The sequence below is a fragment of the Sinohyriopsis cumingii genome, chromosome 5 (genome assembly GCF_028554795.1).
Source record: "Sinohyriopsis cumingii isolate HCF-2022 chromosome 5, ASM2855479v2, whole genome shotgun sequence".
Taxonomy (NCBI): domain Eukaryota; kingdom Metazoa; phylum Mollusca; class Bivalvia; order Unionida; family Unionidae; genus Sinohyriopsis; species Sinohyriopsis cumingii.
This window is the reverse complement of record NC_142965.1, coordinates 9,301,824-9,590,181: the sequence shown is the minus strand read 5'-3', so window position 1 is coordinate 9,590,181 and position 288,358 is coordinate 9,301,824. Positions and strand designations below refer to the sequence as shown.

At 37.2% G+C, this 288,358-nt stretch overlaps 2 protein-coding genes across 3 annotated transcripts; one reads left to right on the top strand and one right to left on the bottom strand.

Annotated features, from left to right (window-relative positions):
* Window positions 1-63,894: 63,894 nt before the first annotated feature.
* On the bottom strand, window positions 63,895-205,564 carry LOC149798610 (uncharacterized). The gene is made up of 34 exons (XM_089957272.1): window positions 205,101-205,564; window positions 196,666-196,718; window positions 194,376-194,524; window positions 190,497-190,627; window positions 186,827-186,956; window positions 186,019-186,087; window positions 185,459-185,571; window positions 184,405-184,486; window positions 183,072-183,239; window positions 182,136-182,222; window positions 176,854-176,948; window positions 175,328-175,429; window positions 174,963-175,023; window positions 174,072-174,176; window positions 169,981-170,045; window positions 166,881-166,952; window positions 164,536-164,705; window positions 163,326-163,531; window positions 122,475-122,542; window positions 121,130-121,182; window positions 114,139-114,241; window positions 110,356-110,460; window positions 108,602-108,731; window positions 107,578-107,646; window positions 107,052-107,164; window positions 104,425-104,514; window positions 104,254-104,343; window positions 83,862-83,963; window positions 83,442-83,502; window positions 82,296-82,400; window positions 73,575-73,639; window positions 67,785-67,856; window positions 64,668-64,837; window positions 63,895-64,112 (listed from the first exon to the last, which is right to left on the bottom strand). Exons 1-34 carry the CDS (start codon window positions 205,109-205,111, stop codon window positions 63,910-63,912), a joined length of 3,468 nt encoding a protein of 1,155 aa, XP_089813398.1. The 5' UTR covers window positions 205,112-205,564; the 3' UTR covers window positions 63,895-63,909.
* Window positions 205,565-250,505: 44,941 nt separating this feature from the next.
* On the top strand, window positions 250,506-280,921 carry LOC149798609 (uncharacterized). 2 transcript variants are annotated; one of them, XM_089956950.1, is made up of 2 exons: window positions 250,506-250,569; window positions 279,016-280,921. In XM_089956950.1, exon 2 carries the CDS (start codon window positions 279,026-279,028, stop codon window positions 279,731-279,733), a length of 708 nt encoding a protein of 235 aa, XP_089813076.1. In that variant the 5' UTR covers window positions 250,506-250,569; window positions 279,016-279,025; the 3' UTR covers window positions 279,734-280,921. The 2 variants fall into 2 exon arrangements, with proteins under 2 accessions (XP_089813076.1, XP_089813075.1); XM_089956949.1 differs by lacking the exon at window positions 250,506-250,569 and adding an exon at window positions 266,037-266,314.
* Window positions 280,922-288,358: the final 7,437 nt, after the last annotated feature.

Sequence of the window (288,358 nt, the reverse complement as noted above, 5' to 3'; positions counted from 1 at the left end):
TCGGTGTATCTGCTGACAATGTTATCAATGTTACGGTCTGTTAAATATAAGTTCAAATCATCAGGTGTCTCACATGAGCTGTTGTGGGATGTTTTTGTTACTCGTGTAGAACCTGCGAAGTCCATCCAGGAACTGGCACAACTGGACGTTGTTCAGTACAAATCTGAAACAACTGTAATTTGTAATGATGATCCACAATTATGGTGGGGAAAACATCTATCTAAATTTTCTCTGTTCGCAAGCCTATGAAAGAATTTGATATGTGTACCAAAAAGACAGTCTCAAACCAAGTCTTTTGCATATTTTTAACTTTCTGAACCAAAACATGAAGTAATGAAGTAATTTCATTTCATGACATTGATTCAATAATCACCAGAGATATGTCTTGGCAAAGTTCAGGTGAGCGTGTGTGTGTGTGTGTGTGTTTGTTTGTGTGTGTGTGTGTGTGTGTGTGTGTGTGTGTGTGTGTGTGTGTGTTTTTAACGTAACTTTACAAATTATTCAGTCATATCGTTACGATGTCAGTTATAGTGATGTCTAGCACTGGGGCAATCAGCTGCAGACATGTAGCATCATGTCCCATCCAGTCACATTATCCTGACACCAGGCCGACCAGTCCTAACCCCAACCTCTTAATGCCGAGCGCCTAGCAAGGTATCTGTTAGTGCCACTTTTATAAGTCCTTGGCATGACTCAACAGGGATTCGAACCCAGGACCTCCCAGATCCGAGGCGGACACTCTAACCACTAGGCCAGCGGAGCGGTTAAACATCAGGTAGACTTAGATGTTTAAAGTATTGATCAGTCAAATTCGTCAAAATGTTTAGAGACCAGCGTTCCGTAATTCTTACTGATGTTCCTAGAACTATAATGTTTCTTAAATTGCGAATTTACGCATGTTTAGCTGAAAAATCATTTTCTTGGCAGCACTCGGTACGCATTAATACTTTTAATCATAATCTTATTATTCAGGTTTTCAATTTTGTAACAAATTTCCAAATTAATTCATTTTAAGTTTACACCTACAATCACAGAAATTCTAATCGAGTGACTCTGATTAATGTACACACGATGCCATTTTTTCAATTATTTACAACCTCGTGATAATTCATAGAAATATGCATTCCTTTAGAGAATGGGGATCAATTTACGATTTTTAGAGTTCAGTTCTTCTTTGTTGAATTTTGCATAATATCTATTGCCACTAAATATTGTTTCGTATGTTAATCCATGTTTTTGCTTTATGTTTACTGACCCTCTCTAATAAATTTGTTGCTAGGGTGTTGCCATTTGCGTAGGGTGTTGCCATTTGTGTAGGCACTCGTGCCTTTTATATCAATAGTGTAGGTAGCATGTTATAGGTTTCAATGCCAACACCTCCCGTTTTCTTTAATTAACAAACTCTCTCATTTCAGCACAATGTCTTTCACATGATGTCATCTACAGTGTAAGCTGAAACATCCTATTTTAGTCACAGTAAACAGATAACAACTTACGCTACAATTAGCATACACAATGCATTTATACTGCGATACAAAACTTCATGGAACCTAGCTATAAGATTGTTTAGCAATACAATTCCAATGTTTCGTGTGACATTTTTATCGTAAATATTTATACTAATTTTCCTTTAATTTTTGCATTTTTACTTTTAAATAATTAACATAATTTGATAACATATTAATAACCAGTAAATGTGAGAGAACAGTGTTGCAAAAAACTTAAAGGGTACGAAACCTAGTTTGAACTCCTTAAGCTATTTATTTGAGGATTATTTAGTTGTAATAAGAATATAGTCAGACGAGTCTTGGATACACTTGGTTATTCGCTTCGCACAGCCACTGTGACAATGAACCTTGAAAGAATATACTTCAGCCATGAGTAAACGCCCCTGATTAGCCGATCGTTTCAACCGGATGTAAACTTTTTCTGTGCCGGTGGTGGTCTTTGTTTTATTTCAATAATGACCTATTTCTATTTCCTGACTCTTGGAAAAACTCAAAACTGCGAAATGGCAGCCACCTAGCTCACCACGTTTGAATAAAGGTAGCTTTAGTGAAGTTCTTTTCAGTGTTAAAAGGATATATGGGACCGAAACGAAGTCCCTTTTCAGAGCAAGTGTGCATCGGTGTATTTTTAAAAAAAAATTTGATTGGGATTAAAGAATAAGCATATCGGGTCCAGTAAAAACAAAACTTGGCTTTAGGAAAATTTATTTCGAGTCGATTTCCCCTTTGAGAAGTTTAGATCTTTAGTGATTTCACAATAATAATAATAATAGCTTTACTTTAAGATGATCATCTATTCTGTACATGTCAATCATATGTATTGTCCTCTGTAATTATATATCAAGACTCAATCTCATTACAAGGAATTATCAACAGAAATAAACTGTAACCATGTGGATAGGGTGTGGAATTATCTTAATTACTTACGCGGCTTGCCTCTATTACCAAGCAAGGAAATATTTTAATTCACAAATGTGGCAACGAAGATACAGTATAGACGTCGAGACCAACAAATTCCTTTCATGAGTGGAACATTATACGAAGATGAAAGGAACTTCTTAAAAAGTAGATGTTTCTCTTTCATAACAAAATAAATGAATACCAAATGAATGCTTCAGCCATTTCAGATCTATATTTCTTCCTAAAAGATAACAGCCACACGTGGTGCAAAAAGAGTCAAATTGAGGAAAAATACCAGTAAAATTCTTACATATGTAAGCAACTAGAAAATACGGGGTCACGGCTCTAGGGGGACAAGATTCTAAATTTCCAAATGATAATGCAATTAGGAGAAATTTTATATATATATATATATATATATATATATATATATATATATATATATATATATATATATATATATCTTACCGTAAAGCCATCCCGTCTTGTAGTCCTTCGCTTGCATGAATCCTGTGATGGTTTGTAGGTCTGTGTCTTATATAGAAGCATCAAGATCACGTGACAATATGGCCCATATTTTAAATTATATCAAAACATAATTTGAAAAATATAACAAACCGCTTCTATTTAGAATAATACCAATTACTTGCTTCTGTTAGTCAACAACCAAGACAATAAAAGACGTATTACGTGCTTGAAGCATCAACAGTACATAGTTGCTTATCTCGACGCATCAGCTGCTCAGACTTCAACTACATATGAACTACACATGAACTTGAATGAATTGTTGGTGTTTTGTCGCATTTTAGGAAAGGCCTAAGGGTATTTTCTGACCGTTGACAGAACTTTGCCACGTTTTGAGTACATTACGGGTTTGGAAAGTTCATTTCAGTGTTAATATAAAGATTGGGACCAAACACGATGTTTTCGTTTTCAGAGTAGAGGGATTTCAGTTTACCTCGCATTTTAGGAAAGGCCTAAGGGTATTTTCTGACCGTTGACAGAACTTTGCCACGTTTTGAGTACATTTCGGGTTTGGGAAGTTCAATTCATTGTTAATGTATTACGTGCAATATAGTCCATTCAGCGAAATCAGCCCACTATACTACTAAGATCATGGAAAGTTCCAGCTGCAAAGAGCTCTTCGAGATTACTAACAAGCTAATATCAAGGAACAAATTTACACCACTTCCAACTACCTTCTCTCCAGTCGACCTTCTGGACATGTTTGCAAATTTCTTCCGTGACAAAGTACAAACCATTAGAGATAAGCTTGACACAACAATTTCAATTGACTCGTCGTCACCATACAGTTGGGATACAGAATTTGAGCGGCAACCATTAGCAGCATTTGAACATGTCTGTATGGATTTCATACGTACAATCCTAATGAAGAGTGCAACAGTCATGTGAATTTGATCCAATTCCAACATCACTGCTGCTTGAGTGCTCGGATCCAGTATTGCCTTTACTAACTGATGTTATTAATACCTCTCTCTCAACAGGAGAATTTCCGTCAGTTTTCAAAACTGCCATTCTAAAGCCTCTGCTGAAAAAACCAACACTAGACCATAATGATTTAAAGAACTATCACCCAGTTTCTAATCTCCCATTCATATAAAAAAATCTTAGAAACGGTTGTTCTATCCCACCTTGTATCGCATCTAAATTCAAACAGTCTTTTTAGCAATGTACAATCTGCATATCGCCCTTGCCACAGTACTGAAACTACTCTTCTAAAAGTAGTTAATGACATTCTCTCTGCGTTGGATAGCGGAAAGATTATAGTCCTCACCCTCCTTGATTTGTCTGCAGCATTTGACACAATAGACCATGATATATTACTTCACCGTCTCCAGCATGTATTTGGCATTCATGATACAGCCTTACTGTGGTTCAAGTCCTACTTGATCAACAGGACATAAATTGTGTCTGCAAATGGAATGCACTCTAGCCCAGTTGATCTATGTTGTGGTGTTCCACAGTGGTGTATTCTTGGACCTGTTCTCTTCATTCTGTACACTCAGTCGCTCTCAAGTGTTACAGATCATCATCCAGTGTCTCAACAATTGTACCCTGATGACACCCAAATATACAAATCTAGCCACCCAACTGAAGTTGATGCTACCATACAAGGTGTAGAGAGGTGCATTTCTGATGTGAAATTATGGATGACATATAACAAGCTGCAGATGAATGATGATAAAACTGAGGCCATTATGATCACAACACAAAGACTTTCTCATTCACATCCTTTACCTCAAACAATAAATATCAGCAACACCAACATTAAATACACACAATCAGTACGAAACCTAGCTGTTACTCTGGACAGTACTCTCACATTGCACCAACATGTCATGAACATATGCAAGGCTGCATATCTTGAACTGAGACGCATCAGCTCCATTCGCAAATATCTTTCAGCTGATGCCACTAAAACACTTGTGTGTTCATTAGTACTTTCAAGACTGGACTATTGTAACCCAATTCTGTCTGGTTCATCTCAATATCTGCTCCAGAAACTTCAAGAAGTTCAAAACACAGCTGCTCGGATCATACTTAGAGTACCACGATCAGAGCATACCTCCCGCTGCTCTGTACCCTACACTGGCTATCCATTCGATCCAGAATCAAACACAAAATGTGTTCTCTGTGCTACGTTTCACTGTCGGACTCTAGTCCAACATACCAATCCGATCTCACCCATGTGTACACACCAGCAGGATACTTACGTTCCTCTTCTGACAATCGCATACTCATTATTCCAACTATGTAAACAAAGTCATCTTTTGCATACCAGTTCCAGCAACGTGGAATGAATTGCCCACTGAACTTAGACACAAAGACACAGTGATCACATTCAAGAGGGCTCTCAAAACTCACTTATTTCGACTGCAAGAACAAACTTAACGACCTAATAATGTTTCCTACCTTAAATATTCTCAGAATGTTATTTTTAATCTTTTCTAATTTCATGGTGTTCATTTTTGTAATCATCTAATTATATGTTGTTTTTTTATCTTATAGGTGTTATCTAATGTTGTAAAGCGCTTAGAGCTTCTAAAGATTAGGCGCTGTACAAAGTCCTCATTATTATTATCAATAATAATACAATGATTGGGACCAAACATGATGTTTTCGTTTTCAGAGCGGAAGGATTTCAGTTAACTTATAATTTCGATTTAATGAGGATTTTGGTTTTCTGAAGTTTTGATCCTCAGCGGATTCATTTTAATAATATTAATAATATTAATAATAATAGTGGATCCTAGACTCTGTACATGCGAATCTTATTTATGGTTCTCTGGAACTCCATATCAACGCTGATAATAATAATAATAATAATAATAGACGATCCTATATTCTGTACATGCGAATCTTATTTATGGTTCTCTGGAATTGCATGTCAAGACTGATAATAATAATAATACAAATAATAATAATAATAATAATTGAGGATCGTATATTCTGTACATGTGAATCTTACTGATGGGCCTATGTAGTTATATATCAAGACAAAGTATTATAACATTGAATTATCAACAAAAACAACCTGTAACGATGAGAGAGAGAGAGAGAGAGAGAGAGATAGATTCTAATTCCTGAAGAACCTTGCAGCTACTACCGCGAACAGAAATATTTTAGTTCACTAAGTTGGCAACGGAAAGACTGTCTAATCAACAGTCAAACGTTTGTTACAAGAGAAAAATTATATGAAGAATAAAAGAAACTTCTTTAAAATGCAGCTGTTTCTCTTTCATAACAAAACTAGTATGAAAAAGCAAATGGATGCTTCCGCCATTTAAGACCTTTACTTGTTCCTAAGTCTAATTAACACACGTTAATGAAACAAAGGATTAAATTTTTGAGAAATTAAAATATGACATACTTAAACCACTTGAAGGTGTCATCAACACTGTACCAGGTGAATGCTCGGGGATGGCGAAATACATAAGACTCAACAACTGCAGCTGTATGCAATTGGTATATATATATATATATATATATATATATATATATATATATATATATATATATATATATATATATAAGTATCGTGATCACGTGACAATATTATTACTATTTTAAACTGTATAAAATTTAAATTTAAATGAGATCACACACAGGGAAATACAATGTAGAAAAATGATAAATACTGGCAACTCTTAGACCACATACAAGAAGATAAAATATATACTACTTCTTTGAAGCATCAACATTATTTTGTCTATTTGTCTACTCCTTTCAGCCGTTAGACCTTCTTTGGGTAAGTTGATACGTTGGTCTTAACTTATTTTATGGAGAATGAATCTGTCGTCCTGAATACTCAGGTTGTATGATGATGATTATGCTAACTTAAAATGTGCGAAAAATGAGAGAGCAATATCATCAGACTAAATGTCTCAAGTGACACGATGAATCAAAAGTTGACATCAAGCTGGTTACTTAGTTCTTATGTCTAAATGAAAAAGGAACATGTCAGCAATTACCGATTCAAACTTTTTTACACACAGTTGGCTACTGTATTTATTTCGTATTCACATCGACTTATTCCTTATTCCAGATTCACGAAGTAATATATTATCATGTACTGGTTGCCGATTAATAAAAATCTATTTTAAAAAAAATTGAGCAATAGCTGGGGAATTCGTAGCTATTATTCTAACTCAAGTGGAGAAATACAGAGTTATTTTCGTAACCAGCTATATAAAGACGAAAAGAGCGATCCCCCTTTAAATTTAAATTTTTACTAACGAGAACATTTCTTGAAAGAATTTTCATCTGAGGCACTCCTTGACATTCTCTAGAAAGTGATTCATTGGAATAGAAGGCAAAGTTTACAGAACATTTGTTCAGCCGATTGCAAGAAATTGGTAAATAACTGTACGACATCTATACGAAAACTCGCAAGGAAATTCTCTCTTAAGTTCACACATAGAACAGGCCTTCCTTAAAGAAATTTTTCACGTATCCATCTTTAATATTGTATTCAAGCGATATTTTAAATCCAAAAAAGAAATCTTAAAGATATTAGTCCTGAGGAAGCAGAGAAACAGAAGTGCACGTAAAGCTACAGGCTGTGTATAGAGGTAGATTTGGAACCGATTATATAAACATCTGCACCAGTTGAAGCCACACACACACACACACACACACACACACACACACATTTACCATTTTGATTCAGCTCTTCATTGACAGTTTCACTAGCAGGAAAGGTTTACCGAAATTCCTTGAGCCGACTGCGGGGAAAAGGGGCTTAAAATATCGAAGCCATAGCAAAGACCGTAAGGGAAATACCTTTTGCGGTCATATATAGACTCATTCTTATATCAAGATCCAGATAGGAATCGTTCTTTGATATATCTTTTGACTTACACAAGAAGTTACAAAAGAAGTATTGACAGACATCGCCGAGAGCAATGGAAGAAGAAAGACTTCTTTTGAGAATCTTTATTTCAACCTATCTTTGACATATAGGTAGAGAGATGTTGAACAAAACTGTGTCGGGCGAATTTTGAGAAGAAGGGGCTAAACATACTGGATGGGGAAGATCTGACACAGGATGTAAGGGCAATAGCTGTAGCATATATACCCAAGTAAGAATCGTAAAAAGTCAAAGGTAGGTGTTATTTGTATTTACGTATCAATTTATTGCTTTGTTTGATTTTAATGGTAATTTCGCTGCTTATTGTGGCTCAGTGCTTTGAAGATATTTCTAAAGCCGAGTAATTAGCCAAATTCTAGAAACAAACGTCATAATGAACATTATTTCACGAGATTTAATGGATTGGTTTCTTGTAATGAACCCTCAATAATTTCTTAACAGAAGGAATTCTTTGGATTGTTTTAGGTGTACGCTTTAAGTAATTTAAAATAGAATTAAGTTTTTGTGTTATGTGTTAAGGCCGAGTATTGAGGAGCATAACGTGAAAAATTAATGTTTGGTGTTGAAAATCTTAATTATGAGTCATGCAAACGGGAAACAAAAAATGAAACCCATACACTTGTGAAATTAATGTATTATGATGTGTGGTTATGAGATGCAATGATGAAAACTGTTTATAGCATTTGCGATTTTAAATTTGCTGTTGTCTTGAAATCCTAGCTAATTGGAGAGACAATCGTACGGGTACCGGCTATGAAAAACACGTCAAGTATCGATCCATTCGATCAATATTTTGTACTAATTGAACCCCTACTTAAATGATTGTGATTTAAACGTGTCTAGGGCAGTTTCTAGCTAGGAATCTACTCCAACGGTATGAAATCGGCACGTCGGAAACGAAACTTCATCCAGCCGAATTGAGAGATAGGGAGCTCAGTATATAGTGGGTATAATAGAGCCCACAGGGAGATTGCATGTTCAGTCTATGTGTGGCATTATTAAACCGTTACAATCGTTGGACAGAATACAACCAAATTTTCCGAGGAGGAAATCCTTCTTTAGAGATTTTATTTTCAAACCCTACTTAAGTCTTTCTGTAAACTATTTTTTCCAGCAGTAAACAAAGCTGATAAAAGACAAATTCGTGGAGCAAATTTCTCGAAACTTGGGACAAAATATATAGAGAGTGAATTATTGAGGCCTTATTTGGATTAAATCTTGCATATACATATGGGCCCTAACTATTACATCATCTCCGGATTAGTTCCTAGTTAGGGATGTGTTCCAACAGGAACAAAATCTTAAGGAAACTTCGTTGAGCTGGTTTAGAGAAATTTTGTAGCTCAATATATGGTTGATAAAACAAAGCTCATAAAAAGATTACATGTTCGCTCCAAATATCAACCCGACCGTTTAACACGATTACAAATATGAACCCGACAGTTTAAAACGATTACAAATATGAACCCGACAGATTAACATGAAATTTTTTTATGACATGAATCGATATGTGATAATTTGTAAGTAGGGATATATTTGACTCCCCAAAGAAGCATTGATGAAGTTATTCTAGAGCAATTGGAGAAAGGGAGGGGGGCGGCTTATGACATCAACACTATACAGTCGTTGGATAGATTGCAACCATCATTAGCGATGCGTGAACTCTTACGTAGAGAAAATTTTACTTCAACCAATGTGTCAGAGTTCATAGCGTGGGACCTATTTCAACAGCTTGCAAAATTAATATAAAAAGTTCGTCAATTCGATTTCGAGAAAATGGGAGATAAATATATGTAGATGGATTACACGGGCAGTATGTGGATTAAATCATACGTATGTGGATTAAATCATACGTATGCACATGTGCCTTAATTTAAATTCTTTAAAGAGTTTCCACATGGACCCTTCTTAGAGAAATTTTATCTCTATGGATACATGGACCCTTCTTAGAGAAATTTTTATCTCTATGGATATGCTAGTCGCAAGAAAGAAATCACGCCAAGTTATGCCGAGTGGAGTCAGCTAAGAAAGGGGAAACTTTTGGATACCGAGAATGAAAAGAGGTTAAATATGGATCGATCTTATCAATATTTTGTACTAAGGGCACCCTTACCGAGAGGGCTTTGATTTCAACATATCTTCGACTGTTTCTTGTTAGAGACGTGTGCCAATTCAGATCAACAGGGAGCTAAATATATATCTGGCATAATAACCCCCACGGGATTACTTCTTCAGTCCAATCATGACCCAGACAGTTGACCTCTAAAATTATTTTGACATGCACTTTTCTTTGATAGATATAAGCTCCTGTTTCACACTTCTTATCTAGCGATCTTGTTTAAACAGTAGGCAACCTTTAAAAACGTTTGTCAAACCGATTTAGAGAAATTAAAGGCTAAATATATGAAGCGGCGATTACACAGGTTGTAAGTAGATTAAATGGTGCTTATTCATATGGGACCTGTCATCTACTCTTTAATAAGTCTTGGCATGGACCCTTCTTTAAGCATTTTATTTCTAGGTTTAATTTATATCCACAAGGGAACTCACGACGACTTTAGTCCAGAGGAAACAGCGAAATATGCGTACCGACATTGTACCCAGATACCCAATACCAAAAGTGTTCCTTCTTTCTCGGATTCCAATCGACGAAAATCGTCAAAAAGACTTATTTCTTTGATTGAAAATATTTCTAGAGATAATATGTAAAAGAAGGGTTCATGTCAAAGTTCTTCAAAGACCCATATGTACAAGTAATATTAAGTCCACTCACAGCATGTATTATATCCCACCCAATATATGTACCTGGAATTTCACGGAATCTCCTTCACGAATTGTTTTGTTAAGGAGGCAGGGTCCAGTTTTTATGTACAAATTTAATGCCGTAATCAGCGACCTAGTATAAAAAATCATAAAAAATCAAATACACAAGTGAGGTCAAAAAAAGGTCCATATTTTTAGATACCTATATGAAAACAAAACATAAGAATAGTATTCACTTGACCAGAGAAGTCAATGGCAGTTCACAGCAGAAGAGGTTTATGCACCCCGACCTCTATTTTATACCTGTATTTTTCACATCCAAATGCCATTTTTGACAGCATGTGGTGCTCACAGTGCAAACGCAAACCCTTTTCCTGGATGAAAATTTTGAAAAACATTGTCTACTAAATAGTTTGATGCAATTCAGAATAGTTGTCATCCAAGCCGTTTTTGAGATCCTCTAGTTGCCTTGAACCCACGTGTCTACTGCTATGGGAGGCTAGCTCTTCTTCCTAGCCAACTATTGGTATTTCACTATCAACATACTGCAGAGCAACTATGGAAGGTGTACATGCCTGACATCAATTTCAAGAACAATACAAGCCCAAAACACCCAGTTCACAAATATATCCATATCTATAAATACTAAACAATAATAGCTGAAAAAGTTACACCATAGCCTTAAGTTAAGAAATTTGCCAGGGGCCAATTTACGAAACTGGACCCTGCCACCTAACATGTACTGTTCATGGATCATACTCCTAACTAGCAACTGGGAAACCGGTGTTAAGACAAAAAGTCTCTCAGTTGGGGTTCATACATCGCATATCATATTTCTTCCACTGCTCTCGACGATCTTCCTCAAAACTTCTCTGGGCTACAAATACTACTAAGTACATACTAATAAAGAACGATCCATTTCAAAATCATTTTAGGGATGAACTGGAGGGGCCATAAATGGATTGAAGAGGTATTCTCCTTGCGAATATTGTTGTACCTACCGTACACTGAGTCCTTCATTTGTCTAAATTCGCTAGACGAATTTTCCTCAAGTTCTTATTACTTTTGGAACAATTACATAACAAGAAACTGTTAAAGAGGTGTTGTAATGAAAATCCTCTAAGCGTGGATTAAATCAATGCAAAACATTGCTAATCTATCCATACTGTAATTATTTTACATTACCGATACCCATAAAATGGACCTAATTTCCCTAATTTTTCGTGTATTCTTTAGCAGGACTTAAATATCCCATTGATATTTCATCTCAAAGAATAGCACACGTCAAAACTCTTTAAAGAGCGGATGTTAAGGCCAATGTCTATAGGAAATATTTAATCCTCTTACGGCCTGTGTTGCAACCGCCTATATATTTTACCCCGTCTCTCTCAATCGGGTCGACGAATTTTTTTAACTTTCATTACTGTTGAAATAGATCGATGTATGTGACCAAAGAAACAGGGCTTGAAATCAAAATTATCTAAGGGTCAGGCATCGCAAAGTTTGGCTACAAACTAACCAAAGACTGTAACGTTTAAAAACTGGCAGTATACATAAGGATATTCCTATTTTTGTATTTCTCCGAATTCTCTCGACGAACTTTGTCAATATCTCTTTTGGGTGTCAGATATATACATACGTACAATTTCGATCCGACGTATGTTTTGATATGTAAGCTAGTAAGATTCTACCCTATGCCAACAACGCACGGTGGAGGTGAATTCTAACTTTTTAATACTCAATTTGCTCTGACTCCACGCCACAACATAAACTTCAAATAATTTAAAATGGAATGGAAAGGGTCAGATAAAACTCTAACAGTTGCCTAGTGTTTTCCTGGTTAAGAATTGTCATCTGTATGTTGGCGTAGATTCGATCGTCTTTGGCTTTCAATGAGGGTTTGTCTTTGCCTAGATGCAGTCGTCTTTGACTTTAGTTGAGGGATTGTCTTGGCGAAGATTCGATAGTCACTGGGTTTCAATGAGGGATAGTCTTGGTGTTGATTCCATCGTCTCTGGGTTCCAATGAGGGATTGTCTTGGCGTAGATTGGTTCGTCTTTGGGTTTTAATGAGGGATTGTCTTGGCGTATATTTGATTGTCTTTGGGTTTCAATGAGGGATTCTCTTGTGGCAGATTATATCGTCTTTGGGTTTCGATGAGGAATTGTCTTTGCGTAGATTCGAGCGTCTTTGGGTTTCAATGAGGGATTGTCTTTGCGTAGATTCGATCGTCTTTGGGATCCAATGAGGGATTGTCTTGGTGTAGATTCGATCGTCTTTGGGATTCAGTGAGGGATTGTCTTGGTGTAGATTCGATAGTCTTTGGGATTCAATGAGGGATTGTCTTTGCGTAGATTTTATTGTCTTTGGGTTTCAGTGAGGGATTGTCTTGGCGTAGATTCGATCGTCTTTGGATTTCAGTGAGGGATTGTCTTGGGGCAAACCAATATATGGCTTAGCCCCATGTACAGACTGCTTGTGTGTAGGTATTTTATTTCCAATGTATTGATTTTTAGACTAAAGAGTTCATAAAAAGTGATATGAAATGATATAAAATATTTGTTTCATTTAATCACATTGAAAGGGAGTCAAACATGAAAGAAGGATTCTTCCTCTGATAAAACAGGACAGTGCGTGGCATTTTGTTATGAGTTAGTGGTGGTTTAGTCTATTGAAACAAATCTTCATACTATTCGTTCAAAGCTTTTCTGTTTCTTCAGTACAGGTTCCAACTCCCTGCAGATAACAATACTTTTCATTTTGACCCATCGTAAAATATTTGTGGTGATGTACATAACAAGATGACAGACATGAAATCCGGTACAATGTTCTACCATCGAAAGCATGATTCTCCTGAAATGTGTTTTTTACAAAATATTTAACCAAGATGTTTGTAAATTCCGACTGTCGTGTCAATGCTGTTTCTTCTCCTCTTCATTATTTGACTTCTCCCAAACTTCGATGTTATTGCTGCTGTTCGTATGGCTACTCCTCTTGATCGTCTATTTCCATGCCTAACGTTTCCATGAGTATGCTTTCATTATCCAGTAACACTTCTCTCATACTGCGGATTTAAATTATATCGTCGATTTCTGCACACAATATCACTATCAACATGGTAGCAAATTGATTTTCTAAACGCAGTTGTCAGGATTGTATAGGGTAGACACGTCTGTCGGAACAGCCTTCGCCGATGTTGACTGGAATGCCACAAAATACTGTCTTGGGTAACTTTTACTTTGGTGACGTCGCAGTGAGGAACCTGAAAAGGGTTTGATCGATGAACTGGGAACAGAGACCTGGATAGGAGGCCAGTACCAAGGTGAAGGTTTTGACTTCCACTCGCCGTACTGGATACCAACAAATGTTTCTGGCCAGAGTCTGTCTGATCTCGCTTTCTAATATAGGCAATACTTTTACACGTCTCACGTATATTCTTGCTTCTTCAATGATGGTCTTGAAATTCTTAGCGACCGGTATTGCATGAAAGACAGTTTTTCTTTGATCTACAATGAGAAACACATTAACTCCATTCAACAAATACTTGTACTGAAGCCACATGCTAAAATATAACGATCCATGATTTCTCATTTTTATTTGACGGATTTCAATTCGATTTAGAAAAAAAAACATATATGCAATTAAAAACATCAAGCGAAATAGCAAATTATTTCGTCGTCATTTAAACAAGGAGATGCTTTTATGTAAATACATCGGACCCTTGTTACATTCTGCACTTTGTTTATTGTTTGTATCGCTTGAAATGAACATGCTTAAAAGTAATCTAATTAATATATTACACAACACGTTCTGTCAGAAAGCTATCCAGTTTATGGAAGGCTTCGTGACCAACAAAAGCTTCTAAAACAAATTATCTTACAGAGTGCTCTGCCCAACCAAACCAGGCATTTTGAAAAATACGTGCGCCTAATTAGAACAAGGACTTTTACAGGCAAATATATTTCTTAATAACAAGATTTGATAAAACTTTTCAAATGCAACATTAGACAAGAAAGATAGTATAAGTGGTTCAAAACGATACGTGCCCTCCAAAAAATTAACATTAAATTTTAGAAGATATATTTATATATTCACATTTTTTCTCTATTGAAAACTTATATGTTTGATCAAAACAATAAATAACATACAGAAATAAAAATGACAATCTTCAGTGCTGTAAGTGAGTGACATGCTTTATCAGCTCCAGCTGCTTCAGAGATTTCCTTCACCTGTATCCATTTAGCGACTAGTCTCTCCATCACACTCACTGGCATTTTGCCGTTCTCTAGAATCAAGGAATGAAATTCCTTGATATCAATTGTGGAACCTAAAATATCAGCAAATGTCCTTCTCAAAACCAAACACTTGCTGTAAAATCAGAACGATTCGTTTTCTCAAAACTGGTTGGTTTGGTAACAGATGATTACACGGGAATAATATTTCATTACGTCACAGTGGTTACCTTGCCTCTCAATCTACAAGATATTTCAATATTTCATAGTGGATTGACTTTTATGTATATTAGTTTAAAACACGATTAGTGTGTCACTTAAAACAAGCGAACGAGCATTTCAATGGAATTTAAAGACGTGGCAAGTAGCTTATTTATTTAATGAACATCATGCAAGCAAACCATTATCGTACATCCGGAATCAAAATGGTGGTGTTGAACAATCGAGCAACAGACAAGAAATATACCCAACCGCAATTCTGCCGTCTTCCTAAGATATTTTATCTGTATTTCTCCGATCTTGTAGGCGCAGGCTTGTCCAGGCCATATAATGTAACGATCTGTTTTATTGGCTGCGTTCCCGGGTCCCATTGCAGTGTAGTTGATTATGTATTTAATAGCTTTATGACGTGACCACCTGTAATGTTTATTACCAAATAAGACACCTTTGTCTAAATATTAGTATTAATTAGTAAGTATATATTGGTATTGGTGAGTGAAGTCACACATACTTTCAGGTCTCAAGGTCCATCTTCAGTGGTGTGCAAAAGCTACAACACAAACTTCAGAAACCGAGTTGTCGAATATAAATCTTTCTGAGCCCGTATTACAAGAGCGAAACTTTCAACAATTGCATCTCTATATGTTTAGTTCTCTGTTTGATAAAAGAAAAATTATTTGTTTTTCTTTCAAATCAACAAATTTTATTTATTGACATATATTTAAAGAATATGTTATGCATATTTGACACAAAGAAGAAACCTTATTTATGGTCGTTGATTGGTTGATTTAAACGTTAACAGCATTTTAAATCTATTATTGGTTATGCATAGAAAATGGAAGAATAGTGTCTTCCCCAAGGACACACAGAGGCAGACAACCCTATGATTTTCTTTCTGACGTTCTACCAACTGAGCTACCACGGCTGGTATATTTCCTCAGTTATTATTTATCTTTCTCGCTATCCGAAATTATCATTTTTTTATAACTTTTTCTTCTTTGAGAATTGTAATGGACGCCATGATACGAATTTTGTTTACTAAGGGTAACTTGAAGTAGATTATCGATCAGATAAAAATATATAATTAATATCTAGAATACATGCACCCAAGAACTCGTATTTCTAAATGATTCTGATAGGAGGTTCAGGTTTGACTAGCCTGGTACCCTGTGCATCAAAGTCAGACAAATTCTGAAGAAATGGAATGCAAATGAACCCTCCACTTATAGAGGCGTTAATTTATTAGCTGTAATAATCAATGTGTTTACAACGAGTTTAAATAATAGGATAAATGAATATGTGGACGAAAGAGAATTTATGGGTGATGAACAAATTAGATTTAGAGCAGGTTATTATGCAGCAGAGAATAGATTTATATTGTATGCATTAATTTGTAAATATTTATGAAAAAGCAGGGGTAGATTCTATGCTGTATGTATAGACTATGTAAACGCATTTGATAATGTATGGAGACTTTAACTGTAATAAAAAGCTACTTAGTAAAACATTTAGTTGAAGAATGTTATGAACCATTAATAAAATTAATAATGATATGAAATCAATTGTTAAGTCCAACAATTTTATTACTGATGTGTTAGATTGTCATATGGGCGTACGCCAAGGTTATCTTTTATCGCCTTTACTCTTTGCTTTAGTTTTGAATGATCTGCAACTCATTTTAGCTGAAGGAAACAGGGGAGTTTCGGTAAAAGTCTTAGAACTATTCTCACTCTTGTATGCAGATGGTTTAATTGTCTCTGTTGATACTGCCCACTAGTTGCACAGTATGCACAATTGGCTGCAGATATATTGCCTAATGTGGAAATTAAAAGTGAATATCGAAAAACAAGAGTGATCCCACCTAGCATTGGTGGTTATCTCACAAGATACGAAAAAGTGGTACTATGGCCTTGCAGATGTAAATATTTAAACATATTACAAATATCTACAATGCATACATATATTACAAGTATCTACAACGCATATTCTTTTCATAAAAACTCCTGGTATATGTGCGACAAAACTCTATCTTTGCAAGTACTGAAGACTATGCATAGTTTGAAGCGAAGTCTTACAAAATTTAGCATAGCAAATTACCTGTAACTGAATTGCTTCATCTGTTTGACTCGGAGATAGCGCCCATTTTAACTAAGGGGCTGAGGTTTGGGGGTTTTAAAATGCCAAATATATTGAAAACGTTCATGAGTCACTTTTTAAAATATATTCTTGTTACGTCTAAGACTACTCCAAGTGCATTCGTATATAATTAATTAGGAAGAATAAGTATGCAAAGTATAAGATATAAACGTATTTTGAATTGTTGGCGTTGAATTATCAAATGCCAGAAAAACAGATATCATCAGCAATGCCACAATTTACAGCTAAATGGGAGGGGGAATTGTGATTGCTGGGCTAACAATTTGAAAAGCTTCTCTTTATGTATTGCTTTTACAATGTTTGGTGCACTCGGGGGGGGGGGGGGCACAATAATGAAATTACATTTCTTTGAGTGTTCATTCAGAGATGGGAATAAGTTTTACGCAACAGCTGCAGGATGAGACTAAGTCAATGGAAAGACTGCTTTTCTATAGGTGGTAGAGAATATAATTCACTTGTAACAGATATGTAGAATTGTTATGATGTATCGATTTTTGTTATATAATCACTATGCTCGGATTGGGGAACTTGCCAATCAAAGAAATGAACATGTTTGTTATTAAGAAATACCGTATAAAATTTGTAGTGTTAATACTGAAAATGAAATCTTTTTTATTACTGCTTGTCCGCTGAATAAACAATTACGAATAAAATATTTACATAACATTGTATATAAAAATCCAACTTTACAAATGTTAGGACTCTCTTATAGCTCACAATATTTGACTAAGTCTGATGACTAATTTAGCAATGTTTACTATAAAAGTCATAAATATTAGAAAAGTCGTTCCAACATCTGCTCCTTCTACATGGACACTAAATTAATAACACAAAACATCGTTGGCTCCATGCAAGGGCTAGGGTTCTTTTTTATATATGTGTGATTACTGTGTAATATACACTTGCATTGCACCAACATAGACACAATATACAATAATGATGTTAGGCATGTATACCATTTCCAATGGATACAATGTTTTATTTTCCCTGTTACATACTTAAACATTTTTTTGTACCGCTTGATGCATGGATATCTATCATGGAGTAGTGTCTTGTATTACAAATAAACTATATTATCATAATGGAACCATACTTTAAAGTGTCTACCGTAATCTGACATTGCACTTGACATTTTATAATATCTAAAATGAATAACAGCTGTAATTGCACAAGATAAACTAAACGTCTGAGCACGACATGTGCTTAGTCGAAGAATAAATGTGTGGTTTTGCTTCTTATAATTCTTAACGAGATGCAACCGATTTAAAAGATATGCATCCAATTTGTAGTTTTCAAAACAAAATGTTTGGAAACATAAAGTGGAAAATATCTTCATATTCATGGAAAGACATTCGATTATAGGTATGTTAAAGCCTGCTAATAGCAAACGATAGTGTACTGGTTAATTCTTCCACAAAAAAGTGATTGCAAGTACGAATAATTTTCTTGTGTCGCATTTACAGTCAGACATGCATAGGTATTTTGTCGAATGCGAAATCCAAATTAGTTTTCGTCTGGATTATGTGTTTGTTCCGTATGTACTGCTATCAGATACAAACACTCATAACTTCAAGCATTAACGTACATCATGCGTCTCTCTTTACAAAAGTCTATTAACTGTTCTTGCAGATTTATTCAACACTGCTACTTTAATAAGGACATCAAAGATGGGATATCATGCAAACTGGATTCATTAAACATTCCTCCTTTAATGAGTAAATCAGTGAAAGGATATCTTGAAAACTTTTAATTTATTCAACACTGTATATTTTGGGAGGACATCGATACTAGAATATCTTGCAAAATTAGGATTTATTGCTCCTTTTGGGAGGACATCAATAATAGGATATCGTGCACACTTTGGATTTATTCAACACTGCTCCTTTAAAGAGGACATCAATGAGAGGATTTCCCAAATACTCAACCGTAATAATGAATTCCTGTATCCACTACCAGTCGGACAGCTCGGAGGATTTCGTGACTGTAGCATCCCATCCTGTAAGATACAATAGAAATAAAATACAAAAAATGTGTCTCATAATTGTATTGAAATAAAGCCTGCAATATTGTGAAATTGTGCTAGCAATAGCCTCTCTGTGATTGCCGAATGCTGTTCGAAATAATTCTTAATTAGCATTAATGTTTCGGGAAAACGAAATAATTAAATTAAAATTTAAATGTGATGGAGAAATTAAACTTGTAATAGGATAACGAAAAAAGCTTAAGGTCAGTACTTTTAACATAGTCATTGCATATGAAGTCTTATCACATAGTCGGTACACATTGCCTAAAGTGTGTGCAGTTTCATATTTTTTATATTATAACACGTGAACATATCAGTTGATGTGATTCCAATTGGTCCAAATAAGCCCATGAAATTATTGAGCAGTATTCTCTTTAATGATTGGCTGCGATCCAGGGAAGACACTTTTAACCCGCCTTCTTGAATGTTTTGTTTTCAGTGAACATTTTGGCGGCCACTCTTCAACTCGACCCGCGAAAGGAAATTGAGTAAAAGTTATCTCGGCTGTCTGAATATGGACAATGTAACCCACAGGTTTTTTTTTTTAAGTCAGGTATAACAATATCATCATAAGAACAAATGGCGTAAAACTCCAAGAAAAGAACAATAATAAAAAGTAAAACAAATGGTATTACTCAGTTCATAGAGGGTGTGTAGGGGCGGAGTGGAGGGGGCGGTAAAACTGTAGCATGGAATCCACCCTATATACAAGCGTGGTTTCAGTGTTAACTTACAAAAGTAAATAAACTCACCTCCGTTCACAGAAGATTGTGGACATAACACGGTCTCAAAACTAACAAGAGATTAATCAACCACTGCATATTTACGCGGTAAATATGTTATACAATTCCGACTTAAAATGAAATTCGTTTAGTCCTGCATATTCTATAGCCTGCTGTTCCAAGTCAAGTACAGATAAATATCCGGCCACAAATACATTACGTTTAATATGGGAATTTTCTTCATCCAATACACATTCGTTTGCACGAATCTTGCAACAATGTAATGTTTATTTGTGAAAGTGACATGTTAGTTAACGTAAACATGGATCGTCTACTGCACTCTAATGGGGTACTGCATCAAACAATGCGACATTACGCGACTAAGAGACTTATATTCTTTGTATACTTTGCATAATCGCGCCTTCTAAAGAAAGCGTTTGATATTTTATGAAATGAATTACACGTTCGTCTGACTATATGTACTTATTTCTGTCTGTCACGACTTCCCCGACAAAATCTATATCTATTGTATCATTCTTACTAAGTTACGAGGGGCCAGAGAGTAACATCTTTGATCCACTCTCAGAGTTTTCGGTAAAATGGTCAAGAGGTAATTTTGTTAAATTAAAACAAATGCCAATTGCATGTAAATTTCTTTCCTCCATAATTTGTTCTATGATCTAAATAATATAATTCCATTTCTTATAGGAACAACAAAATGTATTATGCTTAATATTGGAAACAATGATAACAATTAGACATTATATTTATACAAAAAAAAGGATATCTATCTCATTATAAGATAGAATTGTTGGTTTCACCGTCGCAATTTAAAATGTTGTGTACTGTTGCTATCTTTAGGACACACTATGCACTGCTGACGTCGTGAGTAAATATCTCGAGTAATTTTTCATAACAAGCCATAAATGAAATACACTCATGCTCATTATGTCTTTGGATAACGATTCCTTTCAAGCGTTGCCATCTTTAATTCTTCATTTGATTTTTATGGGCAACGTTTGATTCATCTGTAAATTCACGTACATTGTCGGTGAGCTGCTTTTATTTTTAGGCTGAACTCGGCTTAACGGCAACGCACAAACTTAACCGAATGAAAAACTCTCGATTCTCATTGGTTGTTTTTTTTTTGGGGGGGGGGGATTGTTGTTGATAAACTGTCAATGTAATAGTTTAATTGTCTTTCTGGTGAACCACCAGGGTTGAATAAGAGAATAGAGATGAAAGAAGGAAATAACACGGTGGAAATCTCCACAATGGTAATATTACAAACCCTCTGAGAAATTCACACTGGTACCAGTCCACCTACAAGGTGGCAAAGTTAACTTTGTTACGGTTGACCACCTGGATTCTGATCATAATTAGTTATCAAGAGTATGATAAGGAAGAATTTGTAGGGAATGTCACAAGTAACCTGTAGAAAGAGTAATTTGTTTTCTATTTATTACTTCACTGTACATTGTAGTTTAACGTTGTATAACAACTCAACCAGGTTTGTATAACAACTCAACCAGGTTGTTGCACAACCAGGTTAGGTTGAGGGTCCACCCAGGTTGTCATCCTTACACCAAGGTGAATAGTAAGACTTAAATGATCACACACTGTATTTGATTCGCAAAGAAAAAAAAACATGTATAAACTTTATTCATTTAAATTTAAAGTCAAAATGATGATAAACATTTCCATAGAAACTATATTTATATTGTGACCACGAAAAGAAACAACCCAATACTGTCAAGTTTAATATATCCTTTATTTTTACACAACCCTTAAACAACTAATTTCTTTTTTTTAATAAAATATTCTTGTTGAACATAACTGAATTCATCATTCTTTTGGCTAATTGACCGCAATCCATCCAACAGCCGAAACCTCTTGTGATGTTGTCCTGGCTCTTCTTGTGATGTTGTCCTGGCTCTTCGCTTTTGGAACCGCGATAACGACGCATTCACGCACCTATAAAAACGTCGGGCAGGCGTTATAATATGACAACAGCATATAAAATGTAGTATCCACCGTATGTATTCAAAATAGGTCACATAAGACAGTTCTGCAGCGTCATGATCTAATTAGCCAAGTTTCTACTTACAATGAAAATCCATCTGCGTTATTAGTTTGTCGTGGATGCAGAATGCATAGACATGGAAATCCGTGTATTGGGGACGAATCATTGAACAAAGAACACGTATTCATAGATGGTATACGTACATCTCGTACTCGTCCTTATAAAGACCCATTTCTTCACCGAAATATTCACTGTATAGTGCAAAAACCCTGAAAAATGTCAAACGTTTTTCACCGATAAATCAGTTAAATGTAACAACAAAGTTCACTTGATACTCATCTCTTTTAAATACATGACTAGTCAAATGTTATTTTAATTTTAAAATTCATAGGTTCAAACAAATGAAGGTCGCATAAATGCTATTCTTATTTTAATTTGTAAAGCACTAAGATTATCTTGCAAACATAAGTAGTATGATAATAGCAGTTTTGTATTATATTCTGAGCTAGGTTAAAGCTTCTACCCAACAGGAATCTGCTTACACTCGTACAAATTCGAATCCTTGCGCAAACCCGCGATTAAAATCTGCGTGCTCCTCAAACAGAACCTTCCGCAAGAGTATAGTGATGTGACGTAGAAGATTTCAACGTAGACAACTAACAAAACCGTTATTAACACACAACTTTGTTTACTGACCACTGTCCACGTTTTTGATTATTTATTATTCACGTGTATGATATTGTCCGTCGATGTGACAAGTACATACACGAAGATACGCAAATACATACGAAAAGAAATGCGAATCTACATGATTTGCATCAATGCTCGCATGGTCAACAAATCGAACACTTTTATTTGAAATGCATCATACGCATGATTGTAGCTCTCAGTTATCAGTGCAGCCGTTTGCGAGATACTGTCTGTAGACCGATCAATATTTAAATTCAGACTTAGTGTATCTATGTGTTATATGTTATCTTGTATCTATGTGTTATATGTTATCTCTGAGTGCTGGTTTTTATATAAAGATGTGCTGACTCGCTATTACCTGCGTTCTGTTCAATTCTCAGCTGGATAATGGTGATTTCGTGACTTAAGAAAGAAATGTATTTCTCTATTTTGCCTGCTATTGTTTCGTAGATTGTACATTTGTTGTCCTTATAAAAAAAAAGCAGCCAACTTGATAAATAGCAATGTTGTTGTTGTTGTTGTTGTTTTGGGGTTTAACTCCATTTTTCAGCACACGATAGGCTATACATGGCGGCCAGTATGAATGGTGGAGGAAGAACCCGGGAAAACCCCGGAGAGAACCACCGACCCACGATAAGCTACTGGCAAGCTTTCTCACATACCCACATTGGCTGAATCCGAGACTCGAACCCATGCAGACAGAGGTGAGATGGCTGTGATCCTTAACGGACAGCGTTTTAGACCATTCGGCCACTCGGGGCCCCTAGATTCTTGGTACCAATAAGTGTAAATGACTTACATTTATGTCACACACACATGCGTGTAAGTCATTTACATATAATGCATGTCGCACTCGTACGTGTAGATGAATTATGTCTAATGCGTTTTACACCCATACGCGTTGATGAGTTACATCTTTTGCGTGTCATACGTATAGATGAATTATATCTAAGGTATGTCACACCTATACGTGTAGATGATTTATACCTAATGCATGTCATACCTGTACCTGCAAATGATTTATATATAATGCACGTCTTTCAGGGTAATTTCAAATAGCAGCCAAGCTTATATACACATTTGTCTTTTGAAATTTCTTTTTTATTACATTTGGTCGGTTTGCAGAGAAAATGTCATCTGCATTTTGGTTTTTGTTTGTTTGATTGCTTCCGGAAAGGTGGGCACAAGTACTGTCGGTCAACGTTTACAGATTCTAACTATTATTTAGCACCGTTCTGTCTCAGAAATATGAAATGACAAAATAAAAATGTGAGAGATATATGGGATGACCAATTAAAAATGTGAGAGAAAATATGGGATGACCAATTAAAAATATGAGAAAAATATGGGATGACCAATTAAACATGTGACAAAATTATGGGATGACCACTTAAACTTGTGAGACAAATATGCGATGACCAATTAAACATGTGAAAATAATATTAATTAAACGGGAGAAAAAACATACGATGACCAATTAAACATGTGAGAGAAAATATGCGATGACCAATTAAACATGTAAGAGAAAATATGCGATGACCATTTAAACAGGTGAGAAAAATATGCAATGACCAATTAAACATGTGAGAAAAATATGCAATGACCACTTAAAAATATGAAAAACCGTCTTTATACTGATTTTCTTTTAAATCTCTTATTGATTGTTATCTTTGTTATATATGAAGAAAATAAACATAACAGTCAATCAATCGATCGATCAATATCATGAACATCTTGCCTACCTTACTAAGTGTTAAGGACACAGAGCCCCGTTGAATGAGGAGAGCTTGAGTTGTTGTCATGGTTTCTGTAAATACTATTTGTAATGTTTGCTTGTTTGGATTTGTAATTCAAGATTACTTCATAAACGAAAATATTGACCCTCAATTGTATGTCAAAATAAATTTATCAATATTTCAAAATCCCAGTCATTTACACCTCCAGGTAGGAATATTTGTGACCTCGAAACTTTTAATTTATGTGCTTATCTCCAAAGGTAACCTGATCATACTGAAATATCACAAACTCTGAAAATGTGTCGCATCGATTCGATGAGTCAGAGACCTGTATGTTGGATAAGCAAAACGCTTTAGACTAAAATATCTGAAACATATGGGGCCAGAATTTATGATCATTGATTATTTGTTTCACAAAGCCGAAAATAGTAATTTGAGTCGGAAAATGACATAAAATTGGGTGAGTTTCTGCCAGTATTGGTATATTTCTTGAATGCTAGGAGAGAGAGAGAGAGAGAGAGAGAGAGAGAATGAGAGAGAGAGAGAGAATGAAAGAGAGAGAGAGAGAGAGAGAATGAGAGAGAGAGAGAAGGAGAGATAGAAGGAGAGAGAGAGAATGAGAGAGAGAGAACGAGAATGCACGAACAAAACCGAGCCATTCGCAACACAATTTAACAAGCTGATACACATCAACGAAAGTGTACTTTCATTTAGCAAAACGTGACTTTAATTAGTTCATTTAAACAGCATAAAGGTCACTTTGGGTCAACTTTTTGAGAGAGAGGTTTGGTACCATAAGGCATCGATTGGGCCCCAAAATGTGCAAAGTTCAGAGAATGCCACGGCAAAACATTAATCAGCATTTCAAAACTTCAAATTGTAACCGATACTTGAAAATTATATTAATATGACGTCATATGCTAGTGTTCATGACGTCACATTTTGCAATAGAATACCATTTTGTGCTAAATGTATTGTTAAAAAAATTATAGTGATCCACATGCGACAACCAATTTTATATTATAACAGAACCTTAAGCTAAATGTCATTTTGGTCATCGCTTGTAGACCAGGCAAATAAAGAATACAATTCAAGTCCATTAGCGTTTATTGGTACCGTTCATCTCTTTAATGATCAATACTTGAATACATCTAAAATGACTTTACTGACATAAACTGATATTGATGTTAAACGTAGATATTCCTATGAAATGACCTGCGTTATAGATGAAGAGATTTTGTCTGTAGACAAGGATACTTACCAACATGTCAAGAGATTGCATAGAGACAATGGTTACTGAATCACTTGAGATTTCCTAAACGTATGGAAGAAGCACATGCACAAGCTCTTTTTATAAACAAGGAAATATTCAAATACCTTTTCATTGATATATTTAAAAACTGATTTATTTACCTTTTCAGTTCATTTAAGATGAGCAAACTTCACCTTGACAGCAACAAATGTTAATCATTCGACTTTTGTTGGTAATCTGTCTTCTGTTGTCCGTCAGCCGATCCGTTAGCACACATTTGTAATCCCTACTCCTCCATAATCTACTTTGAGGATTGTTATGTAACTTTGCACACACATCCCTTCATCTAGTTGGTCGAAAATGAAAATGGTGCCACTCAGACATCCAACATGGCAGCCATGGTTTCTGTTTTGAAACTGCTGTAATCACTACCCCTCCTAAACGAAAAGTCATATTGACATGAAGATTTCATCAAAAGACTTCTTATGATGTATATTTGCTCCGAGTTGAAGATAGGCTCATACTGATATTCAGATGGCCGCCATTCCTTAATGATTCTAAATGAACATGCTATCGACCTGATATATAATGTGTCTGACATATTGGTCATCTTTAAAATTATCACATATGGGTCATCTTTAAAATTATCACATATTGGTCATCTTTAAAATTATCACATATTGGTTATCTTTAATATTATCACATATTGGTTACATTTAAAATTATCACATATTGGTCATCTTTAAAATTATCACATATTGGTTCTCTTTACAATTATCATGTATTGGTCATCTTTAAAATTATCACATATTGGTCATGTTTAAAATTATCATATATTGGTTCTCTTTACAATTATCACATATTGGTTCTCTTTACAATTATCACATATTAGTCATCTTTAAAATTATCACATATTGGTCATCTGTAAAATTATCGCATATTGGAAATCTTTAAAATTTATCACATATTGGTCATCTTTAAATTATCACATATAGGTTATCTTTAAAACTATCACATATTGGTCATCTTTAAAATTATCACATATGGGTCATCTTTAAAATTATCACATGTTGGTCATCTTTAAAATTATCACATATTGGTTATCTTTAAAATTATCACATATTGGTCATATTTAAAATTATCACATATTGGTCATCTTTAAATTATCATATATTGGTTATCTTTAAAATTGTCACATATTGGTCATATTTAAAATTATCACATATTGGTCATCTTTAAAATTATCACATATTGGTTCTCTTTACAATTATCACATATTGGTCATCTTTAAAATTATCACATATTGGTCATCTTTAAAATTATCACATATTGGTTCTCTTTACAATTATCACATATTAGTCATCTTTAAAATTATCACATACTGGTCACCTGTAAAATTATCGCATATTGGAAATCTTTAAAATTTATCACATAAAGGTCATCTTTAAAATTATCACATATTGGTTCTCTTTACAATTATTACATATTGGTCATCTTTAAAATTATCACATATTGGTCATCTTTAAAATTATCACATATTGGTCATCTTTAAAAATATCATTATTTTTTCTGAATGAATAGCTGTGCCAGCGTATACGTTTCATTAAAAGAATTCCTATACTATCTTGCTGGTCTTAAATTCAAGTGGAGCAGATCTGGTGTCCAGTGTAATAAATTCTCGAGTTATACAATATAAATAGTGTGTATCTCATTTAAAAATTATCCTCACAAGTCTCAGCATTAAATGTTAACTTTCAGTGTTTCGTATGTCTATATTAATGGTAAACAGTATGGGCTACATTTTAATACATGCATGGATATAAAGGATTTGTAGGGTCGCTAGGCAGAATAAAAAAAAACTGTAAAAATATTTTAATATCACGAGTAGTGACTTTAAATGATAATTATATTGTCATTTTGGGTGATTGTGATTGGCACTTACTTCGTGAGGGTTTGTCTCCCATTGTCAATGGTAGTCCAAGTTGTTTCATTGGGTCGTTGTGTTCTGGCCTGTTTAAAGTCCTCTTACACTATTTAGCGTAGTATATTCATGTTCTGAGATACAGAATTAAATTCTGATGTGAATATCTTCACGTCAAGGTTCCAGATATAAAGTAATTCTACTGACAAATTACTTGTGTCAGTGGGAATCGCAATTCGCCCGCCATCATACTTTTGAGCGTTACTAAGATGTTGTTAAGTATCATTCGAACTAATATTGTGCATCCCTCGTGCAAGTATGACCAAAGCTTTTCCAATCAATATCTGCGTAAGACCAATAGGTCTCAAGGGTTTGCATCCCAGTCGTGAGCCGGATTATGGCAGACGCGTTCTTGCTGACAGCGAGCTTACACGCAAAGTAGGCATCGAAGAGCAAATACGACCGCGTTATGCTTGCTATAGAGATCACATTATAGTGAAACGAAATAAAGCATTACACGAGACTAAAACAACTTGCCATACAATTATGTTAAAAGAGCATGTTCATAAAGATAGTCCTGTCAAACATGCAGTCAGTTTCTACTGACGGAAAGAGGAAAGGAACTTTCGGCATTCCTAACTTTAGATGGACCTTAGCAATATAATTGATGCCGTTTGGGATGAAAGGTTCACCATATACTTTTCAACGTTTAATGAACATGATTATATCTCGTCTAGATAATGGTAACGCTTACATCGATGACGTCATCTTTTTTACTACGACACATGGAAAGATGATTTGGAAACCATTCAAAAATTCTTTGATAGACTCTGCGATTCAAATTTGACAATCGATGTAGCCAAAAGTAAATTGTGCCTTGCTTGTATTACAATTTTAGGACTCATCTGGGACACGGCCAGGTTAAACCTATAGAAGTTAAGATCATCGCTGTCTCTGAATTCCTTGTGCCGATCAGTAAATAGCAACTGATGTGATTTATGGGTATAAATGAATATTATCAAAAGTTTTGCTCGAACTTTTCCATAACTGCAGAAACTCTGACCAATTTGTTGAACACGAAAAACAAGTTTCATTGGTCTGAAAAACGTCAGGCGGCTTTTGATGAGTTAAAGGTCATATTGAAGAGTGTACCCGTTGTTTCAACTCCAAATTTCAGTCATGCATACAAAATGTTGGTTGATGCATGTGATTTAGTTAGTGGAAAATTGATTCAACAATTCAAAATTTGTGTATATCATCCAGTGTGTTATTTTTGTAAACATTAAACAAGCACCAGTGAAAATATTCCACAATCCAGAAGGAATGTGTGGTTTTGCAATATTTTGTTACTTTAATACAGCTCCTTCTCCAATTATTGCATTCAGTGATCACTTGGCCTTCATTTTCATTAGCAAGACGAATAACAAAAGCCAGAGTTTATTAAAGTGGAGTTTGATTTTCAGGAATAGAATATTGACACCAGACAGATCAAAGGAAAAGATAATCTAATTGCAGATGCAATTTCGAGTGTATAGAAGTATTAAATTACTTCAGGTATATTTTGCGTCATTCAGTTTTTAATTTGGGTGGATATTTGTTCAAATTATTGTTCACTAGAATTATAAATTGCTCAGTAATATTCTTGGACTTAAATATTAAATTGAAATTACAGTCAATTCAGTGAAGGATCTTTGAATTATATTATTATCATACATCAAAAGACTGTTAACACATCACCACATTCCAGGCCATTAGAACGTTCAAGACTACGGGGACATCAACACGTTTACTATTGTAATTTGTTTGGAATAACGCTAGAATTCAATTGGCACTTCATATATTTGGATTTGAGAATTTAGGACTTAGTTTTAAATACAGTAAGTTTCTTTTTAATTTTCACTTGATATTCTAGGGAAATTTAATTTTACAAAACCTGTTGCTTTTTTCTTTTTCTGTTACTTAGTTAAAATCATAGTCGTAATAGTAGAGGGCAATCTTAATTCAAGGCCAGCCCTAGTCAGCTGTATTGATATGTATTTTTGGGAAAGGCAAATAACTACCATTTTTTCGGCATAATGTAACCAATAGTGTTTTAAACGTGTAGTTAAAACGAAGAAAAATGAAAACAAAATATCTCACCATATATATAATACATAGGTGTCTCACGTTTCTCACCCATGCGACAGAGCAATCTACTTGTTTTGCTAACCTTACTTTTCCTGTCTCAGTCTAGTCATCTCAGACCAGTCGTCTCAGTCAAGGTGTCCACCCGCTCAGAACTACTTTAAAAAAAGAAACCCTTGTTGTCTTCTGCTGTGCCTGACGTAGTTGTACTAAAATCAAACAACAACAACAGCAACAAATATATAAAAAACCATAGTAACTTAAGATAAATCCATTTTTGAGAACACACCATACAAAAACATTTCGAGAGAGACAAAGACAAACCCATATGATGTCGAGCTTTTTGGTATTGTGCTTGTTCGTTCCACACAGCATGGTCAATTTTATCCTATCTGCAGGCCTAGCTCAATACATTTTTAAATCAGCGTCATTAAATGTAGCTAAAGCTACCGAACTAGTTTTAAATACTTCGTGTGAAACAAATTATATACTGTATTCTACATTTAATGACGCTGACCTAAAAATGGCTGTGCTACAGAAAGGATAAAATTCTCAGTGCTGTGTGGAATGAACAATATAACAGGAAACTCTGATCCATGTATATAGGCTATAGACCTATACACTTCATAGCCTCCCAACTCTCTTAACAACTACGGAAAACTTAGTAACAGCCAGAAAAGTATTGTATAAACCATGCTTGTTTCTAATTTTTTTGTTAAGCATCTCCATTGTGCCCCGGTTGAATCAAAAAGATACATACAATATTTAATGACAAATAATACACTTACCAGCCAGAAGGAATCATTTATCCGTCAACACATTAATCCATAAGCAAATTTCACTGTAGCACTTGCCATATTTCCAGGACAGAAAAATAAATGTTCAAAGAATCCGTGAACTTGAAAGTTTAGCACACGGTTATACGCTAGAGTCCGTTTTTGGAGGGTCTCTTATATACGGGGGTAATTTTACAATCAATATTAAGGACAACACACGTATGTCACATACAGTTTCACCTCCTCCAAAGAAAAGAATAGTTATATACGATAGTGACACAGATCTACAATTGCCCATGACTAATCTAAAGAAAGATGTTAAACTTCGTTACAGCTTGTACTAAGTATAACTACAGTAGAGCTGAGTAGCCAATATCGTTTTATTAATTATTTATTGTCAGTTTCATATAGCATCCCTATATTAAATGTAATAATATCTCATTATTATGCGACGTTTTATGTTGTTGTTTTTCTTTGCTCACGAGTATAAACTGTGTACGTCGGACGCAACGGTCACGCCACAGCCCTCATTAACATATTTATATTCATGCGCATCATGTAAACATTGTACGTGAACACTAGTGCAGAATTCTTTTTACTTTAAAGGAAAATATTGGGTGAGAAAAAAATCTACGTTGGGGCTTGGACCGAGACAAGGAAATCGCAGTCGCGGGTTTATATTATATGTCTCACCACTCCGGTAAGCCTCGTGGGGAGACAAAAAAATATAAACTTTTGACTGAGATTTCCTTGTCTCGGTCCAAACCACAACATAGATTCTATATATCTCAAGTTATAACTCTTCTAAATTCACAAAAGGTTGAGGGAAAGTCGTACATTTTCAGGAACTATAGGGTCAAAGTATTAAATGCCTCTTTGATACTACTAATTAAAAGTTTCGAATTTCGAAATCAAATCAATTTCTTACTTTCTAATTTGGCAGACTGTCTGTAGGAGGTGATTAAAGATGACAAAGATGAAACGGGACAGTAACTGTTAAGAATTCTATACGATTTACATAGTTTACGGAATTTACGTCTTGGTGTAATGCTGACAAATCAATTTCCCCAAATACAATATTTAAGTTCTGGTATTCCTAACGAGTTCAGTAGCTATTTGTTCTAGATCAAACTGGACCATCTTTAATCTGTTTGTGTGATTTTCAGAATAAATTTATAAAGGCCATACAAAAAATGTATTAGTGTGAATGAGAAGTTTAGTATTTCTAAAGACTTTTAGTGCCTTAAGTGATCCTATCATTGTGGATACATACTGTATTTGTGTTGACCATTTTCAAACACCAAAAAGAATTACAGCCAAATATTTATTATATTGTGTAAAGCTAATTATTCGTTATTAAAGACAATACATCGGAGAGAACCGGACAATTTAATATTTAACAGCGTAGCATCAGTTTTGTTGGGATTAAAGATCATAGCTATTGGTTAGACCATGACTTTAGAGTTTGAAGATCATTGATCTGAACATATTGTTTCATAAGCATTTATATGTCAAAGATCAATCGTCTGCAAATAGTCTCGCATGACTAAAGAATAATAATGTTCAGGAGTATAATAATTTATGAATATATCGGATACGATTGGTTAGGTTTAGTTTTGTGGGCTTTAACGCCCTTTTCCTGCACACGATAGGTCACATATGGCAGCCAGTATGTTTGATAACGGAAATCCCAGGAAGAACCACCGACCTACACGGGAAGCGATTGGCAAGCTTTTATATTGGGTACAGTAAAGTTGTGTCAAAATGCACAATAATCTACAGCAATATTCTGTTGTTTAAACTCTTTCAAGGTCAGCTTGTGGGGATGGAATCGGTTGAGGGTTAAAAGTATGTATTGAATCACATTTGTTATTATGGCGGCTTATTTGCATTTGTAGCATCAAACATAGCAGTTTAAGAGAATGTATAGAGTCGGCAAATACCATTTTCCCCATGTTTCTCTTGTAGGAAGGTACTTTGCTCCCATTTCCTTGGTACGATATAGTTAACAAGGTGTTAAAAGTGCCGTTAAGACTAACAAACAAAACGACTAACTTTGGCATCATAAATAACACACACACACACACACACACACACACACACTCACACTGTGATAAGGTAAAGGTGTTATAATATTATTAGATGACATACACATACATTATTCAAATCTAAGACCTACCGATACAAACACACTGATGATAGAGCAGGACATGCTATTTTGTTTTCTTCGTAGAAACACGAAATCACAAACACAGTGTTGATCCATCGATCGATCGATCGAGAGATTATCATACATGTAAATGTTATGCCAATAAATCGTTAGTTAACCCACATTTTTGTTACGATATGAAGTGATTTGTAATTGTTTATGTCATAGCCCAATTAGGAATACCGAGTAGCCGCTAATGAGAGACGTGAATCTTCTTTTACTAGGATTTGTGTATCATCTGTCAGGCTGCGAATTGACCCATATTAGCCTTAGTTTAAGTTGAATAACGATAAGACGAAATCTGACGTAACGAGAGAGGAGATAGTGTTCGTTACCGGAAAAAAAACTTGACAAATGTTTTGTTTGTCTATTAGTCATTTTAATAAGGGAAAATAGTTACATATATACGTACCCTCAGAGAGTCAAAAAGAGGAGAAAAATTACGGTTGATTATCCGAAAGGTGGCTGGAGAGAGAAGAGCAAAAGGAATACGTCGACTCTAACCTGTCACCAACGTTGAATTTGGAAGTACCGGCAAGCATCCAGGTTATGCCGCCAACGCTGGGCAATTGAGTTCGATCGTTTATTCGATTTCATAAGGAAATTCGTCTTTTAGGTATAAAGAGAACGGCTAACTGTATATGCTATTACAATTGGTATTTTTTTTTTCTATGAGGAATTGTATCATTCCAAGGTCATGTTCAGTTTCATTTTGTTTATATAGGTGATTAAATTATTGTATTTTACACACGGGGGCTCGTGCTGTTCTATTCTATATCTCTGCTCAGATTCATACGATTCCATCCAGTAATTCCGTATTTTATTTTATTATTAACTCCATTCGGGCAATAACACCTTGGTCCTTTATCCTCTATATAACGATAACCAAAACACCATGTAATAGCAGACAGCGCCCTAGTCCGAATTTTCTCCGACCTTTCCTAGCCCATTTTTAGATATTTTTACATTCATGTTGGTGTGGGGTCAGAGCCATTTGCCTATAAAAATGTTGAAATTAGCCGCCACTGGCATGGGGTTGCCGCTTACCAGCGGGAATAACAAGCTTAAACGGCGTTCTTTAGGGCCATACATGCACGGAATCGATAGGAAGATGAGTTATTGTCCACAAAACTGCGTGTATAACATTCGTTCTTTCTTTGATCCGGTGACAGGCGAGATGAAAGCGTTGATGAAAATTGACCTGGTACTCGCCATTTGAATTGCGAGTCACATGACTGCACAAAATCTATCAACCAAAGTGTTCATGACATTAGTGGTCCAATGGTCACGCCATATCAACAGTAAAGTTCGTTGTAAATGTATGTAACTGGCATAATGCTTGATGAGTTAAATGTTGAACCATTAAAGCGTTATGCTTTTGTTGAATTATGTATATATCCCACGGGGAACCTCATTAATACAAAATTCTTTCCCCGAACCCAAGCATGTGCGATAGTGGAGGTCACATTCGGCTGTACAATGTTGTTGGTAAAAATCGAAAATGTTAAATGAAAGTCACTTAATGTTTGTAAGGAAACGAATGGACACTTCAATTTAAAATATTTATGCCGAGTGTTATGCATGTTGAATGATTTTGTGCGCTTGATTTTTGTCCGTGGTTGAGGGTTGTGGAGAGAGTTTATGCATACGTGATTTAGCCATGATCGTGATTGTGGTTGTGAATAACGTGTTTGCCTACCTGACTTTTGTCATAACTTTTAAGTAGTAAACAAGATGTTTACTCGAATTTCACTTCAAGGGTAAGTTGAATTTTTCTTGAAATGATTAGTCTTCCAGACCTACAAAACTTTCTATCCTAACGTAGGTCAGCTGTACTATATATATATATATATATATATATATATATATATATATATATATATATATATATATATATATATATATATATATATATATATATATATATATATATATATATAGACGTATGGTAAGCAATTACTCGTTGCTGTTTTTAACATCAGCAATTACTCATTGCTGTTTTTAACATCAGTATGTGGAATAATTTACAGCTGTGTTCAGATATAATTCGAGAAGAACTATTTATTTAATTCACTCGTTGAAATTACTAAGTGCTCATTGACTGGATTTACACATTATTTTAGAATTATTTTGAACTAATTTAAAAACATTCTAGACCACATTATTAGTGCATTAAGACATTTAAGACTATTATTGCATGCTGGAATTCATTTAGAACATTTTGTACTTTTGACTTGTGATAGGACAATTAGGATTACTTGGAATTTAATTTCACAATACTGTAAGTATCCTTTTAATTTTAACTTTATATTCCAGGGAAATAAATTGTCTGTTGAATTTTGTTTAAATGGTTGTTTTCACTTTCTTTCTGTTAAATATTTTAAGACCTACACGAGAACAACGACCAAACACCTGTCGCTGTCGCAGCAGCTTGGGAAAATGGAGATTCATCAAGCAGAGAGTATATGTCAACGCTATAGTCACGTGATACCATCACAAACATGGCCAGCAGTACAAATGGCGAGTACCAGGTCAAATTTCATCAACGAGATAGTTAGGTCTTGTTTGTCTTCGGATTAAAGACAGATCAGATAATATTATATGCGTTCTATTTATGAGAAAATAAATCATCTTCCTATTGATTTCTTGCAGGTATGGCCTGATGTAAGGTTGTTTAAATTTGCTGAGTTTTCTAATAAGGAACTAGCCTATGCCGCCCCCGTGCGGTGGTGGCGAATTCAAATATTTTCAATAGGTAATGGGCTTTGACTCCAAAGTACAACAAAAAGTAAAAATATCTCAAATTGGATGGGAAAACCAGAGGAAACTAGGTCTAACAGCTGACTAGTGTTTTCCTGGTTAATGACAGTCGTCTGCATTGTTGACGTAGACTCAAACGTCTTTGGATTTTGATGAGGGAATATCCTAGTACAGACCATAATACTATGTGCAACCTAACCTGGCTTCTTCGACGTTCGCTTAAAATCATATGGATGACGGTTTTCCTTTGATTTACGCTGGGAAAAACATTCCACTTCGTTCAACAAATGATTGCTATGCAGCCACATCTCTAAGTGCTAGCCATCCACTATTTCCAGACTGCGATTTGTATTGTTTTGTCGGTCGTTACATGCTTGATTGTGGTCTGTGTGGTCTGTGAGGTCATCAGGAATCAAGGCTGAGCGTGTTGGATTTTCATGCTATTTAGGCATGACTGTGTGTAGACATGGCTTCTTTTTCGTAAGTGAGTGAATGCTCAATGTAGGCCTGTGTCCTTGCTGCATTTTACTAATGCGTTGTTTGGTGAAAAATCCATTCTACTGTACAAATATGCATGAAACAGCTGCGAAAGAGATTTTAACAGCTTGGTTTGGATTTGTATTGTCGCTTTTTAACTCTGTGATTCTTTTTAGGTAAAGGTAACTGTTATTCAGGTTGATGCAGTCTTCGTTTCTCCCTAGATTTCAAACTCCTGTCGTACTGATGGTCGACCTCGATGGTTTATACCCAATGAGAATATTGCATGGTAATCATGGTCTGTGGCATGTCAAAGAGGCCAATATCGGTATGGGAACAATCGTAAGATTTTTTAGGCATCATCGTTTGATATACAACTTCTTACTATTCCTAAAACCTAGGATCCTTTTAAAACTGTTCTTGCACTTGTTTGTGATGGAATTCATTGATGAAATGGTTTAATTCTAGGTGATTTTTAAGACTTGTTTGGATAAATGATCTTTTCCAAGACTACTGAACAAAAGGCTTCGTTCTCTTGTTGCATGTATTTCATTAATTTCGTGGTAAATCAATACAGTTTCTTGGTGGAAATACATCCATAGAACCATTGCTGTGCAAGTGAAATGCAATCGATTAATATTTCAATCATTCGTATGTCCGCGGTATCGCTTGGTTTCAAAATAGTACTTTCGCTTGATTTCAAAATAGTACTTTTGCTTGGTTTCAAAATAGTACTTTCGCTTGGTTTCAAAAGGCTACTTTCCAAATGTTATAATGTGATACTTTTACTGTGGTGCTGTTTGTGCTTCAGCTACCGTTGCTGCGACTCCTAATTGAAGATTGATCTATTTCAACAATCGGTTGGAAAGAAGACAACCAATAAAACTGCTAAGTAAATTCATCCACAGTTGCTTATCGTCTTCTAAAAATCCCTAGTTGCAGATAGCAGTAGGACCCATCTTGCGCAAACCTTTCTCAGCTTAAAATGATTTTTCATTTTTATTAAAAATAACCCACAAATTAATGGCCGTGACAATATAAATATCTTCCACTCTGACTCGAGTATCTTCATGAATTCTATTCTTCACAGCATCCACGTTTTTGTTTACCAATCGCAGCCGCTGGTCTTCCAGAACGTAGTTCATCTTGCTTGATGAATCCACCTCAAAGTTATGAGATCTAACTGTATCCATGCTGGATTTGATATCAGTCGGAATGTACCTTAAACGCGTCTGGATATTACAGTATGTTCTTTGCTCACTAACAGAATTGTTGTCCTTCTACATTTTTCGTCGTTATCAAGTATCTGTGTTGCGTTATAAGGATGTATCTGCAGGTCTCCGGCGTGCAGCACGTGGATATGCATATCATTGCATAGAACATTATTTTATCTATCAATCGGTATTAAAGTTGTTGGCATGTTCAAAGAAACAATTGATTGTCATTGTCTCAAATTATTTAGAACTTTTCAAATAAGACACGTGCTTTTAAAACACACCGATCACACAAAACAAATGCTTGAACCTCGATAAAAACAAGCCAAGTGTGAAGTATCAGCCACATCTGCCTACCTTTGATGATCGATGCCTGCAACTACCGTCTGACTTGGCAGAAATCTGCGTCGAATCGATTAAAGCAAAGTATACGCAGATTGTTTTGTCAGCCATCATCGTATGTCGTGGTACACTTTCGAGTGTTGCATATGCAGCGCGATCCAGTCGTTAAATTACTCTGTATCCATATGAAGTGTTGAAGTAAACGCTAGCCAGGTGAGAAATATGCTCCAGGCAAGATTGATAACATAATGTGCTGTATACGTCCGTTGCTTCAATCCTATGTTGACTTGGAGAGCATGCTCTTCTGTGCGTATTGCGCGTTGGATACGAGTTTTGAGCCTTTGACTGGAGACATAATAATGACCTTTGACCTAATAATTAACCTTGACATAATAATTACCTTTGACAGAATAATAACCTTTCAAATAAAAATAACCTTTGACTGGAGACATCATAATGACTTGTTACTTTGACAGAAATTAAAGAGTTAATTGGCAGTGGGTGTAGGAACCACACTGGAAAAATCGCGAGATTGAAAATGAGACAGGCCACATTTTCATGAGCATACGCCATGGATTTTGTTTAGAATATACATTTGTATCAATTTGTTGGTGACGTTTGAGCCATTCTGGAAGATCTGTGAATGGAATATACATTCATCTCGATGTGAGGATCAACAATCACTTACAATATCCTTATCCAAGTCATCGAATATGTATGACTAGTCCTCAGGTAATGGGATATCTACGTACCTCGATGTGAAGTTGGAGAAAGTTATAATACCTAAATTACAATTCACATAGGTCGTGTACGCGAGTCACTTTTTGAAACAATAGGTGTCATTTGGGGGAATTTGATTACACATACATTTAAATGGCGGTAATTCCCTTTATTTCGTTCCTTGTCCATCAAAATTCCATTGAAAATTATTGTCTAAATTCCTCGAGAAATGCTTAACTGCAAATTTATTAATAACGAAGGTCGACATTTGTAGACGCAGTGACCCAAGCGGGGTGATCCCATTTAAACCGGTTTATGTTGCGCGCAATGATATAACAGGGAAAGCGCCTGCTGTTGGCAAGTTTTACTACAAACATAAACAGACGCGACAATGTCATGTATAAACAAAGCCTGGGAAAAATAATAAGAGGAACACAAGTCCAATATATTACAGGTAATTATGTTACGTCGTATATATCTTATGTAAGGTATGTAGTGTCCTATATTTAAATTCGTATATAATAACTATTTTTCCCATATAAATATCTTCTTCATACACGTAAAAGACAATAGAAACGTTTCTGTCAATTCAGAATTATTTTAATTAATTTTACATGACGCTAAATTATAATTGTGAAGAACTGTGATATGTACCTGTTTACAAGTTAAAAATAAATCGTTCATACAAAAATGTGTGTTACCCTTATATCCCATTCACAGTTGACCATCAATACGGGAGATAAATGAAAAGGCGCGCGACTTCTTTTTCACGCGACCGTACATTGACCCCCCCCCCCCGCACTACTAATAGTTCTAACCAATATCAATTTTCTTGACCTAGTAGTAGTAATGGGGGACGATTTAGGGACTATGGGACTTTAAAAACACCCCTGGGACGATATAGGGACTATGTAAATTTAACATGGAGAAAACCCCTGGGACGATATAGGGACAAGGGGAATTAACATTAGGGAATAGTTCGTGGGACGATATAGGGACAAGGGTTAATTAACATGGGGAAAAATCGTGGGACGATATAGGGACAAGGGAAATTGAACATGGGGGAAAAAGTCTTGGGTCACTCTAGCCTCAAGAGAAATTGAACATGGGGAAAAAAGTCTTGGGTCACTCTATTTCTTTTTTTTTATAAATAAAAAGAATAAAAAATGGGGTAGGCAATTGAAAATCAATCTCTTTTCGAGATATGTTGGTGGCCCTGAAAAGGGCCTTTGGGTTTATGTTAATGTATCCATTAACATAAGGGGCACCGCATTGGTCTTCTTCTTGTCTTTAGGCTGCGCCTCACTGTAGGACCGTAAATCAGGACTCTTTTGAGGCATCCTTGTCTTTCTACGTAGATCCTACGTATCCACAGACTGGTGTCTGTCCTGTGGACAACTGTCCACTTGGACCGGACATACATGGGTATGTCCGTCCGGAACATCATCGAAGACACAAGCGTAGAAGATTGCACATCGGTCCACATCTTGAGGCGCCGAGAACAGGTGAATCAATGCAGTGAACTGCACTTATTTATAGGTAGAGGAAGGATTGAAACGGATTGAGTGCATTGACCAATCCAAACACGCGTTACAAAATTCAGTCAGCCCACGTCCAATCGGAAGAGAGCAGTCTGTGACGTCACGTGATCTATATCGATTCGCTAGCGCATGTGTGTAGTCAATCCATGCGACAGTTTTTTCAACATGACGGAAACTCAGAAAACGATCAACTGGGGTGCACCAGTCGTTGAGACTACACAAGGGAACCCGGACTTACTTTCAGAAGAGGTGAATTGGGATTTTGTGGATTTTCTTACCTCGCAAGAATTTGTTCCGGAACCTTCGTCACCTTCATTACCGCAAGTGGAGAATTTTAGACAGAGACAGAAAGAAGAATTGGAGAAATTTATACAGCGGCAAAAGGAAGCGGAACAAGCTTTTCTTTTACAGCAACAACAAGAAGAAGAGGTAAGAAAAAAACAAGAAGAAGAAGCAGCAAAGAAACAAGAGGGTGAAAGTCAAACCATCACGGTACTGTTGGACATTTTAGCGGAGTTAAGAAGTCTGAAACAAATGTATCAGACTTCTTTATCACGACCGAAGAGAATACGACCTTCCCGAGCTAAACACGCCAACTCTGTGACTAAGCCTACCGTACCACCCTTAATGATTTCAACCAAATCATCATCATCAGAAGTAGGCCTCGGCCGTGGCAAAGGCTTAAGACAGTTAAAGTTGATTGCTTATACTCACCCCTACACCAAAAAAGGCCCTTTTCAGGGCCACCCACGTCTCTCGAAAAGAGATACACTTTCAATTGCCAATAACTCAAAAAAACACACAAAAAAAACATTTTACCCTTATAGTACGTGTCTGTGTATGAGTACGTGAGTGTACGTTCTTATTTTAAAATCAAAACCCAAAGACACTTACCTTATATAATTAATGTATTCTTTTATCAATAGTTACAATCCAATTCACAATTCACAACAGAGCACTTTAAAAAGTTCATACACTTCTTCTGTCTCATTGTTTAGTCTCTCTGTTTTTAAAATTTCTTCACCGTCACATTCTTTTCCTCCTCCTCCTCCTCTTCCTCCTCACTTTCTTCCCTTCTTCTTTTCTTCTCCTGTTTCTTTTTCTTCACCTGGCTGCTTTCTTCTTCTGAAGAATCCCTCTTTTCTTCTGACTCCTCTTGTTTCTTTTTTGGGCAATCTGGAGACCAATGTCCTTTTTCTTTACAATAATAACAGGTATCTTGACTTTTGTCTTTTCTAGCCCCTGTTTTTCTTTTTTTGACGGTCTGGACACTCTGAAGACCAATGCCCTTTCTTTTGACAGATATAGCAAGTATCTTGACTTTTATCTTGAAAGGAAGGAGAGTAGTCCGTCGGCTGGTCTGAAGAGAATTTTCTAATGACCCCTCGCAAAGCTCCGATGAAACGTTCGATTTGGCTAGTCTCTTCCAACGTTGTGCTCGGTTTGAGAGTGAAATGAATAGTGAAAGGACAAGACACACCCCCTTTTATATACGCTGGTCTGCCATGACTATAAATTAGTCTATGGTGTTTAAACTTGAGTCATTTGACGTTTTACACTCAAGATGAAACGATCCAATTCATTTGAGAAGAAAGAAGAAGAAAGTAAGAGGCAGAAACGTGATCTATCACCTCGTACCAGGGCTGAAGTCTTGGCACAAATTCATGCCAGTGATTTTGAAGGGGACATGAGTGAACCAGAATCCAAACCCTCTAAACAAAGTTCGCCACCCTTAGTCAACCCTGATAAATACTATTCCATTCGAGATACCGAAAAGCGCTCCTCTAGAAAATTTAGAACCACAGCTTACAAATACACGGTGAAGTTTAAAGATTTCAAGTCCGAAGTACCGTTAGAGAAAGCAGAAGGGTTCATCACTGGGGTGTGGGATTCTTTACTCACCACACTCAAGCGACAATGTCAACCCAAAGAAGATGATCGCTTGAGACTCTCCATACAACACGACGGTTTGAAATCCCCTATTTGGATCGAGTTTAGCACCCCTGCAGAATTGACCGCTTCCAAAGTCATGGACAAGATTCAACACGTGCAACAATCCAATGACCAGTTTGACATCACCGATGGAAAAGCCACATTGGACATGACCCACGTCTCTCCTCCTCAAGGGACCGGACAACGCAATAAGGTGTTATGGGTGAACGACCTTCGCAGCACCAAAAAGAGTCTCGTCCAAATTCACAATTCTCAAGACCAGATGTGTTTAGCCCGAGCCATCGTGGTGGGATGAACCTATGCCAACAAGAACGACACGGTAGAATGGAAAAGAGAAAAGAGTCAAACAACGAAGTGAAGCAGAACTCCTGTGGCAACAAGCCGACCTGTCCAAAGACACACCCTGCGGCATTCCTGAAATGCAAAATTTGCAAGATGTCCTTTATCCATTCTACACCTTGAAAGTGCACCCTCAAGAAGTGCGCGGACCTTTGTTGTTTCGAGGGAAAGACTTTAAGGATGGAAAATACATTCATGTCAATTATCACGATGACCATTTCGATACCATTACCAGTATCACTGCATTCCTGGGATACGGTTATTACTGTGAGAAATGTGATCATGGTTATAACAATCGAGAGCAACACAAACATTGTGGATCGAAATGCTCAGGATGTTTGGTCTCTCCACCATGTCTGAGCGAAGGGCAAAAACCAGTGCATTGTTCAACTTGTCTGCGCACGTTTGTCAGCCCTGCCTGTTACCAACAACATCTGAAGACGCAAGGTTCACAGCAGAAATGTGCTTGTCAACTGCTGAGATTGTGCCCCACGTGTGGACAAGGCCTACGTACCAATAATGCCAAGGCACACGTATGTTCAGGAAAGAAAAAATGTCACATTTGTCACCACAAAAATACCAACCCCCACCAGAGAAAGAGGATGGACACAAGAAGAAAGGCAATTTCATCTTTTTCGATTTCGAATGCATGCAAGAGACTGGCATTCACATTCCTAATTTCTGCGTAGCTCATCTAGCGTGCGAGAAGTGCATTCAAGAACCTATCTTCAGTCATTGTCCTCACTGCAGCAAAATTCCTGGAGGACGTGAAAAAATATTTCGAGGGCCGAACACGCTAGCCGATTTCGCCCGATGGGTCTTAGACCCCATCGACAAGACGTGGAGCCAAGAGGACATCGAACGTTACGGAGATTGTCATTGTCATGCCACGGTGATGGCTCACAATTTCTCCTGATACGAGGACAGTTTCTTTTGAGATACTATACGGAAAAAGGCACCGAGCGTCCTAAAGTGATTTTGAACGGAGCCAAAATCATTTTCATGCAAGTGGGACAAGTACAGTTTAAAGATTCGATGAGTTACATGGCCATGCCTTTGAGTCGAATGCCTAAAACGTTTGGAATGACAGAAATGGCTAAAGGGTATTTTCCACACGTTTTCAATACGGAAGCCAATCAACACGCCGTTCTACCCCATTTACCTGAGGCTCACTATTACGACCCTGACAACATGCGTACCGAACAACGAGAAGCTTTCTACACTTGGTACCAGGCTCATGCCTCCGACCCTTTCGACTTTCAGGAAGAAATGTTAAAGTATTGTCGTTCCGACGTGGACATTTTACGGCGATGCTGTGGAAAATTTCGAGAACTGTTCATGGAACACGGAGGGGTCGATCCTTTGAAAGAAGCTTGCACCATTGCCAAAGCGTGTTCCTTAGTGTACCGGCAACGATTCATGCCTGAAAACACCGTGGCTGTCATCAGTCCTCAAACGACCAACTATGTCAAACGTCAATACTCGGTCAAAGCCCTACGCTGGTTACATTACTTGTGCGACAAGGAAGACAAATGGATTCAGCATGCCCGCAACGGAGGAGGCGAAAAGACCATCGGAACGCATTCGGCCTATGGTTGGAACTTAGAAAACCCCAAGATCGTGTACGAGTTTAACGGTTGCTTTTTTCACAGATGTCCCGTCTGTTACCCTGACCGTGACACTAAAAATCAGTTTTTACAACGAACCATGGAAGACTTGTACCAGGCCACTTGTCAGCGACGCCTAAAGTTAGAACAAGAAGGATACCAAGTGGTGGAAATGTGGGAACACGAGTACGATCACCGTTTGAAAACCGATCCCGAGTTTAAACGCCTCGTGGAAAGTTACCAGTTCATGGACCCCCTGAACCCGAGGGATAGTTTGTACGGAGGAAGAACCAATGCCACCTGTTTGCTGTACCAAGCCGACGAAGAGAACGGAGAAGAAATCAAATACTTGGACGTATGTTCGCTGTATCCCTACGTGTGCAACTATTGTCGCTTTCCTACAGGGCACCCACAATTGTTCACGGAACACATCGACCCCAAAAACATTCGACAATACAAAGGCTTGATCAAGTGTAAAGTTTTGCCTCCCACGGACTTGTACCATCCCGTCTTACCTCACCATTGCTAAGGCAAACTGATGTTTCCTTTGTGCCGTACTTGTGCCGAAAAGTGCAACCAAGATCAGCCTTGTCAGCACACCCAGGAAGAACGGGCCTTGACGGGAACCTGGGTCAACGTAGAATTGTTCAAAGCTCTGGACATGGGATACCAACTGTTAGAAGTGTACGAAATTTGTCACTTTCCCAAGACAGAACAATACCACAAGGGTGACCCCAGTCAGAAAGGCATTTTCGCCGACAACGTGGATGCCTTTTTGAAACTGAAGCAAGAAGCCAGCGGCTATCCTTCCTGGTGTCACACTCCCGAAGACGAAAAGACATTCAAAGGGAAATACTATGAACAAGAAGGCATCTCTTTAGACCACATCGAGAAAAACGAAGGCAGGCGATCGTTTGCCAAAGTGATGTTAAATTGCTTGTGGGGTAAAATGGCACAACGACTGTGTTTACCCAAGACGGAGTATTTGACAGAACCTTCCCGCTACTTCCAGATGATTCACGACAAAACCAAATACATAAAACACGTGGACGTCGTTCGCGAGGATTTGATCTTGGTCAATTACGAAGAAGATCTGGACTTTGTACAAGACGACCTTTTTGGAAATGTCATCATTGCGGCTTACGTGACAGCTCATGCTCGCTTAAAATTGTACGAAGCTTTAGAACTGTTAGGAGAACGCGTCCTGTACTTTGACACGGACAGTTGCATTTACATCCATCACCCGAGTCAACAGCACCCTGACATCGAAGGAGACCGTTTAGGAGCCTGGACAGACGAGCATCCCGACGACAAGATTCTAAGTTTCGTCAGTGGCGGTCCTAAAAATTACGTCTACGAATACCGGGACCCACAAGGAGAAGTGCACACGACGTGCAAAGTGAAAGGATTGACTCTGAATTATCGTACCAGTCGTGTGGTCAACTTTGGGGTATTGGAAGAAGCCTTGCAATCCGGAGAGGATGGAAACTTTAAAGTAACCACCTATCAACCGAACAAAATTGTACGTTTACCCACTCACCACATCGTCAGTCGACCCTTGGAAAAAGTCTATCAAATCGTGTACCAGAAGCGAGTGCGACTGCCCAACCACTTTACTTTGCCGTATGGACATGTTGGTATAAAACATTGGTTGTAAGCGGATAGCCACCCACCAGAAGGATGACTTCGCCACAGCAAGAATCGAGTGAGAAACCCGATGAGAACTCCAAGTTCAAACTCTACCATTTTCCGGTTTTCTTGCCTGACTATTGTGATTGTGCCCGTCGATTGGACACGTTTCAAGCATGGCCTACGGATAGGAAAGGATTACCTTCTTCGCATATTTTAGCTAGAACAGGATTTGTCTACTTGGGACCTGAGTCAGGATTGGGATACGAAGTACAGTGTTTCGCTTGCGGACTGAAGTTACGAATGGATCTATGTATTTACAAAGATTCAGCTATTCTGGAATATACTCGATGGTCTCCGCACTATCCTTACCTTTCTATGGCCTTTCCACCCATGGCACTACGGTACAATGATGACGGCACCTTAGAGACGGTACCTTCCAAAACTAGACATAAAAAACATAAAAATGGAACGATGTACAATCTTGAGACTGCATTGTGACTAGTATAAAAAGGGACTATGGTCAAGATCGATAGTTCATTGTGACTACCAAGACCAAGTGAACAAGGTGACTACTTTGAAAGAGACATCGTTCCAGTTTGGGGATTGTAAAAAAGTTGTATCTTCCTCTAGTGTGACTAATATTGGATGGATAAGACCCAGGCATTGCGACGAAAAATGTCCGGAAGGAAACTGCAATTGTCCATGTGGTTACCATTGTAATTGCGTAACGGAGTTTGCAGACGAGTGCAACTGTGAGCCTTGCGATGGGAAGGATGCTGTACGCTGTGACCTTAGCGATGCCGTAAAGCATCATGGGAACTTTGTTCTCACTACCCCTATCATGGAAAGTGATGCTGTGCGTGTCAAACCTGAGGGATGCGAAAGCGATGCCACTCGTCCTCTTGGACATTTTACTGGGTTTCGTTTTAAAGGCGAATGTCGACCTTCACGTTTACCTCCCTACGGATGTCATCCAGCCCTGAGCAAACTCCTGTCCATGTCACCCAACCCTCATCGAAACGAACCTGTGAAAGACGAATATTCGTTTCCTGTGCGTTTGTCGGAATACTGCGACTTTGAAAATCGTCTTCAATCGTTCAAAGGAAAATGGCCTAAGTATCTGGGAGGACCGACCCTCGAAGAATTAGCCAGAGCCGGATTGTTCTACTTGGGCGAAGGAGATAAAGTCAAGTGCTTCAGTTGCGGTGTGTCACTTCATCACTGGGAACCGCAAGATTCGGCCTACGTAGAACATGCTCGATGGTCACCGAATTGTCATTACTTACCCTTAGTGGGACCGAGACATTGAAGTAACTTACCATAATCTGTTTATGGATACTTTACAAAAGAACATTCGTGCCTTGCCTCTGGAGTTGAGAGAACGCATTTACCGAGACCTGGTCAAAATACAAGTCAAACGTAAAGAACAGTTGCATTCGTTACGTCACCAGATCTTTAACCACTGGTACCTGAATGGTATAAGAGAACTGATTCGTCAGAAATTGTTTCAGTGGTCAGACCTTGTTCAATACTTCCAGGGCCCCGATGATCCACGTGTTGATTATTTTGGTTACTTCGAGATTCACCTAGTACAACCCATTGAGGAAGACAAGGTAAAGGATTACCGACATATTTTACGTGGAATCTACTTAGCGGAAGAAGAAACTTCTAAACAAACTCTGACGTTTCGGTTACAGTATGCAACATTTAAATTCCCCACTGGAAAACGAAGATCTCTGGCTAGAAAGTACGTGTATTCTTTCCGAAACAAAGAGACTATAAAAACAAGCTGCCATGCCACGACTTTTATCACATGTAATCCAACAGATTCCGTGGAAGGAACTCAATGACCATATTCAAACCGTGGATCATTACCATCGATTATTACAAGAACTATATCCATTCAATTTGGGTCGACAAGTGGTGTGTGTCTTAGTGACTTGTTTTCTGGGATTTCGTTTACCAGCCGATTCCTTGTGGACTCTTTACGAACAGTATTTACCACCCCATTCAACATGAAAGTGGTGCCTTTAAATGTTCACGAGAGACTCCTTTTGCTCAAAGCCTTACGTTTTCATCTGGATACTTCTCGACCTCTACGGGAAAAAAAGATTCGTCAACTTTTAGCTACCCAAGACGTGTATGACGATGTGTGTGTAGCTTGTGACTTACACCCCAACTGGACAGATGACCGTGCCTGGAAAAAATGGGATTTTGAGGCTTGGACCCAAGAAGTGGCCCAGTATGCTCGAGAGTTGTGATCCTTCCTTTCAACGTCCAAAGAAAAAAGTTACTTTTCAACCTGTGTTAGTGACGGTGACAGAAGAACCCGTCACCCAGCACAGGACTGTCGTGGACAGGCCTGAAAGACCCTTTCGGGAGGACACTTGTGTGACCTTACCCCCTATAGAACTGGTCAGAACATTACCCAAAACATGTTGTACAGACACTTGTTTTTATTCCACGTTAATGATTTTCATGTGCCTTTTATCGTTGTACTTAAGCCTTTGGCTTTTATGTATTTTTGTCTTTCGTATTCATGTTTGAAACATTCAATAAACGTGTTCTGAAAAAAGTATATAAACTCTCGTCTTGTTTGTTTTCGTGTCACAAGTGACATTCCTGACACTACTTCTGCTGTCTCTGCTCCCTCTTCCTCCACTGTCAAAGTCATCGACGAACACTTAGATCGTGCCAGTTGGGAGGCTTTGTATCTGCGCCATCCCTTTAACATGCTCATTGCTGGACCTAGCCGTTCAGGCAAAACCGAATTCGTCAAACGTTTGATCGAACATAAACATCATTTGATCGATCGACCAACTCAGCGGATCGTGTGGTGTTACAAAGAGTGGCAATCGGCGTACAGCCTCTTGCGAGAACGTCAAGGCGATTCCATCGTGTTTGTGGAAGGCATTCCTAAAGAAGACGACGGCATCGTCTCTGACTCCCGTCAACCCCATTTGGTCTTTTTCGACGACATGTTAGGAGAAGACGACGAAGAAATTAAACTGTGGTTCACGCGCAAAGGGCATCACCGTAATGCCAGTGTCGTTTACATCACCCAAAATTTGTTTTAACAAAGTAAAGCCCATCGCACCATCAGTCTCAATGCGCATTACGTGGTCTTGTTTAAAAGCCCTCGAGATAAATCGAAAGTGCAAGTCTTAGCCAAACACTTAGGAACGCCTTGGCTGACTCAGGCGTACGACGATGCCACTCAAACTCCACACGCCTATTTACTCGTCGATTTGAAACCTACGACCCCCGATGATTTGCGATTTCGTACCCACTTGTTTCACCACTGGTGCCAAGACGGAGGGCCTGTCCTGTACACGTCTCCGTCCTCGACTTAATTTCACTCAACAAACAAATCTATAAAAACCTCAGACCCTTTTCGACTGTCTCACACACATTTTGAACATGACGTCCCTTCAGTCGCATCTTCCTGTCAAATTGATTCGTGCCTTGTATGGCATCAGTCGAGAAAAAAATTCACAAATACGAGCTCGTGTCTTAGAAGCTAGTCTCAAAGAAGTCTTACGATGGTTCACGGTGACGACACGTCAATTACTCCAAGGAATCATTCAGATTCCTCATCAAACCAAACGCTTTTTTGATCGAAACAAAGTCGCTTTGACCCAACTGGCCGATCCCCGCATCGACACTCAAACCAAAAAACAAATCATTTTGAAACCTGGAGGGAGCGGTACTCTAGTAGGGGTCATCATTCGCTCTCTCTTAAGATGGGATCATAATGCCCCCAAACTTCTCCCCAAGAAAAAAGTCAAACGAAGCTCCAAGAAGAAGAAAAAGACCAGGTCCCCAAGGAGAACATCTCCAGTGGCGGGACCCTCCTCTTACCAGACACCACCCCAGAAGAAAAAAGAAGCCCCCAGAAAAAGAAACAGAGAAAACGTCCCCAGAAAAAGAAAAGTCCACAGAAGAAAACTACTTGCAAGAGAGGCACTTCGGCCAGGACGCAACCTTACACTCGCAAACCACGACCTGCCACGGCGGTGACTGCGTCTCCGGCAGCCTCACGTTCATCCACTTCTCCGTTGATGACACCAATAACTGAAGAGTACTTGGAGACGTTGATCACACCAAGAACTTCTCCGTTGATGACCCCAAAAAGAACTTCCCCAGTGGCAGGACCCTCCAATTTAGTGGCAGTGGCTGCTGCTCACAAAGTACCTTCTCCCAAAATCAAAGTCCAAGAAAGATCGGGCATGTTACAAAGTTTACTGGATTTGTCCAAGCAAGAACTGACTCGATTTAGTCCGTTGCGAACCCCTCCACGACGTGTCATGCCTGTCCTCAAACTGATACGACGTAAAGACAATCAGTGGCGACGCGTTCCAGTATAAAAAAGGTCTGTGACCAAGTCGGGGGTATCAGTGTTTTTTTGGTGCTCCTGAAGACTCAAAGATGTCACCCTCCAGAAAACATCCCCAAGGAAAGAAAAGGAAAGGACTGCCTCCTCGTTTAGTCAAACATGGGGACATGTTATCTGTCCTGTCCAAAGCTTCTCCACCCCTACGAAAAAAACTCATTCAAACAGCCTCCAAAGAGGTCATCGATACCGTGTGCGAATGTTGTTTGAACGTCTTAAAAGGCACGATCCCTTTGTCCAAACACCAGAAACAATGCTTAGGCAAACATCGTCACGTTCTTCGCTAAATGGTTCAAAAGAAAATTCCCCTTCGTCAAAAGAAGAAGATGTTGGTCCAACGTGGAGGCATTTTACCTCTCTTGTTAGGCCCCTTGCTGAAAGGAGTCTTGGGAACCATGTTGGGAGGACTGGTGGGAGCAAGATAAAAAGGCTCTCTGAAGTCCCAAGATCTCAGAATCGACCCCTGACAACCCCATGGAAGGACGAAAACTAGCTTTAGTGCCTTACAAACGATGGATGGAATACCATCGTTGGCAAGAACAACGCACCCCGCATTTACCTCCCAATCCCCATTTGAGCGAGATGTCCCAGTTAGAACACGAACTGCAGTCCTTGATGGATCGCCAAGATTTGTCCGAAACAGAAAAATCGCAAAAGTACGGTCAACTCTTGCAACGACTGCAGCTCTTTCACCAGAAAGCTTTAGACGAAACAGCTCTACCCACTCTGAAAGATTTTAAGACCTTGATGAAAAGTCCAGCACCATCACCAGTACCACTACCAGTGACCAAGACAGAAAAAGGAGAAGAAGAAGAAGGGTTTCAAACTCCACCAGAAAAAGGACACAAGTTAACAACACCACCTACCTCCAGAATTGGATGGATTAATAAGGTGATGGCTACCCCTTCTTCATCACAAGAGAAAAAGAAAGTGAAGACAGAAGTGAAGACAGAAGTGAAACAAGAACCGATATCCCCTGTTCATACATCCCCCTCTGCGACACCTATTGCAGGTCGCACACGCAAAACATTGCAATCCAAGAAAATACCCCAAGAGAAAAAGAATAGCATCCTCCAAGAGTGGGTGTCTTATTAACACACCAACACAAAAAAAATGGAAAAAGTCTTAGCCAGCATTTACTACGATCCCTCGCATCCTGCAGGTTACGCAGGAGTTCAAAAATTGTATCGTGCTTCCAAAATGCGACTGAAAAGTCTCCGTTTACCTCAAGTGCAACGATGGTTACAAGAACAAGCTACCTACACTTTACACAAACCCATTCGACGCAAGTTTGCCAGAAGTCGCACCCGAGTGGAAGACATCGATCATCAATGGCGAGCCGATTTAGCCGATGTCTCTCATTTGGCCAGCTACAATCGTGGCTACAAATATTTGCTTTGTGTCATCGACGTATTTTCCAAATTTGCCTGGGTCGTGCCCTTGACTTCCAAATCCAGCAACGAGTTAGTGCGAGCCCTGCAACGAGTGTTGAAACAAAGCGGTCGTCACCCTCTTCGATGGTAAACGGACAAAGACACCGAATTTCTGAACCAAGCTTTCCAAAAAGAATTAAAGAAACGTGACATTCATTTTTTTACTACCGAGAATCCTGAAACCAAAGCCAGCATCGTGGAACGTTTTCAACGCACTTTGAAAGAACGCATGTGGAAATATTTTACGCATCACCACACCCTGAAGTACATCGACATCTTACCGCACCTGGTGCAAGCGTACAACCGCGTACAACCGATCTTACCATCGAAGCATTGGACGTGCCCCGCAAGAAGTGACTCCCGACAACGAAGTGCTGGTGTTTGAGCGCCTGTTTGGTACGTCCCCGACGAGGGCTGTCCCCAAGAAAAGTGGAGAGTTGACCGTAGGAGATTGGGTGCGAATTGGCAAAACCAAACGCACTTTCGACAAAGGTTACTTACCTAACTGGACGACCGAATTGTTTCGTGTCACTGGACGAGTGCATGGCCGTCATCCTGCCGTCTATAAATTGGAAGACATGAACGGAGAAGTGCTCAAAGGAACGTTTTATTTGCCCGAGTTACAACGTGTCACCAAAAAAGAAGACGACGTGTACGACATCGAAAGCATTCTCGAACGCAGAACCCGTAAAGTGGGCAAACGACGTGTCAAAGAAGTCAAAGTACGTTGGAAAGGATATCCACCCAGTTTCGATTCTTGGATCGACGCTTCGCAAGTCATCGACTATAAAAAGAAGTGACCATCATGCCCTTTCACACAGACGCAGCTACGTCGACCACTCCTTCACCCAGTTCTTCTGTGCAAGATTTACAAAAACAACCCTTGTGGGTGTGGTGTGGAGAACGTGTGCCTAAAACGCAAATCGTCTTTTTCTGCCAAATCTTCGTGGTGTATTGTGTCATCGGGGCAGCCATTGCCAATTTGAGTTTGCAACAAGGAGACAAACAATTGTGGACCATTTTATTGAGCAGTTGCATCGGCTACCTGCTTCCGAATCCCTCCCTGAAATTCTCCTCGAACGGGAACAACGGGAAGCTTGTGTCCAGTGCCAGTGTCAGTCACCACTCCAACAACAACAACCGTATTTTGGGCGGAGACACGCCTCTGACGTCCAGTAACCCCTCGGACAGCCACAGAACTCTGGAATTATGAGTCACCAAAACCAATTTTACCTAACCTTACCTAGTGACAGTTCCATGGAGGAGTTTTCCAACAAACACTTTGTGCTGTTGCACGGCCAAATTACCTCAGGCCATTCCATTAGATCACGAAGCTCATTTTGAAGTGGCTTTAGTGGAAATCATTCACCCGACCCAAGTCCTCAATGTCCCTCCCAATCAAAACTTTTTTGATGTGGAAGTTTATGACCAGCAAATGCAACAGTACTTGGATACCGATGGCAAATATGACAAGAAAACTCCTGGCACAAAAAAATCAAAAGTACACCACCTCTCACTTGTTCATTCCCCCAGGCTATTATTTTAGTGGTCAACATTTGGTGAGCACCATTGCCTCCAGGTTTAATGTCGTGTTTCTGAAAGCTTTGGAAAGTGTCAAAAAAAGTGTCACTATGGAATGCCACAAAACAGCTGGTCGCATCTTGATGAAATTTGACAGGAGTAAAATCGTGTCCATTTTATTTTGTCCTGAATTGTTTGACATGTTGGGCGGAGACATGGAACTGAGGAAGAAGGTAGAACAACAAAAAGGCGAATCAGCATTTATTTACGACAACGATTCTTTTAGCACGTTTTTTCGTGCCCCGGTAGAACTGAACCAAGGAGTGAATTTGATGCTTGTGTACTCCGATGTGGTGGAGTATAACGTGGTGGGACACACCTCCGTACCGTTACTGCGTGTCATTCCTTTCAAAGTGGATTCTGCCACGGTCGCTGACGAGGAAGGTGGAAACACTTACCACGTCCACCGCGAATTTGTACATCCTCACTATTTGCCGGTCAGCAAGTCGTATTTGAAACCGATGGTGACACGCGGATTGCACGCCTTGAAAGATGCGACACTGACGCAAGGCAAAGAATTTCTCCAAAATGTCATCATCGACAAACAAAACCCTAAAGAAGCCTTCATGAGGGCAGGCAAAAATGTCTTGCTGCAAACGGGTAAAGACCTTTTGGACCGACGAGAAACACCTATAAATGCCCTGCACGCTACCGAGTCAGGCATTCAGCAAGGACAAGGTAGAAAGAGACGACGAAGAAAACACCCTTTCACCAGACTTCACCCTTCTAGAAAGACAAAGAAAAGAAGAACCGTTCGAGACTTAGACGTTTTCGATTATTGAGAAAGAACAAAATGATGCACCGAGAATCTTGCGCTTGTTCCAAGTCGGAACTGGATCTGTTTGCTATGCCCCCCACCATGATGATCATGCAAGAATCCCAGTGGGTGGAATTTCACCCCGTCTCCTCTTTCACAGCCTCAGCTCCCATCCAGTTTGAAATCAAAGGACAGCCCGAAGATTACATCGATCTGAATAGCAGTTACTTGTACCTGAAAGTCAAAGTTGTCGATGAGGATAATACGCCCCTAGATGGTGATGAGGTAATAGCTCCCGTCAACAATTTCATGCATTCCTTGTTCAGTGGAGTGGACTTGTACTTGAATAACAAACTAGTCAGTAACAGCATGGATACTTACCCTTATCGAGCGTACCTGGAAAATCTCTTGACGTACGGAATAGACGCCAAGAACACTCATCTCAATGCCTGTGTGGTATGGGAAGCTGACGTTGCAGGCCAGTTTGAAGAATTCGAAATTAATACAACCAAAGAACACAATACGGGATTTGTAGAACGAAGAGACAGAATCAAAAGTGGAGATAGTTTAGAACTGATGGATCGTTTGCATTTGGACATGTGGTTACAAGAAAAGTATTTGCTGAACGTAGTGAATCTCCGCCTGAGACTGAATCGTAGTAGTGCCGCTTTCCATTTGATAGGTACTAGTGCTTGCAAAACTGTCATCGAGGAAGCCAGGCTCTACGTACGACGCGTGGAAGTGTTACCTAAAGTGGATAACGACATCAGTCAGACGTTGAGCAGAACGACCGCCAAGTATCCCATACGACGCGTGGAAGTGAAAACCTTCACCATTCCTACGGGGCTGCGATCCATGATCGAAGATCATCTGTTCCAAGGACAGTTATCCAAACGTTTGATCCTTGGTATCGTCGAGAATGCAGCCTTCAACGGAGCTTTGGTTTAAAATCCTTTCCACTTTAAACACTTTGACGTGTCCAAGATCGAAGTCAGTCGCGATGGCAAGACCTTGTGTACCCGACCTTTCGAACCTAATTTTGACAAGAAGAATTACTTGAGGTCGTACTTGTCCCTGTACGAAGCCACCGGTCAGTTAGGAACCAAAACCAGTCACGGCATTACGTACGAGGATTACGCAGGAGGCTACGCTTTGTGGGCTTTCGATTTCACTCCAGACCAAGGCAGCGACGAGGGACATTTCCACCCTATAAAATCTGGCCAGATTCGTGTGGAAATTCAGTTTGCTACAAATCTAACAGAGACGGTGAAGGTCCTCCTGTATGCCGAATTCGATAATACCATAGAAATCAACAGTTTGAGAGAAGTCAATCTAGACTATTAGAAGCCATGGAATACTGTTATCCCTTTTTACCTAGTGGAGAACTTTGGAGATGGAATGTGAGGAGACCGTGGAAGGAGAATCCCAAGACAAAGACGATGAAGTTATGATGAAGTCAAGATGGCCAGAACAAGAATCCCATTTAGTCTCCTGTTTTGCCAAACACTTGGTCGAAAAGATGACGGAATTGATCAAGAAAGATTGCTATGGATGTCAAAACGATCATCCCAGTCAAATTCAACATGATAAATGCGTGATGCTGAGTCAAGAAGAAAAATTGGACGAATATCTGGACGAAGCTTGGAGTCTCATCTCGGACGAAGTCGTGTTGCATCAGTGGTATAAAGACTTGCGTGAACATTCTTGTCCACCATTAACCACTCAAGAGATCGATCGTATCGAAGCTCTCCTGAATCAGAGTGGGGAGACGAAGCGAAGAAACGGTTACTTGTCAGACATTTTCAAGCAATAAGTCAGGATCGAATTGATGACTTATCATTACTTTTGAAGAAAAAAAAAACATGGATACCTGGGAACTTTATTACCTTTTGAACCACAGCTCGTACACGGCTTCTTGGAATCCTGTCGTCTGTGCTAAAGATGAACTCCCTCATCGCAAACCTCAAGACCATCAAGCTTATGTGATCAACACGGACGACAGTCATCTCCCAGGAATCCACTGGGTAGCCGTCTACTTTCCTCAAGAAGGATGTGTGGAATATTTCGATTCGTACGGATTGCCCCCTTTGGAAGACGATATCATCGACTTTATGAGAAGATATGCTCAGACCACCCGATTCAATAATGCGAAATTACAAGGCACAGATTCCTTGGTGTGCGGACAATATTGTGTGTATTTTCTGCATCATCGCAGCCTGGGCTATTCCTTAGAAAATTTAGTGACTCATTTTGATCCTCGTTCTTCTTCAAGAAACGATGTGAAAGTAGATCGATGGTTTTGTGACCATTATGCTTATCTTTTGTCTCAAGCTAGGAAACGTAGTGTCCATCAATGGCCTAATGACTTCCATCAGTGGAAATCACAATTTCATTCACAACGTTGTCAACCCTGTTTAAAGTAGAGTGTTAATTGAATAAAATGTTTGTCATTAGAAAAAAAGTTTGATGTTATATTGTTGAGTTATTGTTAAAAATCTTAGAGTTGTTTGTTAGTGTTAAGTGATTTTGAATTAAAAAAAATGTTGTGTTTTGAAGAAAAAATGCCTTTGTCTTTTGTTTGGCTATAAGAATGCTGATTCATGCTCTTTGACTTCTTACTATCCCTCTCATGACACTCATTGAACGTTGCGGCTCGAAAACCGTAGAGGGATGTTTTCCTTCACGTCCGCGCTTTGACTTTAAGAACCGGGGAAGTTTCCAATCTAACCATCCATTGTCGACTCATCCTCCTACGAAGATGTGCTCCAAACTAGCTAAGCTAAACGAAGCCTACGTGAATTTGCATAGGGTCAGACACAGTCTGATACCGAAGCCAGAAGAGATAGAGAATGTGAGAATGTTAAAAGTCACTGAAGACCTGATAGAAGAGCTCTTCAGAGAAGAAGTGAACAGGGAGAAAGAAGAATGGACAGAGACGTACAGACTTCAGAGACAGCAGCAACAGCAACAGCAGCAGCAGCAGCAGCAGCAACCTGAACCTGACAGAGGCTTTGTCGATTGTCGTATCGACACCAAAGAGTTCTTCTTCTCTTTCCGAAGAAGCAGACCTATCGTCAGAAAGTCTATCCTCAGAGGACGACGCATTCTTAGAAACTAAAAAATTGCCATAGCAAACAAAAAAAAACAGCCTATTTCAGGGCTACCCAATACTCTAGAAAAGAAATAACAATCGATTTGCCAATGTGTGTATGTAGAGTAGTGTGAACATAAACACTGACTCTTTTTTTATAGTGTGAGTGTATGTGTTTGTGTATATGATTGTATGTTTGTAAGTGCTCATGTACGTTTGTGTGGATAGTAGATTAAGATCATGGTTTTTTTTGCTGTTTGAGGTGTGGGGAGCGTAGATTTGGGGTTTAATTGCTTTGCGTATGTGGATAGTATATTGAAGTGATTAATGAAAATTTTTAAATTAGTAATGGGTAGTATAAAAAAGTGAGTGAGTGTTTCTTTTAGGTCCGCGCGTTGTTTGGTCATGATCTAGGTAAGATCAATTTTGTTTTAGGGGGATGTTTTCCTTCACGTCCGCGCTTTTAGTATAAATTGAAAATCGCTGGGCAGTCTAGCTACCCTGTTCATTCGTTAACAAGACAATGAATACCAGAACTGTAAAGCTTCTAGAACTCCAGATGCACCTGGAATATGCCAGGCGCATACTAAATGAACTGGCCGCGGAGGCCATTGTCGAAGAGGGAAGGATGAAAGAGGAAGAGGAAAGAAGAAAAAAAGAAGAGGAGGAAAAGGAGAGAAGAAATTTCAGAATCCCAGAGACAGAAAATTGGGATTCTGAAGCCACTTATCCCGCCTCTGCACTCCCAAGAAAAAAGGTAAAAGGAGACTGGGGAAGAAGATGTGTGTGTGGTGCCAGGCCTGGAAGGTGCCATCATTAACCAGGTGTCACTGGAGTTCAAAAACAAAGAGCCCTTTTCAGGGCTACCCAAACCTTTAGAAAAGAAATAACAATCGATTTCCCAATGTGTGCGTATGTAGAGTAGTGTGAATATAAACACTGACTCTTTTTTTTCTTGTGTGTGTATGTGTGTGTGTGTGTGTGTGTGTGTGTGTGTGTGTGTGTGTGTGTCTGTTTGTTTGTAAGCGCTGACGTAGGTTTGTGTGGATAGTAGATTTGGGTTTCATTTCAATGCTTTGCGTGTGTCAATAGTAGATTAGGGGTTTGTTTATTGATGCTTCACGTATGTGGATAGTAGATCATATGAAATGAGAAAAGTAGGGGATGTTTTCCTTCACGTCCGCGCGTTGTTAGGTTATCAGTATAAATTAAAAATCGTTCGGCAGTCTAGCTACCCTTGTTGATTGATCAACACCACCAGAATGAACACCAGACTAGCTAAACTGCTTGAACTTCATGTACACCTGGAATATGCCAGGCGTATAGTGAATGAGCTGGCTGCAGAGGCCATCGTAGAAGAGGGAAGGATGAAAGAGGAGGAGAGAAGAAACAAAGAAGAGGAGGAGAGAAGAAACAAAGAAGAGGAGAGAGGAAATTTCAGAATCCCAGAGACAGAAAATTGGGATTCTGAAGCCACTTATCCCGCCTCTGCTCTCCCCCCAAAAAGAGTGAAAAGAGACTGGGGAAGAAGATGTATGTGTGGTGCCAGGCCTGGAAAGTGCCATCATTAACCAGGTGTCATGGAGTTCAAAAAAAACAAACAGCCCTTTTCAGGGCTATCCCAATCTCTAGAAAAGATATAGTAACCTATTTGCCAATGTGTGTATGTAGAGTAGTGCGAATATAAACACTGACTCTTTTTTTTCCTAGTGTGAGGGTATGTGTTTGTTTGTGTTTGTGTGTTTGTGTTTGTAAGCGCTCACGTATATTTGTGTGAATAGTGGATTATGGGTTTGTTTATTGTTTCTTAGCGTATGTAGAGAGTATAGTTTGGGTTTTGTAACCGCTCACGTACGATTGTGTGGATAGTAGATTATGGATTTCGTTTTAACGATTTGCGTGTGTAAATAGTAGATTTGGGGTTTGTTTATTGCTGGTTCACGTATGTGGACAGTAGATCATATGAAATGAGAAAAGTAGGGGATGTTTTCCTTCACGTCCGCGCGTTGTTTGGTCATGATCTAGGTAATATCAATTTTGTTTTAGGGGGATGTTTTCTATCACGTCCGCGCTTTCACTATCAGAACCCACAAAGTTTGATGTTGGAACCATTCTAAGGAATAACTGAGACAAAATGACTCAAGTATCAGTTTTATTTAATCTATTGAGAGACATCTATTTTTGGATAATGGATGTAGAAGATGTTGTAGGAAGAATAGAAGAGGAATGGAGGCATGGAGATATGAAAGACTTAGTAACCAGTCAAGTTCAAGGCCTAAAGACAGCAAGAGATATCATAGCAGGGATGATAGAAGAAGAAGTCAATAAGTCAAGAGGCTTCATTAACCCACCTTACTTCAGAGTGGGTAGTTTGAAGGAAGCACTGGATCATGTCATCCAAGTCCGGTGCTTCCTAGAAAAGATATTGTACTGGACAGAGTGGAGGAATGTAAAATGGGGGTTGGACAAGATGAAGAAAGGGGAAGATCTGATGAGAAAAGTAATGGAGGAAGAAGTAGAGAAGATTAAAGAGAGATGGAGGGAAGAAAGAAAAGATGAGGAAAGCAAAAGGAAAAAGGAAGAGTTTGAGAGGCTTAACAACAATTGGATGAAGATACAGACGAAGTTTAGAGAGCTGGGCCATCCTGACTGGTTACCGGAGTCAGATATAAAGAAGAAGAACGGATTATTAGAAAAGATAAGGGGATGGATGAAGAAGTGGAGGAAATAAAAGAAGAAGAAACCCAAAGGCCCTTTTCAGGGCCACCCACATCTCTCGAAAAGAGATTGACTTTCAATTGCCTACCCCATTTTTTATTTTATTTTTTATTTTAAACAAAAAATAGAGTGACCCAAGACATTTTTCCCCATGTTCAATTTCCCTTGAGGCTAGAGTGACCCAAGACTTTTTCCCCCATGTTCAATTTCCCTTGTCCCTATATCGTCCCACGATTTTTCCCCATGTTAATTAACCCTTGTCCCTATATTGTCCCACGAACTATTCCCTAATGTTAATTCCCCTTGTCCCTATATCCTCCCAGGGGTTTTCTCCATGTTAAATTTACATAGTCCCTATATCGTCCCAGGGGTGTTTTTAATGATAAGTCCCATAGTCCCTAAATCGTCCCCCATTACTACTCCTAGTCTAATGACGAACAGCCATTGTAAATGTCTATAGCCATCGATAATTTTGGTCTGAAAATTTTGTTATGACAATTATTGCGAAGATCACTAAAAAATCACGATTGAATAAACTTTGTTATGACTATATTACGGTTCAATTTAAAAACTAAAATAATTTGTTAAAATTTATAATCAGTAAGTGCGCTTACATAACCCATGTGACTTTTACTATTGTAATGCAATACATATGATGCTCGACGTGAAGATTGAAAATCAGTTACAGTAGCCGTCCCAAAAATGATAGAAAATAAGTGCATCTCATTGTGAGGAGTTGTGATTTCTAACGAAATAAAATGAAAGAAAGAGAATTTATGTTACACGAGTTATTTACCTTCAATAATGCTGTAAAAGAGGATTTGTGTCACACGAGTTATCTACCTTATCAACTGATTTAGTCCGGAAGTGATAGTGCACCAGGCACAGTAATTCACAAAAAGGACAAACTTTTTTGTAAGTATTTTTTTTAACGGATTTCAATTCGATCGCAAAAAGGATAGATTTATGCCATTTAAAACATAACTTATATTGTGAAATAGCCAATTATTTCATCGTCAATTTAACAAGGAGACGGATTTATGTTTCTAAATCTATGTTACATTCCGCCCATTGCCTTTTCTTTGTATCTTTTTAAATGAATATGCTTTAAAGTAATCTAATTTGAATATCATAACAATAATTTAAATATTATAACAATAATTTGAATATTATAACAGTAACTTGAATATTATGACAGTAATTTGAATATTATAACAATAATTTGAATATCATAACAGTAATTACGTTTTGACCACAGATAAAAGGACGCATACGTGACTGCCCAAACCAAGACACTAGACTAATGACTCTCTTAAACCAATGTATTCCAACCACCATTTACGGTAAACTAAACAAATACTCAAGATGTCGTCAATCACAGAATAACCTTTGCAATAAACACGATTTTTTTCGACCAGAAGAACACACACACACACACACATTCATACACTAAAAATACAAAAATACGTTAGACACATTATTTATTTTCCTTATTTACGGATATGCTAAAATTAAAAGAATCAATATAAATAAAAATATATAACTTTACAGAAATTTCTTTATTTATACGTCATAGTGTTAGATAGGTAAACTTAAGAATATGATCTAGATATACCAGTCTTTGTTCACAAACAAGAGAAATGCAAATAACAACAATGATGACACGATCATGCAACAGAAAGAAGACAAAACTGACATTGGAGAGAGGAAGGAATAAGCCAGAGTTCAAACCGGTGAAACAATCCATCAGTATAATACAATCAACAAAACATAAAGCAACCTCGTACAAGAATAAAATCAAAATCAAACCAAATTCATATATATATAAATATATATATATATATATATATATATATATATATATATATATATATATATATATATATATATATACTTCGTTTTTGATTACAATGATACCCGAGGGTGATTTATGTATATTGTACAAAGATTTCGAAATAGTGAGTTCGGTTCTTCCTATGCCGCACGTGCGAAGTACTTTCGATGGGAAGAACCGAATACTTCCAGCGCAAAGACATGTATTGCGGCATCGTCTGTGTATATATGCTTCACCGTAGGACTAAATCTTTACATTACGGAACGTATTGTCAGTGAGCGGTGTACTTTAAGGACTTGCACATCTTCAGCTGTAGAGGTATGTGAGTTATTTATTAATTTCTTGTGTATAAGTTATAACTATTGTACTACCACGTTTATTTTAGTATATTTTCTATGTAGCTTCGGCTTAAGTAGTTTTATGTAAATATTTTCTCTTCTTGATTGTGACTTAGCAAGAGATTTATATTATCAATATAAAGTTGCAATTTTAAGAAATGTTTAATACCATAGGATTCTCATCGGGCACGGTTAGGTTCATTTCTGAACTTGTGTATTGTTTTGTAATTATTGTGCCGATAATGGAATCTGTATATCTTATCCTATATAACGTCATTACGTTTTGTCGTATATGCCCGTGTCATGCATAGTACACGGTGTTAGATGTATTTTCAGCTGATCGGAGTGGTTGGACTGACCAGAGTTATCGGAGTGATCGGAGTCGTCGTGGTACAAGCTGTAAAGCTAACCACAGTAACTGACCGTAGCAGCTGTGAAGTTGAACCATAGCAGCCGTAGAGCTCAGTAAAATGTTGCTGGTAGAGTAGCAGGTGATCGGGCGTTGCTGACCGAGATTGGTAGACGCTGATTGCTTTATTGACCAACCTGGAATACTGACTGCTTGATTGACCATTGTGACTGGTAGCCGAGTGTGCTGGTGACGGAATGTGTAAATCCATACATGTAATCTTTTAGCCGTGTACATCTGTCCCTTTGTTTTCATCATTTTCACTATTTGAATGCATACATTTTTACTATACGAGTAAAATACCAACTTTTACTATTTGAGTAAAACACATCATTCTTTCGTTGTGAAATCACTGTGAATCATTCACTACTTGTGTTTGTGCTGTGTAAAGTCATTTATTGTATTCTTTTATTTAGTTCGTGCGGATTATGTTAATTGATCCAATATTTGGATATTATTCGTACGTATTAATCATAATTCTTTTCTCATTTATCATTAAACATTGCATTTGTATCACCATCAAAAGTGTTCTGTTGTAAATCCAAAATCCCACCAGGTTATCTCGTTATATATGCACTGCTGTCAGGCTTCTTTTCTGCGCATGCAAGTTTTGTCACCAATATTGACCCAAAACGCATACCGAACTTAACCGACCGATGAAAAAATAATACTGAAATGCTTAACATCTGAAAAGTGGAAATTGTCACCAGAACATTCTGTTTAAATCAGTACTAATTTTGGACACACGGGATACCACCCCTGTGTTTTCATGACTCGCGATATATCTGCTTATTCTGCACAAGGCTTTGAAAAGATGTAATGTTTTATGCATCGGGCTATGGGAAAATGACTTTGGACTCTTTTTGGCAGCATGTTTCTGAGGAACTAGGTCAGGTTTATAGTTAGTTTTACAAAATTCATAGTAACAATGCCACTGATGGCAGAGATATTAAGCAAACTAAACCGATCTTGTAAAACATATTAGTAAAAGTACAACATTTTAAAAAATATAAATAAGGTATTATGTTGAAGAGAAACAACAATTAATAGTATGTAATATGCATACAAAGTCTCGTTTATGGAAAAACGTTGCTAAAGAAACAGGCGATACGCCCGGGAATTTCTTGAGAATCCGTTCGAGTTGACAAGTTGGATAGCAGACGATAAAGTATGTTGGGACAAATTCTTGCAAAATTAGAAACTCGGATTAAGAGTACTGTTTTAAGGTAAACATTTCTAAATTATGTATTTATTTTTATGATTATAAAATATACATTTTAAATAGGTTTTTCTGAGTTATCAAGTTCAAGAATATCATGGAGTGGATCTTCATGTCAACATTTAGAAAGCACATTTTCATAGGCATCTAAAATAGTGTCGGATATTTTTGTACACTTTACTAATATCACTTTCCTTTATTCAAGGACGATCGTTCTTTCTTGACACAAATTGGATTTTCAACCAAAAACAACACGTGATCAAATGTTTACGGAAATGACTGGCGTATCGTTGTGCAGAATTATATATATATATATATATATATATATATATATATATATATATATATATATATATATATATATATATATATATATATACACACACACACAAAACACAAGACGACAGGGTTTCTAAACAAAATAAATAAATAAACTTTATTATTTATAACCCAGAAGAGGACATTTCCCACGTCTTAACTAGGTAGATATGCTGGGACAGGGCTAGGGGTGCCTACATAACATGTAATTTTATTAAGCTGTTCACATTATGGAAGGCTACATGACCAACAAAAAGCCTGTAAGGAAAAATATCGTACAGCAGTCTCTACTAGACTAAACCAGGTACTGACTGTGTCTTTAAAAAGACCTGCACGAATGACCTGACCAGAATATGGATTTTTCACAGGAAAATGTATTGTTTATTAACAAGTTGGATATATGGATTTTTTTTGTACAGGAAAATATATTTATTAATAAGAAGATTTGGTAAAACTTTGGAAATGCAGTTTTGAATAGCAAGATAATATAAAAGTATCAAAATCACACTTGCAAAAGTAATCAAAATTAAATTTCAAGACATATTTTCACGTTCACAATTAATTTCCCCAAAGAAAACTTGTATATCTAATAAAAGTAAAAATTACAGACTGAAATAAAAATACCAATGTACAGTGATAAAGGTGTATGATACGTATTATCAGCCCCTGCTGGTTCAGAGATTTCCTTATCCTGTATCCATCTAGTAACCAGTCTCTCAAGCACACTCAGAGGCACTGCGCCGTTCTCTAAAATCACGGAATGAAACTCCTTGATGTCGAACTTGGAACCTAAAATATAAGCAAATATCCTTCTCCGTGTCAAGCAAATACCGAAAAATCACAAAGATTCGTTCCCTCCAAATTAAGTGGTTTGGTAATCGAGGAGTACACGGGAATACAATTTTGTGCCGTCATATTTGTTACCCTAACTCTCAATCTGCAACAAGATATTTCGTGGTGGATTTAATCTCTTGTATATTCTTTACCCTCGATTAAACAATTCTCTACCAGCATACATAAATTCATACATTATTCAGAATATTTTATATTCCAAACCATTTTAAGTGGGAAACATTGCGTTATTATCATACCTTATCAAAAGTAACAACCAACAGTATACATATAGAAGGTAGGATATAATTAGTGTGTCACTTTAAACGAGCACACAAGCATATAGTTGAATTGTGCGAACCGAATAAACATAAACCATCTTGGGCAGTTTAACAAAAGAAACTGGCTAAAAAATTTCAAAAGTAATATCACGCAAGCAGGAATTAGTGTACACCTCGGATCAAAATGCTGGTACACTGTAGTAGACGATAATGCAATAAACAAGAAACCTACCTAACCGCAGTTCTGCCGTCTTCCTAAGATCTTTTATCTTAATTTCTCCGATCTTGTAAGCGCAGGCTTGTCCAGGCCATGTGATGTAACGATCAATTTCATTGGCTACATTCCCGGGTCCCATGCCTGTGTAGTTCTTCATGTATTCAATAGCTTTATCACGTGACCACCTGTAATGTTTATCACCAAAAATGATATCTCTGACTCAGTGGTACAGTCCTGATTCATAAATGTCAAGGTGTCGAAGAAAGTAGGCATAGATCGTTTCTTTCTGACTTCGTCTCATGGTCCATCGTCGATAGAGTCTAAACAAGGTCGTAGAGATCGATCACGGGCCCTGGCGTAAGAAACACCCTAGTCCTTGTTCAAGAAAAAAATTTCTTTTATAAAATTAAAAAGTTGTTCAGCCAGGGCCCCATGGATTTATCCCAGTTGCCCCATCCCCCTCTTGTCGGGCCTGAGTCTCAAAGCTACGATACACATTTCCAAACCCGAATCGTCGACCATTTCCAGAAATTAACGAGCCGTATGGTAAATAAACATCGCTTTGTTGTTAGATATTTCTGCATTTACATACTGGTACGCGGATATTTATCTGCATAACAAATTTAATTCCAGATCTTTTATTTTGCAAACTGATTTTTAATCAGCGTACATAGTGTACAGGCCAAAATCGGACCTGTCTATCCAAAAGCTGATTCCCTTTAGAAACCTTAAATTAACTAGAAAGACATTCTACTTTGCTGTTAAGAGGGAATCACTCTTGACGTACTTGTATTGCGAATGCGAAACTTTCAGCAACTGCGTCTGTATATCCTTATTTCTCTGTTTGATAAAAGACAAGTTCTACCAACTGAGCTACAGCGGCTGATAAAGTTCCTCAACTAGCAATTAATTATTCAGTATTATTTATATTTCTCTCTATCCGAAACTAGCATTTAATTTGAAATTATTGTTTCTTTTAGGAATCGTAATGAACTTCAGTTTATGAAAAATTCAATTAGAGTGATTTAAAGTCGATTATCAAAATCAGGTAAAAAAATATTTAATAACAACAATACATAAATACAAGCGCGCTGCTAAATGAATCTTGTTGGAGTTCCGGTTTCACTAGATTGCTTCCCTACACACCAAAGCTGGACGCAGTTTTGACTGATTAAATGTTGGAAGATATTTCGGGTTCAGCATGTACGGATGTAAGTTTAAAATCCCTAGAAGGTAATTAAAGATCAATTTTTAAGACCCTACTCAGAGGTGGTTTTAAAATTATATTAAACACATAGATAATGACCCAGCTCTCAGTATGTAAATGCAGAAATATTTGTTTCAGTTAACCCTTCATTTACTCAATATATGTCTCAGTAATTTCTGTTCAGGTCCGGTGGATCGGGAGGAAGCTCCAAGGTTAAATCTCCATCGTTCATTTGCTGATGATTTCTGGCCAATTAATAATTTCTGCGGTAAAATACCTTTCAATCCTTTGCCAGTATAAACAGTAACACAAGAAAGAGTGAAAACAACAAGCTTTGAAAATATACAATAATTTATTTCTCTGGAAAACTTCTGTAAAAATGAAAAAATACGAACTTACGCTTTTAAGAATAAAATCCAAAAACAATCCAGGAATAAAATTTTAGTAGTCCTAATGACAAAACGTCCTATTGATTTCAAGTTTGAATCCAAGATGGAAGACAATGACGTATGCTGCAATCTGTAGTGCTGAAGTCTACAGTTCCTTGTAGAAACAAGAATTATCACTCCGGTTTTGGAAATCAAAATAAATTTCTTATAAGAACTGTATTTGATTTAGAATCTCACACGAGCACATGTATTTTCCAGAAAAATAACAGAATTAATCATTTTGAATCCAAGTAATTTAAAATAACTCCAAACAGCAAAACATACAACTTCCAGTTTAGCAACCCAGCTTCTACTAAGATTAGCTCTCCAAAACAAAGGTTATATCGTATCCTAAAACGTAAGCAAGGGGTCTCGTGATCATCTTCTGAAAGTTTATAGAAATTTAAATATTTGTTAAAGGTCACGTACACCCAGTGTGGCCCTGACGAAAACCAATCATTTTACTCTAAGAAATAAAAAAAATGTTTACATCTTAAGCACGAAGTCCCATTACGACCTCGACAACAACCAATAGTTTTAAAATAAAATAGAACTTGTTTACGTGGACGCTACACATTTTGAAACAAAGTCAGGATTTAGATCAACACCTGGTGTTTATAAAACAAACAGTCAAGGTCAAACTATTTTCTGAAAAAAAAGTATCATGTCTAGAGAATAAATTTACATTGCAATAACATGCAATAAGAAATAAAAAATTTAAACTGACAAACAATGAAATTGAAATAAATATATATTAAAATGTTATAATTAAGTCAAATATACCTAACAAATGATATGTCAAGCATGTACCGTATCTTTTGTTTGTACCATATCGTTTCTTGTCTAAGCGTTCTTTCCCTTTCAGTCGGATAAAATCTGCAATATTCTTCTTCGACGCATGTGAATGAAACCGAAATTTAAAGGTTCGACTGTCGTCTGAGACTGGACTTGACATTTGACAAAATATCAAATATCAATGTGAGTCCGATAACTGTAATTTCACAAAAATCTAAATATTTGAGCACGACATGTACTTAGTCATAACATAAATGTGTCATGTTGCCGCTTATAATTCTCAATGAGATACAACTCAGCTGAGAAAAAAAAATGCAAACCATGATGCATGGGTGAATTGTTCATGAAAACAAGCCATTTCAAGGTACGAGTAATCTACTTACGTAGCATTTACAGTCCTAATTAACATATGTATTTTGTCGAATGCGGAATGTGCCGAATCCAAATTCATTTCCAATTAGATTATGTGATTGTTTCCATATGTACTCTTCGTGCTTATAAACACTCCTAACGCCAAGCATTCATGTACATGATGCGACTTTCATTATGAAAGTCTCTTTAATTGTTCCTGCAGACTTTGGATTTACTAAACACTGCTCGTTTAAAGAGGACATCAGTGATAGGATATCATGTAAACGTTTAATTTATTAAACACTGCTCCTTTTGGGAGGACATTAATGTGAGGATTTCCCGACAACTCACCCGTAATAATGAATTCCTGTATCCACAACCAATCGGACAGCTCGGAGGATTTCGTAACTGTAGCGGCCCATCCTGTAATATTCAACAAAAATAAACTACAACGATGCATGTCTCATTATTGTATTGAAATGAAGTCTTCATTATTGTTAAATTCTGATAACAATAGCCTCCCTGTGATTGCCGGATGCAATTCGAAATAATTCTTAATTAGCATTTACATGTCATGCAAAAGGCTGTCATACATGAAGACGGGGTTTTTCTAGGAGATGTTGAAAGGCTTCAAAAATGAAGATGGAGATTTTCTAGGAGATGTTGAAAGGCTGTCAAAAATGAAGATGGAGATTTTCTAGGAGATGTTGAAAAGCTGTCATAAATGAAAATGGAGGTTTTCTAGGAGATGTTGAAAGGCTGTCAGAAATGAAACTGTAGGGTTGCTACGTCGTATAAAAAGGTTGCGATAAATGAATTTGTATGTTTTCTACATCATGTAAAAGGCTGTCATAAATGAAGTTGTAGGTTTGCTGTGCCATCCAAATGGATTGTGGAGGGCGAAGGAATTTGTGGTTGCGCTGATAAGTGTTTTATTTTTCTGTATAAGAAAGAACAAGAAGAAGCGCGGCTTAAACTTTCAGGACCTAATACAGAAAGTTTGTGCTGTTTTAAGTGGCTATTTTGAAAATACACGGTGGAAAGTCCATGATATGCTGTAGATTGTTAGTGTGTACGTTCCTCTTATCTGACATACATTCCTTGGTATTGTAAGATAAGTTGTGTATGTGGTATTTGCATTTACGTATCCATGGATAGTTGTGTTACAGTTTAGTGATCATTTGTTTGATTATGGGGAATCGGCGCTGAAAATATATTTCTCCTATTGAGTATTTATAAAATGTCTAGGATTATTCATTATAATCTAGTATATTCACCAGTCTCTATAATAGCACGAATTAGCATTGTAGAATGGACCCTCCCTAATCTCTCATCGTAAGAAAATCTTAGGATAGATTTACGTACACATGTTCACTAATTAGCGATAGAAATAAGTCTTTGTATTAGGTGTTACGGTCGTGATGGATAGTGCATGGCATGAAGTACCAATATTCGACATGACAAGACTTGCTAATGAGTCAACAACAAAAAATGCGAAGAAGGAAAATATATGCAAGTGTGATATTAAGGTCTCGTGAGAGTATGGTTAGTAGGTGATTAGAGAAAAAATTATTTGTAGTACATATGCGTTTAAGATCCTTCACCTGACAACGATTGTTGTCTTAAGATATCGGACATAGGGTGTTCGTTTTGCTCGTATGCAAGATCCTATGCATGTAATATTATATGATTTACATATTAATTTATTGTTATAGGTTGTGTATATTTTTATATACTATGTGTACTTCTTATGACATGATGTAAATGTTTGTTATATGACGAGCATTTTAATAGATGTTGTTCATTTCTAAACATATACATAACACTTCTTTTTAATTTCTCCTCATTTCAAATTATATGCATTACTTTTCAAATTATATGCTGTGCATTTCTAATTATATGTTGTGCCTCTTTCGTTATAGGATGTACGTTTTTACACAAAGAATTGTAAGCCTATACGCTATAAGAAAATAAAACCTTTACGTTGCTATTGAATCTGTGCTACACGACGTGAAGGTTATTATTTCGCACATTTGTTGTACTATGATGTGTCTACTTCTTAATGACGATGATAACGTTGGGTCTAGAAATTTATAACCCAATCTTACAAACCGTAACATGCGTTGTCACCGATATTATCAACCAGTATAAAAAAATTAACAAGGACTTTGTAAGGTTATTTTTATATTTCTGTATCGACGAGTTAAAACTAGAGCAAATGCAAGTGCTTGACATCTCAAATGTCTATACTACAATCCCATGCCAACAATCGGTTCGTCTTCCTTGGTATTTTGACAAGGTATTTGATTTTACAGATTTTACTAATTAGCGTTTTCTTTGCACTGTATAATCAGAATTGTCATTATGTGGTGTTCAATCCTATACACTCCACCCCAAGCACACACAGAATGCTCCTGTTCCCTAAGTGGTTAGAGCGCCCGCCTCGGATGCGGGAGGTTGCGTGTTCGTTTCCCGGCCGAATCATACGGAAACTTACATAATTGGTAGTAGCAGCTGCCTCGCTATGCTCTTAGCATTAAGAGGTTAGTGTTAGGACTGGGCGGCCTGGTGTCAGGATAATGTGACTGGGTGGGACATGCTATATGTCTGGGGCATGATGCCCCAGTGCCAGACATCAATATGAGCTGCCACACTGCATACATCGTAGCGATATGACTGAAAAATTGTTAAAGCTACGTTAAAAATCCAAATCACACACAAACACACACACACACACACGCATACACACTCACCCCTCTGTAATTATCCTACCCCTTGACATCGATCCATGTGTCATAATGTAAAATCCGTCGAACGTCTGATGACTATTCGAGCTATGACTGCATATAAAACATGTCATCGGAATATACTCGGAAAAGTCATGGTTATTGAGATTTGGTCCCCTCCAAGATACCAAGAGATGTGAACCAAGAGTGTAACCAATGTTGATGATGGTTACCCTAGGCCAGCAAAAACTATGAAGGTTCGTGAATTTATATCCAACCGATTAGGCAGATATGCTATATAGATCCGACAGACGGAATAACATATACTATTGCATTATGCCCCCCACCAACGTGTAGGAATACACATTGATTGTTATCTTTCTTCTCAAAATTTTCTTTCTCAAAAATCATCAAATGAATAAATTATTTTTGAAAATCACAATTACACTTAAATTAAACTCCTCACGTTTGGGAAGAGTAAGGGCTTTAATTAAATTACTTTTCAACTAATATTAAATGTATTTCATGGTTTTAATCCTGTATATCAATCAAATAACAAATACAATTTTAAATTGGATGCGTACCGGACTTTTATAAAATAACATATATTCTTTAACTGCAATTGCTGTACAAACACATAAAGATGAATCCATTTACACAGTTTCTTTTTATTTTTAAAAATGTACTTCTAAGTTCATATTACAGCAGTACTTTTTTGTAAAATATAATATTGTAGTGATAATAAAGAACCATAATTTATTGCAGTTATCTTGCAATGAATTAAATTACAGAAACATATTACAGTTACCCATGGTCTGGCAGAGAACGAGGATCCTGCTTTCCATAAGCATTTTTCTCGACTCTGAGGTGTGATTGTGGGTTGGCAGCCTGTTTACCTTTTTCGACGAAATATTTGTTCAAGCTATGAGAGAGTTTTTATGGTCATCTTAGGTTCCGTGATAGTTGTGTCCAAAGCTATGTAGACCTTACCTTCTCAAGCACATCACTACTATTGCCATGAGAGGGTTGGTATCCTGTCATCCATAAATTGTTTTACATGTCTACTTACTTAAACGAAGGACCTCTTTTTCTATAGGTCTCGACTATCATCAATAGCAAGGACGACGTGAAAGGTAATAATTAATTTTAAAACTTTTTTTCAGCTAACGCACTGACCGTTTTAACATCATAACACTTTAGGCCGCTCTAGAGAATACTATCAGCCGTGTTCAACTCGTGATCGCCCTGTGTCTGCCGTGTTCAACTCGTGATCGCCCTGTATCAGCCGTATTCAACTCGTGATCGCCCTGTATCAGCCGTGTTCAACTCGTAATTATTTTGTATTAGCCGTATTCAATTCGTGATCGCCCTGTATCAGCCGTGTTCAACTCGTGATCGCCCTGTATCAACCGTGTTCAACTCGTGATCGCCCTGTATCAGCCGTATTCAACTCGTGATCGCCCAGTATCAGCCGTTTTCAACTCGTGATTGCTCTGTATCATCCGTATTCAATTCGTGATCGCCCTGTATCAGCCGTATTCAACTCGTGATCGCACTGTATCAGCCGTGTTCAACTCGTGATCGCCCTGTATCAGCCGTGTTCAACTCGTGATCGCCCAGTATCAGCGGTGTTCAACTCATGATCGCCCTGTACCAGCCGTTTTCAACTCGCGATCGCCATGTATCAGCCGTATTCAACTCGTGATCGCCCTGTATCATCCGCATTCAAAAATACTGAACGAACTTGGGAGTACAGTATATCCATCCGACAAAACGAGTTCATATTTTCCCGTATAAATGCAGTAACCTTTTTATTATATGCTAAAAATAATTATTCTACCTAATGCTTAATTATATTAACAAAATACACTACACGAAACACAGTAACTGAATGTATGCCGCGTTCCTAACAAAATACACAATCGCATATTCATCATTACACAACAACAACTTTATCATCGCGCACATAATTCCGCCAAGATAAATTTGAACTTAGTCGCGCGCTCGACATAACTTTCGAAAGAAAATGGCGTGCCTAGTTAAAATTAAAATTTGGAGTCATATTGTGAATGAATGCGCATTGCAACAACTTTTCCATTTGATCTGGAATGAATAGATTTTTGTACTTTTCTCGATTCTACGAAATTTCGTGATTGTGGACTGGATTTATACGTGACAATTCCACATGAATACATGGGATTGAAGAAGCGAGGGAGAAGCGTGTTGACATCAGCAAATGTGTTTCTGTTTCTGTCATTGAATGTTTTAAATCATAATGTGGGAAAAATATGAAGTCTTTCAATTGCAATTTTCAAAAAGACGTTATGGAATTTAATGCTTATTTCATTTTGAGTGCAGTAAGGAGGGGATAATTGCACTTATCATCGAAATTACGGTATAATGTCGAAATGTGTAATCAAGATTGATAACATATGACATGGCTCATGTAATTCGGATTTGCAGAACTTAGAAAGTACATTTTGAGGAAATTCAGGATGTAAAACTGTAAGTATATTTTTTTGCCATTCTTATCACCAGCTAAAATAGACAGTAGTATATGACTTGTCACTTGTATGTTATTTGTAAGGACCCTTTCTTGTCTCTTTTGTATACTGAGGCTAGCCTAAATTCGAAACATTGTATCAACAAATTTAATGAGGAATGTGCCAAAGCATCTGGCAGTCCACGAAACATCTGTTTTAGTCCATTCAGAAACAAATTTTAACAACCACAACGTAAAGTGCCTCTTACGCGAGTGTACATGATTTGTTTACAAATCAAAAGTGCTGGCGTCTGCGTCCATCGTTTACAATAGAAAGTAGTTCCTTTGTGCAAGTGAATGCTATATGTGTATTGCCGCGCCAGTTCAGTATCGGGTAATACTGAACGATTCTGACAATGTAAAGTTAACGGAGAAAAAAATGAGCATATAATATTATAAATGTTCAAGATATCATGAAGAAAGTACTTTATGTAACTAAAAATCCTCAGGATATATTTATAAATTAACCGCATCTAACTGAATTGCACAGCCTAACATAAAAAATGCACAACATATCATTACATATAAAAAAAACATAAATAAATATATACAACATAAAATAAATACCGATTAGCATATTATCTGGAAAGCGTAAAATGCACTATGGAATACAATGCATGTAATAAACACCGCGTAGAAGATAATAAATATGACAATAGCATATAAAATGGAGTCTCCACCATATGTAATTCAAAACAGGCCACTTAAGACAGTTGTGGCGTTTCATAATCTAATTAATCATGTTTGTACTTACAATGAAAATCCATCTGCATTGTTAGTTTGTCGAGGATACAGAATGCATAGACATTGAAATCCGAGTATTGCGGACGAATCATTGAACAAAAAACACGTACTCATAGATGATATACTTACATCTCGTACTCGTCCTTATAAAGACCCATTTCTTCACCGAGATATTCGCTGTATAGTGCCCACCCCTGAAAAATGTCAAACGTTCTTTTTATTGGTAAATTAGATGAATGTAAAAACAACGTTTACTTAATACACGCCCCTTGAAACTAATGACCAGCAAAAGATGAATTTGGGCAAATTTAAAATAAAATTTTAATTATAAATTTTAATTTGATTGGCTAGAACAAATTAAGGTCGCTATAAAAGATAATCGGATTTTCATTTTTAAAGCACCGAGATTATTTTGTGATCAGAAGTAATATGAGAATGGCAGTTTTATATATTTTACTGATTTAGGTTAAAACCTGCTTCCGTACATGACGTTATCCTCACTTCATACTGGTACGCATGCTAACCTGCGCGCGAACCTGCAATTGTAAATCGCGTACTTATCCAACAGGCGCCTCTGCAAAAGGAAGGTCATGGGGGAATAATATTTCAACCTAGACCAGTAACCGACGAGCTCGCTATTATGATTCAGCTCAGCCCACTGACCACTATCCACTATACATTGTCGTTCTCCGTCGATGTGACAAGTACATACAGTAAAACATACGCTAATGTACACGATTTACATGAACGCTCGTATGGTAGATCACTCGACAAATATTACTGGAAATGTATATACACATGAGTGGAATTCTCAGTCATAAGTGCAGCCGTTGCTAGACACTATCAGCAGACCGATCAATATTTGCATTCAGACTTAGTGTAGACTCTGTTACATAGTATCTCTAAGTGCTGGCTCTTGTATGTGGATGTATTAAATCGCAATTTCTGGCATGTTGTTCAGCTCTACTCAACTTACTACCTTTCGTCACCGGTTATGGCTTAGGACGCACTTCTGTCAAGGACAAAAGTAAAACTTTTATTTATTGAGCGTGTGATCCGTGGCTGCATCTCCTTGTGGAGTTACTGTTACGCGCGCGCCAATAACCCAGGAGTAGATGACTACGATCCAGTCCCCAAAACGTTCATCATGAATCTTCACTGACACAACAACTAGTATGCGTGGGCAATGATGCAGCATATGCTTGCTGGTGGGTTACAGTGGATCGATATCGAGAGCATAAGTATAAAATAGTATAAAAGCGGCAGTGCTATCAAACACTTATTTGATTACTCAAGACGAACTTTACATCAGCCATAATGATTATTCGCTAGAACCGGAAGAGTTGGCGGTACCGCTGGATTGGCGGTCCCCGAATCAGCACGAGATTATAAACGATACTGGACGCAATTATACAGAATGTATCACATTAGTACCCAATCTAAGAACTAAAATGTTCACATACGAAACCTCCAGCTGTATCTGCGGGTGGGTATGCGTATAAACAAAGTCCAATCAGTGTTAAAGTTTTGCCAGAGCGCATAAATATCACCGTACATTCAAATGAATATTAATCTGCGTACACAGGCCATTAACGATTTTGAGAAAAATTTCTTTCCACCCATGAACAATGTTGTTGACGGGAAGACTAAGGGGGGGGGAATCATGGAAACTATATTAGAATGGACCTTGTCCGCATAGTTAACAAGACCTGTTTCGAAGGCTAATTGATGTCCCAGCATTCCAGTTTCGAGAGCTCTTTAAGCTCTCCAGCCGTGGACACATTGCCATCCACAGCTAAGGAAGTCGCGTTATTTACTCATGTGATCGCTAGCACTCCAACTCCTAGACATCAATAATTCCTGCACGTACTGATGTTTGAATACTATTTCTTAAAGTGCACGGTTACATCGTTTCACAATGGCTTGCTAGCGACGTATAATAACTTTATGTTTTGTTTAAAATGCAGTAACGACTTAAAGAAATTCTTTTTTCAGGCCCACTTTCAACAGCTGCGGACATGTTAGCGATGAACGTACATAAATATGTTAAGGCGCATCTGCAACACTTGTTGAATCAGTTGTACAGCTTTTTTGCACCTGCTGCAACATTTACAGTACTGAACGGATACATGTATGCGCGTCTTGGTAATCGAGCATTTGGAAAAAGCAATAGATTAACCTGTTGATCTTCTTAAGTGTTTCGACATCAAATTATCCACGTGAAATCGTTCATAGTGCGGTAGGTACATTTTCCACAGCGCTTGTTTAGGCAACATCATCTGAGTAACTCGGTGGGTGACATTTTCACATCAATGTTATTTGACTATCTATGGGTGGACTTTGTCTACCGAATGTAACCGTCTTAGCCTTCATGTCTCCTCCATCAAGCGATTGTTTCTTCGATTGATGGACTGATATGTTTCAAAGATCATTTCGCGCATTGATTATTAATCAGGATGGATCAGGGAAAGGTCAGCTGTTGTTGTGTATGGTTTTCTGATGGTTAACGTAAGGTCGATTGTGCTTAATTGAGTTGTAGGCGGACGATCAATAGTCTTATGATGTATTTGGTTGATTTTATGCTAGCGCTTCAGTGATCGCTAAAAAGCAAATCGACCGCCATATATTCTTTTTCTACAGTCGATGAAGCTGCTGCCATTGTCGACCATGATCCGAGAGGGGATGATCTTGTGTGCGATGATGAATCTTGAATACCAAGAAAACCTCGAATATTGTCCTGATTTTTCGGAACAACAGCAGCCAGACGAGATCTATGTAACTCAATGATAAGCGCACTTACCTAAAGTGATTTGGCACAACTGCAATGGTAATGATATTTCGTTGTAATGACACGCATGTCCTTGCAAACTTTTATCTGACCTGGTGTGCTGTTAATTTCTTGTGTGACGAGTTTCAGAGTATATTCGTATAAGGCATCGAGAACCCACATAATACCCTCACTATGGACATGACTCGTCGACTACACAAGTATCCCATAGCTCTGGAAGCGAGAATTTAAACGAGTATGATAAATATCATGTCAAAAACAAAACAAAAAAGGCTTTAAAAAACTGAGTGCGTAGTTATAGCAAAGTATGTCGACCTACAAGACAAATCGACTGAAACATTTTCACGGTTACAGTTATCTCCGTGAACGCGTGACATTTATGCTTATATCACATCAAGCTGTTTGGAATAACTTACATTGGGGTTTGAACAAATGTTTGCACCCCTGGTTAAACCAACAAAAGTGATTTTATCCAGGGCAGCAAGCATCCCAGGGAGAACCGAACTTACTAAAGCGACTAGCATGGAAATAGCCAGAGGTGTTTCTAAACTGCAATGGTCAAGTAGCATAAAAGCCAAACCAAAGCCTGTGGTCATACTAAAATCCAAGAGAATAATCTCTGAATCTAACAAACCGAAACTTTCCGTGCGACTGAAACAGTCAGGGCACTCAAATCGGCTGGAATGGTCGAGTCTGAACTAACTGATCAATAATAATAATGACATGACACAATATCAGAAGAGCCCTAAGAGAGACATCCATCTCATTTCTTTAACGACAAAGATGGCCTATTTTTAATAATCCGATTCGTTTCACTGTTAAAGACCTTCCAACTCGAAAAGTATTTTGGGAAACACAATCTTATAAACGAAACAAAAGAACATCGATACAGAATGACCTATAATGTTATTTAAAGAGTTTAAGGAAACCAAAATATCAGCGGCGAGAAAGTGTGAACTTTTTACAGTGCCAACGAAGAATTTAATGCCCAAAGCACTGGTAATGCCGTTGTAATGTGGATATAGCCAAAATGGTTGACGAATTTGTAGATTGCCTAGAAACTCTCGTGGGGTCGGTTCGCGCAAATAGCAATGCATCAAAAGTAATTAATTAGGTCTCATTGATTTGTCAGCGGTTGATCATCAACAACATCACTCATTAAAGACATTGATGATGTGAATAACACCAATTGTGAGTTCTGAAGCGTTTTACATGTCACGTGAAATCAACGCTGCGATACAGTGTAACATTGTAAATATACACGAGCATCACCTCCTTAATTACAATTTCACTTACGAAACACCAGTTTTATGTAAACTTCCCAATACCAATTATTGCTTGCCAATCCCTCACATCCATGATTGCACTAGCGTCGTTGTGCGTTAATCGTCGTTGGTCTAATATTCGATCGCGGCCGTTGGGGGCTTTTCCGCGAATGCTTTTGTCTGGGAGGTCTCGAGCAGGTACCTGGAATGTTGTTGACATTGTCACTGGTACTTTTATACAAGCTTGAATCAGTTAGTAAAAGGATCCGATCATATTGGTGACCAAGCGATATTCTAAACATTTATACACGAACACGACCCTACAATCAGCTCTGCCATCTCGTTCGCATCTCTACGTATGCAGTTGATATGGCATAGTCATCATCGAGAACGGGTCTTTGTTGGCCTGAATATATTATTATGACTGCAGAGGATGAACATCTTCAGCTTGCAGGATATGACGGTACAAGTTACAATATAACGCCATACGTTGTCAAAATTACCAGAAAGACTCTTGCTAATGTGACCTATGACGCTATAAGTGGCAGTAAGGAAGCCCAAGCCTCGATAAAGCAGGTGCTACAGGGGTATATATTATTTGAGTTTGCCCCGACTGAGGCATCGATTAATCTGATATCGATTACTGTTACACCCGTAATCTTCCATGCAACAATCCCTGGTTGGTGACCATTCGTTTCACCTTTGTTGTTCATGATGTGCACACGTTTGACCTGCTCGGTGAGATTTTGACAGCGTAAATGTATATTAGAGATTGACCTGATATTTAATAAAATGACATTCGCACGTGGACATGTAGGACTGTGCGTGTTGTTAATGCGATAAAACCCGTTTACACGACATATTACGGAATTTATCTCGGTGATGTTGTCCAGAGATTGTTTACAGACACTCCAAAAGATGCTCGCTGGTTTGTCTTCGTTCGTTGCACCGATCGCTGAATAAGTTGCCATACGGGTCGTTGATAGCTTAATATAATCACAGCAACGCATCGTTTGAAACTCTGGGATTACAAGCGGTTTAGCTAATTTGAGATGGACTGCGATGATTAGTCACGCGAATATCGGTTACGCTGACGTCAACAAGGAGCAATGCCAGGCAAAGTCAGTAAAATTATCAATGAATTTGCTCAACCCCATGTAGCCGCTTCAACGATTGCCAACATGGTGATGGGAACCGATTACATTTATCTCGCAAAAGTAATGGATAAGACCTTTAATATATAAACGACAGCCCAATTCAAAGACGTATCCGATCCCCCATTAAGCATGGACGTGCCTATGTTCCAAGATAGAAACGTTCAAGATTATCAATATTACGTATACAAAGCCAGGATGTCTGTCCAGGAATGGACAATAGAGCGTCTGGTAAACTTGTCCGCACGAACAAGAATAACGTACACAGAGAGATTGATAAATTGGGATTTGCCCACAACGACCTCATGACATTGATATCTCATCTATGGAAAAGAAATTCAAGTATATGTGGACAAAGATGACATTGATATTTCATTTGTGGAAAAGAAATTGAAGTATTTGTGGAAAAAGATGGCATTGCTATCTCATCTATGGAAAAGGAGTTGAAGTATTTGTGGAGAAAGATGACATTGCGATCTCATCTATGGAAAAGAAGTTGAAGTATTTGTGGACAAATATAACATTGCTATCTCATCTGTGGAAAACAAACTGAAGTATTTGTGGCCAAAAATGACATTTCTATCTCATCTATGGAAAAGAAGTTGAATTATTTGAGGACAAAGATGACATTGTATCTCATCCATGGAAAAGAAGTTGAAATATTTGTGGAAAAATATGACATTGCTATCTCATCTGTGGAAAAGAAGTTGAAGTATCTGTAGACAAATATGACATTGATATCTCATCTGTGGAAAAGAAGTTGAAGTATTTGCGGACAAAGATGACATTTCTGAAATATTTCTTGTCCCGCCAGATACAGCTAAGATTATTCAAGATATGCTGACCCGTCTGGAGTGTTTGTTAAAGACACAGACTCGCATTCATATCATCTAACGGAAACAATACAAAGGCCAATGAACCTTGCAGTTATCTCCGCCGATTCAAATCAGTTAGAATATTATCGTTTCCTAACCGCAATTTTAAACAAGGTTTTGCAGTCCGGCGAAAACAGCTTAACGGTTTTACAGAACAATTCCAATCACACTTTTTTGGATTTTGCAGAGACGTTCCAAAATTGCTTTCAATGCCCAATACATAGGTTAACCCGTAAGAACCAACGGTAATAATAGAGAAGATGAATGCAATGAAATATTAAACGGGAGTTTTTTTTAAACTTTCCCTTGACTTGTTGTTCGGGACTACCGCACTGATATTGATACCGACGAAGGAGTTACGGATTGAAGCAGCAAAACAACGCAGTCGATAGCTATTGATTTCTCAGAAGGCTAGTGTCGTCGCGATGAAACACGACAGTTAAATATTTCTCTTATTCGCAGCCCTTCCAACATTGTTGGTGGCTGGGGCCCTGCGGTTCAAATAAGCTGTGTTAAGGGCCATCAAACCTGTGTCAGGGATGGATCTGAGAAAAAGCGAATAAATAGGAAAAGGTCTTCGATTATCCTAGCACGGGTATCAATGGTCCTCTGGTGGAAGTGGTCTTCGGTTGTGGCCTCGCCTTTGACGGCGGCTTTGCGTCAATTCACCTATTTTAATATACTCGCTAGGACAAAATCATTGAAACATTTCCAAGCTGTCTATTAGGGATGAACGCAGAGACAAAGGCTGTCATGCGATGATTTCCCGCACAAGGGAAACCAGAATAATTAACCTAAATTCAGCAACAGAACCTGGAACGCACTGGGTTTCGTCTGCGTAATACTCATAAATACAAACGCGTGTGTGTAGTCGTCGATGCTATTTGCGAAATATCCGCCGCAACCGCCACTGGTCTGGGTGTTGCGGAAATAGCAACAACATCAACTGTTATAAGCTCATTAATCGAAATTGCTGATGTAGAAAATCAATAATAACCGGTGTTACTGGCGACGCTGGTAAAATAATCCCCTTGCAGAATTTCTCGGAGCGAGACAAAGCAGTCTCAGTAGAATTATCGAGACCTACTCGATAACTATTGATTATAAGACCATTATCATGCCTGAGTTCGAGCCCGTTCTGGCAGACATGAAAACCACCGGCTACTCCAAACAGAGAACCGAGGATGGGAATCACAGAATTACAGGCAGTAAACGTCTAGTAATTTCCTTTTAGAATATGAAATGTATATTGATGCTAGGAAAACAAGTAGACCTTCCACCGCAAACCATTGCGGAAATGCAACGCCTGCATCCTTCCATTCCTGGAAAAAATCCAAGGGACCATATTATATTTACAACCTGTAATTGATAGCATTATGTCCATACAAAAATCTGCTATCGACAAAAAAGCTCTACAGTGTATAAACGAGAATATTCGCTCAGTGTTTCTTGGATTCGAAGATATGGAACTAAAATATAAAATCTTGATGAAAGGCTATCATAAATCGAATATAATCTTTTAGAGACATTTAATTAGCTCTTAATAATTGCAACGGATTCAGCAGAATCTAGATTATTTTTGTAAACTCACGTCGTTTTTTTATTACAGAAGGACGATATGAAGAAGAAGGCAAACATATTGCAGAAGACATTGTAAAGGAAAACCGGAAAGATACGGAGCTTGAATAGCCAGTTCACAAAAATGTCAATCCACTTATCCAACGAGCACCGACTTTATTGTGTCCGATCAGTGCCTGTAATGCAATCCCAAGAAAAGTAGTCAATCTGTTTAACGCGCTAACATTGATGCAAATGATGTATATTGGCGCTTGTCTTTACGTATGTTTTCATGTATGTACTTGTCACATCGATGGATACTCTCACAGACGAGTATAATAAGTAATCATGGGCTTTAAAAATAAAGTATTATAATCATAGCTGATTTGTTGATTAATAATCTAGGTCGAAGTCTTCTTCCCATTATGACTATCTTCTTGGAGGAGCGCCTGTTGCATACATATGTGCATTACAATCAGGGGTTCGAACATGGGTTTGCACGCGCGTGATGAGACGAAAGGTTTAAGTGGAGAAGATGACTTTAACCTAGATCAGTAAAAACACGCAAGTCGTATCTATTATGAGAAATCATGCCTGATTACTGTTTCCTATTCAGATTTAGATAAACCTAAGTACCTCCTGAGTATCACACCTTACACATTGCTCATTCGCAACTTAGTGGTGAATCATTTCGATCATACATTTAATGTACGTAGATAGCTGCCACTCCAAAGTATTTCGTCCAGTCATTGAGCTACTTAAAAAAGGTTTGCTTTGAGACAGACGTGGTGATACGAATGCGAATAGTACAAAGATCCACACATTCATTCCAAGAAAAAATGAACAGCATTTACCAAGGGGATTTGAAATTATGTTATATATTTTCTTTTCATGTTTTAATACGGTGTTCACGATTACCAAAAGTGCCGAATGACTCCGAAATGGCACCACATCAAAGCAAAGTGGAAGGTTAAAGTCTGACTTCCACCAGCGCAGAAGACCATTAACACTAATTTTGGGGCACTGGCAGGAATCGAATTCAGTTCAGACATATATATATATATATATATATATATATATATATATATTACGCATTAAAGTTTGAATTAATTCTACACAGCATTCTAACATGAGAGAATACGAAAAATAAAAAGCGCCGGCGTAACTGAAGAACAGTGATGAAGAGCACATTAGGATGTCTCATGTCCTACCTCTGTGTATGCCGAGTAGAATGGAAACCAGTTAGGGACATTGTAGAATGATAGAATTCTGTTCTTCCGGAAATCCGGTAAATTGGCACGCATAGAGTAACTGTGCTAAAAATAAAAGAAGTATACAAAAGTAAATAAACAGATATACACAAACATACACATAAATGTCACAATATTAAAATGAATACCTGTTAGTTCAATTTTAGTTCCATCTCGTTGTTATTGATGTAAACTGTTACAACTAATATTAAAGCATTTCTGACCACTCATATAGGTAGAGTATAGTTTCCTTTCCTACGTTAATAGTGGATATTTTTCACAGTGTAGTACTCTTGACTTCGCGACTTGTTAAAATATATAGCTTTGGTATCACAAGATGAAATGTATCCGTTATCAACATACGGAAAGAACATTCTCTTATAGTTGTATACCAAACTTGCTGTAGAATAGAAGTTTAGAAGATTAATCCCACTCTTCTGCACAACAAACTCAACCCCACCCCCTTTTCGTCAATCCATCTCACTTTCATAGGCTGGTCATGTAAAAATATGTGGTTTTATAAAGCGATTGGATTGGGTTGTCCTAATCTACCAGAGCAAATTCCATTTTTTTTGGTCATTTATGAAAATATTGGAACCTATCTGAAAATAATGTAAATCTAATTCAAGAATGCATCACAGCAAGTTTGTCGTTGTTGTCAAGGAAGTTAGGGGAAATAAACTCAGAGACACGCGTCTCTAGTCAAACTTCATTATCAAAGATTAATTGCCATGTCTGAAACGTAAGACAAAATCTATTTATGGGACCTATCTCATTAGGCAATCGTGTTTTATTGTTGGTGGTAACATTTTTGTCAGCACAAAATTCAACCGTTGCATGACATGATGGGAAATCTTATATTTTCACATGTAAAAATAAAATGATATATTTTTCAAACGTGAACATATAAGGGTATGTTTTTCACACGTGACAACATAGTAATGAAGAAGAAAACAACATATCTCTTCTCTTTTAGTTTATATATATATATATATATATATATATATATATATATATATATATATATATATATATATATATATATATATATATATATACTAAATGAGAAGGATTATGGTACACATTCTAGATGCATATGTATTTCACCTGCAAATGGTGCCCAGGATTAGCCTCATGTAGAGAAAGTGGCATCATTTGGAAGAAAGGTCTGAAAAAATTAGTAAAATTGTTGTCAAACTTGCCTCATAAAATCAGCTATACTTATAATTTAGTACAGTTAAGTAATTAATGTTTTATACTAACAATCTTAGGATTTATCTCAAGAAAAAAAAGAACATGCATGTACATTAAATAGAATTTTACAAAATAAGACTGTAAATTCTGTGCATTAATGAAAGTAGCTTCCAAATTGTAAAATAACTTAGGAATTTTAAGTATATTCCTTGAAATTTGATAACATGACATTCTTATAACATAATCTATAATACGATTTGCAATAAACAAACTGAATCAAAAGGCACATCAACTCTCCATCTGTCTATTTGTCTAATTTTGAAATATACCAACACTTCAAGAGGTCTGAACAAGTTAATGTAGAATCCACCCGGCGAGTCCTCGCTTGCACTGCCGTAACCTCCTCCAAGACCATCATAGGTTATCTTCTCTACCCTGAATGTATAAAATTCAAGCACATTTTCTTTCTCATATTATTATTCAATGAAAGGATTTCTACCAGTGAAAAATATGTTGTCAGAGCAATTCGAACCAATAAGGGAAATCAGTTTATATCACGTTGATGAAAAGATTATAAATAATCCTATTGGGCAATGCTTTTATAATATAGTCCTTAAATAATGGCAAATTCAAACGACTTTTACCACGTAAGATTTTAAAATGCAGACACAGTACATAAAAGACAGACCATTCAATAAAATAAATGAAAATGCGCAACACAGCATATTTGTATTTCCTATACTTAGTTATAAAATGTACTTATTCATTATTCTAGGCATTGTCATCATCATCGTCATCATCTTCATCATCATCATCGTTATTTAGTTAAGAAAGACACTTATCATGCATGCTATTGTATTCACATACTTTCCGGTTCTTTTGTACCCTACTACCGATTCCAAACACACACGGCATGAAGGATATAAAAGTCTAGAAATCTAGTCATTTATTTCATCAATTTATAATTTTTAACTTGACTGTCGTCATGGGGTCTCAAACACTGTGTTTGCCTTTCGAATCAAACGGGAGTTTGTTTAGTATGGTTACCTTATTTTTGATTAGGACAGTCCATATTTTCAAACAACAGATGAGATATAGTTCACCGTCTTTAATAATTTCATTAACTCCCTACATTCTGGAGTTATATCTTTTTGAGCACACGCATGCAAAAGCTTCTCCTTTCTATTTGTTGAATTTGCTTTAGAAGTATTAAAATTAGACATTGCAAATACTGACACATATTTTACTGAAATAGACTATTCTAGAAACCAGAAAAGGCTAGTGAGAAGACTCCTTGCTAACACAGAGAATTTCCCTTTAGTTTGCACCGCGAATATGTTGACAGTGTTAAGGAGCTCCTGGCGACAATAAGGTTAGAGATTATAAACTGATGAAAGAAATGACTAAGTTTTGCTCATTTTTTATACTTTGTCGCTTTTCATGATTCAAATCGATAGAGGGTACAAACAAACGTGATAATGTGCGAATAGTATAGATGCTCATCGCAAGTGTAATTGTAATATGACACTCTTTAACAACACTTCTCGAGTCTTATTTTTGGCTGAATGAGTTAATTACTATAATAAGAAGTAAGTGTTTAGGAATAAAGTTCATCCAATAGCTGTGAGCATAATGATCATAAATAGTGATTGGGGCCACTTCAGCGTCTTTGGGAAATTAACGTTAAAAATAGGTATATAAAAATTAGCGTCAATGGGAATTTAACATGGGATATTTAACATGGAGTAAATGGTATATCAAAATTGGCGTTAATAGGAAATTTAACATAGGCTGGGTTTGTATACGGACAAAATGAATTGAACAGGTGGGGTGACGCCACGGTACTGGACATTGGCAACAATGTTTCAAGTGGCTTACCTCAATCGGGCGAAACAGGGACAGCGGGGGAACAAAAAGCTTTAACGCTTGGAGGGAAAGAACTTCCGCGTGGTACTGACTGTTCATACAAAAAAATACAAACATCGACTGGAGGGGCGGGACATGTAACTTCTTTACAGACATAGACAAAGACATATATATATATGACACATAGACAAATTTATGAACATAAACCTATCACATAAAAAATCGTTTACAATTTTTTAGGCAAGATAATAGATATCTTTTCGAAGCAATGGAGTGGCCCTGAAAAGGGCTTTCATTATTTTGCTAACACCATTCAGTTAACATAGAGGACATTGCACGGATCATCTTCTCTCCCTGAAACTTCGTTTGACCTCTGGACCGTAGATTAAGACTCACTTCAGACAACCTTGCTTCTTTACATAGGTCCTTCGTTTCCAAATGGCTCTCTCTGTGATCTGGGTAATTGCCCATGACGTTCTGATATACATGGGATAGACCGGGTTGAACAGCATTGACGATAGAAGGGTAGCAGATTCTACGTTAGTCCACATCTTTTGACAAGAATAGGTAAATAGAATGAAGTGAACCGCGCTTATTTTTAGTGGAAGAGCAGATCGGAACGGATTGAGTTCTTTCACCAATCACAACACGCGTTACAAAATTCAGTCAGAGTACGGAGTCTGTCTTCCAATCTCAAGAGAGCTGTCTGTGACGTGACATTCCTTATATCGGTGTGCTAGCGTCTGTGCGCAGTGAATCAATGCAATATTGTTTCGAAAATTGACGGAAACTAAGCATACGATGAATTGGGATGCACCGGCCGTGGAGACGGGAAGTAATAGCATAGCAGCGGCTATCAAAGCAAACACGGTTCTACGTCCAAAAAGAGACCAATTTTAATTGGGATTTAGTGGAATTTCTCTAGTCTTCACAAGAATTTGTTCCGGTGCCAAAACCTTCGCCGTCTTCTCCTTCTTTACCTCACGTCGATGATTTTAGATACAGGCAGAAGAAAGAATAGGAGAAATTTTTGCAACAGCAGAAAGAAGCAGAACAAGCCTTTCTCATTCAACAGCAACAGCAACAGCGAGAAGAAGAGGCAAGAAGGAAACGACAGGAAGAAGAAGAAGCAGAGAAGAAAGAAGGTCGAGGAGAGAAGGAGGATTGCGAAAGTCAAACGGTGACGGTACTCTTAGACAATTTGCCTGAGTTGAGCAGTCTGAAAGAAATGTATCAGACTTCTTTAATACGACCCAAGAGAAAAAGACCTTCCCGAGCAAAACAGCTCAACCCCGTTTGCAACCCTACTACACCTGAGATACCCACCCTAGAGATATCTACCAAATCAACGACAGGACCAGGTCCAGATATAGGCCTGGGCCGTAGCAAAGGGATAAGGCAGTTAAAGCTCATTACTTCCCGTTCCTAAGTTTGTTTTTTGTTTCCTTTTCAGGGCCAACCATCTCTCCGGAAAAGAGACTACTAAATATTTGCCAAAATCAATTAAAACTCAATATCTCTCTTTTTGCCCCATGACTGACGTGTGTGTGTGTGTGTGTGTGTGTGTGTGTGTGTGTGTGTGTGTGTGTGTGTGTGTGTGTGTGTGTGTGTGTGTGTGTGAGTCAGTATAGGTCCCTACAATTATAAAAATCAAAACTGAGACACCTTTTTTCCTGGTGTATCCTGGTACAAATTTACAATCCATTGTCACAACACGATACTTTAAAAAGTTCATTATCTTCTGTGTCGTTTTCCTCTCTGTTTTTTGTGTGTTGAATTTCTCAAATTTCACAATTTTCTCCCCTTATTCCTCAATTTCTATTTGTCTTCTTTTCTTCTATTTCTAGACGTTTCTGGGTTCTTCCTTTTTGGAGGGTACCTCTTCTTTCTGTTCTGAACCTCTGTCTTTATCCTGTTCCAGTTTTTTCTTAGGGCCGTCTGAAGACTAATGTCCTTTATCTTAACAATGATAACAGGTATCTTGACGTTTGACGTTTGTTTTGACACCTGTCTTGCTTTGACATTGTGGACATTGAGAAGACCAATGCCCTTTCTTTTGACAATATAGTAAGTATCTTGACTTTTATCTGGAAAGGAGAGGGAGTAGTCCGGCGGCTTCTCTGAAGAAAACATTCGTATGACACCTTGCAAAGCTCTGATCAGAAGTTCGATCTATGTTAGCTCTTCCATCTTTCTGGTAGGATTGAGTGTGAAATCAATACTTGGAGGGAAGACACTGGTCCTTTATATAGGAAAGACACTGACCTTACTTTGATATATCGGGTCCATGGAGTTTAAACTGTAGTCATTTGACGTTTTGCCATCAAGATAAAACGATCGCATCATTTCGTAGAGAAATGAGAAGAAAGTAAGAGAAACGTGACAAATAGCCTCGCACAGTAGCTGAAGTCTTGGCTCAAAACCTTGCCAGGTTGTAAAGGCTTCTCTAGAAAAGTTAAAACCACGGCCTACACGTACATGGTGAAGTTTAAAGATTTCACGTACGACGTACCGTTGGATAGAGCAGAAGAGTTCATCACCGAAATGTGGGACTCTTTGTTAACAACATTGAAACGATAATGTGAAGCCAACGAAGACGATCGCTTGACACTCTCCATTTATCACTACAGTTTGAAGTCCCCTGTTTGGATCGAGTTTAGCAGACCATCAGAATCGACACCTTCCAAAGTCATCGACAGAATTCAACGCGTTCAGTAATCCAACGACAAAGGTTCACAACGCGGATGGAAACGAGACGCTGTATGTGGCTCACGTGTCTCTTCCTCATAGAACCGGACGCAAAAGGTATTATTGGTGGACGACCTTAGCAGCACCAAAACGAGCATCGTCCAAATTAACAACCCTCAAGACAAGAAGTTTTTAGCCTGTGCCATCGTCATAGGGCCAACCTATGCAGACACGAACGACACGGTAGATTGGAAAAGAGCCTGGAAAACTATTCAACAATCGGACCGAGCCAATCAACTAAAAGAAGCAGAACTTCTGTTACAGCAAGCACGGCTATCCAAAGACACACCCTGTGGCATTCCTGAAATACAAAAACTGAAAGACGTCTTAGCTCCACGCAACATCTTGAAAGTACACCCTCAAAAAGTTCGCGGACATCTGTATTTTCGAGGGAAAACTTTCAAAGACGGAAACTACATTTACGTCTATTATCACAATGAACATTTGGATGTCATTACCAGTATCACTGGGTTCCGGGGATACAAATATTATTGTGAGAAATGTGACTTAGGCTATAACAATCGAGAGCAACACAAGCATTGTGGATCGAAATGTGACGGATTTTTGGCCTCTAAACCCTGTCTTGACGCAGAACAAGAACGAGAGCATTGCTCAGCTTGTCAGTGAACTTTTATCAGCCTTGCCTGTTACCAACAACATCTGAAGTCGCAAGGTTCACAGCGGAAAAGTGCTTGTCAGCTCCTGAGATTGTGCCCTACCTGTGGACATGGCATACGTACCAACAGTTCAAAGGCTCACGTATGTTCAGGAAAGAAGCGATGTCACATATTTCGCCAAATTGTGGACTTGGAATACGAATGCTTCATTTAAAATTCCATTCCAAACATCAAAAGAAAGATGACCAGAAGAAAGGCAATTTCATCGTTTTCGATTTCCAATGCACCGAGCGTGCGAGAAGTACGTCCAAGAACCGATCTTTTGTCATTTACCTCACTGTAGCAAGATTTTTGGAGTTCGTGAAAAAATCTTTCTGGGACCTAACACTCTAGCCGATTTTGCCAAATGGACCTTAGACCCTATCGACGAAACGTGGAGCCAAGAGGACATCGAAAGGAGATTGCCATCTCTATGTTACGGTCATGGCTTACAATTTCTCGGGATACGATTTCTTTTGAAATACTATACGGAACAAAGCACAAACGTCCTAAAGTCACTTTGAACGAAGCCAAAATCATTTCCATGCAAGTGGAACAAGTGCAGTTTAAATATTAGATGAGTTACTTGGCCATGCCTTTGAGCCGAATACCTAAAATGTTTGGAATGACAGTAATGGCTTAAGGCTCTTTCCTGCACTTTTTCAATACCGAAGCCAGTCATCATGCCGTTCTACGCCATTTGGCTGAGGATTACTACTACGACCCCGACAACATGCGCATCAAACGACGAGAAACTTTTGACGCTTGGTAACACAATCATGCCTTGAACCCCTTCGACTATGAGGAAGAAATGTTAAAATATTGTCGTTCCGACATACACATTTTACGGCATTGCTGTGGAAAATTTCGAGAACTGTTCCTGGAAGACGGAGGGAAAGATCCTCTGAAAGAAGCCTGCACCATTGCCAAAGCGTGCTCTTTAGTGTACGGCCAACGATTCATGCAAATATCACCATGGATGTCTTCCGTCTACAGACGATTAACTTTGACAAACGTCAATACTCGCTCAAAGCTCTACGCTGACTACATTATTTGTGCGACAAGGAAGACAAAATGGATCCAACATGCCATAAGACGTCGTCGATACCGTTCGCGAATGTTGCCTGAATGTCTTGAAAGGAATGATACCATTGTCTCCACATCAGAAAGAATGCTTAGCTAAGCATCTAAAAGTTCTTCGCCAAATGGTCCAAAAGAAAATACCGATCTGTTAAAAGAAAAAGATGTTAGTGCAACGCGAGTGATTTATGCACCTGTTGTTAGCACCCATGCTAAAAGCCACATTGGCACCACTGATTACAGGACTCGTTGGAGCTGAAGATCCACAAGGGATAGGTAAAAATATGTAGGACCAAGAAGATAAAAAGAGACCTCTTGGGTCAAAAGATCTCAGACGTGATCTTTGGAATCTGATGGAAGGAAGAATCCTGAATTTAGTGCCTCACAAATGACAAATGGAATTACGTCGTTGGCAAGAACAACGGATCCCGCATTTACCTCCCAATCCTCATTTGACCGAGATGTCCAGTTACAACACGAATCGCTAACATTGATGGATCTCAGCGATCTGTCAGAAACCTAAAAACAGCAACGGTACGGACAAGTCTTTCAGCGATTTCAACTCATTCACCAGAAAGCTTTAGACGAAACAGCTACTGCGACTCTGAAAGATTTTAAGACCCTGATGAATGGTCCATCACCACTACCCCCAGAGACCAAGACAGAAAAAAGAGAACACGAAGAGTTTCAAACTCCACCAGGAAATTAATGCAAGTGAACAACACCACCAGAGAAAGTACGCAAGTTTACAACGCCACCTACATTCATAATTGATTGGATTAAATAGATGATGGCAACCCTTTCCTCATCAGAAGATGAAAGGAAAGAAGTGAAGGCAGATGTTAAACAAGAACTGATTAACCCTGTTCAGACTTCCTCCTCTACACCATTGCTCCTCAGATGTGCAAAGCATTGCAATCCAAGAAAAAACCACACGAAAAAAAGAGTAGCATCAGTAAAGAGTGGGTGACTCATTATCAAAAATGGAGAAGGTGTTAGCTAATATTTACTACGATCCAGCTCATCCTGTGGGATACGGAGGAGTTCTGATATTGTATCGTGCTGCCAAAACCCGACTCTAAAGTGTCTGTTTACATCAAGTGCAACAATGGTTACAAGAACAAGCCACGTGCATCTTATGTAAACCCATTTGACGAACATTTTCCAAAAATGGCACCCGAGTATAGGGCATCGAAAACCTATAGCAAGCCGATGTAGCCGATGTCTCTCAATTGGCCACCTACATTCGTGGCTACAAATATTTGTTTTGTGTCATCGAAGTCTTTTCCAAATGTGCATGTGTCGTGATATTGACTTCCAAATCGAACACTGAGTTAGCGTGAGCCCTCAAACTGGTGTTCAAACAAAGTGATCGTCACCCTGTACGATGGGAAACCGACAAAGGCACCATATTTCTGAACCAAGCGTTCCAAAAGAATTAAAGAAACGAGACATTCATCGCTTCACCACCGAGAATCCCGAAACCAAAGCCAGCATCGTAGAACGTTTTCAACGAACATTGAAAGAACTCATGTGGAAATATTTTACGCATTAGCACACTCTCAAGTACATCGACGTCTTACCGCACCTGGTCCAAGCGTACAACCAATACTAACATCGGAGCATCGGTTGTGCTCCCCAAGAAGTGACTCCCGACAGCAAACTGACCGTCTTTAAGCGCCTGTTTGTTACGTACCCGACTGTGATGGTCCCAAAGAAAGGTGAAGTGTTGACGCACTTTCGCCAAAGGTTACTTACCCAACTGGACCACCGAATTGTTTCGTCTAATGGACGAATGCGTTGTCGTCATCATGCTATCATAAATTGGAAGACATGAATGGGGAAGTGATAAAAAGAACTTTTTACTTGCCCGAGTTACGACGTGTAACCAAAAAGGACGACGCGGTGTACGATATCGAAAGCATTCTCGATCGAAGACCTCGTAAAGTTGGAAAACATCGTGTCAAAGAAGTCAAAGTACGTTGGAAAGGATATCCTCCCACTTTTGACTCTTGGATCAACACTTCGCAAGGCATCGGCTATAAAAAGAAGTAACCATTATGCGCTTCAACACAGCCTCAACCACCACAGCTTTGACCACTTCTTCACCCAGTTCTTCTGTGCAAGATCTACAAAAGCAGCCCTTGTGAGAGTGATGTGGTGAAAGTGTGCCCAAAAAGCAAATCGTCTTTTTTCTGCCAAATCTTTGTGGTGTAATGTGTCGACCGTGCTACCATTGCCAATTTGAATTTGCAACAAAGAGACAAACAATTGTGGACCATTTTATTCAGCAGTTGCATCGGTTACCTCCAACCCATTCCTTTCCTGAAATGCTCTATCCGTAACAACGGGAGTCTTGCCACCAACGTCAGTCACCTTTCCAACAGTCACCACCAAAACAACATCCCACAACAATCCTCTTTTGGACACTCCTCTGACCTCCAGTGACCCATCGGACAGCCGAATTCCAGAAGTATAAATTACCAATTTTACTTAATTTTACTCATTGACAGTTCCATGGATGTATTTGCCCACAATACTTTATGCTGTTTCACGGCCAAATTTCCTCAGGCATCCAATTGGATCACGAAGGCTTTTGGGAAGTGGTTTTGGGCGAAATGATTCACTGAACAAAAATCAAAGACATCACTGGAAATCAAACCACTTTTGAGGTCGAAGTTCTGGACAAGCAAGTGCAAGAATACTTGAACGTAACCGAAACTGTAGATGCTTCTATGAAACGACAAGTGTCCCCTACACCCCACCGTATATCTATCTCCTCAAACATTCGGCAGGCTATTACTTTAGCGATCAAAATTTGGTGGACACGATTGCTGCCAGATTCAATGCGCTGTTTGGGAAAACCTTGGACAAAACCAAAAGATGTGTCACACTCTAGTACCATAAAGTGGCTCGTCGCCTACTGATGAAATTTTCGGACACCAAAAATATTGGCCATTAAATTTTGTCCTGAATTGTTTGACATTTTGGGCGGAGACCTCAAGACGGTCAAGGATAACTAGATTCCACTCATCACCAACAATTTGGATCCTGCGAGGGCTTTTCATTCTATTGTAGAACTGAACCGAGGACTAAAATTATTCTTTGTGTAATCCGATGCTGTGGAGTACAACGTGGTGGGAGACATATCCTTACCAAAGTGGATTCTGCCACAACCAATGACGAGGAAGGTGGAACAAGCTATCACGTGCACTATTATCTGTAATTACGTCGTATTTCGACAGTGTCAACATTGCTGTAGAAGGAAATCTGGGACAAAACATTCGATTCTCCAAAGGGAAAGTCATGGTGAAACTCCATTTTCGAAAACGATTCTCTAACGACTTGTAAAGCATATATCCTGTGTACCGATGAGGTACTCGACAAAGAGGGCATAGTTTAGGAGAAATGCTTAAATCTGCCTTTCGTTCGGTGGCTCCCGTTTTGAAACCGATGGTTACGCAAGGATTGCACGGCTTGAAACATGCTGCTTTGACGCAAGGCAAAGAATTTCTTTAAAATGTCATCATCGACAAACAAAATCACAAAGAAGCCTTCTTGAGAGCAAGGGAAATGTCTTGCTTCAACTGGAAAAGACATTTTGGGCGGAAGAGAAACTACTATAAATGCCCCGGACGCTGCTTAGTCAGGCATTCCTGCTTCCCTGATACCACATCAAGGACAATGCAGAAAGAGACGACAACGAAGACACCCCTTCAGAGGCCTTCACACACAGAGGGCTAGAGAGACCAAGAAAAGAAGAACCGTCCGAGACTTAGACGTTTTTGGTTATTAAATCACAGAGAGAAAAAAGTATGCACTGATAGTCTTGCACATGTTTCAAGTCGGAACTGGATCTGGTTGCCATGCCACCCACTATGATGATGATGCAAGAGTCCCAATGGGTAGTATTTTATCCCATCTTCTCTTTGACGACTTCAGCTCATATCGAATTTGAAATCAATGGACAGTCCGAAGATAACATCGATCCGAATAGCAGTTACTTGTATTTGAAAGTCAAAGTGAACGAAACGGATGGTATCGATCTAGATGTCGATGAGGCAGTAGCTCCCGTCAACAATTGAATGCATTACTTGTTCAGGATTATGGATTTGTATTTGAATAACAATCTGGTCATCAGCAGATACTTACGCTTATCGAGCCTGGAAAATCTCTTGATGTACGGAAAAGAAGCCAACAACACCCCTCTGGATGCCTGCGGACAAGTTCGATGATGTGGCGGATAAGATGCACCAATTAGGGATTCGACGAACGTCAAAAGAAATTCAAACTAAGCCGTAGTTTAGAACAGGTGGATCGTTTGCATTTGGATATACGGTTACAAGTGAAGCATTTGCTGAACGAAGTTTATTTCAGCCTAAGTCTGAATCTCAGCAGTACCGCTTTCCACTTGATGACTGCTACTGCCGATAACACAACCATCATCGACGAAGCCAGACCCCACGTGCGACGCGTGGAAGTGTTACCTAAAGTGGGAAATGACATCAGTCACACTTTGAACAGAACGACCGCCAAGTATCCGATATGACGAGTGAAAGTGAAAACTTTCACCATTGCCACTGGACTCCTATCTAAGATCGAAGATCATCTGTTCATGGACAGTTACCCAAGCGTGTAATCATTGGTATCTTTAGCAATGAAGCCTTCAACGGAGCTCACAATCAAACTCTTTTCGAGTTTCATCATTACACCGTGTCCAAGATGGAAGTCAGTCGAGATGGCAAACCCTTGTGTACCAGACCCTTCTAGCCTTACTTTAAACAGATTAATTACTTGAGAACGTATTTGTCCATGTGCGAAGCCACGGGACAGATAGGAACCAACACCAGCCACGGTATTTCATATTTATGATTATGGAAGAGGCTAAGCTTTGTGGGTCTTTGATTTTTCTCCAGACCAAGACAGCGACGAGGGACAATTCCACCCTATAAATTCCGGCCAAATTCGTGTAGAACTTCAGTTTGCAGAAGCTCTGCCCGAGACGGTGAACACCATCCTATATGCAGAAGTCGACAATACGATAGCAATCAACAGATTGAGAGCAGTCATTCTAGAATTATATAAACTATGGAAGACTTTTATTCATCTTTGAATGGTGGATAATCTTTGGAAATGAAATTGGAGGATACCGTGGAAGCAGAACCCGAAGACAAAGAAAAAGAGAGATGGTGATATCACGATAGCCAGAACAAGAACATCATTTAGTTTCCTGTTTTGCCAATCACCTGGCAGAAGAAATTACAGGGTTGTTCAAAAAGATTGAGATGGATGTCAAAATGCTCATAAAAGTCAAATTCAACGCGATAACTGTCTCATGATGACTCAAGAAAAAAATTAGACTATTATCTGGACGACGCTTGAGGTCTCATCTCGGAAGAAGCAGTGTTGCATCATTATTATAAATACTTTCCTGACTCAGCGAAGAAACGGTTACTTGACAGAGAGTTTCAAGCAAAAGGTCAGGATTGAATTAATGAATTATCATTATCTGTGAAAGAAGAAGTAAACATTGTCTACTTGGTAACTTTATTACACTTTGAAAACAGTTCGCACACTGCTTATTGGAATCCTGGCGTGTACGTTAAAGATTAACTACCTCATTGCAAATCTAAAGACCATCAACCTGATGTCATCAACACGAACGACATCCATCTCCTAGGAACCCACTGGGTAGCCGTCTACTTTCCCCATGATGCATGTGTGGAGTATTTTGATTCGTATGATTTACCGCTTTTGGAAGACGACATCATTGATTTTTATGAGATGAAATGCCCAGAGGACACAATTCAATAATATGATATTACAAGGCACAGATTCCGTGGTGTGTTGACAATATTGTGTGTATTTTCTTCATCAACGCAGTCTTGGGTATCCCTTAGAACATTAATGACTTATTTTGATCGTAACACTTCAATAAACGATGACAAAGTAGATCGATGGTTTTGTGACTATTATGGATATCTCTTATCTTTAGCTAGGAAACGTAGTGTGCATCAATGACCCAATGACTTCCATCAGTGGAAGTCTAACTTGACTTCACAACGTTCAGAACCTTATCAAAACTAGTTTGTTTGAAAAATTGTTGGAATTGTTATATGATGTGTTGATTAAATAAAAATGTTATGTTGGGAAAGAAGTGTTGGTGGTTTGTTTAAAAAAAAATGAACACTGTGGATATATGCTGTTTAACTTCTCTGTCCCTCATCATGAGGTATATAGCATGTGTACCCTAAAACCGTAGGGATGTTTTCAATCGCGGCAGTGGGTTTCCATATAAAGCGTGGCTGTCTCTAGTCTTGACTTGTCCACCGATGAAAATGTGTTCAAGACTAGCCAAGCTGAACAAAGCCCACGTGAATATACATCGTGTCAGGCAAAACCTGATACCCAAGCCTGATAAGATTGAAAATGTCATGACGTTAAAAGTATCTCATAACCTGATAAAAAATGTGTTTAAAGATGACATCAAGAAAAAGCAAGAATGGACCGAGCAGTATAAACTTCAGATTCAGAGAGCAGCAGCAACAACAACAACAACAGCAGGAGGTAGACAGAGGCTTTGTCGACTGCCGTGTGGTCACGAAAGAGTTCTCCCTCTCTTTCCGCAGAAGCAGACCCAATCCTGTCGGAAAGCCTGCAGCCAGACGAGTATCTTAGACTATAAGATACTGCCATAATCCCCGTCAACAAAACAGCCATTTTTCGGGCTACGCCCATTGCCACAATATTTGTCTGTCTTTGTGTGTTTGTCTATAGGTTAAAACATAGAAGTGTGTCTATAAGCACTTCGATTCCCTGCTGGGTAAGATAGTGTGTTTTTATATGTATTAGTGGTTATTAAGTTTGTTTGTCGGAAAATGTGAACGTGAGTGTTTATTTTTGGTCCGCGTGTTCCATATGATTTATGGTGGAGTGGGATATTGTGAGTTTTTGTGTTGGGGTGTTTTCCTTCACGTCCGTGCCTAAGAAATATAACGCGGAGCGTTAGTCAGTCTGGCTATCCAACGTTGACCAGTCTACAGTGACAAAATGAGTAGAATCAGCCGATTACTGAAACTGCATATGCACCTGGAGTATCCCAGGCGCATACTTGACAAACAGCACATGGAGGCCACGGCAGAAAGTGCCAAGATAGATGAGGATGCAGACGACAAAAAGGAAAAAAGAGAAAGAAAGAACCCTGCCTCACCTCCTGCTAAGGCCTTTGTGTGAGGTGAAGCCTGGGGTGAGGACACGTCGACAGCCACAGACAGAAAACTAAGAGGAGGAGATCGAAAGACAGCGAGAGCTGCAGAGACCTCATCATAATCCCCGGGTGTTGAATAGACGAAGACAGAGGGAAGATTTTACTATACAGCAAAGTGAAGACTGGGATGATGAGGCCACTTAACCCGCCTCTGCGCTCCCAACCATGCGCATAAATTGGGAGCATGGATGGAGCCAACAATGTGTCTGTGGTGCTCGGTCTGGGGAAATGTCAACATTCACTGGGAGCATCTAACGTTTGACAAAAAAAACCTTCTTAGGGCTAACCAGACCTCTAGAAAAGAGACTGATGAAGTTTCCAATTCGTATGAGTGTGGAGTAGTGTGACTATAACACTAACTCCTTTATATATATATATATATATATATATATATATATATATATATATATATATATATATATATATATATATATATATATATATATATATATATATATATATATATATATATATATATATATGTGTGTGTGTGTGTGCATGTGCTTGTGTATCTGCACGCGTATATTTATGTGGATGTGTGTTTGTGTGTGTTTAAGTTTGTGTGCGCTCATACGTTTGCGTGTATGTGTGTTTGTGTCTGTGTGCGCGCTCGTACATTTGTGTGTGTGTGTGTGTTTTAAACATAACAAAAATCTATAATCACTTAACACAAAGAGTTTGATACTAGTGTGTCATTTAGTATAAAAATGTATTTAGGTTAGCACTCTCATCACATAGGTTAGTACTCTCATCACAAAAAATTTGTTGGGAAGGTGATATGGGTAGTTGCTGAGAGGGGATGATTTCCTTCGCGTCCGTGCTTGAGACATATAAAGTGGAGCGTTCGTCATTCGTGCCTTTCAAAATTGAATAAAAAATGGCGAAGAACCATTTGAATAAGATGATGAGATTACAAGAGGCTGTGGACGACCTGGCGATGGTGGAGGAATGTTTGATAAGATTGGAATATGATGAATATAGTCACCACCGTCTCAAAGAAAGATAAACAATTTAAAGAAGACGAAGGAAAGGTGTAGAGAACTGATAAAGGAGTAAATTGTGGAGAACAAGGATGAAGAAGATAGAATACAAATGAGAGCCTGGAACGAAAAGGAAGATGAGAATGAGAAGAGGAACAAAGAGGAGGAGGGGAAGGGAAAAGAGGACAAAAATGAGAAGAAGACAAAAATGTTATGGAGAAATTAAGATTCTGGTGGAGGAAAAGGAGAAATTTGACAATAGAAGATGTCCAAAGGCCCTTTTTAGGGCCACTCCATAGCCTCAAAAATATTTACTTTCGCCATATTGATGAATTTGTTTTGTGTCTTTGTATTTGTTTCCTTGTCTATGTCTATAAAGAATTTATATGACCCGACCCGCCAGGCGATGTTTGTGTTTTTTTTTTTGTTTTTTTTTTTTGTATGAACAGCCAGTACCGCGCGGAAGTTTGTTTCCGCCAAGCGTTATAGCTTTTTTTTCTCCCGCTGTCCCTGTTTCGCCAGATTGAGGTCAGCCACTTGTAACATTGTTGCCAGTGTCTAGTACCGTGACGTCACCCCACCTGTTCCATTCATATTGTCCCTGTACAAACCCAACCTATGTTAAATTTCCCATCGACGCCAATTTTTGGTATACCATTCATTCTATGTCAAGTTTTCAATGTTTAATTCCCATTGACGCCAAATTTGATATACCCATTTTTAACGTTAAGTCCCATTGACGCTAAAGTTGCCCCATTCAATACTATCATACAATACTTCACATGAAAACCAATTGACATTATTTCACAGTTTGCGTGAGTCATGTGACGGAATATATATATATATATATATATATATATATATATATATATATATATATATATATATATATATCTGCTGAGAATAGATGAAAATAAAACCTGAAAAAAGCCCGGATCAATTTTGGAGCAATACTAAATAAATTCCCAAAAGTAGGCCAGTCTTGTTTTAATATAAAAACCATAGATAAGATACTTACGTTAGTGGAATATTTGGTATGTCTTTGAAAAAGTTGGATAAGTGAGGATTAATACGTTCAAATACAGTCTTCCTGTACTGTTCCAAAATGAAGTCCTAAATGAACAAATATGTCATTAGTATAAAAAATAGCATTATTTCTTAAAAATAGTGTTATATATATACAGATTTGCACCTTGTATATATATATATATAGACAATACCATCAAAGGTGCAAATCTGTATAGCAAGGATCCAGTATATTACGAAGATTATTGCTTGTCAGGTATACTGGTCATCAACTCAAAGTCAAAGTCGAGTAAACTTTAGTTAAGTCGGAATAAATAGCGATAAACTATATCTCCATGACATTAATTGACGAAAGTCTAATTACGATCTCTTTACTGACACATTTCATAACTCTGAGAGTTACCTCTCTTTGGGTGTCCATGGCAACAAAACTATACTGATGACGACGTTCTTACTTTGTGGGAAGAACTTAACTCTTAAAAATAACCCCAAACAATTTATTATTGCTTACGTAGATTTTAACATTATAATATATTAAATCTCAGTAATGCGAGAATTTGGCCAATAATGCTATATAACTTTTTATCAACGCAGAATTCAAATTATATTATTCTTTAAAAGATGATGTTTTAAAGGTTGAAGGATACATAGTCTAGCAAGCTAATGACAAGAAGAGACATCACAAGGGAAATCTTTGTGTTACGTTGAAAATAATAATGTTGTCTTTTGAAGTTTATTTAAAAAGATCTAAACACATTACTTCAGGTACCAACATATATTGTTTTCATTGATATCATTACAATCATTACACTAAATGTGCATATATTCTTTGAAAGTATGCCAGTATAATATCACTTTTACTAGGTGACTTAAATCATGAATTGTTATGCACAGATAACTGTCTCTCTTTGCGATGTATGTCATATCATCAACTTCATCTGCACTGTGATAGTTCACTTAGAGAATCTACGATTATCGACAAAAACAGACGGTAAATAAGATGTCTGAAGAAACTGAAAGAGTTCATTTGGATAGTGCTAATAAAACAGTTCCAGTTAGGAATAATACATGTCCTTATATGTCATAGTAAACCATTTTGGAAGAGGATCCAAGTTAGATGAAAATAAATATCAGACTGTTAAAATAGGTCGCTTACGATTAACAACACCCCAAACTCAGAAAAACATGCTTTATGTTTGTAAAAACTACCAGAAAATAAGAAAATAATCAGATAATTTATACATCTGCATCGCAAGAAACCTAAAGATAAACCAAGAAGCTTGCAAACAACAAATCTAAAACAATACTGGTCAATAGTAAACGATTTGATCAAATGATGCAATACATATCAAAATGAACACCTTGTATGATCACGTTATCAATATACACCTGTACCAGGAGAATATTGACAAGACATGAAAACGAGGAACCATTAAATACTGAACTACATGGCACTGAAATACCGAGTTTAAAGTTTTATATCTTTCACAGTGGATAGGAATTATGGCTATACAATTGCATTAGCATTAGTGTGTGTGTCTGTGTGTGTGTGTGTGTGTGTGATTGTGATATTTAACGTAGGCTTAACAAACATTAGTGGTTAAATCTAGCGAAGATTTCCATTGATCCGTCCATGCCATGTGATCAGGTCAAGCTGAATTTTTCGGTTTAAACTGTACGGAAAACTGTTTCTTACCAACTTTAATAAATAGAGTCTCTTGCAAAGTGACTAAGGCTAACACCGAAACAGAAGGCATACACATTGCATGCCTTTAAAAAAAAATGATGGTAGGTTTATATTTTATTCTGAAAATTGAATAACTTTATTTTGACAGAATCAAATGACACGTGTTTATTTCTACTTCTGAAAAATAAGCATTCTTTCTTTCATTAGATTTGATCAAAATCTGGTTACAAAATGTTGCAGGCACGGTAGATTTTGGTGTGTTGTTCGAGTGTTTTGCAAGCAAATGTTGCATCCAAAATGGCAGAATTCTGAAAAGATTTGCTAAATTTGCCAGATCCAATACATTTTATACATGTAGACATTGAACACACTGACCCGTCGGAATCGGACATGCCTCTTGAAGTGGACGATATTTCACAAGCTGAATTATCAAGCATTCCTATCTAACCAACAAAACTTTATTAATGCCAGTTAAACAGTTCGACGATGATAAACTATAATGAATTAAATCTCGCAAAGTGGAAGGAATCAAAACAATTTAAATGTATTAAAGAGTAGGATATCTTATTTGGATCCCTATCTCAGAGCCGGGAAACACAAAATCTACCAAGAAGACCACTGCGGCTGGTTACAAATAAACTTAAACCTATAGGTAAACTGATATGGGGATTGGGATGATGGGGATTCAAAAAATGACATGATAACAATTTGACAAAGGTCACACAATATAAGATGCCGATTCTAATAGATCCCGCCTCTCCCCTTTCGTAACTGTCAGGGTCGATGTCTTAGTTTATTTGGCTATTGAACCACTCACTAGACCCATTTACCAATAATCTTAATTTCATTTGTAAATAGCCCTGTACGAAGCATAACCTGTTAATGAATACGTAAACAGATTTTAATGAAATGATTATTGGTTACTCACGTGTTTAGAAAAGAATGAATAATCGAATTCACATTGAATTTGTCCATGAAAGCATCAGATTCAAGAGTAAAACCCAACACATGCCTTCCATTGACTATTGAACCTCTACTCAGAACAGATGTGCCAGTATAGATACAGATGTTAAGGCCAAGCTGCGGAATGTTCAAAACCTGCCTATTGTTGGTGGAATTACTTGGGTTGATCTTGTTCTATAAATAGCTACGTAGTAGAAACCCTCAACAAGCATTCATTCGCTTAAATATGGTTCTAAAACTGATACGATAAGTCTTTAAAAAAGCAAAATAAAATTAAAAGTATTAATACATTTATAAGAAAATTAGAATTATAACAGACCTGTCCGGTGGCCTAATGGTTTGAACGTCCGCCTCGCAAGCAGGAGGTCGTGGGTTCGATCCCCGGCCGAGTCATACCAAAGACTTACAAAAATGGTACTAACACCTGTCTCGCTAGGCGCTCAGCATTAAGAGGTTAGTGTGAGGACTGGTCGGCCTGGTGTCAGGATAATGTGACTGGGTGGGACATCATGCCACATGTTTGTGGCATGATGTCCCAGTGATAGACAGCACTATAAACTGCCACACTGCAGACATCGTAGCGATACGACTGAAAAAGTGTTAAAGCTACGTTAAAATTCCTAATCACACACACACACACACACACACACACACACACACACACACACAGATAATTATAACAGTTTATTGTTGGTTTTTTTAATTTATCGTGGTATAAATAGTCAGGTGCCGACTCAAACAGCTTAAATAATGAATTTGCTAATGTATTTGCTATTTGTTTCGGCACTGACAGTTACATTCTGAGGTCTAAGATCAGAATGACACAATTAAAGCCCAATATGCACATTGAAAACGTGCCCTTGCATGACCTTGGCAACCGTTGTTTAATAGATTACCATGACGAACTAGAAAACTCCAGAATCTAGCTATATCAGTAAAAGAAACATCATTTCGAGCATACCATTAGAGATATGAAGGCGAACCCACCATTAAAACATTTCTAACCAACAAACGCATTGATTCAAATGACCTGAGTATTATCCAAGTTGAGTAAGAAGCCTTCATCACTGACCAACAAAGACTGAGTGTAATCTTTAATTACTATTTGGTAAACGTAGCTTCTGGGTATTGGAAATAATATCTACATTACCTCAAAGAACCACCTTAGAAACCGTAAGTCAAAGAAATATTCATTATGCTTTTGACATTAATGTTGCAAACGAAACCATTGCATCGTCAATAAAACCTAGTGGATTAAAGAAGGCTAATGGGTTTGATGGTCTTCCAACAATACTCTCCATAACCGGCTGAGAAAAGGACATTACAATAGGGTTAGTGTATTGAAGTTTCTCTATTATTGGTAAATTTGGTACTTACTGAATCGTTTGAATAGAATCGATAATCGTTAAGGAGACTGTCGAAAAATCGCTTCACTGAACCACTGAATCCCAGTTTCTTCACAATCTACAACAAGGAAATGCAATAAGAAGGTTATAACATTAAATTGTTTATTTCTTTGGGGTTTTTTCTGCAGTTGAAGCAAAATGTGACTAACTTAAAACTAGGGAGTGACCTTTTCTGTCTAGCTACAAAATAACATACTAGCTTCAATCATATTGCAATCTGGTAAAGCAAGATCGTACCTTGGACTGTATTTCATTTTAGAAAAAACACAGAAGCACGTAATCCCAGTTTGTTTACGATCTGCAACAAGGAAATGCAGTAAGGAGGATTAAATGTACTAGTTCGCTTATTTCTTTGTTTTATTCTGCGATTAAAATAAATTGTGTCTGGATTAAGATTTGGAGTTATCATTATTTGTGTAGATGAAATATATAATGTATTCACTTTAATCATATTGTAATTTTGTAAAGCGAAATCTTACATTGGACTGTATTTCGTTTTAGAGGGTCATATTGGACTACATCTGTCGAAGAAAAGGATGCCACAGGAATAAAGTGTTAAGTTTGCAACTTTGTGTTATTCTATAAAACGTTCGTTTGTCAATCGGTAAAAATCATTACTGTGCCCTCCAAGAATTTGTATACGACACAAAAAAGTTCGAAACATGAAAGGGTTACAACAAAATCGTGGAAAAGCGCACCCTCGCAACATTTTCTCAATAAAATATAAGGTGTGAATATAAGGGTTTTGCATGGCCTGAGTGTAAACAAATTGTTCACTATTTTTACATGACCTATTAATAAATCAGTCAGTCATTAATATATGGTACATGTCCAGGTAAAAGCCTTCTGTGTTCAGTACTGCGTGTCTCAATAGACAACACATTTTAAACCTGAATTGATCTATAAACAACAGTGGAGTTGTCTCGCGCTTACCGTCAGACTTCGAACCCCATGGCTAAACGTTTGAGTAGCTATTGGCGCTTGAGGTTTCCAAGGTGTTTATTATGGGTTAGAAAGGGAAAGTGTCCTTTTATAATCGCGAGTACCTAAAGACGCCGTATATTGGATCCAGCAGGGCACATGCCCTCTCAGATGGTAAGGTTGTGCTCTCACACCCCTCCTCGAATGCATTTCTCCTGTAGAAAAATAACGAGTTATTAAAGTAGCCATTTATTATGGGTTAGAAAGGGAAAGTGTCCTTTTATAATCGCGAGTACCTAAAGACGCCGTATATTGGATCCAGCAGGGCACATGCCCTCTCAGATGGTAAGGTTGTGCTCTCACACCCCTCCTCGAATGCATTTCTCCTGTAGAAAAATAACGAGTTATTAAAGTAGCCATTTATTCTGACCCGTTTGAATAAGTTTCACGACATTTTCATCCAAACAAGATCGTTATCGTCATATATCCTTTACTGACATTGTGCTAGAAATGTCAAGCGAAAAAGTTAAACATTGCTTCGATGATGTATGCTGTTGGTACATTGTCTTCGGACGGTCTCGAAATGCATATACACCTAAAACTTAACAAAGTGTATCTTTATTTATCAACAGTGAAAGCAGGGAAATAAGAAGAATACCCGGTTCATATTCTCTGAGATCCTTTCCACCTCCTTTAAACCAACAGCATGCACCTCCTCGGGAGTCATGTTATAAGATAGGTGCCATCGGAGACACGCCCGATAGTAGTTGTGGGTAGGATCCCACGCCATTATGCCATATGACTTCCGTGTCTGCGGCATGTAGTCCTGTGTTAATAATAATAATAATAATAATAATAATGATAATAATGATAATAATAATAATAATAATGATAATAATAATGATAATAATAATGATATTAATCATAATAATAATAATAATAATACTAAACATAATAATCATAATAATAATAATAATAATAATAATAATAATGATAATACTAATACTAAACATAATAATCATAATAATAATAATAATGGAGAGAAAAGTATAAAGCAATAATTGCAACTTATATGCAAGGAGTTCAGCTTAGAAACAAAGAAGAAAGAAAACAGACCTCGTTCATTCATTAGTAGCAGAACCTTCTTTAATATGTTTTAAATCTGACCAAATATACTTCACTATTGTACATAATATTAGAAGTAGTAAACTGGTTTACAAATGTCAGTTTCGAGTGCTAATTTTAATAGATTGTGAAAATGATACTATCACCTGTTATTGTCTACATAAATTGTTCGTACGATTCAAATCAATTACACTAATACATATGGGCGTATTTTGCAAATGAAATGTTGCCTTTATCTGTTCTCTGTACACGAGTAAATACATAAGCAATAAGTGAGAAAAAAAAGTGCCATTAACAAATGTGGATTGCCGATGAATGTCTCGAAACCCCTGCTTGTCCTTTCATCAGGGATCTCGTGCCCTCGTTTTCATAATAAAAGGGAACGGATACTATTGGTGGAAGACATAGTGGTTTTCCAATCCCTGTGTATGTTAGTCCATGGAATTACTAGGTACTCTTCGTCAAACGTAAGGGACATCAGGAACTAATTAAGTGTAGGGATCTGACCTAAGAACGAAATCTTCACAATGATTATTGTGATCACACTGGAGGCGCTCAGAGTAATACCGTACAACCTAAGAGAAAACCCGTAGAAATTGAATATATAACAGAAACCAGACTCACTGCGACACTCCCCACTCCTTTGGACAGCAAGAATACTACACATAGTTCTAGCATACCATATGAAGTGGTTTGAGCTCAGCATAAGAATAGAAAGGTCTAATATACCATCGATAGGGATGTAAAGGAGGAATCAAAAATCGTCTGCGTAGACGTCTGTATGACCATCATGAAGATTTTGATATTGGTTGACAATTATGAACTAAAATTACTACGTTGCCAACATAAGTCTTTTTTAATTTCACATTTTGAAATGGTGAAAATTTAATTTATTTTAAAAGAATGAAAATAATATAGAGGGTAATTTTTGGCGTAATTATCTGGCAAGTGGGATAGATAGATACATAGATTGACAAAGAGAAATACATACGTTGATCATATAATTCTTCATCTTTCTAAAAGCGTTGATATATGACTCTACCGCCTGTCTTCCTCTGTTTCGAAGGTTGACCCTATATAGGATATTAAAAGTCAGGTTTTAAAGCCGTGTTTTAAAAAAGGACAAATCATAGAACCCAAATACAACGCATCTAAATAATAATACAAATCAGATTATTGAGATATCGGGAGGATAAATATGGCATAAATGACTTCTTACTCCCATAATGGGAGATTGAGGAACACTGACATGTTCACATGACATGCTATTAAACGACGAAGAAATATTAAAATATATTTACTTTTCATACTTATCACCAGTTCCTCATTCGCAAAACTAGTTTGAGAAAGCAAACGAATTCTAACATAGCAGGGAATTTCGTTTGATCTTCAACTTGTACAGGAGGTTCATCGCTGTTTTGTAAACAATAAGTTTCAAAAACCAGAAATACCATGAGCATTCAGGTATGCGTTTTCCTACGTCATTGCGATCTATAAGATATTTGACAAAACATTAGATTAGACGTGTGATAACGGTCCAATTGAAAGTAAGTTTATTTGCTTTTCCAGTATATTCTTTAAAAAGAAGAAAGAGATTAATCTTGTTTTACGGCAATGTTGCGACAAATATATACCAACAGTCATTCAGCCATATTGTGTTATAGTATAAAAGTGTCAACAACACACCAAGTATGAGAGGAAGTGATTTTAATTTTATTATTTTATATATAAAAGTACATAATTATATTTTATGAAATAGTTGCTTGAATGGCGTGTTCTATTTTAGTATTAACTTCACCTGTCATCTTCCGGAATCAGCGAGTTTTCCAAGGTATCCTTGAAAGGTTTATAAGATTGTGACTGAGTCGGGTCATCAAATAGTGCTCCCTCTATTTGCCCTGGCACTTTTGTCTGAAATAGTGCACGTGGTATATGATCTATAGTTCTTCATATTAATAATGAAAAGGCCATGTTTGGATGTGACACTTGAGCAAGAAACCGGAATGTAGTAAGCGTTACTTGTGTTAGAGATACTGCATTCTTACATACATTTGTATTGAATATCACTGATAGTCAGGAGTTACAGAGCGTAGAAGAAGAAAAAAACATCTGTAACATTACCCTTTCCATTAAACAAAAGACCAGCTAGGGTCAGTTGATTTCCATTACCGTATAATGCGTTTAGGTTGCAGAAAACCTTTAGGTACTTCCACATAAATTATTGATATAGTTGAGAGATATACCAATCTAAACCACAGGGGTGGGTGGGCATCTGATGTACATTGTGCAGATAATTTTCAAGACTAATAATTAATGCGACTTACCACTGACACGTTATGAAGTGTTCTGTTGAGTTGAACTGCAAGCTGGAAACTTTCAATTATTTCATCTATCTGAAAACGAAATAATAAAAAAAAACATATCGTTCACAGATATTCTTCCACATATCCAGTCATGAGCTGATCAATGCCACATCCGACAATAGGACCTTTCTTAGTCCTTCTTCTTTATCTATCTATCTATCTATATATATATATATATATATATATATATATAGAGAGAGAGAGAGAGAGAGAGAGAGAGAATTATAAATAATTATAAATATACATCTGACAGAACGGAAAGTGCTATCCCTGGATTCATATAGAACAATGCTTGATAACTGTAGGCAGAATTAATATTTTAATACAAATAATACTATCATACAGGTTAGAGAATTTTAAATGTGCATAAAACACCGATTGAGTAACATCATTTTTTGTGATGTGTGCTTAGTTGTGAGGGAATATGGGCTCGTGTGTGCAGGTAAGGCGATGGGTGCCATTTACCCGTGGACTTGGGTTCTAAATCTCCGTAGAGTACGATATAAAACTTCCCTAACCTGTATGATAGTATTATTTGTATTATATATATATATATATATATATATATATATATATATATATATATATATATATATATATATATATATATATATATAATGAAACTGCATTAGATCCTGTTTTATGAAACACGTTTCCGCTGCGAATATTCCACGTACTCTCTTCATCCAACATATCTTTGAATACACGACATTGTATATTGATTTTATTAATGCAGATGAGGACCTTCTTGTACCATGTACAGTGTTTTAATTTTTATTTGGTTTGGAACTTGTATAAATTTGAGAAAGTGTGTGTGTGTGTATGTCTGTCTGTCTACTGCTAACTTAATTAACCGCATCAAAGTATGTTCTCTGTGACGTTGCTGAATGCAAGGATTAGTACAACTATGTCATTAGATAATCATAAGGTAATGTTATGAAACTAATTGGATGCATTTATCAACATGTATCTGTATTCGACGTACCTGCCTTTGCACAAGGTGCAAGCGAACTATATAGTTCTCGAAGTCCCCTCTGGTTGCTGATGATGCCATTATCGGAGGGCCCAACAGGTGTATACCACTCAAAAACGACATAGGATTCAGTGCTCCGTATCTGAGAAACAAGTAAGTGCCAGGTACGTAAGTTATAGAATAATCACATGAGACTGATGAAGGTGATTACCAGAAAAATACATCAATAATTTCTGCTCAATGTGCAAAACAAAATAAAAGTTCAAAACACAGCTGCTCGGATCATACTCAGAGTACCAAGATCAGAGCACACCTCCCCGCTGCTCTGTACCCTAAACTGGCTATCCATTCGATCCAGAATCAAACACAAAATTTGTTCTTTGTGCTATGTTTCACTGTCGGACTCTAGTCCAACATACCTATCCGACCTCACCCATGTGTACACACCAGCAAGATACTTACGCTCCTCACCTGACAATCGTATACTCATTATTCCCACTATGAAAACAAAGTCATATGGACAGCGTTCTTTTGCATACCAGGGCCCAAAAACGTGGAATGAATTGCCCACTGAACTTAGACACAAAGATCACATTCAAGAGGGCTCTCAAAACTCACTTATTTCGACTGCAAAAACAAACTTAAAGACCTAATAATGTTTCCTACCTGAAATTTTCTCAGCAAGTTTTTTATTTTTTAATGTTTTTCTAATTTCATGGTGATTGTTTTTGTAATAATATTATTATATTTTTTATCTTATAGGTGTTGTGTAACGTTGTAAAGCGTTTAGAGCTTCTGAAGATTAGGCGCTATACAAAGTCCTCATTATTATTATTATTATTATTATTATGGAAGGAATGTGTAGACTTTTACAGAACCACATTATCGAACTTTTCTAATTACTTTAAAAAATATGGGTCCGTGCTATTGAAAATGGTCTGCAAACCTTGATTGTCATTAATGGGAATTATGTTCTCATTCTAATGGGTCTTTATTGAATCTATTCGTTTGTGTATGTTTTCTTTTACAGTTTGCTTATTAAAATGTCACAATTATTTTCTGGTTGTAAACGTAGAAAAGAACTTTTCAATTTTTTTATCAGTTACTTTGGAATCGGTAAATAAGGTATCGAAGCCTTCAATATGCATTGCTTTTAGTACCAATCGTTTAATATATGTTTCTTATGTTTAGAATATTTGACCTTATTTTGCGTAATCATGATTTGCCTGCTGTGCGTGATCGTAGAAAATTATATATGTTGTGCAATAGGACAGTATGGAAAATGGGCATATGCCAATAACACATTGTTAGAGACTATTGCAATCTTGTTTTCACCCAGTAGTACGAATGTTTTCAAGAAGTGTTCATGTACCCACGCGTTATTGTCACTCACTACCAAACTGTACAAGAATTCAATTCCTCCTGTGGCTATGATCTCCACTTTTAAAAGCACTACTATTGATTTTCTTTCATATATTTAAATGTGATTCAGAGTCTCCAACTTGTATAATATTCTGCACTAGTTATTCATTTAAATATCCTTTTAAAAAGTGTTTCGGGGTAAATTTCAAATAAAACAGACTCCAAACAATTCTAATTGTGAATCAAATAAAGAAAACGAATCATTCACATTTAATGAGATTTTATTATGTTTCTCCCATTTCATAACTTAAATTTTCTTGTATGTGCCGTCTCGTTGTTTCTGTTTTGTTTTTGATTTTCCCTAGAGTAATTTCAACACATAGGTTTGAGAAGCTGGTACTGACCTTGCCCAATCCGACCCGTCAAGAAACGTCTGGAAAGTATCATACATAATGTCGTAGTTGACCTGGTCAGCACTGGCCAGTTCTATTCGGCTGATATTGTTAAGCCTGACAAGAAATTTTCTAGTTGTGTCCTGTCATGAGTATTGTTTCCCATATCCGCAGTTGAAAAACAAAATGAGAAATGTCTTTAAAATGAAATTTACAATGATGAACAAAGCTGCATTCGTATCAAAATAGCTAAATATTTTCATGCCAAAATTACTTCCTTTATGGACCATAACTGCCATTATGGTCTGAAGCTATTTTCTACGTAATAAAATAATTCAAACAAGAAACTTAATAAAATACGGTACCTGATTCTTTCTGCATTTTCTACACTAAAACAACATGTTCAAGTTCTGCATATTGGGCAGACCAAGATCAAAGCATTGCTGTACAATATGTGACCTTCAGCTCAAAAAGTGTTAAGCGAGCACGTAGCAGAGTGAATAGACTTAGCCTCACAATCACTCATTTAAAGCAAAGAACCCATCAAAGGCTTTAGCCTTACCCTCAGAAACACTCATTCAAAGCAGAGAACCCATCAAAGGCTTTAGCCTTACCCTCAGAATCACTCATTCAAAGCATAGAACCCATCAAAGGCTTTAGCCTTAGCCTCACAATCACTCATTCAAAGCATAGAACCCATCAAAGGCTTTAGCTTTAGCCTCTCAATCACTCATTCAAAGCATAGGACCCATCAAAGGCTTTAGCCTTAGCCTCACAATCACTCATTCAAAGCATAGAACCCATCAAAGGCTTTAACTTTAGCCTCTCAATCACTCATTCAAAGCATAGGACCCATCAAAGGCTTTAGCCTTAGCTTCACAATCACTCATTCAAAGCATAGAACCCATCAAAGGCTTTAGCCTTAGCCTCTCAATCACTCATTCAAAGCATAGAACCCATCAAAGGCTTTAGACTTAGCCTCACAATAACTCATTCAAAGCAGAGAACCCATCAAAGGCTTTAGCCTTAGCTTCACAATCACTCATTCAAAGCATAGAACTCATCAAAGGCTTTAGCCTTAGCCTTACAATCACTCATTCAAAGCATAGGACCCATCAAAAGCTTTAGCCTTAGCCTCTCAATCACTCACTCAAAGCATAGGACCCATCAAAGGCTTTAGACTTAGCCTCACAATAACTCATTCAAAGCATAGAACTCATCAAAGGCTTTAGCTTTAGCCTTACAATCACTCATTCAAAGCATAGGACCCATCAAAGGCTTTAGCCTTAGCTTCACAATCACTCATTCAAAGCATAGAACTCATCAAAGGCTTTAGCCTTAGCCTCACAATCACTCACTCAAAGCATAGGACCCATCAAAGGCTTTAGCCTTAGCATCTCAATCACTCATTCAAAGCATAGAACTCACCAAAGGCTTTAGCCTCAGCTTCACAATCACTCATTCAAAGCATAGAACCCATCAAAGGCTTTAGCCTTAAGTTCACAATCACTCATTCAAAGCATAGAACTCATCAAAGGCTTTAGCCTTAGGTTCACAATCACTCATTCAAAGCATAGGACCCATCAAATGCTTTGGCCTTAGCCTCTCAATCACTCATTCAAAGCATACAACCCATCAAGCGCTTTACGAAATGTAAGACAAAAAATGACCCTGTCCCAAAAGAATAATTCAGCTACGACTAGAATGCAAATATTGTAATGTCACCGTAACCACGCTGTCAATGGGAGAAAAGATCTTGTCGAAGAATGACGTAAATGTATTAATGCTTCAAATTTAAGCACGAAGAATATCAAGGGGTTAGGAAAAATAAACCAATAAGAAAACTTTTACTCAAAATATATAACTGAAACCTTGACCCTAAGGGTAAAACGGATAGCAAGTACGTATTTGAATTGATGGTCTTACTTTCATAATAATTCATGGCAAGTATGATCAGAATATATCACGCGGTTAAAGTGTATGCAGATGAGAACTTGACAAAACCTCAACAAACATTTTTAATATACCGATGCAGTGATTCAACCATTCTTGTAAAGCGTGCCATGTTGGCCCGTAGGTCAAAAAAAAGGTTGAGGGAACAAGTGCAGCATGGGACTGTCGTGGGCTAAAAAGGTAGGTGTGTGTTTTTGAATACATGTTTTAACTATTATTATCAACCACAGGGAACAAAATATTATTATCAATTATACAACTATTGATTCAAGAGAGAAATTATTTTCTTATTTTGATGAAGACGCTTTGTATCTACATGTGAGGCAATGGAATAAAACATACGAATTTTGACGTGGTCCATTAGTTGACATTCTCAATATTGTATCCAATGGTATTGGAAATGTAAAATTATCTTCGTGCTTCTGCCGTCCAGTTGATGAGACAGAAAGTCCAACTATCCCTTGTATATTAGAGTGCTAACGGCCACACTCCCACTCAATGGACAAAACTAACGTCTCAAGATGGCTTGACGTACATCTTGCTGGTATGGGGAAACAACATGACAATTTCCCAGATGTTCATGGCGATCTTGTCCAAATAAAGCATACTGTTAATGACAAACACCAACTGTGTTTTCAGGCAGGTACAGACTATCTGGCATTGGAGTAATCACTCAATAAAGATTTAACATCAAATGCCAAATTAAACGCTTACCCGCCTAAGAAAACCTCAAAATCTATTTCAGGCATGAAAGAGCAACTTTTACCACTTCCTGTAATAATTACGACTGTTACTAAACATACTATTTCCAATTTTGCTAAAGAGAGATTTAAGAAATGAAGGCTTTTCTCTTTCATTTGAATTACCTGTAACCACAATTCATTTAAAAAAACTGTGCAAAATGCACTCATCGTCTATCATAAACATTGCATCTGACGCATTATGCACAGGGATTGGGGTTTATTGCCTCTTAGTGTAGAGAAATAGGAAAGCAAAAACCTTAAGTACTGAAATAAGTCATCGTTCGACAGGTGCTTCCACACATACTAATCAAGACTTTTACTTACATATTACAACAAACATTACTAAACAGGACAATGACTAAAGTTAATATTTTTTTCCTGATGTTAAACGTGTTTGTAAATTTATAGAACAAAAGATAAAAATGACTATGAGAAAAGGTCTTACAAATTAAATAAAGTCAACGCTCTATTATCTACCCATTACGATTGAACCGTTTTGAGAAACATAGAAAAAATGTTGCCTTTTCAAATGATTCAGAGAAACATTTCAGTTTGTATCACTAATTGTTAATTACCAATTTAATGCGGACATTCTCCGTACCGGATAATATTGAACATGTTGAGATCACTAAGCGGTAAAGAACGTTTGCGTCCAAATTAATCTTCATAAAGGTTTCCAACTATTTTCATTATGCCTTGGCAAAGAAGGGCGTACAAAAGATGATGAAGCATTAGGTCGATACAACATCTGTTATGTCACTTGTTCAGAACAGATTTCAAAACATCATTTCTGGTTCTGAAGATGAAAAATAAGTAAAAACACATCCGTCCAAAATCACAGGAATAAATATATTGTCAATCAATTTATCAAAGCAACTCTAACTGATTTTCTCAGCAACTTTGTTCGAATTCCTCATTGGATCAGCCTGGATAAATTTCTGTAATGTGTCCTTGGGTAAGACGCTTTACTCCTATTGTTTTGATAGTGAATAACTTTCTTGTGCTGATGTGCTGTAAAATACAAACCAATATAAACTCTCAGCAACCTGAGGCATCAGTTGAAGAGTAAGATCAGTAATTTGTCCTGTTTGCGTATTACTTATGGAAGTAATCAGTGCCATCTACCTTTGGAAGCTGATCAACGAGAATCAGACATGAGAAGGTTGATGGATATTTATCTTTAACTATGTTAATTTTCCGTCCTAGAACGGGAAAAGAAATATAAAAAATATATGACAAAATTGTTACGAGCGAGGTTAAAATAACGTTTGTACATAAAAATACAAAAAATAAATTGGTTGCTGCAGCGTGTATCGAACTGGAGACATATTGTTTGGCATGCGTTACTCACAGAAAGCTAGACGAATGCAGGTGTTTATAGATAAAATGATGAACTGAAATAGATCTATGTTTGGACGACACGATGACACTCACTTGCTGATCAAACTATCCCTAAAAAGACTAAGGTTAAAACATTGTGCAGAGGTATCCAGATATACCTGACTAATCAACACAAAAATACTAAGGTGTATGCCAACAAAACATGTCTACCTCAAGTAGTATTGGCTCAGTGGTACTATGAACTTTTGTGTCAAAATGTCCTGCATTGAAAAAATGGAAAATCTGCTATAACGACTTTAAAATATTTTCAGATCATCTGCTTATGGCTATCATATAATATCTTGGCTCTGCGTTTAATTAGTTTACTGCAACAGCACTTAACCAGATTCGGGACAAACTTATTAACTTAAAGGTGTACAGACATACGAACGTACGTATGAACAAAAGCCAAGCAATCTGCCCTTTCTGCTATCGTAGTTGTAGCATGCAAGCAATAATATTTTTATTCCCGAACTATGCATCTGACATAATTTAGAACCAAATATATGTAAAACAAAAACCTTTACTTACATGCTTCGAGTGGCTGTAACATAACAATGCCTTTATACTGTATCAGACATTAAAAACGCATTGCTAACCGTTATACGAGAATTAGATTCGCATCGTGGTATGTCGCGATGTGAAAGAAGAAACCTTTTGAGCTAAACTTTGTGACGGATTTTACTAGTTTGAGAAAAGTTTGATTCGCCATTACGGTTATTTTGGAAGAAACAAGTATTGAACAGGAGTATTCTTCTCAATTTCAATATTAAATTATTTGCTGCACATGATAAATCAGGATAAATTTCTGACAGATTACTGTTGGCTAATTAGAGTTGAGCTTTATGTTTCCTTTCTGGATTATGGACACTGATAAATGAATATCGGCTCCATATTTGAGGCAACACTGTTTTATTAAAATAACACTTAGCCCAAAAAGACAGAAGTTGTATGGAACTTGGCTAAGTGACAAATCATTCTGCACGGGAATGCACTTTATAGCATGGTTTGGAAACTAATGAGTATTCACACACCAATGCACGGGTCAATAGTACGTACTGGTATCACGGCACCAATTGTTCCATATACCTCAATGCTAATGTTTTGTGAAATAAATATACTTTCTATCCTACTTCAACATGCATGTCACACACTGTCATAGAGAACAATGCTAGATTGCCAAGTTGACGATGACGTAACCAGGTACTCCATTGCGTTTAAGAGAGATACCTCTACTGGAACGAGACAGGGGTAAGAGTTATATAGTCACAACAGGCACGTTTTCAGCCATGTGTACTATATTTTAACAAAAATCATAAAAAAATACAAAATATGATCTAGATAGAAATTAACATAAACTCACATGTTGCCAAGAGGATCAACTTTTTTTAAAAGCTAAAGAGAAATTACAACTCTTACATAATGTACCAATCACAGCTAGTGTTGTTCTTTAATTCTGAATTCAATGTTCCCTACACTTTTAGCTCCGCCCACCTGGACTTGCGCAATTGGTACCGTTATACCTACTGTGCCTAAAACCCGAAGAAAAGTCCTTTTCGGATAACTCGGATGATTTCGTTTTAAATATTGACATGAATTTAAGAGAATTTCATCCAATTAAAATTGCCAATTTCACGATTTGAACATCATACAACACTACATCGTAAACTTTGCCTAAGCATTGACTGTTCGCTTCATCTAAATTATGCCATTCAAATTTATTATCACGTTAAAGTTAATTAGTTTGACCTTTGTCAACACGTAACAGTTTTCTATTCATTCAGTAACTTAGATCATTTCATAAAAGGTTGCGTACGGCACCACTGAACAAATACTACGTTGGACAACTCTAACTCAAATCTTGTTACTTTCATGATCAGTTTGCAATGAAGGTACGGATGTTAACGAGTCCCAAGCATTTCTGTAAAGGGGTGCACTACGTTGTCGTTATATAGTTTCAGTCCTGACTCCTGGTCTATTTGCAATTTCTAAGGACATCGTTGTATACACTAACTGTAAGCTGAAACCGACTGGCATAGAAATTAGCTGGTATTTAGCAATGGATGACGTGGGTTTTAGTTTGTAAATTTGTAAGTTACATGAAAATGGAAAGCTCTAGTTGATTCGGAATACATTTAGTGGTTGTATCTGGGGTGTAGAGAGAAAAAACCTTCATGCAGTTACGACTGATTCCTCATACACTGTAGTATGTTTCCAAAGGTAGCTAAGACAAAACAACTGTACTGAATGTCCCCGCCTATTGCAGTGACGACATGTGAACCGCACATGATCATTTTAATAAATCGAATGATGAACTATACTCATGCAGATCTTATTGGTTTATATATATACTTTAAGTCTCGACAATTATTTCAAAAACTTTTCAGTACAACATAGTTCTGATCATAGGCACTCGAATTTACTTTTTCTGTGAAACTCGCTATGCTTTGCTTAACAACTGCGTAGCAAAGGCAGCCTGTATTTCTGAGCCTAAATTTTCACGAAGGTTTTCGCTGCTGCTCTCGATCCCAAGCTCTTTTTTAAGTCTGTAACTACACGTTGACTACCCATTCAACTGGGAATATCTGGTTTATATACTAAACGTACAAAACAGGTATGAGGATTTTAAACTTACTCAAGTTCAGTCATAAGTACAAAATAAAACGTGTATTTCTTATCGTCGTTTTTGTATGCATCTAACACAGCTGGGTATCGATACGGAGAGAACAGTCAGCAACAACGACTACAAGTCTAAAAATAGCGATCAAGCGCTTACTGTGGGCAATTGCTTCACCCTACCCAATATTGTCATGCACGTTGTGGCAAGATAATAACACGTGGCAGCCAATTGCAGTATTGACTTAAGCTGTCAGATCTTCAGAATAACACTGCAAAGTACCTGTTTGGGAACTGTCCAAATAGAAAACAATAATTTTAGCTACATCTAATCTTCACACAAGAGGGTACAGGAGCTCATGAATGGCTTATAAATTGTGTCTGCTTACAATGGTCTGGATGTTCTAAAACAGAATTGTACCGTCAGACAAGGACCTGAACAGACTATATATAGGTAGAAACTTACCCGTCTGACATCAAATTGTGAGACATTGTACGTTTCGATTCTGTCGTTGTATCTGTAGATACCAATATAAGTAGAGAATGATGGATTCTCCGACATCCACCAGTCCCAGAATTCCTTCTGAAGGCTCTTCATATCACCGACTGCATCTCCTTCGAAACGGAGAAAAAATACAATTTGCTTCCTCTTATATATATATATATATATATATATATATATATATATATATATATATATATATATATATATATATATATATATATATACATTACATTTTGAATTTTCGAAAATTATTTCCTTAGAGAAAATTTTGAAATTGTCAAATAAATCAATAATAATAAAATGTTCCATGAAATGCCGTTGGTTTCTAAATGGAAAATTTAAATTCAGCAAAATGATAAAACAGGAAAATCCAGTGTTTCATTACCGTACTCCTCGCGTTACTGAATCAATTTTGCAAAGGTTTGCTAATGAATAATGAAGACGTATCACAGAACCACGCACTGACTCTGCCAAAGAGATAAGCCAAATTAATCCTCTTTCTCATGAGGTGAATCGGCACATCTGGTGATTATAAATAGAATGTGCAAAAATTGCTTCATGTTCCAACTGTTTCAACACGTTTATAAATTGAGAAGGATATTCAATGTAATAAATATCTACACATGAAGAATTACATTTAAAAAACAACAATAAACAATTCGGTAAATGGGCTTGTATTTAAATGCAAGCTTTGCAAAAGTTACAGAAAGATCCCCATATTTAATTTAATGTTCTAATTATAATAATAATAATAATAATAATAATAATAATAATAATAATAATCAATGTGATAATAATAATAACAAAACGAGAAATTGTTCAGCTCATTTATATATTCTTTTAAACAACTTTACCGAATTTATTTTTGTTTGAATTGTGTTTGCTTTTTAAGTTTTAATGACCTGCCACCTATGACCAAATGATTTTGAAGTGCATTTAACTAGTTAATGAACATATTGGTCAAGAGAAGATCGTATTTTCATGTGTGACGTGATACATTTGTCACATCAAAGGACACATTTTTTACTTTAGGAACTACTTTAGATGAAATTTGTAGAGAACGTTTGCTTGTGTGTAATCATCATTCCATCTTATTTATTGTCAAGGGTGTAAATTGTTTATGAACCTATCAAAGTTTAGCTTATAATGTGAATACATTTAGGGATAAATTTGTGTTTTATATTTCTGCATAGGATCATTGTGATCTGCTCATCTGGACCAATTCGACATGATTCACAAATTGTTTTCAATTGCATCTACTTTCTCTAAGATTGCACTGAATGTAGAGCTTAAGCGAAACGCCTGGTTCCAGCTAGGTAATTTAACGAGTTTGTTCAACATTTCTATAAAATGCTGATTCCTGTCATAGAAGGGGGGGATCTTGTATGCTTTCGTTTACAAACAACAACTGTAACCTTTATTATGATTTTGAAGGATTTTGTTTCAACATATCAAGCAATGCGTGTGGTTACACACACACACACACACACACACACACACACACATCCTGTATCAAAAAAGGACCACTGAAAATACCGAGCCCTCATATCTCTATATTTACTATACTAGCAGCTCACCGTCTGTAGGTCTATCTGTCTGTCTGTCTGTCTCAGTCTTTCTCATTATGTACGACCCGAGTACAGTACATCTGACAGTGCTAGCACAGCAACAGCATGAAACGTCGGATATTGATTTTAAATGCAGTGATCTCTTCGAGAAAATGGCAAACCTACTATGTGTGAATATTCCTCTGTTCAGATCCAGTGTCTCCTTCCACTTTTACAGGTGTAATCAATGAAATTAACTCGATATGTTGAGAACATTATTTTTGAATATTGCGGATTTTCCTTTAAAGGTTTCGTGTAGATAAGATAAAACACTGACTTGCAGAAAGACTGTCTGGTATTTAAACCGTGCAAGAATATAGTCTTTAACTGCGACTCCCTCCATCCGCACCCTAGTAGATATATCAACAGTAATTTTGGATGGGCAATGCATTAGTCATAATCCTGGTGCAAGTTACACGTTTGATTTGGCATAAGAAATATATCAAAGACATACATACATACATACATACATACATACATACATACATACACATGCACACACACATACATACATACATCCATCCCTCCATCCATCCATCCATTTCTGTAGTGTGTCCTTACATACATACATACATACATACATACATACATACATACATACATACATACATTTCTGTAGTGTGTCCTTACATACATGTATACATTGATGCATACATACATACATACCTGCATGCATGCACGCATGCAATGCAGGCAGGCAGGCTTGCAGACAGACAGACAGGCAGGCAGGCAGACAGACAGACAGACAGACAGACAGATAGATAGATAGATAGATATTTTTATATTTAATTTAATTTAATTGTTTGTTTTTTAGTTTTAAATTTTTGAATGCTATTGTAATGTGACTTTATATACCGGTTTGGACATTGTCCACAAATTCAGTTCAGTTCTGTTTGACCTGACTGTTATTGATAAACAGCTAATAATAGAAACCCTGTATCTAGTTTCTGGCCTTGATTCAGAACCAGTGACAGTTTTGGCAAACAACTTTTTAAAAATTCTTTCTCAGAGTAAGATTCATTAAGTGGAATTAAGGCCATACCTGCACTGCGTGATATCAAGCACGTGTCTATTATTACAAACTTCTAATTTTTCTATAAGGTTGACCCACATCAGGGAATCTGTTTTTGCGTCTTAAGCATGTGTATAACTGTTGTCTTTCTAGAGATTGTTCAGTCGGGCTCCAAACATATGTTGTGACCAGTTTGAGTTGAAATTTTATTTTACTGAATTTCAAGTGATTCTTTTCTCTGGAAATATATAAGTTCTCCTACAGAGTTCTTGGATAAAGACATTTATTGGAAGTTATACTGAATTCAAAAAATGAATAATATTTTCTGTGATTCAGCAAGAAACTGTTGACATAAAAGCAACTCGCAGGTTACAACAGACGTCATCGTCTTCCATTTTTGATTTCATCGGGATTCGAACTTAGTTGCATTCAGGATTTTTTTATTACTAGGACTTCTATTATTTGATTCTTAGAATATTTTTGGATTTGATTCGTAAAACCGTAATTTCTTTTTTCTCATATTTCACTTGATATTCTAGGCAAATACATTCTTTGTTAAATTGTACAGAGTTTGTTGGCTTCACTCTTTTCTGTTACTTTTTGCAACAGCCTATAGTCGTAACAAGAGAAATACATTATTATTTGTTGATTTTTATTAAATTTATTCGTAACAATGTGTGTGTGTGTGTGTGTGATGTGCGTGTGTCTCTATGTATGCATGCGTGTAACATGCTGTCTCTCTGAGAGAGACAGACAGACAGAGAGATTGCATGTTCCTGCCACAAACATCGTATTTTTAATTAAACCTTGACTTGATATAAATTAATGCCTAAGGTTGACGGAACCTATATAATTTCGGTAAATATTTAATAGGTCGTGCAACTCTCCTAATGGATTTCAAAAAAGGTCTAGTAAAACTTCCAGTTTAAATTAAAATAAGGGAAAAATATTTTGCCATCAAGCGACATACCTGTCGAGGGACACACCATTCCAGCGAGGAATATCACAGCGTAGAAAATCTTCCTGAAGTGATATATAAAACATTGGTTCATATATACAAAGAGATGAATCTGCTCACGTGAATAATCTTGACATACTCAATTATGTAATTAGTGCCACATTCTTAACGGTTTCCGTTTTAATTCATTTTTAAAGAAGTTTTACCACGGAAGTGTAACAGAATCCAAAGAAAATCACGGTGTCTCATTCTGATTCATTCTAACGTTGCAAAGCGAATCCAAGAAGTAATTAATGTATTTCATCCCAGCGTAATACAACCAGTCTAAATTTTCTTAAGGAAAGCAACCGTGTATCAGATTTACGGGAGAAGTAAATTTGGAATACAAACCTAGGTACCAAGTAACTGGCATACTCACTCAAATTGTCAAATATAGTGAACATAAATTCTCAGAAAATTATATTTTCTAAGATTTCATGATACCTTCCTATAATAATTACATGTAGGAAGAGATAAAGATTTCTGACTGCTTTTAGAATTTTGATTCTTAAAAGTTGTGCCAGGCTGAGATTGGGAAGTACTTGTATGCGACTGTGGCGGATTATAACTATAAAAAGAACTCTAAGATGAATACGTATTGACAAATTAGACTTTATGAGTATCAAAAAATATTGGCCAGCTGTACAAGCAACATTTTCTAACAATTTAGACATTTTCCTATTTAAGGTAGGTCTTGACATTAAATATAGACCATCTTGAACTCTTCACCTAGTCAACTTTCTTGGCTGTTTACCAGCTATCAAAATGTCGCTCTATTTTCCTTGCAAACTGAGGCATGTCCAGTTTCATTTACATAGTCCCTATGTCGATATTCCTCAGAAACCAGCTCCTAACCCTTCCAGATACCCCTTCCTCGACCACATCATAACCATCAGTTTTTTGGACCGAGAGCTGAAGTGCACTACGCCTTCATGAGGGTTGCCAATAGATACAGTTTGTAATAATTAAGTCCAAAATTGTCTCTTGGCCATTTCAAATTTTCAACAATCAGCGACTGGAGCCACAATGGGAGGAGTCTAAGTCAGACCGTGGAACTGGCAGAGGTTCTGCCTGAAATGCACCAATATACTATACTCCTGTATCTCTCACATGAAGAGATATTCTTAAATCAAAACCTATTAAAGTATGCTGCTGCACCACTGGATATGTCACCAGTACCATCCATCTACACTACCGGCGGCACAAGTATTCGATCATTACCAGCATTAACCATCACAGAGTCTATCGGTGTATCTGCTGACGATGTTATCAATGTTACGGTCTGTTAAATATAAGTTCAAATCATCAGGTGTCTCACATGAGCTGTTGTGGGATGTTTTTGTTACTCGCGTAGAGACTGCGAAGTCCACCCAGGAACTGGTACAACTGGACATTGTTTAGTACAAATCTGAAACAACTGAAATTTGTAATGATGATCCACAATTATGGTGGGGAAAACATCTATCTTAATTTTCTCTATTCGCAAGCCTAGGAAACTGTTTGCTATGTGTACCAGGTATTCGAACGTGTGCACAAAAAGACAGTCTCAAACCAACTATTTTGCATAATTTTAACTTTCTGAAGCAAAACATGAAGTAATGAAATAATTTCATTTCATGACATTGATTCAATAATCACCAGAGATGTGTCTTGGCAAAGTTCAGGTGGGGTGTGTGTGTGTGTGTGTGTGTGTGTGTGATTTGTGTTTTTAACGTAACTTTGCAAATTGTTCAGTCATATCGCTACGATGTCAGTTCATAGTGATATCTAGCACTGGGGCAATCAACCGAAAACATGTAGCATCATGTCCCATCCAGTCATATTATCATGACACCGGACCGACTAGTCCTAACCCCAGGTATCTGTTCGTGCCACTCTTATAATTCATTGGCATGTCTCGACCGGGGTTCGAACCCACGACCTCCCAGATCCGAGGCGGACACTCTAACCACAAGGCCAGCGGAGCGGTCAAACATCAGGTAGATTTAGATGTTTAAAGTATTGATCATTCAAATTTCGTCAAAATGTTTAGAGACCAGCGTTCCGTAATTCTGAATGATTTTCCTAGAACTATATTGTTTCTTAAATTGCTAATTTACGCATGTTTAGCTGCAAAAACATTAACTTGGCAGCACTAGGTACGCATTAATACTTTTAATCATAATCCCATTATTCAGGTTTTCAATATTTTAAAATAAATTTTCAAATTAATTCATTTTAAGTTTACACCTACAATCATATAATTTCTAATCGAGTGACTCTGATCAATGTACACACGATGCCATTTTTCAATTGTTTACAACCTCGTGATAATTCCTAGAAATATTCATTCTTTAGAGAATGAGGGATCAATTTACGATTTTTAGAGTTCAGTTGTTCATTGTTGAATTTTACATAATATCTGTTGCCACTAAATATTGTTTCGTATGTTGATCCATGTTTTTGCTTTATGTTTACTGGCCCTCTCTAATACATTTGTTGCTAGGGTGCTGCCATTTGTGTAGGGTGTTGCCATTTGTGTAGGTGCTGCCATTTGTGTAGGGTGTTGCCATTTGTGTAGGCACTCGCGCCTTTTATATCAATAGTGTAGGTAGCATGTTATAGGCTTCAATTCCAACACCTCCCATTTTTTTATTAACAAACTCTCTCATTTCAGCACAGTGTCTTTCACATGATGTCATCTACAGTGTAAGCTGAAACATCCTATTTTAGTCATGGTAAATAGATAACATCTTACGCTACAATTAGCATACACAATGCATTTATATTGCGATACAAAACTTCATGGAACCTAGCTATAAGATTTGTAAGCAAAACAATTCCAATGCTTCGTGTGGCATTTGTATCGTAAATATTTATACTAACTTTCCTTTAATGTTTGCATTTTTACCTTTAAATAATTAACATAATTTGATAACATATTAATAACCAGTAAATGTGAGAGAACAGTGTTGAAAAAAACTGAAAGGGTACGAAGCCTAGTTTTAACTCCTTAAGCCGTGTATTTGAGGATTATTTCATTGTAATAAGGACATAGTCAGACGAGTCTTGGATACACTTGGTTACATTTGCTTCGCACAAACACTGGGACAATTAACTTTGAAAGAAAATACTTCAGCCATAAGTAAACGCCGCTGATTAGCCGATCGTTTCAAACGGATGTAAACTGTCTGTGCCGGTGGTGGTCTTTGTTTTATTTCAATAATGACTCCTGGACAAACTCAAAACTGCGATATGGCAGCCACCTAGCTAGCCACGTTTGAATAAATGTAGCTTTAGTGAAGTTATTTTCAGTGTTAAAAGGAAATATCTTACCGTAAAGCCATCCCGTCTTGTAGTCCTTCGCTTGCATCAATCCTGTGATGGGTTGTAGGTCTGTGTCCTATATAAAAGCATCAAGATCACGTGATAGTATGGCCCTTATTTTAAATTATATCAAAACATAATTTGAAAAATATAACAAACCGCTTCTATTGCGGAACACTGTTTAGAATAATACCAATTACTTGCTTCTGTTAGGCAACATCCAAGACGATAAAAGATGTATTACGTGCTTGAAGCATCAATAGTACTTAATTGCTTACCTCAACCGATCAGCTGCTCAGACTTCAACTACATATCAGCTGTTAAGGCTCACAGCCCTTTTTATAATTCCACGAGTCATTTGTTTGACGATAATATAGATGTAAAAAGGTGTGGTGTGATGATCATATGATACAGCTGGTTAAATTTGTTTTGCACAGCTACAGGCATCTTCCTACAAACAATGAAGTTTGAATGAATTCACATTCGCCATGTTTAATGCTGATTGGCCTATCGTTCAACCCGGTTGTAAAGTCTGTCAATGCAAGTGTTGGTGTTTTGTCGTATTTCAGGAAAGGCCTAAGGGTATTTTCTGAACGTTGACAGAACGTTGCCACGTTTTGAGTACATTTCGGGTTTGGGAAGTTCATTTCAGTGTTAATATAAAGATTGGGACCAAACATGACGTTTTCGTTTTCAGAGCAGAGGGATTTTAGTTTACTTAATAATTTTGGAATCCATAAAGGAGAATCTAGTATCCAAAAAATAATTTCGATTTAATGAGGTTTTTGGTTTTCTGAAATTTAGATCCTCAGCGGATTCACTTTAATAATAATAATAATAATAATAATAATAATAACAAAAATAATTGAGGATCGTATATTCTTTACATGCGAATCTTATTTATAGTTCTCTGGAATTACATATGAAGACTGATAATAATAATAATAATAATAATAATAATAATTGAAGATCGTATATTCTGTACATGCGAATTTTATTGATGGGCCTGTGTATGTAATTATATATCAAGACTGATAATAATAATAATAATAATAATAATAATTGAAGATCGTATATTCTGTACATGTCAATCTTATTGATGGGCCTGTGTATGTAATTATATATCAAGACAAAGTCTCATTACATTGAATTATCAACAAAATCAACATGTAACCGGAGAGAGAGAGAGAGAGAGAGAGAGAGAGAGATTCTAAATCGTTAAGAACCTTGCAGCTACTACCGCGAACAGAAATATTTTAGTTCACTAATTTGGCAACAGAATGACAGTCTAATCAACAGTCAAACGTTTGTTACAAGATAAAAAAATATAAGAAGAATAAAAGAATCTTCTTTAAAATGCAGCTGTTTCTCTTTCATAACAAAACTAGTATGAAAAAGCAAATGGATGCTTCCGCCATTTAAGACCTTTACTTGTTCCTAAGTCTAACTAACACACGTTAATGAAACAAAGGATTAAATTTGTGAGAAATAAAAATATGACATACTTAAACCACTTGAAGGTGTCATCGACACTGTGCTGTGTGAATGCTCGGAGATGGCGAAATACATAAGACTGTCAACAATTGCAGCTGAATACAATTGGTAGATAGATAGATAGATAGAGATAGATAGATAAACAGCATGATCACGTGACAATATTATTACTATTTTAAACTGTATAAAAGTTAAATTTGAATGATATCACACACAGCTTATCTTGGGAAATACAATGTAGAAAAATGACAAATACTGGTTACTCTTAGACCACATCAAAGAAGATAAAATAATTACTACTTGTTTGAAGCGTCATCATTATTTTGTCTATTTGTCTCCTCCTATCAGCCGCTATACCTTCTTTGGGTAAGTTGATACGTTGGTCTTAACTTATTTTATGGAAAATGAATCTATCGTCCTGCATACTTAGGTTGTATGATGATGAATATGCTAATTTAAAAGGCGCGAAAAATGAGAGAACAATATCATCAGACTAAATGTCTCAGGAGACACGATGAATCAAAGGTTGACATCAAGCTTAATTCTTATTTCCAAATGAAAAGGGAAGATGTCAACAATTACCGATTCAAACTTTTTTTTTTCTCGCACAGTTGGCTACTGTTTTTATTTCGTATTCACATCGACTTATTCCTTATTCCAGATGTTACCACGTACTGGTTGCTGATTAATAAAAAAATACAAAAAATTGAGAATTTTGGGGGGAATTCGTTGTTATTATTCTAAATCAAGTCAAGAATTACAGAGTTATTTTCGTAACCTGCTATATAAAGACGAAGAGAGAGATCACCCTTTAAATTTAATTTTCAATAACGAGAACATTTCTTGAAATAATTTTCATCTGAGGCACTCCTTGACATTGTCTAGAAAGTGATTAATTGGAAAAAAGTCAAAGTTTACAGAACATTTGTTGAGCCGATTGCGAGAAATTGGTAAACAACTATACGACATCAATACAAAAACTCGCAAGGAAATTATCTCTTAAGTTCACACATGGAACAGCCCCTCCTTAAAGAAATTTTACACGTATCCATCTTTAATATTGTATTCAAGAAATATTTTAAATCCAAAAAAGAAATCTTAAAAATATTAGTCCTGAGGAAGCAGAGGAACAGAAGTGCACGTAAAGTTACAGGCTGTGTATAGAGGTATATTTGGAACCGATTATATAAACATCTGCACCAGTTGAAGCCACACACACACACACACACACACACATTTACCATTTTGATTCAGCCCTTCATTGACAGTTTCTAATTAGCGACCAGCTCCACTAGCAGGAAAGGTTTACCGAAATTCCTTGAGCCGACTGCGTGGAAAAGGGGCTAAAAATATCGAAGCCATAGCGAAGACCGTAAAGGAAAAACCTTTTGCGGTTATATATGGACTCATTCTTATATCAAGATCCAGATAGGAATCGTTCTTTGATATATCTTTTGACTTACACAAGAAGTTACAAAAGAAGTATTGAGGGACTTCGCCGAGAGCAATGGAAGAAGAAAGACTTCTTTTGAGAATCTTTATTTAAACCTATCTTTGACATATAGGTAGAGAGATGTTGAACAAAACTGTGTCGGGCGAATTTTGAGAAGAAGGGGCTAAACATACTGGATGAGGGATTGTCCTGGTGTTGATTCGATCGTCTTTGGGTTTCAGTGAGGGATTGTCTTTGCGTAGATTTGATCGTCTGTGGGTTTCAATGAGGGATTGTCTTGGCGTAGATTCGATCGTCTTTGGATTTCAGTGAGGGGTTGTCTTGGGGCAGACCAATATAAGGCATAGTGCCATGTACAGACTGCTTGTATGTAGGTATTTTATTTCCAATGCATTGATTCTTTGACTAAAGAGTTCATAAAAAGTGATAGGCAACGATATAAAATATTTGTTTCATTTAATAGCATCTGAAAGGTAGTCAAACATGAAAGAAGGATTCTTGCTCTGATAAAACAGGACAGTTCGTGGCATTTTGTTATGAGTTAATGGTGGTTTAGTCTGTTGAAACAAATCTTCATACTATTTGTTCAAAGCTTTTCTTTTTCTTTAGTAAAGGTCCCAACTCCCTGCAGATAACAATACTTTTCCTTTTGACTCATCGTAAATAATGTGTCGTGATGTACATAACAAGATGACAGACATGAAATCCGGTACAATGTTCTACCATCGATAGCATGATTCTCCTGAAATGTGTTTTGCAAAATATTTAACCAAGATGTTTGTAAATTCCGACTGTCTGCTAATGCTGTTTCTTCGCCTCTTCTTTCTTTGACTTCTCCCAAACTTCGGTGTTATTGCTGCTGTTCGTCTATTTTCATGACTAACGTTTCCATGAGTGTGCTTTCAGTATCTAGTATCACTTCTCTCATACTGCGTGATTTAAATTATATTGTCGATTTCAGCACACCGTATCACGTCTCTCATACTACGTGATTTAAATTATATTGTCGATTTCTGCACAGAGTATCACTTTCAACATAGAAACAAATTGAATTTCTAAACGCAATTGTCAGGATTTTATAGGGTAGACACGTCCGTTGGAACAGCCTCCGCTGCTGTTAACTAGTATGCCACAAAATAATGTCTGTGCCTTTAGCACCCACTTGTCTTGTGTTCAAGAAAGATCTGAAGTAATTTTTGTGGGTAAAGTTAAGCTCCGAGGGTCTGGTACACAAAGTTTCTCTGTCCTGTGTAACTTTTACCCTTGTGACTTGGCAATGAGGAAACTGAAAAGGGTTTGACCGATAGTTACGTTTAGGGCTGCGTTGTAGACGATGATGGTTAAAGTGTGTAACTGAATTGGGAACAGAGACTAATCGATCCTAGATAGGAGGCCAGTACCAATAGTGAAGGTTTTCACTTTCACTCCCCGTACTGGATATCAACAAATGTTTCTGGCCAGAGTCTGTCTGATCTCGATTCCTACTATAGGCAAGACTTTTACACGTCGGACGTATAGTCTTGCTTCTTCGATGATGGTCTTGAAATTCTTAGCGACCGGTATTGCATAAAAAACGGGTTTTCTTTGATTTACATTGAGAAACACATTAACTCCAGTCAACAAATACTTGTACTGAAGCCACATGTCCAAGTGTAACGATCCATGATTTCTCATTTTTATTTGACGGATTTCCATATGATTTTTTATAATAAAAAAAAAAACATGCATACAATTAAAAACATCAAGTGAAATAGCAAATTATTTCGTCGTCATTTAAGAAAGGCGATGCTTTTATTTAAATACATCCGACCCTTGTTACATTTTGCACTTTGTTTATTGTTTGTATCGCTTGAAATGAACATGGTTAAAAGTAATCTAATTAATATATTACACAACACATTCTGTCAGGAAGCTATCCAGTTTATGGAAGACTTCGTGACCAACAAAAGTTTCTAAAACAAATTATCTTACAGTGTGCTCTATCCAACCTAGGCATGTATTTTGAAAAATACGTGTACCTAATTAAAAAAGGACTTTTTTTACAGTAAAATATATTTCTTGATAACAAGATTTGAAAAAAACTTTGCAAATCCAGCATTAGACAAAAAAGATAATATAATTGGTTCAAAACGATACGTGCCCCCAAAAAAATTAACATTAAATTTTAGAAGATATATTTGTACATTCACATTTTTACTCTGTTGAAAACTTATATGTTTGATCAAAACAATAAATAACATACAGAAATAAAAATGCAAATCTTCAGTGCTATAAGTGAGTGACACGCTTTATCAGCTCCAGCTGCTTCAGAGATTTCCTTCACCTGTATCCATTTAGTAACTAGTCTCTCCATCACACTCACTGGCATTTTGCCGTTCTCTAGAATCACGGAATGAAATTCCTTGATATCAAATGTCGAACTTAAAATATCAGCAAATGTCCTTCTCAAAGTCAAACACTTGCTGTAAAATCAGGACGATTCGTTTACTCAAAATTGGTTGGTTTGGTAACAGTTGATTACACGGGAATAATATTTCGTGGCGTCACAGTGGTTACCCTGCCTCTAGATCAACAAGATAATATTTCAATATTTCATAGTGGATTCAATCTTATGTATATTAGTTTAAAACACAATTAGTGTGTCACTTAAAACAAGCGAACAAGCATTTCAGTGGAGTTTAAAGACGTGGCAAGTAGCTTATTTATTAAATGAACATCATGCAAGCAAACCATTATCGTACATCTGGAATCAAAATGTTGGTGTTGGAACAACAAGCAAGAAAACATACCCAGCCGCATTTCTGCCGTCTTCCTAAGATATTGTATCTCTGTTTCTCCGATCTTCTAAGCGCAGGCTTGTCCAGGCCATATAATGTAACGATCAGTTTTAATGGCTGCATTCCCGGGTCCCATTGCTGTGTAGTTGGTTATGTATTCAATAGCTTTATGACGTGACCACCTGTAATGTTTATTGCCAAATAAGACACCTTTGTCTAAATATTAGTCTTGATTAGTAAGTATATAGGCATTGGTGAATGAAGTCACACATAATTTCAGGTCTCAAGGTCCATCTTCAATCGTTTGCAAAAACTACAACACAAACTTCAGAAACCGAGTAGTCGAATATAAATCTTTCTGATTATTACAAGATCGAAACTTTCAACAATTGCATCTCTAAAGGTTTAGTTCTCTGTTTGATAAAATAATAAAAAAATATTTGCTTTTCTTTCGAATCAACACATTGCATTTATTGGCATATATTTAAAAAATATGTTATGCATATTTGATACAAAGAAGAAATCTTTTTTATGGTCGTTTATTGGTTGATTTTAACGTTAACAGCACTTTAAATACATTATTGGTTATGCATATAAAATGGAAGAATTGTGTCTTTCCCAAGGACACGCAGGGGCAGACAACCCTTTGATTTCCTTTCTGACGTTCTACCACTGCTGGTATGAATCCTCAGTTATTATTTAACAATATTTATCTTTCTCGCTATCCAAAATTACCATTTATTTTGAACTTTTTCTTCTTTGAGAATTGTAATGGACGCCATGATACGAATTTGTTTTAGTAAGGGTGATTTAAAGTAGATTATTGAGCAGATAAAAATATATAATTAATAACATGCACACACGAACTCGCGATTCTAAATAATTCTGATAGGAGGTTCAGGTTTGACTAGACTGGTACCCTGTGCATCAAAGTTGGACCAATTCTGACGAAGGGCAATGCAAATGAACCCTCCACTTACAGAGGCGTTAATTTATTATCTGTAATAATCAATGTGTTTACAGCGATTTTAAATAATAGCATAAATAAATATAGATTCTATGTTGTATGGATAGACTATGAAAACGCATTTGATAATATACGGAGACATTAACTGCACCAAAAGCTATTTTGTGAAACATTAAGTTGAAAAATGTTATGAACCATTATGAAAATGTATAATGATGTGAAATCACATGTTAAGTCCAACAATTTTAATACTGATGTATTAGACTGTCATATGGGCGTACGCCAATGTTATCTTTTATCTCCTTTACTCTTTGCTTTCGTTTTGAATGATATGCAACCCACTTTAGCTGAAGGAAACAGGGGAATGTTAATGCTGAAAATGAATTCTATGTTACTACTGCTTGCCCGCTGAATGGAGAATTACGAATAAGATATTTACACAATATTGTATATAAAATCTAACTTTACAAATGTTAGGACTCTCTTATAGCTCACAATATTTTACAAAGTATGATGACTAATTTAGCAATGTTTGCTATAAAAGTCATAAAGATTAGAAAAGTCGTTCCAGCATCTGCTCCTTCTACATGGACACTAGATGAATAACACAAAACGTCGTTGGCTCAATACAAGGGTTGGGGTTCTTTTTATATATGTGTGATTACTGTGTAATATACACTTGTATTCCACCAACATAGAAACAATATACAATAATGATGTTAGTCATGTATACCATTTCCAATGGATACAATGGGTTTTTTCCCTCCCTGTTACATACTTAAACACTTTTTTGTACCGCATGATGTATGGATATGTATCATGGAGCAATGTCCTGTATTACAAATAAACAATATTAGTATAATGGAACCATAATTTAAACTGTCCACCGTTATCTGACATTGCACTTGACATGTGCGATATCTAAACTGAATAACATATAGTGATAAGCGTACAAAATAATCTAAATATATGAGCACGGCATGTGTGGTTTTGCTTCTTACAATTCTTAATGAGATGCAACTGATTTCAAAGATACGCATAAGGAGGAAAACATTTTCATATTCATGGAGAGAAGCAAAACCTCGATAATACGTATGTAAAAGCAAACGATAATGTACTGGCGAATTCTTCCACAAGACAAGTGATTACATGTACGAATAATTTTCTTGTGTCGCATTTACAGTCAGACTTGCAAAGGTATTTTGTCGAATGCAACATCCAAATTAGTTTTCGTTTGGATTATATGTTTGTTCCGTATGTACTACTATCAGATACAAATACTCATATATGATGAGTCTCTCTTTACAAAAGTCTATTAACTGTTCTTGCAGATTTATCCAACACCGCTACTTTAATAAGGAAATCAAAGATAGGATATCCTGCAAACTGTGGATTCATTCAGCATTCCTCCTTTAATGAGTAAATCAGTGAAAGGATATCATAAAATCTTTTAATTTATTCAACACCGTACCTTTTGGGAGGTCATCGATGATAGAATATCTGGCAAAATTAGGATTTATTGCTCCTTTTGGGAGGACATCAATGATAAGATATCGTGCACACTTTGTATTTAGTCAACAGTGCTCCTTTTGGGAGGACATCAGTAATAGGATATCGTGCACACTTTGGATTTATTCAGCACTGCTCCTTTAAAAAGGACATCAGCGAGAGGATTTCCCGAATACTCACCGGTAATAATGAATTCCTGTATCCACAACCAATGGGACAGCTCTGAGGGTTTCGTAACTGTAGCAGCCTATCCTGTAAGATTCAATAGAAATAAAATACAAAGATGTGCGTCTCATTATTGTATTGAAATAAAGCCTCTCTGTGATTGCCGAATGATGTTCGAAATAATTCTTAATTAGCATTAATGTTTCGGAAAAACGAAATAATTAACTTAAAATTTAAATGTGATGGAGGAATTAAACTTGTAACAGGATAATGAAATAAGCTTAAGGTCAGAAATAGACACGTAGTTTTAGTACTTTTAATATAGACATTGCATATGAAGTCTTATCACATAGTCGGTACACATTGCCTATAGTGTGTGGAGTTTCATATCTTTTATATTATAACACGTGAACATATCACTTGATGTGATTCCGAATGGTCCAAAAAAGCCCACGAAATTATTGAGCAGTATTCTCTTTCCTGATTGGCTGCGATCCAGGGAAACACTTTTAACCCCACCTTCTGGAATGTAAATATTTTGTTTTCAATGAACATTTTGGCGGCAACTCTTCAACTCGACCCGCGAAAGGAAATTGAGGAAAAATTATATCGGCTGTCTGAATATGGACAATGTACCCCACAGTTTTTTTTTAAAGTCAAGTATAACAATATTATCATAAGAAAAAATGGTGTAAAACTCCAAGAAAAGGGCAACAACAAAAAGTAAAACGAAGGGTATTGCTCAGTTGATAGAGGTGTGTAGGGACGGAGTAGAAGTCGAAGTTGTTTATGACTGCCCTCTTGTAGGTATTTTATTTTTCTGTAAAAGAAAGAAGAAGCGCGGCCTAAACCTAATACAGAAAGTTTATGTTGTTTTAAGTGCCATTTTGAAAATATACGGTGTAAACTCCATGATATCCTATAGATTTTTATTGTATGCGTTCCTATTATTTGACATACATTCCTTGTAAGATACGTAGTGTATGTGGTATTTGTATTTACGTATCCATGGTTAGTTGTGTTACAGTTTAGTTATCATTTACTTGATTCTGGGGAATCGGTGCTGAGAATATTTTTCTGTTATTGACTATTTATAAAATTTGCATTTCTAATTATAGCTTGTGCATTTCTACTTAAATGATGAGCTTCGTTTATTATTAGATTACGTTTTTACACAAATAATTGTTACTCTACACCCTGTAAGAAAGAAAAAACATTGTTATGATATTCAATCTGTGTTAAGTGACGTTGATGTTATGAATTCGCATATTTGTTCTACTCTGATGTGCCTGATATGTAATCACATTACCCAGGGGTCGGATTAAGGCTCACTGGTGCCCTAAGCACTGACAAATCTTGGTGCCCCCTCCTTTCTACATACACCTTGGAAGATAAACCTAGGGTGCACCATGATCAAGAAACAGAACATTATGATCAATTTGCACTAGTTTTATCAATTTTTTTAAATACAAATCTTCATTCGTTTTTTTTTTTCTTTTCACCCTTTTCTCAACTTTGTGGTGCCCCCTTTGGTCTGGTGCCCTAAGCACGTGCTTAGTCTGCTTAATGGTTAATACGCCCCTGACATTACCCCATGACAGTTAACTATGTGTCATAAAGTCCGTCAAATGCAAGATGCTTATTGTAGCTATGACTGCAACTATAAAGATTCATCGGAATGTAATTGGAAATGAAATGTCATTGAAATTGAGATCTGTATATATCAGACCTTTGGTCCCCTGCAAGAAAACAAAGGGGTGTAAACCAATTTACGTTGCCCACTGTTGATCAGAGAGAGAGAGAGGAGATGTGAGGGTGATGCCTGTAATCTTCAAATAAATTTTTAAAAATCTTTACATTACCATCCTAACAACCATAATATATTTAAAGAAAATCTCAACAAAGAGAAGCTACTGGCAGGCGTTCCCACGTGCCCACGCTAGCAGAGCCTTGGACTCGAACCCACGCAGACAGAGGTGAGATGGCAGTGATCCGGAACGGTGAGCGCTTTAGACCATTCGGCCACTCGGGTCCTGTGTCCTGAAACTAAGTCTGATGACAAATTTACACAATAGAGAGGAGCACGAACAAAGCCGCACTTTATTCCCTGAATAAGAACACTCTCATTAAAAAAAGACTTCTCAGACAAAGGCAAAGTATCTGATAATATTAAAAAAATCCTAGAAGTTCCTGTGTCCCTTAAAATTTTAATAGGGATCGGATTGGCCCAATCACTCATGAGTGGTATAGAATCCTTTATAATTCTCCTTAATAAAATCAGACTGGGGTTTATTATACCAAAAAAATGTATTGCCTTTAATACATGACCCTGACCTTGACTCCTTAGAAATAAGAGCTTTTGAAATAGGTCTGTCTTGATTCTGTTGCTTGTTTAAATTTATAGCAATCAGAAATAACACATCTGTTCTTCTTGCACTAGGTACACGTACGAAGAGATAAGGAATTCTGATCAATCTTATTAGAAACTTCATTTCTAAAAGTTGTGCCAGATTGAAATTTGGAAGGGCTCGTATTAGTTTGAAATACTCTTTGTTACCAGAAGACTGCTGAAAAACACTTGTCAGCAGTAGGATCAGCGTTTTATGAAGTGTCGTCCGTATGCTCATCAAGATAAGTCGTAACGTCTCCATGGACGCAATTCATGAACTCTTCAATTAATACAAGTTGTCTTAGATTTTCATAATCTTGATCAACTTTCGTGGCTAAGGACCGCGTATCTAATAACTGCTCTTTTTCTCTTGCAAATTCGACATGAATTTGTCCATCTTCTGTTTATTAGTACCTGAATTTTTGTCGAAGACCAACTCATAACCATTTAAGATGCATTCCTTAACCAGATCATAGTCAGCACTGACAGCGAAGCATAGATATCTCGGGCTTTGCCAGAAAGTGCGCCCTGTAATACTAGAGTCTAATGGTCTTTTGGCCATTTCGAATTTTCAGCAATTGTTTCAGAATGAGAGAAATAATTATCTACTTCTTTTTCTCTAAAAGATGCACTAATCTAATATTCTTAGCAACATCAAAACTTGAATTTGTATGTAAAGTGGGGATGTGCTTTTCACTTGCCAGCTCTAACATTTTTTAATCTAAACTAATATTCCTTTTCTTCCTTCTCTCTTCCCTTTGTATGTCTTTCATTTCTTTTTGCATTTCTCTCTCTATCTCTCTCTCTCTCTCTCTCTCTCTCTCTCAGACAAAGCTGGAGATAATGTTGTGGTGAATCCACTTGTAACTAACAAGCCTTGTTTGGATCAGAAAGTCGATCCTATTGAAAAATAATTCCCTGATTTATACCCAGATTGTGCAGTTACTAGAGCTATGGCAAAGAAAGATCTTGAGAATGGTGTTGCTGAAGAGAGGATTCCTTTAACTGACACATGTATTGGTCAGGCATTTGATGAGGTCAATTTCACTCCTTTTTGGATCAATCAAAGGGTATTGATCACAGTGATCCTCTTTCAACAACTCATTCTCTTTATTCTAATTAGGGTGGCATAATGTGTGCGACAGCAATATTCCCATAGGTAATTTATTTGAGGAATATTAAAACTAGCATAATAGTAAAAGCTTGAATAAAGCTTTTCACTCAGATTGGACTTCCCAAATTTGTCTAACCTGATCAAGGGTCAAATTTTATGTCTGGAATTTTCAGCAAGTTATGTTTGAATTTGGCATCCAGCAATTCAAGTCAAAAGTAATATTATAGTTCTACAGAACAATATTGGATAGAACTTTGAGAGTGGTGATAAAGTTTTGTCTCTCTTGCTCATTCTTCAAAAGTTTCTTCATATTAGGTATTACTGCCCTTAAAAAAATTAAGAAGAAAATGAATGAGTTAAATTACAATAATAATACTCCTGGGATGCAAAGTTAATATGGAGTATCAAAATATTAAAAGAGATAACCAGGTTAATCATGCAATTAATTTACTTGTACCAGTCCCAAACACTGAGGATTTAAACGATGGAATGCAATCGGACTTTGCTGACAAATCTTCGAAATTCAAAAATCATTAATAATCTGGACCAGAAACTTTCACATTTGCAACTACAAGAAACAGTTATTACTTGAATATGATCACTTATTTCCAGAAGTTCCTACAGGAAGAAATAAAATCTACCAAGACTTTGAAATTACACATTCCACAAGTGTGAAACAACACCCATACAGGATGAACCCTCTCAAACAGGAATGTTTGTAACACGAAATTCAGTATTTGCTGGAGAATGATTTCATAGAACCGAGTAAAAGTGACTGGAGTTCACCATGTATACTTGTTCCGAAACCAGATAATACTTTCCGCATGTGCACTGATCCGCATGTGCACTGATTATAGAAAGGTGAGCGGTGTGACTCAAACAGAATCATTTCCACTTTAAGGAATCGATGATTGCATTGATAAATTGGAAATACAATGTATGTCACCAAATTTGCCTTCTGAAAGGATTTTGGCAAATTCCACTGACGCAAAGGGAAAAGGAATTTTAGGCATTCGCGACTACAGATGGACTTTATCAATATAAAGTGATGCCATTTGCGATACAAGGTACGCCTACTAAGTTTCAACGTTTAATGAACACGATTATATCTGGCCTAGATAATTGTGATGCTTACATTGATGATGTCATCATCTACAACGATACCTGGAAAGATCATGTGGCGACAATTCGAAAATTCTCTGACAGACTGGCTGATGCAAAATTGACAATTAATGTATCGAAAGTGAGTTTCGTGCTTGTGTAACATTTCTAGGACATAGTGTGGGACATGGACAAGTTAAACCTATAGATGTTAAGTTCAAGGATATCTCTGAATTCCCTGTGCCTATCAGTAACAAATAACTGATGCAATTTTTGGGTATGACTGGATACTATCAGAAATTTTGTTTCAATTTTTCTATAATTGCTGAACCCCTGACAAATTTATTGAGCAAGAAAACCAAGTTTCATTGGTCTGAAAAATGACAGGAGACTTCTGATAAGTTAATGGCCTTACTTAAGAGTGCACGAGTTCTTACACCTTCAAATTTCAGTCTGTTGATGCAAGTGATGTCGGGGTTGGAGCAGTAATGATTCAAGAAGATAAAAATGGTGTTTATCATCCAGTGTGCTATTTTTCTAAGAAATTAAATAAGCAACAGAGAAATTATTCCACAATAGAGAAGGAAAGGTTGCATGTGATATTGGCATTACAACACTTTAAAGTCTACATTAATTCAGCTCCTTTTCCGTATATTGTGTTTAGTGACCACAACCCCCTTTTTTTCATCGGCAAGGTGAAACACAAAAATCAGAGATTATAAAGGTGGAGTTTGTTGTTGAAAGAAATAATATTGACATCAGGCACATCAAGGGAAAAAATAATTTAATAGCAGATGCGCTTTCACATGTTTAGAAAAATATTGTTTCATGTATACTTTGTGTCATGCATCAAATTTCATCTTAAGCTTCTTTACCACATGTATATTTGACTTATAGTAAAGATAAAGCTTTAGTGATTAAATCTTTCTTTTTCTTTATGAGGGGAGGTGTTGTGTATATTTTATTTAATTTACTGTTTGTTAGATTTTTAAAATAAATTTATTTCATTTCATGCTGTTGTAATGTAACATTTTATGTTGGACTTGACCGTGTCCAAAATTGAGTTCATTTCTGCTTGACCTGATTTACTAATTTTAATTTTAATTATTCTATATGGTTATGGGCTTGATATAATGTTTTTTTATTAATAGAAAAAGTAAATATGTTGATTTGGGTCATGGCTTTTTAATTTCCTTAGTGAAATTTGCGAGTTATTGTGTTGTAAGTACACAACTCTCATTAGATCTTTCTAAAAGGTAATTTCCATTAGGTAACGCTCTTTTTACAGAAAATATTAACTGTACCTGAAGGCAAGTAGATAACTATATATATATATATATATATATATATATATATATATATATATATATATATATATATATATATATATATATATATATATATATATATATATATATATATATATATATATATATATATAATTGTAACTGTGATGATTTTACCATTCGTGCTTTAACATCTAGCACTTTTAAGTTTTATTACGTTGTGACCTGTTTGGGCTGAATTTTATTTTCTTGAACTTACTGGATTCAAGTGATTATTTTCTCTGAAAATAGAAAAGTGCTCTTATAAAATTCTTCGATAACGACATTCACTGGAATGTATAATATCTTCTAACCTTCTAATTACTGTGATTCAATAAAAGACTGTTGACACATCAGCACTCAACAAGCTATAACGGACCCGTCATCGCCATCAGTTTTGGATCTCTTCGTGACTTGTACTGAGTTTTAATCAGGACATTATATTATTAGGACTTGTGTCTTTAATTTTGTAATTTTTATTTTGGGATTTAATTCGCAATAGCGTAAGCTGTTTGTTCTCTTTTTGACTTTGCATTCTAGGGAAATAAATTATATTTGTTAACGTTTACAAAGCTGGTGTTCTTACAATCTTTTCTGTTACTTATTTTAGGAGCATAGATTCGTAAAAGAAATGACAAACAAATTTAATAAACCAAAGCCTAAAGCAATCTGATTAAGGCCAGATCTCCACTGCCCTACGGAAAGATCTGACAGTGAGTGCTTAGGGGTCATGTTCTGGTGACCTTTAAATTAGCCAATGGAAATGCATTTTTTTAAAAATGCGGAAGTGAATTAAATCGTTCGGCACACATTGGTGCACTTCAGCCACACTGAAGCACCAGGATATACAACTTAGTCTGACTGGCTGATAGTAACAACATTGTTCACCCGAACATGACCCCTAAGCGGTCGCTGTCAGATCTTCGCGTTGAACAGTGTACATCTGATTTTAATCGTATTGAACCTAAAATGTTTGCTAAATAAGTGAAGATGTTTTCCCCCCACAAAGTAGTTCCTAATACATTATACTATTATTAGACACACGTGTCGTGCACGTGGATGCAATAACAAGGTGTTCAGTATCATACAATACTCCAAGACTTCGGCAATGTAAAGCTACGGAGACAAAAATGAGCATATTATAAAATATAAATGCGCAAAAATATAATACAAATATGTAAACCATATATTAAAATATCCGCTGTGAGTATCGAAGCAGGGACATCATATATGTATCACCTCGCACAATGTAGGAAGATATCGAGATTTCATGATATCATAAACTAAGTACATTATGTAATTAGAAATGTACTTGATACATTTAGAAATGCACAGGATACATTTAGAATTGCACAGGATACATTTAGAAATGCACAGGATACATTTAAAAATGAACATGATACATTTAAAAATGAACATGATACATATAGAAATGAACACGATACATTTAGAAATGCACAGGATACATTAGAAATGAACCGCATATATTTATAACGTACGCCTTAATCGTAACAAATGTACAACATATAACTGAATTTGCACGACATGTAACTAATTCTGTGGAGCATATTATATGGAAAGCATTACATACAATAAGGAACGCAAAGCATGTAACTAATACTGCAAAAAACATTATACATAGTGTAACGCCGCCGTTCTACAGTCTCTATTAAATGTGTGTATTGCATCTCACTACTGCCCCGGCGAGATACACATCCGATATGATCTAAATAATACAATTTCATTTCTTATAGAAACAACAAAATGTATTAAAGCTTATTATTGGAAATAACAATAACTATGAGACATAATATTTATATAAAACAGTGTATATCTATCTCATTATAAGAAGGAATTGTTGGTTTCACCGTGGCAATTTAAAATGTAGTGTAAGGTTACAATGTTTAGAACACGTTCTGCCCTGCTGACTTCGTGAGCAAATATCTCGAGTAATTTTTCATAACAAGCCATAAATGAAATACACTCATACTCCTTATGTCTTTGGATAACGATTCCTTTCAAGCGTTGCCATTTTTGCTTCTTTTGATTTTTATGGGCAACGTTTGATCCATGTGTAAATTCACGGACATTGTCGGCTAGCTGCTTTTGTTTTTAAGCTGAACTCAGCTTAACGGCAACGCACAAACTTAACTGAATGACAAATCTCTTGTTTCTGATTGGTTGCTTTGGATTATAAATACTCACAGAGCGAATTACGAAGACGGGTGTGTGTTGACAAGCTGTCAAAAGTAATAGTTTGATTGTCTGTCTGGTGATCCACCAGGGTTGAATAAGAGAAAAGAGATGAAAGAAGGAAATAACACGGTGGAAATCTCCACAACGGTAATAATACAAACGTTGTGAGAAATTCACACTGTTATCAGTCCACCTACAAGGTGGCAAAGTCACCGTTGTTACGGTTGACCACCTGGATTCTGACCATAATTAGTTATCAATAGTATGAAATGCAAGGAAGAATTTGTAGAGAATGTCACAAGTAACCTGTAAAAAGAGTAATTTGTTTTCTATTTATTATTTGAAAAGGACATTGCAATAAGTTAAGTGTATTGGCTATTTTGTTTTGTTTGTATATTTGGTACTTACAGAATCGTTTGACTAGAATCTGTGATTGTTAAGAAGACTGTCGAAAAAATCCTTAACCGAACCACGGAATCCCAGTTTCTTCACAACCTGCAACAATGAAATGCAGTAAGGATGTTTACATTAAATTGTTAATTTCTTTGTTTTATTCTACATTTGAAGTAAAATGTGTCCGGGTTAAGACTAGGAAGTTACCTTTTCGTCTAAATGAAAGAGAATCTACTCGCTTCTTTCATATTGTAAGTAGGTAAAGCGAAATTGTTCCTTTTACTGTAATTATTTTAAGAGGTTCATATATATATATATATATATATATATATATATATATATATATATATATATATATATATACCACGAGATTTAATCAGTTTTCTTTATACAGGGAGTGGTTTATCATTGATGCATATATTTTATTTATATCACAGACAAACGCGCCTGTTAGCACTTTGAATGGAGTTACCATATGCTCTGGGCAACTCTATATTGACCGAGTGAATGAACTACTCATATCACTGCGAGTGTGTCCGCTACAAAATGTAGTTCTATGATTTTTCTCGTTGTTAACAATCACATATGCAAATTGAGAAGTTGATTGTTTTCTTTTTGACTTCTATTTGTATTCAAATTTATAAAACCAATATAAGACACACACATGATTTAAACATGAAATATGGTTTTTATAAAGAAAGTAGTGCACTACAAGCACGGTTAGCTACTTGTACACTGACCCTGAACTGTCAAGCATTCACGTAATGGCGCATGACAATTAGCGTGGAATACAAACTAAGCAAAATGACGAACCAACAAGAAGTAATTAAAATATTTTAATACATTCACAGTTAATCTAAAGTATTGTTCTGCTTTAATTAAAGACTATAAACTTCTCTCTCTCTCTCTCTCTCTCTCTCTCTCTCTCTAACGCTCGTAATTTATTCTCTCCACTCCAGATTTTTGCTTATTTTGTCCCTTACGCATGAGAGGGGATAGGGGAATAGATGGAAAAAGAAAGGATTCCGATGAGATTGTGTACCATTTTAATTTCATTTAGAAAACAGGGACTATTAATACTTTTTATCGTTTCTTTCGTATGTCATTTATGATTTATGAATGAGTATAAATTCATCATTGGTCTATAGGCCTGGAGTTGAAAGAATGTTTATATATTCGTATCATTGCGCCATGGGCGGATCACAATTTGATATACCGATAGTATTGGTATATCAATTTGCTTTAGAGAAACATTTGAAATGCCATGTTAATTTTAATATATATATATATATATATATATATATATATATATATATATATATATATATATATATATATATATATATATATATATAGCGAGCGACAGGAATACTTTTATTTGGAAAACTCTGGCGTAAATATAAGCATTATGCATGGCCTGAGGGCAACCAAATTGTTCACTGTTTCATACATAATCTATTAATAAATAAATCACTTAGGACAAATACAGTCTACAAAAAGGTTAATTCACTTTACGTCAACACATGACACACTCCACTCAACATGCAGAAAAATCATTTAAGGACTCAATGCTGGTTCACTTCAGGGGTTTACGAGTCAGCCACTGATATAAGGTACATGCCCCGGTAAAAGCCTTCTGTGTTCAGTGTTGCGTGTCTCAATAGGCCCCACATTTTAAACATGCATTGATCCATAAACAACAGTGGAGTTGACTGACGCGTAACGACTGAATTCGGACCCAATGACTATATATTTCAGTAGCTCTTTCAGTTCGAAAGGTGTTTAATACGGAGATTGGTCAGGGCATGAAAAGAAAACGTGTCTTTTTTATGAATGGTCAGTACTGAAGGATCCCCTGAATTGGACCTGGCATCGCACATCCCAGCCAAATGGTAGGGTTTTACTTCCCCTCCAAGACTGTATTTCTCCTACAGTAGTAATAATAATAATAATAATAATAATAATAATAACAATAATAATAAATTTGGTTGCCAAAACGAGGATTGCACCTAACATCATAAACAGGGCAAGAATCGCAACTTAAATTCAAGGATTTCAGCACAGAAACAGCTAGCCAAACATTTAAAAATAAAATCCCATTCGTACGTTAGTAATACATAGCTTAATGCGTATCGAGTTTGACAATTTGTTGTATTTTCTTTCTACAAAAATGTCACAGGTTCGAGTGTTAATTTTCTAAGATTTTCAAATGCTACTTTCATTTTATTCATATATTGTGATACCTTTAGAATCAATTGCGCTAATACAGACTGATGTATTTTGCAAATGAAATGTTGTGTTTATGAAGATTTTGATATAAGTTTGACAATTATCAACTAAAAGTACAATAATGCCAAGTTTGCATAAAGTCCTATTTAATTTAACTTTTTTGACATGGTGACAGATTTATTTTAGGAGAAAGAACATCAAATAGAGCGGTACTTTTTTTTAAAATCACAGCAAAGCTATCTTGGCATAGTTACCTGACAAGATACATAAATTGATCATATAATTCTTCATCTTTCTAAAAGCGTTGATACATGACTCTACCGCTGTCTTCCTCTGTTTCGATGGTTGGCCCTATATATTATAAAAAAACATTACATTTGAAGTCGTGATTTTGTTAACGAGAATTATGAAACATTTATCACTTTCAATTTTAAAGTTGGCAGGAGATTCTCTGAGTCTGATATTATCAGTTACTTTGCCTTTTTCTGAGAAGACGGTTTCATGTGAAACTGTTCTTATTCAGGGAGTAGAGAGCGGCTTTATTTTAGTGTTCCTCTCCATTTTGATAATTTGTTATCGGGCTTGATCCCAGGAGCCATGACAGTCGGAACAGTATCGTCATTTCCGATGGTATATAGTCAGTTACTTCCAGTCAATGACCTAACTCGAGATAAGGCTGCATCAGAAAATCGCTTATATTGAAAACGAAATCCCTGATCTATGCCCAGAATGTGCAGTTACATGAGCTACGGCAAGAAAAGCTCTTAAACTGATGTTGATTAGGAAATTATTCCTTTTGCTGACACATTTATTGGTCAGGCTTTTGATTAGGTTACGTTTGATCCTCTAATGGATCAGCAAAACGGTATTGAACACAGTGATCCCTTTTTTAACTACTCATTATAGTTATTTTAATAATTTTAATTTTATCCTCTTATATATAAAACTACATCCATATCTTTTCATAAATAGTTGCCCAATGGAGTAGTATATTTTAGTAATAACTTTACCTGTCAATCTCCGAAATTAGCTAGTTTTCCAATATCGTTGAAAGGTTTGTTCGATGGTGACTGAGTCGGGTCATCACACAGTTTTCCTTCTTTTTCTCTTTTGCCTGAAATAGAGCACTTGGTATATGATATACAGTTCTTCATATTAATGACGAAAACGCATATGTGGATTGACACTTAAGCAAGAAACCGGAATATATTAATCATTACTTCTGCTAGATATAGTGTATTCATACCTACACTTGCGTTTAATATCACTGATAAGAGTTTCATAGCGCAGAAAAATAAAAAAATGTAACATTACTCCCTTCACTGAACAAAATAACAAAATTTGTTTCTGTTGATTTCCATTACCTTTTGATGCAGAAAGTCTTTCTTTCTTTTACCGTTGCAGCAAAGAATTAGATTCTACCATATAAGTATGGTTGATAGATACATAAATCAAAACGGCGACTGTTGGTGAGAATCTAACGTACATTGTGCAGGACATTTTCGAGAATTTTCATTTACGAGACTTACCACTGACACGTTTTGAAGTGTTCTATTGAGTTGAACTGCAAGTTGAAAACTTTCAATCGTTTCATCGATCTGAAAACGAGAAGAAACACAACTTTTCCAGATATTACTTCGCACTAACTGATCAGTGTCAGACTGGAATATTGTCTATTGTCCGTTCTAAATATATATAGAGAGAGAGAGACAGACAGACAGACAGACAGACAGAGGCAGACAGACTTGCATTAGTTCCTATTTTATGAAATACGGATCCATATTAAATATTCCATGCACTGTCTTTCTCCAACACGTCATTTAATGCTCGACATTGTCTATTTATTTCATATAAATAATGATCAAGAGTTTCTTGTAACATGTACGGTGCTTTCATGCTTATCGGTTTAAACTTTATGTCTAAATGGGCAAGTGTTTGTGAGTCTACTACCAAATTAATCAACTGATTAAGACATATTCTTTGTGACTTTGTTTTTTGCCTGGACTAGTACAAGTATGTCATTAGATATGTATAACGTAATATTCTGACGCTAATTTATATGCATCCATGCTAAGTATGTTTATCTGGCACACCTGCCTCTGCACAAGGTGAAGGCAAAGTATATATTTCTCGAAGTCCCCTCTGGTTGGTGTTTGACGGCATTGCCGGACCGGCGAGCAGATGTATGCCACTCAAAGAGGTCACATGACTCAATGCGCCGTATCTATAAAAGAAAAAGGGATATGCCTATACATTAGAGAGTAAGAGCATGAGAAAGAAATTATCAACAGAGCGTAAATACCACATTTAACGACCCAGCGAAGAACTTTGCATATAAGTGTGGTACCGTGTCAATATACAGTCTTCCAACTCATTTTTGTTTAATCTATTATATATATCCCTCCTGTACAACAAAGATTGCCTGCATTTGAAAATATATCATAGTTATATCTAGTAATTTGTATCTTTTCACTGACTTGGTTAGTTTCGAGACTCATAGAATTCCCTAAATTCACAAATTCACATACAACAACGCCACAAGGATTTACCAATCTGTGAAATCTGTTTACTTTCGTAATTGTCCTGAAAGCAAAATACACCGACTCCGATGAATATTGTGAATAACGAATTCCTCTCAAATTTTATCTTATTAAAATTTTGAATGATTCTGCAGACTGATCATAAAAGATAAATGAATAAGTCTCCTTGATATATGAAATGTAACCTGACCTATGACGCACTAAACGTTTCTGAAAAATTAGTGATTTTGTATGGAAAATTCAATCAAATTGTAAACAAGTTAAGGACTTCGACTTAAATTTTAATAAACATCTTGTTTAATATTTATAATCATGAGAAAAATTGGGAAGACAAAAAAATGACAATAAGCATGTAGTTGGAAACCCTTCCATAACTAACGGAAATAAGCCAAGCACACAATATAAATTAAACATAAACCACATTCCACAAAGCCACAAGGATTTACCTATTTGTTATCGTAATAGTCCTGAAAGCAAATTTCAGTGACTTTGGGATGTTTACAATAAAAGGATTCTCTATCAGTGATCAATTTTTCAATTGCAAAACCAGAGTTCCTTCCTAGCTCGCCATGGAAAAGTGCACCCTCTTTTTATAGCCCGCTCAGACCTACATTCCCCCAACTCCACACAGACGGTGAATTAGAACTGCCAACTCAAAATCATTTGCATGTATTAGGTGCCGTCGTCCTTCGCCAAATAAGTGTTCCATGTTTTTTCAAACAGTGTTCCAGAAATATCACTATTATTCCAGTTTGTGTGTATCGTATTTTTTACCCCCATTCATTGACCACGATGCCACATGAAAAGCCCGTGTACTAATTTTAGTTAATTTCCACCCAGCGGTTTAAGAGGAATTGTGGTTACGGACAGATAATAAGTCGCACAATAGTTCATAGTCTTTATGATTGCTTATAATAATACTAAATTTGTTTCACATTTGTCTTCCAAACTGAAGTGATATTTGTCTGAAGACCAATTGTAAATGAAAACATAAAATATATTTTCATCTGTTTTTATATATTGACATGAAATTATATTTAAACGAGTACGATCATTTTGTTTTCCATAGGTAATTACTCTTCAAACAAGAATTATTTTCTGTAACTATAAATGTCTTTTATCGATTCCTCTTATGACAAAACATAGCTCTCTAAACATTAGTTGATCAAACAATAAATACAATTTCCCTCAGTGGACTCCATCTTGATTCCCTTAACTATGCCTAAATAGTAATCAAGTAAACTATACAAATTCATGCATTTTCTGGAGAGTAAAAGTAGTGCGTTCTGTTCCACTTCTAAATTTGTAAAACCAAATTGATACTAAAGCGTATTTTGTTGGGGATTTTTTTTCTTCTTCTCTTGTTCTCTTCAACACGAGGATCAGATTGTTTCTGTCACACTTCTAAATCCTGTGTGAACCACCACCACCCTCCAAGAAAAAAAAATAACCGCCTCGTGCAGGCAATCAGCTCATTAGTTGAACTTATACAACGGTCTTAACTGACACACATATCACTGCTGTTTTAATATTATTTTAATGACGGACTCTCCGGCTTGTCCTATTTCACAACAGGTAGCAGTTTCCAGGATCACCTACAGCATGCAAAGCTTCGTTGCGCAAACAGTACGAACTGTTTCTAAGAACAGAAATAATGGCACAATCCAGACAGTGATAAACTCAAACGTTTTCATAGAGATGATATAAGATCGTATAAATTTAAGATACAAAGAACAAACTCATTATCCAATAAAGAATATTTGTTTACACGTATCTATAGGGATAAAATATAGTCAATTCGGTGACGCAAAGAAAGTTTGTGTCATAAAGTTAGATCAAGAATGTATTTGTATAACATGGAAAACTGCTATAATGGCTTTAAAATAGAATTTGGTCATCTGCATATCGCCATTTTATACCATATGAAATATAGGGGCTCTTTGTCCATTATTTGTTCTGATTCGTGACGGACTTACTAACTTAAGAATTTATTGACATACGAACGTGTGAACGGACAGCAGCAGACCAATATGCTCCTTTCGACTATCGTGGTGGGTCCATGCAATCAAGTATTTATTTGTTCCCGAACTATGCAATTTGCATAAGTTAGGGACAGTTACATATAAACCCCCTTGATTTGCATGCGTTGATTGTCTGTAATATAACGAGCCGACATCAAGAACGCAATGATAGCTGTTATGCGAGATCCAGATTGGTATTTTGCGGTAGGAAGGAAAGTAATGAGTTAGAAACTCAAGTGGCATTCATAAGCTGAGAAAGGCTTGAGTGATTAACATAGTAGTGTTATTCTGAATGAAACAAGTATTAAATTCCAGGATAACTTTCGGACAGGTTATTGTTGGCTAAAAATAATTTGGGGTTTGTATTTCCTCTCTGGATTACTGACAGTGAGAAATGAATGATGTATACATAGTTGCGCAGAAACGCATGTATTAAAAATGCCCTTACCAAATAAAAGACGAAGGTGGAGTGGAATTTGTCAGTGTGACAAATACGACTGCATTGGAACATACCTTTGTGCGTGCTCTGCAGATGTACTGGCATTCACAGACCAATGCACAGGCCAAGGGTGCGACCTGTGTCTAAAACCCGAAAAAGTCCGTTTTGGATAAATCCAATGCTTTAATTTTACATATTGACATGAATCCAAGAGTATGAACTTTATCCTACACAAATTGCCAATTGCATGATTTGAACATTATACAGCACGGCATTGTAATGCTTTCATAAAAATCAACTGTTTGCTTCATCTAACATTGCGTCGGTCAATTTTACTTTCACGTTTATGTTGCTTCATTAAGCGAAATGACGAACCAACAAGTAGTAATTAAAATATTGTAATATATTTACAGTTGATATAAGTCATTATTCTGCTTTAATAACAGTACTCTCTCTCTCTCTCTCTCTCTCTCTCTCTCTCTCTCTCTCTCTCATCTTTAGATGTCGATGGATGACACAAGCGAAGTTCCTCTTCGCTTGTTTTTCATATATTTTCTCACGTATCTCGCTATGATGGTCCAGAGAGAGAGAGAGAGAGAGAGAGAGAGAGAGAGAGAGGGAGAGAGAGAGAGAGAGAGAAACAGAGACAGAGACAGATTGACAAAGAGAGAGAGAGACAGAGGCGGCTTTTTCATTTTCATATTTAATTAATAATAATCGGATTTTTGAAAATTATAATAGGTTTAAGAAACAACAACAACAACAAAACATTAAATACATCACAATATATGTACCACGTAACCGCGAATGTACCATATGATGTCGACATAGTTTGCAACTTTGTATTATTGATTATATAAGCAATTTAGATAAATTCCAAGGAAATTGCACACATACCGTTACAGCGAACTATATTCTTGTAGATTACTTGGTGCAAGGTTTTCATCCAGTCCAAATTCTTTTTCTGTCTCACTCCAGATTTCTGCGTATTTTTTCCCTTAGGAATAAGAGGGGAGGGAGAACGAAAAGTAAAAAGGATTGCCATGAAATGGTGTACCATATTAAATTCATTTAGAAAACTGGGATTATTTAAACTTTTTATCGTTGGTTTCATGCGTTACTAATGATTAATGAAGGGACTGCGCACAGTTGCAAGGGCGCCGTTGCAAGAATGTTTATATATGCGTATTATTGCGTCATGGGCGGATCACAGTTTGATATGCTAATAGTACTAATATATCAAATTGTTTTATACCAACATTTTAAAAGCCATGCTACTTTTAATTTATTTGTTATAAATTTATATAAATATAAAAAAATGTTATTCCGTGATAGTCCGGTATATATATGTGTGTGTGTGTGTGTGTGTGTGTGTGTGTGTGTGTGTGCGTGTGTCAGTGTGTATCAGTGTGTGTGTGTGTGTGTGTGTGATGTACCTGACTGTCGCGTAATTATGGACATTTATTGTTACGAATATTTCGAAAAGATTGTCCTCGGGTTGCTCTGTGTACAGTGTTACCTGAGGGTAGTTTATCTATAACATGTATTATTTTGATGTATTGAGTTTGGTATTCTATTCTGCACGAGCGAAGTGCTTACGATCGGAAAACCAATTTTATCTTGAGCGCACAGGCTGTGTATTGCAACATAATGTACTTATTAGGCTCAAGGTACGTTCGAAATTCACATTATGAGAAGCCTTATCAGTAAGCGGTCCACTTTACTTCACAATGTCTCCAGCGGTAGACGTATGTCTATTGTATTTTCTTACCTGTACTATATAATACAATTGTTTTGTTTTTATTGTTCTAATATTTATTTTGAATTTTTTGTAGTTCCGAACTGTGTAATGTATTGTTAGATATTATTATAGTATGGTTTCAAGTTCACCAGAATATAACTGAACAGAAGGATTGTATTCACATTAATTTTGCAGGAATTAAAGGATGAGAGCATGTTACTTCCAAGATCTGTTAAGATTCTTGTCAGATACAGGTTCACATACGAACCTGATTATGATAACTTTACACGGCAGTCGTGATTATATTTTTATGAAATGATCAACTCCACTTACGCGCATGCGTCACGTACGTCATTGCATGGTAGCCATTCCCATGTCCCTGATATTAAACGATATATAATATATATAACATTCAGCTGAAGGTGCGACGGAGTTGTATAGCGATAGTGACGAGTTATGTTGCATCTTTGTCTGCACCGTACGTCAGGTGTTTCGTCCATGGTGCTAATTTGGGTTGGTATATTTCTCGGTGGGGACGTTGGCCCTGAGGGTCTGCATGGAACAAGAGGCTCTACGGGTCCTTAGGAAGAACGTGAGAGGGTATGGGGGGGGGATTCGTGGTGGCTCATTGACCATCCGGCAAAGCGGTGGGGTTGAAATTACCTTGTGATTATGAATGGGTGTTCGATTTTTCTATCTTCAATCATTTAAACATAAATATCGTATTTTCGTTTATCATTCTAAGAGTCTTCATTGTAGTATGACCCCAACACGGTTCATCTTGTTACACTGACCTTTTGTCCTGATTTTTTAAATAGTATACAAGAAACTTTTTGCAGAAGTTTCCCTCGGATATTTTGGGTGCAAGTGGGAATTTCTATATATAGATTTGGTAACAATTCATTACTGTTTTATTAGCATGTGGAAGTTCTTTACAACAGTATTCAGATATAATCGAGAAATTATAAGGGTTATTGAGAACTCGTTCAAAGACAGTCTGGATTGTATGATTTTGGTAAATCGGGACATTCAAGACTTGGATTTCATTAGGAATATTCTACACCTTTGGACTTATGACATTTACAAATTTTAACTTTAATACTGAGAAGTAAATTACACGTTGATCTTACTAAACTTGTTGATCTTGCTTATTTCTGCTGCTTAGAACAAAACGCAGAGTACTAAGTGTGTGTGTGTGTGTGTGTGTGGTGTGTGGTGTGTGTGTGTCCGTTCCTAAAAACTTCGTTTCAATCAAAATAGGGGAAGAAAAGATTCTGCCAATCAAACTCCATACCTGTCGAGAGACGCTCCGTTCCATCCAGGAATATCACAGCGTAGAAAAACCTCTTGAAGTGATATAAAACACACGATTCTGCCCACGAGTAAGCGTGTCATACTCAGTTGAGTAATGGGTGACAAATTACTGATATGCATTCTTATTTATGTTTTAATCTTGTTTACAAATACATTCTACCATCGAAGTAACAAAATCCTAAGAAGAACTCAGTGTCTCATTGAGAACTCAAACGGCATAAAGCAGCTCTCGGAGAACAACACTTCCACTCTTAAGATTTCTTCATCACCGGCTGTGAAAAAGCACATAGTAAGCAACTTATCAAATGTCAGGAATAAGTAATTTATAAATGAAGACTTCTGTGCCTAGTAGATGGCATAATCTCTCATTGAAAAATACAGTACATACAAATTTTCATTAAGTTATATTCTTTCAGCATTCTAAGTCGAAACGGATTGAAATGTATCCCAAAAACATACGTCTCATTTTATTCTTGTTTGGAATACGAGGATCTTACTGTATTGGACGAAATAGGGGTTTGCACTATGCAAATCCCATAGGTTTAATCGTAAACAACGATTTTGCACACGTTTTTATTATATATGGGAAGATTTTTTAAGAAAATGATAAAATGGAACCACCATTTCATCATACGCCTGTATGTATAAGTGTAATACAAAACAGTATTTTTTAATAAAAATAAAAATGGCTGTTCCTGCTTTAATACCTGATTTATATAAGCTGTATTTGAAAGTATCGCGGTATTTCGTATTACACGATGAACAAATAGTATTCGTCGTTTTCTGAGATAAAAGATGGGTGGCTTTGTTAAAAATACAAACACGTCTTTGACCGCTTTCCTCCTGTCAGGATGATTTCAGCTTCAACTCCCCCCCCCCCCCAACATGGATCGAGATAATTTTAAAATCTCAATATGATTACAACTTCTTGTAACAGCTTTGTTAAATTTTATTTTAATATTCTCCTTGTTCTTAGTATATTTTCCTTAAAAAATATTTTCATTTAGGACAGGTGTAACGTCGCCCACTTAGTAAGAGGGGTGGTTAAATATTGGATTTGGCTGACGTTATCTAGATGATGACCTCCCTCGATATTATAGCTCGGTGTGAGTGGAAAGATAGAATTTTAACAGAGAACTGAGCAAGACCATTGTGAAGAAATAATGCATTACGAGCCCGCTTGTACAAGAAAATAACACAATTTAATCAATAATAATTAATACCAGCCACTCCAATTCAATCTATGTTCTGTCAAAAAATTTAATGGCAGTATCTAATTTGGATTTATTTCATCATAATAACTAGTGGTGAAAAGTGCTCAATGTCCACGACTGATTGCATCACCTTCCTCCCCTTGATCGTGTATCAACGTCTTCCTGTTTCCTCGAACCTTCCTATTCTCTACGCTTAACCCCTTTATGGACTTCATCGTCCTTTATTCTGAACTCGTTACTTGTATTTTTGGACTTCCGTCTTCGGACCGTCCCGTCTCTCCCCAGAAAGCTGTTCCTTAAATGACAAAATTACCCCTTAATCTCTATGTACCCATTTCTAAACGTACATAAAATTCCCTCACTTACGCTACTCAGAAGTATACTGGCTATCCACACTGCATAAATTCTGAACTAATGCGATAGAACATCACCCTCGCTTCAAAGCGACCAACCATAATTAACATGTTAGCGGTATATCTAACGTTACTATATCTCTTTATCTACGCTACCACATGCTCGATTACTATTGCATAAAATTCACAAAATTCTAGCTCCCAGCAACCCCTAACTTAAAAGATCATTTAAACATTACGAAATCAGATATAAATATGCGATTATCGCTAACTCGCGATAATCAGTATCGTCCTAACAGACAAATGAACTTATTGCATATAATCCTATGAAATTCTACATATATGAAAACTTGGATAGCATGAACTCGTCAATTCAATCCAAGGCCATTTCTTTAGAGGCATGGTCATTCCCAGTCCCTGTGCCATGTACACCTCTGGGTACAAGTGTTAACCTGCTTCTATTTGCTCCATTGTCGTTGTGAAGTATTTCTCCATCTTGTTTTAGTTTTTAGCAATATTTTTCTTTCCTTCTTGCGTTGAATTTCTTCTAATAAATGCGTTGAACCACGGTAGAACGAATTTTATTTTTGAATTGCGAATTCATATGCGCTTAGATGAGAAATCATTCACTTGTCAGCACTCGTTATGCATTAATAATTTTAAATCAAAATCGAATATATTCGAGTGCTGTAAATGTTTTTATTATTTTTCAAAATAATTTACTTTAAATTTACTCTTACAATCACTGTCACATCTGTCTGCGTGGCTTCGAGTCTCGTGAGAAAGCTTGCCGGAAGCTTCTCGTAGGTCGGTGGTTCTTTCCGGGCTTTTCCCGGGTTCTTCCTCCACCATTTATACTGGCCGCCATGTACAGCTTATCTTTTCCTGAAAATGGCGTTAAACCCTATAACAACAACAACTCTTACAATCACATCAATTCAAGTTACACTGATTTATATAGATATAATGCTTTTATTTATTGTTTACTACCTCGTGCTAATTTGTAGACATTGGATTCCTTTCGAGAATAAAGAATCAAAGATATTTAGGAATTTAGTTGTTCTTGGCTAAATATTGCATAATTTCTTTCGTCACTAAATATTTTCTCGTATGTTGAGCCACATGTTTGTGTTATATCTACTGGTCCTCTGTAATAAAGATTTCTCTCCAGTATGCTGTAATTTGTGTTGGCATCCCACTCATGTCTATTATATAAATAGTGTAGGTAGTAGATTGTAGGTTCCAGTGCCAACACCTCACAGTTTTATTTACATACTCTGTAATGTCAACACGATGTCTTTTACAAGGTAAGTTGAAGCATCGCGGGTTAGGCAGTCTCATGAGATGACAACTTAAGCAACAATTAACATACGCGTGGAACAAATTTAAAAAAGAGCAACTCGGGGGTGAGTTCTCATTTGGATTTTGTGGATTTTTTTCTCCAAATCGAAAGTGCCAAAATTACATCTCTCCAAAAAGTGTTTTAATGAGCTTACCAATTTCGTCTAATTTTCTCCTCCCTAAATTCCAAATATCCTTCATATTTCTAAATATAGTTGTATTGACCAGGATCTGCCACGCTCCATCCTTTTTTCCAGTAATCTAATTTTAATACACCTCCTGAAGGAATAAATGTGTCATATTTAATCCTCCCTCCTTTCCTGGGGATGCTAGTATATCAAGTTAATTCTCTCTACTTCTCCACCACATAAAAAGTAAATATGGTACGATACAGTTTTGCTTCAATATTTACTGATGGATTTTGACGTGCTGAAAAAGGTGTATGAATATGGCGGAACAAGAATTTTTACAACAACTACTTTACTTACTACTGATAAATGTCTTTGACTCCAGCTTGCTAGAATTCGTTTTGCCTTTGTTTAGTTACTTCCTAAAATTAATTTCCACCATATGTTGAAAGTCTAGAGAAAAACCAATGGCAAGGAGTAAAGTTGGTAGAAGCCCAATTTAGTTCCATATCAGAACATATTTTTTTCATTGGAAACTTTCTTGTTTACAATCCAAAAATAGTCTTTGCTTTTGTTTGCTACATTTCAATCAGGATAATAGAAGGAAAAAAAAACTTGCAAGATTTTTATAACTGATTAAGAGAATGTTGAGATTTATCGAAAAGATTAAACGCGTCATCAGCATTCTGACCCAATTTATACTCATTGACATCAAAGATGAGTCTCCATACATGCACATTGTGACTTAAATCTGATACTAAAATGTCCACACCAATAATATACAAAGAATGTGCAAGAGGATCCATTTGATGCCATGCTTGATTACTCTAATTCTGCTTTGTGTTTTCCTTCTAAATTTTTTAAGCGCTACCCCATCAGTCTGAATTTCTAATATTTCCTGTTCAATTTTCGTACCTTTGTCCCGTTCCTCGTTTGTTTACCTAATATAATAATCTTTAGTTTCGGATCTTATTTTCATTATCAAAATCGCAAAGAACATACAGGAAACAGAAACTTGAAGAGACTTCTTAATTTCCCCTACGTAATATTGATTTATCGTGTCGGTTATACACGTTTTGACCAAATCAATATAATTGTTGTACCTCAACAGTTGAGCATTACATTTCCAATGCCCTTTTCCCTTAGGCGCCTTTGATAAAGCGACACTGAAAACATCAGGTAAATGACCAACGTTATGCCCTGGTAAGACAAGTGCATCATCTACATTCATATAAATATCATCTGATTCCAGTCAGTAATTTAATCTACTTGTTCCAAAGTCTATTTTTGCCTCCAGGTATACGTCTTTACGTTTTGATTGGAATTTATCTAAAGGTCGATTAACTCCAGTTCCTTTTTCAGATTTTGGATTGCTGCTCTTGAATGAACCATGCTTGACTCTAACACTCCTATATAAAATGTGTATGTTGTTATTCGTGAAAACAGCAACCATGCATGACTCTAGCACTCCTATATAAAATGTGTATGTTGTTATTCGTGAAAACAGCAACCATGCTTGACTCTAACACTACTATATAAAATGTGCATGTTGTTATTCGTGAAAACAGCAACCATGCTTGACTCCAACACTCCTATATAAAATGTGTATGTTGTTATCCATGAAAACAGCAACCATGCTTGACTCTAACACTCCTATATAAAATGTGTATGTTGTTATTCGTGAAAACAGCAACCATGCTTGACTCTAACACTCCTATATAAAATGTGTATGTTGTTATTCATGAAAACAGCAACCATGCTTGACTCTAACACTCCCATATAAAATGTGTATGTTGTTATTCATGAAAACAGCAACCATGCTTGACTCTAACACTCCTAGATAAAATATGTACGTTATTATTCATGAAAGCAGAAAGTTTAAATGTACAGATTCTTGTGGAGGAATGCATGAAGTAAGTGACGCCTCGAATTTATGTGCGTGTCATTCACGCTCACATAAAATAAAAACAGGATTCATAAAACCATCCATGCTGTTACAGTACATATAGTACATACTGACGGTTTGGCAGTTAAATATGAAAAGTGTACAATGGACAACAAGTGAAACGGATTCACCGGATACAGACCTTTCCAAAAGGTACAGGAAAAACCGAATATAAATTACAAGTGGACGAATGAATGAAAAATGAAAAAACGGAAGAAAAAACAAATATAAAAGAGTGTATAATTATACGTATACAAGGATGCAGCTGGCGGGAGAAAGAATGAGCTACAAGACGCATTTATTTTTTACTTTCAAGTAGTTAATATGACTTGATAAAATGTTATTAGCCAGTAAATGAGAAAATATTATTGCAAATACATGTCAGGGCCCTAAGCCTTGTTTTAAGTGCACAGACCATTTGATGCGGATTATTTAGTTGTGATAAGACCAAAGTCAGATGATCGCCAGATAATGTTGGTTTACTTTACATAGCCAAAAGCACGTTACTACAAACAATTAACTTGGAAGGAATTTACATCCGGGACGCGTAAATGCTGCTGATTAGCCTATCGTTCCAGTGGTCTAAAATTATGTCAGTGCTGGTATCGGTCTTTCTTTAATTTCAAGAATGGCTATGGCTATTTCCTGACCGGTGGCCAAACTCAGAGCTGAAATATAACAGCTACCAGGCCACGTTTTAAATAAATTTCGGTTTAATGAAGTTCATTTCCGTGTTAAACAGAAATCCGGAACCAAAAACATGTGTCCTTTTTTTAGATGAATGGGCTATCGGTATACTGCAAAAAATTGGATTGAGTGTAAAGGAAAGATTCGGGTCCTGTAAAAAAAAAAATCGGTTTTAGAAGAATTTATTTCAAAAGGATTTTGACTTCACGAAGTTTAGATCTTTAGAGAATTTACTATATTAATAATAATAATAATAATAATAATAATGATAATAATAATAATTATTATTATTATTATTATCATTATTATTATTATTAATTATAATTATAATGGCAATGCCTCAAGACAATAATATATTCTGTACATGCCAATCTTGTGTATGATCCTATGTACTTACCTATGACTACGTCTCATTATAATGGAATATCAACAAAGATTAACTAACAGAATAGGGATAAGGGTCGGATTTATTATAATGCCTCATGCAGCTTACAGCTATTACCGATCAAAGAAATACTTTAGTTGACAAATATGTCGATGAAAAGACGGTCTAGGCCAGGTATCTAGTTCAAATCATTCAGTGGCAAAAACATTATGAAACATTTCATAAAGCGGCTTATACAAAATGTAGCCAGTTTAAAATGTTAGAAACAATAAGAAAACGATGAAACAATCGAATTTTATCAAAACTGGCTGAATGAAGAACAAATGTGCATTGTTTTACAAATTCTGGATCTCGTTGCGGGCCTTAGGAAATAACTCCAAGGGCCGTGTGTTTGAGACCCCTGGTCAAGACCAGCAGTCGGGCTATTGTTACAAGTCGGACATTCTTTGAAGAAAAAGAAACTTCTGACAAAATGAGAATTTTTCTTTTTTTTTCAGAACAAAACTGAAAAGCAACAGGTGCTTCCGCCATTTCAGACCTTTAATTGTCCCTTAAAGCTACAAGAGACACGGGGCAGAAAAAAAAGAATACAAATCAGGGACACATAAGAATAAAAATCTGACATATGTAAGCCACTTGAATGTACGGGATCAAGGCTCTAGGGACAAAATTCAAAATTTCATAATGTCAAATAATGTTCTTATATACAATTTGGAGAAATTTTATAGTAATAATAATAATAAAGATAACTAGATAACGTCAAACTCTAACCATTTTCTTACCGTAAAGCCATACCGTCTTGACGTGTTTGACTTGCATGAATTTCGTGATAGGTAAAATAATGCTATTTGTACCACATGGAAGAAAGTTAAAGACGTGCTTGAAGCATCAACAGTAGTAGTCTGTCTGTACACCTTTATCAGCCTCTGAAACCGTTTTGTGTAATTTGATAGGACCCCTTCCCATTTGCACGTACCTTTATTTCATGGAGAATGAATGTGTTGACATCCCACGAGTGTCTATTATAACAATGAAGTAGCTAGTAAATTGTAGGATTCAGCGTCAACACCTCCCATTTATGGCTTCAGGGTCAACACCTCCCATTTATTATCAACCAACTTCAGCCTAGCGTATTTACAGGGTGTCAGCTATATTGTCAGTTGAAGCATCCCAGGTTAGTCGAAGTATTTAAGAAGTTAGGCAAAAATTAAAATACATATTGTAATTTTGCTGCTTTAATATATTTGCGGAATACAGTGGTACTTATCGCGGTATATATGCAAATAGAGCGGTACAAAACGTAATTTGATATGATGTTATTGTAACAAGATAACCGGGTTGGATTTCGGATGTAAAACAGAACACTTTTGATGGTGATACAAATACAATGTTTAATGATGACTGACTTGAATGAGAAAAGAATTATGATTAATACGTGCGTGTATAAGATCAAAATATTGGACAAATTAACATAATCCGCACGAACCTAATATTGCAACAAATGAAAATAAAAACAAATGTCCTTGCACAGTACAAGGACAAGGGTGAATGATTCACTAATTTCACACGACAAAAAAAATGACTTTTATTCAAATAGTAAATATAAATTTGCTTTACTTTATTTAAATGAGGCATTTTACTGAAATAGTAAAATGATGAAAACAAAGGGACAGATATACAAAATATATTTACAATCCCAAAACACTGGGTATTACAGACCCCAAAATTAGCCCACGGCTAAAAGATTACATGTATGGAGTTATACACTCCATGACCAGCACACTAGGCAACCAGTCACACTGGTCAATCATGCAGTCAGTATTCCAAGTAGTCACCAACCACCATTCAATTCCTTGGTCAATCAAGCAATAAGCGCCCACCAATCGGTTAGCAACGCCGGATTACTTGCTACTCGATCAGCAACACTGTTCACTCAGCTCTACGGCTGCTATGGTTCAGTTTGACAGCTGATATGGTCAACTTCTACGGTTGGCTCTACAGCTGGTACCACGTCGACTCCAATCAGCTCTACAGCTGCGACTCCGATCAGTTGAAAATACATCTGACACCGTGTACTATGCATGACACGGGCATATACGATAAAATGTAATGACGTTATATACGGTAAGCTATACAGATTACATCATCGACACAACAATTACAAAATAATAAACAGGTTCAGAAGTGAACCTACCAGTGCCCGATAAGAATCCTACAGTACTAATCGTTTCTTAAAAATGCAACTTTATATTGCTAATATACATCTCTTGCTAAGTCACAAACAAGAATAGAAAATGTTTGTTGAGTTATACTATGTAAGCCGAAGCTACACAGAAAATATACAAAAATAAACGTGGTAGTACGATAGTTATAACTTACACACGTGGCCTTAATAAATAACTCGCATACCTCTACAGCTGAAGATGTGCAAGTCCTTAAGTAGACCGCTTACTGACAAGACGTTCCATAATGTGAAGATTTTAATCTTACGGTGAGACATTTGTACACAGAAGATGAAGCCATACATCGTCTGTGCGCTGGAAGTATTCAGTTGTTCCCATCGTGTGGCATTTGATGAACACATCTCACTGTTTCGAAATATTGTACAATATACATAAATCACCCTCGGGTATCGTTATACACAAGAAATGAGACCCGAGTACATGTATTTAATAAATAAAGAGATTTTTACAATTCAGCGACAGTTATGGGGCAGTAAACAAGAGATAATAATATTGCAACAGTTGGGGCGTGAGTCTTTGTTTTAAGTTGACAAGTCATTAGTTTGAGAAATATATATATATATATATATATATATATATATATATATATATATATATATATATATATATATATATATATATATATATATATATATATATATATATATATATATGTGTGTGTGTGTGTGTGTGTGTGTAATAAGGACATGGAAGATCGGCAGATAAACTTAGCTACCTTTGCTTTGCACAGCTACAGGTACTTTACAACAAACAATCAACTTTGAAACAATTTACATCAGTTATGCCTAAACGCTGTTGATCAGCCTATCGCTCCATATTCCTATGGAAAGAACTAAAATCAGAATTGCCCTGAACACTTCTTGACTTATTTCAAAATTTCTCCTAATGCCCCCATTAGTCCATGTTGGACTAGAATCATTTATGAAACGATTAACTGTTTTAGACCAAGATTAAATTTTAAATTAAAACTGATTTAGATAACAGTTCCAACCATTACTTAGATAGTGCCAGTCCTCACAATAACAAAGTGCGCATTATCAACACTCGCAGACATATTGTTCATCGCACGAAGACAAAGAAAAGAATCTGGCTAAAGTCACTACATAATACTCATAACTAAAAATCACGGAAAGGGTCGGGAAACCTGATCAATGGACTTGTGAACAGAGAGAAAGAAGTACGAACCCAATTTCAAGCCTGCAAGGATCAGGGCATGGAAACCACCTCACAGCCTCTGGTGAGGAGGAAGTAAAAGCATGAGGTATGGAAACCACCCCAAGGGCTCTAGTGGGCAGGAAGTACAACCCAAGAACCAAGTAAGTAAGGGACAACTCAATATGACTGAACGGAACAAAGATCAACCCAGACCAAATTAGTATTACTTAAAATATATACTTTATTATTCTTATACACAACTACACCCCTATGTGAGGACAATGGAACACACAATGTAAGAAAACACGTTTCGGAAAAAAATCTTCATCTCTCACTAAAAAACAGCTTGGGGTGGGGCGGATATATGATATGTCAACATAATCACCGGTTGAAAACTGTCACCGCTGGTGTCGGTCTATATTTTAACAATGGCCTATGGTTATTTACTGACCGTTGGCTGAACAGCTAACTGACCATGTTTTGAGTAAATTTAGCTTTAATCAAGTTCATTTTACCGTTCAAATGCAATGTGGGACCAAACACACGTGTCCGTTTTCAGAACAGAGGGATTTTGGTTTACTAAATAATTATTTAATGAATTTACGGAAGAAGCAATTAGAGTCCAGTTAAATAGATTTCGATTTCAGGAGGATTTCGGCTTGTGAAATTTAGATCTTTAAATGTTGCACTTTAATAATGATAATAATAATAATAATAATAATAATAATAATAATAATAATAATAATGAGAATAATAATAATGAGAAAGACCATAATTTTATCTAATTGACATACACCAAGATTTGTGGATTTTGGTTGAATATATATTGGCATCCCTTCCTGGGTAGATTTTAAGCCGTTCTCTAAAATCTGTTACGGTACCTGTCCCCAGTGAATGGAATACATGATTATCTCAATGGGAGGGTCAACAGTCACTTGCAATACCATCGCCCAAGTGAACGAATATGAATGACTCGTCCCCAAGTAATGGAGTAAATACGTATCTCGATGTGACGTTCGAAAAAATTAGAGCACCTGTCGTCTAGTAATGAAATATACATGTATCTCAGTGTTAGGATGGAAAGTCAGTTACTGTACCAATCTCAACGTAATGGACTGTACATGTTTCTCGATATGAGAATGGGAAGTCGGTTAAATTACCCGTCCCAAAGTAATGGAGTATACATGTTGTTATGGGTTGAACACTTTTTCCTTCAGCAAACGAAAGGCTATATATGGCGGCCAGTATTGAAGCTAGAGGAAGAGCTCGGAAAAAAACTCCGTAAGAAACACCGGCCCACGCGAAGCTACTGGCAAGCTTTCTCACACACCCACATTGACATATCCTGAGACTCGAACCTACGCGGATTGTGAGATGACACTGATCTGAAAAACCGAGCCATAGACCATTCAGCAACATAAGGACACGGATGTACATGAAGCTCATTGGGAATATCGAAAATCATTTAAAGTACCCGCCCCCACGGAATGGAAAATAGGTGTAACTCGATGTGAGTAGTATACATACAGTCATTCATTCTAAGGAAATAAAATGAGAGAAAGAGAATTTATGTTACACGAACCATCGTTCTTGTGCTCTACAATGAAAATTTGTGTCACAAGAGTTATCTACCTTATAAAACGCTCTATTCATGGCAGTGATGGGGTACTGTAATTCACAACAAAAGCATAATTTAATGTGTATGCATTTTTATTTGACGGATTTCCATTCGACTGTAAAAGGAAGAATGTGTGTGTGTGTGTGTGTGTGTGTGTGTGTGTGTGTGTGTGATTTGAATCAAATAGCATGAAATAAGTTATTTAATAATTAATTAAACAAAGAGTTTATTTATATTTCATATAAATCCCCCAGGCACTTGTTTCCAAATCTAATAATATATTATCCACTTTGCTTACTCTTCGCATCATTTGAAATGAATATGCATTCAAGTTAACTAATTAGAATAATAATATAAAAAATTATGATAAAGAAAAAATATATATATATAAAAATTGGAATATGTATTTTACATTGGAAACTGTATTTAATAACAGCAAAATTGGATAGACTTTTCTTATAATAATATATTTTGAAAGCAAGATTTGTTAAAACTTTGGAAACGTAGCATTAGACAAGTAAGATAATATAAGAGCATGCACAAATTACACGTGCAAAAATAATCAATGTAAAAATTCAGCAAATACATTTGTTCATTCGAAAACTTTTCTGCAGTGAAAACTTATACATATGATAAAAAGAATAATTTGCAGAATGATATAACAATGCCAATGTATAGTACTATAAGTGAGCGATACGTTTTGTCACCTCCTGCTGTTGCAGAGATTTTCTTTTCCTGTATCCAGCTAGTAACTAACGTTTCGAGCACATTCATAGGCATCCCGCCGTTCTCTAGAATCACGGAATGAAATTCCTTGATGTCGAACTTTGAACCTAAAATATAAGCAAATGTCCTTCTCAATGGCAAACACTTGCTGTAAAATCAGGACGATTCGTTCGATCAAAAATTGGGTGGTGTGTGTGTGTGTGTGTGTGTGTGTGTGTGTGATTTTAATTTTAATACATCTTTAACCATTTTTCAGTGATATATCTACGATGTCTGCAGTGTGGCAGTTTATAGTGATGTCTGGCACTGGCGCAACACGCCGCAGAGATGTCCCACCCAGTCAAATTATCCTGACACCAGGCCGACCAGTCCTCACACTAACGTCTTCATGCTGAGCGCCAAGCGACTCAGGTGTATGTGCCATTTGTATGTCATCGGTATGACTCGGCCGGGGTTCGAACCTGCGATCTCCCGCATCCGCGGCGGACGCTTTAACCACAACACCACCGGAGCGGTAGGGTAGTTTGGTAATCGATGATTACACGAGAATAACATTTCGTGCAATTTTTTCCCTCAAAATAGGGTGGTTTGGTAGAAAACGGATGACTACGCGGGAATAAATATTCGTGGCGTCACAGACTTTACATTCGTTACATTAACTCTCAATCTACCACAATATATTTCGTAGTCAATTTAATCTAATGTATATTTGTTACCCTCGGAAAAAAGAAATGATAATTCTGCACGAGCATACATAAATGCATGCATTCATACATTGTCTTATATATGTTACTTTCTAAACCATTTACGTAGGAAGTATTGCATTATTAGTCTGACTTATCAAGAGCAAAAACCAATAATATGCTTAACAAAGGTAGGATATAATTAGTGTGTCGCTTTAAACGAACAAAATAGCATTTCAATGGAGTTTACAGACACGGCAATCCACTCACATCATGTATTTATCCATCCATACGTAGTTGAATTGTGTGAACCATAAAAAATAAACCACAATTCTCAGTGTCGGAAATGAAACGCAATCAAACAATTATCGTACTTCTGGAATCAAAATGGTAATCGAGGGCGAGAATGCAACAAACAAGACACATACCCAACTGCAGTTCTGCCGTCGTCCTAAGATCTTTTATCTTAATTTCTCCAAGCTTGTAAGCGCAGGCTTGTCCAGGCCATGTAATGTAACGATCAATTTCATTGGCTGCACTTCCGGGTCCCATGCCGGTGTAGTTGGTCATGTACTCAATAGCTTTATCACGTGACCACCTGTAATATTCATCACCGAATACAGTTCATTGTATCATTAATACGTTCCTGATTAGTAAGTATCTAGGTATTGAAGAATTCAGACACGCATAATTTCTCTCAGAATTTCTCGTCCGATGGTACATCGTCAACTGAATCGAAAAGTCTCAATACAAGCCCACGAACCTGAGTCATCGACCTCTCACGGAAATCAATCAACCGTATGGTAGGTAAACGATAGATTAATTTTTAATATTTCTGCATCCATCTATTGAGCAGGAACATCTTTATCTGCAGATCAAATTTAGTTCCAGAACTTTTATTTTTCTTTATCTGTACACCAAACTTAATTTAAAATTCTTTGTTTACAACACCGCACATGGTCTAGAGGTATCTGCTGACCCAAAACCTGATTACCCTTAGGAACCTTAAATTAGCATCCAGGTTTGTTGTAAAAAGAGGCGAACTCTTACCGAGCCCATATGACGACAGCGAAACTTTACATAATTACATATCTCTGTTTATCTCTCTGTTTGATGAAAGTTGAATGTTTTGCTTTTATAAAATCAATCAGTTTCGTCGTTTATTGTCACAAATTTGATTGAATAAATGGTCATTGATTGGTTGGTTAAAACGTTAACAGCACTGTATTACAAAATTTGGTTATAACATTCATAGGAAATGTGAGTAAAGGGTCTTTCCTACGGACACACCGAGGCATCCGTCCCTTGGATTTAGAGCGTGGCATTCTACCGAATGAGCTACCACTGCTGACATGTTTCTTCACCAAGTTAGTATTCAGCAATATGAATCATTCTCTCTATCCGAAATTAACATTTAATCTGAAATTATGTTTTTTTGAGAATTGTAATGGCGGCAAGAATATGCAAAATTAGATTAAAAGTGATTTAATGAATATAAATAATATTGTAGAAAGAATATATTATTAATAACTATAATATATAAATGCAAGCGTGCGCGCCCGCAGCAAAACATAGTTTTGGACTGATTAAAGGTAGGATAAATAACCAGTTTCAGGTTCAGCATGTGTGGTTGTGATTTTCAGATCCCTATATGGTGATTAAATATCGATTATTATTACTAAAATTGTAGTTTTTAAAAATTATATTTAGTTTGCATATAAAAACCTTACTACTCAATATGAAAATGCAGAAAGAATATATATATATATATATATATATATATATATATATATATATATATATATATATATATATATATATATATATATATATATATATATATATATATATATATATATATATATATATTCAAGTGGCATCATTTATTCACGACCTTTCTTGGAAATTTCCGTAATAGGTCGAGGGTTCAGGGGTGGTTGTTCGGTCGGGTTGCAGCTTCTAGTCAATCTCCATTGTTCATTTCCTTACGATGTCTTCCCCATGAATGATTTCTGCAGTAAATTACCATTCAGTACGTATGTATTCCTAGTCTATGCCAATATATTAGTATATCATTCATTATCAAAGCGTTACTTCGCTTTCGGTCTGATTAACTCTCCAAATACTCTTCCTTGAAGCATGTAAATGAGACCAAAATTTAAAGGGTCTACCGTCATCTGACATTGGACTTGACATTTTAAAATATATAATATGAATAAAAGTCAAACAGGTGTAACTGTACAAGATAATCTAAAATCTGGGCACCAAATACACTAGGTCATAGAATAAATATTTAGTGTTTCCTCTAAGAGTTCTCAATGAGATAACCGCTCACTTGAAAAATTTGTATCCAATTAGTAGTTGGCCAACAGCCTATTTTAGAGTGGAAAACATTGTTACATTCATTTGAAAAAAAAAACGATAATTGGTACATTAAAACCTGCTAATAGCAAACCATAATGTACTGGCGAATTGTTCCACAAAACAAGTGATTTCAAGGTACGAATGATTTTCTTACGTAGCTTTTACAGCCAGAATTGAATAGGTGCTTTGTCGATTACGGAATACGCAAAATTCAAATTCGTTTTCATTTGGATTATATGTTTGTTTCCATATGTACCCCTTGTGCATATAAACACTCATAATTTCGACATTAACGTACATGATGTGTATTTCATTACGAAAGTTTCATTACTGTTCCTACAAACGTTGGATTTACTCACCACTGCTCCTTTTGGTAGGACATTAATGAGAGGATTTCCCGAAAACTCACCCGTAATAATGAATTCCTGTATCCACAACCAATCGGACAGCTCGGAGGATTTCGTAACTGTAGCGGCCCATCCTGTAATATTCAATAAAAAAACATTACAAAGACACATGACTCATTATTGCATTGAAATATAATCTTCATTATTGTTATAATGAGCTAACAATATTCTCCCTGTGACTACCGGATGTTGGTTTGAAATAATTCCTTATTAGCATTTAAAGTTTCGGAAAATTAAAACCATTAAATTGAATTTAAAAAGTGATTGACGACTTAAAATTGTAATAGGATAAGAAAATAAACTTAAGATAAATAATGAACACATATATAACACTATGGCTTTTGAAACAAGTTATAACAATTATTTAATTACATTTAGTTATTATGTGATTCGTCAAAACACTCATGTGATAAAATCAAAGACTTGTATTTTCTTCTATTCTAGCTATGACTAAAACCCTTGTTGGATATTATGTGACATTATCTATATTATTTCTGTACGTATGTCCTTATTCATGTCAGTCACGTCTTCCCCATCACGATCTATACAATAATGTTTGGTATCATCCTTTCTAAGAGACGAGAGGCTATAGAATAGCATGTGTATCCGCACTTAGGCTTTATGGTATAATGGAAATGGGTCTGTTTAAAGACAAATGATAATAATATTTTGATTTTTACTACCAATGATTCACGGGTATCGATGTCACGGTAACAGTGACGTGCATAAACTAAATTGTCCCCCTGAAGTACGTTATGTCAAATAAAAAGCTGTTATAAATGATATTCTAGATCTGCTAAGCCATCCAAAAACTATGTCGAAGTCGTATGAGTTTGCGACCCTGTGATGTTAGAGGTGTTTTTTATATAAGAAACAATAAACACGGGTTAAACTTTGGTGATCTAATATAGAAAGCACATGCTTTCATCAGTGGTCTACTTTTAAAACATACGGTAGGAAGGCCGTCATAAGATGTAGATTTTGTGTTATATGTGGTAGTTACCTTATTATAGTGTTATGTACGTCTGTATTGGTGGTTTTAGTTTTGTCCATGATTGTAAATTGTAATGATTATGTGTAAACAACAAATGATAAAGATAATTATTGTCCCTGATTGTAGATTATAGTTTAACATAATGATGCTATAAATATGTTGTTTACCTGGATTTTAGTTTCAAACCCAGCTTTGATAGTGAATCTATTTATAGTTTGGGGTAATTTGATCGTTTAATAGTTTATACTTTATACATTTCGACTATCATCAATCCATAGGAAGACAATAAAGGTTATAATTAATTTTAAAAAGTATCTGCAGCTAATGCCTTGACAGTTCTAACGCAATAACACTAAATGCCGCTCCAGATTTTAATATCAGCCGTGTTCAACTCGTGCTCGCGCTGTACCAGCTGTGTATAACCCGTGCTCGCGCTGTATCAGCTGTTTATAACCCGTGCTCGCCCTATAACTATTACATCTTGCTTTCAGACCTCTTGCATTAAATATATTCAACATATAATTAAATATGAACAAAATATAATTAGTTGTAAGCAACCTCTAATTAAACATACACAGCGTATATATAGGTTACTACATTAATATTGGAAAATATGAACGAGTTTTTCGGATGTAAATACTGCACGACCATGGGAGTGCAGTGTATCTATTCGATGAACGAATTTATATGTTCCCTTACAAATGCAGTAACCTTTTTATTATATGCTCATTTTCTTATTCTACCTATGGCTTAATTATGTAAACAAAAATACACTTCACGAAACAAAGTAACTGAATGTATGCCGTATTACAAACTAAATACGCAAACACAGATTCATCATTACACAACAACAACGTTATTAATGCTCACATAACTCTGCCCAGATAAATTTGAGCTTAGTCGCGCTCTAGACATAACATTCGAAAGAAAATGGTGTTTTGTTCTACTTAAAATTGAAATTTGGATTCATATTGTGAATGAATGCGCATTGCAACAACGTTTCCATTTGATCTGGAATGAATAGATTTTGGTATTTGTGCAGTTTCTACGAAATTTCGTGATTATGGACTGGATTTATCTGTGCCAATTCTATATGAAGTACATCGGATTTCAGCGGCGACGGAGCAGCGTGTTGACATATGCAAGTATGTTTCTGTTCTGCCATGAAATGTTTGAAATCATAATGTGGGATAAATATGAAGTCGTTCGATTGGAATTATCAAAAAGACGCTATGGAATATACTGTTTATTTACTTTTTAAATGCAGTAAAAAGGATGTGTAATCGAGCTTGAGAACCCATGGCATGGCTCATGTAATTCGAATCTGCTGAACTAAGAAAGTACATATTGAGGAGATTCGGGACGTAAAACTGTAAGTGCATTTTTGCCATTCTTATTACCAGCTTAAAAGGACAGTTTATGCCTTGTCACTTGCATGTTATTTGTAGGTACTTAGCAATTTTATGAAATCTGCGTCAATCGCCAGCCTAAATCCGAAACGTTGTATCGAAAACGTTTACGCGGAATGTAGCAAACCAGTTGGTATGTAGCAGTCCACGAAACATCTGCTTTAGTTCATTCAGAAATAAATTTAAATAACCAAAAGGTAAAGCGCCTACTACGTTAGTGTACATGATTTGTTTACAAATCAAAAGTGCTGGCGTCTGCGTCCATTGTTTGTTTACAATAGAAATTAGTTCCTTTATGAGTGCAATAGGAAATGAGCGCGAGTTCAATATCGTAAAATACTGAACAATTCTGACAATATAAAGTTAACGGAGAACAAAATGAGCATATAACAATTAAATATATACAACATAAAACAAATAGTGTAGCTAATATGATACGAAAGCATAACATGCAATAAGGAATGCAAAGTTTTGTATTAAAACAGTATAAGTATGACAGCAGCATTAAATGGAGTTTCCACCGTATTTGTTCAAACTGGGCCACTTCAGACAATTATGGCGTCCTATGATCTAACTAACCAATGAAAACTCATCCACATTAATAGTTGTCGAGGATGCAGAATGTTGCATGTCATCAAATCCGTGTACTGGGGACAAATCATGGAATAGATAATACGTATTCATAGATGATATACTTACATCTCGTACTCGTCCTTATAAAGACCCATTTCTTCACCGAGATATTCGCTGTATAATGCCCAGCCCTGAAAAATACCGAAGGTTTTAACTGCTGGAGAGATGCATGGATAGGCAACGTTCAACTGATAAATGCCACTCGAACAAAATGATTAGGGAAAGATGAACTTGGGTAAATTTGAAGATATAATGAAAATCTAATTTCGTAAGCTCAAAACAAATTAAGGTCCTATAAATGCTAACGTGGCTGCCATATTTAAAACACCAAAAGCATATTGTAAAAATAAGAAGAATGGTCATATCTAATATAAGAAAGCATGCCTGGTTATTGTGTTATGGTTATAGACAGTTTCCACCGTTAACAAATGAACCGCGAAAGTCGTGTTAAAAACTGAATTAAAATCAAGTAACACCTACAGTAGTGTTATAATAGCGCTTTTGCATTTTTCTTATTGATCTAGGTAGCGACCTTCTACTAGCTATGACTTGGTGAAAGTTTTCCCTTGCAAGAGGATAGTCATGCGGGGTAGAAAACTTTAACCTCAATCAGTAATCGGCAAAACGACTAACATGACATTATTTGTATACACGTTTTTGATTGTGTCACACGCTAAATTCACCCTCACATCGATATCAACAGTAAGTCGACTTATGCCATCAGTTCTTCCTCCATTTCCTCAACTAATATTCGACTGTTTCCCTTCTTTTGAAAATCGTTCTTCCATAAAGTGCATTATGATGCTGACACTAAAACACTAGGTTACTGTTGAAATCATTGTAAGTGTTGCGAGTTCATGTAATGGCATCACAATATTTTATCTGTTTTAGCACTTTTTTAACTTTGATATCTTATTTCTTATATCACATAAGATAGCCTGTATTATCCAAAAGACTATTAATTATGGGCTGAATGTCGGTTTTGTCGATTTCGGAAGGTTTTTATATTGACATTGTTGATCTCTCTTGTCAATATGAAATGTATTTATGGACCTAATGCATGAGGAGTATTTAAGTCTCCAACGAACCCGAGAACCTGGATGGTGTCGTCCTGACACTGTTACACAGAGAAATGTGTCCTTGCTGAATAACAGTCGATATCTTTCTCCTGTTTTTTGAATCGTTATTGGTGCAACATAAGCAACGGAGAATACAAACGGGGTCGGTTTTCTTATTAATTGTACTTCTTCAATGTATTAACAATCCATGAGTGGTGCAGTCGAAGGTCGTGTGTTTTCAAATCCTATTGCAATTATTTCAAGCTGGGATCGAGATGGTATTTCCAAAGTAAGGTGGTCCCAACGGTTGATTATTTTTTGGCCCTTAACACGATTATATTGACGTGCATATAAGGGCATATTAACACGGTATTGAAGCAGACAAGTAGAATGAAATTTCTATCAACATTAGCATCATAGATCAGCTGATTAGACGCCTTGTCGGCAAATTCTGCAAGCTCATCACCACGTTCGATAAATTGTCCTTGTTGATTTAACACGAGACTGCAACATAAAGTTTTGAATGCCGTATCATTGGAATCAAACTTAGATAAAGAATCTCTAGACTTAAATGTTTTGGTTTCAGCATTAGGATTTTCCGATGATTGCCGATGATTGCCGATGATTGCCATAGTTCTACTAATTGAAAACTAACAGACCACGATTTTGTTAGAGGACTCATGCATACTAAAGAAACAATATCCGGATATATCAGGATCTTTCAGGAACAAGTCTAAAATCACCACTTGGATGAAACCCAGCAATATGATACACCAAATACGCTAGAGGTTCCAATATGTGCCGTCAGAAAACTTATTGTGTTTCTCTGACAATATGGTCTTGTCAACAAGGACTTTGATATCAGACAATCAGTCAATGATTTTTGCATCCCTGTATTGTTTTGTAGCAGCAATTTCGTCATCGATCGAATCTTATATTTGTCGAAGTCGGTTTACATTTACAGTAGCGCCTCCATTCATTTCATGAGCAGACGTTATAACGTTTGATACCGTGTCTGTGTCGACGTAGTCTTTAATACACACATTCGATGTACCAGAGTCTTTTATTCAGCCAGTTCTTTGCAACAACGTCTTGAATGTCCACGATAGCTGTTTAAAATGTGCCAAGTGTAACAATCTTCAAGAATCACAAGGTCGTCCAGGTCAAGGACAGCAAAATCTCGGCTGATAGTCATATCCGTCTTGGTGGCATACTTTGTCAGATCCATAACAACGCGTCGACGGGCGGTTGGTTGTTGTTGTTGTTCTAGGGTTTAACGCCATTTTTCAGCACAAGATAGGCTATACATGGCGGCCAGTATAACTGGTGGAGGAAGAACCCTGGAAAACCCAGGGAAGAACCACCGACCCACGAGAAGCTACTGGCAGGCTTTCCCACGTACCCACGCTAGCCGAGCCTTGGACTCGAACACACGCAGACAGAGGTGAGATGGCAGTGATCCGGAACGGTGAGCGCTTTAGACCACTCGGCCACTCGGGGCCCCGACGGGCGGTTGGAATTCCGTAATTGCTAATATGCATTTTGTATCAAATGAAGCGTACTTTAATGTAAAATTAATACATGTTTGGAGAACGCTCGAGTGCACGCAACGCTTTAACAACAAGACGTCCACATATTGTCCACTCCAACTGAGTTCATAAATTATAGTGCTCAATAATACCGTAGCAGAAGACTGCTTCGCCTTGGTTTCAGTAATCAACGTTTTAAATGGTGGTGCACGTGTTAAAATGTCAAAGAATATCGTTGTCACCATGTATACGACCCAATGCGTCCCAGGACCTATTATTGGTTCATGGCGGGTAAGGGTTTGTGTTGAACATGTTAACATATATGGGCGTGGCGGAATCTCGACCGCTACTGTGGAATGATTTAAGAATGATTGATTATTTGGACATCCGTACTCTCAGGAATCATTGTTAATTTCTTCCAGTTCTCAGTCTCAGATCGGGAATGCACTGCAGAGCCGTATCGCGAGTGGTAAACACCGTTTCGTTCAATCGCAGCAACAATGAATAATGAATCCACACGCACAATTGGGTCAAATCCCGCTGATGCGATTCGGGACAAAGCTGCCACCTTTACTTACAAAATGGTTTCACAACCAACGCCGTTAGACCCACTGGGTAAACATTTTGATCGGAATTTGTATGCATCAGGGAGTTAGAGGGCGGACAACGTCGCTACTCTGACCCAGTGTGGTCCATATATGTATTTACAGCCTTGTATCGGATTGATACTCCGAGGAAACCAACACGTTACGTTTAGCACCATGAATCCAACCATTCGAAGGAAAGTGTCATGGTATAACATTTGTGCGAGAGGAATTATAATGTATTCCCTTGGATACTGAAACACAAACAACAAGATTTTAGAGCATCAATTGCAATCACGTGGTGCCTGTTATAAATAGTAACAGCATCGAGGAATAACCGCCACTTGTTGTCTATCGGTTGCAAGCAAATTTTGGTAAACCGGTACGCGCGTATTCGATGATGCCGCGGCCGAATAAGAATTGTGTCATATGCGAACTATAGCAAAGCGTCTACATGCATATCATCTCGGATCTCTTTCTCAACAAATACACGTACAAATCTATTCGCTTTTTTTCGTTTTCGGAGGCGAGACCGCTTTGTGGACCGACTACAAAACTAATTGCAGTAATAAGGATTCCGAATCCGTGTGTAACATTTTCACTTCGTCGCCAACAACGGCTATATCTTGTTGTAAAGGAATTCATACATCACGAGCTTAGATTGATTAAGCACTGATGCGTTCGTGAGTATCGGCTTTGTCAGCTTAGTTTCGACTGAATACGGTGCACGGCTATGCGTCCGTCATTAAATATTTTGCGTGAGACAAATGTACAAATACTATCATCCTATAAAACCTAAGCAATAATGGAGTAGTGGCAGGAATCGAGCTGAGTCCAGAGAGAGAGAGAGACACACAGACATACATATACTGTTCATTTAATTTGAGTTTCTACATATTATTCTAACATTAGAGAATACGAAACATGAAAATCGACAGCATCTTTTGGGTAAAGAACCAAGCACACGAGAAAGTCTCAAGTCCTACCTCTTGGTATGCTGAGTAGAATGGAAACCAGTTAGGGACATTGTAGAATGAAAGAATACTATTCTTCCGGAAATCCGGTAAACTTGCATACATAGAGTAACTGTGCTAAAAAAGAAAGCATACAAAATAGATAACAAATAAAGATACAGACACATACAAATAACACTATTAAAAAGCATATATGTTAGTAAGATCATATTCGTTCTTTCTCGTGTGGATTTTAACTATTTATTTTAAATTGTTCTTGACAACGCAGACGCTCATGTAATATGGTCTTGGACATTGACAACGTTGCGCACCGGAAGTGAGATACAGAGCGAGCATTTGACCAGTTCTCTTTCATATCCAGTGTATATTTCTAGTGGTAGGAAGGGCATCATATTGTATGTACGTGTACATCCCATCGTATGCAAAATTATTTTAGTGAACAAGTCATTCAACAAGGTAAAGGAATGTGTAGATCTTAAAACAAAACATTTTTAAAACCTCTTGACTGATGAAACATGCTTACATTGGTTCCGCATTGTTTTATTTACTTTTGGAACAGACGTTACAAAGCAAGCAACGTGTATCTAACATATGGCCCGCAATGGCTGTATATTTATATATATATATATATATATATATATATATATATATATATATATATATATATATATATATATATATATATATATGCACACACACAAAACGGAAATCATTTATGAAGAGCAAAATCATTAACATCATCATCGTCGTCGTTGAAGCAAAAGCAGTTTTTATTTGCTATGGGCATTCATTTTATTAAAAATAGCAGCAGTGGTAGTAGCAAAAATTGTATAAAGATAGACAGTCAGACAGATATATATAATTCAGATAGGATTCTATTCTCTGTATACATGCGTATTTCACCTGCATATGGTGCCCAGGATTTGCCTCATGTAGAGAAAGCGCCATCATTTCGAAGAAAGGTCTGAAACATTTAGTACAAATTTCGCAAAATTTGTCTCCAGAAGCAAATGATACCGAACTTTGATCCAGTTGACTAATAATTGACTTCAGCACATTAAATAGATTTTTGAAAAATGCAGTGCATTACTAAAATGAAATTCTAAATAGTGAAATATGTAATGAATTTCATTTATATTCACTAGAATTTTATAACTGACCGTTCATAAGACTTAACTTATGACACAATTTACAATTTAAAAAAATTAATAAAAAAAGATATATAAATTCTGTATCTGTATATCTGTCTAATATGAAATTGTACAAACACTTCTAGAGGTCTGAATAAATTAATGGAGAATACACCAGGCGAATCCTCGCTTGCACCGCTGTAACCTCCTCCAAGACCATCATAGGCTGTCTTCTCTACCCTGAATGTACAAGTAAACGTCATGTCAGATCAATTCGAATCAATAAATGTACTCTTCTTTATTCAAGGTGATGAAACAAAAATTATAATCATTTCTACTGGGTAGCGCTTTTCGAATGATTCTATAAATATGATTTAAAATGGCGAATTCAAACGACTCATTCCCGTAAGATTCTCCAAGGCCAGGACCAAATTTAAAGAGACAACTCCACATCCATAATCGGAATCCCTCTCTCCTTTTCATGTCTAGTGTTTGATATTCGGTCAGATGCTCATATCAGTAGCAACATAAATCTTATTTTTTATTCGCGATCAAAAGGCCTGTTACATAACCCGTGTCCTTTGACCTTCGTAAGCTGAGCATCTGGTAAATTCAGATATTGTTTTGAAACACCTGCTAGTAAGCCTAATTATGCTTACCGTTCAAACAAAGAGTCAGTCAAATGTTTCACCACCATATGATAGCTGTCAAAACTTAAGGTTTTCCAAGGTGCGAAATTCAAGGATCAGCAACTTAGATTTTTTTTTAAGTTTAGCAAAGTCAATGTCAGTCATTATTAAATTAGTGGGATGGATTTAAGTGAACAGAATATAACATAACCTTGAAAAAGAACCAAAAATACATGTGTTTTATGGTCTTTTCTATTAGTTCACTAAACTAAATGTCTTCATGCCCTTGGTAATTATATATTTATTCAGTGTATGATACTTGTTCAAAACCCAACTATTAAAGGGGAACATACAATGAGAGAGATAACCTATTTACCCAGTTTGGCCCCTTTCCATAGGTGGTCGCTATTACGAGGTTTGACTCTCTCTGTCTCTCCCTCCCTCCCTCTCTCTCTCTCTCTCTCTCTCTCTCTCTCTCTCTCTCTCTCTCTCTCTCTCTATATATATATATATATATATATATATATATATATATATATATATATATATATATATATATATATATATATATATATAGAAATAGATGTGGAAGAAAAGGAAAACCCTTGAAATATTGCTAATCTCATGAGGAAAGAAAGGCATCAAAATTGGACATTTGTCACCTAATCATTCGTTCTAGACGTTAATACAGGTGAAAATTGTAATATAGCATTATTTAATACTGCTTTTCGAGTCTTACTTTTTCAAGAACGAGTTCAGTACTATATTAAGAGTATGTGTTTAGGAAAAAAAGCTCCTCCCATAAATTTGTATATAACAGCCATCCAATACAGTGATTATCACACTTCACATGAAAACAAACTTACATTATCTCACCTTTTGCATAAGTTATGCGACGGAGTTTATATCTGCTAGGAAGAGATACAAAGGATTGAGATTAAAGCTAGGGAACTATTTTGGAGCAATATTGAATCACTTCCCAAACGTAGGTCAAGCTTGTTTTAATATAATAAAAAGCATACATAAGATACTTACCTTAGTGGAACATTTGGTATGTCTTTGAAAACGCTGGATAAGTGGGGATTAATACGTTCAAAGACCGTCTTCCTGTACTGTTCCAAAATTAATTCCTGAATTTACAAAATAATTAATTATCCAAAATATAAATATATTTGTTGGTAAAAAGTGTCATATATATATGAAACAAGAAGACAAATGTACAGGTTATGTGTTTTAGAAACATTGTGAAAAAAGGTTTAATTAAGACTGAATTTAGAAGAAATGGTGATGAAAAGTTACTCTGTGAGCTAACTTACCGACTATATAAGACGAATAAACGGAAGGCAAATGAGAGTTCTTATGCAATTACAAGAACTATTTTGGATGGTGCAAATAAAAACCTTTCTAACAATAAACAAGGGTGTGACAATATGTCATAGACATAAATCAGTCACGACTAAAACTCCCCAAACGCGTTCCTTCTGCTAGAAAAATTACAAGAAAACAATCAGATAATTCTTTCATTGAAAGAATATTCAAAATAGACTATAAAACTTCAAATCAACGAATTCGAACATTGCTAATCAATAATAATCAATATGACTATATTATCAAAATATGCCATACCGATCAAACTGAACACCTTTCATGATTATTGTAGAAATATACACTCGTCCCAGGAGAATAATGGCGAGAAGGGTGAAAATGAGGAACCATTAAACATACAACATTACACAGGATTTAATGAACAAATATCTTCAAAAGAAATGCTCTGAGTGCAGCGAAATTTGAAATCTAATACGTCGCCTGGTGATGAATCCATCTTGGATAAATATTTGAAATCTGCAAAAGAAACCTTTCTTTCTAGCGTTTAAACCTTATAATATGATCTTAAATACAAGTATCGTTCCAGACACCTGTACTGCAGGGTTGATGAAAGCCGTATGTAAAAACAAGGGAGATAACTCTGGCCCTACCTATAGCAGGCCTATTACTGTTCTAAACAATAGAATGTTGGTTTTCTCCAAACGAAAACAATTAATCATCTGAGACAGAGGCAGTTCCTCCTAAAGGATACTGCACAACTGATATTCTATTGTCTTATATTCCATAACAGAACCCTAAATAGAAGAGACAAAACATTCATTTGCATTTGTAAGAATTTTTCTCAGGCTTTGACAGGGTAAGTTTAAAAAATATGGAGAAAACTGATTGATAGTGCTACTAATGGAAATTCCTCAAAGTAATAATGAAATTGTATATGAGTGTGAAGTCTTGTATTTTCCGTAATGGAAATAAATGGTAGCTATTTACTTGAACTACATGAATCAGAAAAGATAAAAACTTTTCCCCTATATTACTTGCCCTTTGCCTGAATGCCATCGAGAAATCACTGATTAGCTAGATTATTTATGGCATAACAATTGATTTAATGGATATGTCATTGAAAGCGAAAATGATGCTTAAAATTATTGATTGGCTCTAGTTTTAAAGATATGATACTGGGTCAGTATATGGCGGAGGACAAGTGAGTTATAAAGGGAATGGGTATCAATTTAAACCAGAAATGACTAAAACGCATATTTGATTGGATCTATGAATATGAGTGGGCTTGAATAGTACTTGCTTTTCAAGCAAAACAATGAGTGATGCAATCTGCAACTGGCATTGCGTCATACATGGTATGAATTGCACCATGTTATTCCTCGAAGCCATTGATGGTGCAATCGTAAGTAAGCTTACATCACTCTGCTGAACAAATTGCCCTATAACAGCTCTAGAAATCATAGTGTCGTGCTCTTTTATTTATCAGTGATTGATTTTGCAAAGGGGCACATTTCTGTTTAGCCAAACTGAGCAGAAGTGCCTCGTACTTGATTGAACAATGCAGATAACTTCTGCCATATTTGTGTTGAAATGACTTTTGCATCGCAAAAGCGCAGTAGAACCACTACAGATAAGAAAGCCTTTCACGTTTATTTTGGCTGCAAAATTGGAGATCAGGACAAGATGTGGGCCCCATACATATGCTGAAATACTTATGCAACAAATCTTCAGCAATGGTTGAACAGGAACAGGACATCTATGTATTTTGCTGTGCCAATAATTTGGAGAGAGCCATCATATTATATTAGCAATTGCTACTTCTGCATGGTGCCTCCAGTTGGGAAAGGTGTGTCAAAGAAGAAAAGGTGGACTGTGGATTGTCCAAACATTCCATAAGCTATCCGCCCAGTACCCCACGGAGAAGGACTGCATGTTCCTGATGCACCAGAATCATTTTCACATGAGTCAGACGAGGAAGAAGAAGCGGATGAAAATTCTAGTAATGAACTATCAACCAAACATGATCCATATTTTCTCCCATCCTCCTCCTCTGAACCACAATTCATAAGACATGTGGAACTGAATGACCTTGTCAGTGATTTTGAACTATCCAAGAGTAAAGCAGAGCTGTTGGGCTCCAGACTACAGCAGTGGAATCTCCTGACAGGTAATGTTAGGGTTTACATGTTCTGTGACTGTCAAAAGGATCTTGTCCCATTCTTCTTCATGGAAGGTGATCTGGTAGCCTGCAACAACATCGATGATGTGATGGCAGCTCTCAACATCGTTCATGATCCAGACGAGTGAAGACTGTTCATTGATTCATCGAAGACGAGTTTTACATCTGTTTTGCTGCATAATGGCAATGTTTTGCCGTCGATTCCAGTTGATCATGCAGTCCATATGAATGAAACCTATGAAAACATTAAACAACTTTTGATGTGCGTAAACTATGACAAACATCTGTGGCAATTCTGTGGTGATTTGAATGTTCTTGCTCTCTTGCTTGGTCTGCAGACTGGATACACAAAGAAAGTACTGCTGTTTTCTCTGCGAATTTTATAGTCGTGCGAGATATTCCCACTACATCAAGCGATATTGGCCACTCCGGCAGTTATTGAAGCCTGGGAGGAAAAGTGTTCAGCATCCACCACTTGTTGAATCAAGCAAGATTTTGTTACCACCCTTGCACATCAAGCTGGGTCTGATGAAGAACTTTGTCAAGGCCATGGACAAAACACAACCAACTTTCAAGGACGTCCATGGAAAATTTCCAAGGCTAAGCTAAGATAAATGAAGGTGTCTTTGTTGGTCCTCATATTCGTGAACTTCTTCGAGATGATGCGTTTGACCGTACACAGCGTGGCAAGGGAAACACTCCTAAAAGATACTTCAAACCGAGTTGGTATTGGTTAATTCTGGATGTTCCATGATTCTGTAAATTGCTCCGAGTCTATCCAATTTTTAGCAAAGAGATACTGATGCTTTTTTATCAGACTGGAATAATATATTACTAAACAAGTATCTAGATAAATATATACAGACTGTCCCTTCCAAATCTCTGTATAATCGTATACAAACTGTCCCTTACAAATCTCTGTATAAACGTATACAAACTGTCCCTTCCGAATCTCTGTATAAACGTATACAAACTATCCCTTCCAAATCTCTGTAGAAACATATACAAACTGTCCCTTCCAAATCTCTATAAAAATCATATATAATCTGTCCCTTCCAAATCTCTGTAAAAACATATATAAACTGTCCCTTCCAAATCTCTGTATAAACGTATACAAACTGTCCCTTCCAAATCTCTGTATAAACGTATACAAACTGTCCCTTCCGAATCACTGTTTAAACGTATACAAACTATCCCTTCCAAATCTCCATAGAAACAATAGAAACATATATAAACTGTCCCTTCCAAATCTCTGTATAAACGTATACAAACTGTTTCTTCCAAATCTCTGTATAAACGTATACAAACTGACTTCGGCCTCAGAGCTTGATTACAATACCTGTGTAACCATAAACATCAATCAGCTTCGACAGCTGTCCGGGTGTCTACCCATACTCTGAGAACTGAAACAAGGCGAATAGAATAGATTAAAGTGAAAGACAATATATGTTCTGAGACGGCCCATGGTATAGAAGCTGAACATCGTTTTCTTTTAGCATGCGCTGTGTATTCGTACTGAAAATAATATGTTCTCTAGCTACATTTGCTTATGAAGCATTTAAAACAAGAGCTTATTATTTCTAGTAATTTATTAAAAAGATTGCGTTTATTTGTCCATTCTCTTTTTTTCCAGCTCTTAAGGATAACGGTTGAGAATTTCAGGTTTATAGTTGTACATACATCGTTTGATAGATACGCAATATGTGTACTATTCGTAATATCTACATAGTAAGAAAGTAGATGCGTATTGTTTACAAATTATTTATCGTAATTTTCATCTTTCTTTCCATTTATATCAACATCCATGGATTTAAGTTTGTACTTGCTCGCATTCCGTTGAAGTATTGAAAGTAATATTACTGCCGTTTGGGGTTAACTGTGAAAAGCATGATATCCTCCATGGCTGATGCACACGAATGTAAAGTGAGATACCAGTATTTGGCATCTTGTGTCGCTTATTGCAACGTGAGTGTAATAAAGAGTGTGTCATTGTTATTAGTCATGTGTCAACCCCCATCTGTTTCATATAAAGCTCCGCCAAATTGTATAGGCCTTATTCTAGCAAATAAGGCAAGGAAACGTACTAATGCGCTGACATTTGACTGTGGACCCCATGACGTAAATAATGGCATTATGACACGTTTCAGGTGTCATTTACTATATATAAATAGTAACAATTAAATTTTATACATATGTTCGATGTTTTGACAAGAGCGCGTTTATTGATGTTCTGAAGCGGTTGCTCTTGTCACATTCCCCATCTTTTCGAGGACCTAGAAAACATAAACTACAGACATGAACCATTACATTCTGAGATCACAGATGAGCATGGCACGATAAAATTCCATTATCCGTGTTTACAACTAGCCTTTTTACTGAACATGGCATAAAATAAAAAAGCCGTATTTGTAAATAGATTCACAAGACAAATTAGGAACTATACAGAAAACTACGCAACCATCCAAAAGAACATAAGGAAACCTCAATTCGGTCATACCATTTAATGATGTGCAGGTGGGCCCACCATCAAAGCAATCTAACCAACAAAGGCATTGGTTCAAATGGCCTGATTATTATCCTAGCTGACCAACAAAGACTGAGTGAAGTCTTTAATTTCTATTTGGTAACAGTGTTCACACTAACTCAAACAACCACCTTAGCCCAGAAAACAAAATCAAAGAAATATTCATACTGCTTTTGACATTAATGCTGTAAACGAAACCTTGGCTTCAGGATAAATAAAAACTAGTGGAATAAAGAAGGCTATTCTTGCTTTTTGTTACTTATTGTTTCTTCTTTGGTGTATACTTACTGAATCGTTTGAATAGAATCGATGATCGTTAAGGAGACTGTCAAAAAATTCCTTCACTGAACCACTGAATCCGAGCTTTTTCACAATCTGCAAAAAGAAAACAGAAAGGATGATTACGGCATTCGCTTGCTTATTCTTTTTCTTTTATCCTGCGAATGAAGTAAAATGTATCTGGCTTAATGCATTGAATTTACCATTGTCGAGCGAATGAAGTAAAATATCTGGATTAATACATTGAATTCACCATTATCTAGCTGAACGGTAATATCCTCTAACCAACGTCGTTGTGATTGTGAAAAGTGAATTCTTATCCTGGACTGTATTTCGTTTTACAGTGTCATTTTGGACGATATCGGTTGAACAACACAATGACACGGTATAAAAAAGACTGAAGTTTGTATCATCATATAAAACTGTTGTCCGGCAATTGATCAGAAAAGGTTTACTGTGCCCTGGAAGGTATTTTAGAAGACACAAAAGATTGCAGTTTCACACGTTGTCCATTGTGGGTCTTTGTTAGTACGGGAAAAACTTGTCCTTTATGACTGCTGAGTTCTAAAAGACCCCTGTGTCTAACACGGCAGAGCACATTCCCACCCAAACTATAGTGTTGTATCCTCACCCCTCAACGAACACATTTCCACTATATGAATAGAAAAACTAGTTATTCGAGTAGAACGGATCCTGGTTCATTCTGACCATTGTGAATGAGTTTTAAGAAAGCTTCACCCGGTTTAGTTTCATCCAAGCAAGATAACCTTTTATCTTTTTCTGACATTGTACTCGAAAGGCCAGATGAATAATTCAGACCGAGTTTGGATGATGTATGAAATCGGAATGAAGTCTTCAGACTGTCTCGAAATGCACATACGTCATTACTTCAATAACCTGCATCTTTATTTATCAACCGAGAAAACAGGGAGATAAGAAGAATACCTGGCTCATATCCCCAGAGATCCTTTCCACCTCCTTTAAACCAACGGCATGCACCTCCTCCGGAGTCATGTTAAAAGAAATGTGCCATCGCAGACACGCCCGGTAGTAGTTGTGGGTAGGATCCCACGCCATTATGCCATAGGATTTCCGTGTCTGCTGCATGTAGGACTGTATTTATAATAATAATAATAATAATAATAATAATAATAATAATAATAACAATAATAATAAAGAATAGTAATGGCAGACAGGATATAACCCAGTTTACATTATTGAAAAACAATAAGTGCAACTTATATACAAGGATTTTATATTAAACGCATCAGAACAAAGAAGGAGAAAGGAAGGCCCCATACTTTTGGTAAGTTCATTAGGACATTGTTTACTGTGTGTAGATTCCAATAACATAGGGCTCATTATTGTATAGCAGTATTAAATTGCTTTACATAATCTTAACGTTCCGAACGCTTATTGTGTAGATGTTACTTTCACCGATCATGTCCTTCATATATCGTCCGTACGATCCAAATCATTTACACTAATACATATTGGGGTATTTGGCAAATAAAAATGGTGTTTTTATCTTTTCTGTACACGAGTAAATAGCTCTGGTATGAGGAGATGTGCCATTAACTAATGTAGGAAAGTCTTGAAATCCCTTCTTGTCCTTTCTGGTTCTAAGTACCCTCATTTGCATAATAAAGGAGAACGGATACTATTTAATGGAGTACATGGCGATTTTTCTGTTCTGTGAATGTGATTCCCTGGCAATACAAGGGAACTCTCTTGTCGAACATAAGGATCGAACCCAAGAACGAAAACCGACACACTGATCATTTTGGAAGCACTTAGATAAAACCCTACAACCTAAGAGAAACTAGTGGAGACTTGAAACGTTATGAAATACCAGACTCACTCGATAATCACCATCCCTTTTGACAGCACGAATACTACACACAGTAATGCAATGCCACTCAAAATAGTCCTATCTCAAACTAAGTATAGGTAAGTCTTAAAAACCATACATGGGTACGTAATGATGACCAATTCGTCTACGTCGTCTGTCCTGAAGCCGCTACCATCATCACGAAGATTTTTCTATTAATGACAATTATCAACTAAAACCACTACAATGCTAATTTTACACAGTCTTATTTTATTTCGATCTTTGAAATAATGCCAAATTTGTTTCAAAAGAAAAAAAATTCAAATAAAGGGTAACTGTTTAAAATAAGCATAGCAATGCAATATTAGTGTACTTATCTGACTAGAGGGATGAAAATTTAGATATATAGAATAAAAAATAGATAGATGTAATTCTGTGAGTTCTTACGTTGATCATATAGTTCTTCACTTGTCTAAAAGCGCTGATATATGACTCTACCGCCTGTCTTCCTCTGTTTCGAAGGCTGACCCTATATAGTATATCAAACAATACATTTTAAGCAGCGCTTTCGCTTTCAAAAATATGAAAAAATCATAGAACGAAATCAAACTGTATTTAAGTAATAATAGAGCTAAGATTATTTTTCTACAGGTTTAAGAATTGTCAGATAAAACATTTCCTGGTCTCAGACTAGGATACTGAGAAAATATTGACATGTTCGCAAGAAAATAGGAGACATTATAATATTATCATTTGTTTAATTTGCATATTTAGACACAAATTTCACGTTCGCAAAAACCGTAATGAGAAAAAAAAAACTGATATCAAAGGTAGCAGGCAAATTTTGTTTCGTCTTTAATACTTTCACTAGTTTCATCGCTGTTTTGTAAACATAGGTTTCAATATCACAAATATCATGGGCATTCAGTATCACAAATATCATGGGCATTCAGTATCACAAATATTATGGGTATTCAATATCACAAATATCATGGGCATTCAGTATCACAAATATCATGGGTATTCAATATCACAAATATCATGGGCATTTAGTATCACAAATATCATGGGTATTCAATATCACAAACATCAATGGCATTCAAAATAACAAATATCATAGTCATTCAATATATAGTGTCGACGATAAATCTGGCATATTAAAGGTCCTATGGAAAGTAATTTTGATGATTTTTAGTACATGATTTAACCACAGTAAGAAGATTCGTCCTGTTGCACTGTTGTAACAAGTACATACGAATAGTAATTCTGATATTTTTATTATTGCATAAAAGTTTCAATAACACACCATGTATTAGAGAAACTGATCCTAAATTAATTATTATATAGATAAAAGTACATTATTAACTTTAGTGAAATATTTGCTCAAATGTGATTATATTCCTTTAAATATATATATATATATATATATATATATATATATATATATATATATATATATATATATATATATATATATATATGAAACTAGTATGAACTCTACCTATCGGTCTCTGGAATCAGTGAGTTTTCCAAGGTATTGTTGAACGGTCTGTAATATGGTGACTGAATCGGGTCATCAAATATTTTTCCCTCTATTTGTCCGGGCACTTTCTCCTGATGTAGAGCATGTGGTACATGAATTTTAGTTCTTCGTATTAATTGTGGTACATGAAGAATAGTTCTTTATATTAATAATGAAAAGTTCATCTTTAATTTTGACCCCTGAGAACGGACACGGAATGTAGTAAGCGATAGTTGTACCCGAGATAATGCATTCCTACATATACTTGCATTAAAATCGTTGATAGTCAAAATTAACAGAGGACATTAAAAATGCGTCTGCAACATTACGCGTTCCATCAAATAAAAGACAAATTTGGTTCCGTTTCTCTCCATTACCTCATAATGTAGAAAGTCTAGATTGGTTATCATTGCTGCAAAGCCTTATATACTTCCACACAAGTATTGATACGGATGATATATATACAAATCTAATCAGTGAGTGAGAATATGTTGTACATTGTGCAATAATTTTCAAAAATTTTATTATACGAGACTTACCACTGACACGTTATGAAGCGTTCTATTGAGTTGAACTGCAAGTTCAAAACTTTCAATTATTTCATCTATCTGAAAACGAGATAAAAAGAACACAACACTTCAGATGCTGCACAGCATATTAAGTGATGAACTCTCTCTCTCTCTCTGTCTCTGTGTGTGTGTATATATATATATATATATATATATATATATATATATATATATATATATATATATATATATATATATATATATATATATGGTGCATTGCTGATAACCTCTTAATGTGATCTATACATGTTTGTGTGTCGTGCTTTTCAAATTCAAGAATAACTACTGGTGTTCACCTTCTACAATGTAGTTTTGTAGTACATCCATGCCACTGTTTGAAGTTATATATTTTCTTGACGATGAGATTGAGACTGTGTCAAAATGTTTATTTGCTGAATATTTGGTAAAACCAACAGTACAAGGCGGTTTTAGCGCTTCTGGTACAAATCGGGTCCTAATCTGAGACCTAAGTGTCCGTTGGGATGATTCCATGCGCTCTCTTTCACAGACATATTTTAGACTGCGCAGCAGTTTATATTTGATGTAAATACATATAAGAAACTTCTTGTGGCATGTATAATGTTTAAGTGTTCATTTGTTTAAAATTTCTGTCATTCGAGCAAGAGTTTGTGAGTCTACTACTAAATTAATTAACATATTCAAAATACTTTCTCTATTACGTTGCTGAATGCCAAGATTTGGATACGTATGTCGTTAACGTAACGTTATGACACTAATTTATATAAATTTATGTAACAAATATCTTTATTCGACGTACCTGCCTTTGCACAAGATGCAGGCGAACTATATAGTTCTCAAAGTCCCCTCTAGTTGGTGGTGATGCCATTGCCGGACCGGAATATAGCTGTATACCATCCAAAAAAGTCATGGGATTCAGTGCTCCGTATCTATAAAAGGAATAATGGATTGGTCCATAAATTGCAGGCTATTCTAACGAGAGATAAAGGGGATAATCCGAAGCCCTTTGCATGGACCCAGTAAAGGACCTTACAGATGAATGTGATACCATCACAGTCTGATGTCTTCCAAAGTAAGTTTTGTTAGTCTGTTACGTCACTTCTTACTGGAAAAAAAGAAAATGTCTGCAGTTTAAAAATATATTCCCGTTATCTCCGGCAACTTGTATTAGTACATGGAGGTTATTAGTCCCAAAGATGACGAGAATTCCCCAAAGAAATATCTTTTGGCGTCAAATCTACTGGTACGACTTAAACAACGCAACAGAAAAGAAGCGAAATCAACAAGTTTTGTAAGATCAACAAAGCATTAATTTGCCCAGAATACAAAGTAAAGATCAAAAAGACAAAGTATTGTGAATTAAATCCTAAATTTTCCATTACAAGATCAAAAGTATCAAATGTTTCAGATGAATCAGATGAATTCCAATATTCATGAATATCCTGATGTATAAATAGTTTTGAATGTGCTGATATACCGTTAGTCTAGAATGTGTTCATATACCAACAGTTTTGAATATCTGATGTACCACAATGATGTAATCCAGAATGTTTCTGAATAAGTTTTCAATAATCCCAAAGTTTTGTTTTTGTCCAAAATGTCAATGAGCACTTTGTAAATCCAATGAATAATATAAATAAACGTCTCAGGTTATATCATAATAAAATTATAAGTGATGCCACATAATAATCATAAAACAGGAATGACTAATTGTTTACATAGTCTATTTTATAAACAGAACGTCACCAGAACTATGACGCAATAGTATTTTCTGAAAACTAAATATTTCTAATGGAAAATTTCATCAGATTGTAAACAACTTTAGGCCTGAAACTTAAATTTTAATAAACATCTTGTTGACTACTGATAATTATGACAATAATTAAGTAGGCAAAACATGACAATAGGGGAAAACTCTACCCTCATTCACAGTCAAAGGTCGTACTATAGATGTTTCATCGACACCTCGTACGACAGAACATAGCTATCTAAAACTTAATCAGTCAATCAAACAATAAATACAATTTTCCTATGCGAATTCCAGCTGAATTCAATTGAATATACCCAGAGAGTATTCAAGCAAACGATGAACTAAATAAATCCAATTAAGTATGCCCTGTGAGTATTCGAGTAAATGATGAACTAAATAAATTCATGCATTGTCTAACAGAGCAAGACGTATCCTCTGCACAACGTGTAAATTTGAGAAAACACATCGATACCAAAGTATTTTTGTATTTTTTTCTGCTGTTGTTGTTTTCTTAACACTGTGTTATGATTGATGCTCTCACAATTAGGGTTAATGAGTGAAAACAAAATAACCGACTCGCGTAAGGAATTACCTCACTATTCAAACTGCTGAAAAAGTGTAATGCACACAAATCACTGACATTTGTGTTTATTTTATTTTATTTTATAGAGGGACAGTCCGGCTTGTTCTTTTTCACAAAAAGTAGAAGTTTCTTGAATTACCCACAGCATGCAAAGCATGGTTAAACAAACATATCGTGAAATATTTTAAACAACATAAATAATGGCACCAGTTTTGATGGTAATGAACTCAACAGTTTCCACATAGGTGATATAAATGTCTTATGAATTTAACATGAAAGATCTACAAATTTTACATGGTAAGATTCAAGATAATCAGACTTTTGATTTGTCGATTACAAAGCATCAAACAAGATATGCTCCAATGTTTCAGACGAGGTGCAAATTTATTGATTACATTTATTGATCATATCATATAGATAAACATTATCGCAATTGATGGCAAGATGGTTAGTACAATGTGGTATGTTGAAAAATTAGATGACGCATTAAACGTTGATAAGAAAAATATTGGTACTCCTATAAATTTTTCATAAACTTGGAACATATCAAATTTTTACGAGATTTATCTGCACTAAGTCAATAAACAAAAAACACAAAGACGTAACCTTTTCTTGCTGTCGTCCTGTTGGACTGATGATAATACATAAAGACAATTTGTCAAGCGTAAAGTATCCTCTAGATGTCGCTATACCGGTTTAAATGACTAATGTTGGAGATAGTGTAGTCTTAGAAAAGATGGAATTTTCAGAACAACCAAAAACAGTATTTCAGACATCTTTACTACGAGCCTGTACAGTTGCTTTCGCAGATATCAATAAACAATGGGAAATAGTTAAACTGGACAAAAAGAAAATAAGGCACACATAATTAAAGTACAGGTAAGCTGAATAATCTACTTTTATATGGAAATAAGCAATAAAAAACGGTTTATATACATAAAGGTCTGTGTAATACACACTGATGACCAGTGGTAGGCAGACATTGTAGACATGCATGCATAAAACGATACAACAGTGGATACAACCACATCGTGACTGTTGTCAATGTCTTCTATTACAGTGCTTGGTGTTGAGAAAACAGAAGCGAACATTCATCAAATGTCAATATGTTTGACTTCATTTGAGAAATAAAGATCAAAAGCGATGGATCAAGCTATTTGGTTACATGACCACTAACATAAATAGTCATAATTTTGATATCGAAAACAATATTTGCACAGGATGGCAAAGGCTGTAAGTAATTTAAGTGATCTCACTGGTATTTTCCAAACTTAACGGCTTGAAAAAAAAAATTATACTGAGGGAATGTTTCGTGACTTTACAGAACCATATTATCAAACTTTTCTACTGACTTTCTAAAATTGTGGTTGCATGTTACTGAAAATTTATACAAATCTTGATTGGTATCAAAGTAAACTCTTCCCACATCAAAATGTTTTAGTGAATATTTACGTTTTTATATTTTTTAAAAATTTTTTACCATTCTTTCCTGCATGTAAACGTGCAAAAGGATATTTTTGCCTAATTTATTATCACTTGCTTTGGAACCGGTAAATCAGGTATCGAAGCATTCAAAATTGACATAATTTGATATATCTTGCGCAATCATGCTGTAACTGATTCTAAAAGATTGTATCTATTTTGCAAAATGACACTCTGAAAATGAATTTATAAACATAAAACACAGATAAACAACATTGTAATTTTCATGTATCCCGACGAAATGGTGTAACTGTTGTCACTCATTACCGAAATCAACCATGAATCATATCTTCATTTATTTAAATCCATACTTTCAAAATATTTAGTATTGATTTATTTACATAAGTTTACGCGAGAACCAAAGTTTGCAAATTGTACACTCCTCTGGACACGTTATTTTTTTTATAAATGTCCATTTAAAAATGTTTCGCGGTCAATTTCGAAATGAAATTCAGATTGTGAATTGGTATGATAAACGGAAGATTCACTATAAACGAGGTTTCATTATGTTTCTCCAGTTCCATAGCTTAAATTTTCTTTTATTTACAATCTGGTAGTTCCTAGTGGGAGGAGTTGGGGGCATTTGAGAAACTTTTTTTTTGGGGGGGGGGCTCGCGAAACCCGAACATCTGGGTTTCTGAAGTTTTTACTAACCTTGCCCACTCCGACCCATCTAGAAACGTCTGGAAAGTGTCACGTAGGATGTCATAGTTGACCTGGTCCGCACTGTTCAGTTCCGGTCGGCTAATATTATTCAGCCTGACAATAAATTCTCTGGTTTTGTTCTGCCATGATAAAATTACAGTAGTGCTTTTTATATCCGCAGGTTAAAAAGGATAGAGATATGTCGATAAAATGGAATCTAAAATGATCAAGTAATTGTATCGTATCAAAATAGTCAAATAATTTCATGCCAAAATTGTTAACCTAGTGTTCCACAACTATCATGATGGTCATAATATATATATATATATATATATATATATATATATATATATATATATATATATATATATATATATATATATATATATATACTAAAGCAGTTAAAACAAGAAACTTCAGACAATACAAAGCCTATTTCTTTTACGCATTTTTGAACAAAAAAGGACCGCGATTATCATACCGAGCAATCCACGATCAAAGCATTCCTGAAAAACTTGTGACCTTGATCCCAAGGTCAAAATGTTAAGTGATCATGTCGTGGAACGAATTGTCTTACCGTATCAATCACGTATCCAAATTATAAAACATATCAAGGGATTTAAGAACAATAGGCCAGCAAAAACATTAAAACAACAACAACTTAAACTAAGCCCTTAAGACAATTTTTATACTGCGGTGACTTTGACCCCACTGTCAAAGGACAAGCAAACAGTTCACAGAATGAATTGTCAAAGTTTCATGATGATTCAACCAAAGCAGGAATATAATCGATCAAGGGGTTTAGGAAATTTATACCAGTAAGAAATCTTTAACCAAATCCTCAACTCAAAATATATGACTGAGACCTTGACCTAACGTAAAAGAGGAGAGCGCGCATGTCACGGAATGTCTGTTTCATAATAATGTATGCCAATCATGATCAGAATCTATCACGCGGTTTATGAAGTACTTGTAAATGACAACTTTGACCAAATGTCAACAAAATGCTGACAACGACGACGCTTTGATTGAAACATTGCTGTAAATCTTGCCATCGTGTCCCAAAGGACAACTGTTTGAGCCAGTGTGTGAAACGATGAAGTGTCTTAGCCTCCTAAAATATGTGTATGTTAAGTATGTGTATGTGTGTGCATGTGAGGCAATCAATTAAGACACACGAATTTTAGCGAGGACGTCATTTAGTAGACATGGGCAGTCTTATTTCTAATGGTATGAGAAATTTAAGTTTATATTAATGTTTTTGCTGTTCAGTTGATCAGAGAGAAAATCTTATAGGCCATTGTATATAAGAGTGCAACGGCTAATATGGGGCGACACTCCCACTCAATAGACAACGATAACTTCTCAAGATGTCTTCTCGTATTTCTTGTGTATCTAGCTGATATGGAACGTCATGATAAATTCTCCAATGTTCAGGACGAGCTTATGAAAATAATGAATGTTGTTAACAATGGCGCCACTACGGGGTGCGGGAGGGTGCGGACCGCACCGGGTGACACCATCAGAGGGGGTGACACCAACATGACTGTATATAACATTTTTGAATTTTTGTGCAGGAAGGAAGTCCGTGGGGGTGACACCATGAGTTACCGCACATGACTGGCTATACAACTTTTGAATTTTGTGCAGGAAGGAGGTCCGTGGGGGTGACACCATGAGTTACCACACTGGGTGACACCAGCCCTAGTGATGCCACTGGTTGTTAATAATGAAAGAAATCTTGTCTTACGTCAGGTACAGTTTGATCTGGCATTGGACTGGTCACTTGAGCAAGATTTCAGATAATAAAACAAACTGGGTTTGCGCAGAGATTTAAAAATATAGGCTGCCTAATGGAACGAGTAAGCTGTCTGTTCGTTCAATTAATCTATAATCGCAAATCATATACAACTTTGTAAATTGCACTCGCAGAAATCATTGCCTATCATAAATATTTCACCTGACATATATATGCCCAGGTATAGAGGATTATTGCCTCTTAGGTCTGGATAAGAAAGTAAAACCTTAAGCGATAAAATAAGGCAGCATTCGACAGGTACCTACACCCATTTTAATCAAGACTTTTACTTTTATATTTACAACAAAAATACTAACCACCAAAATGACAAGAGCTGTTAATTTTTCGGATTCTGTACTTTATTGTAAATTTACAGAACAAAAGATAAAAAAAAAATGAACCTGAGAAAAGATCCTAAAAATTAAATGAATTCAAAGCTCTATTATGTAACCTGTTACGGTTAAACTGTCTCAAGAAATCCGAGAAACAATTACTGGCTATTCATTTGAACCAAGCGTAACATTCCAGTTTGTATCACCAATAGTTAACATACAAGACCGACCGATTTACCATTTCCACATGATCAAGCGCCAAAGTAGATTGGCATCCATTTAATGATGTCTTTCCAAAAAGGGCTGTACAAGAAAATATCAATCATTTGGTTGATAATAAACCTATGTCACGTTGTCTGAACTGATTCCCTTGTTTTATTACATGGTTAGAGTGATTGAACTGAAGAAACCTTCAATTTTCTTTGGTTTTCCATTATACTTGCTATAAATTATAACCATTACATTTCCACAACTATTATATTAAATACAATTAAAAATAAAGTTTAGAAAACTGTGAATACTTAAATCATGGCATGCACTAACGAAGCTGAATCCGACTGGTAAAGTTGGTCTATGGATGCCATGCTTTTTAGACCATACATTTGTAAATTACCAAAAAAAATGGAAAGCCCAAATCCCAACGTACTTATCACTACTATCGGTCATATAGTAACTTAGTGTTTGTATCGGAGGTGTAGAGGGAAAACACTACCGTAATGCACTTGGGACTCGATCCTCCTACACTGTGTGTAATATTTTTCCTAAGACAAACTGCATCGAGAGTAGTCGCCTGTGGCAATGATGATATACGTACTGTCCGTATATATACATGAGGAATCTCCAGCCATTTATAACATTTGTAACGCGTTCTGATCCGATCAGCCGCATGCACTAAAAACTAGGTTTTCTGTTAAACTTGCTTTACTTAATAATAATAATAATAATAATAATGAGGACTTTGTATAGCGCCTAATCTTTAGAAGCTCTAAGCGCTTTACAACATTAGACAACACCTATAAGATAAAAAAACATATAATGATATGATTACAAAAACACAAAAAATGAAATTAGAAAACATTAAATAAAAAAATAAAAAACAAAAAGAATAGCAATGCAGCTAGTAATTTTACAGTATCATTTTTGACGTAGGTGGCCGTTGCTACGCTTGATACCAATATCTGATAATGTATGTTAGCTACACAGTGACTACCCACAAACTTGATGATATCTGATGTATATATGAAACGTTCAAATCATATAAAGATGTTAATTCTTACTCGAGTTCAAGCATAAGTGCAAAATCGAACATGTGGATTTTAAAATTTTCTTTCTTATCATTGTTTTTGTAGAGATCTAACACATTTGGGTATCCATTTGGTGTCCATATGCAAATAGCAGCCAATAACAGGGATTACCCATCTAAAAATAGTAACCACGTGCTTACTGTCGCTGAATCTCTGTAGTTGCTACATCCAGCCATACAGTCCCATGCACGTCGTGGTAAGATATTAACACCTGTCAGTCAATGGCAGTCGTGAGTTAAGCTGTCACATCTACAGAGTAACACTACAAAGTACTTGTTTTTAAACTGTTGAAATAAAGAACAATACTTTTAACTAATTTTAACTACATCTTCATACAGGAATGTGCTCATGGATAACTTATTAATTGTTGTCCACACATAATGATTTGGACTTTCTCAAACAGAATTCTAGCCTCAATCAAGGAACGGGAAACGGACTCAATATAGAAATTTACCCGTCTGATATCAAAGTGTGAAACATTGTAGGAATCCATTCTGTCATTGTACTTGTAGATCCCCATATAAGTAGAGAATGTTGGATTCTCCGACATCCACCAGTCCCAGAATTCCTTCTGAAGGCTCTTTACATCACCAACCGCGTCACCTTAAAAACACAGATAAATAAATATCTTCTGCTTCTTCCTATATATATATATATATATATATATATATATATATATATATATATATATATATATATATATATATATATATATATATATATATATATATATATATATATATATATTTATATATAGAATGAAAGAAACTAACCTTGCGTTGTTATCATTTATTCTTTCTGTTTACATCATGCGAAATTTATTAAAGAAAAACGTATATTCACGAACCACGCATATGAAGAAGATGCCGGCTGGCGTATGCATCCTTACTGTAGTGTGCATAGCTTGTTCAGATAACAAAATCGCAAGAGACGGGAATATACCCGATTACTTGAAGGTACCTACCATTCACGCATGATAAGTTATAAGGTGCAAAATGACCAAGATTGTATTGTGTCCAGGTTAACTATACGACGGTATCTCGCAAATACAAATCATTATTTAAAAATACATTCATTGTGAGTGCAAATGATAATCTTTTCGCTAGCATGGGTTATAAAAGTAATATTAAAGCAAGGTAATGATGTGTATATAATTTTCCCTGCAAACATCATTTATGATTACATATAGCAAACAAATAGAAGCCCGGATACGTCATTTCCGGTTGGCGTTCTCAATAGGTGGGAAATCGTAACAAAGGGAAAGTAACAGCGTTATATACTACTATTTCGCGTAATTAAACAATTATTTCTTCTTTACACTTGATATTTTTTTATATAATTCCTTTGTGCGAGTATAACAACCTTTAATCATGTAATTCAAATCTTGTGTAAAAAAGAAAACAGTTGGAATACGAACGGTGACCTTTAAAGGGAAACTCCGGGGTTATAACTTTTGCTCTTTATTTCTCAGGTTGGAAGTTGTACACATTTACAAAACGATCCAGTTTCCGAACAATGTTATAATAAAAGTAGCGACAGACGAAGTATAAACGACATTAAGAAATAATTGAACCCATTTATGAATTTTTAAAGCAAATTTACCAAACGAAACGATTTATTGATTCGTGTTGTGTGCTTATTATTTTGAGTGACCACCCTCAAAAGATCAGACGATGTACAATTGCACTTAAGAAATCGGCGAACAGGTTGGGCAAGGGAAGATCGTGATGTGCGACATTTGTCACGTCATGCGATCTTCTCAGCAAATGATAAACTGTTTTTCTTTTTGAACTACATTAGATAAAAATTGTACAAAACGTTCGCTTGTTTCTATTAATCCATCCCTCTATATTGTCTCGGGTGTAACTTGTTTGTCATTACACCTATTAAAATCAAACTTATCATGTGGATGCATGTGTGTTATACTTATGCACGAGTTCCTTGTGATCTGCTTTAATTCAACACGATCCACAAAATAGTTTTCAGTTTCATTTATTTCCTCAAGATTGCACTGAATACGAATCCTGAGTTGAATGATTTTGTTTGAACATATTAATAAATGAGCGTTCTCCCACACACATACACACGTATATACCCGCACATATACTCACACACAGAGTCACACAAAACTGTATCATAGATTTCCACTGATACCTCTCTCTCTCTCTCTCTCTCTCTCTCTCTCTCTCCCCACATAAGACTTGAGGACAGTCAGTGCTAACACAGTAAAGTTGTAATAAATTAAATTAACTCGATTTATGAGTGCGAATTATACATTTGTCTGGATTTTCCCGTAAAGGTTTCGTGTTTTAAGATAAAATACTGACCTTCTAAAGAATGTTTGGAATTTTAACAGTGCATCAATATAGTCTGTAAATTGTCGTTCCCACAGGGCGCCCCTCAGTAAATGTACCTGACACTATGTCGAGGGAATCATCAACATGTTGATATTTACATGAATAAAGTGCCTTAATACATACATAAATACGTACATTCACACACACACACACACACACATATATATACACACACACACACATCCATACATCCATACATACATACATATACACTTTGTATTGACGACTTGATACAAATTAATGCGTAAAGTTGCTGAAAGGTACAATTGAGTTTGGATACAAAAATGGATAGAATAGGCCATGCAATGGATTTTAGAGAAGATCCATGAAAACTTCCAATGTTAATCAAAATAGAGGAAGAAAAGATTTTGCCGTCACGCGCCATACCTCTCAAGGGACACATCAATACAGCGAGGAATATCACAACATAGATAATCTTCCTGAAATGATATATAAAAGATTGGCTCATAGAATAATCTGCTCACGTGAATAAGCTTGTCATGCTCATTTAAGGAATGAGAGACAAATTATTGATATGCATTCTTATTTATTTCTTTAAAGATGCTTTACCACGGAAGTGTAACACAATCCTTAGAAATGTTCCGTGTCTCATTCTTATACACTCTGACAAAGAAAAGCTTATAACATTAATTCATATATTTCAACCCAGCATTATACATTTTCTCAATTATCTTCCTTAAAGACTGTGAAAATGTATACGGAAAGCAACGTGCATCAGATTTCCGAGATGAGTAATTTAGGGCTAGAGAATTTCGTACCAAGCAATTGGAAACTCTCTCACGTTCCAAAGAACTTCTCATAAAATTATATTATTAAAGCTTTCCGAAATTCCTTTATTTGATAAAACGGAATGAAATTTATCCCAGAAAATGTTGTGTTCGGAATGCGAAGATGATCGAAGATAGCTTTCATCTCCAACTTCCCCATCACCATCGATCTGGGTGATATTTCGTCTTCAACGCCCCCATCACCATCGATTGGGGTGATATTTTTAATTCTTAACATATTTAGCATTTTGTACTTTATGTACAAATATTTTTTTATTTTTTAAATTATCCTTGCTTTTTTTAAAATTATTTTCTTCTGTATGATATTATAATCTAGTACGGACACCTCTGCCTGTAAAGAAGAAGAAGAAGTATCATTATGAATGCATGACGCATATATACCAAACAGAAAGGAAAGAGCATACCTTGTATCCAATAATATCTATTTGGATATGATTATATAAAAGCGTATGACACTAATCCAATCACACAGGTTAGAGAGTCATCAAGGGATAAGCGTTTGCATTCAGTGTCAGCAAGTGCTTGTATATGAATCAGTGGGTATGTATATTTAGCTGATTATTAAACTGCGTTTGCCTAAAGAATAACTGCTCGTGCACCCCGAGTCCGTGCCTTCTACCTTCGTCCATCCTTATGTTGCAGATATGCGTATGACCGTGCTGGTTTTGAACGCTGGTGCGTGAGAGTTAGGCGACTGATGCCTTTACTCACAGCATGGGGTCATTTCCTGCTTTGAACGAATTATAATTTTCTAACCTGTTAAATAAGTAGCAGAAAAGAGTGAAAGACTACAAGCTTTGTAAAATTTAACAAATAATTTATTTCTCTGAACACAAATTGAAAATTAGAAAAAGAACATAAATCCAAAAATATTCCAAGAATTCCAGACAAAAGTCTTAATAATTTTAATTCCTTAATAAAACTCATGACATGTCCAAAATAAATCCGAAAACTGAAGGCGATGACAATATGTGTGATAGCTAAAAGAGCATTAATGTGTCAACAGTCCTTTGTTGAATCGCAGTAATATATTTCCAGGTTTGAATACGAATTCCAGTAACTATCTATATCCAAGAATTTTATCAGAGAAATTTTGTATTTCCAGAAAGAATAATCACTTGAATTTAATAATATGAAGAAAAGATAGACCAGCTTGAAATTTAAAAAAGAAAAATACTTGATACAACATACAACTTGATTCTTCTAAAACGTAAAGTACGAATGACCAAGTCATCAGAGTTGCAACATTAGATAGTTCTATACTTGACCTCAGGTCACAATTAGCATTTTCAAAATTAACAACATTACCTAATGGACAATAACCTTCTAGATTATAAATCCGTTCGTATTTCAGGATGCCAAGATCTGCCAATTACAACAAAACCTTCAGCACGAAGTAACTGATTTGAAATGCAATTCTGCACTGAGATGCAAATTCCTGGAGCTGCCTGCTTCACCCTCAGCTGATCATATGATGTCATTCTGGTGACTATTGCCTGTCGAACAACTTAAACACTTGCGTTCATTCGCACAGAGATATTTTTGTCGTTTTGGTTCGATTTATAGATGGGAGCAGTCATTTTCCGCAATGACAATTATAAAAAAACAAGCAACGTTCCAGACTCACTGACAGTAACGTAGCTGTGCTTATGACTTTGGGCACGACAGCTTTGTGCCCAGATATTGATAAACTGGCATCTGAACTTCAGTAACTGGTTGTGAAGAACAGTTATAATTGTAAATTAATTATATTAATATCGGTTTTCGAAACTGATTTAAAATCATTAAATTTGATTTAAAACCGAAAATGACTGTAGTGTAGGACTGACACTGACTGCTTGTAAAGTTTTAGAATTTGGTTTCTGAAAGTTAATAAATTTAAGAATGATATTACACGACTTTTATAATTTTATAAACATTGATAAACATTTATAACTGTGCTTGTATCAGGTAAATTAGTGCTTCTCTGGTTGTCGATATGCGTATTTGTTTCTTTATTTGAAGATAATGGCAGTAAAGATAAAGCACGACCTTCAATCCATCTTATCTGAACGTGCTATTCACATGCACGAGTTGCACAGATAAACAATACCAGTCTGAACCTAACCATTACTGCCATTTTGGCCTGGAGGCAACAAGCCTTTATAAATGAATACGTGTAGCGGTAGAGAAATTTTGGAACTAATTTAAGCAATTGTAGAATTGTAGTTGCCAAAGTTGTTTAATTTTAATTTTAATTGTATTTCTTTCAATTTTCAAGTTTACAACATTAACTCAGATTTGTGAGGGCCGCACCCCCACCTCGAATGTATGTGGCTTAGCCTACCGTCGTATTGTTGACGATTCTTTGGTTATAAATTTGATCTCACATGAGATAAACGGCCATGATATATATATATATATATATATATATATATATATATATATATATATATATATATATATATATATATATATATAGAGAGAGAGAGAGAGAGAGAGAGAGAGAGAGAGAGAGAGAGAGCACCTGGAACGATGTGCGGTGTATAGACATTAGACTAACCCGTTCAGGGCGCTATTATCATGCGCATTAAGACAGTGTTAAGATCTGATACCCGTAGATTAACTGCAGCCAAGTTGGCTGTGGCTAGCTTTTCAGGTTCAATTGCAAGGGTTCGAGTTCAAATCCTACTATCGAATCAGTTACCATGGTGAGTACATGGGCAAGGCACTTTACTCCGTTTGCCAAGGCACTTAAAAATATAGTCGTGTTTCTGTGTGGCAATATTAAAAACTAGAATATGCAATTTAACTTTCAACCCCGATTGCAATGGGGAAAAAACAAAAACATTTCAGCAGATTTGTTATTGGATTATAGTCATCCGTTAAGTAAAAGTTATTTTGACTCTGGTACTATTAAACCTAAGACGTTACTAAAATGTTTACTGTAACCGTGTCACTCGATCTGTGCACACATTATCCTGGTATAACAGTGTTGTAAATTATATTTAAGATGTCGCCTGTTGTAATTGTCAGTTTTATATGCTTGACAAATTCAGCATAGAATTGACTGACTCGATATAAAATGATAAAGATAAGTTTGACCAACGCTCTGAGTGCCACTGTAAACTATATGACGGTCTCGGCATTTTTATTACTTTTCTACGACTTCCCGGTCATTGGTGAACACACAGTTGCTTTTGATGAATTGTTTTGCAAGAAATTTGAAATTGACAAGCGCATGGTTCTTAGTCATGCTAAATCAGCAAAGACAGAAGACATACAGTTTCCCGACAACCAGATATAAATACTATTAGTCAAGAATGACGAATACAAAATGTGCACCGGTTCTTGAGGCAGAGATCTGGAACAGATAATGAGTTAAAGCGTAGTCAGTAAAGAATATCATTGCAAGGTAAAGAACGAACTAAAGGGAGGTAACTCCGTTGCCACGATCAATACAGGGGCAGTCTCCATCATGTAAACGGCTGGTATCATCGACTACACAAATATAAATTAGAAGACATGGATAGTAAGAAAAGAAAGCTACTGATCATTGATGGTATGGTGCATCGAACAACTGATTTAATTAGGCCGTACCTTCTGAAGGCAAAATTCAGGAGAACTGGTTCCATAAATGAGGACTGCTTAAATAAGACAAAGAGGAGCTGGGAAGGTATCACAAAAGCTATGAAGGAAAAGGCGTAATCAGCTGGTCCCAAAAATCAGTGATGGCGTTCTCTCATGGAAGCCGAAGGTGCCATCTTGAGGGATGAGTGAGTGATTCCGGAAGCAGCCGTTAAAACAGAACCACAAAATAGTGATTGCCTGCATGGGAAATGCAAAGAGAGATTATCGGGATGAAGAGAGTACGCGATACGTGGACAGAATGTGAGGGCAATATAACAAATCGATGATGGGACATCAAGAAACGTCCAGCTGGAAGACCTAACGAAAGAAACAGAAGTATTGACAAAAAACAGTGCATGAACAGGTACTCGCGGTCACCAACGTGCAACCTTCAAATATACAGACAGGTGTGTAAGATTTATTGGCTTGAAGGCGCATACAAGGGGTACGATCTCGAAGCATAAGATGGGGCAGAGAATAGCAATGCCGACATTTTGTGGGATTTCAATATCCAGGCCAACAACAGGATGCAACAGAGGCTCAGATAGTAATGTCTGACGAAGAGAGGAACATGATTTGGATTTTATGCATACCTGTACAAATGGACTCTCACATCGCATACAGTGGACAAGAAAAATAAAAATGATGCATTCATAGATTGTATCAACCGAGGCGGGGGGTAATTCTGAGTATATCCTACTTGTTATGAGACAGCATAAATACCAGGACAATGTCAACTTTCTTAATCATAATACTATCACTAAAGCCAAATCGGCACTTCTCAGAGCAGCAAAAGTACTGCGTTAAGTCCCTGAGATCTAGGGCCACCAAACAGTGTCTGATACGAAACAGAACGCTCAGCTAGAAATACCTGTGAAAGTTGCGATTAAGCTGATGATGATGACGATGATGATGATAAAGCAGAAGAATATAGCGAAGCCAAACAATACCGAAATCCTTCGTTTCTTTTATAAAGGGCTACATGGTTTATTGGGGCTTTCAAATTTCACTCAAAATGAGAACCAATCAAATTTGTCCCTTTATTTACACAAAAATGTTTAAATTCATCATGGATTACTTCACTGTTTAGAAATATAATGATTGTTCTTCATTGTAGATGTTAACAAAAAGTTCGCTTCAAAAGGTGCATTTTTAATTTGACGTAATTTACATAATTTGGTAAGACATTCATAGCCAGTAAATATGAGAGAACGTTGTTGCACAAATATGTCAACGGTTTGGACCCGAAGCCTTCTTTCAAGTAGACAGAGAATTATTTAGATATATTAAGGACATGCTCATATATCAGCAGATAAGCTTAGTTTCCTGTGCTTGGCACAGCCACTGGCACCTTATTACAAGCAATTAAAGGGGGCCCCGAGTGGCCGAGTGGTCTAAAGCGCTCTCCGTTACGGATCACTGCCATCTCACCTCTGTCTGCGTGGGTTCGAGTCTTGTATTCGGCTAATGTGGGCATGTGAGACAGCTTGCCAGTAGCTTCTCGTGGGTCGGTGGTTCTTTCCGGAGTTTTCCCGGGTTCTTCCTCCACCGTTAATACTGGCCGCCATGTTTCGCGTGCTGAAAAATGGCGTTAAACCCTACAACAACAACAACAACAAACAATTAAAACAGTTTACATAAGTAAAGGTTGTTGATTAACCTTTCGTTCACACTGGTTCTAAACTGTTCGGGCAGTGGCATCACTAGGGGGGTGCGGGGGTTGAGGACTGCACCGGGTGACACAATCAGAGGGGATTGACACCAAAATGAATGACTATAAAATTTTTGAATTTTTATGCATGAAGGAGGTCCTTGGGGGGTAACACCATGAGTTACCGCACATGACTGTATATAATATTTTCGATTTTTTGTGCAGGAAGGAGGTCCATTGGGGGGGGGGACACTATGAGTTACCGCACATGATTGTCAATAAAAAAAATTAAATTTTTGTGGAGGAATGAAATCCATGGGGGTGACACCATGAGTTACCGCACTAGGTGACACCAACCCTAGTGACGTCACTGTGTTCAGGTGTCCGTCCATCATGTATTTCTTTTGCAATAATGACACATCTATTTCATGACTATTGGTCAAACTCATAACTGGAATAAGGCAACTACCTGGCCACGTTTTGAGTCAAGTCCGGTTACTGACAAAATGTCTCCGTTTTTAGAATACCGAATAATCTTTTATTTGATTTTAAAAAGTAAATATTTGGAGTCCAGGAGACTAGAGGACTTATATCAGGACTTTTGGTAAATAGAGGCTTCACCTTAATAATAATAATAATAATAATAATAATAATCAGAATAAGGAGATTATTATTATTATTATTATTATTATTATTTCTTCAAGAGGATCATACATTATGTACATGCAAATCTTATATATATGCAAATCTTATATACATGCAAATTTTATGTTCATGCGAACAGTCCTCTTTGTTGCATATCAAGACTGAACATCTCTTTTCAATGGATTATCAGCAAAAATAACATGGATCCAGATAGATAGGGGGATGGATTTATTATAGTGCTATTACCGTGAAAAGAAATAGTTACGTTCACAAAATGTGGCAACGAGAAGATAGTCTAGACCAACATTCAAACTTTTGTTACAAGAACAAGATTCTCTGAAGAAAAAAGAAACTTCTTATAAAACGTAGCTCTTACTAGTTAATGACAAAAGCAATCAGCAAAAGCAAATGGGTGCTCCGGCTATCTCATACCTTTATTTGTTCCTAAAGCGGAAAGACAAACGTGGATGAAAAAAGGGATTAAATTAGAGATAAATACCAATAACATTAGAGATAAATACCAATAACATTTGACATATATAAAGTACTTGAAGATGTCATCAACAAACGCATATTCATAATCCAGGTTGGAGTGGGCGTATTTCAAAATTTCATAAGAACGTCAGAAATATATATAGTTACAAGTCAGGAGTCTTTACTTGACCGAGCGGTTGTCAAACCCTGGCGCGATTGTCGCTATAAGTCGTAAGTTTTAACCCAACATTCCAAAGACTTCCATACATCTTCAGTTGTAAGCTAATTATTTCGGGATAAGGATATTTCCATTGCGCCGAATTCCAATAATCACACAAGTAATCACACAAATCTAAGAATTCCTTAAAACGGGTCGCTATAACCAAATGCGCATACTCTAACTGTATTACAATATATATACATGATACGCACGGATGTTTATACCAACGACACTAAAGCATCACTTTTTGCTGATGTGTTATGTTCGTGATATTATAGGAGTCAGTGCTTACATGCAAGGCAATGGCTGGTGTGAACCTGGATTCGAATCTTTATAGAGTACGAATTTAAATGTTCTAACCTGGATGATAATGCTATTTGCATCGTATTTATAACTTTAAATTATGTTAGTTAATATTAATCATTCTCATGTAGAATACAATTATAACGCTTTCTGTTCTGATGTCTAATTTATATTAGTATCTCTCTCTCTCTCTCTCTCTCTCTCTCTCTCTCTCTCTCTCGATCACACACAAAATGAAAAATGAAAAAAAGAACTTACGGTATTACGAAACATATCCCAAGGAATCCTAGAATTTTTTAAAGACATGCCCTAATATTTAAAGATCTAAATAAACATTAGTGGTATTCCACAATAAATCCAAGGCTGGAGATGTTGGTGTGCCTCTGGTGGTCTTTGCAGTAGTGATGTGCGAACAGTCTCTTGTTGAAACACAACAATACAGTACATGAATATATCCTTGCTTGATTTTCACTATGAATCCAATTCTCTATTTCCAAGAATGCTATTTTTGTTAACACTTTGTATTTCCAGAGAATAATCATTTGAATTCAATAATTTGAATAAATAAATTCTAGACGATATGAAATACTGGAAACAACAATGATGCAACTGATTCTGCTCATATTTTCAAGCAAGCATAATTAATTTTCAGTAAAAAGATTATATATTACTCTACCTGACTTCAGGTCACAATTAGCATTTTCTAAAACAAAAGCTATTACTAAATGGAAAATTTAATTCTTGAAGGTTCCAAATATTTAGAAGAGAACATTTTAGTTAAAATTAGGAATCTGTTAATAAAACTATAACATAAAATGTGGAATACATCAGATAGGTCAGGTGTATTTATAGGGGATTTCCAATGACCTAGATAGATACTTAAATAAATGTTTACTTCTATTGATAATAATCCTAATATTAAACCCATACTCATAGAGAAAATATTAGCTATGTATTAGGTGTTTACAGAATCTATAAAAAAAATCGATGATTCAGGTCATCTACAAAATTAGATTAATGTTGGACAAGGTCAAGTTCAAAATACAAATATCCCCATCATATAATGACAATTTTAAAAAAATAAACAAACAATTATATAGTATTATCTTACCGGAAACCCATGCCGTATTGTAATCCTTGACTTGCCTGATTCTGATGAAGGTTTATAGGTCTGTGTTTTAAATAAGAGCATCAGGATCACGTGACAATATGACCACTATTTTAAATCATATAACAACCGTATTTAAAAGATATCGCAAACAGCTTATCTTGCTAAATACAGGCAGAAAATTGACAGGTACTGGTTCCTCTTACACCACATGCATGATGGTAAAAAGAAAGTAATACGTGCTTGAAGCATCAAAAGTACATGTCTGTTTTTCTACCCGTAACAGTCTATATATCTTCCTTTACAAGTTGATGGAACTCATCTGGGCATTGGCACGTGCTTTGGTCGGAACTTATGTATGGAGAAAGAATCAATCATGGTGTTTGCTCAGCCAGTCTTGTCATAAATATGTTAACTTTAAAATGTTCGAAGTATGGGATAGTATTTTCATCAGACAATATGTCGGGAAAGAATCAATCATGGTGTTTGCTCAGCCAGTCTTGTCATAAATATGTTAACTTTAAAATGTTCGAAGTATGGGATAGTATTTTCATCAGACAATATGTCGGGACAGACACTAAGTACCATAAGTTGGAACCTTGTGTCAATACTTTACGTTGTTTATCGCTGCTTATGACCGAAGCACGTTGTGAGAACGTGATCTACGAATAAGTATCAAGATTCGTGGGAAAGGTCAGTCACAAATTGAAGTATATATGATATGCCAAACATTCAGTTTTAAAATAATACCAACAATTTTGAACAGCTCACAACATGATCTGCTATATTTTGGTGGGGATAAACTAAATAAAGAAGAGAATCCATGATTTTTTTCTCACTTTGATCGGGTTAAAGGGAATGAGGAATGATATGTTACAAATCAAATCTTTTTCTTCTTGACTGAAATACAAAGATAACACAATTAACAAAACTTGCCAAAATATAAACAGGAAGGTAATTAATGTAAAGCCAATTTAATAAATCGTCTTTCCCGTCGACAAATGGCGAAAGTACTACAATAATTTCCAGGTAGTGATTGAAATATGCTTCTTTACCGAAAAGCCCATTTAGGTTTAATAGCATGGAACCAGAAAATGAATTTTAATATAGCTGATACTGTCATATACAATTCATAAGAATGTTTGAAATTATAAATTATCTTAACAAAATTTATTAAAACGATACATCCCTAAATTTAATTCTGCAATTTGTTTAAATGTAATGATTCTTTTATCGAATTTACTCTACAATTATAATAGTTAAATATTTGTTCCTACTGCTTTTGTGAAGGATTACGTTATGTCATTTTTCTTACAGTTTTTGTTGTAATAGTCTCTTGCCGTAAGGTGAGTGTTATACTATGACACGGGAAGCACTTCTGTCAAGTAAAATTGGGTCAAGATGACAACATTCCATATTACGCGGCGCAAAACCAGAGTTTATGATTAATCTGATAGCGGCAACATGGATAATAAAATTATACCCTCGTTAGTAAAGGACCTACACATCGTAGTTTCTTTTTGATACGTAACGCCTATATGCATTGTCAGTAGTATATGGGGATACCGTATGGATAATGAAAATCCCAGTCGAAAAGGTCGTGGGAACGTTTACTGACAAAGTTTTTTAACATGAGAAATGTTGGGACTGTATACGGACAAGGGAAAGTGGGGTTGTTGTACAGGGACAATAAGAAAGGAGCAGGTTAGGTGACGTCACGGTACTGAAGATTGGTAACAATGTAGAAAGGGACTGACCTCAATCGGACCAAACAGCGGAAGAAACCTAGAACGCTTGGCGGGAACGGGACTGGAGGGACATAGACATATATAACACTTACAACATACAGACATAGACTGATGAACATCAATTTATCACACAAATAACTATAAAACCGACTAAACAAATTGTTTAAGGAAAGAAAACAAATATATTCGAAGCATATGAGTGACCCTTAAAATGGCCCTTGGTTTTCTTCTTCTACTTTCTTCTTTTCTCCCACCAGCTTCTTATTTTCTGCCCTACACTTTTTGCCTTCTTCTTCTCATTCTTTTCCTCCTCCTGTTTCTCATTCTTTTCCTCCTCTTTCTTCCTCTTCTCATATTCGTCTTCTTTCTCTATGTTTTCGTTCCATGCTCTCATTCTTCTTCTATCCTCTTCATCCTCCTTCTCCTCTTTTTCTTTTTTCATAACTTCCTTCTTTTGTCCTTAGACTTTCCCAAATTGTTTATTTCCATCATGATTCATTGGGGACTGTAAGAATAGTGATCCTCATCCAGTTTTACCAACATCTCTTCTATCATACCCAATTTGTCCACCTCTTCCTGTGACGTCTTCCTTTTGTCGATTGTTTTACAAGCCACCTTCTTCTTTGGTTATCCCGTACAATGGCGCGAATGACGGACACTTGACTTTATATTTGTCAAGCACGGACGTAAAGGAAAACATTCCTTACACTCACTTCAGAGATTATCTAGTGTCCACACAGGGAAGTGCAAAAACCACAATATCTACTATTCACACAAACTTACGCTAACTCATACAAACCCCAAAATATACTATTAAAAAAATATTTACTATCCACACACAGGAAGGAGAAAGAATACTATCCACACAAGCGTACGCGAACACACAAAAACACACATACACACACACACAAACATACGCGAACCGCATCCACACACAAGCACACACACACACACACACACACACACACACACACAATTGGCAACTTGAATAGTCTCTTTTCTAGAGATTTGGTTAGCCCTGAGAAGGGCTTTTTTTTGTCAACTCCAGATGCACCTGGTGCATGGTGACACCTCCCAGGCCGAAACCCACACACAACGCCGGCTCCAGTCATTGTCCAAATTGAATGTACCTGTTGGGAGTGCGGAGGCAGCTTGAGTGGCCTCAGGCTTCACCTCACACAAATGTATCAGCATGAGGTGATATAGGATCCTTTCTTCCTTTTCTTTCTTCTTTTTCCTCTCCTCCTTCTCCTCTTCTATTCTCGCATTTCTTTCTATGGCCCCCATAGCCAGTTCGTCCAGGAGGCACCTGGCATACTCCAGATGCATTTGTTATTCCAAGAGTTTGTGATTATGATGATCATTGTTTCACTGTTGACGAATCAACGGCGGGTATCCAGACTTGATTGATTGATTACTTGGACTGACGAGTGCTACCTATATATTTGTCAAGCACGGACGTGAAGTAAAACATCCCATGATACCAAAAAGTACAAGACCCATATCATCACCCCAAAAAATATGGAACGCGCGGACCTAAAAGAAACATTAACATATTACCTACAAAATGCTAACTATAAACAAAAACACACGGACTATATTTTGACAAGCCACGGAAACGAAGTATGCATAGACACACTTCTATTATTTTACATAAAACAAAGCAACGAAGTGATTATAGACACACTTCTATTTTTTTAACTTACCAACATACAATTGGCAATTAATTAGCATCTCTTTTCTAAAGTATTGGGGTAGCCCTGATAAGGGCTGTTTTTGTGCACGGGGAGCTATGGCAATCTTTTATCGTCTAAGATTGCGTCCATGTCTGGCGAAAGGCTTTCCCACAGGATAAGGTCTGCTTCTTCGGAAAGAGAAGGAGAAATCTTTCGCATCAACAAGGCAGTCGACAAATCTAATGTCTGGTTCCTGTTGTTGCTGTTGTTCCTGATGTTCTGACTGTTCTCTCTGCTTCTGAAGTCTGTACTTCTCCGTCCACTCTGCTTGCTCTTTCTTGATCTCCTCTCTGAAGACCTTTCCTATTAGGTCTTCGACCACTTTCAGCATCCTGATATTATCTACCTCTTCATGCTTGGTTATCAGACTTTGCCTTACACAGTGCAAGTGCACGTAGGCTTCGTTAAGTACAGCTAGTCTTGTACACGTCTTCATAGGAGGATGAGTCAACAATGGATGGTCGGACTGGTCGGTCGGTCGTTTGAATTATAGTCGTATTCGCCCATAAAGGCATCCACGATTGCTTAATGCCTCGTTTTGGGCTGATTGATTTTTTCGAGGGGGGCAGTATGGAGCAGCGTACCCCAACACATTCGAGCACTTGAAAAGCGCTATTTGATTAGTCCGATTTTCAAGACATTGATTTCTTACAGGGCGCGAGGTGAGTGGGAATGGCCCACACGCATTCACTTATATAGTTCATGTCTGGCAGTATCAAGGGTATATAGGACTGAGCAGAAGGGATGAGCCTTACCTACGGGATCGTTTTTTGTTCACCATTTTCCGAATGTTAAATTGTGTCGTCTTGCCGTATTTGTAATTTGGAAAATCCTTTTTTGTGCTGTTTTTAGGATAGAGGTGACATGATGGATCTTCATAATCTATTTTAGGGGAATGTATTTAGTCAGTTAATATTTTTGGGGTTCATACTCTAATCGTAAGTTTTTCCGCCTTGTGCTGTGGGGGGGGGGGCTGATGGCTGGGTTTTAGCCACCTTATAATTCTAAATTGTGGGATCATACTTCCTAATTATGTAATTCTGGGTGCCACATTGTGGTCCTGATGGCTTGTACACCTTATAGGTCTAATTTTTAGGTTCTTACGTTAAATATAACATGTCATTGGTCAAATCGTTGCCGCATTCTTCAGCGGGACCTGATGGCTATAGGCAAGTTTTGATTCTTATATTTAAATAATCCATCATGTCTTAAGTGGGAAGAGAGAGCAGATAGAGATTGTTAGTATAAGTCTTGAGGGCAAAATGGCTACCAGTCACATATTGCATTGCTTAGCGGGTCATACATCCAGACTACCCAGGGCGCTTTAGTGGGTGATAGGTACAGGTGCAGCATCCGCCCGCGCTAGGCGGTACAAACACCTATATGGGTGTTAAACCGTATGCGACCTCCGCACGTAATTCCCCACCCAGTCATACCAAGAGGGGCGTCCAGTGGTGACGCGACCAGCTGTTTTGTAAATGAGTATTGGGAAATGACCTACTTTTCTGTCTGTTACTCCACTGCATTGCTTATCGATCCACCCACGGTGCCGTGGTGGGTGATGGGTGCAGGTGCAGCATCAGCCCGCGTTTCGCGGTACACACCCCAACTTAGACGGTAAACCGTTTTCTACATCCTCTCCCACTTCCCCACCTGTTTCAATATTTGAAACTAGCAGTTGGGTGTTAGGGCTGATGAAGATGGTTACTATGTGGGTGTATAGGGTGGGGATAGGGCTAGTCAGTTAATGAAATGAATTGTCAAACCGGTCTAAATATAAGGGGCAGGAGTAGTTAAGTGGGATACCCTAGGGACAATGGGACTTAGCATTAAAAAGACCCCTGGGACACTCTAGGGACAATGGAAATTTAACATGGAGAAAAATCGTGGGTCACTCTAGGGACAATGGGAATTTAACATAGAGTTTGGGTCTGTCTAGGGACAAGGGAAATTAACATGGGAATAGAGTTTGGGTTTGTCTAGGGACAAGGGGAATTGAAATTTTTTTTTTTTAAATTTAAATTTAAATTTAAATTTAGAAAAGGGGTAGGCAATGGAAAGGCTATCTCTTTTCGAGAAATATGGCTGGCCCTGAAAAGGGCCTTTGGGTTTATGTTAATATTAATATTAACATAGATGGCATCTGTCACATCTTCTTCTTCTTCTTCTTAAACTCCTTCTAACTACCGGTCCATACACAAGTACCCTCTTGAGACATCCTTGTCTTTCTATGTAAACTCTCCTCATCCATTGACTAGTATATGTCCTATCAACAACAGTCCACTTGGACCTGACATACATGAGAATGTCCGTCCTAAACATCATGGAAGACACAAGGGTGGATGACTCAACTGTGGTCCACATCTTGAAGCGACGAGAATAGGTGAATCAATGCAGTGAACTGTGCTTATTTATAGGTACAGGAAGGATTGAAACGGATTGAATTCATTCACCAATCCGAACACGCGTTACAAAATTCAGTCAGCTCGCATCCAATCCGAAGAGAGCAGTCTGTGACGTCACGTGGTCTATATAGATTCGTTAGCGCTTGTGTGCAGTCAATCTATGCGACAGTGATTCAACATGAAGGAAACTCAGAAAACGATCCATTGGGGTGCACCAGCAGGGGAGACTGCCCAAGGGAACCCGGACTTACTTTCAGAAGAGGTACACTGGGATTTTGTGGATTTTCTTACCTCGCAAGAATTTGTTCCAGAACCTTCGTTACCTTCTTCATTACCGCAAGTGGAGAATTTTAGACAGAGACAGAAAGAAGAATTGGAGAAATTTATGCAACGACAAAAGGAAGCGGAACAAGCTTTTCTCCTACAGCAACAGCAACAGCAACAAGAAGAGGTAAGAAAAAAACAACAGCAACAACAGCAAGAAGAAGTAGCAGCAAAGAAACAAGAGGGTGAAAATCAAACGGCTACGGTACTGTTGGACATTTTAGCGGAGTTAAGAAGTCTGAAACAAATGTATCAGACTTCTTTATCACGACCGAAGAGAATACGACCTTCCCGAGCTAAACACGCCAACCCTGTGACTAAGCCTGTCGTACCACCCTTAGTGATTTCAACCCAATCATCAGAAGTAGGCCTTGGCCGTGGCAAAGGCTTAAGGCAGTTAAAGTTGATTGGTTAAACTCACCCCTACATCAAAATAAAATGGCCCTTTTCAGGGCCACCCACATTTCTCGAAAAGAAATACAATTTCAATTTGCCAATAACTCAAAAATAAACCCCACCCATTTTACCCTTATAGTACGTGTCTGTGTATGAGTGCGTGAGTGTAGCTTCTTATTTTAAAATCAAAACTCAAAGACACTTACCTTATATCATTCATGTATTCTTTTATCCATTTTTTACAATCCAATTCACAATTCACCACAGAACACTTTAATTAAAAGTTCATTGACTTCTTCTTTCTCCTTGTTTAGTCTCTCTGTTTTTTGAATTTCTTCACCGTTTTTACCTCATTTTCTTCCCTTCTTCTTTTCTTCTCCTGTTTCTTTTTCTTCACCTGTCTTCTTTCTTCCTCTTCTTCCTCTGAAGAATCCCTCTCTTCTTCCGAAGAATCCCTCTCTTCTTCTGAAGAATCCTTCTTTTCTTCTGACTCCTCTTGTTTCTTTTTTGGGCAATCTGGAGACCAATGTCCTTTTTCTTTACAATAATAACAGGTATCTTGACTTTTGTCTCTTTTAGTCCCTGTTTTTGTTCTTTTTTGACGGTCTGGACACTCTGAAGACCAATGCCCTTTCTTCTGACAGATATAGCAAGTATCTTGACTTTTATCTCGAAAGGAAGGAGAGTAGTCCGTCGGCTGGTCTGAAGAGAATTTTCTAATGACCCCTCGCAAAGCTCTGACGAAACGTTCCATCTGGGTAGTCTCTTCCATCGTTGTGCTCGGCTTGAGAGTGAAATGAATAGTGAAAGGACAAGACACACACCCTTTTTATATACGCTGGTTTGCCAAGACTATAAATTAGTCTGTGGTGTTTAAACTTGAGTCATTTGACGTTTTGCACTCAAGATGAAACGATCCCATTCATTCGAGAACAAAGAAGAAGAAGAAAGTAAGAGGCAGAAACGTGATCTATCGCCTCGTACCAGGGCTGAAATCTTGGCACAAATTCATGCCAGTGATTTTGAAGAGGACATGAGTGAACCAGAATCCGAACCCTCTAAACCAAGTTCACCACCCTTAGTCAACCCTGAAAAGTACTATTCCATTCGAGAGACGGAAAAGCGCTCCTCTAGAAAATTTAGAACCACGGCTTACACCTACACGGTGAAGTTTAAAGATTTCAAGGCCGACGTACCCTTGGAGAAAGCAGAAGGGTTTATCACCGAGATGTGGGATTCTTTGCTCACCTCACTCAAGCGACAATGTCAACCCAAAGAAGACGATCGCTTGACACTATCCATAGATCACGACGGTTTGAAATCCCCTGTTTGGATCGAGTTTAGCAGACCCGCAGAACTAACCCCTTCCAAAGTCATGGACAAGATTCAACACGTACAACAATCTAATGACCAGTTTGACATCACCGATGGTAAAGCCACACTGAAAATGGCTCACGTCTCTCTTCCTCAAGGGACAGGACGCAAAAAGATGTTATTGGTGGACGACCTTCGCAACACCAAAACAAGTCTCGTCCGAATTAACAACCCTCAAGACCAGATGTGCTTAGCCCGTGCCATCGTGGTGGGACGAACCTATGCATACAAGAACGACACGGTAGAATGGAAAAGAACCTGGGAGAACATTCGAAAATCGAACCGAACCAAACAACGAAACGAAGCAGAACTCCTGTTGCAACAAGCTGGCCTGTCCAAAGACACACCCTGTGGCATTCCTGAGATGCAAAAATTGCAAGATGCCCTAGCTCCACGCTACACCTTGAAAGTGCACCCTCAAGAAATGCGCGGGTCTCTGTTGTTTCGAGGCCAAGACTTTAAGGACGGAAAATACATTCATGTCTATCATCACGATGACCATTTCGATACCATTACCAGTATCACTGGATTCCTGGGATACGGTTATTATTGTGAGAAATGTGATTATGGTTATAACAATCGAGAGCAACACAAGCATTGTGGATTGAAATGCCCAGGATGTTTCGCCTCTCCACCCTGTCTGAGCGAAGAACCAGTGCCTTGTTCAACTTGTCTGCGTACGTTTGTCAGCCCTGCCTGTTACCAGCAACATCTGAAGACGCAAGGTTCACAGCAGAAATGTGCTTGTCAACTCTTGAGATTGTGCCCAACCTGTGGACAAGGCATACTTACCAACAATGCCAAGGTACACGTATGTCGAGGAAAGAAAAAATGTCACATTTGTCACCACATCGTGGACTTGGAACACGAATGCTACGTGCAAAAATACCAACCCCCACCAGAGAAAGAGGACGGTCACAAGAAGAAAGGCAATTTCATCTTTTTCGATTTCGAATGCATGCAAGAGACTGGCATTCACATCCCTAATTTCTGCGTGGCTCATCGAGCGTGCGAGAAGTGCATTCAAGAACCTATCTTCAGTCATTGCCCTCACTGCAGCAAGATTCCTGGAGGGCGTGAAAAAATCTTTCGGGGACCAAACACGTTAGCCGATTTTGCCCAATGGGTCTTAGACCCCATCGACAAGACGTGGAGCCAAGAGGACATCGAACGTTACGGAGATTGTCATCGTCATGCCACTGTGATGGCTCACAATTTCTCCGGATACGATGGACAGTTTCTTTTGAGGTACTATACGGAACATGGCACCGAATGTCCTAAAGTGATTTTGAACGGAGCCAAAATCATTTTCATGCAAGTGGGACAAGTACAGTTTAAAGATTCGATGAGTTACTTGGCCATGCCTTTGAGCCGAATGCCTAAAACGTTTGGAATGACAGAAATGGCTAAAGGGTACTTTCCACACTTTTTCAATACGGAAGCCAATCAACATGCTGTTCTACCCCATTTGCCTGAGGCTCACTATTACGACCCCGACAACATGCGTACCGAACAACGAGAAGCTTTCTACGCTTGGTACCAAGCTCACGCCTCGGACCCTTTCGACTTTCAGGAAGAAATGTTAAAGTATTGTCGTTCCGACGTGGACATTTTACGGCGTTGCTGTGGAAAATTTCGAGAACTGTTCATGGAACACGGAGGGGTCGATCCTTTGAAAGAAGCTTGCACCATTGCCAAAGCGTGTTCCTTAGTGTACGGCCAACGATTCATGCCTGAAAACACCGTGGCTGTCATCAGTCCTCAAACGACACACTATGTCAAGCGTCAATACTCGGTCAAAGCCCTACGTTGGTTACATTACTTGTGCGACAAGGAAGACAAATGGATTCAGCATGCCCGCAACGGAGGAGGCGAAAAGACCATCGGAACGTATTCGGTCGATGGCTGGGACTTAGAAAACCCCAAGATCGTGTACGAGTTTAACGGTTGCTTATTTCACGGATGTCCCGTCTGTTACCCTGACCGTGGCACTAAAAATCAGTTTTTGCAACGAACCATGGAAGACTTGTACCAGGACACTTGTCAGCGACGCCTAAAGTTAGAACAGCAAGGATACCAAGTGGTGGAAATGTGGGAACACGAGTACGATCACCGTTTGAAAACCGATCCCGAGTTTAAACGCCTCGTGGAAAGTTACCAGTTCATGGATCCGCTGAACCCGAGGGATAGTTTGTACGGAGGAAGGACCAATGCCACCTGTTTGCTGTACCAAGCCGACGAAGAGAAAGGAGAAGAAATCAAATACTTGGACGTGTGTTCGCTGTATCCCTACGTGTGCAAATAGTGTCGCTTTCCTGTAGGGCACCCGCAATTGTTAACGAAACACATCGACCTGAAAAACATTCGACAATACGAAGGCTTGATCAAGTGTAAAGTTTTGCCTCCCACGAACCTATACCATCCCGTCTTACCTCACCATTGTCAAGGCAAACTGATGTTTCCATTGTGCCGTACTTGTGCCGAAACGTGCAACCAGGACCAACCTTGCCATCACAGCCAGGAAGAACGTGCCTTGACGGGAACCTGGGTCAGCGTGGAATTGTTCAAAGCTCTGGACATGGGATACCAACTGTTAGAAGTGTACGAAATTTGCCACTTTCCCAAGACACAACAGTACCACAAGGGTGACCCTACTCAGAAAGGCATTTTCGCCGACTACGTGGATGCCTTTTTGAAACTGAAACAAGAAGCCAGCGGCTATCCTTCCTGGTGTCACACTCCCGAAGACCAAATACAATTCAAAGAGAAATACTACGCACAAGAGGGCATCTCTTTAGACCACATCGAAAAAAACGAAGGCAGGCGATCGTTTGCCAAAGTGATGTTAAATTGCTTGTGGGGTAAAATGGCACAACGACCGTGTTTACCCAAGACGGAATATTTGACAGAACCTTCCCGCTACTTCCAGATGATTCACGACAAAACCAAATACATGAAACACGTGGACGTAGTTCGAGAGGATTTGATCTTGGTCAATTACGAAGAAGATCTGGACTTTGTACAAGACGACCCTTTTGGAAATGTCATCATTGCGGCTTACGTGACAGCTCATGCTCGCTTAAAATTGTACGAAGCTTTAGAACTGTTAGAAGAACGCGTCCTGTACTTTGACACGGACAGTTGCATTTACATCCATCACCCGATTCAACAGCACCCTGACATCGAAGGAGACCGTTTAGGAGCCTGGACAGACGAGCATCCCGACGACAAGATTCTAAGTTTCGTCAGTGGTGGTCCCAAAAATTATGGCTACGAATACCGGGACAAACAAGGAGAAGTGCACACGACGTGCAAAGTGAAAGGACTGACTCTGAATCATCGTACCAGTCGAGTGGTCAACTTTGGGGTATTGAAAGAAGCCTTGCAATCGAGAGAGGATGGAAACTTTAAAGTGACCACCTATCAACCGAACAAGATTGTACGTTTACCCACTCACCACATCGTCAGTCGACCCTTGGAAAAAGTCTATCAAATTGTATACCAGAAGCGAGTGCGACTTCCCAATCACTTCACCTTACCGTACGGTCACGTCGGTATTGGTCTGTATATGAAAAGGAACCCTAGGCAAGATCGATAGTTCATTGTTCATTGAAATAACTTACCATGTCGTTGACGAAGAAGAAACCAGATTGGTTAGGAGTCAAATGTTGGACATCACCGAGACCAGGGTTTTGAGGCTTGGACACAAGAGGTGGCCCAGTATGCACGAGAGTTATTCAAGGAAAAAAGTTACTTTTCAACCTGTGTTAGTGACGGTGCCAGAAGAACCCGTCACCCAGGACAGGACTGTCGTGGACAGGCCTGAAAGACCCTTTCGGGAGGACACTTGTGTGACCTTACCCCTACTATAGAACTGGTTAGAACTTTACCCAAAACATGTTGTACAGACACTTGTGTTTATTCCACGTTCATAGTTATCATGTGCCTTTTATTCTTGTACTTAAGCCTTTGGCTTTTATGTATTTTTGTCTTTCGTATTCATGTTTGAAACATTCAATAAACGTGTTCTGAAAAAGTATATAAACTCTTGTCTTGTTTGTTTTTTCGTGTCACAAGTGACATTTCTCACACCATGGCTACCTCTGCTGTCTCTGCTCCCTCTTCCTCTACTATCAAAGTCATCGACGAACACTTAGATCGTGCCAGTTGGGAGGCTTTGTATCTTCGCCATCCCTTTAACATGCTCATTGCTGGACCTAGCGGTTCAGGCAAAACCGAATTCGTCAAACGTTTGATCGAACATAAACATCATTTGATCGATCGACCCCCTCAACGAATCGTGTGGTGTTACAAAGAGTGGCAATCGGCGTACAGCCTCTTGCGAGAAAGTCAAGGCGATTCCATCGTGTTTGTGGAAGGCATTCCTAAAGAAGACGACGGCATCGTCTCTGACTCCCGTCTAACCCATTTGGTCATTTTCGACGACATGTTAGGAGAAGACGAAGAAGAAATTAAACTGTGGTTCACGCGCAAAGGGCATCACCGTAATGTCAGTGTCGTTTACATCACCCAAAATTTGTTTCAACAAAGTAAAGCCCATCGCACCATTAGTCTCAATGCGCATTACGTGGTCTTCTTTAAAAGCCCTCGAGATAAATCGCAAGTGCAAGTCTTAGCCAAACAGTTAGGAACGCCTTGGCTGACTCAGGCGTACGACGATGCCACTCAAACTCCACACGCCTATTTACTCGTCGATTTGAAACCTACGACTCCCGAGGATTTGCGATTTCGTACCCACTTGTTTCACCACTGGTGCCAAGACGGAGGGCCTGTCCTGTACACGTCTCCGTCCTCGACTTCATTTCACTCCCCATAAAAAAAATCTATAAAAACCTCAGACCCTTTTTTCGTCTGTCTCACTCTCAGTGCGAACATGACGTTCCTTCAGTCGCATCTTCCCGTCAAATTGATTCGTGCCTTGTATGGCATCAGTCGAGAAAAAGATCCACAAACACGAGCTCGTGTCTTAGAAGCTAGTCTCAAAGAAGTCTTACGATGGTTCACGGTGACAGCACGTCAATTACTCCAAGGAATCATTCAGATTCCTCATCAAACCAAACGCTTTTTCGATCGAAACAAAGTCGCTTTGGTCCAACTGGCCGATCCCCGCATCGACACTCAAACCAAAAAACAAATCATTTTGAAACCTGGAGGGAGCGGTACTCTAGGAGGGGTCATCATTCGCTCACTCTTAAGATGGGATCCTAATGCCCCCAAAGTTATCCCCAAGACAAAAGTCCAACGAAGCCCCAAGAAGAAAAAGACCAGGTCCCCAAGGAGAACTTCTCCAGTGGCAGGACCCTCCTCTGACCAGACACCACCCCGGAAAAAGAAAAGAAGCCCCCAGAAAAAGAAAAGTCCACAGAAAACTAGTCGCAAGAGAGGCACTTCGGCCAGGACGCAACCTTACACTCGCAAACTACGACCTGCCACGGCGGTGACTGCGTCTCCGGCAGCTTCACGTTTGTCCACTTCTCCGTTAATGACACCCAGAACTGAAGAGTACTTGGAGACGTTGATCACACCAAGAACTTCTCCGTTGATGACCCCCAAAAGAACTTCCCCAGTGGCAGGACCTTCCAATTTAGTGGCAGTGGCTGCTGCTCACAAAGTACCTTCTCCCAAAATCAAAGTTCAAGAAAGATCGGGCATGTTACAAAGTTTGCTGGATTTTTCCAAGCAAGAACTGGCTCGATTTAGTCCGTTACGTACCCCTGCACGACGTGTCATGCCTGTCCTCAAACTAATACGACGTAAAGACAATCAGTGGCGACGCGTTCCAGTATAAAAAAGGCCTGTGACCAAGTCGGGTATCAGTGTTTTTTTTTTGGTGCTCCTGAAGACTCAAAGATGTCACCCTCCAGAAAACCCCAAGGAAAGAAAAGGAAAGGACTGCCACCACGTTTAGCCAAACATGGGGACATGTTATCTGTCCTGTCCAAAGCTTCTCCACCACTACGAAAAAAACTCATTCAAACAGCCTCCAAAGAGGTCATCGATACCGTGTGCGAATGTTGTTTGAACGTTTTGAAAGGCACGATCCCTTTGTCCAAACACCAGAAACAATGCTTAGGCAAACATCGTCACGTTCTTCGCCAAATGGTTCAAAAGAAAATTCCCATTCGTCAAAAAAAGAAGATGTTAGTGCAACGTGGAGGTATTTTACCTCTCTTGTTAGGCCCCATACTGAAAGGAGTCTTGGGAACCATGTTGGGAGGACTGGTGGGAGCAAGATAAAAAGGCCTCGGAAGTTCCATGATCTCAGAATCGACCCCTGACAACCCCATGGAAGGACGAAAACTAGCTTTAGTACCTTACAAACGATGGATGGAATACCATCGGTGGCAAGAACAACACACCCCGCATTTACCTCCCAATCCCCATTTGAGCGAGATGTCCCAGTTACAACACGAATTGCAGTCCTTGATGGATCGCCAAGATTTGTCCGAAACAGAAAAATCGCAAAAGTACGGTCAACTCTTGCAACGACTGCAACTCTTTCACCAGAAAGCTTTAGACGAAACAGCTCTACCCACTCTGAAAGATTTTAAAACCTTGATGAAAAGTCCAGTACCATCACCAGTACCAGTACCAGTACCACCAGTACCCGTGACCAAGACAGAAAAAGGAGAAGAAGAGGAAGGGTTTCAAACTCCACCAGAAAAAGTACGCAAGTTAACAACACCACCTGCCTCCAGAATTGGATGGATTAAAAAGATGATGACCACCCCTTCTTCCTCACAAGAGAAAAAGAAAGTGAAGACAGAAGTGAAGACAGAAGTGAAACAAGAACCGATATCCCCCGCTCAGACATCCTTCTCCTCTTCGACACCTATTGCTGGCCGCACACGCAAAGCATTGCAATCCAAGAAAATACCCCAAGAGAAAAAGAGTAGCCTCCTCCAAGAGTGGGTGTCTTATTAACACACCAACCAACACACCAAAAATGGAAAAAGTCTTAGCCAGCATTTACTACGATCCCTCGCATCCTGCAGGTTACGCAGGAGTTCAAAAATTGTATCGTGCTGCCAAAATGCGACTGAAAAGTCTCCGTTTACCTCAAGTGCAACGATGGTTACAAGAACAAGCTACCTACACTTTACACAAACCCATTCGACGCAAGTTTGCCAGAAGTCGCACCCGAGTGGAAGGCATCGATCATCAATGGCAAGCCGATTTAGCCGATGTCTCTCATTTGGCCAGCTACAATCGTGGCTAAAAATATGTGTTTTGTGTCATCGACGTCTTTTCCAAATTTGCCTGGGTCGTGCCCTTGACTTCCAAATCGAGCAGCGAGTTAGTGCGAGCCCTGCAACGGGTGTTGAAACAAAGCGGTCGTCACCCTCTTCGATGGCAAACGGACAAAGGCACCGAATTTCTGAACCAAGCTTTCCAAAAAGAATTAAAGAAACGTGACATTCATTTTTTTACCACCGAGAATCCCGAAACCAAAGCCAGCATCGTGGAACGTTTTCAACGCACTTTGAAAGAACGCATGTGGAAATATTTTACGCATCACCACACTCTGAAGTACATCGACATCTTACCGCACCTGGTACAAGCGTACAACCAATCTTACCATCGAAGCATCGGACGTGCCCCGCAAGACGTGACTCCCGGCAACGAAGTGTTGGTGTTTGAGCGTCTGTTTGGTACGTCCCCGACGAGGGCTGTCCCCGAGAAAAGTGGAATGTTGGCCGTAGGAGATTGGGTGCGCATTGGCAAAACCAAACGCACTTTCGACAAAGGTTACTTACCTAACTGGACGACCGAATTGTTTCGCGTCACTGGACGAGTGCATGGCCGTCATCCTGCCGTCTATAAATTGGAAGACATGAACGGAGAAGTGCTCAAAGGAACGTTTTATTTGCCCGAGTTACAACGTGTCACCAAAAAAGAAGACGACGTGTACGACATCGAAAGCATTCTCGAATGCAGAACCCGTAAAGTGGGCAAACGACGTGTCAAAGAAGTCAAAGTACGTTGGAAAGGATATCCACCCAGTTTCGATTCTTGGATCGACGCTTCGCAAGTCATCGACTATAAAAAGAAGTGACCATCATGCCCTTTCACACAGCAGACGCAGCTACGTCGACCACTCCTCCTTCACCTAGTTCTTCTGTGCAAGATTTACAAAAACAACCCTTGTGGGTGTGGTGTGGAGAACGTGTGCCTAAAACGCAAATCGTCTTTTTCTGCCAAATCTTCGTGGTGTATTGTGTCATCGGGGCAGCCATCGCCAATTTGAGTTTGCAACAAGGAGACAAACAATTGTGGACCATTTTATTGAGCAGTTGCATCGGTTACCTGCTTCCCAATCCCTCCCTGAAATTCACCTCGAACGGGAACCCCGGGAACCTTGTGTCCAGTGCCAGTGCCAGTCACCACTTCAACCACAACCAGAACCCCATTTTAGACGGAGACACGCCTCTGACGTCCAGTAATATCCCCTCGGACAGCCACAGAACTCTGGAATTATGAGTCACCAAAACCAATTTTACTTAACCTTACCCAGTGACAGTTCCATGGAGGTGTTTCCCAAGGACACGTTGTGCTGTTACACGGCCAAATTACCTCAAGCCATCCAGTTAGATCACGAAGCCCATTGGGAAGTGGCTTTAGTAGAAATGATTCACCCGACCCAAGTCCTCAATGTCCTTCCCAATCAAAATTTTTTTGATGTGGAAGTTCATGACGAGCAAATGCAACAGTGGATGGATAGCAATGTCAAATATGACAAGAAAACCCGTACACAAAGTCAAAAGTACACCACCTATCACTTGTTCATTCCCCCAGGCTATTATTTTAGTGGTCAACATTTGGTCAGCACCATAACCTCCAGGTTTAATGTCGTGTTTCTGAAAGCTTTGGAGCATGTCAACAAAAGTGTCACCATGGAGTACCACAAAGCAGCTCGTCGCTTCTTGATGAAATTTGAACGAAGTAAAATCATGTCCATTTTATTTTGTCCTGAATTGTTTGACATGTTGGGCGGAGACATGGACATGAGAAAGACCATGATGAAGAAAAACGAATTACCCATCGTTTACGACAACGAGTCTTTTAGCAAGTTATTTCATGCCCCGGTAGAACTGAACCAAGGACTGAATTTGATGTTTGTGTACTCCGATGTGGTGGAGTATAACGTGGTGGGACACACCTCCGTACCGTTACTGCGTGTCATTCCTTTCAAAGTAGATTCTGCCACGGGCGCTGACGAGGAAGGTGGAAACACTTACCACGTCCACCGCGAATTTCTACATCCTCACTATTTGCCTGTCAGTAAGTCGTATTTGGACACGGTCAACATTGCTATAAAAGGAGATCTGGGACAAAATATTCCATTCACCAAAGGAAAAGTCACGGTGAAACTCCATTTTCGAAAACGGTTCTCTCACGACTCGTAAGTAAGTCATGTATCCAGTGTACCGAGGGGTTGCTCGACAGCGAGGACACGGCTTAGGAGATATGTTAAAATCGGCCTTTCGTTCGGTGGCCCCGGTGTTGAAACCGATGGTGACACGCGGATTGCACGCCTTGAAAGATGCGGCACTGACGCAAGGCAAAGAATTTCTCCAAAATGTCATCATCGACAAACAAAACCGTAAAGAAGCCTTCATGAGGGCAGGCAAAAATGTCTTGCTGCAAACGGGCAAAGACATTTTAGGCCAACGAGAAACACCTATAAATGCCCTGCACGCTACCGAGTCAGGCATTCAGCAAGGACAAGGCAGAAAGAGACGACGAAGAAAACACCCTTTCACCAGACTTCAAGCGAGAAAGGCCAAGAAAAGAAGAACCGTTCGAGACTTAGACGTTTTCGATTATTGAGAAAAGAGACAAAAAAATGATGCACCGAGAATCTTGCGCTTGTTCCAAGACGGAACTGGACCTGTTTGCCATGCCCCCCACGATGATGACGATGCAAGAATCCCAGTGGGTGGAATTTCACCCCGTCTCCTCACTGACCGATTCCGCTCCCATCGAGTTTGAAATCAAAGGACAGCCCGAAGATTACATCGATCTGAATAGCAGTTACTTGTACCTGAAAGTCAAAATTCTAGATAAGACTGGAGGTGCTATAGACGATGAAGCAGTAGCTCCCGTCAACAATTTCATGCATTCCTTGTTCAGTGGAGTGGACTTGTACTTGAATAACAAACTGGTCAGTAGCAGCATGGATACTTACCCTTATCGTGCCTACCTGGAAAATCTCTTGACGTACGGAATAGATGCCAAGAACACTCATCTCAATGCCTGTGTGGTATGGGAAGCTGACGAACCTACCAAGTTTGAAATATTGGAAACTGATGAAAAGAAAGACAACAATGATGGATTTGTAGAACGAAGAAAGAGAATCACGGGAGCCGACACAAGTTTAGAACTGATGGATCGTTTGCATTTGGACATGTGGTTGCAAGAAAAGTATTTGCTGAACGGGGTGGATGTCCGTCTGAGACTGAATCGTAGCAGTGCCGCTTTCCATTTGATGGCTGATAGTGACGGTTACAAAACCAAAATCCTAGAAGCCAGACTCTACGTACGCCGTGTGGAAGTGTTACCTAAAGTGGGAAACGACATCAGTCAGACGTTGAGCAGAACGACCGCCAAGTATCCCATACGACGCGTGGAAGTGAAAACCTTCACCATTCCCAAGGGACAGCGATCCATGATCGAAGATCATCTGTTCCAAGGACAGTTACCCAAACGTTTGATCGTTGGTATCGTCGAGAATACAGCCTTCAACGGAGCTGCCGAAAAAAATCCTTTCTACTTTCAACACTTTGGCGTGTCCAAAATCGAAGTCGGTCGCGATGGCAAGACCTTGTGTACCCGACCTTTCGAACCTGACTTTACCAAGAAGAATTACTTGAGATCGTACTTGTCCCTGTACGAAGCCACCGGACAGTTAGGAACCAATACCAGTCACGGTATTACGTACGAGGATTATGCAGGAGGCTACGCTTTGTGGGCTTTCGATTTCACTCCAGACCAAGGCAGCGACGAGGGACATTTCCACCCTATAAAATCCGGCCAGATTCGTGTGGAAATTCAGTTTAAAGACCGAGACCCTGATGAAACGGTGAACGTCATCCTGTATGCAGAATTCGATAATACCATAGAAATCAACAGTTTGAGAGAAGTCATCCTAGATTACTAGAAACCATGGAAGACTGTTATCCCTCTTTACCTAGGGGAGAAACTTTTAGTGTTGCATTGTTGTTAAAAAATGTTAGAGTTGTTGTTGTTTAGTGTTAAGTGATTTTTGAATAAAAAATGTTGTGTTTTGAAAAAATTGTTTGATGGTATATTGTTGGATTATTGTTAAAAATGTTAGAGTTGTTGTTTAGTGTTAAGTGATTTTTGAATAAAAAATGTTGTGCTTTGAAAAAAATGCCTTTGTCTTTTGTTTAGCTATAAGAATGTTGGATTGATGCTCTTTCATTTCTTACTATCCCTCTCATGACACTCACTAAACGTTGCGACTCAAAAACCGTGTGGGGGATGTTTTCCTTCACGTCCGCGCTTTGACTTTAAGAACCGGGTTGTTTCCAGTCTAACTATCCATTGTCGACTCATCCTCCTAAGAAGATGTGCTCCAAACTAGCTAAACTCAACGAAGCCTACGTGAATTTGCATAGGGTCAGACACAGTCTGATACCGAAGCCAGAAGAAATAGAGAATGTGAGAATGTTAAAAATCACTGAAGACCTGATAGAAGAGCTCTTCAGAGAAGAAATGAACAGGGAAAAAGAAGAATGGACAGAGAAGTACAGACTTCAGAGACAGCAGCAACAGCAGCAGCAACAACAACAACAACAGCAGCAGCAACCTGAAGCTGACAGAGGCTTTGTCGATTGTCGTATCGACACCAAAGAGTTCTTCTTCTCTTTCCGAAGAAGCAGACCTATCGCCAGAAAGTCTATCCTCAGAGGACATCGCATTCTTAGAAACTAAAAAGAATGCCATAGCAAACAAAAAAAAAACAGCCCTTTTCAGGGCTACCCAATACTCTAGAAAAGAAATAACAATCGATTTGCCAATGTGTGTAGGTAGAGTAGTGTGAAAATAAACACTAACTCTTTTTTAAAAAATGTGAGGGTATGTGTTTGTGTGTTTGTGTTTGTAAGTGCTTAAGTAAGTTGGTATGAATAGTAGATTAAAATCATGTTTTTTTGGTGTTTGAGGTGTATATTTGGAGTTAGATTGGATTGCTTTGCGTATGTGGATAGTCTAATGAAGTGATTTATAAAAAATTTTAAAATAGTGATGGGTAGCATAAAAAAGTGAGTGAGTGTTTCTTTTAGGTCCGCGCGTTGTTGCTTTTGGTCATGATGTAGGTAACATCAATTTTATGTTTTTAGGGGATGTTTTCGTTCACGTCCGCGCATTCACTATAAATTGAAACTCGTTCGGCAGACTAGCTACCCTTGTTGATTGATCAACACCAAAAATGAACACGAGACTATCTAAACTGTTTGAACTTCATGTGCATCTGGAATATGCCAGGCGCCTGTTGAATGAACTGGCCGCGGAAGCCATTGTGGAGGAGGGAAGGATAAGAGAGGAGGAGGAAAGAAGAAAAAAAGAAGAGGAGGAGAGAAGATATAAAGAAGAAGAGGAAAGAAGATACAAAGAGGAGGAGAGAAGAAACAAAGAAGAGGAGGAGGAGAAGGAAAAGAAGAGAAGAAGAATAAATTTCAGAATCCCAGAGAGCGAAAATTGGGATTCTGAAGCGACATATCCTGCCTCTGCTCTCTCCCCCAAAAAAGTAAAAAGTAACTGGGGGATAAGATGTGTATGTGGCGCCAGGCCTGGAAGGTGCCACCATTAACCAGGTGTCCATGAAGTTCCAAAAAAAACAGCCCTTTTCAGGGCTACCCAATACTCTAGAAAAGAAATAACCATCAATTTGCCAATGTGTAGGTAGAGTAGTGTGAATATAAACACTAACTCTTTTCTAAGATAGTGTGAGGGTATGTGTTTGTGTGTTGGTGCTTGTAAGAGCTAAGGTATGTTTGTGTGAATAGTAGATTATGGGTTTCTTTATTGTTTCTTAGCGTATGTGGAGAGTATAGTTTGGGTTTTGTAACCGCTCACGTACGATTGTGTGGATAGTAGATTATGGATTTTGTTTATTGTTTCTTAGCGTATGTGGAGAGTATAGTTTGGGTTTTGTAACCGCTCACGTACGATTGTGTGGATAGTAGATTATGGATTTGTTTATTGTTTCTTAGCGTATGTGTTTGTGTGTTTGTGTTTGTGTGTTTGTGTTTGTACCCGCTCACGTAAGATTGTGTGGATAGTAGATTATGGATTTGTTTATTGTTTCTTAGCGTATGTGTTTGTGTATTTGTGTTTGTGTGTTTGTGTTTGTGTGTTTGTGTTTGTGTGTTTGTGTTTGTACCCGCTCACGTACGATTGTGTGGATAGTAGATTATGGATTTGTTTATCGTTTCTTAGCGTATGTGTTTGTGTGTTTGTGTTTGTGTGTTTGTGTTTGTACCCGCTCACGTAAGATTGTGTGGATAGTAGATTACGGATTTGTTTATTGTTTCTTAGCGTATGTGTTTGTGTATTTGTGTTTGTGTGTTTGTGTTTGTGTTTGTGTGTTTGTGTTTGTACCCGCTCACGTACGATTGTGTGGATAGTAGAATATGGATTTGTTTATTGTTTCTTAGCGTATGTGTTTGTGTATTTGTGTTTGTGTGTTTGTGTTTGTGTGTTTGTGTTTGTACCCGCTCATTGAGTCATCCACCCTTGTGTCTTCCATGATGTTTAGGACGGACATGCTCATGTATGTCAGGTCCAAGTGGACTGTTGTTGATAGGACAGATACTAGTCAATGGATGAGGAGAGTTTACATAGAAAGACAAGGATGTCTCAAGAGGGTACTTGTGTATGGACCGGTAGTTAGAAGGAGTTTAAGAAGAAGAAGAAGAAGATGTGACAGATGCCATCTATGTTAATATTAATATTAACATAAACCCAAAGGCCCTTTTCAGGGCCAGCCATATTTCTCGAAAAGAGATAGCCTTTCCATTGCCTACCCCTTTTCTAAATTTAAATTTAAATTTAAAAAAACTTTTAAAAAAAAAAAAAAAAAAAAAAAATCCCATATTCAATTCCCCTTGTCCCTAGACAAACCCAAACTCTATTCCCATGTTAATTTCCCTTGTCCCTAGACAGACCCAAACTCTATGTTAAATTCCCATTGTCCCTAGAGTGACCCACGATTTTTCTCCATGTTAAATTTCCATTGTCCCTAGAGTGTCCCAGGGGTCTTTTTAATGCTAAGTCCCATTGTCCCTAGGGTATCCCACTTAACTACTGGCAGGGTTCGATCTTTCCAGTTTTATCAATCTCCCTGAGGAAGATTAATATGGCCTCATTAGTTTTTTTTAGGGTCATAGTTATTTTGGTACAGTAATTCGGGGTGAGTACATGAAGAGCCGATTTTCTTTAGCGTGCTAGTTCGTCTTTTCCGTGGTTATCTCCGGCAAAAGTACCATACGTTCCGTAGGTCTTCATCATCAATGTAATTGGGTCACTTTGCTCCATTTTCTCTATTAATCAGAATATATTTCCCCATACTACCTGCAAGTAGGGATTTACCTGTTTTGATTCGGTTTATGATCCGTTGATGATGTTTGTTGTTTGTTGACGGTGCTTTGATTTAGCGACTCACTGTTTTATGAATCGAGTACAGCGTGCGTCTTTTGGGGCTTGTATCCCATTCGGTTTGCCATTAGGGGCGATATTTTGGGAAGGGACCCACATGAATTCTACAATTTGGTCTTGTTTGTTCATATTGTTAAGCAACAAGCTTGTTTCTGTTAGGAGGTTTTCACGCCCCCTTGAATTGCCAGTTTCCAAGGTTTTTAGTACACTGAGTGATTCGCTGACTAGTAATGTTTTCCGGAATTTCTGTTCGTATGCTGTCTTCAAAGCTTCAAATATGGCCCAAAATTCTGTTCTGTTTCCACGGTATCCTCCCATTCCATTTCCATTGATTCTCAACCATTCAAAGAGGAGTAACAGTCTTCCATAGCTTCTAATAGTTTAGAATACTTCTCTCAAACTGTTGATTTTTATGGTATTATCGAATGCGGCATACAAGATGACGTTCACCAAGTGGGGTAGAGATCTTTTAAACTGACGTTCCACACGAATCTGGCCTGAGTTTATAGGGTGGAAATGTCCCTCGTCGCTACCTTGGTCTGGAGTGAAATCAAAGGCCCACAAAGTGTAACCTTCTGCATAATCTTCGTACGTAATGCCGTGACTGGTGTTGGTTCCTAACTGTCCGGTGGCTTCGTAAGGTATAAGTACGATCTCAAGTAATTCTTCTTGACAATAAATTCTCTTTCGAAGGGTCTGGTACACATGGTCTTGCTATAGCAGCTGACTTCAATCTTGGATACGTCGTAGTGATAAAAGTGGAAAGGATTTTGTTTTCCAACTCCGTTGAAGGCAGCATTGCTCACGATACCAATGATTAAACGTTTGGGTAACTGTCCTCGGAACAGACGATCTTCGTACATAGAGTGCTGTCAAGTGGGAATGGTGATTTAAGTTTTCACTTCCACGCGTCGTATCAGATACATGGCAGTCGTTCTGCTCAAAGTGTGACTTATGTCGTTTCCCACTTTAGGTAACACTTCCACCACACGACGAACGTAGAGTTTGGCTTCTTCGATGACAGATTTGTAAGCGGCATCAGTTGCATCCATCAAATGGAAAGCGGCACTGCTACGATTCAGTCACATGCGAACATCCACGCCGTTCAGCAAATACTTCTCTTGCAACCACGTGTCTAAATGCAAACGATCCGTCAGTTCTAATATTTTGTAGAGTCCCGTGATTTTGTTTCGTCTTTCTTTAAATCTCATATTTTGTTATCTTTATTTGCTTCCGTTTCGGTTTCGTTAAAATGGCCTGGCGTATCAGCTTTCCGTATCACGCAAGCATCCAGATGAGTGTTCTTGGCTTCCTTTCTTTTCCGTACGTCAAGAGATTTTCCAGGTAGGCTCGGTAAGGGTAAGTATCCATACTGATACTGACGATTTTGCTATTCAAGTACAAATCCACTGAACTGAACAAGGACTGCATGAAATTATTGACGGGAGCTACTGCCTCGTCGTCTATAGGACCATTATTTGGATCGACAACTTTAATTCTCAAGTACAAGTAACTGCTATTCAGAATGATGTAATCTTCGGGCTGTCCTTTGATTTCAAACTCGATGGGGGCTGATTCTGAGTCCTTGACAGAGGAAACGGAATGAAATTCGACCCATTGGGATCCTTGCATCGTCATCATGGTGGGTGGCATGGCAAACATATCCATTTCCGTCTTGGAAAAGGCGCTAGACTCTCGGTGCATCATTTTCTTTCTTTCTTTCTGTGTGTTTTTGTTAATAATCAAAAACGTCTAGGTCTTTGACAGTTCTTTACTTCGTCTTTCTAGCTTTATGAATGTGAAGTCTTTTGAACAGGTGTTGTCGACGTCTCTTTCTGCCTTGTCCTTGCTGTGGCATCAAGGAAGCAGGAATGCCTGACTCAGTAGCGTCCAGGGTATTTATAGGAGTGTTTCGTCGGCCTAAAATGTCTTTGCCCGTTCTCAGCAAGACATTGTTGCCTGCTCTCAAGAAGGCTTCTTTGGGGTTTTATTTGTCGATGATAACATTTGGGAGAAATTCTTTGCCTTGCGTCAAAGCGGCATCTTTCAAAACGTGCAATCTTCGTGTAACCATCGGTTTCAAAACAGGAGCCACCGAACGAAAGAACGATTTCAACATATCTCCTAAACCATGTCGTCGCTGTCAAGTGACGCCTCGGTACACTGGATACATGACTTACGAGTCGTTAGATAATCTTTTTCAAAAACGGAGTTTCACCGTGACTTTCCCTTTGTTGAATGAAATACTCTATCCGAGATCACCTTTTATAGCAATGTTGCCATTGTCAAAATACGACTTACTGACAGGCAAATAGTCAGGATGTACAAATTCGCGGTGAAGGTGATAGGTGTTTCCACCTTCGTCGTCAGCGTTCGTGGCAGAATCCACTCTGAAAGGAATTACACGTAATTACGGTACCGAGGTGTGTCCCACTACGTTGTACTCCACTACATCGGAGTACACAAAGATCAAATTGAGTCCTTGGTTCAGTTCTACAGGGAATCGAAAAATCTGCGGACATCCAAGTTATTGGAAATGATTGGCATGTCTCGGCTATTGGTCATCTTGAGGTCTCCACCCAAAATGTCAACCAATTCAGTAAAATGTAATGCCCAATATTTTGTCATCTAAAAATTTTGTCAGTAGGCGACGAGTCACTTTATGGTACTCAATGATGGCAGTTCTGTTCTGCTTGGCCAAGGCTCTCCTAAACATGGTATTGATTCTGGCAGCAATAGCGTTCACCAGATGTTGACCCCTGAAATAATAGCCTGCAGAAATTCTAAAAATGTAGAAGAACTGCGGAGTAGTGGGTGACACTTTTCGTCTCATAGAGGCATCTACAGTTTCGTTTTAATTCATGTATCCTTGCACTTGGTCATCCAGAACTTCGACCTCAAAGGTGCTTTGATTTTAGTGATGTTTAGAATTTGAGTCAGATGAGTGATTTCGACCAAAGCCACTTCCCAATGAGCTTCGTGATCTAATTAGATGGCCTGAATTAACTTGGCCGTGAAACAGCATAAAGTGTTGTTGGGAAACACTTCCATTGAACTGTCACTGTGTAACATTAAGAAAAATTGGTTGTTGTTCATAATTCCAGAGTTCTGCTGTCCGAGGGGTCATTCCAAGTCAGAGGAGTGTCTCAAAGAGGATTGTTATTGTTGGAGTGGTGACTGTTGGGAGTGTGACTGACGTTGGACGCAAGGCTCCCGTTGTTCCCGTTTGATGTGTTTTTCAGGGAAGGAATGGGAAGAAGGTTTCTCACCCATGCGACAGAGAAATCGACTTGTTTTGCTAACCTTACTTTTCCTGTCTCAGTCTAGTCATCTCCGACCAGTCGTCTCAGTCAAGGTGTCCACGCGCTCAGAACTACTTTAAAAAAAAGAAGCCCTTGTTGTCGTCTGCTGTGCCTGATGTAGTTGTGCTAAAATCAAACAACAACAACAACAGCAACAAATATATAACAAAAATATAATACGTTAAATCCATCTTTGAGAACACACCATACAAAAACATTTCGAGAGAGACAAAGACAAACGCATATGGTGTCGAGCTTTTTGGTATTGTGCTTGTTCGTTCCACACAGCATGGTCAATTGTATCCTATATGTAGGCCTAGCTCAGTACATTTTTAAATCAGCGTCATTAAGTGTAGCTAAAGCTACCTAACTAGTTATAAATACTTCGTGTGAGACAAATTATATAATGTTAGCTACATTTAATGACGCTGACCTGAAAATGAATGTGCTACAGATAGGATAATATTCTCAATAATGGGTGAAATGATCAATATAACAGGAAACTCTGATCCATGCATATAGACTATAGACCTATTCACTTCATAGCCTCCCAACTCTCTTAACTACTACGGAAAACTTAGTAACAGCCAGAAAAGTGTTACATAAAACATGCTTTTTTTCTAATTTTGTTAAGTATCTCCATTGTGTCCCGGTTGAATCAAACATATACCTACAATATTTAATGACAAATAATACACTTACCAGCCAAAAGGAATCATTTATCCGTCAACACATTAATCCATAAGCTAATTTCATTGTAGCACTTGTCATATTTCCAGGACAGAAAAATAAATGTTCAAAGAATCCGTGAACTTAAAAGCTTAGCACATGGTTATCCGCTAGAGTCCGTTTTTGGAGAGTCTATTTTACACGGGGTAATTTTACAATCAATATTAAGGACAACACAAGTATGTCACACACAGTATCACCTCCTCCAAAGAAAAGAATAGTTATATACGATAGTGACACAAATCTCTAATTACCCATGAATAATCTGAAGAAAGATGTTACTCTTCGTTACAGCTTGTGCTAAGTATAGTTACAGTAGAGCTGAGTAGCCAATATCGTTTTATTATTTACAATATAACTTTTCAAAATTGGAACTGATGAAAATAAAACAGTTTCTTGTAATAAATATTAATTATTTATTGTCAATTTCATATGACATTCATATATTAAATGTGGTAATACCTCATTATTATGCGACGTTTTATGTTGTTATTTTTCTTTGCTCACGGGTATAAACTGTGTACTTCGGACCCAACGGTCACACCACAGCCGTCATTTACATATTTTTATTCATGCACCGCATGTAAACATTGGACGTGAACACTAGTGCAGAATTATTTTTACTTTAAAGGAAAATATTGGGTGAGAAAAATAATCTACGTTGGGGTTTGGACCGAGACAAGGAAATCCAAGCATCGTGGGGAGACGAATAATATAAACCCTTGACTGGGATTTCCTTGTCTCGGCCCAAACCCCAACATAGATTATATATAACCGATGCAACTGCTCAGTAAAATGATCCACAATTGTTTGTCTCCTTGTTGTAAACTCAAATTGGCAATGGCAGCACTGATGACACAATACACCAAAAAGATTTGGCAGAAAAAGAGGATTTGCGTTTTAGGCACACATTCTCCACGTCACACCCACAAGGGTTGCTTTTGTAGATCTTGCAGAGAGGAACACAGTGAAGGAGTGGTCACTGCGGTGGTAGCTGTAGCTGAGGATGTGTGGAAGGACATGATGGTCACTTCTTTTTATAGTCGATGACATGCGAAATGTCGATCCAAGAATCAAAACTGGGAGTTTATCCATTCCAACGCACATTGACTTCTTTGACACAACGTTTTCCCACTTTTCTGGTTCTTCGTTCGAGAATGATTTCGTACACTTCGTCTTCCTTTTTGGTTACGGGTTGTAACTCGGGCAACCAAAACGGTCCCTCTTACACTTCACCGTTCATGTCTTCCAATTTATAGACGGCAGGATGACGGCCACACACTTGTCGAGTGACACAATATAATTCGGTGGTCCAGTTGGGTAAGTAACCTTTGTCGAAAGTGTGTTTGGTGTTGCCGATGTACACTCAGTCTCCTGCTGTCAACATTCCACTTTTCTTGGGGACAGCCACCTTCGGGAACGTACCAAACAGGCGCCCAAAAACGAGCACTTCGTTGTCGGGAGTCACTTCTTGGGGGCTGGGCACGTCCGATGCTCCAATGGTAAGATTGGTTGTACGCTTGAGCAAAGTGCAGTGAGACGTCGATGTACTTGAGAGTGTGTTGATGCGTAATTATTTCCTCTTGCATTATTTCAACAAACAAACATATGTAGCCACGATTGTAGGTGGCCGAATGAGAGACATCAGCTAAATCGGCTTGCCATTGATGATCGATTCTCTTCACTTGGAAGCGACTTCTGGAAAATTTTCGTCGAATGCGCTTGTGTAAAGTGTACGTTGTACTTGAAGTAAACGGAGACATTTCAGAAGGGTTTTGGCAGCACGATACAATTTCTCAACTCCTCCGTAACCTGCAGGATGAGATGGGTCATAGTAAATGCTGACTAACACCCTCTCCATTTTCTAAGTCACGCACTCTTCGCTGATGCTACATTGGATGGGGCTAAATAGTGGTTTGGAAACGGCTTTACGTGTCCAATGTGCCAGGGGAATAGAAGTCGTGGGTAGTGGTGGTGTTGGTGGTGGAGGTGGTAATGGGATGGCTTTGATCTTCATTTCTTTTTTCACTTCTGGTTTCCCTTCTTTCTTTATGACTTCTGTCGAAGGAGGAGTGGATATTATCTTTTTAACCCAAGCCTTAAGTTTCTTCTCGTTGGGGAGATGGTGAAGGAGTCAACAAGGACGCTGCAATCTTCCTAGGAATGGGAGCTGCTGACGGTGTTTGAAATACTTCTCGTACCTCTTCTTCCTCAGGCATTCGTGGCGCTGAGACTGTCTTGACATCTAGTGGAGGTGGTGGTGGTGATGGTGATGGACTTTTCATCAGGGTCTTAAATTCTTTCAGAGTTGGTAGAGCTGTTTCGTCTAAAGCTTTTTCTCTTGGAAGAGATAAAGTCATTGCAATAGTTGACAGTACTATTGCGATTTTTCTGCGATCCATCAACGATTGCAGTTCATGTTGTAACTGGGACATCTCGGTCAAATGAGGATTTGGAGGTAAATGAGGCGTCCGTTGTTCTTGCCAATGATGGTATACCATCCATCGTTTGTAAGGCACTAAAGGCAATTTTCGTCTTTCCATCGGATTTCAATGGTCATGTCTCAGACTTTTGGAACTAAAAGGTCCCTTTTATCTTCTTGATCCTTTTTCTCTTGCTCCCATGAGTCCTCCCATCATTGTTTCCAATACTCCTTTCAGCAAGGGTCCTAACGACATCGGCAAAATTCATCCGCTTTGTACTAACATCTTTTTGTTTGGACGAATGGGTATGTTCTTTTGAACCATTTGGCGAAGAACGTGCCGATGTTTGGCTAAGCATTTTTTCTGGTGTTTAGACAATGGTATCGTGCCTTTCAAGACGATCAAACAACATTCGCACAGGGTATCGATGACGTCTTTCGAGGCTGTTTGAATGAGGCTTTTTTTGCATGGGTGGGAGATGCTTTGTACAGAACGAAACGCATGTCCCAATGGTTGACTAAACGAAGAGGCAGTTGTTTCTTTTTCTTTCGTTTAGGGTTAGAAGATTGATGGCTTTTGGGGGTGACATCTGTGGGTGTTCAGGAGCAAAAAAACACTGATTCCCATTCTTTGTCTCCGGTCTTTTTATACTGGAACGCGTCGCCACTGATTGTCTTTACGTCGTATCAACTTGATGACAAGCATCACACGTCGTGGAGGGGTTCGCAACGGACTAAATCGGGAAAGTTCTTGCTTGGACAAATCCAGTAAACTCTGTAACATGCCCGATCTGTTTTGGGCTTTGATTTTGGGAACAGGTTGTTTGTGAGCAGCTGCCACTTCAGCGAAAGAGGAGGAGGATGTCACCATTGGAGGAGAAGTTTTTGGAGACGCGGGTTTCCATTGTTCATCAAATGAGTAAGAACGGCTGTTAAATTGGGTTTGGCAGGCATCACCAGCAACGGAGAAGTGGAAGAACCTGAGGCTACTGGAGACGTGGTCACCGTCACTGCAGTTCGTGGTTTGCGAATGTAAGGTTGCACACTGGCCATAGTGCCTCTCTTGCGGGTAGAAGCTGTTTTCTGGGGGATTTTCTTTTTCTGGGACTGTGACCTGGTCTTGACACAATTGCCCTATTTCTTCTTCGGGGTTCGTTTGGCCTTTTTTGGGGTGGCTTTTATCTTGGGGAGGACTTTGGGGGCATTAGGATACCATTTTAAGAGGGAGCGAATCATGACACCTCCTCGGGAACCGCTACCTCCAGGTTTCAAAATGATTTGCTTTTTTTGGTTTGAGTGTCGATGCGGAGATCGGACAGTTGCGTCAAGGCTACTTTGTTTTCTGTCAAAAAAGCGTAAGACTTCTTTGAGATTGGCATCTAAGACATGAGCACTTATTTTTGGATTTTTTCGCGACTGATGCCGTACAAGGTACGAATCAATTTGAATGGAAGATGAGACTGAAGGGATGTCATGTTGACACTGTAAAATACAGACCCAAAGTGACCGAGGTTTTTATCGATTTTGTTTTCTTAAGTCGACGATGGGGACTTGTACACGATAGGACCTCCATCTTGGCACGAATGGTGAAACAGATGGGTACGAAATCGCAAATAATCGGGGTGGCTGGGTTTTAAATCCACCAGTAAATAGGCATGTGGGGTTTGACTGGCGTCGTCGTGTGCATGAGTCAGCCAAGGCGGTCCTCACTGTTTGGCTAAGACTCGCACTTACGATTTATCTCTTGGGCATTTAAACAAGACCACGTAATGAGCATTGTGAACTTTACCTACTTGAAACAAATTTTGGGTAATGCAAATGACACTGGCATTACGATGATGCCCTTTGCGCGTAAACCACAGTTTAATTTCGTTTTCGTCTTCTAAGATGTCGTTGGAAATGACCAAATGGGTTTGACTGGGGGTCAGACACGATCCCATTGTCTTCGCCAGGAATGCCTTCCACAAACACGATGGATTCGCCTAGACTTTCTCGCAAGAAACTGTACGCCGATTTACACTCTTTGTAACACCACACGATCCGTTGAGGTGGACGATCGATCAAATGATGTTTATTATGTTCGATCAAACGTTTGACAAATTCGGTTTTGCCTGAACCGATTGGTCCTGCAATTAGCATGTTACAGGGATGGCGAAGATACGTGGCCTCCCAGCTGGTACGATCTAAGTGTTCGTCAATGACTTTGAAAGTGGAGGAAGAAGTAGCAGAGACAGCAGAGGTAGCCATGGTGTATGGAATGTCGCTTTTGACACGAAGACTGACAAGACAAGAGTTTTTATTCTTTTTCAGGACACATTTATTTTTTTTAAAAGTGAACAAGACGAAAAACTATAATACATAAAAGCTAAATGTTTAAGTACGACGATAAGATACACATCACAACGATCAAAAGTTGAATATAATCGAGTCTTTGTAGACCATGTTTTTGGTAATAAAGGTGTCCTAGGGACAGCTTGCAATGTTCTGACAGTCTCTACATTGGGTACAGTCACACAGAAGTCCTTCCGGAATGGCCTTTCGGGAATGTCCACGATAGTCTAGCACTGACACTAACGCAGGTTTAAAAGTTACTTTTTATCACTGGATGTTTTAATTGAGTTTCACAACTCTTGGGCATAATTGGACACTTTTTTGGTCCAAGCCTCGAAACCCCAATTTTCCAGTCACGTACATCTGTCCAGCGAGGGTGTAAGTCACAAGCAACACACACCTCGTCGTACACATTTTCAGTACCTAAAATATTTCGAATCTTTTTTTCCGTAGAGGCCGAGACATATCAAGATAAAAACGCAAGGCTTTTAACAGAATGAGCCTCTCGTGGACATTTAAAGGGACCACTTTCATGTTTTATTTGGTTATTTCCTAAAAAGCCAACAAGGAATCGGCTGGTAAACGAAATCCCAGAAAGCAAGTCAATAATACACACACCACACGACGATCAGAATTCATGGTACACAGCTCATGTAATAAGAGCAAGTAATCCTTCACCGTTTCAATAATCTCATTGATTTCTTTCCACGGAATCTGTTGCATCAGCACTGATAAAGGTCGTGAAATAGTAGCATGTTTTATACTCTCTTTTGTTGAAGGACAAATAAATTTACTTTTTGCACAGAACTGATTGTACTCCAGTGACGTATCAAAATGATTTAGAAACTAACTTGCACTCCACACGTCGCACAGAATTTCTCCTCTACAGACAATATTTGTTCGTGTACAAGATTTTGGTAACGCTCTAAGTCTTCCTCTGGAATACGGTACAATATAGACACATTGTAAGTAAAATGTGCAGCATCCAAAACCTTCTGACCCTCGGTATGTTGATCGATGTCTGACCACTGGAATACTTGCATCTTAATCAGTCCTCTTATACCATTCATGTACCAGTGGTTTAAACATCGGTAACGTGACGGATGCAATCGTTCTTTGCGTTTCACTTGTATTTTGACGAGCTCTCTGTAAATGCGTTCTCTCAACTCCACAGGCAAACCACGAATGTTCTCTAGTAAAGTATCGATGATCATGATAGTCAGAATTTATATCCGTGTTGGGGTCACTTCTAATTGTCCTTCTTTTATTTAAAATCTTCTCCTAGAGCAAAGGTAATGGACATAGTAATTTCTGACCACTGCCATTCAGAGCAATGGTAAAGAATGGTAATAAAATATTCTGATCTAAACGGTCTAAAGCGGAATGATCGGATGAAAGCAGACTTGATCCAGAGAAATATGACGCGTTTGTTGACCTTTTTTTACTTTCCTCATATGAATTTCTCGACAAAAATGTTTCCCAGTCACCAATTGGGATCTTGCTCTGGGAATCCCTGCCAAACATCCTTCTAGATCTTCTCTTGAAGTTCGTTTGGTAATCCTTGAATAGTAATATTAAATGGGATTTAAATACTTATCTAGGTGTTGTCCAACATTTCACTCCTAGCCAAGGTGGTTTCTTAAACGACATGGTATGCGAATTTAATGACTATATCCTACTAGCGGTAGTCATGACAATCCGGGGACAATTGAGCATATTCCAGGTAATCCTAATCTTTCTGCTCCGACTCGTAAAGTGACACACCGCAACTGAAGCACTTGACTTCATCTCCTGTTCCCAAGTAGAAAAAACCGGCTCTGGCTAATTCATCGGGAGTAGGTTATCCCAGATATCTTGGTTATTGTCCTTGGAACGTTTGGGATCGACTTTCAAAGTTGCAGTATTCAGGCAAACACACAGGGAACGAATATTCACAGTTCAAGGGCTCATTTCGATGAGGGTAAGGTGAAATCCACAGGAGTTTACTTTGGGTTACATGACATCCGTAGGGTGAATGCTGCGTGGTTTCTCGTGGAGGATAACATTGACAATGAAATCCAGTTAAGTGAAGAGGTGTTCTGTAACGAGTGGCATCGTTTTCGCATATGTTACGTTTGACACGCACATCATCACTTTCCATGGTAAGTATGGAAGTAATGGTAGTAGTAGTTATAGCAAATTTCCCATGATGTGGTACTGAATCGCTGAGGTCACAATGTACGGCATCGATCTCATCGCAAGGCACAGCATCGCACTCCACTTGAGAATCATCGATCTTGAATGATGTCTGTTTAAAAGAATTCATCTTTCTCGCTTGGTCTTGGTAGTTACAATGAACTATCGGTCTTGGACGTTGTCCCTTTTTATATGGTGACCAATATGGACGTGTCCGTACAGTAAAGTAAAGTGATTGTAAAGCCGCACTCGCTTCTGGTACTAGCATTCATACACTTTCTCCAAAGGCCGACTGACAATTTGGTGTGTGGGAAAAAGTACAATCTTGTGCGGCTCGTAGGTGGTTTTTCTAAAGTCCAAACTGCAAGGCTTCTTTCAATGCGCCAAAGTTCACCACTCAACTGGTGCGATAATTGAGAGTCAATCCTTTCACTTTAGACTCCGTGTGCACTTCTCCTTCTTTGTATTGTTTGGGACCACCACTAGCAAAACATAGAATCTTGTCGTCGGGGTGCTCGTCCGTGTCAAAATACAGGACGCGATATCCTAACAGTTCTAAAACTTCGTACAATTTTAAGCGAGCATGGGCGGTCACTTAAGCCGCAATGATGACATTTCCAACTTCTTCGGCTTGTACATAGTCCAATTCTTTTTAGTAATTGACCAGGATCAAATTCTCACGAAGGACGTCCAAGTGTTTCATGTATTTGGTTTTGTCGTGAATCATCTGGAAGTAGAGGGAAGGTTCTGTCAAATACTCCGTCTTGGGTAAACACGGACGCTGTGTCATTTTGCCCCACAACAAATTCAACATCAATTTGTCAAATGATCGCTTTCCTTCGTTTTTCTCCACGTGTTCTAAAGTGATGCCTTCCTGCTCTCAGTATTTCACTTTGAATTCCTTTTGGTCTTCGGGAGGTTGGCACCAGGAAGAATATCCACTGGCTCCTTGTTTCAGTTTCAAAAAGGCATCCACGTAGTCTGCGAAAATGCCTTTCTGAGTTTGGTCACCCTTGTGGTATTTTTCTCTCTTGGGAAAGTGATAAATTTCGTACACTTCTAACAGTTGGTATCCCAAGACCAGAACTTTTAACAATTCCACGCTGACCCACGTACCCGTCAAGGCGCTTTCTTCCTGTGTGTGCTGACAAGATCGGTCATGATTGCAGGTTTCTGGTCATCGTCTTCCTCTTGATGTTTGGAATGGTATTTTTGAATGAAGTATTTGTGTTGAAGTCCACGATTTGGCGACAAATGTGACATCGTTTCTTTCCTCGACCTACGTGTGCCTTGGCACTATTGGTACGTATGCCATGTCCACAAGCAGGGCACAATCTCAGCAGTTGACAAGCACGTTTCTGCTGTGAACCTTGCGTCTTTGGATGTTCTTGGTAACACGCAATGCTGAGAAAGGAGCGATGAGAAGCAGGGCAATGCACTCGTTGTTGTCCTTCGTCAAGCAAACGTTGATAGGCCGAACATCCCTCACATTTCGATCCGCAATGCTTGTGTTGCTCTCGATTGTATAGCCATAGTCACATTTCTCACAGTAATAACCGTATCTCAGGAATGCGGAGATACAGGTGATATCATCAAAATGTTCATCGTGATAACAGGCGTGAATGTGGTTTGCGTCTTTGAAATCTTTGCCTCGAAACAATAGAGGTTCACACACTTCTTGAGGGTGTACTTTCAAGATGTAGCGTGGAACCAAGACTTCATGCAATTCTGGCATTTCAGGAATGCCACAGGGTGTGTCTTTGGATAGCCCTGCTTGCTGTAACAAGAGTTCTGCTCCCCTTCGTTGTTTGGCTCTTTTCGATTTTTGAACAGTTTGCCAAACTCTTTTCCATTCTACCGTGTCGTTCTTGTCGGCATAAGTTCGTCCCACCACGATAGCTCGGGCTAAACACATCTGGTCTTGAGGGTTGATTGGTGCTGCGAAGGTCGTCCACCAGTAACACCTTTTTGCGTCCTGTCCCTTGGGGAAGAGACACGTGGGTCATGAACAGTGCCGTTTTTCCATCGGTTATATGAAACTTTCGCTGGATTGTTCCACGTGTTCAATCTTGTCCACGACTTTGAAAGGTGTTAATTCTGCACGGCTGCTAATCTCGATCCAAACGGGGAGACTTCAAACTATCGTGATAAATGGAAAGTGTCAAGCGATCGTCTTCTTTGGCTTGACATTGTCATTTCAGAGTGGTTAACAAAGAATCACACTCCTCGGTGATGATCCCCTCTGCTTTCTCCAACGGTACGTCGGACTTGAAATCTTTAAACTTCACCGTGTACGTGTAAGCAATGGTTCTAAATTTCTAGAGGAGCGCTTTTCCGTCTCTCGAATGTGATAGTACTTTTAAGGAGTTAATGGTGGACTTTTTTTTTGGATTTTAGCTCCCTGGGTCTGGATTCTGGCTCACTCATTTCATCTTCAAAATCACTGGCATGAATATGAGCCAAGACTTCTACTACTGTGCGAGGCGATAAATCACGTTTCTGTCTCTTACTTTCTTCTCCTTTCTCCACAAAATGATGCGATTGTTTCATTTTGGCTGCAAAACTTCAAATGATACATTTTAAACGCCATGGGTCCCTTTCTATCCATATCAGACCAGTGTCTATATAAAGGGTTGGTGTCTTCCCTTCCAGTATTCATTCACCTCAAACCGACCAGAACGATGGAAGAGCCCATACAGCTCTAACTTCTGATTAGAGCTTTGCGATGTGTCATAAGAAAGTTTTCTTCCGACAAGCCGATGGACCACTCCCCCTCATTTTGAGATAAAAGTCAAGATACTTGCTATATCTGCAAGAAGAAAGGAAATTGGGTTACAGAGTGTCCAGACAGTCAAAAACGCAAGACAGGTATCAGAAGAGACAAACGTCAAGATACCTGTCATCACTGTCAAGAGAAAGGACATTGGTCTTTAAAATGCCCTAAGAAACAACAGGAGCTAGAGGAAGAGAGGGGTTCCGAACAGAAGGAAGAGGTACCTTCCCCAAAGGAAGAACCCAGACACGTCCAGAAAGAGAAAAAAGTGAAGAAAAGAAGACGATGAGAAAGTGAGGAAGAAAAGGAGGAAAAACTGTGAAAGTGAAGACATTTGAAGAACAGAGACAGTGAACAAAGACACAGAAGAAGTGTATGAACTTGTAAAATGTGTACCAGAATAGACCAGACAGAAAACGTGTCTCTTGGTTTTGATTGTTTAGAATATGGATCTACACTCACGTATTCTCTCAAACATACACGTACATATTGGGAAAAAAATAGGGATTATGAGTTTTAGTTGATTTTGGCAAAATGAATGCTATCTCTTTTCGAGGCATATGGGGGGCCTTGAAAGGGACTCATGGGTGTTTATTTTTTTTTAAACAATACAAACTCAGAAACGGGACGTAATCCGCTTTAACTGCCTTAAGCCTTTGCCACCGCCAAGGCCTACTTCTGGAATGGCTCCTGTCGATGATTATTCGGTACAAATCACTATAGGTGGAATCTCAGGCGTAGTAACAGAGCTGGGTTGTTTGGGTCGGGAAGGTCTTTTTCTCTTGGATTGTATTAAAGAGGTCTGATACGTTTGTTTTAGACCCCTTAATTCTGCCAAAATGTCTAAAAGCACCGTCATGGTTTGACTTTCACTGTCCTCCTTCTCTCATAGACCTTTTTTCTTCACTGCTTCCTGTCCTTGCTGTTGTAAAAAAATGATTCAATTCTTCTTTCTGTCATTGTTTAAAATCCTCGACGTGTGGTAAAGTGGGAGAAGGTGGCGAAGGTACTGGTTTTGGAACAAATTCTTGCGAAGAAGAAAGAAAATCCACTAAGTCCCAATTAAAATCGGTCTCTTCTAGAAGCAAGACTGTGTTGACTTTGGTAGCCGCTGTTATACCATCGCTTCTCGTCTCCACGGCCGGTGCACCCCAGTTCAGTGCCTTCTTAGTTTTTGTCATCTTTGAAAACACTGTCGGATTGATTCGCTGAGCACAGACGCTAGCGCACCTATATAGGGAATGTAACGTCGGAGGCAACTCTCTTCTGATTGGATGACAGACTCCGTACTGTGACTGAATTTTGTAACGCGTATTGGAATTTGTGAAAAATATAAATCCGTTTCGATCCACTCTTCCACTATAAATAACCTCGTTCATTTCATTCCCTTCACCTGTTCTCGTCACAAGATGTGGACAAACGTAGAATAATATACTCTCGTATCGTCGATGCTGTTCCGTACGGACTTACCCATGTATGTGAAATCATAATGGACAATTATATGGATCACCGATACGAGCGTTTGGAAAAGAAGAATCTATGTGGAGAGACAAGGCTGTTTGAAGAGAGTCCTCATCTACGATCCAGAAGTCAGAAGAAGTTTGAGGAAGAGAAAATGACCTATGCGATGCCCTCTATGTTAAATGAATGATGTTAACAAAAAGCCAAAGGCCCTTTTCAGGGCCACTCATATGCCTCGAAAAGATTTGCTTTCTTGCCTGAAGCAAATTTTTTTAGTCGCTTGTATAGTTGTTTGTGTGATAGATTGATGTTCATCCATCTGTGTCAGAATGTTGTATATGTTACATCTGTCAATGTCCCGCCAGTCCCATTCCCGCCAAGCGTTCTAGGTTTTTTTCCCGCTGTTTGCTCCGATTAAGGTCAGCCCCTTGCTACATTGTTACCAATCTTCAGTACCGTGACGTTACCTTACCTGTTCCATTACTATTGTCCCTATACAACAACCCCACCTTCCCTTGCCTGTATACAGCCCCAATAATCCCCATGTTAAATGCCCATTGTCCGTAAACGTTCCCAGGGCGTCTGAAAAAAAGTTGTCCCTAAACGTTCCCACGACCTTTTTGACTGAGATTTCCATTGTCCGTAGGATATCTCCATATACTACTATTGTCTTATCTTTAAATGTCTGACTCGAGTTCTTTGAGAGTACGCCCGCCAATAAATGCATGCAGAATAGATGAACTGCATAATCGCTTGATTCCCACTTGCATGGTGCATGTAAATGCGTGCATTTGGACGTAAGGGTATATGTGGTAGGTAGGAACGTGGGTAGATGGCTATGCTTTTTCTTACAGATGAGATACAACACATTATTAGAATAGGAAATTGATCTGCAGTGGTGTATCATCTCGTGTGATATCAGTTTAACTAAAGTACGCGTGTGATATCAGTTTCACAAAACAAGAATGTATGCAATGGACTGGAATATTCAATAAATCAAACAAAGCTGGATAGGGTTGAAGGTTTCTAAGCAAACTATATTATAATTTTCATTTAGAACAAAACTTGCTACTCACAAATATAATTTACACTTTTAGACACTACCCTAATTAATGTTGTGCTCGGTTGAAAGGTAAGCAGAATCACAAGTTTGAAATTATGAATTATTAGATATGAAAAACCATAACTATGAGTAAAATTTATATGTTCAAATATTCATTCAAAAGATTTAATATATTTGCGAAACAAAATTGTAAAGTACAATTTTTTAACCTCATGTATCATTCTGCATTGAATCCATTGTGAATCAATGAAGAAAGAAAAACAAAACAATGTCAAGTCTTAACAAGATTCCAAATGCAAGTTTTAACAATATGTATCTTCAAAACAACATAATAGTATCTCTGTTGAACACCTAATAAACATCACTCCATTTGTTTCAGCACATCTGCCGCCATAGTGTCGCAACGCAAATCTATAAATCCAGCAATGGGATTAAAGTACATGTCACATCAGACAGATACTGAAAGTGCCCTGGCATCATCTGCCATTATCGACTCAGTTCCAGTTTCAGCAATACAATTAAATTTAACTGGTCATATCGAATAGTCTTGACAAAACAAATGAAAGTCACTCGAGTAAACAGATCAAGTGTATGACAGCACAAGACTATGGTTAACCATCTTGGTCCACCACGACAATCTTGAATATTGACCATCCGAGTGTTTCCCCCAATTAATCTCCATTGGTTCTTGACGAGATTTCCGACGGTGGTTCTTAATATGTAGCGAGATGTAGTACTTCGCTTTGTGACCTACTTCTTACGGAGTGATTTAAGTAGAGCATAATTTGATGACTGGTTCTCGAAAACAATTCACACAGATACAGAATAACTGCCTCATCATCGTTCTGATGAAGCTCCATTAGAACTGTGTTATCTTTAATTAAAGGTCATCCCAGCTTTCACAAATACACTTCTCAAGCTTCAATGAATTTTCAACACGGTCTACTGGAAGACTGGGAATCTCGAGAATGTAAGGGAAATGTACACAATTCATAAACATGGCTGCATATGATCCAAAATAGGAGAACTCGGTATGCTGTCTTCCTTAGTGGAAACTGACACGGATGCGATGAGCAATTCATTGCCCATATATTCCTCTTGTCAGGTGAGTATTCTTTTTGCATTATGGCAAAGTACAGACTATGTGCAACAGTGTAGCGTCAATAAACAGCAAACCAAATTACAAGTGCCAAAGCATATGTCTGGCAAACGTGATACAAAATACAGAACTGCCTCGTGGCATTGAGACCTTATTAATTGATATTTTCATGTCTATTGCTTCTACTTTAAACCTGTCAGCGTCATTCTACCTTGAGCAAAGTGCACAATAATCAAAGATCCACCCTATCTTGTTTTAGTACTGTGTACTTGTGAGCCTTCCTTTCTTTATGCTTACTGTTGCCCAGTTCTCCTACTGCTTATTGCACCGTACGACAACCTCATCCTGTACACAGTCTTTTTAAATCTCTTTATTAACTCGTGCATGTGATGTTCTCTTATTTTTGTATAGTTGCTCAAAGACTACTATTGTTAACTTCCATACAAAATGAAAACATTTATGAACAATATCCCCACCTTACCTCACTTTATACCAATATTGTTGCCACTAGGATCGTGGACTTTGCTGTAACTTATTGATCCAACTGTTCTCCTTTCCCAGCTTTCTCTTCCGCAACTAATATCTTTTGATCCTCATTTGCCATTCAAATGACGATACTGCTCTCTTCTCGGCTGGTCAGATACTATTATTTTCTGCCATAAATCCTTTCCTCAGTGCCGCTTTCTCAGTTGCTTATTCCTTTATTCTAACCTGAACTCCCTCGCCAATATATCGTGATTTCACTGGCTCGATTATTTCGCTTTACATTCGTCTCTCTTCTCTTTCAATCTTTCGTTACTACCGTCTACGTTATTATTTCAAATGCATAATAATTAAATCTGTGAGCTCATATGATCGGTATCTAAGCTGACTGGTCCTCGTTTTCTGAACAGTTATCATTCTATGTAGTTATCATTCTATGAACACTTTCCCATATTCCTGATTTTCTGAACACTTATCCGTGGTCTCCATTTTCCGGTTGATGGCCGGATTCGAACAAATGTCTGTTGATTCCAATCATATTCACTAAACTAGCTTATTCCAATAGTTTCTTCTTACTACTTTATACTCTTTGGTTCCTATCATAGTCATCGGCCTTACCTTCTTAACTTCCCTCCAACTCTTCGTTATCATAGTCATCGGCCCTACCTTCTTAACTTCCCTCCAACTCTTCGTATCATAGTCATCGGCCCTACCTTCTTAACTTCCCTCCAACTCTTCGTATCATAATCATCGACTCATGCCTTCTTATTCCCACCACCACCACCCACTCTTCGTATCATAGTCATCGACCCCTGCCTTCCTATTTTCACTCCAACTCTTCGTGTCATAATCATCTACTCCTGCCTTCTTATCCCCCCTCTTCGTATCATAGTCATCGACCCCTGCCTTATCCCCCCCCCACTCTCTGTATCATAGTCATCGACCTCTGCCTTTTTATTTTCCCTCCAAATCTTCGAAGTTGTTTCTAAGTGGTCCCTGCTCGTTATTTGGTGGTCTCACATTTCTAGCAGGCATGATGTGACCCTTATCTTGAGTGCTCAATGATCCATGATCATTCCATTACGTGAACTACCCTTACATTCCAGTCCCTCTTCTCACAGCATAAATAAAAGAATTCGGTGTGTTTTGCTTCTTATATGTCAGATAGATTTCAGCTGTTCAAGCGCGTGCATTTTGTTTTACTTCAACTATTTTTAAATATCGAAATTGCACAGTTGATCGGGTATATATTTGTTTCGTTTTTATCAAAGTCCTTTTTGAATGTTTTGTTGCATAATGTATTTACTTACTAATAAATACATAAGACTGTATAACATAATAGTCTTACATGGCTCGCTGTGTAAGGGGTACGAAATGTTTTGCCGGAGTTCTCGGAAAGTGGCTTAAACTCGTGAGCTTCGCCTTCGGACACACAGTCTTACGTCTTGCTGCAGCAAACATTTGCAATGAGAAAAATTTCTTTATTAAAAAAAATATTAAAAAATATTTTTAAACGTTTTAGTGCGGGTTTCATTAAAAAGCATATTCTCAATTCCTATTCATGGATACTGCTTGGGTATGTGCAAAATGTTTAGAATTTGATCAGCGTACTTAACAACGATTTTGTACGTAATGTTATTTCGAAGCCAATGCACGAATCTGCTTAAATTTTCTTTTTAAATATTATGTCCCTTATTTCGCAGTATTAAAAAAAACTATTACAAAATATTGTTTTATCAAGTGCTACAGAACAGTGTAGTATCTTCATGAACCTACGTAAGTTATTGATATTGCAAGGGAGATAACTCAATTATAATTTGGGGAGTGTAGAATGGTTTCTTTTTCTTTATATTTTTTGGGGGGAGGGGGGACAAACTGTTAATAAACATAGCACTTTTTGGGTGATAACCATATTTGGAATACCTTGGACGATACGGTACAGTCTCAGTAATTAAACATTCAAAACTATATCATGTTAAGTTTACTTTGTTCAGAAAAGAATTCATGACGCGTAAGTATAGATCCTCAAATAATTTTTGTCGCTGCACAATCTTCTAACGGATATGTAAATGTTACCCCACAAAGCACACTACAAATTAAAAATTGGATATTTGCCTTACCACTGTTTAAATAAAATGATTGTATATTGTAACGGTATTGAGTGTCGAAACAGTCGCTGGTGTCAAATTGCGCGGTTAAACATGCAACTGTCAGTTTGCCTAAATATAACCAATGACAATGGTCGTTACAAATACGACTTTAATAAAATCCTAGCTCTGTGTTGTTACTGTTGCACAAACGTTTATACATTACTTCAAATATTAACACTATTGATGAAAATACCGAGTAAAATTCATCCTCCGATTCCATCATTTTGTGTGGCAATTTTCGTCATTTTCTGTGGCAGTTTTGTCATTTTCTGTGGCAATTTTCGTCATTTTCTGTGGCAGTTTTGTCATTTTCTGTGGCAGTTTTGGCAGTTTTGTCATTTTCTGTGGCAGTTTTGGCAGTTTTGTCCTTTTCTGTGGCGATTTTCATCCCTTTCTGTGATAACAGTAGTCATTTTCTGTGTCTGTAGCAAAATTGTAGTCATTTTCACAGGAGTGGCAATTTTCGCCATTTTCTGTTTTCTGTGGCAATATTCTCCATTTTCTGTGCCTGTTGCAATTTTAGTCATTTTCTGTGGCAGTTGTCGTCATGTGCTGTATTCTCTGGCAGTTTTCGTCATTTTGTGTGGTAACTTCATACAAAATATTATTTCTTGTAATTCCTAAGTAATATCATATCTACATGCAAAAAGACATTTGCATGCAATACCAAAGTCATAACGTCGTTAAGTACAAGATGCTTGCTTCTTATGTCTGAACTATTTGTCGACGATACACAATTACGTTCGATGCGTACGTCCAATTCACTGACAGATCATTAAATTACAACAATTACGTTCGATGCGTACGTCCAATTCACCGACGGACCATTAAATTACAACAATTACGTTCGATGCGTACGTCCAATTCACTGAGGGAATATTAAATTAACACAAGTACGTTCGATGCGTACGTCCAATTCACCGACGGACCATTAAATTCAATCCCAGTACACACTTATAAAAAATAATATCATCCATGACATGCGTGCAAAAAGGTGCCTTTGGCTCATACCTCCAACATACATGTTGACAATGTCAGGAGGTAACAACGTCAGACACATCCAAACTTCAGATACATGCTGCCGATTTCATTATGCCAACAGTACAACGCGTATAACAACAAGTGTATCAATACAAACAAATCTGAATGCTGGACAATCGAAACAAGACCTGTAGTCGATTGATTTCGGCGTGAACGTCAAAAAGACGCACACAATACATGAAATAACGTCGCTGTTGATTATCTTGTAATCAGCAAGAAATTGTTATGCCTGGTGAAACCAGCCATCAAGTAAACCAATTACTGCATTTGAAGAATAAATACTTGCAGTAATTGATCCAGTGGGATGGGAGAGGACTAGGCGGCGAGCGCCCCCTAAAATTGAGCGCCAAACAACCAGAACGTTACCTATTGTACATTTTCTTTACGGCTTGACAATTTGCTAATTCAAAGTTTACCTGGAAATGCTTAAAATGCAGGAGTTTCCGATGGTTTTGCCCCCTAGGCCCCACACACACAAAGGGTTCCTTCCCATAGACCTCTCGTCTACTTGTTTACGCTCCTCCTAAACGCTACTAAACGATATCTAGATCCGACCCATACTACCACAGTAATACATACAGAGGCAAGAAAATATATGATCAATCCGAGCTCATCAAGACACAATTAAAACACTCTCACTCTCTCTCTCTCTCTCTCTCTCTCTCACACACACACATACATACATACATACATACATACATACTAGATTGCACAACAAACACTCGGTTTACATGAAATATTCTCGACATGTGCCGGTACAAACTTGTCTCTATGACCGAAGAAGAGCTTACAATGATATATGTATCTAGAAATTATTATATGACATGACTCATAAAAATGTAATTCTTATATCACGCACACAAACATAAGAACACGCGCATAAATGCGCATGCTACGATGCTGTAGACCAGAGCTGTCCAACCCGCATGCGGCCCGCGGGCTAATTTTAAATGGCCCGCCAGAGCTCGTGCAGCTATATAGTCGTTGCTTTTCAGTTTTCTGCTGCGGCCCTCGGCTTCAAGAAAAACATTTTTCAGTGGTCCATGGTGTCAAAAAGGTTGGACAGCATAGCTGTAGACCTTACCAATGTACTAGAAACAATAGTTTAACAGAAAATAACCTACCGTTAATGTCTGCACGATAGTAACCCGATAGTAAGAGATACCGTACTGTTAAGCAACACCAATGAATACGCTTGACATTGTTTTGTTATCGTACTAAAGATCAATTATCGTACTAAATTAACTTAGAGGAGGTTATATTGATTTTCGAGACGGAAATTTGCCCACATGACAACAGCACTGTTTGTGCTAATTCTACCCCAACTGCGTTTGCCAAATATTGTAACAACTTTAAATATTATTAGCATAATCACCACATAATGGTTTACTAAAGAGAGGCCCTTATCAGGGTGAAAACATCAGCGGACCATATTTGTAATACGCATATACACTGTGTATATTCAGTTCACGAAACAGGCACATTGTATCCTAAATTTCCTTACTCCTTTCAATGTATACGTGTGTGTCTGTGTTTGTGAGTTTGTGTTTAGGGTCTTTAAAGTTTGGTACTAGCAGTTGTAATAAAGAAGTATATGTTCAAAGAAAATGAGGTCGTGTTTTATATCATAACCAAGACTACCTGTGGTGTTCCCCAGGTAAATTTAGGCCTGTAAACTTGTTGAGGATATACGTGAGAGCGTACAGTATTTAATTGTTACGAATGGATTGATTTTACTTTCACCCTCTAGCTTAAAGGTATGTATATTTTGTACATCTTACCAAAAGTACTAATAAGAAAATTATTTTGAATCGACACATTTAAGTCATAATAATGAAACGTCAGTCTTATAATATATTTTCTGATAACGATAGTCTTTTAAACTGGTCATGCAGAAATATGGACGTGAGGTAATATTTCTTCTAATAATTGAATATTGAATGTAAAGGGAAGAGAAGAAAAAATGTTTGGTTTAAAGAGCCAATCGAATTGTCAATACACATCTTCCTTCTTTTTATACCTTATTCTTTATATTAGGACACAAAGATGTGTATTTCTAGAATATTCCAGGTATGTTTCAATTAAATATGATACTGAGTCTTGAATCCTCTCAGCATTAAAAAAAACCTCATGACTGTCAATACACACGTCACCAATATATATATTTTTTTAGTATTCATCCCGAATATACTTGAAGACATTCTCGCTTATTTTATCGATCTTTTTACAATTATGTTTACTAATCAATTAACCTATAACTTCAAAATTTATTAGCAAGAAAATTAAACAGAAGGTACACACATACAGAGATAATATTTATGCGGTACTAACAAGTAAAATAAGTATATTTCCTTAAGCAAAACTGCAATATGTTTAGCCATCAAATTTGTACGTATGAGTGTAGAAACAAACTCTCAGTTTTCATTAACACTGATAAAACTATGTCTCTCTTGTTGACTTTGCTCATCTTCACGGAGTAATACGAACAAAGAAAAGACAAATAACATTAAAAGCAATAACAACTAACCCTCGTACCTATCAAGGATGTCTACCCACGTACCGACCCACCTGCCTACCTACAGACATGTATACTTTCAAGCATATATACATGAATATTATACAACAATATAATTCGTACACTAATGCATAAGTCTGCATTATGAGAATAAAAGATTGTTGCATTTTAGTCCTTGTGTTGCAAAAAAGTTTGCATGGTAGGAATATATATGCTTCATCAATGTCTTTATACTTGTGTAGGACAGTGGATTTCATTATTCGAAATATATCCTAATTCATCTTTTATCTGAATATGAAGCAGTCAAGTTGGAACTGTGCGCAGGATTAATAGCTCGTATCTATCACGTGACAAAACGTGTACTATTACATGTATCACATTTCATAACATTCAGTTATCGTTAGATCTGTTTGATTATCTATCGATATCATCTCTGACATTTATTGTTTCTGTTTAAGCAAATATGACTCCTCGACGTCTATGTAATAGATATGTGAGGGTCGTATATTTCTTTCTAATCCTGAATTAAGGCAAAACTCATATATCATGATACACACATATTTGCTCGTACATGCTTATGAATCCAGGTCTTTTAATGCATCAGCAACTCGTGACGATTACTGACCTTTCGAACATCTTACCTTCATGACTCGTTTGCGACACTGTATTTTAAACATCTTACCCTCATGATGCAAAGTGCGGCATTGTATACGAACACATCTTATCCTCGTGGCGCTTATTGCGACCCTGTATTCTAACACGTTACCATCGTGGTGCATATTGTGACATTGTATTCTAACACATGTTACCCTCGTGGTGCATATTGTGACACTGTATTCTAACAGATGTTACCCTCGTGGTGTGTATTTTGACACTGTATCCTAACACATGTTACCCTCGTGGTGCATATTGTGACACTGTATCCTAACACATGTTACCCTCGTGGCGCATATTGTAACACTATATCCTAACACATCTTACGCTAGTGGCGAATATGGTGACATAGTATTCTAACACATCTTACTCTCGTGGCGCATATGGCGACATTGTATACTAACACATCTTACGCTAGTGGCGAATATGGCGACATAATATTCTAACACATTTTTCCTTCGTGGCGCATACTGAGACATTGTATTCTAACACATCTTACCCTCGTGGCGAATATGGTAACAGTATTCTAACACATCTTACCCTCATGGCGAATATGGAGCCCTTGTATTCGAACACATCTTACCCTCGTGACGAATATAGCGACATTGTATTTCCTAAATACTTCACATAATACCCTAAATATTTTAGCTTTTATAGTTTGTTTTTTTTTTATTTTGTTTTTCATAAGTCTTCATAAATTCTGTTTTTACGTATAAGTCTTGCATGTAATATTTTAAACATGAATATAGATCTCTGACATTTTAGGACACACGGTACTAATGTTATGGAAAAATGGGAACCATCTTGGAAATGGGTGAACATAAACTAGAGTAGATATGGGTTTGGCTGACCAGGATTGGTTAATAATGTAAGCCATGTTTTAGGAAAAAGAATCTTTGGAGAGCTTATCCTAGTTGTAAGTGAAAAAATAGAGACATTGTTTTATTGATGGAATTTCAGTCCTTTAACAGTCTTGAGTTTTGAACACTCATTACTAAAAATAGCACCTGACTCTTTGGTGAGGAATTGAAAGCACATGTTTCAAACACATGCAGGTCCAGAAAATGCCGCGGCTCATATACTTTCCTCTACACAGAAGCTGACATCCAGGTTTCATCTATACTGATAAATATAGGTTTGATCATGAGCACTCAAAATTTTAAGTTATAAAATCTTTAATATCGTGGTGTTTGCATAGGTTTACTATGGGAACTGAATTAGTACCGTGAGTCCTTTACGCCGTCTTATACACTTAGCTGTAAACATAAATTTAAGCCAGTCTAAGAAATAAAAGGAACACAGAATGATAAACAGTGTTGGGATTTCAAAAGGAAAAATTAAAAGCTGTAAAGTAACTTGGAAAGTTTCAAGTAATCTCATGAACGTGCTTGTAAATGAATGTTATAGGATTACGAACTGTGCAGCCTGATTAAGAAACTGAATAGAAAGTCGTATTTATTATTGTCACACTTTGAAAGGATATATTCAACAAGTACCCTTCGATATACACACCTACTCGGTTGGTAACATATGTTGTATAATTTTTTAAAATTCATTTGACTATGGCCAGTTATGAAATAGAATGGTGAATTTTAGTATCGTTCATTACTTGTTTTCCACAAAACAATTTCTAGTGATAAGTCTTAAATCCACTCCCAAATCTTTTATGAGAATAATATTATATTTATTTTCTTACAAAAAGTCTTGTAATGGTATTTGAAAGTATTGGTGTACGGATGTAAAGCTGTTTACTCTAGACTTTTAAGTACATTGTCACTTCTCAATTTCGCTTTAATTTATTAATTATCGAGATATTGTGGTTGGATATTTGGACAATCAGTTCAAATTTAAAATGGTACTTGTAGGCATCTTCTTCAAAAATTGATTGACATTTTGAATTTTTATTTAGAAACTAGCCATTAATTACCTTTACACTAAAAACGGTGATCACGTGTTTCGTGTTAGTTTATAATTAGTTTGATTAACTGACATATTTATTTATTCGCATGTGGTATTATTTGTTGTGTGCATTCACTTCGAATCTCAACGAACCATTTCACGTGTACACATTTGTTCTATTTCCTATGAATTAATTTTTGCATTCAAAATAATTCTGCATCTTATAAAATAATAATCTACTCCTTTTGACTTAATTTCTGCAAAAGATGGGGCAAGACAACAACATTATTAATGTTTGAAATGATCTTCTATATGTCATTGCTTCTTTTGCAGTGTGCTAGATGCATATTTAATACACTAAAAAGCAAACAAATACTTCTAACAGCTACTATTTTTTTCAATTATGAAAGAAATAAAAATTAAAAAAGGAAAAGAAAGAAATGAATGTGACTTCGGCAAAAGTTTACGCGTGCAGAAAGGAACTTTGGTACATTAGGCCTAACAAGCTGGTCTTATTGTCTGTTTCACATGTTTTGTCGGACAGCAAATCACGTTTTCTAAACTATGATATATTAAAAGTAGTGGTTAAATATTAAATTGTAGCAAAATTCAGAGGGTGTCCGTCATGACCATTGGCCAGTTTCAGTCCTGCATAAAACGTATTTATGGAAAGAGCTATTCCCAAAGAGTATTTCAAAATAGGTTCCTTGCCTAAAAACGTTCTTGAGATATGTCCCTACTTTGCTAAAGGTAAACAGAGGTCTTAAGACAGAGTTTGACATGATCGCAATATTATTCTGTCGAACAGCTGAATAACTATACATATGGATGTAGGGTCAATATTGGTGTTATCGGACACTGGTGAATTTGATATTGTACTATTGCATAAAAGACAAAAAAGCTTGATCACGTCCTTACTTCTGAATGGGCAAACAAAACCCAACCTGACCACTTTCTAAACTACTACATAAAAACAACAACAAAGCTGGATCACATCCTTACTACTGTGTGAAAAAAAAAACACAGACACACACACAAAGACACACCAAACCTCTTTGTACATTATTCCATAAAAAAAATCACTTCCTTGCTACTGTGTGAATAATAATAATACCAGAACACGAGACCATTTTTGAAACTACTACATAAATCAAGAAAAGAAACGAAAAGGCTCGACCACCTCCTTGCTACCGTATAAAAACATCCCCAAACAACTTATTGAACTACTACATAAAAGCAAAAATTCACCTAACCACTAGAAACTATTGCATACAAAAACTGTGAATACAGACAAAACAAAACACAACAAATACAAATAAAGCAGACAACTTTAGAAACTACTGCATAAAAACATCCGATGTTCCTTGAACTTACCATTGGACCACATTCCTTTCTATTACATAAGAAACTCCAACCTTATTTCTGGACCATACTACAGGACCGTAAACCTTATTACTGTATGAAAAACACAAAACATCCCGCGTTCCTGGAGCTTGCTCCTCGGCCACACACTGTACTATTGCAGAAGAAACACCCTCATGTTCCTGGACCATACTACTGGACCATAAACCTTACTACTGTAGGAAAACACAAAAGCGTCCCGAGTTCCTGGACTACACACCATACTATTGCATAAGAAACACCCTCATGTCCCATACCATACTACTGGACAACCTAACTTACTAGTGCATTAAATAAATAACAGTAACAGACCACATACTTTACTACTGCATACAAAACAAAAAATTATCTCCATATTCCTAGACATTATTGTTTGACCACCTACCTTTCTAATGTATATTTTATTCAAAACCTACTTCGTGTTTATACCTTATTGATGGGCTACCTGCCTTACTGCTTTAAAACACTACGGTACAGCAAGATCACACACACTTTTAAAGGGAGAAAAATCATATTGTTTGGATGTGCTTATAAGAGTTCTTTCCCTTGTTAATGGCATGTAACTGATATTTTCAGCATTGGTTTTCTTTTCTTTTCTAACACGTTTAAAATTTAAAAGAAAATAATTTTAACATTTGAAAAGTTAAAGATATCTCGACAAAGTATTTTACTAACTCCACCCATTTGGAAAGAATATCAGAAAGAGGCTATAATTTTTAAAAAGATAGCTAGCAAAAACTTGTGTCAATAACTACATACAATATTGTAACATGGGGCCCCGAGTGGCCGAGTGGTCTAAAGCTCTCTCCGTTACGGATCACTGCCATCTCACCTCTGTCAGCGTGGGTTCAAGTCTCGGATTCGGCCAATGTGGATATGTGAGAAAGCTTGCTAGTAGCTTCTCGAGGGTCGGTGGTTCTTTCTGGGGATTTCCCGGGTTCTTCCTCCACCATTAATACTGGCCGCCATGTATAGCCTATCGCGTGCTGAAAAACGGCGTTAAACCCTACAAGAACAACAACAATATTGTAAACAATTATTATAAGAGCAGTTTGAATCTTTAGATATTCGACCTCACGTGTATTCTCCAGTTGATTAGTCCAAAGTATGATAGTGGATTTGTTTATTTGGTCGTGAGTCGAGGATAATAAAAGCCCAAAGCCTCAATCGTCCCAGTTCACTGTAAAAAAGAATCATGATTCCTGTCTCAGAGTAAAACTTGTACCCGCCAAACAATAAGAATTAGCCTTCATCAGTAACATTTTAAGGTAATATTATAATCATTTATCATAATGACAATCCACAACGTAGTCGAAGCCTACTGTTATACGAAATAATTGCCTTAATTGAAAATACATGATTATAGTGCGTTTGGATGATCATTATGGAACTACCGCATATAACAAGCAAACTACAGCTGGTAATGATTAAAAGCATCTCATATAAAACAAATCTTCATCCAATATAACACTGACGCATCACATAAGACAGCCATTGTTTTCCACGATCATTTGTTATGTATATTTGATTTAATTATATCTGATTTAATTGTCTGTAAGTTTTAAAATCTTTTTAATTTCATTATATGTCAAAATAATGTAGTTCTGTTTGTTAGAAACTTAATTCTTATTTTAGATAATAGTTTGACCTTGACTGTTCGTTTTAGTAAACACCAGGTGTTGACCTAGATCCTGACATTGATTCAAAATTAATAGCAGCCACGTAAATAAGTTCTATTTCTATTTTAAAATGATTGGTTGTTGTCGAGATCATGATGGGACTACGTGGTTTAAGATGTGAACAAAATTTTATATTTTATTTCCTAGAGTAAAATTATTGGTTTCGTCAGGGTTATGTTAAGCGTACGTGATATAAACACGATCACGTGATGCCCTTCCTTTTCGATTTCGCAACTTGGGGATTTTCGAAACTGCGTTTTAGAATACGATATAACCTTTGTTTTGGAAATATAATATCAGTTGGGGTTTTTTTTACACTGGAAGGTGTTGTGTCGTTGGGAGTTATTTAAAATTACATTGGATTCAAAAGGATTAACTTTTTTTCCTGGAAAATACGTGTGCTGATATGAAATTCTTGAACAAAGACAGCTCTTATAAAAAAAAAAACTTAGATTTCCAAAACCGGAGTGATATTTCTTGTTTCTACAAGGAAATGTACACTTCAACACATCAGGTTACATCATACGTCATCGTCCTCCATCTTGAATTCTTCATCGGGACTCGAACTTGAAACAATTAGAATATTTTATTATTAGGACTCCTAAAAATTTTGATCGTCAATTATTCTTGGATTATTTTTGGATTTGATTCTTAAAACCGTAAGTTCGTATTTTTTCATTATTACGGAATTTTTCCAGGGAAATAAATTATTATATTTTTCAAAGCTTCTTGTTTTCACTCCTTCTTGTGTTACTGTTTATTTGAGCCTAAACACGTAGCATAAGGCATTAATGTTTCTTTTGTGGTTCGATGGCTAAAGTGCTGGACTAGCGACAAAAATGGCAAAGGTTGGATATATGCCACTGAATCAGCCCAAGTCGGCTACCGTGGTGTGTTCTTGGGTAAGGCACTTTGCTCCAATGGCCTCGGTACCAAATAATCCACTCGTGTTGTTGTGTAATTAAATAGCAAATCAAATCAACCGAACCGCTTCATTCCAGTGTTTCAGAAGGCTGTCCATCATTATAATTTAGAATCATTATATTGATCATCAGCGTCATATACGGAAAGAAAAACATCAGAAGTTGATAGCTTTGCTCATTTTATTAGATGATTTACTAAGTATTTATCAATGTAGCACTTCTAACTGCAGTGATGGAGTCAATGCTGAAAAGGTGTTGTCTTATACTCCAAACATATTTTTGTGGAAGGCCTGGCAAAAACAGTTGTGGTATTTAAAAAGTTCTGAATATCAGTGTGCTGTGCAAAAAAAAAAAGTTATTTATTAGTGAAAAATTCCCCAGTGCATACTCTCGACGTGCTTCTTATATACCTCAACACACTTTCTACGCCTGATTATCCAATTATTAGCATCCATTCTGTATTCGCATTTTTTGGTCTGTTGCTCATGCACCAAAAAGCTATACTTCTAACTACATGACGCCTTTCAAATCGTCTGCCCGTCAGAGAATCGTTGAAAACGGGATTCGAATAAAATCATTTGGAGCTAAATCAAATACGCATGGAGGATGTAGCAAAGTTTCAATATTGTGCTCCTTTAAAGCGTCTGTTAAGACATGATTTACGCGTCGAAGCATTGTCATGGGCACATCGGATACTTCTGTTCAGATGGCTCAGAAGTGTTCCGCAATTTTTGGCAAGACCTTGAATTCATCCAATGTCCAGTATTACTATCTGGGCAATTCAAAGATACCTGAATGTCTATGCCTATCGTATCGAGAAATAATAAAACTCTCTTGACAATCCGACTAAATAGCTAAATCAAAATTCCATCATCTTTCAGAGTCTCGCTAAAATGTCTCAGGCCATTATTTTCATATTTGGCGAGTAGCTGTTTGTTGATATCAACCGGAGTTTGTTTTGATCAGCCATCAACAAATGTGGGATCCATTTTACATAAAACTTTCTTCGCTGCACACAATTCTTCAACATATTAAGGACAGATAATGATTTAATGCCCGTGAGAACAGACATATCATTTTATGTGTATGGAGCATATGAATGAATTCCTTCCTTTACAGCAGTCAAACACACACACACACACACACACACACACACACGCACACACCTCAACACCCGCAGACAACGGTCCTCCAGAACGTGGGTCGTCTTCCATGAATATGCGAACAAATTTAATGCGATGAAACCACCTCAAAATTTTAAAATATGACAGAATATGTGGTCGTTCATGGGGTGGGATCAATCTATTGAACCCGATCTGCAGAATTTCCAACCTGACTTTCACGTGTTGTGTCAGATTTAATACATTTCGTAGGAAACCTTTGACCTGTACCAACATTCTTTGGTCGACATGCACTTTCTTGCACATTTAACTCCGCCTAGTCCCAATTGTTAAAGATGCATTGCGATAATTTCTCAGCTTTCTGTTTTGAATGAGGGTAATTGACGCACCAGTGGAAAACACGTAATCGTAGATTTTGTAAATGGACAGCATAATCTAAAGTAATGCCCCATATGTTCCCAGCCCAAAGTAGCTTGCGAAGATAAGGAACGTAAAAACGTAACGACTGCGGGGTCACTCCGACAAAGTTAACCTGAATTGTCCCAATGTAGCTAATCCAGACACAATCTGAATTAGCTTAGTTAACCAAACAAAAGAACACCTCGTTGATGTGACGCAACTACATACGAATAAGAAAAGGAAAAAGGTCTTCGACTATTCGGGATAACTCACAGAACTCCATCAGGCAGAGGTATTGGACTGCCCGGTACGATTCGCTAAGGGCCAGGCCATTAACCAATCATGACTTGATGGTATAGTTTGTCAAGCATTTCCGGGGTGTCTTTACGTGGAATGAATTGGCATCAATGATTCTAAGAAAGCAAGAAAGCACTGTTAACCTGGATTCATCAAACACAACACTTCACCCATTTGGTTGCATGCGCCTCGATATATTGTATTTTGACTCGTTCGAGCTTATACTGTGACTTGAAGTTGTTAATTATTTATCCCGATACAGACACGGTTGTCTACGACTGCTTTATTAGACTATGCCGTTACAACCTCCGCTGAACTGGTCAATATGTGGACATCTTATTGTGAACGCGTTTTATGCTATTGCAGGACGCAAATCTTCCTCAACACCAGCACCACACGCGCTTATTAATGTTACCATGTCACTTAGAACATATACTTGAGAGTATACATAATGCCTATTATTAGCATTAACGGACGTGACACAGTCCGGCGAGCCGCTAGTGTGAATCTGGTCAGCTTGCCACCAAAGTTAATCTGACCGAGTTTATCAGCCGGGGTATGTTTCAACGTCGACGTGGGCGAACTTGTGAATTTTCGAGATTGAATTGGACAACTCAAAACTCCAAATGGACATTTAAGATGTTGTTTGGAAGCTGTTGAAAAGAATCTAACAGAAACCAACAAAATCGAGAGAATCAGAGAAGCTGGTGTTTTGGTTGCCTCTATCAAAGACTGTCGACACAAACACTTACTCAAAAATTGAACATTCTGGCGATGAAATCAGGGCAGGCCTTATTATGAACGGAAATCGAACCCATCTGATGCAAGAGCCCATCGATGATGATGATGCAATATATGGATATAAAAATCAGTGGTATCAAGGTTGTGGTTGACAACACCAGATTGTCAGGAAGAAAAAAAGACTTATTACGTTTTCTGATGGCGCACGCTGGAATGTACAAAAAGGGCGAGGAGCAGTAGTCTCTTGAGTAAATGGTGTATCACATGTAAATATTGATGGGTTTCATCTCATTGGTGACTTTAGACTTGATGCTGGTAGATACAGATATTTTTTATGTATCATGTTCACCAATTCATTGTATTTTCTTATATTCAATTAGTAGATCACACACGATAATCGGAAAATCTAATGCTCAAGCTAAAATATTAGAATATGTGGATCTTTTGTTAGATCTAATCAAAAGTGGGGCTGGTACAATAATTTGGACACGACGGCATTCACGAATATGTGTTTATTCAAAACTTCTCGCGGCAGCACAAAGTAATCTCAGTATCATTAATACACTCTACTCCATGGCAACTCCATAATTAGCATGGGTGAGTACGAAATGGTGCTGCTGTTAATGGAAACCAACAAAGCGTAAGTGACTCAAAGCAGATGATTGGTTTACAGACTGTAAAAATTGAGTAACTATTAGCCAACAGTTTTTTTTGCTTTCCAAAATTGTTTACACGACCAATGGGGAAAATCATTTACCTTGCCGATTGTTGCTGCGCGAAAACTCATTCACGCGAGTAAATAGTATCCAGTATCTTTGCGAAGAGTATCTTTTAGAAACATAAACGGCAATATTAATGACACCGTACAAATAACGACTGAATTGCTTGGCTCGCCAATGGCAGTGATTTGTTGGTAACGCGGTTGCTGTCATTTATATTTCGAAAGGTGTAATAACTGCACTTTTGAAAATTAATTATTATATTTCAAATTAATTACAGCTATCTATTTTTACTTTTGCCGAAATGTGTTATGCAAAATATGATTGCCCCACAGCACAGAGACCCTAGTGTGAGGATCAGGGTATAATTAATTTGATGGGGTCAAGAAGGAATTTATCTATCTCAGTGACCAAAATTCAAAAGCCCTTTATTGTTACCACTACCAGTGTAGTTTGTGGTCATTTTACTGTCACGCTCTTATCTACCAATGAAACACCCCAATCAACCAACTCGGAATGTCATTTGCGTATTGTCAGTCTTAATCAATGTTTGTAGAAGGTCATCATTTTTGACAACCGTCATCTACCAGTATATAGTATCATTATCATAGCTTTTACTATCCTTGCGTATTGTTTTTCATTTCATCATCATGTTTACAAATATAATCAACCCGAGTAGAATCTAAAAACCTCGTTTACATCGTAAGAGTCGCCACGGTACTGTCAAACCCTGATTCACAGCATAGAACTCATCACAGTGGTGTCAAACCCTGATTCACAGCATAGAACTCATCACAGTGGTGTCAAGCCCTCGTTTGCAGTTTAGGACTAAACACCGTGCTGTCAAGCTATAATATATAGCGTTCGACTAATCACCGTGCTGCCGAACCCTCATTTACAGCGTTGGATTCATCGCCGTGCTGTCAAGCCTTGATTGACAACGTAGGGCTCATCACAGTGTTGTCAAATCCTCATTTACAGCGTAGGACTCTTCAACCGTGACGTCAAGCCATCATTTACGGCTTGAAAATCCTGATTCAAAGCGTAGGACTTATCACCGTCCTGTTGAGCCCTCGTTTATAGCGTTTATCATCGTAATGTCCAACCCTCGTTTACGGTGTAGTGTGATATCACTAAGGTGCACATGTACAATTATCATTCACCTGTGTTGAGAGATATCATAGTTGTGACAATCCCTAATTCATCAAACTCAGAAATAAGCTGCAATTTATTCAAATAATCATCGACTTGCTTTACAAAACCTCATCTATCCATATTACCGATCAGTAATAAACATTCATTCAAATAAGTCGAGGGTCTGTTTACATTTATCTACTCTCATTTTTCCCCGTATATTTCACAATCTTTTCGTTGGCTTATTTCACCTTTTACCAGCCAAAAATATATTTTCCAAGATAGCACAACCAGTTGTTAGCAAAGTTTACCTTACACATGTATATGCAGTCAACCACATTGCTTTATCGTCGTTTACTCAGTGCTTTTTATTTCCTTCTGGGCTTTTTAAATCTTGTCTACAGGTGGGCAAATAACTCTAAATGGACTCTCGTTTTGCTTACGAATTACTAGTATTTATCTACCGTCCATGAAGTATTGATTTCCTATTTTGAGGATGAGTTGGGTTTTGTTAATGTTTTGGTGACACAAATCATTTTCGATAATCGATGCTGTTAGTTGTAGATGTTGCAGACCCTCCAGCAGACGTCTATTTTCCTTTATTTTCACAAATCTATCAAAAATTCTTAATTACTCAACGAACGGATCCAGTTTGTATTTTTGTTAATTAACTTAATAATAAGAAACTTTTTTTTATATTTTTCATTGTATCATCTCCACTTTGTTTCGTGTTGCAGAATGTATGGGTATTACTCAAAAATACATGGCCAGACTTCTAAATAGTATTTAATATATCAATTCAGGTAACATTTATGCCCCACCCCTTGAAGACTCGGGAATACAGCATAGGCTTAATGCCACCTCCTGTACATCATTAGGGGCTCAATACCACCTCCTGTACGTCATTAGAGGCTCAATGCCACCTCCTGTACGTCTTTAGAATCTTAATGCCACCTCCTATACGTCTTTAGAATCTCAATGCCACCTCCTGTACGTCATTAGAGGCTCAATGCCACCTCCTGTACGTCATTAGAGGCTTAATGCCACATCCTGTATGTCATTTGAGACTTAATGCCACCTCCTATACGTCTTTAGAATCTTAATGCCACCACCTGTACGTCATTAGAGGCTTAATGCCAACTCGTGTACGTCATTATAGGAAGCTAAAAGAGGCAGGAGCACGATAATGCAGCGATTTCGTGCGATGTCCTGCCGGACTCACCCCCGAAAGTTGTCGTGTTCAAATCATCCTATTGGACCAACCCCGGTCGGCTCCCATCTTGGGCCATGCAGTTCACTCCATTTGCCTCGGTACTAAATAACCTTGTGTATCTGTGACGTACAACACCAAATCAGACCAAATGAGATTAGCATAAGTACTTTCAATGTGAAGATTAGCGCTTTGTAATTCATGTTGTCACCTACACTTGCCAGTATCTGCTCTTAAAACGAAATCTAAACTTTCGAGTCACATCTCGATTGAATTTTTTCTTCAAGCGTTTTTGCACAATCGTAGATATTCCTCGTGAACAATAAGTGTAGTTTTATTCTTTAAAACTATCTCCCCCCGCCCACCCACGCATCTCTCTCTCTCTCTCTCTCTCTCTCTCTCTCACACACACACATACATACATAAACACACACATAATGTTAAGAAAACACATCTGAGACAAAGTACATGTTTATTAGGAGAGAACTTTGTACTACAATGGGTATGGCTCGCTCTCAAGAACGTATCTTAATGACTTCTTGTCAATCGTTACAATAATACAAGTCGGAACTACTGTTTGAACTGTATGTAATACTCAGACCTGAAATATAAGATGGGCTTAACATGCGATACGGTCAACTAAAGACCAACTAACTATTCATAGCAATTTTTATCTGGCGTCTTAGGTGTTCGTTGTACACAGGCTGGACTTTTAACTCTTTACAGTACAAGACAAGAAAAAGACGACTATTCAACGATTAAGAAGCCGTTTTCAATACGGCTTTTCACAGCAATGCGTATGTGTTTATGTGTGTATGTGAGTGGGGTGTATTTAAATAAATCCTTCTACAATGAGTGTGACATTTACCGAGAGATTAATTTTAGGACCTCAACTTGATTGATAATATCATATTTATAAAGGCATAAGATAAAAGATAATTCAAAAGTTCAGACCTAGTATTTTTCCCACTGATCTTCTTATAACAGCCATTAGAAAGATATGGAACACAACAAATCGTAAGAAACACGTAACGCATTAAATTTCGTAATTACACTGACTCCGCTATTATCGTTCTAACATTTGTAATACTTATCACCTATAATTCAAAACAAACGGACTATACAATCCTTTTTATTTGGGCAATACGCTATAAATTTTGATAAAGCTCATTGAAACACTACTGGCGCGTAACTGTTACGAAAGGATTACATGTGAGAAACGTGTGGAGTTTTGAGGGAAGTGTATGTATGGATGGATGGATGGATGGGTGGGTGGGTGTGTGGCTTCAGCTATATTAAGTAGACGACTCAAGGAGCGATGAAATCCTGACTTTATTTGGTCTAAATGTATATAAAACACGTGAGATGATGGCATGGCGTGTAAGTGTGATCAATATGTATGCAATGTAATTGAAATATTTTATACAAACATACATTTTCCCATCTAAATTGTTCTTAGAGTGAATAGCAAAAACAATCTTTCACTGCAAAAGAAACTAAATGGAAAATAACACTGCAGAGAAAGCAATCTGTAACGGTCTGGTTTGGTGTTTTAAGGTACAGCAACACAGACGGGTGTTTTAGTACCAAGGTAATTGTAATAAAGTGCCTTGCTTAATGACACGCCATTGTAGCTGGTCCGGGTTGGTCTAGTGGTAGGATTCAAACCCACACCCTTTAGGTCACGTGTCTGGCACGGTAACCACTGAGCAGGGACACAGACACAGTAAGACAAACAGGAGTAAATTTCGGGGACCAGCAACGGTCAGAAGGCCCACTGCCGTCACAATTCTATTTCATATGGGTCTACTGACAATTTTCCTTCGGGACGACAAATCGGCTTCTGCTGCAATTTGTCGTCTGTTAACGGCATGCGGAAGACCGCGCCGGGTCTATTCTAAATCCCACAGCTCGGGGAGGGTTTAGGGGACTTTAACAGAGTTAGGGTAACCTCGCCTACATGAGAACATAAGAAAATTACGAAAATCGCAGATGCTATTGTTATTTATCTTGAACGCATGGTTATCGAGCACGTCATCTAAATTAGAAAATGAAAGTTTATTAGTATGCCCAAAGATCGTAAACAGAACTGCTTTGATGTACTAGTGTACTCAGAATATTGCATACTATGGTAAACATGCAACTTGAAATTCTTCAAACAACTATCTGTGTAGAATGCATTTTTTTAAAACTAACCGACATGACATTCAGTTTTCTTTCTATTCGGCCAAACATTCTAGTATCAAAAGTCAGATTCAGAACGGCGAGTGTTATTATGTATCTATTAGTAAAAAAAATCCGATGAATTACCACTTTGCTTAGTCAAAAATTACAGTATCATTTAGTATTATACTTGATAAGAGAATGTTTGTTCTAGGCATGTTGACAAGAGCGCTCGAGCAAATAGGCAACGTTATACAAGTACCAAGTTAACTGGCTTTAAAAACTTAATCGGTACACAGGTGAAAATCCCCCAGCACAACACACCGCTGAGTTTCTATAGGTGGAAATTTTATCTATTGGTATATTTGCATTTGAACTTCGTGATATGCTTTAGGAATGAGCACGTTAACTAAAGAAAGTGACTCGCATGCAAACCTTTAAAAGGACTACTCCACAAAGGCCAACACAGATAACTTTTTGACGCATGGAATTGACGCGGTTAAAATTGTAATGCAACTTTTGACAAGTTTATCTTCAGTCTAGGACATTATCCCTCCTGTTGAATGGAGATGCTACTTATTTTTTTGTGAAAACATCTAGGATTTGTTTGACTGAAAGGAAATGGAGGGACCAATGCCAGTGGTTAGGTAAGTTACGATAAAAAATGTTTAAAGACTCTCTCTCTCTCTCTCTCTCTCTCTACACACACCACACATACAAATACGGCCTTTAGCGAGCACAAATCCATATATATATATATATATATATATATATATATATATATATATATATATATATATATATATATATCAGAGTAGTCTAAGGCAGATCACAGACATCCATCTCACCTCCGTCCGCATGGGTTCAAGTCATCGGCAACGTGATATGTGAGGAAGCTTGCCAGTGGTTCCCCGTGGGTCAGTGGTTCTTCCCGAGGGTTTTCCCGTTTTACAAGACATTTTTTGAGCTTTGGAACTAGTCAAACTCTTCGTCAGGGGAAGAAATATCTTAGAAACCAACAAAACAATAAAAAATAAAAAATTCGCACAATTTTCATCTCATTCGCATTGTTGTTGAAATCCTTCATTTGAAATGTGTAGCAAAATTTTAAAAATATGAACGAACACATGTATAAATATTATTGGAAATTAGTGTATAAGAGCATGCCTACAGCTTGTGAAGATTGCAAAAGCACCGATCTTGAGACTGCCAGCTGTACTACAGTTACCATAAAGAAAATATGGCGTTTCCTTTGAAACTGAATAAAATCCGAGAACCTGCAAGGTAAAATCAGCATATAGTGAAAATAATCGGTGTGGTATAATTATTGCAATGAGTATACCAACAAAAAAAATATCGATGAAATCATTATCATTTCATTATGCAGTGCGTGTTTAAAACACGAAGACTGTTTCACTATATATGAATTCCTCCTTCAATTAATCTATCGATCTGCTATACTTCACAGCTTGAGATATGGTAGACATTTCGTTATCAACTAAACAAAACAACCGAAGAAAATACTATCTTTGGTTGAGTTGTCACCAGTTTTTTCAACTGACATGTGTTTGGATTTGATCCGAGTACCACAAATATGTAGCGCGAGTACTTTACCAGGTGATCGGGAATTTTTGCAGGATGATTAAAATGAGAACAATAAGTTTGTCACACCTTAGATTGATAAAAAGTGATAATATAGCTATGTTCCTCTCAACCGTCTATGCATGTGCATTCTTCACTATACGTATAGTAGATGGCTTATCTTAACCTACGTGTGTGTAGGAGCCCCGAGTAGCACTCGCCTTTACAGATCACAGCCATCTCACCGATGTGGGCGTGTGTTCGAGTCTCGGGCTCGGCCACCGTCAGCAAACTGTCATATTCTGAATAATAGCATAAAAACCAGACCTGGGTATTAATATTTCGTTTTGTAGTTAGACACTAATAAATATCTAAATTAGAGGCAGGTAGTATTTCACCAATTGTGACTTAATGAAAGAATTTATTAAAATCACGATATTTAAAATATAATATCCCAACTAGCTTTGACAAACATTTCATTTCATAAATCATCAATGAACTACAGATAGGTGGTGCAGTGACTAATAATAGTAATCGCTTTTTGCTTTTCCTTTTTCCTTACAATTTAAGCTTTTATGATTACCCGTCGTGAATAGTGTGTGACATAGATCATTTTCGGATAGTTCAATGCATTGATTGTGCCAATTTACTCGTACTCTCCCCCATTTGTTTTTCCATTCGTGTCCTCGTTCATTATCCAGTTCAGTATAAACTTTTGCTGACGACTATTGAATCCGGATTTTGTATTTCATCATGTGTTCGGAATCAGTAGAAAACGATCTCTCTCTCTCTCTCTCTCTCTCTCTCTTCGATCACAAAACAATGAATATTTATTTCATAAGGAAATTAGTTTCACTGCTACCGCTTCTTTTAAAAAGATGTAAGTGAAAATGGGCTACGGCACACAGACACAGACACACACACACACATTTGTATTGTATTGTTTGTTGTGTAAAGAGACTATTCACGACTTGCATAGCCTTTTTTTTTTTTGTTTGTTTGTTTGTTTCGTTTTGCAATCTCTGTCAATTGTCGTCACTTGAAATGTGTAACGCCAAAGCCATCTACTACAAAAAGGTAGAAAACAACCCTCTACAACGTTCCGACTACCGCTTATAAACACTTGACATAACGAGTCTCTTCCTCTATGGATCGGTATTTGCTTGGAGAAGCACCTTCTTAAAAGCACGCTTTGATAACAATGCGACAAGAGTTGACAGATAATGCATCGATTGTGAGATGTTTGATCATCTGATAACCCTAAATCTCGACCGCCTGTCTCGTCAGTAGACACTCATCTCAGTTGTTTCATGTTTTTGTCCCTCTCACGTTTTTTTTTAAAATTTATTATATACACAGAATTCATGGGTGCTAAGAACATGGTTTGTGCCCGGTTTGATGGTGCATGTGTGATTTAGAAGACAGCGACTAAGTAGATCGCTTGACAGACAGCAAAGGGAAATAATTGGTTAAAAATATTAGATAACATAATCCAACAGACTTATTTCAAAATCTTGGATTAAAATGATTACTTAATCCTGAGATAGTTATCCTTAATATCGGATTAAAATGATTAACTAATCCTGATATAGCATTAAAATGAGAGCTCCACTGTTCTATCTGAAGATCTGATAATGACCGATTAGCGGTCATGTTCAGCTGACCTATGTTATTACTATAATCTCTATTTTTATCAGCCAATGAGACCATGTTTTATATCTTCGCTTTTGGGGGACCCAAAGCGGTCGCTGTCAGATCTTCACGTAAGACAGTGGAGATCTCATTTTAATCAGATTGCCTGAGATAGCTATCCTTAATCTCGAATTAAATTGATTACTTAGTCTTGAGATAGCTATCCTTTTGATTTCTATGACCATGTATCCATCACACATATTCTATCATGAACCTATTTTTTCCTTGGAATGACTCCTGATTAGAAGAAATATTTTTTGTTTTGTCTCTCCTGTCTATAACCACCATGGTGACAAAAGAATCTGTCTTTAATGGGAAACAGAAAAGTTATACTGTCCTGAAAGAAAAGGGAAGTAATCCCTTAGTCGTCTCCAAGCCCCCCATCCCAGCCATTATCAGAACATTATGTTTAATCAACACTTCACACTGTATATACTTTTACAGTAGTGTGTTTTATCTCTTGTCTCTTTAGCGAAAAATTTGTGATCTTTCACAGTCGTGTTGCTCATATGATTCAGCGGAACCTACTGTCTGGACTTCTTTTTACAATATGGCTATGGCCACACTTCTTTTTACAATATGGCTATGGACTCACTTCTTTTTACAATATAGATATGGACTCAAAGAAGAAGCAACATCAATATTGAATTAAAAAATAAAGTCACATTTAATATGCATTTTGGATTCTCAAAAAGAAAACAGAACAATATTACCATTCTGTTTAGACAATATGACACATTGTCAAAACTTGTTTGGATAAACTAATGTTAGGTGAAAAAGGTTATGGCGGAGATGAAAATGTAAGATTAGACACATACTGACAATATGTATTGATCCATTCTTGATTTCGTCCGTCAGCACATCGACTTCCTTCCAGACCAAGCACTACATCCACTTATTCCCCCTAAACTTTGAACTATACCTTTACACATTTGGCTATAGATAGACGAACACCTGGAATTATCATACAGAAGCCATTGCAACGTCGTTTTCTTTCAGCACTTGTTTCAACTTTTCCCTGAGTAGTACTTTGTCTCTAAGTTTTTCAAAATTATTTTAAACGTTTCCTATGAAAGATATCCTCATATATGGGGGGGGGGTGCGTACAACTAGTTATGCACTTAGGTTTTAATCTTTCCAATTGTTTTGGCTTTGCAATTGTTTTTTGTTGGTGGGGGTTAGGTCTGTTTAGCTGCTGTCTCGGTTTTGTAACAGTTCAATCAGATGGATAGCTTGTACATCATTTACTTAACACGTTAATTCTCTTTCATCTTGCACAGTGAGTAAACCTTTTACAAGAGGAGAAGTTCTAATTTAATTTCGTATCAGTAATTGTAATTTAAGTTCCTTATCTATTGATCAAGCGCATTGTTTTTGTTGATAGTTTCCTCTTTATTTCCTTGTGTACGCATTTAATTGCATGTGCATAACAGTTGGTTCTAAATGGATTTGAGGTTGCGTATCAAGTTTTGCATAGGCCAAATGCACCCATTTGTTGCCTTCATTTGTTTCACTCAGTGTTTCCAACAATCCTTTTCAAACAGGTCTAGGAGAGTAACAAGTGCAAGCATTGATTTCTGTTGACTTTCATCAAAATTTTAACTATCTTGTTTTCAGAATTGACATAATATAATGATATTTAATTTCTTTTGAATTGGACATACACGTCAAGTAGACTTTTTAATCTGATTTTTAATAGTTTCTAGAAGGACTCTAAATTCTAATTAGTGTGACAGGTTCGAAATAATACGGAAAATTTAGTGTATCGTCAATTGCAGGTTCAGAATGGATCATCTTCATACAGGCATTACTCCAAATCATCAACAGCTCCAATGGCCTAATTTGTTAGAGCGTCCGGCTCAGATGCGGGATGTCGCGGGTTCGAATTCCGGTTGAGTCATACCAGAAACTTATAAAAATGGTATTAGCAGCGGCCTCGCTTGGCGCTTGGCATTAAGAGGTTATTGTTAGGACTGGTTGGCCTGGTGTCAAGATAATGTAACTGGGTGGTACATGATGCTACATGTCTGCGGGAGGATGCCCCAATGCTATACATCACTATAAACTGCCACAATGCAGACATCGTAGCGATATGACTGAAATTTTTTAAAGCTACGTTAAAAATCTAAATCGCCCACCTCAACCACCCAAATCAGCATTTCCACCTTCTGCTATTTAAAAAAATAATAATAATGAAGATTGTGCGCCTGCACATCCGGTCTTGTGATTTAGCACACCTACTGCACACATGCAAAATATGATTTTGTCTTTGATAAATGGAAGAGAATCAACTTGGAAAAGAGGTAGAACTTCTGGATGATGTACTAAAAGATTGTATCTTGCCTGTGACGAATATAGTCAACATAAACTGTGCATACAGTAATTGAACATAGCTATTACAAGTGAAAGACTATAAGGAGAACTGAAGAGTTAAATGAGAATAGAGGAAACACTATTGAACACTTTAATGAAAGATTGGTGATCCAGGCTTTAATAACCCGGATGATGGTTATCTATATATTCGGTTACCCTTTTTGATGGATCGACAACTCAATGAGTGCAAATTGTTTCCAACTGTGATGGGTCTGAATGTGTATATTGCTGACATGTTTTATTTCCAAGAACCAGTTTAATAAGGCTTCGCCATCTCCAGTGTTTGTGTAGCAAACAACATCAACATGCGGTAAATACATAACTCCCTACAAACAGGAAAATATACAGATAAAGAGATAAATACTTAATTCCAATGCATCATTTATCAGATTTACACCAAGCAAACGTCATCTTTAACAACCTTTACAAACAGAAGTGCCAACATCAAGCCCGTAATATATTCATGGCACCGGGTAGATTTTTCGTCTTATTTCATATGACAGTAAAGGAGTTTACTGTTAATGCAGTAATAAATAATTTAGGCATAATGCTGTTTAAAGACCTCAGATCACCATATCGCATGGAACTGATGATCTTTTCAAGTGGAGTGACTGTATGATATACGAAATTGTGTGGTCACCTGATTTACTTAGAACAAACCGGACTGAGCAAGGAATCATGACAGTTAACTTGAGAAAGCACGAAATGTATGCACTGAAGCTATACCATTTTCTGTTATGATAAACTAGAATAGCGTGCCATTAAGTATTGTATCCTTGTGCTTTTCCACGTGATTTCAAATTTAAAATAAAGTTTTTAAAAGCATCTGAAAAAGGGTGGAAATCGCGATTATGAATGGAAAATATTTGCTCCTTGTACTATATGGTTACTTCTGAATAATTGTACTATCCGTTAATGATATGCACAGAAAATGAGTTGGTTTCTTCTACGCCACAAAGGAGGTAATTATCGACACAGCAACCGATACAGCTATACCGAGGCTAACGACTGATTATCCCAGAATAGGTTTAAAAGGTATTTTACTACTGTGAACAATTAGTGGATGGCTTACTCCCAGGGTTTCCAGCAGAAGCAACAGCTTACAGAAATCACAAAGTAGTTCCTTGACGAGTTCAAGAAAAGCACATATAAATTAATAACTTAAATGTCTACAATGCTAACAATTTTGAAATATCAGTTTTCGATGATCCTGTAAAACTACGATTTTGTTATAAAGGACCTTAGCGAAAATAGGAAAGGATGCACATTAGAAACACTAATAGGGAACACACTTTTAATGAGGCACGAGTATTTGTTTGGCTATGCTTTATGCCAAGGTTACGTCGACGAAATCGATGAGTTCCGGAAGAACAATGTCTAATATGCGTAAATATAAAATACTTATGTGTCCAATGAGTAACATTTTTACTTCGCAAACCATGTACAAATCAACTCTATTATTTATGATGGAATAAATCTTTTGTAAAAAAAAATAACATTTTGAACCTTAATCCACCCAACTCTTGAAATGGAATACCATTCAGGTCATCTTCATAATGTCCAGAAATATTCTTTTTTCATTGATAAATTAAACATTTTATCCTTGAAAAGTCACCGTTGTCGTAAAACTTGATGCTATCTTGTGTCACTTAAACAATGTGAGCCTCAACATAGAAACACAATGATTCAATAGCTTTCGTTAACAGTCTCATTTGAATTTGCTTTCGAGGCTTCGTGTAGCCACATTCAAACAGTCTCATTTGAATTTGCTTTTGAGGCTTCGTGTAGCCACATTCAAACAGTCTCATTTGAATTTGCTTTTGAGGCTTCGTGTAGCCACATTCAAACAGTCTCATTTGAATTTGCTTTTGAGGCTTCGTGTAGCCACAGTCATTCATCGACCACTTGGATAAATCTAAGACAAAAAATCCGCCGTAATTAGTTCCGCTAATGTGATCTTGGTTTTTAAAGTAACACTAGTAATTAGTTCCGCTAATGTGATCTTGGTTTTCAAAGTAACACTAAACCATCGTCAAAACTCACAGTACTTGTAAATGGTAGATCCTGGCATTTGAAAAACTACTTATTTTTACCTGCACATGTTTTAACTGCTGTTCGTTTCCTCCGCTTTTACTTTGGTTTACCGAATACACCATTATTCATTAGTCTGATAAACGTCTTGTCCGAAATTATTTATTGCATTTTTTCCAAACAATTTTATCTAAGTCATTGTATAAAATTATGCTATCTTTATTAGTTTTCGACTCTAGTGAATGCAACGCTTTTTATTTTTATAGCGAATGACATTTCTATTTTTATAGCGAATTACATTTCTATTTCTTTAGCTAATGACATTTCTATTTCTATAGCGAATGACATATTTCTATTTGCTTTTTAATGTACCTAACTGTTTAGGTATTGTTGGTTTTGAACCTTAAAATTAACTTATCCACTTTTAGTAACTCCTCTGACTTATTTTCTCTTTGACTAATGGTAAGCCTTTGAATGGTCATGGACATGTAACCAGATACCATACTATACTGCTAAATCCACCCGGTATCAAAGTCTTAAAGCCAAATGAGTACATTTTCTCTATCAATTTAATTTGTCCTTCATTTATTCATATAAACTCTTTTAATTGGCATGTTTTGAATCATTTCTCATCCTATAAGGTTCTGATTATATAAATTATTATTATGACATTGACCTTTCGTACCTTGCCCTTGACGATTAATTCGTACTTCATTATCTTTGTTAAAGCTGAATTCGTGATTTGTTTCAATATATATATATATATATATATATATATATATATATATATATATATATATATATATATATATATATATATATATATATATATATATATATCAATTGTTATGACAATGTCACCTCGTATTCCACTTTCAAGCACCAGGAATATCTCATAATTTATCAACAATACTAATGTTTCACATAATTTATTCAAACTTACATCATGTCTAGTCCGGGAGTGTCATTGTAGTAATTAGGCTAAGTTGTAATTTTTCCTACGAATATTATGAAATTGCTAGAAAATTTATTGAGTAGGCGCTAATTTGTAATTTTTTTTCAGACATTTTAAAATTCCTTGAAAATATATTGAGTACGGTCTGGGTGTAATTTTTCCTACATTTTAAAATCGCTAGTAAATTTAACAGGACAACAATGTATCTTCCTTAACGTAATAGTTAGATATATTCCAAGTGTTTGAGGGTTAAGATGTCACATTACATCTTGAACGTTTTAGACATTGTCTTTGATACGTTTGAAGTAATAGGCGACAAGCAAAACGTTTATAATGGTGGTACAGCTGTTTTGATAGGTTTCGTGCGTTCACCTTTAATATTTAGACTGCCATATTGATAAACTGTTTCAATGTTACTGCGTACGTTCATCCCTTAGATTGTCGTTGTCATAGCAACTGTCCTTTGTCTACTAACTTAATTTTCCTTTTAACTAACTGTTATTTCATTTTATTTTTCTTGAACCTATGAAATACTGAACAAAATGTATTTTCCACCCTTCTTTGGTATTTGAACTCGATATTAAGCACTTAATGACAACCACATGGACGTAATAAATGGATAATATATATTATTTTTATTGTAACATTCATGTTATGTTCTTTGTGCTGCTACTATGTACTTGATAATCATTGTCACAGACGATGCATTCAGTTAGCTCTTCATCGTAGATGTAACATCTGTTAGATGTAACATCTGTTAGATGTAACATCTGTTCATTAAATTAAAATATACATATACCTCCATCCATATGTTGTTCAACTTGCGGTCCTTCTTCACGCTGTTTTTGTGATCTTGTAAAGTATCAACGATACTTTAATATAGTATGTTCCAGTGCAGGCTACTGATTTATATCGTTGTCGACTGATATAAACATACGAACAATGTCTTAATAGAATGTGTTTGGCTGTTTTGATTGTCCAAGATTCTTAATCACCATAGTTCATGTTTTCCAAATAAACAAATAACATGAAACTTTTACTTGCTGTTCAGAATTACAATTTCATAATTCAGCCTTTTTAGACATTATATATATCCAACAAATGACTTCTATATTTATTTATTTTATTTTATTTTTATTTTTTATTTTTTTTATTTATTTTTTTTTTTGGGGGGGGGCGGGGTTACCGAGCCTGTATCATACTATCGATTTGAACTGTATGTGTATGATATATGGGGATCATTTTGGGGAGTACTTAAAAATGATACTGTATGTGTATGATATATGGGGATCATTTTGGGGAGTACTTAAAAATGATACTGTATGTGTATGATATATGGGGATCATTTTGGGGAGTACTTAGAAATGATTTTGTATTAGAGGAAGAAAGACCATTAGCTGTCAGTACTTTTCTACGCTGATTCATACTTTCTGTGTTTAACTCTTTCATGCAAATCTATATATGAGAATCCTCGATGTAACTAATACCTATTTGGAACGTTAGATATTAAATCCTATCATTTATCACCGTTACGAGTCTATGCTCTTAAAACAAGTAGCAGACAACAAGCTTTGTGAAAATTAACAAATAATTTTTTCCCTGGAATACAAAGTGAAAAAAATGAGAGAAAAGAACTTACGGTATTGCGAATTCAATCCAAAAATTATCCGACAATTAAAAACATAAGTCCTAGTAATAAATGGTCCAGAATAAAACTAAGCTCAAGTCCCGATGAGATAAAAAATTAAAGGCGACGACGTGTGTGTTATGGTCAGCAAAGTGCTGATGTGTCAACAGTCTCCTGTTGAATCACAGAAATATTATTCCAGGTTTTAATTCAGTATAAATTCCAATGAATGTCTTTATCCAAGAATTTTGTCAGAGAACTTTTGTATTTCCAGAGAAAATAATCACTTGAATTCAATAATTTGAAGAAAATAAAACTCATCCCAAACTGGTCACAACAAAATACAACTTAAAGTGCCACATGTTAAAGCAGGACTGGTAAAATCTTCATAATCACAAGATAACATAGTTCTCTGTCTAACCTCAGGTCACATTAGCATTTTCTAAAAACAACTATTAACTAATTGAAAATAACCTTTTATAATGATCTTAATGAGCCTTGTTTACTTACATCACAATTACCTATTAAATTCACATGGGAATCTCCAAAACGAGACCCTGATGAACATATTTACCACTTCTTGTTTACCTGAATAATAATTCAATTAATGAGCAAATACACTCAGAGAATAATGAAGCCATTATTAGTTGTTTAAATAAATAAAATAATGTTAAAAAATTAAAAAAGGTCAAGCAGAAATGAACTCAATTTTGTACAAGGTCAAGTCAAGTAAACATTGTTGCATTACAATAACGTAATGAAATTTTGTTTAAAACTAACAGGCAAACAATTTAAATTAAATGTAAATAGCATCATGTATTTATTCCTCTCCAAATGTTGTGCGAATTACTTTAAAAAATAATTGATATCATTGTCTGAACTTCACAATTAAGCCAACATATTTAGATTCTTAGTTTTGTGGTAAAAGTTCCAGTGACCTCTAGCCCTTCCTGGATGGATAATTCATAAATCTCATTTTTACATGTTATTGGGCTTTCATTGTACCTAATTGTCAAATATTTGGAATAATAATCTTCCCAAACATGGTTTCATGTAACTAAAATATTCTGACAAATCTTGATAGCAAGCGCAATTAAATACCGCGATTTATTCTCATGTTGCAAGATTGTCTTCTGTGCATGCAAGTATCGGAAGACATGACTTATCTTATTTTGGGGATTTATGTTGTACATGCTTCACACAGCAAATGAACGGCCAATTTAAAAACCTTTTTATCAATACTAGTGTGTGTATCAGTACTAGCCTTTGTATCAGTACTAGTCTAGTATTTGTACTATTCATTGTAACCTTACCAAGGGTGCCCACATAATTATCTTTTTTTTGGGCGGGGGGAGGTAAACATGTAGTAGTCAGCTATTAAGTTTTACGGATGTCAGCCAAAACATATTTAGAGGTGAAATCCGGAGGGTGGGGGTGGGGGCAAGTTCCCTCATGCCCCTATGTGCGGGCGACCATGAGCAGTAAGTACTACTCATTGCGTTAGTACTAGTCTTTATATCAGTGCTAGTCTATGTATCAGTACTACTACACATACCAGTACTAATACACGTACCAGCGCTAGTCTATAAAGCATTATGAATCAGTACTAGTCATTGTATCAATACTAATCTTTCTGGCAGTACTAGTCTTTGTTTCAGTACTAGTTCTTCTGACATTACTAGTCTTTGTTTCAGTACTAGTTCTTCTGACATTACTAGTTATTGTGTCAGGACTAGTTCTTCTGACATTACTAGTTCTTGTGACAGTACTAGTCATTGTGTCAGTACTAGCCTTTGTTTCAGTACTAGTCCTTGTGACAGTACTAGTTATTGTGTCAGTACTAGTCATTGTGAAAGTACTAGTCTTAATATCAATGCTAGTCTTTATATCAGTACTAGTCCTTGTATCAGTACTAGTCACTGTGACAGTACTAGTCATTATATCAGTACTAGTCTTAGTATCATTACTAGTCTTTGTATCAAAAATAGTCTTTGTATCAGTACTAGTTACTGTGACAGTACTATTTATTGTGTCTACTAGTCTCAGAATCAATGCTAGTCTTAGTATCAGTACTAGTCTTTGCATCAGTACTAGTCATTGTGACAATACTAGTCTTTGTATCAAAAATATTCTTTATATCAGTACTACTACACGTACCAACGCTAGTCTATGTAGCATTATGAATCAGTACTAGTCATTGTATCAATCATAGTCGTGCATCAGTACCAGTACGTGTGTTAGTTTCCAAGTCATGGTTCATGGGCCATATCAGTCAGTTTACGCTTGGGTATCGGTCTTACTGAAAGATCCAATATGACACGAGTAACACAAGGGGCAATGGTAAAACTAATCAACTCTGAAACATTTAAGACTAAACGCTTAATGGTTATTTCATTTTAACCACAACGCCATTAGCAATGAACCGAAAGAATGGATCGAAATTGTAACACCATTAGCAATGAACCGAAAGAATGGATCGAAATTGTAACACCGTTATACATACCTTTGCCTATCGTTTCGCAAGGTTTAATATCTATATTCAGCCGTGTTGTTTTTGTTGTGCGTATATACTACTCTGAACGGACAGGATTTCACAGTCAGGATCCTTCTCTTCCTTTACGTTTAAAATGGTAAGGATAATCATAACTACGTTTCAAGTCAATGTATTTAGGGCCATAATTAAAGAATCAGTCGAATTAAAAACTCATACCCATTCCAACCATGCCAAATCAAGATATTTTTAATTTTCCCACTGCTTGATGTTCCACGATTTTTGTCTTCTGTCACAAATAAATAGTAAGTGCAGACAAGGCAATAAGTGATGTAACTGACGGACATGGGTTCAGTTCTTTCCTCTCTGTCGGTGTGTGTGTGTGTGTGTGTGTGTGTGTGTGTGTGTGTGTATATATATATATATATATATATATATATATATATATATATATAACACCACGAAAAACGTGTAGCTGTATTTACATTACAGTGCACTTGAGAAAGACTTACAACTCGACTTCAAACTATTATTCTCTCGTGCTGTTGTACATAACAAACCTATAGCTCCAATCATGTTTTTCATGTCTTTGTTTCAGGCAGAAAAGGATGACCGTGGCCATGGCGGAGTGGTTGGACCGATACAACATGGTCAGCCAGAAGCAGCAAGAGTATCTGGAGAAAATTCGAAAGCTTCGTCGGTCCATCCAGAGCAAAGAGGAGCAAAGCATGCTGGCCAACATTGAGCGCATGCGCACACTAGCCTTGGAGAATACCAAAATGATCCGGTACCCGACTATGTCTCGACCAATGGAATCTCGCTTAAATGCAAGTTCAGAACCATTCCCGAACAGACCTTGCATGTTGCATGATAGAAAGAATAAAATAAACTTTCATTTTGCGCCCCAAGTGACGCCAAGGAAACTGGAGCCAATAGTTAAGAAAAGAAAGCCAAGCAAGCCAAAGGGAATATTAAAAAGAAACGACGAAAAGGTTGAAAATGAGAACAACACTTCTCTTCCAAATATTCAGAGTAAGGGCTTTGAAATAGAAAAAATGAAAACAGACTACGAGTCCTTCGAATCCATTGCAAAACGAAATAAAATAGAATGGGCTGGAATTCTCAAACAACCTGAAATTACAAGTTCAAGTCTACCTGATAAAATCAGACGGAAGCCTTTCAATGTTAGCACGATTACAATTCTAGAGGATGATGATTTTGATTCTCTACACCCACTTGCCTACAGTACGGACATTAGCAGCAGGAAAAGTATTGTTACCATTCGAGGTCCAGATGACAATATGTTTCAAGGCTGAAGAGTGTATATGTTTGTGCACGAGTTACTTGCCATGCAGCTTCCACTGCATGTGGTAATAAATCTAGGACACAAACTGTTGGAACTTCGTTCATCTCAGGTGTGGACATCATATTCGTATCTAAATATATACACAACCGTTTTCATTTTGGCGCTATTTATTACGTATTATTCTTTCGTTTAGAAATTGCGTCATACCAGGCAGTGTACGACTTTTTCTAGGCGTTATCCACAATTATTAAACACTGATGTTGCTTTATTCGTATATAGCAGGTTTTTGAAAAAAACAATATGGAAAAACACAAAGCTACATGAAGCGATATACATTCCAGAATAAGGCTGTACATTTATCATTGCTATAATTAATGAAGGTTGAGATTTTTTATCACAGACGAAAAAAGGATCACATCAAACCACGTGGATGTAAAAGCTAATTATTTTAGCAGAATGAAATATAATGATTATTGAATAAGAAAGGTGTATTCGAAAATATTAGGAATGCAGGTAATTGACCTATTTTTAGTTACATTCTAGGGATCTGATACGTACAATGAAGGGAGTTTGAAGTGACTAATTGAAGTAGGGTATACCACAGGGTAAAAACTAATAGGCGATTTCACAAACGACAAGGACAGTTACAGTTATTTTGCGCTGACCAATGAAGGGTACACATTATGATAAATTAGAACGTGACTACTCATGTGATAAGATATAAATGGGGTGGGGGTGAAGAAAATAAGAATTAATTAAGGAGGCTCTTGCCCCATCTTTTTTAATCCCATACTTTAAAAGACCAAGAATGCAATTATATTACATAGAAAAAAACTCTTTTGCAGTTTAGTGAAAAATCGTTTAATTTCATTATCATTAACTTGCATTATAAAGTAAAACTGTACTTATCAGCTGTACCATTACACTTTTTTGGTCTTCGTGTAAAGACCATAATTTATACACATAGCCCTCAATCTGTTGTCTTCATGGATATACCATAGTTTATAATTGATGCCTACATTATGTTGTCTTTATGTAAACACCTTAGTTTATACACTGTGCCCACATTTTGTTGTATTCATGTAAATACCATAGCTTATACACTGTGGCCACAGCCTGTTGGCATGTAAATATCATGTATTTATTATTGCCAAATATACAGACAATAAATCACAAGATAATTGTGCTGAAACAATGATTTCATTTTGAGTTTTACTCTTTTAATTAAAGTGTAAACATTTTTGCAAAATTCAGTGTAGTATGAAGTAAAAAAAAATGCTGTGTAAATCGTATGATCGTCCTAAAGTTTAAGCAGCATTGTTTTGGTTTAAGTGTCACTGAACTTAAAAAATAAACTGGCAACCTGGCACAAACTGACTCCATGTCAGTAAAATCATCATTACCTACAAACTCAATTCTAAAGTCAATTTAAAAATTTAAATCCATGGTGGATAAATATTCAAGTGATTCAGGTTGCTTTGGTTTGTTGGGTTTAATGTCATTTTTCAGCACATGACAGGCTATATCTGGTGGCCATTATATCTGATGGAGGCAGAACTTCGAAAGACCCAAGGAAAAACTACCACCACACAGGAAGCTACAGGCAAGCAATCTAGAAAACCCACATTGGTTGAGAAGAGACTCAAACTCATGTGGACAGAGGTGTAGGAATGATCCGAACAGGTCACCTAGGGCCCCGCAAATGAATAAAGTTCAAAGTCGTTTCCCATTTGTTTAAGTAATACACCAATATTTACCAATATTGAAACCATTGAATAGCACCAAGCACATTTAATGAACAACCTTCATTCTTAAAAATGATTTTGTTTTTCTTCATAAGTTTTCAGTATGCAGTTAATGAAAATAATATTGGCCTCTACCTAATAGGAAGACTTTTTATACAGAGAGAGGTGGGTGGGTGGGTTTGATGGAGCCATAATTTGCATGAACCTGTAACCAAATGATAAAGGGGGCGCTCACCAGATAATATGTACTTTTGAGAGAGTGACATAAGGTGAAGTAGTTCGCATTTAAAACATGCACATTGGAGAGAATGTTGGCATACCTCTATGCAACATTAATGTAATGTGGATGATATTTCTTTTGGATACTGTACTTTTGGAAATTTTACATGATTTAAGCACACTGCTAACTAAAATGACTGCTCCCTTGTGTTAAAAAATCAGCCTGAATTAGTCTAAAGTACACTACACATAGCAGCTATTAAAATAGGGAAAATGAATTTTGCCCGACTAGACAATACCAGCAGCTGAAAGTGCAATGAATGAATTACCAAATATATAAAATGTAAAAAATGTTATCAGCTCTTTTTTATACAATTTACCTCTGAAGTTCAGGAAGTGAAAATGACCAAGTAGAGCTAGCACTTTTTTGAAAGGTGCACATCTGAAGTAAGGCCAAGCTGTATACTCTATTACCTATAGTACACCCATCAATCATACACCAAAATAAAGGGAATTCAAGGTTCTTTGCATTATACCTAAGATATACAAGGTCTTTTTTAAATAACCAGTATAACCAGTGAGGAAAGCCGGGGAAATTCTTTTTCTTTAAAATCCTAATGCAAAATACGAATCTGTAGAGCGCCACCAAAGGTGCATGACAACGTAAAACCACCACTTTTTTCTTCCTCTGTGTTGATAATAGCACCTGATAAATCTCGAAAGGGCAAAGACAGGGGAGAACATGTGATTCCTGTGAAAAAACAATGCTTTCTTTGAAAAAGAAGGAGGGAAAAGCAAAAACCAGTGTCCCTATAAAATGGCTGATCAAACATTAAGTTCAAACCAATTAAATAAAATACTTCTGACCTTCAGTAGCACCTATGAAATGAGAGAACTAGGGAAAGAGATTGCCATGCTGCAAATCACAATAAATAGCCATGGCTAGACTTGCTTTTAGAAAAAAATAATCAGGCTAGACATCCATATTTTGATTTATCGAATTAAATTCATACTCCTGTTCTTTATCTTGGTTAACTGACCTTGACTAAATTCCCAAAACACATTCAGCACTTCTCTGTGATTCACAACAAACCTTCAGCTCAATTGTATTTTATTTTCAACAGGGACAGCTTTCATTTTTTTAGAGGAAGAGACTTCTGATATGTTTAAACTTAAAAGTCCATACAATTATTTATTTAATTGCAAATGGAACTGAACATAATGTTTACTTTTATCAAGCTTTGTTCAGAGCACAACGTCATAGAAAACATGCAAATACATCATGCATAAACCCGAAGCCAAGCCCATCTATTTGGTAAAGCTTTAAAAAAGTTAAAATGTATGTCTACTTGCTAAAAAGTTACTTGGAGGAAAACATTTTGGAATGTCAGCACTCCTGCTTCTTTCTCATTCTCTCTTCCATACTATTTAAATTTTGGACTAATTTTAATTTTACTTGTATGTTTTCATTTTTATGTTAATTCATCATTCACAGCATTCTTTGTAAACTAAACACAAATGCTACAATTTCAGATAACCACCTGCATGGTCAATGTAAAGAAAACATTCACTTGCAATTTATTTTACCCATAGTTCTCAGCAAATGGTCCAAAATGTAGTAGCAGTTGGCATGACCAATGATGAAATTTGTTTGGTTCATGCAGGTGAGAATTAAGACATTCAGATCACCTTATCAATCAGATTGCTGGAAACTGTAATGAATAAATAAGAAAATTTTTACTATTATATCATAGCTTTCAAAAATAAAATTCTCTTTAAATGTTCATAAAATATTTAAATTAAATTAAATTATTATTAGTCTTTATAATGATGAGCATATATTTAAAAAAATCCATTTCAAACTTTTGTTAAGAGAGTTGTTTTTTATATCATAACTGGGTAGGAAGGCAACACTATGCAAGAATTGCTTTCCCCTTATAATGTTTGTTAGAAAGGCAAGGTATAATTAGGCAATAATTGCTAATCCCCTTAGCATTAGATAGGCAAGATATACATATGCAAGAATTGCTAATCCTCTTAACATTCGATAGGCAAGGTATAGCTATGCAAGAATTGCTTATCCTCTTAACATTAGATAGGCAAGGTATAGCAATGCAAGAATTGCTAATCCTCTTAAATTAGATAGGCAAGGTATAGCTATGCAAAGAATTGCTAATCCTCTTAACATTAGATAGGCAAGGTATAGCTATGCAAAGAATTGCCAATCCTCTTAACATTTGATAGGCAAGGTACAGCTATGCAACAATTGCTAATCCTCTTAACATTAGATAGGCAAGGTATAGCTATGCAAAGAATTGCTTATCCTCTTAACATTAGACGGGCAATATATAGCTATGCAAAGAATTGCCTATCCTCTTAACATTAGATAGGCAAGGTATAGCTTTGCAAGAATTGCTAATCCTCTTAACATTAGATAGGCAAGGTATAGCTATGCAAAGAATTGCTAATCCTCTTAACATTAGATAGGCAATATATAGCTATGCAAAGAATTGCTAATCCTCTTAACATTAGATAGGCAAGGTATAGCCATGCAAGAATTGCTAATCCTCTGAACATTAGATAGACAAGGTATATCTATGCAAGAATTGTTAATCATCTTAATATTAGATAGGCAAGGTATATCTATGCAAAGAATTGTTTATCCTCTTAACATTAGATAGGCAAGGTATAGCTATGCAAAGAATTGCTAATCCTCCTAACATTAGATAGGCAAGGTATAGCTATGCAAAGAATTGCTAATCCTCTTATCATTTGATAGGCAAGGTATAGCTATGCAAGAATTGCTAATCCTCTTAACATTAGATAGGCAAGGTATAGCTATGCAAAGATTTGCTAATCCTCTTAACATTAGATAGACAAGGTATATCTATGCAAGAATTGTTAATCCTCTTAACATTGGATATGCAAGGTATAGCAATGCAAGAAATACTAATCCTCTCAACATTAGATAGGCAATGTATAGCTATGCAAAATTGCTAATCCATTTAGCATTGACAAGGCAAGGAAAGAAATGCTAACCCTCTCAACATTGATTAGAAAGGCACAACCAAGAACACTTAAAGGTGTACACTTTATAGGTTTTTCAGATGAGAAAAATATCTTGTTTTAGATAGGTTTAAAACAGGGTTTATCTTTATAATTCTGATTGTTTTGTAAAATGGGATAATTCTTAAGCGATTAATGATATTATCTTGATGAATTCATCTGCATTAGTTGCATATTCAGTTTTGCAAATTCAATGTGGATTCTCAATTTTACATGGTCAATACTGACTCAAGGTTTGCAAATTCAATGTTGACTCTCAGTTTTGGAAATTCAATGCAGATTCTCCTTTTTACATGGTCAATGCTGACTCAGTTTGCAAATTCAATGTGCATTCTCTGTTTTGCAAATTCAATGCCAGCTCAGCTTTACACATTCAATTTTAATATACTAAGATTTCTATTTATTTTCATATAAAAACAAAGGTGCAACAGAATAAATTTCTTGATAAATTTCACTTAACTGTATTTTAACAGAAGAATAACAATTGATAGGAGCATGCCCTTGCATGGTCAGTCTAATACTATAGGTAATCCAACAAAAGTGTGCAGAATTTAATGGACACCGCAATCATCAAATCCATTTATGCCCCAGTTGAGTTAATGTGGTAACTTAAATGGGGCATGGATTGTGTGTATATATATAATTCTCAAGTGTTGGTATAAAGCAATTTAATATACCAATACTGCCGGTATATCCAATTGTGATTTACCCATGGCCTGTTAATACACATATAAATACTGTTTCAAAAGCAGGCTATTTTTGAACAGTAAGTTATCATTTCTAAGCTTTCTAAATCAGAGATGAATTTTCACTGATTAACCATTAGCAAGGTATGAAAATAAAAAGAAAAAATATTAATCCGATTTTATAAATGAAATAAACATGCTAAACAATTTCTAAATCCTCTCTGCTTTCTCTTTTATCTCTCTCTCTGTCTCACACGTGTAAGGGACCAAATTAGGGAAAATCTACAGAATGAGAGAGAAAAGTAATTTGGGCCTGATGATACCCTTGAAGCTGAACTTACACCAAGTAACCTACAAGAACCAATTTTATCATAACAGTTAGCTGTACATGTTCCATTGGATTTAAATACAGTGTTCACAATACCAATAATACAAAGTTGCAATAGCCTGTTGAGATTATAAAGTACATTTGTTGATCAGGACACACACATATACCGTAATCTATTGAATGCTTTGTTTGTTTTTGTTCTTCCTTATATAAAGGTTATAAAATGAGACTATTTAATATGTTAATGTCAGAAAGCCACTCCCCCCCCCCTTTCCACTCTGTGTTGCTTGGTAATGCAACAGACTAAACAACCAAATGAGAAACACAGGGATGAATGATCAAAAAAATGCCTTTATGGTAAGTCTCCCCAACCACCACATCTCTTTCTTTTGGTTGGTCTGTCAGCATATCAGTTTTACCATTCTCTCTCTCTCTCTCTATCACACACACACACAACATAGGAAGATACAGTCATAAAAAAGGCATAGCAAGATTTTTGCCTGCGTTATATGACGATGTCTCCAGACCTATGAATAATGGCAAAATTTACAATAATGGACCAACAGAGAGGGGAAAGATTGAAGTGGATGATACAAATAATTGTATGTTAATGCATAAACATACATGACAACCCCTGGCGAGGAAAAAGTGTAATCCAAGTGGACAAAAAGAGCAATCCGAGCAGAAAAAAAAGAGTAATCCACATATAACATGATAAAAATTCAATAAGCATATGTACAAAATGATTTATTTATCCCTCTGGACTTTTAACATCAATTACTGCTTCAGTTTTCGTATATAACACTTTGAGCTTTAAAAAGCAACAGACTCTCATACTGCATTTCAAAACACTTTGTACCAGCTAAGACTATGAATTTTTTGCACACCAGTAGAGCACTAAGTACTGGGTTACTGAGCCTGGATCTGAATTTCATTTTATTTTTGTTAACAATACTGAACAATCTCTCAGTTAGCATTAGAATGGTAAAGAACCAACATTCCTTTCATAACCTGATACAGAAGAGGAAATTTATATCTTACAGTTATTGGGTCTTTTACTTTTAGCTGGGAAATAAGATGAAAAAAATCAACTCTGTCCGCATGAAGTACATTGTCAGGCAGAGTGCCAACGTGATACTTCAAAAGTTCTTCTAATTTATCAGCAGCATTTCCTGCAGCATGGTACATCATATGACAGAGACCACCTGATATGTACAATGATGGAGACATTTTTCAAAATATAGAATGCAACTCCTTTATGAATTCCAGTCATCGCTGGTGCAGTATCAGCTGAAAACCCCATACAGTTCTGCCAACTTATGTTTATTCAAAGCATTATCAAGCAAATAATGAAAATGTTTTCTCCAGTGGAATCTACTGTTAATTCTGGTAATGAAAGAAGAGCACTCTGACTTTGCCTGTTTCATTGTCAAAGTCTCTTACACAGACTTGGTACAACTTTTTGTCATAATCATTACTCCATTGTAATACTAAATGGCCCAATTTTCATGGCTTCAGCAATTTTAAGTGAAGTGTCTTCTGCTAAACACCTGATAATATTAGATGATTTTGTTCTTGCACATGCATATTTGCTGCAATTTTGGAATTGGGAAACATCTGTTTGAACAAAGGACCAATATAGTCTTCTACCGCTAGGGGTATTCCATGTTCTATTAAGAACTCGGTATATAATGCCTCTGCATTTATAAAATTCGTGTCCAGAATTAAGTTCTGCTGTAAAAAAGAAGTGACCTTAGTATTGGAGTTAGTAAAACAAGCTAATTCAATGTTTCTTTGTCTTACCACCATGGCCAATATTAAAATCCTTTCCATGTAGCCTGCAGGGGGCATGAAGCTGCCCTAGAAAGGAACGCTGTATTGTGTAATTCATGTATTCATCTCTGAATTGGTTTTTCATCTTTCCCTAATCCATCTGTGAAATTATTTTAAAAATATTTTGCTCTAACACACGCATCAACTAGAATAAATCTGACTCAACTTTTAGTGCCAATATCTACAGACTGGTTCTGTACCATATTAGAACAAAGAATCTGCGAGCAATGATTAAAAGTTTGAAAACCTGTCTGTTCTCTCCTAACTAAGCCATACAGCTGCTATAAATAGAAACCGAGGTCAAAAGTAGAAACCAGCATATTTCTTGGAAATAGGTCAACTGCTATAAATAGAACATAATACTGTTAGGAAAGTGCATGCAAGTCTTCGGACAAGCATACTCTTATGTCGTAGTTACATAGAAACCGTCTTTTCTAGAATACGGTCTGTGGGATTAATGGGATGTTAATAAAAATGAGAAAACAAATTATTAATTTTTTGGGGAGGGGGATATACTGAAAATGCGTAAATGCATAATTTAGTGAAAAAAAGTCTAATGATTACGCCAAAAGCGTAATGGTTGGCATGTATGCATAAGGATAACTCAGATCCACTGTCAATAAATTACTTATTGTTTATTAATCATTGCTCTTAGTTTATATTTCACACTTGTTTCAATAAGCTCACCAGTAAGTGAATGGCTGCATGTTCAGTGTTCAAGAGGTTAACATGCTGTGTTTGTGGTGCTAGTTTCTCCA

Coding starts and splice junctions, on each gene's coding strand:
- LOC149798610 (XM_089957272.1), bottom strand. Junction 82,401..83,441: donor ATCCTGGGCACCATTTGCAG/GTGAAATACATA, acceptor TTTTATTTTTAG/CACAGTTACTCTATGCGTGC. Junction 64,113..64,667: donor GACGGCAGAACTGCGGTTAG/GTAGGTTTCTTG, acceptor CTTATATTTTAG/GTTCCAAGTTCGACATCAAG.
- LOC149798609 (XM_089956949.1), top strand. CDS start 266,289: ATGGAGGGACCAATGCCAGTGGTTAG. Junction 266,315..279,015: donor GGACCAATGCCAGTGGTTAG/GTAAGTTACGAT, acceptor TCTTTGTTTCAG/GCAGAAAAGGATGACCGTGG.